Source organism: Ornithorhynchus anatinus, chromosome 3 (assembly GCF_004115215.2).
Source record: "Ornithorhynchus anatinus isolate Pmale09 chromosome 3, mOrnAna1.pri.v4, whole genome shotgun sequence".
NCBI classification, from domain to species: domain Eukaryota; kingdom Metazoa; phylum Chordata; class Mammalia; order Monotremata; family Ornithorhynchidae; genus Ornithorhynchus; species Ornithorhynchus anatinus.
In genome coordinates, this window is record NC_041730.1 from 74916870 (window position 1) to 75180450 (window position 263581).

At 43.7% G+C, this 263581-nt stretch overlaps 3 protein-coding genes, 1 long non-coding RNA gene and 1 other non-coding gene across 5 annotated transcripts; 1 reads left to right on the forward strand and 4 right to left on the reverse strand.

Annotated features, from left to right (window-relative positions):
- Positions 1 to 891: 891 nt before the first annotated feature.
- On the reverse strand, positions 892 to 50024 carry GOLPH3 (golgi phosphoprotein 3). Its single transcript, XM_029060085.2, has 4 exons — positions 49404 to 50024; positions 28121 to 28252; positions 13737 to 13851; positions 892 to 2879 (listed from the first exon to the last, which is right to left on the reverse strand). Exons 1-4 carry the CDS (start codon positions 49659 to 49661, stop codon positions 2455 to 2457), a joined length of 930 nt encoding a protein of 309 aa, XP_028915918.1. The 5' UTR covers positions 49662 to 50024; the 3' UTR covers positions 892 to 2454.
- Positions 50025 to 65342: 15318 nt separating this feature from the next.
- LOC120638253 lies at positions 65343 to 69688 on the reverse strand. The gene is made up of 2 exons (XR_005659819.1): positions 69534 to 69688; positions 65343 to 65793 (listed from the first exon to the last, which is right to left on the reverse strand). It is a non-coding gene; the product is annotated as an uncharacterized LOC120638253 (long non-coding RNA).
- A 3513-nt stretch (positions 69689 to 73201) lies between these two features.
- On the reverse strand, positions 73202 to 147502 carry MTMR12 (myotubularin related protein 12). The gene is given in 17 exon segments (XM_029060357.1): positions 73202 to 75806; positions 75809 to 76253; positions 81675 to 81836; positions 83373 to 83540; positions 88020 to 88192; positions 92051 to 92121; positions 92889 to 92967; positions 94225 to 94346; positions 94570 to 94676; positions 96372 to 96447; positions 98300 to 98429; positions 103541 to 103634; positions 106118 to 106248; positions 107113 to 107185; positions 108804 to 108943; positions 112104 to 112164; positions 147428 to 147502. Coding segments are annotated over 16 exon segments (2160 nt in total). The 5' UTR covers positions 112162 to 112164; positions 147428 to 147502; the 3' UTR covers positions 73202 to 75675.
- A 22958-nt stretch (positions 147503 to 170460) lies between these two features.
- ZFR (zinc finger RNA binding protein) lies at positions 170461 to 232485 on the reverse strand. Its single transcript, XM_029059602.2, has 20 exons — positions 232344 to 232485; positions 232078 to 232177; positions 212454 to 212736; positions 211491 to 211635; positions 208390 to 208608; positions 205278 to 205525; positions 203772 to 203966; positions 201324 to 201612; positions 199971 to 200167; positions 198103 to 198222; positions 197020 to 197165; positions 194583 to 194745; positions 192400 to 192605; positions 189624 to 189774; positions 187636 to 187777; positions 182662 to 182759; positions 181683 to 181778; positions 174323 to 174434; positions 174111 to 174208; positions 170461 to 171926 (listed from the first exon to the last, which is right to left on the reverse strand). The coding sequence occupies exons 1-20, from the start codon at positions 232378 to 232380 to the stop codon at positions 171747 to 171749; spliced, it is 3225 nt and encodes a 1074-aa protein (XP_028915435.1). The 5' UTR covers positions 232381 to 232485; the 3' UTR covers positions 170461 to 171746.
- On the forward strand, positions 210714 to 210850 carry LOC114810448. The gene has a single exon (XR_003758147.1). It is a non-coding gene; the product is annotated as a small nucleolar RNA SNORA7 (small nucleolar RNA).
- Positions 232486 to 263581: the final 31096 nt, after the last annotated feature.

A 263581-nucleotide genomic window follows, 5' to 3' on the forward strand; every position in this document is an offset into this window, starting at 1 on the left:
ACTGTATTCTCCCAGGTGCTTAGTACTGTGCCTAGCACAGAGTAAGCGCTCAGTAAATACCACCGATTTAGTGATTCTGTTTTCAGTCCAAGGCCCACACCAGAAACAAATCCATTATTTCACCCAAGATAACGGATTTCTCCCTTAGGGTCTTTTAGGATGGAAATCTTGGAAACTGAGTAGCCTTATAGCCTGAAGTCATTAACCAGAGAGAACTTATCATATTGGACTTAATGGAGAACTTAATCTATTTAAAAATAATGTCCTGAAGTGGAAGGATATTATTCTCTCCATACTTACAGAAAAAGCAATAATCATCATCTTGAATTTATCCTAATTCCAATCTGTAAGACAATAAGTGTGAAGCTATGAGTAGCCACTAATCTAGAATAATTCCATCATTTGAATTCAATCTGTGAATCCCTTTTTGAAGAGGCAAAACTGCCCCACGGCATATCTGAAGAGGCATAACTGCCCCCACAGCATGATACTTAAAAGCAATACTAGCATTTACAGTCACATTCCATAATAACCGTTTTTCTCCAGTCGACTTATTTTTTTTTTGGTTCCTTCTGTAACTTTCTCAGACCTCAGAAATTAGTGACATTTCTTTGATGTAACCAGAAAATAAATTCTGTAAATGAAGAACAATTAACCTTCGAGAATCAGCTTTTACTTACCACACAGAATTCTCTCAAGCAAATTTCAAAAATAAACAAGTCTTTCCCAGGTGATGCTCCACTGGATTCTGGAAAGCCGTTCAATGGAACACTCATTCTACGGCAAATTCACCACAGAGTCAATCTTATACGATTCTACGGTAAAGCCAAGTTTCATTTTACTAGAAACAGAACCACGTTACAAACCCAAAAATACAAATGACATGCTTGCTCTGGTTCAGGCACTTTCAAGATCATAGTTTATTTACTGTAGATAAAAAGCTAGTATACAGATTAAGGATCCCTTAAATTTCATCTCTACAGTTATACACCACCTAGTATTTTTGCTCTGAATGTTAACCAAAAAAATTTCTAAACACCTGGAAGCCCCACTATTAATATGCACTATGATGATAAAAAAATTTTGATGTTCAATTTGTTCAATGTGTAATATTTACATTGTGAAACCAATGGTGATATGACAAGCAGTGGTAAATAAGTGATAATAGACTTAAAAAAGCCAAAGTTTATATTTTTACCATGTGCTAATTAGCATATTGTATAAAAAAATTTAAAACATAGCAGAGCTTTGTGTTACAGAAATCTTATCATCTGAGCTGTAGTCATTACTTGCTAAAAATTTACATGCAACACCTGCTAGGATAGACATTTGATTTTTTTCTTTCCTGAAAGTGTTAAGTAGAATAAATGACATTTAGGAGAGACAAAACGGTTAACTTATGGACAAACGAAATTTAAAAAACTGTACTCAAGATCTGTACTGGTCACAAGCCTCTTCCATTCAGAAACAGATATAAACAGGTGATAGAATGAAGTCTCTTTCCTACAGCAGGCATCCACCGAGGAGATGCATAGGCAGAAAGCACTGTAAGCGGTACAGTTCAGTAGGCATTGAGCTCAAGTACACACACACACAGACATACACCCCCTACACACACACATACACACACACACCCCTTTGTAAGAGGTTTCTCTTCCCCCAGTGGCAAAAAGCAAGAAGGGAACATCAGGTGTACCGCAAACTGAATAATGCTAAATACTAAGGTGGAGGAAGATGTTAATATACAATTCAAACTATATACACAACACACCAGAATGTATCCCATCCCAAATCTGCTTTGTGTGAAACAGGTGGACCTTTTGACAAGAGCCTAATGATTTAGTCGTTAAAATCAGGACAAATGTAAGCAGACAATAGATTCACAAGGGAAGAACACTCCAAGGGACCTTTCATACTATTTATTCAGCGGTTTCGATTTGAAAATCATTTTGCTACATACACATCTCAACTGAAATCTATGTATAAAATATCCTAAGAGATGCGGATATTTAACTTTGGTGAGTTAAAGGCCTTTTTGTGACTTTTGTCTGAATTGTACTTACTGCAGAGTGCTAGAGGCACATGCACATGGGGAGGAACTCAAAATGAGGTAATCCAGAAAGAGGTGCATGCGGCATTAGAGGTACTTGGAGAGTCAAAACATTCCAGGAACCAAGAAAGGAAACATAGGTACAATAATCGACACAAGGAGCTGGAATTCAATATGAAATGAAATGCCAATATGGCAGTAAGTTGAAGAAAAACAGGAAGGTCTCTTGTACCAGCAGAATCCTGCATACAGACGCAAAGAAAGGGCAAAACCACCCAATCATTTCCACGAAATGAGCCAATTTATGAAATGAGAAGGTACAAAGGACAGAAAACATGAATTTGGGAGAAGAAAACAATTGGTTGACAGAAAGAAACGAGAAGAACACTTCAGTTCGAGAACAGTTACTTGGTGAAGGCAGCCACCACCGCCCACAAGACCTCGTTGGTGTTGGCCTTCATACATTCAACTTCAGGGTCTAAATCCAGAAGCTGTCGCACTCTTTTTGTGGCTAAATCGTACTGCTCATCCAAAAGGGGGGCAAAAGCGTTCTCAAGGACATCCGAAGCATGAGCTAGGTAAATAAGAGCCAGCAAACGCTTGTCCATGCGGTGAGGGTCATTCACCCATTTGTCAAGGACCGCTTCTTGTACTTTCTTGATGAGCCGCTGCTTAATGTTGTTGTTGGTGAGTGGGTGTGTCGTCATGTCAAAGAGAAGGAAGTTCTGTTTCTCTGTTGTCAGTACACCTTTTTCCACCAGGTTTTTAGCTAATCGTTCACGTACGTTTCTTAACTGGTAATGCAATTTTAACGGATTCCACGTCTCCCCTGAATGAAAGATTTCAAAAACAGGTTAGTGAATGATCACAATTGCTACTCTTTACCAGAACGACAAATTTTACATCGTTACCTTTAGCTTGGGGATAGCCAAAACATGACCACCTACCCAAAATTTCACTAGATTTCTGCCCTTTTTCCCTAACAATCAGCTGCTGCTGAAGACTGTGGGGGACTGCGGTGGGGTGTGTGTGCATGCACAAGTATACATATTTGGCGGGGGGAGGAGGGGCGCGCTGACAGCCTCCATGACCACCTTCAAATCTGTTAGGAGTCAATCAATCACAAGAAGATCTATAACCACTCCCATCTCTTACTCCTTCACAACTTCCTTCATCAAGCCAGCCAGAAGTAAGCTCCAGAAAGGCTTACTTAGTACAGTCAATCAATCAATGATAATTTGATAATAATGAGGGTGTTTGTTAAGTTCTTACTATGTGCAAGGCACTGTACTAAGCACTGGGGTTGATACAAGCCAATCGAGTTGGATGCAGTCCCTGTCCTACATGGGACTCTCAGTCTGAATCCCTATTTCACAGATGAAGTAACTGAGGCACAGAAGTGATGTGACTTGCCCAAGGTCACACAGCATAGACATGACGGAGCCACAATAAGAACTCATGACCTTTGACTCCCAGGCCTGTGCTCTATCCACTATGCCATGCTACTTCTCATGCTTCTATTTATTCGACACTTACTGTGTACAGAGCACATAACTGCGAAAATAGCCTGGCAGAGTAATTATTTACCCCTTTCTACTTTAGCTGATCTATGTTAGGAGTAGGGATGAAAAAAACTACACGAGAATGATAGGGGAATCACAAACCATCTTTAAAAACTACTATTCAATGCAAGATGAAATTCTGAACACTCAGAACACTGCATTATGGGTCTTACCTTTAGAAAACATTAACAGATTAGATGAACATCACATATCTCATTCTCCTTTTTTGTTTTCCCACATTGTCTTCTCCTTTTCTGTTTTCCTATCCCCTCTCCTTAACTTTCTCCCAGTCTTTGCCATTCTTTAGAGATGTAAGAACACGAGAGGCAGAAAAATAGGGGGAAAATTTTTTTCTGAGTTTTCTCCCTCTCAAGGAGGTTTTGCCTTTTTCTTTCTACTACCTCCACTGCAAAAATTGGACATTTGGGGAAAACACACATGCACACATACACACACACACATCTATTCAACCAATCGATGGTATTCATTGGGCACTAATAATGATGGCATTTGTTAAGCGCTTAGTATGTGCAAAGCACTGTTTTTAGCGCTGAGGGGGATACAAGGTGATCAGCTGGCCCCCGTGGAGCTCACAGCCTTCATCCCCATTTGACAGATGAGGGAACTGAGGCACAGAGTAGTGAAGTGACTTGCCCAATGTCACACAGCTGTCAAGAGGTGGAGCTAGGATTAAAACCCATGCCCGTTTACTCCCAAACCCAGGTTCTTTCCACTGAGCCACACTGCTTCTCTGGGCAGAGCACTGTACTAAGTGATTGGGAGAGTACAATAAAACAGAATTATCAGACACATTCCCTGCCACAAGCTCATTCATGTCATACTTGCTTTTAGTACTGTGAATAAATGCTTTCCGTGACAAGTTTTCAAATACTGTTTCAGTTCCCTTATTCGGGAACTGACAGACTGAATTTCTTAGACCAGATAATACAAACTTCCTCTTGGTTTTACTGTTGATAATTTCTATTTTCAACTCTCATTTTAAATTTTTCTTCCTCATCAAATGGAAATGACTGAGGAGCTATGGTAAATTACTTTTAGGGACAGGCAATAACTTGCATCAAGCCATCTGTAATAACAACCATCAGAAGTGCTAATACGCCCTAATCCCTGCTGATGAACACAGAGGACGCCCTTTGAGTGTTCTCAGAAGGGTTGGGAGTTTGGACGCTCTGCTCCTTGGTAACTATGTCCCTGTAGGTCCTAAAAGGAGGCAGTGCCATTTTCCTAAATTTTCAGAAATCTTCAGCTAGAATCCCTCACCTCTCTGTCCCAACACACAGCCTATTCAGGATGCTGAGACACTTGGGCTGGAGGTCGATGGAGAAGGAAGAAAAGCAAGGAGGAGGGAGGGTGCGAGTCTTCAAAATGGGCCTGTGGCAGATGGTGAGTTGTGGCTGTGAAGAAAATTTCTATTCACCTGACACGTAGGCCCCACAGATTTTTCCAATCCTGGTTTATAGCTCCTATTGGTAAATCAGTCCTCAAATAAGAGAGATAACCAGTTTTAATCATGACAGAGGAAGGATGCAAATTCTAACATCTGATTTGGTTATCAAGTTTGCTATCTCTTATTATGGTAAGGTAAGATGCAAAAGAGGTGTTTCTATCCATTAAAAATTGTATTTTTATACAAAAAAATGACAACGAATCCTTTATCTTTGACATGTTCTGCTCCTCAAACGATCGTAACTGACGGAGCTAAAACACACGCTCTTCTCTGACAAAACTACACTTGGGCCAGACAGGTCAGCTTCAGTACATCTTTGACCTAAAGAACCCCACTCATTGTCTTAATTGATGGCATTTATGCACACTTCCTTTTGTGAGATAAATACTTAAAATAAAAGCAGCCAATTAATTCTTCACTTCAGTGCTGGTTAAAAAAGATCGGAAACCTAAAACTCTGAACATCGACCTGGCCAGCATAAAAGAAAACTGAGCAAAGGAAGGAAAAAAAGAGACCTAAGTCATTAATGAATTGAACAATGAAAAATTTATTATAACTGTATTAAAATCTACAGCAGAAGAGGCCAAATGATGTTTTCCATTTCCCTGTCAGCCTTCTCCCTTGCCGCGAAACATTCTTTCTAAAGGGGTTGAAATAATCTCAGTGGCTAATCTTTGTTACACGATTACATCTTTTTTATATAAAAATGTCAAATAATTAAAGCAAAAAAAAAAAGATATGGTTGAAATTTTCACTAGCAAAATAGAACTTTAGTCATGTTCCCACAATGAGTATTAATTTTATCCATTTGTGCACAAATACAATTTGAAATTTATACCACTAGGTCCTGAAAACGTATACATGCCGTGGGAACTGTAATTTTACATTCTGTGGTTTTCAAACAATGGAAATTTCAATAGCATTACATTAATTTGCATTCAATTTCCCTGCTTGACTTTAAAAAGGAAGAAGAGAAACGTTATTTGGGGCCAGATTATATATAATATACTGGCTGCTCTTGGAAGAAGATGCAATTACTGAAACGCAAATGCAATATCAATATCTGATGTACAGTCACAACATTAGCATTTGGCTATATTTCAATGATAAACCAAGAGATTTACTCATTTCAATCTGACACTCTGGACTATTTTAAAGCTAATTTTTAAATCACTGGACTCAAAAGGTTACTGGCATTAAACTAATACAATCAACTCTGGAGGAAGTGGGACAATGGGAGTGGGCCTTGGATTACCCCAAATCACAGAAAACATGCAAATTTATATCTGAGAAAAGATTTGCTCAGATTAACTGAAAAAAAAAGAAATAGGGCTGAAGGAAACACTGCATTTTATGAAGAGTGAACACAACTGATAAGTAAACTGACATGGTTGGTTTTAAGATACGCTGCCCAAGGGGTCTGACAGTTTATATAGGGGGACCACTCTACGAGACTCACAAACAAAAGCCTGAAATTGGGTTTCATCTTGTTCTGTATTTCCCATATCCTCTAAAATAGAGGTGCTCTCAAAAAGCGAGCAATGAAAGAGTAAGGAAATAGAAAGTATCTTGATAATTCCATTGAGCAATCCACTTCTAAATAATCAAGTTGTGAATAGAGCAGAACCTGGAGCAGAGGAGCTCAACTGGCATTTCTCCTAGTTGCAAGTTTTGGCAGCCAAAATGGGGGAAGTGGTCCCAACATCTGTTAGCGGGAGGTGGTCGCCACACACAGATTGTTGCCACTGTCTCATTCAAATCACATTCCTGTCACTTTGGCCAGGTTCCAATGTGATGCTCATACAGGGGAGACATCTGCAATTGCCAGGCAGGACTGAGGAACAGAACCCTAAAATCTGAATTGACATAGCATGGGGCTAGTGCTCATGCTGGGGTGTTGCTATATGCTGAAGATTGGGGCCTGGAAGCAACATGGGGAGTCCTCTCATTCCCATCCCTAGGCCTTGAAAAGCAGTATGGTCTCATAGCTAGAGCACGGGCCTGGGAGTTAGAAAAATCTGGCTTTTAATCCCGGTTCCGCCACTTGTCTGCTGTGTGTAACCCCGGGCAAGTCACTTCACTTCTCTGTGCCTCAGTTTCTTCATCTGTAAAATGGGAACTGAGACCAGGAGCCCTTTGTGGACAGGGACTGTGTCCAACCTGATCATCTTATATCTACCCCAGTGCTTAGTACACTGCCTGGCACACGGTAAGTGCTAAAACACCACAATTTATTATTAATAATAAAGAGCCAGCATTTAGCCTTCGTGGAACTAGAATGATGTTCTCTACACTGGCTGTGGCCCAAACTCACAGGCTTCTGAGGAGAACGACCTAGCCTACAAAAGAGCAACATTCTAGGCCCTGCATCTTTAAAGGCTCCCGACAGGCTAGAATGAACAGCAGCAACCCAACGACCTCACGGTTCTTTTCCTTCTTCCTCTGAGCCATAAAGGTGTATGACCAAACGAGTTCCTGCTTCTCAAATCAATCATTCATATTCATTGAGCACTTACTGTGAACATGGCAATGTACGACACTTGGAAGAGTAAAATATAACAGAGTTGGTAGACCCGATCCCTGCTCAAATCACTCCAAACTGCTCTCACAATCTAGTTCGAGGGACTTCTAATCCAGTTCTGCACCAAGCCAAGTAAACACTTAATCTGGCTCTGCCAGGGGACCTCATGACCTCCTTGGCTCTCTCTACTCCTCAGCAACAGAAGCATTCAGCAAGGGGAATCTCAGCTAATTATAGTGAGCATTAGAGAGAGAAGGTGGGCAGGAGGGAGGAGCCTGAAATGACAACTTCTTGTGAAGCAATCGTTTATTATTGAGAAGGATAGTAAACACATTAGCCTCAACATCTTCATGTTCCCACTCCAGAAGCATAAACGATGTGGTAACATCCATTGGAATGAATATTAAAAACAAAAATGTATGGAGACCTGAAATTGGGAAGCCAGACCAACAGAAAAGACTTTAAAGGACACAGTAAAACAAACCCTTGGACATTGTGGCATCTCATCTGAAACTGGGGAGTCAATTACTTGTAATAGGATTCAATACTGTGTACAGAGCACTGAACTGACCCTAGGAAATCCCTACCCAGGTGGGGTAGATCAGTTCAGTACAATGAAATAAGGAAAGGAGAATCTCTGGGGAGAAGCTTCTTAAGCATCAAAAGTCAAGGAGGCAGGTGATGTGAAGATCAATAATAATGGCACATGGGACAAGCTTTGCGGGTGCACAATGTGATAGGATCGGAGGGGTCCTGCGATGGCCTTGTCAGTCTTCCATATTTATCGAGTGCTTACCATGTGCAGAGCACTGTACTAAGCGCTTTCCAGTCACACAGGCACCCACAGGTGAATTTCACCACTGGTCTCACCTTCCTCACTCACAGCACTACGATTTCACAATTAATTCATGTATTAATACTTCTGGTATTTGCTAAGCACTTACTATGTACCAACCACTGTACTAAGCACTACGTTAGATGCAAGATCATCAGGTCAGACACAGTTCCTGTCCCATGTGGGGGGAAGGAGGGAGAGCAGGGATTCAGTGTAAGGGACCTAAATGGCAGCAGTGCAGCCCTCCCTCAGCCAAATGGACAGCTGAGCAGAATCGCTGGGAACCCCATGCTACCCAGGTTCTAGGTCCTAACTTGCCCTTTGTCTGCAGGGCTAGGAGAGACTCAAACTGTGGCAGAATGAGGCCTCTATGAATTTTAGAGGGTTGAGAGGCTTTGGCCGTAAAGGGACCTGGGATGGTCTTGGGGGGTGAAGGGGCGCACCATTAGGAAATTCCCACTGGCTCTAAACTTCTGTCTTTCAAGTTGTTTTCATGTTTCCACTGTTTTCCCCACCCTAGATGTCTGCTGTCAAACCCCACTCTGTCTTGTTCTCTGACTGGGGTCTAATTTGCTCATTCCTTTTTGCCCAGCACTTAGTAGAGTCCTTGATAAACACTAATCTGCTTCTTTTAATGGAACTTGTTAAGCACTTACTGTCAAACACTGTTCAAAGCACTGGGGCAGGAGCAAGTTAATGAGTTTGGACACAATCCCTGTCTCACATGGGGCTTACAATCTAAGTATGTGGGAGATCAGGTATTCCCATTTTACAGTTAAGGAAACTGAGGCCAGAGAAGTTAAATGACTTGCCCAAGGTCACACAGCAACCAGTTGGCAGAGTGACAATTTGAACCCAGGTCCTTGTGACTCCCAGGCCTGTGCTCTCTCCAATAGGCCACATTGCTTCTCTTCTTCTACTACTACTAATCTTCCATACATTCCTGACTCCATGAGAATGAATCAAACTTACAAAACTCATTTTTTTCCAGTGATATATAGTCAGAGGAGTCATGGGGGTTGGATCATTTCATATGAAGTGGGGCTGCAGGGGAAGCAGGATCTTGCTTCCCCTGCAGGATCTGACACCATTAGAATGAAAATCCATTAGAATGATGCGAACTGGGGACCCCCTTCACAAGCACTGACTTCATGGGGGCAAAGGGGATAATCTGAGCGATGACAGTCTCCATGGGTTTGACGACAGCCCCCATTAGTTTCTCCCCCATAGAGTTTTGGGTAGGAGAGATTAGCTGTCGTAGCTATGGAATGCAAGTGTGGGAGGATTTGGGAGGAAGAGCCAAAGGAAGCTCTCTCGCCAAGTCCTTAGAGTCAGAACGGGAGCAGAGGTGGAGCTAAGATGGCAGCACCACCTTGGGTCCCACGCCAGCTATCATCACAGATGTGGCCATGGATCTGGCTGCAGGGCACCACGGTGACGCTACTCTTATGCAGCTCTGTGGGGAGACCACGTCAAGGTAGTTCCAAAGCATCTACCCCGATCCATCCCCAGTGGATCCGTCAGGCTGCCCGGAACAATCACGCAGACTGGGCAGTCTCTCCTTCTTGGACTTCAAGTTGGGAGGAGCTTTGCAGTTTATTAATCGGGGTTGCTCGCTGACACCACGGCTGCTGCCACTGGAGAAATAACCTGGCTCCACTGCCATGTCCCTGGCACTAGGGTGGCTTTTCTTCAGGTAATCGTGCTGCCAGAGACGAGTAAGCAGGGGTGGGGCAGGAGGATGGCTCTTCCTCATAATGCTTCAGGAAAGGGACTGATGGAGCTGCTTGGGCAAGGCCTCTGGGACCAGAATGGTCTTGAAAAAGTGGCAGTAGAAGAGAAGCAGCAGCGATGACTACCTTTTCCTTTCTTTCCCTCCTCCTTTCTCTCCCCCTTTGCCTTCTTAAGATCCCCTCCAAGTCTCCTTCTCTTCCTTCCCCATTCCCCTCACACTCAAAACTGGTCCCCAGGACCTTCAGACATTTTACCTTTGATAGCTTGAGAAAACAAGGAAAATATTTCCCTATGGCCCTTTTTTTATATGCTAGAACAAGGCCATTTACAAAATAAATGGTTGAAATGGTCTGGTCCACGGGAGCTGACATGCCCAGCTTCGGGTCAAATTAAGGGAAAGGGGGATGGGTGGATTGTGAAAACAGAGGTGGGAGGGGCCACGTAGGCACCCATCCTAGGATTGTGCAGAAAACCACAAGTTTGTGAGTTGTGACATGGCCAGCGGTTTGCTGACACCTTGTGATCAAACTTCTCAACTGCAGGAACTTAAACTTCTGTACATTTTAAGGTTCTCAAACATCAGCTTCATATCTGAAGTCTTAAGCACCTTAAGCACCAGATACTAGCGATAGCACGACCGACCCAATCACATAATGGGATGAGACCCACCGGTTTAAAGAGAAAGAACAGGCTCCGACTATGATTCTGATCATAATTTTTTGGTACTCGCTCCTTGTGATGTTTTTAAATTATTTCATTGATCTTCACCTAGCATAAGAAGTTTCAAGTGAAGACAAAAGGTCTCCTTCATGCTAAGACCTCTAAGGGTATTTTGGACACATGAAGCGTTTTTCTGAAGAGAAATCTGACACTATCAAAACCAAACATTCAGTAGCAAATTTAACAAGCCTGAGTGCATAAAAGCATTCAATAATACTGGTGACTGGTTTTATTTGGTAACTTTCTTCTACTGAGCTCAATGCAATCCCACTCTATCAACTTTCCCTAACCCCAGGGAGGGTAAGTATTGCTGTAGATTTGGTCTTATCCCATCCCAGGCTCTTCAGAGCCAAGCAACAACCCTTCAAAGCAAGCTTACTCTAATAGCCCTTCTCATTCTGTTTGCAGCAAAAATTCATAAACTCATGACACAGCTCTGAAAACCTTATGAAGAAAGTGTAAGAAAGCAGAATTACCAGTGCACTCCGGCTTTCCCCAACATCTCACTATATTCCCATAAAGGCCCGGTGTGTCCTTAAGGACAAGTCCAGTGCAAGAACACTGTGTACCATGCTGGGCTTGGAAGAATGGGGACATAGGGGTATTGCTTCAAGGATTTAAGATCACCATCACTATTAAGTGCAATGACTGAGCTCCTATGGACTGTGAATCTCTACTCACTCTTCTCTGCCATGTTTGACCAAACCATGTTGGTCAAAGCCAACAGGGGAGAAAGATGGATAAAGAGCTGATTCGATTTCAGAGTGAATCCCTCCATTACGCTGAATGATTTCAACTTGACCGTACTCCCGGATGTTGAACAAATCATATACAAAGTGTGTCTACCAACTCTGTAGTAGTGCTATCTCCCAAGTTCTTTGTACAGTCTTCTACACACAGTAAACGCTCAATAAACACATCTGATTGAGATGACATGTGGCCAGTTCCTTTCCCAACAGAGAAAAGATTCCTAAACATAAATAAGTTACTTGCCCAAATTCCACTCAAGTTTCAAAACGTCATATCTATTCATTCCATCACACTGTTTTCAGGTGAGAAAATTTTCCTCAAGAATGTGACGACTACTCCGCATTCAAAGGCAACATGTGTGGTGGCAATTTAAACCTTTCTCTGTCTCGGTCCCAGCCAAGGACTGGTTGGTATTAGTATTTACAATATTCCTAGCTGGTTATGGCACATATTTTAGCAACTAACCAAACAGATAGGAGTCGAATGGCCAAGAATGGAAAGACCATTCATACTTGCTAAATCACTAAAACACAGCTCCAATACCCTCTCCTATGACAGAAACGGGTATTGGTTTAATTTACCAATATCTGCAGTGTTTAATAGAACATCCAAGGAAACCTAGTTCTAAAACTTAAATAAGGTCTCCAGAAACAAATTATGGATTTGGCCGCATTGCAGTTGAGGATGACTGAAAAAAATTATTCACTTTGAAAACCTCCAAATAGTTTAGGGAAGAAAAAAAAACCCCACATAAAACCAAAAGTATGCAAAGCGACTTCAAGTCTGTTAGAATGCTTTTCAAAGACTAGAAACAGATATTTGGAAAACATTACACAATGAAGTAAAAACACATTTCCTCAGCTCACTGTCATTTCACCTGATACTAAGATATTCATTTTCAGATCTCAAATATAACAAGGATGCAGTCTGGCCATTTCTTCAGCTGAAAGTCTTTATGAATCCTTCTTACATTAAATGAAGCCCTTGTAAATGTGGTGAATAAATAAGTCTGGGATACTGCAGAAGGCCATGGAAAGCACAGAGTAGGAACGGGAATACAAATAATCCTTTATGTCTCTAAGTTACGACCAGCTGTTGTCTCAACACAATCAGTTCTTGGGAAATCCCCTACTCAGTCTACTCTGCCACTTTTGACCTTCCCATGCTGGTCAAAGCTAAAAGGGGAGGGAGATGGAGCTGATTAGCAGATTCCATAATAGATACCTCCATTATAGTGAATAACTTCAACTTGACCATACTTCTGGTTGTTGAACAAGTCAGACCAAAAGAAAAAATAAATACTTCTCAAGTTAGTTAATGTTTTGAAAATATTCCTTTTTTTATAAACAGACATCCCATTTATGAATAGCTTTGTTTTAAAAGGTAAAAAAGATGCATGAAGAAGCTGATTTATAATAGAAAACATTTTACTGGGAATAGACTGGGATTATTTTCTTAAAGCTCTCATCCCTCTAGGTCTTAGAATTTTTTCCATTATCTTTGAAAGGTTCCACCACATTGTCATTAAGTTAGTTTGCCTTTTGCTAGCGATACTGAAAATAGTGGCACCAGCCACAGACAACAGGCATTGCGCATGTGTGTGCTTGCGTGTGTGTGTGTGTGTGTGTGTGTGTATCTCTATCTGAAGTGACTACTGGGTCACTCATCCATTTTTCTGGGCACACACGAACTCCCAGTAGCCCCAATCAAGGGTCGTTTCCAACTCACAGGACACCGATACTTTTTATCTGCTTGAAAAGTTCAATGACCTCCCAGTCTGCTAGGCAACACCACTTCTTCCTAATTCTTATTTTATTATGCCTCAAATATGTATTAGCAACCAAAACTAATGTTCATGTGCAAAAGCAAATTCTCATGAAATCCTAACAAAAAGGTTAATGGAAAGTTCAGTGGGATTTATTAAATTTCTCTTTACGCCTATGACCTACAGGCTCTATGTCCTTGAGTATTTGTTAATTTGCAGAGTTCACTTTATCCTCTTTCATTAAGTCAAAGTTAATTTTCAAAAACTAATTAAAGTGTTGTTTTCTTAAAAACTGACTGCACAAATTTCAGTTTCTATATTCCCAGCTTACCACTAAGCAGTTCAATCCAGTTCTGGACTGTTTCTGGAGGCTGAGTCTCCTTAACATGCTTTAAGGCTTCATCCAAGAGAACATCACCAGTTGGAGCATCTGATTTACAGATCACCTGAAATAAAAATAACAAAGCATCAAGTGAACCAGCAGGATTTTCATTAAATTAGACCACTAAATTGGTATCAGGGAGGGAGGCGAAAACGGTAGTCGGCAAGAAGTAGGACCCTCTACTCTGCTGCCCAGGGGAGCCAGGAACAGCAGCCAGAAATAGAAAGAAAAGAACAATGAACAACTCATTTAAAGCAGCACAACTGCAGGAGAAAAGGAGACAAGAGCTTTGGATTCCCTGAACAACTCTAACTTCTAACCTTCCTCTCTCACCAATCACACTCTTCCATGCTACACCAGTAAAAGTGGATATGGGGGAAAGGGTGAAAGTTCTTTTATACAAGAGAAATGGTAGTACTGAGCACCCACTTGGACCAAGGCACTGCTATACTAAGCACCTGGAAAGTCCAAAATAAAGAAATGACCGGGTTCTTGCCAACAATAAGCTTTCAAAGGGAAGGACCTGCAGAGGCAAGCAGCAGCCTCCTATCCTAGGAAACTACAGGTGAAGCCAGAAAACCGAGACATCACTGTGGAGGCCAAGGTGGAGGGGCAACTCATCTCCGGGAAAGCTGAGCTGCAGAAGATCCCTAATAATGCAGAGTCAGAAGGACCTGTGTTCGAATCCCAGCTCTGCCACTTGTCTGCTGTGTGCCCTTGGGCAAGTCACTTTACTTTCCTGGGCCTCAGTTACCTTATTTGTAAAATGGGGTCAATACTGTGAGCCCCATTGGGGACAGGGACTGTGTCCAACCTCGTAAGTTTGTATCTATCCAAATGCTTAGTACAGTGACTGGCATATAGTAAGCACTTAACAAATACCATAAAAAAGCTATGAAGCCGCTACATTGGAAGAGATAGATTATCATCTTACAGGTATCAACAGCCATACATTCCCTCCTTTAAAAGAAAAAGACTAGACATAATCACTGGACTTAAGCACCACCCCAAAAAGGAATTCAAATACAGTACCCTGAAATACTAGTCCTCTTTTTTTTTTAAATTTCAAGGTGCTGGGTGTATACTCGGGGAATCGGTTCTTAGGATAAATTAAATAACTAGTTTCTACATCTAATAATTTTTGAATAAAGATGAGTGCATATTCAATGGCTACTTCTAAATATTTTAGATAATATGAACAAAAATGATCGAGATTATTGATTAAATAATCTTCTCCAAAGAGCCACGACAATCTTCTGAAGTATTTAAAATTAAAAGAAGTCACAGAAAGAGAGACTTCAAGAAGATTTGCCTTTTTAAGGCAGAAGTAAATATCCTAAATATTTTCTACAACCTTTACATTTTATGCAGGGGCAAGGCCACCATAAAAATTCCCTTTTTCTCTCTCTCCGGGCAGATTGTACATTAAAGACCCAGAAGTCCTTACTAAAAACCTGTTCAATTACCATCAGGCATAGGATGAAAAGCCACCATAACTTTTCATATAATCTGGTCATCCAATAATTTATAAAACGAGAAGTGGTATGCTTGGACAATTACGATGTCCCCTTTCAAATTGTCATGTACAGCACATTTTGGCTATATACTTTTAGATGGCAGTTTATACCCACTTCCCTTTTCATGAAGTTCCTGAAAGAAGAAAACATCCTTTTTCACTGGAATAATATTAGAATTCTATCAATCAATCAATGCAGACTGCAGTGCAGAGCGTTCTATAGGGTAGATCAGTGTACTAAGTGCATGGGAGAGTACAAAACAGACTTAGCAGATATGTTCCTCTGCTCACAATGAGCTTACAGCCTAGAGGGGGTGACAGGCATTAATATAAATAACTTATACCATTTAAAGATAGGCTTATAAGTGCAAATAAGTGGTCTTCGGAAGGCCAAATGACCTTCTATTAGCATATTTTGAACATCATCCGGAGGACTAATTCTCTGGATAAAACACTAAAGTTAGGAAAAGTCCAGAAATATGTCAAAGAGGTAGGCCCGCAGCTAGATGGACAGAAACCACAACAACGATAACTGAAGAACCATTAGCAAGGTTGGGGATTAGGTTAGGGATTATGACAGAAGATAAAACATTCTTGAGAAAATATCATCCAATAGAGTCACTATGAATCGGAACAACTCAACAGCACTTGACAGTACATAAGTGCTGGGGGGTTGAGGTGAATATCAAATGCCCTAAGGTCACAGATCCAAGTGCATAGACGATGTAGAAGGGAGAGGGAGCTGGGGAAAAGAGGGTTTAACTAGGGAAGGCCTCTTGGAGATGTGACCTGAATAATGCTTTGAAGGTGGGGAGAGTGGTGGTCTGGCGTACATGGAAGCGGAAGGAGTTCCACACTAGGGGGAGGTTGCGGGAAAGGGACTGGCAGAGAGATAGACGAGATAAGGGCATAGTAGGTAAGCTGGCTCTAAAGGAGTTAAGGGTGCAACATGGGCTACAGTAAGAGACCGGTGAGGTGAGGTAGGACGGGGCAAGCTGACAGTGCTTTAAAGCCCATGGTATTCTTCACATTGTATCAGTATGAAGGCTACTGTGACAAATAGAAAGTGATTAGTTCTATTTACTCTTGAACTGAAATATCTCTGCCCAATCCACATCACTATTTATACTTTGTTAGTTTAGTTCCAAAATTCCAAATTTGGGAAAGGTGTGTGTTTAAGGCCAGAGTGGTTCCTTAAGAAGAATGACTTCATAAAAAGTTAGCAGAATCAGACTTTACGGAAGACCAACTTCTAAGAGATTATAACTACTCACTAATAGGTTTACATAATAAGGTGGTTAAGATTCTAGAAATATTTACATAAGACAATGCCATCTGAAACAGTATTTTCTGTTTCTGCACACAAGTACCAAAAAGAATGATCAGCAAGGACAGCCTCCTCTGAAGATGAAATGTCAGCATATTTTTTAAAATGTGATAAAGCAAAAGGGGAAAAAAAAATCACTTGAAAAGAAAATATAGTACCAGACTAATATATCAGTCTGCTAGATCATTATGATGACAGAATTTCTTTTTCCCCATGAAATGTCCTGGTATGCAGTAAAACTGGTTTTTCCCTTAATGTATTATATTAAATGTTTTAAACTATTGAATTGTAAGCAGGAAATAAGGAACACATGTGGCAGGCACCATCACAGAACTAAAAAAAATAAATAAATACAAACCCCAAAACTATTCAATGCTTACTACTTGGGTATCTAAAACTAATGGTTGGATTTGTGAGAGATAAAGAGAGGCAGTAATTCAATACCAATAAAATATAGTAAAACATTGAGTCATTTAGTGCCCTCACAAAATTTATTTTAAAAAACACTCAGATATTTTCTTGTCCAGCTCAGAAAATGAGTCACATTACTGCCCACTTCATTCGGACAGTATGACAGTATTCAGCCTGAAGAACATCATTACACAGTTTGGCTCAGAGGGTTTAGTTAAATCAGTAGAATCTCATTAACCCCCACTGAAAAACTGAATTTGCTATCATTCATCCTATGGCATAATATCTTACTCTTTAAAACTGTGAGGGTGGATTAATTCTACCAGGTCAGAGTGCAAACTCCCCAGAGGTCTTGTCCTTGAAGCAGGAGTGAGCCAATTATATACCAGCTCCAAGAGCAATAAAAGGGAAGAGGTGCCAAGGCCTGTTTTCCAGACTGCTTATCTGTGCCCAATGGGGAAAAACCAGCTTCACGTACTTAAGAAAGACAATCAACCTTTAGAGCTTAAGTTGACACTCATCTGCTTGTTACATAGAATTCAGCTCTGGGGGTGAACTTGACAGCTGAAGGCCTGTGCTACTTTGGCAGGATACAAGTTTCTGACCTCTGGCAGATTTCTGAATAGGACTTAAAGGCCCCAACCTAAAGCTGCAAGATTGAGGGGGAGCGAACACAAAAGTTTGTTTTTTGATGGGCTGGGTTTTGGTTTTTTTTTTGGTGGGGGCGGAGGACGCAATGCGAGAAACCCAAAGACACCCCCCGCACCCCCGAGATTGTAAGCTCGCTGTGGGCAGGGAATGTGTCTGTCATACTGTTGTATTATACTCTCCCAACTACTTCGTACAGTGCTCTGCACACAGTCAGTGCTCAATAAATACGACTAACTGAACGACTGACGAAATCCAAATGGTTATATCAATAATTTAAGACAGATGCAGTTCTGCCATAAATACACTTTTTTTTTACTTTGTGTTTTCGCTAGATCGCTGTTGAGGAATATGCAAACCCATCTGGACACAGAGCACCACGGCATCAAACTCGGGCGATACTACAACTACAGTTTTTCCAAGAATGTAGAGAAACTGGGTGATTCTGCATAACCTTAACTCTCGGGTCTAATCACGGCTCTGCCATTTGCTTGCTGTGTGACCTTGGGCAAGTCACTTAACTACTCTGTGCCATTTCCTCAACTGTAAAATGGGGATTCAAAACTTTTTTATGGTATTTGTGTAGCACTTACTAGGTGTCAACCACTGTTCTAAGCGCTGGGGTAAATATAAGGAAATCATATTGGATATAGTCCTTGTCCCACATAAGACTCACAGTTTATGTCAGAGGGAAGAGGACTTAATCTCCATTTTACAGACTAGGTAATGAGGCACAGCAGTTAAGTAACTTGCCTATGGTCACAGAGCTGATAAATGGCAGACCTGGGATTAGAACCTATGTCTTCTGACTTCCAGGCCTATGCTCTTTCCACTTGGCCATGCTGCTTCTCAACCTGTTCTCCCTCCTACGTACACTGTGAGCCCTTTGTGGGGCCTGATTAACTTGTATTTACCCCAGTGCTTACAACAATGCTTGACACACAGTAAGCACTTAAACACTATTAAAAAAACCTCATCTCATTCAGTCCACACATCCAACCTGTTATGAAATCCTGTACTTCACAACATCTCTAGAATCCGCCCTTTCCTGTCTATCTAAACTGCCAGTATGCAGATCAAACACTTATGCTACCCCACCTTAACTATTACACCAGAAGGCTGACCTCCCCATATCCTTATCTCTCCCCTCTCCAATCCATACATCATTCTGCTTCCCAGTTCATTTTTCTGAAAAGCCATTCAGCCCATATTTCTCCACTCCTCCAAAACCTCCAATGGTTATCCATCTACCTCTTCATCACACAGAAACTCTTTACTATGAGCTTTAAGGTTCTCAGTTTTCTCCTTCCTACCTAACCATGGCTAACTCCTACTATATCCCAACCTGAACATACTACTCCTAGTGCCAACCTACTCTCTGTAACTCCATCTTGACTATCCCACTGCCAACCCCTTACCCACATCCTCCCTCTAGCCTGGAACTCACTCCCCTTTCACAAGCAAGAGCCCACCACTCTTTCCACCTTCAAACCCTTCCTAAAACCACAGCTCGTCAAAGAGGTCTTTCCAGATTAAGCTTTAAATTTCTCCAATTCACCTTACCCTCTGTGCTGACTATGAAGTTGACTGTGCAACTGTGGAATTTGGTAAACTCTTACTATGAGCCAAGCACTGTACTTAGCACTGTGTTAGATACAAGATTATCAGGTCCCACATGGAGCTCACAGTCTAAGCAGAGAGAGAACAAGCTGTTGAAACCCCACTTTGCAGATGAGGGAACTGAGGCGCCAAAAAGTTACATGACTTTTGACCTTCGACCCGTTCATTCCCTTCCTCAAAATAAAAATAGGTACTCTTTGCCCTCCTACCATCTCATACTAAAAAGTCAGTTGCTCCGATGACTGGGGGAAAAGTCTTTACTTAAAGAATTCAGTGTTAGTGCTTAAATAACTATTTGAATATGAATATGCATGTATATTAATTTTCAAATGAGAGATTTGAGAAAACTACAAGATTACAATTAAAAAAAACAAAACTGGGGTACTTGAACTAATTAATACCTGGCAGAACAGTAGTTACATATCCTGACTTTTCCAACCAAATGAAATCTGCTCACATACACTTAGCTGCCTCATAAGCATGTTTTCACTACAAATTTTGTCTGAAATACTGTTAGGGAATTAGAAAACATTTATCCGAAAACACAAGTTTGTCTGGTTACAATATACAGCTCCAATGGGAAAGACAACTTGTGCATGGGTGCAGGGTCAGTATGCGAAATTCCTTTAATGTGGGATTTTGTAAGTAGAAAGCCTCAAGGTATAAGGAGAACTGTGTGTACACATTTCAGTGGATCTCAAAATTTCCCGAAAGAGCTTTTATTCAATTCTAAGCAAATGTGATTTCCTTATTTTGATGGTTCTTTGCAAAAACTGAATTTTCCACCTCACTGCTGGATTACCGAGGGAATACTGCAAACTTAGGGATGGAAAAAATGAAGATATGCTTTAAGATTGAACTAACAGAATGCATATTTTTTGTCTTTACTACAGCATTTCATTTCAGCTTGCAATCACATAGGCCAAAGTCTATTATTTAAAGAAAAATCTTCACAATGATATAACATTCTTACTAATTTTAAATCTGCCAGCTTCAGTCTTATTAGTGAATTATAAAGTGAAAAATTAGAGCTGCAGTTTTAAAATACATAAGTGATAAAATGAAATCCTTACAAGTTGAAGAACACCTTAATGAGCCGTGAGCTCTGTATTTTAAAATAGAAATAAAAGGCTTCAGTAGAGAAGCAATAATCCTTTTACTTTTTTATGGTACTCATTGAGTGCTTACTATGGGCCAGGTACTGTACTAAACAATGGCGTAGATACAAGCTACTCATGTTGGAAACAGTTCATGTTCCACATGGGGATCACAGTCTTAATCCCCATTTTACAGAAAAGGTAACTGAGGCAGAGAGAAAGAAGGTAAATGATTAACTTGCCCTAGGTCACATAGGAGACAAGTGGCAGAGCTGGGATTGGTACCAAGCCCGTGCTCTATCCACTAGATCATACCACTTCCCTGCTACACTAAATTCTACAGTAAAGTAAATTTTGAGGCCTAAGAAGATCACTTCAGATGCAGACTATGCCAGGTCAGCTATGAACTACTTTTACTACTACTGAGCCTTTGCTCAGAAAACAGTAATAGAATGTTTCCTAAAGAAGTATAAAAAACTGAACTATAAATTAAAATGTGCAGATTTTTGTACCATTACATTTTACATGGCACGTTATGATTTCTGGGATTTTTATTAGAAAGTGGGAAATGAGAGAATAAAAAATGGGATGATGAAAATCTCATGATAACTAGAATAAGCTTAGAGTTACATTACTAAATAATCAAATTCCTCCCCCTAACTCTCCATACCCCAGGCAATTACTGACTTTATTACTTCAATTCAGTCAGAAAAGGATATTTGAAGCACTTGAAGAATTATTTTGAAAAGAATCTAGAATACATTAAGACTTGTAAGTCAAGTTGGCTAGTTTTGGCCTAGATTGAATATATATTTGAGTACGTAACAGGAAGTTCAAGGTTACAGAAAATGATGCCTAACCAAAAAAGTAAACCTTGAGGGCATTCTTGAACTACTCACAGAAGCAAGTTCAAATAGTCTGCAGAATTAATAATAAACTTGGTAGAATGCTAGCTTACCTGTCCCTGTTCAAAAGTTTATGCTGTAGCAGACATACTATATTGTCAAAATGACTGCATTAAATAGCAAAAAGGTTGAAATAAGAGTTTTACCCATTAACAGAGGATCCACATTTGTTAATCAGGTCTAACAATCAGAGATTATTTTATAAATTAAATCCAGAACCATATCGATCTTGAAAATGAAATATCAGCACACTCCTTCATCCTTATAATAAGGGATAGAGCAGAAGAAAAAAGTAAAGGGAATCACCGTCATCTATTACCATAGAGTTAAAACCAGAAAATCCTAGGTGGGGAGTGACTGTAGCAAGGGAAGGGGCAAGAATGTGTGAGAAGTGCAGAGACAAACTGGAAAAACACAGAAATCCAGATGGGGACATGTCTTTTTAGGACTGGAGCAAAGGCCCCTTCATTCAGTTTAATGCTTTTTTTTTAAAACTCTTGGAATCATATTAAAGTACAATAATTCTTATCTATGTAGCTGAGCCTAGTGGGCTACATGGATAATTTTACAGATATCTTCTGAAATATCTTTCATAAAGGCGGTAATACCCATTTGAAAATATACATGCAAAATTTCATTTTGTTCCGACAATAAAAATTTTAGAAAGTATGTTTAAAGCCTTTTAGGGGAAAATAAATCTATAATTGGCATTAGGCAGATCATCTTTCCTAGGCCCATGTTCAAAGTTGCATGATTCTTTGAAGCAAATGCTCTTAAAATGTCTGACTGAGGTAAAGCAGTAAAATCTTTGACATCTGGCAGAATCTTATCAACGAAAAAGCCCTAGTAAACAAAGGTTACTATTACACTCCTAAACTCTAAAAGTGTTAGCATACGAGAATGAAAGTCCAGTCAGGGATCACCTACCTGGAAGGGATAAAAATCTCTTGACTCCAGTCAGCAAGGACAGAAACAATCTGGAGAACAATTATCCAATGTCTTAACCTAGTGGATGCTCACAGTAGGAGGACTGGCATTTATGATATTACCCTTGAAGGGAAGGTCCTCTCCCAGTAGGCAGGGAGTTCATAATGTTTATGGTTGGAAGGAGGCTAGTAATGCCCCTGGGGGGTTGGTCTTTCCTACCAGGGCTGTCTTGGACTGTGCAGAGTAGGCTGTTTTCAAACAATCTTTCCTCTGATATCTCCTCCCTCCACTGATGTCTTTGCTCCAGACTAACAGGACTCTGAAGGGACTTTATTCCTAATAATGCAGCAAAATATCAAAACTTTAACTGTATACACCCTTATATAACCCCACATACCTAAATATGTGCAAGTTCACGTGGTTAAAAAAAAGTCTAGAAATTTGGAGAACCAAATTAAAAATCAGCTAAGCCAAAGTTATATATAAGGTGGTGGTGTCCTCCACTTATCCATTACACTCATTTCTGCTAGAATCCAAGTCGGACAAAATACGACGACAGAATTAAGGAACGGGTCTTCCGGCAACACACTCGGTCTGGATACAGCAAGACAGAGTATTAGACAGAGGGTAAGCACGGTGACTTCAGCTTCGGCTTCCTTTAGGGCACGAACACATTTCATACAACAGCGTTTCTTCAAAAGTAAGATGAAGGTATAGACCCTCCCAGATGACTCCACCCACTGATCAGGTATGTAACCTCAGCCCTCTTTAAACTTTCCCATTTCTTCTCACCACAAACATTTTCCTTGTTTACAAGGTCCCATATGCTCGATCCAGAAAGGCACATACTTCTCCTCTCCAACACCTTTCTTTCCTTGTCACCCAATTCCTTTCCTTTTTCTCCTCAATGGGCCTGCCACAGGTGTCAGAGGCAAGGCAGGGAAAAAAGTCTGGGAAGGGATAGCCTCCAACTCCCTCTCTCATCCTGGTCCCCGTAACTATGGCAGTCCGCTGGGGTTGGGAAGGCTGCCATCAGGGAAAGCCCCAGCCAGACCATGTAAAGAAAAAACAAAGACACGCAGTGGAAGAAAAGGGGGACTAGGAGGAGGACTCCCCAGGCTTCCCTCCCCACTTTATTAATAGTTTATTAATACAACCACATTCAGCTCCTTTCCTGGCTATGGCCTCTTCCCTTTTCTTCTCCAAGACCTTCACAGCAGTGGACCTGAGCACAGCGGAGGAAGTTGGCAGTGGTTTCCTCCCAGGTTTCCTGCCCCAGTCTCCTTGACTGTGACAATCCCAGAGGAGTGGTGACTGTAGCGAGGGAAGGGGACAGCTCGGCTGTTTGCAAGTGGCTTAATAAAGAAGACAAAAAGGCTACATTGGAGCAATGGGTGAAAAGAGAATAAGTTTAAATAGGAAACTTCACCCAGTCCCACCCATTAGCCCAGTTTTTGTTTAAGAAGGGCAGGAAAGGTTTGAATTTGTCTCGGCTTTTCAGATCATTTAGGCTTCTCTCTCATGCTGAAAGCAAGGTCAATGGTTCTTTCTGCCTTCTCTTTCTCCAGTTAGTGCCCACCATATCCCTGATATGCTCTCTTGATTTGTCCCACCTCTCAGCCCCACAGCACTTATGGATAATTTATTTAATGTCAGTCTCCCCCTCTAAACAGTAAGCTAGTTGTGGGCAGGGAATGTTTACTGTTATATTCATTCATTCATTCATTCAATGAATTGAGTGCTTACTGTGTGCAGAGCACCGTACTAAGTGCTTGGAAAGAACAATTGCACTCTCCCAAGCTTAGGACAGTTCTCTGCACACAGTAAGCATTCAATAAATACGAATGAATGCCTTAGCTGGGGAAAGGGAGAGGTGGTTGTTGTCTTATGCTGCCGAGTTGCATCCGAGCCATAGTTACGTCATAGACACACCTCTCCCAGAACACCCCACTCTCCATCTGCAATCGTTCTGGTAGCGTATCCACAGTTTTCTTGATAGAAATCCGAAAGTGGTTCACCACTGCCTCCTTCCGCACAGTAAACGAGTCTCTGCCCTCGACTCTCTCCCATGCAGCTGCTGCCCAGCACAGGTGAGTTTTGACTTGTAGCAGATTGCCTTCCACTCACTAGCTAGGAATGGAATGATTATGCCTCTGCTTTACTCTCCCTCCCGTAGTTGTGACTGGTAGAGTACTGGAAACTCCCCAGGTATGACCCTGAAATGGGAAAGCGAAAGGAGGAGGGGAAAGAAAGGAGAACCTGGGCAAGTCAAGTTTCATAACATCTCTAATATGGGTGTATTTGATAGCCTACAATCTGAGTTATATTACTTCTCCATTCATTAAATAATATTTATTGAGTGCTTACTATGTGCAGAGCACTGTACTAAGCACTTGGAAGGTACGATTCAGCAACAGATAGTGACAATCCCTGCCCAATAATGGGCTCACAGTCTAAACTTCTTCCCAACCTTCTGTAGAAATAATGAACAGTATTTTTACCACGGTAATATCGTTAAACTTTCTCAATTAAAATTGAATTTCCGTCAAAAACTACAAAATAAGTATCTTTAAAATACTTACTCTGAACCACGACTTTTGCTATTTCACCCTTCATTATGTGCCAATTTGCTACATATAATTTCTTGGGAAGATCATGAACTCTTATTATACCACGGGGAAATAATGTGAAAATGATTGGACTGTTCATAGTTGAAATTCCTAGAACTGAATCAGTAGAACTTTGCCCAGAGAAAAAGGTGGTTTTACTGTGAAAATAAAAAGAAATTCATTGTTTGAATGACTCAAAAGAAAGTTCATGTGACCTAATTCACTGAATAATTTAAGAAAAAGCATCTTGAAAGATTTATGCGTGGGGAGGAATCATGTGGCAAGTAAATAAAATCTGAATTATAGTTACCATTACTGGCCAATTTTCATTTTAGCACACGATTATGAAAATTTTAAGGAAAACATAACAATACTGTAGAGCCATGACACTCTTCTCATTAGCACATTTTCCTAAGAATTATATTCATTTTGTAAAGTTACAACAACTTTGCAGTAAGAGAAAAATTGTATTGCACACTTTCCAATTGGTAATTATCTATCATCATCAAGGGAAAACTAGCATGGTTAATTACAAGGACGGCATCATCCATAAGCCAATGATTTAAATGGATTGTTTTGTGAAGCCAGCCTTCGATTAAGAAGTAAGGCTGGGGAGGGAGGAGATGGGCACAGCTTGGGGAGAGAACCTGGAGTAGTTTGGGTTGAGAGAAAATAACTCCTAGGTAGGTGGAGGAGAAGAAAACACGACGTTTTGGCAAAGACTAATCACAGCTTTCCACTCTAACACTTGTACACCACCTAGGCATGGGTACTCACTTCTTGGCACCTGAGCCCCGCGTAGCACTTACAAATATATCTTTAAACTGTTACTTCCCACTAATTTATTTTAGTTCTTTATCACCCTAGTCAGCAAATTCTTGGATGGCAGGGACCGTGTTTACTAACTCTACTGCATCTCTCAACCGCTAGGAAAAGTGCTCTGCACAAGAGTATGTGCTCAAAAAGTACCACTGACTGAGTTAACAACATCATGCTCATCAGATCTGTACATTCTACTCTGCCATAAAACACTTTTTGCCTACGCACAATTGGGGAATTAAGAAATGTTTTTCTGTTACTGTGTGACTGCTTAAGATAGGCCTGCCACATTCTCAAAGAAACCACTTGTGATGGCATTGGAATGGGTGAGTGTTACAGCGCTTGGTGTCCTCAGATTGAGGTTTCGCAAGAACAGAGCCCTTGCAATAGAGGAGAACTGGGTTTGTTCTGAATGATATAAATAACATTTGTTTAATTTCTGCCCCAAAAGATTTTGTGGCTTTCATTAGGGTAACGTTTATAAAAAAATCACAGCCTATTAGAAAAAACACTAATCCCAAAACACTGTCATACGTATTAGGCATCTTTCTTACTTTCAAGAGCACTCCTGAACTTTTCACAGAAACAAAAGATATCATCTATCAACTTTTAAGGACAGTTTGCATACTTGAATGCTAACCAATCTGAAAACTGATTTATTAGTCTAAAAGGCTTAAGATCCAAATACCTAACAGGAGTTGCATTTCTTAGCAAGCCTTGTAACCTAGAAGCAATGTTTTCTTAAAAGCTAAGAATCAGGACAATAGAAGCAGCGTGGCATAGTGGAACGAGCCAGAGCTTGGGAGTCAGAGGTCATGGGTTCTAATCCTGACTCTGCCACTTGTCTGCTGTGTGACTTTGGGCAAGTCACCTAACTTCTCTGTGCCTCAGTTCCCTCATCTGTAAAATGGAGATGAAGACTGTGAGCCCCACATGGGACAACTTGATGACCTTGTATCTACCCCAGCGCTTAGAACAGTGCTCGGCACATAGTAAGCACTTAAAAAATGCCATTATTACATAAAAAAACCATAAAGCTGTGGTCAAGATGAAACTGTGATTCTTTCAAATAATGGTTTGTAAAGATCTTCATTTTCATTAATCCTCAAAAATCTCCACTGGTTGAGCCCTTCATTGGGCAGGGACTGTCTCCATCTGTTGCCGAATTGTACATCCCCAGCACTTAGTACAATGCTCTGCACATAATAAGCACTCAATAAATAAGACTGAATGAATGAATGAGCCTCCATATCAAGCAAAAACTGACTACTGGCTTCAAAGCTCTTCATCATCTTGCCTCCTCCTACTTCACATTCCTTCTCTCCTTCTCCATCCCAGCCCGCACACTCCGCTCTTCTGGTGCCGCTTACCTACTTACTGTGCCTCGTTCTCACCTGTCCTGCCGTTAACCCCTGACCCACGTCCTACCTCAGGCCTGGAATGCTCTCCCTCCTCACATCCGCCAAACTAACACACTTCCCCTCTTCAAAGCCCTATGAAAGCTCACCTCCTCCAGGAGGCCTTCCCAGACTGTCTCCCCTTTTTCCTCCTCCCCTCCCCATAGCCCCTACTCCCTCCCTCTGTTTTAACCCTCTCTCTACCCCACAGCGCTTGTGAATATATGTACACATTTATTATTCTATTTTACTAATGATTTGTACATAGCTAAAATTCTATTTATTTATATTGATGCTATTGATGTCCGTTTACTTGTTTTGATGTCTGTCTCCCCGCTTCTAGACTGAGCACCCATTACTGGGTAGGGACTGTCTCCTTGTTGCTGAATTGTACTTTCCAAGCGCTTAGGACAGTGTTCTGCACACATTAAGTGCTCAATAAATACAGCAATGAATAAACTAAGAGTGTGGCGTCTCCATGAACTCCTTCCCCATTCATATAGAACTAACCACCATTCTCCCCACCTTCAAAGCCTTACTAGAATCACATCTCCTCCAAGAGGCCTTCACCAACTAAATCCTCTTTTTCCCTACTTGCTCTCCCTTCTGCACTATGTACTTGATCTGTACCCTTTAGGCACTTGTTATTCACCCAACCCTCAGCCCCGTAAATCCTTATGTTCACATCCTAATTTAGTTTCATGTGTTTCCCCTTCTAGACTGTAAGCTCCTTGTGGACAGGGAATTAACATACCACATCTGTTGTACTCTCCCAAGAGCTCAGTACAGTGCTCCTCACAAAGTGTTCAATACATACCACTGATTGATTGATTTTAAAACTCTCCAAAATCTGGGTGTTAAAAAACTATTATTATTATGTATCAGGCCTGGGAAAGACCTAGGAAACCTAAGAGCAAAGTCAAACAAAATATACCATGAGTACTTACCATTTAGTTTTAAGAGTCAAATGAGGGGGAGAAGTCACCTTCCTTTATTTCAGAAGGTTTTGTCAAGTTTTATCCTCTACATTAAAAAATGATTTTTTGCTACCTCTCACCTTTCTTGTTAAAAGACTTTTGCGTCTCATTCCACAAGCCTCCAGCTGCAGACGCCTTCTCAAAGCCAACTCAATTAGCATACAGCCACGTAATCCAGAGGATATGCAGTCATTCCAAAATGATGTGTAACCCTGTCAAAATATGAAAAGCAACAACGAAAGATATTCAATTCACCCCAAACTTAATCGATATTCTTCTCCTGCATGTGCCACTTTCAATATAAATATGCTACACTTTTCAAATCCTCCTCATTCGTGCAAATTTTTGTTTTGAATTGACAAAAAATTATCAGAATATATGCTAATCCTAATATTTTCCTCTGGATTTTCATTCCCTTCTGCTCTTCCAATTCCTCTTTCTTACAGAAGTAAAAAAGTAACTGCTCAAAAACTTGAGTGCCTCCATGTGAGAATACTATATTAAAAATGTTATTTTAATACCCAAAGTGATGCTTTACTGAATCTGCTTCAGTAATGTGATTAATGTAAAAACTCTACTGCAAAAGCTATCATTCTCTCCAAGTATCCATTTTGTACATCTGAAAAAGACACATGAACTGCTTTTACCTTTCCTATTAAATAATCACTTCACAATTTTTTACGGATGAGTAATTGAACTGCAGCAGACATGGGTTCAGAAACAGCAGACAATTTGAAATGAAAACCACCTTCTAAAAGGAAACTGTTACTTGAGTTGCCTTACCACAGCTGGAAAAGTTGTAAAGAGAGGGTTAGAGTAGCTTTTCTCCAAAAAGATTGTTTACCAAATCCCTACAACTCCAGGAGGAAAAAGCACCCACTATCACTTGAAGGCAAAAACTCAAAACAAACAAAAAGCAAACTTTTTTGCCACTTGCTGTGGGAACAAAGAATTCATTACCAGAAGAAGTTGGGCAAGCTGAGATACTGTGAGATTTAAAAAACTTTTGGATGAATTCATGTATGGGACGTCTAAATGCAAGAGGGAAAGAAGCATGGCTTAGTGGAAAGAGCACAGGTCTCGGAGTCAGATTCTGGGTTCTAAGCCCAGCTCCACCACCTGCCTGTTGAGAGATCTTGGGCAAGTTACTTAACTTCTCTGTGCCTCTGTTTCCTCATTCATTCATTCATTCATTCAATAGTATTTATTGAGCGCTTACTATGTGCAGAGCACTGTACTAAGCGCTTGGGATGAACAAGTCGGCAACAGATAGAGACAGTCCCTGCCGTTTGACGGGCTTACAGTCTAATCGGGGGAGACGGACAGACAAGAACAATGGCACTAAACAGCGTCAAGGGGAAGAACATCTCGTAAAAACAATGGCAACTAAATAGAATCAAGGCGATGTACAATTCATTAACAAAATAAATAGGGTAACGAAAATATATACAGTTGAGCGGACGAGTACAGTGCTGTGGGGATGGGAAGGGAGAGGTGGAGGAGCAGAGGGAAAAGGGGAAAATGAGGCTTTAGCTGCGGAGAGGTAAAGGGGGGATGGCAGAGGGAGTAGAGGGGGAAGAGGAGCTCAGTCTGGGAAGGCCTCTTGGAGGAGGTGATTTTTAAGTAAGGTTTTGAAGAGGGAAAGAGAATCAGTTTGGCGGAGGTGAGGAGGGAGGGCGTTCCAGGACCGCGGGAGGACGTGACCCAGGGGTCGACGGCGGGATAGGCGAGACCAAGGGACGGCGAGGAGGTGGGCGGCAGAGGAGCGGAGCGTGCGGGGTGGGCAGTAGAAAGAGAGAAGGGAGGAGAGGTAGGAAGGGGCAAGGTGATGGAGAGCCTTGAAGCCTAGAGTGAGGAGTTTTTGTTTGGAGCGGAGGTCGATAGGCAACCACTGGAGTTGTTTAAGAAGGGGAGTGACATGCCCAGATCGTTTCTGCAGGAAGATGAGCCGGGCAGCGGAAATATTTCCTATTTCCTCATCTGAAATAGGGATCAAATAGCTGTTCTCTTTCCTAGAGACTGTGAAGCCCATGTGGGACTGAATCTAAATATATATATATATATATATACACACACACATTATATATATATATGTATATAAATATGTGTTATCTTGGGACTATGCCAGTGCTTAGTACAGCATAACAAAATACCATGATTATTATTAAATGGATTACTAGAGTTAGGGATAGTAGATGGTATACCCTTAAACACTACGATGATGAATGTCAATGGGGGGTACTTATCACACAATTCCTCCAGGCATCCTTTTGCCACTGTTGAAGACAGACTATTGAGTTAGAGAGAACATTGGTGTTAAAGTGATGTCTCTAAGAATTAAGGATGGTAGAAGTTGCAGTCAGTAAGTTTCAAGATTCTAGAAAAATATAAGATACGACTGTACTGGGGAATAGCTATGTAGACAGTTATCATGGCAGAGGAAAGAAACTACTGTATTTCTGAATAACATTGTCTTTGTAATTGTCATGGAAATCTCAGTGTTCTAAAGAGTTATCTTTCAAGCAACACTGAAATTACAAGGTAAAACAATATCCTAATTTTTGTGGGAAGTGTGAGGTATAAAACGGCTGTTTAACCTTCCTAAATAATAAAAAATTATCCTACATGTGAACCCCTCCTTCACCAAGTAAACATATTCAAAAGTAAACTTTTGTAAGAGTAAACCTTGATTTTCCTGTCAGAGAAAAACTGCAATACTGCTTGAACCCATCTAGGCTCCAAGGTTGGTGGAGACAAGGAGGGTGGTCCCTGAAGATCAAGGCAGCCCTGTTCCTCTCCACCCACTAAGAAGGGAGAATCTATCAGTCAGTGGTATTTGAGCTTCTACGGTATGCTGAGCCTTGCACTGAATGCTAGGGAGAGTACATTATAACAGAGTTGGTAGACATGCCCTCTGTCCACAAGGAGAAGAACTGTCTTTACAAGGGTGAAAGGCAGGTGGAAGCTGCAATCATTTGATCACATTTATTGAGCACTTTCTGTGTGCAAAGCACTGTACTAATCATGATGCTCTGAACCTCCCATGCCCCTATGACTCCATGATTTGCCCAGCGGCTGAAATGGTCCCCCTCAACCTACCCACCATCACCAAAAAGACTGCCCACCCCTCTGAAAAAAAGGCATGAAGGAAAGGCAGCAGCTACTTTCCCAACAGTTACGTGGTAGGTGAAATTTAAGGGTTTGCTTCATATATCAAGACTACTCAAAACTATTAAATGGTATAGTAATCCTAGTCTAATTATCAGGGCAAATACCACATTCCTCAAAGAAGCACTCCCGATGAGCTTTTCAGTACTGTATATCATTTATCAGTTTAGATTTATTATCAGGAGAATCGGTAATGGCTGAAAACATTACAAAAATTGTATACTCAATTATTTTGGTTCTATTCTATTTTATGAGAATCCCTAGGGAAAATGGGTGGTACACGTGCCAGCGCTGGAACAGCAGCTTCTGGACACAATTCAGAGTTGTCATCAGCAAGGATTGAAGTTCTATGGCATTTCTGGTACTTCCCACAGTACTCTTGCCTAACGGAGGTAGAAAGGGGGGTTGACAGGCTCCCGAAAGAAAAAAACAACAAAGAGCTATGTGCAGTTTTAAAGAACGGGTAATAATAATATAATGTATTTGTTAAGCACTTAGTATCTGCCAAGTACTCTGCATCTATGCCCAGGTTCAATTGCCAAATATATCAGCATCTGGGAAATTTGTTGAAGGTTTCTGATGTCTGTGCTGGAAGAACCATTTCATTTATAAGTAATCCAGATTAATTCCAATAGCCAAAATAGATGGGGCCGAGCTAATTTCAAATGACTTTTTTTTTCCTGGAGGAGGGTGGAATTGCAAAGAAATTCACCTCTGTAATGACTCATTACAGAGCAGTCATTAGCCACCTGTATTTTGAAAACCCAACTGTCCAGCCGGAGAGCCTTTCCATCACCCAAACTTTTGCCTTAAAGCACTGATAAATGGCAACCCCAAGAACAGTGGCCACAGAGGAAATGGCAATAAAAAATAAATTAAAAAAAATAGGGAAATTCCACATTGCTCTTCAGAAGAATTATTTGAATAAAACTTTCAGTCAGGATTTTTCCTGTCATTCTAAGAATTTTTCATTCCTGCTATACAAATTCTCATTTTTTTTCCCACTCTGGAAAACTTATGCAACAATATCCTGAAGCCCTAGATGAAAGGAACATTTTACATTTTAATTTCCTTCCTCTTATTTATCTTTCCCTATCCTATCCTTAAAAAGCCTACAATATTATGGGATTTGAATGTGTTTTAAATCAGATGAAACTCCTTTCAGTTTAAATTACTTTGCATGTTAGGTTATTTACTTTCAGCAACTATGTCTTACTGTCTCATCTCCCCTATTTAAATTCCACCCTATACTTAGTTTCAAAAAGATTCAAATGATGCCACATAAATTCTATTATTTTTCAGAAAGTTTATTTTTCCAATTCTCAAAATCTGTGTTGCTAGTTTTTCCCCTAACAATCAATGAATGAACTGTTTCATAAAAACTATGTTGATTATCCAAACTAACTGGGACCAAGTTCTCATCAGACAACTGAACAAGATCACTTCTGTCTCCTGGTATCATTTGACCTATATGAGCTAATTTCACCTCAGAAAACTCTATGATTTGAATAGAAGACTTTCAGAGAAATTATCTAGGTTGGAGCAATAACACACACAGAATGATATCATTTGACCAATTTGGGTCTATTTACTATATAAGCTAATTTCACCTCAGAAAACTCTGGGGTTTAAATAGAAGACTTTCAGAGAAATCAACTAGATTGGAGCAACAAAAACACAGAAAAATGCCTGGTCATTTTTTTATTTATTGTGTTATGTGACTCAGTAAAGTTCACTTGATAAGATACAAAAGAACCTACTAGATAATTGCTTCTTAATGCCTTTCCTTGACAGACATCAAATTACGAATTTAGGATGATGAACGTACCAGATCAATAAATACAACTGGATGAATCTTACCTAAGAATCCCTGTAGGCCCAAAGGAGGCTGGACTAATTCAATCAGTAAATGGTAGTCATTGAGCACTTACTGTGTGCAGAGCATCATATTAGGCACTTGGGAGAGTACAATACAATAGAGGTGTCAGACAATCCCCATTAGGGGAAGCAGCATGGCTCAGTGGCAAGAGCCCGGGCTTGGGAGTCAGAGGTCATGGGTTCGAATTCCGGCTCTGCCACTTGTCAGCTGTGTGACTGTGGGCAAGTCACCTAACTTCTCTGTGCCTCAGTTACCTCATCTGTAAAATGGGGATGAAGACTGTGAGCCTCATGTGGGCCAATCTGATTACCCTGTATCTACCCCAGTGCTTAGAACAGTGGTCTGCACATAGTAAGCGCTTAACAAATACCAACATTATTATCCATAAAAAGTTTACATCTAGAGAGAAGCTCAAAATCAAGTGGGCCTAGATGTCCTCTTGAGGCCTCTTCCATGGTGATACTATATACTTTTGTTTTCCAACATGCATTTGGATTTACTAAATTTCCATAAAACACACATCCAAATTGAGAACTGACACATCCACCCTCTGCTTTTCCCTTCAGGGTGCTTTTTTATATGCTTATTTTCTTATTTTGAGACAGTTTTCTAGCTTAAGTCTATGGCACCCCTTTACTTGTTATATGGATTTTCTGGGGTACGGGATAGGCAGGCAACCTGACCAATGAAATTAACATGTCATTTCACAGTTCTAAAAATTCAGGCCAATGAGGGCCATGATCAGTAAAAACTCATAAGAAAAACCATTGCATTCTACAAAGTGATCCAGACAATTCTATCCCATACAAATTTATTTAACAGTTTCAAGTCTCTCTGATTCCTAAAACTATTTTGTCTATAAATCAATACTCAGATTTATTTTGCATTTTGCAAACTTATTCAGAGAGTCCTTGCACTCGCTCATGCATTTAGGCCAATAATAACTCCCTAACTTCATCCTAGTCTGGAGAAAGATATAGTAGAGAAAGGTGGCAATCATTTTCTTAAAATTTCCCATCGTTTGGAGGAACTAAATGTAGCAAGAGCAAGCACCTTATTCAGGGGCAGGGGCCAATGGTTACGTATCAGTTAAACTCGTTTACCCAGAGAAAGGGCAGTTTTAGGCAGTTTGAGGAAGGGTAATAGCTACGTAGAAAAAAAGTCAAATCCATTCTATAAACTCCCCAGATAATTATAAACTTTACCTAATCCTGTTTTTGACATCTGCCTGAATTAAGCTGAGTTTGGAGAAACCGCTACAGCTAGAGGGGGTTAAGGAATTTAAAATACCATGATCAAGCTTTGAAGAGAGAGAAGCCATCCAAATACATAACATGGCAGAGAGCCACAGAGCTAAATAGCTCCTTTAACCAGAATGGTAAGCGGTGGAGGTAAGCAAAAGAAAGCCGAGGGATAGGCTGGAGCTGAGATCCACACCCCTGCCCGTCCTGGACCCATGGATGCAGGGTTACTGTCCCCTCCACTGTGGCCCAAAGGGCTTGAGCAGCAGCATGCTGAACCCACTCCTGCGACAGCAAAATAATAAAGCATATGGTTCTCTCACTTTTCATGGCAAGCCTCCCAGCAAGTGTGGCTCACAAGCAGCAGTTTGGCTACCCTGGATTTAAAAATCTAGGCCAGGAAGAGGTCCACCAATCTCTGCCTGCCCACTACCAGGTCTACACAGCCACTGTCGGTTTGGAGGAGTCATTCCAGAACCATGTGCTGTGTACCTCAGATGCCCATTTCTTTGCCTGCACCGGGAGCAAGGGCATAATCAGAAGGCTAGAAGAGAAGCACGAGCTCTCTGGAACTGGACCTGTGGGGCCACAGTCCAGTCTTGTAAGTGAAGCAGTAGCTGTACCATGTCTTAGGGTTCCTCCTGGGAGAACAGCACACTCCATAACAAATTCCTGTCTCATCACTGCAGCACAGCATGGGAGTCATTTTTGTTGGCAATGCAGGAATAAGCGCGCACACACACACACACACACACACAAAAGCACCTAGCAATTTCCTGAAAAGAACAGTTTGGGGGTCTTAAAGGACTTCAGGTATTGCTATTTGATATTATTGATTTTGATGAAATTAGAACTACCCTAAGCCTTAAATGATAGACAGCAGATATTTTGTTGCTACTTTTATTACTTAGACCTGTTCCCCAAAATTCTCTAATATTCTCTGCAAAAGAGCTATAAAAGGTATGAGAATACTTTCAATGTTATGATGAATGCCATTTTTTTTAACTGAATAAGGATCATTTTATCTCCAAAGAATGGAGTTTGACAGCACCTTTATATGAGGAAAAAATAGTATCTTGATCTAATCCAACTTAATAAAGCTACTTTTAATCTATGTATGTCAGGACTCCCTTAGATACTCAGTTTACACCACCAATATATTACCATAGATTTTTAATTAATAAAGATGACAAAATGCAACTCATGGACCAGTTCCAATCAGTACTCACTTGATGAGTCCAATGTTTCTAAGTATAAAGGTCTCTAATAATGCTTTCTTAACCAGAAAAAACTAGAATAATGAATATCACTACAAATGCATTATAATTACTAAACGAAAATCTACATGCCAAATACTTAGTCCTATTATACTATTCAAATTCAAGGGTGGAAATTTAAAAAATGACATAACTCTTATAATGGTATTGTGGCAGTTTACTCACAGATGAATTTTTTTAAGTAATCCAACAAACAAATACACAGTTGTAGAGTACAATTTGTAGTTTCCTTACATAATGTCCTCAGACTTTGTTAGAGTCACATCCTATCCTAATAACATCACCATGTGTAACTAGTAAACTACTGTGACAACCTATTAAACTTAAAACTTTGGTGTATTGCTTGTAAGCTCCTTGTGGGCAGTGAATGTGTCTTTTATACTGTACTCTCCCAAGTGCTCAGTATAGAGCTCTGCAAACTGTAAGCGCTCAAATACAATTGATTGTAACACTTATTCATAATGATAATAACAACTAAAGACTTACTGTAAATTCAATCACTATAGTGACTGTTGAGTAGATGCAAGATACAAGATAATACAAGATAACAATACAAGATAATGAGTCTTTATAAAGAGTGTGCCCAAACAGTGCTCAATCAATATAGTTGATTAAATAATAATAATATAAATTGTGTTTTTTGTTAAATGCTATGTGCCCAGCACTGTGGCACATACAAGATCTACAGGTCCCATGATATGGAGCTCAAAGTCTCAGCGTGGCCTAGTAATAATAATAATGTTGGTATTTGTTAAGCGCTTACTATGTGCAGAGCACTGTTCTAAGCGCTGGGGTAGACACAGGGGAATCAGGTTGTCCCACGTGGGGCTCACAGTCTTAATCCCCATTTTACAGATGAGGGAACTGAGGCACAGAGAAGTTAAGTGACTTGCCCACAGTCACACAGCTGACAAGTGGCAGAGCTGGGATTCGAACTCATGAGCCCTGACTCCAAAGCCCGTGCTCTTTCCACTGCGCCACGCTGCTTCTAGTAAGAGCAAGGGCCTGAGCATCAAGACCTAAGCTCTAGTTTCAGTTTTGCCACTTGTCTGCTGTGTGACCTTGGGGAAGTCACTTAACTTCTCTTTGTCTCAGCTTCCTCATCTGTAAAATGGGGATTAAACCCTATTCCCTCTATTTAGACCGTGGGACAAGGATTGTGTACAACCTGAATATCCTGCACCTACCCTGGTGCTTAGTTCTGTGCTTGGCACATAGTAAACACTTAAAGTCCATTATTATTATTATTATTATTATTAAGTAGGATGGAGAACAGGGAGAAAATTAAAAATGAACAACTCTTAACATTCCTTCAGAGTAGTTGGGGATTCTTCTCCACTTAAAACATTAAATCCATAGGTTTTATACACTTAATTTACATTCCTTTAGTAGTCTAATGGATAAAACATCAAAAAGAATATTTCTATCATAATTAGATACAGTAAAATAAAAACACAGACCTAAAAGCTTATTATAAAACTCGATTTAATATTCAAATTAGCTGCAATCAGAGAGGCGTGGCTCTCAAATTTGGAGCAAGACCTTCTGGAGAGCACTCAAAATCACCTCCACCCACAGAGAAAACAAAATGGGTAGAATTTCCACACCTTTGAATTGGGGGGTGGGGGGGGAGCGCTAACAAAGGAAAAGCAAAGATTAGACAAGAGATAGGTGTTTGCAATGTCAATATGGTGCTGGTATGAACGTAAGGGGACTCTGACTTCAGTGAAAATTGTTAACGATATGACAGTGACAAAGGGAGTGAGAGGGGAGAAGAGGGCACAGCAGCTACCCCCGCTGGTAAAGATAATGTGGAAAAAGAATCAAAGATTGTATTAGAGAGAGACTGTTGTCATCAACACAAATTGTTCCGGGCTCGGAGAGCTTTTAAGGCTCTTTCCTGTTCACCTGATGGCTACTGAGATGTGTATTTATTATCTAAAACGTGTGTCAATATTTGGCCTTTCAAATTGCCATTTGCAAACTGTCAAGTATAAAAACAAGTTAAGCCTGCTTTTTTTTTTTTAAGGATTCGCCTTTGTTGCTTTAGCCTGAGAGCTCTATTGCTGTTGCAAATTAAAACAAAATCAACCACTTCAAAAATCTTGGGGTTACTCTGAATTAGAGGTAATAGCTGGGATTTGTCACCAACAGATTTTGTTCAATACTATGAAGTGGTTTCAGACAATTATGTGAAAACAATTTATGTATTTGGACACTCAAATTGTAAATATTTTTATGCCATCTCCTATTAGAGTATAAACTTCTCCTGGGCAGGGAACACATAACTTTTTTAATGGTATATGTTAAAAGCTTTCTATGTGTCACGCACTGTACTAAGCACTAAGATAAATACAAGATAATCAGATTGGACACAGTCCCTGTCCCACATAAGGCTCACAGTCTTAATTGCCATTTTATAGAGGAGATAACTGAGGCACAGAGAAGTTAAGTGACTTGCCCAAAGTCACACAGCAGACAAGTGGCAGAGCTGGGATTAGAACCCAGGTCCTGAGATTCCCCCAATCCATGCTCTTTTCCCTAGGCAAAACAGCTTCTTCCTTATTCTATACTTTCTAAATGCCTAGTTGAGTGAACACTCCATGTTAAACTTAATTCAAGAACTCGCTGTGGCCAGGGAATGTGTCTGTTTCTTGTTGCACTTTACTCACCCTAGAACTTAATCCAGTGCTTTGCACACAGTAAGTGCTCAGTAAATACAACTGAATGAATGCATTGTATCTGTTTTAATAAGTCTAGTTATTAAGTTTGAAAATGTTTGTCAATCAATAGCATTTGAGTGTCTCCTTACTGCAGAGTACTCTATTAGGCACTTGGGAAGGTATAACAGAAGGGAACACAATCCCTGCCAATCTGCCAGGAGAGAGAGCCAAAATAATTTAGAAAGAGAAAAATACTCAAATAGTATAGTATACAGAATGATATATACAAGGAGAAACCACGTGACCTGGGAGTCAGAAGGAGCTGGATTCTAATTCCAGCTCAGCTTCTTGCCTGCTATGTGACTCTGGGCAAGTAACTTCACTTTTCAGTTTCCTCATCTTTAAAATGGGGACTAAGATTGTGAGCCCCACGTGGGACAGGGACTGTGTCCAACCTGATGACCTATCTATCCCAGGGCTTTTCTGAACATGTTGGCAGAATTGATTTTCTCCTCCATATAAAAAAAAACAACCCAATAGTTTTTATTGAACCTTATTCAAATCATTTGGGAGTATTAGTAGATATGGTCCCTGCCCTTGAGGAGCTCAAGTTCTAGCAGGTTGCTAGAAAAATGCTGAAATAGTTTATAGGGAAGAAGAAAGAGAAAAAGGGAGTAAGTAGTTGAGAAAGTGATTAAGTATCGGGGATCGTGTTTCAGGGCAAATCTTCAGAGGACCTCTAAGGACACGTCTCTGTTCAGACAAGCTAAAACGAAATTAAAAACCAAAAACTGTGTGCCAACCTCATCACCCTCAAAAGCATCAGTCCACAGCATGTAGTGAGCATTCTACTGAACACTTGGGAGGGTAAAACAGACTTAGAAGGCACAATCCCTGCTCTCAAGAAAGTTACAATCTAATGGATCATGACCTAGTGAAAGGAACAGGACCTGCAAGACAGAAGGCCAGGGTTCTAATCCCAGCTCCACCACTTGTCTGCTGTGTGACCTTTGGCAAATCATGACTTCTTTGTATCTAGGTTTCCTCAGCAGTAAAATGGGGGTTCAATCCTACTCCCACCTACTAAGCCTGTGAGCCCAACACTGTGTCCAACCTGTAGTTCTCTCTGTCTCCCTATCTAAACTCTCAAAGTATACTGATTTGTCACCACTCACTCTCCCTTTACAATCTGCTCTAAGACCTCTACTCTTTCAATCCTTTTAATACACTGCCTTCTTTCTTTGGCCCACGGGTCCACCTATTTCATCCCCTCCTTACCAGTATTCTCAACTCCCTAACCATCTTGACCTCCACTAGATTTAGTCCTTCAACCCCTAATCAATCATACTGATTCAATATATCGTATTTACTGAGCACTTACTGTGTACAGAGAACTAAGTACTTGGGAGAGTACAAAATAAGAGCTGGTAGACACGTTCCCTATCCAAAATGAGTAGTTAAGACGTGATTGGATAAGTGCTTGGAATAACTTGGTATTGAGTGCTTATTGTGCGCAGGGCACTGTATTAAGCAGTTGGGAGAGGGCGATGTAACAGAGTCGGTGGACATGTTTCCTGTCGACAATTAACTTTCTCATTTACTACTCCCTCTTCTGTTTGTGGAACTCAGATCTCTTCACAGAAATCTAAACCTTCCATGGAACTAATTTTCTAAATTATTCAATAACTGCCCAGACAAAACTACAAAGATACTGCCCTACCCTCACCAACGCTCTGGCCAACAGCCCCTACCACTTGCTTCAGGCCTCCTGTTGCCTCTTTGCTGCCCCACCTCCTCCTTCCTCTAGTCCCCATTCCACTGAAAAGTTTCAGTCCATCAACCACTGAACCCCTTTGCCCCTTCATCTAAACGTAATTTTCCCCCAACTATGCTTTTTCCTCCTTACCTGCAGCCTCAAATTACATCTCCTCCGGAGCTGTCTGGTTCGGTAGTAGGGGCTGGGAAAAATGAGTAAAGAACTCTCCAAAAAAGGAAAAAAAAAACCCAAAAAACCATACACAGTGCTCCTCTTTGTCCGGCAGTGCAGCCTCTCCCAGGGCCATGTCATTGACTCCACTTCTGACCAACCCATCTGCCATACTGACATCATTTCGTCTGGGCAGCGACTTGTTCTTAATATCTCTCAACACCCCAGGCACAAGGAGTACATTTTACCGCTTGTCAATGGCAAAGTGGGACCTTGTATTTTTGCTTTACAATTCATCTAAGACAGTGCTCCCCATCAAGCAAAACCTCAGTAAGACCGCTGATACCTGACATCAAATGTCAAAGCAGGATCACAATCAATTAAGTGCTGACAGGTACAGGGATAAGAAAAAAAACCCCTAAGTGTTAAAAATTCATTTCTCGCTAGCTTGATACCTACTAATCAAAAGCTCGCTTTTTGACACATTTCAGATGTATGTACTCATCATATCGCATCCTTTGTTCTTATGTTCTTTGTACATATGCAGAGAATGAGGACAATACTCTACACTTTATCAAATCCTGTACACATATTACTCACTCAGCACATCCCTAGGGTTAACGCTGGTATTCCATTTTTTATATGGATAGACAAAAGCAGGCTTTAAAAGGCTTCCCTGAGGCTAAATACAAATTCAGTCGCTGAATCAAGATTTGAAGTTATAAAGTCTTAATTCTCGGGCTTGTGGTTACTTTATTAAGCCAAACTGATCTGCATAAAGGGCCTGCCTTCAGGTTTATGTATTTGGACTTAAACTTTATTCTAAGTGCTATGTCTAGTAAATCTAAAGTTAGAAACTTAAAGAAAAACTACTATAGTCCACTAGATTTCTAAGGATTATGCTCTAGAGCCCATTTTCAGATTCTTTTGATACTTCCTTGTAAAAAGGCATGGCAAACAACTTCTCGAAAGCTTAACCTGTCACTCACTGTAAAGAACCCATGAAATCTTTATCCTATTACACTGTAACTAAGCTAAAAAGCTAAGCTAAAAACTAAGAACTAAAAACTAGGCTAAGCTATAACTAAACTAAAAATTTGCAACTTGGGATAAACCTATGACACAAATGTTACTTGGCCATGCTATTTATCTCCATGAGAGATCTAGGCTGCATAGTGTTACTGTCAATTTGATATCCTAATAATAATAACAGTTGTATTTGTTAAATGCTTACTATGTGCCAGGTACTGTACTAAGACACAGGGTGGATTCCAGCAAATTAGGTTGGTCATAGTCCCTGTCTGACATGGGGCTCACAGTCTCAGTCCCCAGTTTACAGATGAGAGAACTGAGGCACAGAGAAGTAAAGTGACTTGCCCAAGGTCACATAGCAGAGAAGTGGCGGAGTCAGGATTATAACCCATGACCTTCTGACTCCCAAGCCTGTGCTCTATCCACTACTCCATCCGTGTTGCTTCTCTGGAAGACTTCTCAACTAGCCACTGCATTTGAGATGACTTATTGTAGATGGTGGTATGTAATGACAATTTTGATAAACACATATAAAAACACTTGAAATTTTTAACATTAGTTCTGACAAGCAGTCCTGCCTGCAGGGCAAAAAAATACCACAATCAGCAATAAACAAATTCCAAAGATGAATGGCCAGTTTAAAACCTACACTGAGCACTTAAATTTCTATGTTTTAGTTTTAATAAATCAATACTACACTTTAGATGTCATTACAAATTAAGGAGCACATCTGCTTGAAGCCACAGGTAAGCTCCTGGTGGAGGGGGAAAAAAGACCACCTACTGAAACAAGCTTTTTTTTTTTCAACTTTGTGCAACAGAGGATGGAGAAAATAATAATAATAATAATGTTGGTATTTGTTAAGCGCTTACTATATGCTGAGCACTGTTCTAAGCGCTGGGGTACAAACAAGGTAATCAGGTTGTCCCACACGAGGCTCACAGTCTTAATCCCCATTTTACAGATGAGGTAACAGAGGCACCGAGAAGTTAGGTGACTTGCCCAAAGTCACACAGCTGACAGGTGGCAGAGCCAGGATTAGTACTCATGACCTCTGACTCCTAAGCCCGGGTTCTTTCCACTGAGCCACGCTGCTTGGGCTGAGGCAGATCCCATTTTGATGAGCTATCTTTCAGACTGGCTATGAGTCCCCAATGGAGGATATCTCAATGTAAAGACACCCAAATTCGTAACCACTAGCAATCCCAAATATACAAGATAAAAATCACTGAAATGCTAGGAATGTATGAAAAACCAACTATTCTTAGATGGAATTGTTATCTTAAATTAGTACTAATTTCCACTGAGGTAAATTCTGATTTCTACAAGTTTGTGAATAAAAGACCTGAACTACAATAAAATTAAGGACCTCTCAAATAAGCATATTCTACTGAGGCCCACAAAAAAATTGGACTAATACTAACTAGTACAATACTTTTCTGTTGTTTCCCTAACAATCAGGAACTTGTTGACATAACAAAAGTCAACATCTAAGTGTGTTAAATGTCATTTAAGTACTTGGCAAGCTTTTAGTTTTGTCAAACTGAAAGAGTTACACTGTGTTTCCTAAAATGCACTGTAAACCTCTATCCTTTCATTCAATAGTATTTATTGAGCGCTTACTATGTGCAGAGCACTGTACTAAGTGCTTGGAATGAACAAGTCGGCAACAGAAAGAGACAGTCCCTGCCGTTTGACGGGCTTACAGTCTAATCGGAGGAATCCATGATTCTCCCTCAGACTAGTGGAGTACACTGCTATCTAATTGAGTACAACTTAAAGCTCTCAATACCAATTTCTATTTGGAGACTTTCCTAACTTCCAACCTCATCAAATGACAGAACAACATCTCCAGTAAGACTCAGACCATGGACCTGTATATACATAAAAGGCTGCCATGGCCAAATTCACTTATGGGCTATGTGGGGGGGGTGATACCTGAAAAGACCAGTCAGATCTCACAGCAACCCTATCACACTGTGCACACACAAAGATGTTGAACTGTCTTGTTCACTGTCTGCAGCACCTGATCCTTTTCACTTTTTCATCCTCACCTCAATCTTTTACAAAGTTTCTGCCAGATAAGAGAGGAAACTTTCTTGACTACAGTGTCTCGTGCTGGTCTACCTGCAGTTAACTGGATTTCTGTTTTCAGCTAGGATACAACAGAGTCAGAGGTTTACTGTATGCTTTAAATATTTCCCACTGTCCTCTTCGCAAGTCTCAAATCACACTAGCATTGCACTGCAAGTTTTGTAAATGTTATGAAATGTGGTGAGAATGTTCATGGACTCAAAATCTAAGAGGATATTAAGTCCTTGGGCATGATCAAAACACTTCACGACAATCACAAAACTTCCACAGGTCATAAAGAAAATAGTGGGGAAAAAAAGAACTGTTCACACAGAGCAGAAAAAACCCTTGTGACAACATTGCATCATTTGAAGCAACATAACTGCAACAATATTAACTGAAACTCGAACAGAAAAAGGTTGCTCTAAGAGATGAGGAAGAGTACCATGACTACCTGTAGTCATCACAGCAGTATACAGTCTGATTCCATTATATCCCATAGCAATAAAGTGATGGGGCATGTTTTTAAAATATTTAACATATGTATGTGTATACTGCCCTGGTGGCTGCTGCTTCTTTCTACTAGAAGGGATTCTTCATCATCTGTAAAGTTGAATGGAGCCTTTCAAAAGTTTAAATCTTAAATGGTGGCTCAGCCAACAAGCCAGTTTTTGACAATTATCTGAATTACATCAATCGTGGTTGACTCGTCTTAAGTCACTGCCTTAATTTAAACAAGTTTTGGATTTACAACTTTTCTCCCGGATGCTGCAGATGGATGACAAGAAAGTCTTTAAATAAAGAGTCAATTCTACAATATGGAATTACGTTCTTGAAGAAGCTTACATTAAGGAAAACTCACCTAGACCAATTCTGCATACATGTGCATGACCATTTCTTCCAACATTCTACAGCACCCTATCCAGGCAGTTGTGGATTTTTGGAAGAACGTTCCCTTAATTCACCCATACGTCTTCCTTCCAAAATGCACGATGAAAACACAAGTGCTAGGAGAACTAACCGTATCATATACTAAAATCTAAAGACCTATCAAATAATAAACATGCAATGCAGCTTTAATTAACCTCGGAGCTCTTTCGCACCACTTGCAGGACATTAAACTTTCTGCATGGCAAAAATCACCTGGTTGAAACAAGTAGGATGAATCTTAGACCCTAGGGGAGAAAACTATGTATCTGCAAAATCTCCATGCTAATATTGCGAGTCTGAGTCTATTCAAAACGATTTGTCTAGATTTGTCTACACCTAACTTAAAAATAGCTAAGGCATTTTCTTTTCTGCCTATTTGGTTCACCTGCCCTCATCTTGGAACTCTAACAGGTGCATTCTTGAAATCTACTTTTTTACTATTAATTTAATTTTAAAACTAGAAAGGATAATTTGAAAAAGTTTATAAACCGCTTTCCAGATTTTTATCATCCTTAATAAATTTCATACCCTGTTGAATGTATTTGAAAATCTCTTAAGTAGAGAGAGAACAGCTCTCCCCATTTATAGACAGGGAAACAGCAACACAAAGATTTAATAACTTGTCCAACAACACTCATTCAGTGGTGGACTAAATTAAGTCTCTGGAATTGCCAAAGTTATGTTCTACAGTGTTAGGAAGTTGTATTTTGCTTCTTAAGTTCACGAATTCCAAAATAGTGCATAAAGATCATTGGGCAAAGACCAGAGTTTACCAACATATCACACAGCAGGGCGTCAAGCAATCCTGACAATGAGAAGTTGGAAAAATGGGGATGTAAGTCTAATTTCTCAAATTCTCTATCTCTGATCATATTTTACATTTTATCAATGAAAAATAGGATCTACTTATTGCCCCTTCCGAGTTTACAACGGGCCTCAAAAGTCGAATTAAAACAACCCTTTCTGCCAGACTTAACGCCATCTCAAAATATACAGTAAGTCTTATGTATTTCCTCCTCTTCCTAGCAGAAAGCAGTTTAACAACATGGGCTCTGTTCTTTACAAAGTCTACATTAAGGATATTTTTAAAATTTCCAAATACAAGAAAAAAATATTAGTAAGGGTTTCACGATTCTGGTCGATTTCAGCCTCTAAGGTGTTTTTAATCAAAATCTAACTACACTAGCCCATAGACTTTGAGAAAAAGTAATTCTTTCATAATAAGCTACTTGTGGGCAGGGAATGCTCCTACCAACTTTAAGTCGCACTCTCCCAAGCATTTAGTACAGTGCTCTGCCCAAAGGAAGTGCTAATAAAACCCACTGATAAATATGACAGATGGCTTAAAATGTAAGCTGTAATAAAGGCCCTAGGGAAAGAGATGACATTTCAAAAAAAACACCAAGAGGATCAGAGAAGCAGCATGGCCTAGTGGAGAAAGCATGGGCCTGCGTTCTAATCCTGGCTCTGCCAAATGATTTATGACCTTTGGACAAGTCACTTCACTTCCTCTGTGCCCCAGTTCCCTCATCAGTAAAATGGGGATTAAGACCAGAAGCCCCATGTGTGTCCAACTTGATTAGACTGTATTCAGCCCATCACTTAGTACGGTACCTGGCACAAACCTGCACAAAGGGCTTAACAAATACCATAAAAAAAAAAAGGTGAGTTGGATGTGACCCTTTGGTTACTGTCCACCTCCTTAAGATAACTCTATCAGACACCTGCTGAATAATGTACCATTGAGCCTTTCTAGAAAGGAGTATAACTTAAAATGAGATTCTTGGGGAAGAATCCTTTGGAGACGTGAATTTGGGGATAGGGAGGTGGAGGTTAGTACAGTGCCCACCACAGTAAGCGCTCAAAATGTAAGTTCGTCCTCTAGTCTGTGAGCTCTCTGTGGGCAGGAATGTATCTGTTTTTGGTTATACTGTACTCTCCCAAGTGCTTAGTACAGTGCTTGGCACACAGTAAGCACTCAATAAATACAACTGATTGAGCGACGGTTCAAGTTGCCTTTGCAATTTACAGGGCTGCCCCAAATGTAAGCTAGGGGAAAAAAGAAGGGGGAAGCTCGGCAAAAAGTGGGTTTACAGAAAGGGGAAAGAGGAGGCACTGGAAATGCCCCGGGCGATCTTGGAAAATGGAAAGAAGCTGCGATCCTTTACCAGGTTGCTGAGGAGGAAGGAAAATCTCCGTGTCACATGAACTGGGGTCATGGGTGGACAGAGGCAGGACGGGGCAGTGTACTTTCCCAAGCGCTTAGTATCCATTCATTCAATCCTACTTATTGAGCACTTACTGTGCGCAGACCAAAGCCCTGAGCGCTTGGAAAGTACAACTGAGCAATAAATTGAGAGACAGTCCCTGCCCACAAGGGGCTTAGTGTGGACACCCAGTACAGTGCTCTGCTTATAGTTAGCACTCAATAAATGCGATTGAATGACTGACTGGGGGAGGGGGAATTCATTCAATAATATTTACTGAGCGCTTACTGTGTGCAGACCACCACACTGAGCGCTTGGAAAATACTACTGAGCAATAAATTCAGAGACAATCCCTGCCCACAAGGGGCTTAGACTGGATACCTAGTACAGTGTTCTGCTTACAGTAAGTGCTCAATAAATGCGATTGAATGATTGATCGACTGGTGGGGGAATTCACTCAATAGTATTTATTGAGCATTTACTACGTGCAGAGCACTGTACTAAGCGCTTGCGATGGGGAGGATCCATTTACTGGAGAGGGGCACGGAGGGAGCGGCGAACACGGAAGGAATATGGAGAAAGGGTGGGGAAGAGCAAGGGTGGCCCCCAATCACACACAAACATAAACGCTACGCTAGACTGTGAGCCCGCTGTGGGGCAGGGACCTACCAACCGTGTTATATCGCACTCTCCCAGGCATTTAGTACAGTGCTTTGCTAATAAAATCCATCGATAAATGAATATGACAGATGGCTTAAAATGAAAGCTGTACTAAAGGCCCTAGGAAAAGAGAGAACATTTCCCCAAAAAACCACCACTAAGAGGACTGGACAAGCAGCATGGCCTAGTGGAGAGAGCCTGGGTCTGGGTTCTAATCCCGCCTCTGCCAAAGGCTTCCTCATTCATTCATTCAATCATACTATGTGCAGAGCACTGGACTAAGCGCTTGGAAAGGACAATTCGGCAACAGAGACAATCCCTGTCCCATTTGGACTGTGAGCCCATCACTGGGAAGGGACAGTCTCTGTTGCCAAATTGTCCATTCCAAGCGCTTAGTCCAGTGCTCTGCACATAGTAATTGGTCAATAAATAACCGAATGAATTTATCTCGATGATGTTGTCTTGTTTTTGACTTGTTCTCTTTTGCTCTGCTGTCCGTTTCCCCCTCGTTTAGACTGTGAGCCCGTCATTGGACAGGGACGGTCTCTCTCTGTTGCCGAATTATCCATTGCAAGCGCTCAGTCCAGTGCTCTGCACATAGTAAGCGCTCAACAAATACGATTGAATGAATGAATGACGGGCTCACAGTCTAAACAGGGGAGACAGCAAAGGCAAAGAGAACAAAACAACATCATGGAGATAAATAGAATCAGGATGTACACCTCATTTAACAAAATAAACAGGGTAACACAATATATAGAAAAGAGCACAGTGCTGGGGTGGGTGGGTGAGAAGAGGGAAGGGTTGGGGGGCTCAGTTTGGGAAGGCTTCTGTGGTTCCAAGCGCTTAGGCCAGTGCTGGGCCCAGAGGAAGGGTTCAATAAATACGATTAAATGAATGACGGGTTCGCAGTCTAAATGGGAGAGACTGACAGCAAAGGAAATGAGAACAAAACAACATCATGGAGATAAAGAGAATCAGGGGGATGTACACCTCATTAACAAAATAAACGGGGTAACAAATAATATATAGAAAAGTGCAGAGTCAGGGGGGTGTACACGCTTAGAAATGAGCCCAGTACTGGGAGTGGGAGGGGGAGCAGAGAGAAGCGAGGGGGTGATCAGTCTGGGAAGGTTTCTGTGGTTCCAAGCGCTTAGGCCAGTGCTGGGCCCGGAGGAAGGGCTCAATAAATACAGTTGAATGAATGAATGACGGGTTCACAGTCTAAACGGGGAAGGCAGGCAGCAAAGGAAAAGAGAATAAAACAACATCATGGAGATAAACAGAATCAGGGGGATGTACACCACATTAATAAAATAAACGGGGCAATAAGTAATATATAGAAATGAGCCCAGTGCTGGGGGTGGGAGGGGGAGCATTGGGAAGGAGGGGGGGAGCTCTGTCTGGGAAGCCTCCTGTAGCTCCAAGCGCTTAGGCCAGTGCTGGGCCCAGAGGAAGGGCTCAGTCAATACGGTTGAATGAATGAATGGCGGGTTCACAGTCTAAACGGGGGAGACTGACAGCAAAGGAAATGAGAACAAAACAAAATCATGGAGATAAAGAGAATCAGGAGGATGTACACGCTTAGAAATGAGCCCAGTACTGGGGGGGGGGAGCAGAAGGAAGGGGGTGGGGGGCTCAGTCTGGGAAGGCTTCTGTGGTTCCAAGCGCTTAGGCCAGTGCTGGGCACAGAGAAAGGGCCCAATAAAGACGGTTGGATGAATGAATGACCGGTTCACAGCCTAAACGGGGGAGACAGCAAAGGAAAAGAGAATAAAACAACATAGAGGCGGTAAACAGAATCAGGGGGATGTACACCTCATTAACAAAATAAACAGGGTAACAAATAATATATAGAAAAGAGCAGAGTCAGGGGGATGTACACGCTTAGAAATGAGTCCAGTGCTGGGGGTGGGTGGGGGAGCAGAGGGAAAGGGGTGGAGGGGTCCAGTCTGGGAAGCCTTCTGGGGTTCCAAGCGCTTAGGCCAGTGTTGGTCACAGAGGTAGGGCTCAATAAAGACGGTTGGATGAATGAATGGCGGGTTCACAGTCTAAACGGGCGAGACAGCAAAGGAAACGAGAACAAAACAACATTATGGAGATAAACAGAATCGGGGGATGTACACGCTTAGAATGAGCCAGTGCTGGGGGTGGGCGAGGGCGCGGAGGGAAAGGTGGGGGGGGTTGCTCAGTCTGGGAAGGCTTCTGTGGTTCCAAGCGCTTAGGCCAGTGCTGGGCCCAGAGGAAGGGCTCGATAAATCCGAGCGAAGGGAGGGAGGGAGGGTCCCCCCGTCATCCCCCCGCACCTCTCGGTCCTTGAGGCCCAGCAGCAGCACCTCCTCCATGAGGGTGAGCCTCGTCTCCTTGGAGTCGCCCTGGTCGTCGTCGTCCTGCTCGTCGCGGCGGGTGGGCTCCTCGTCCTCCCCGCCGCCGCCGCCGCCTCCTCCTCCCGCTCCTCCCGCTCCTCCCGCCCCCGAGGCCGCCCGCTCCTTGTCGGCGGCGGTGCGGGAGGCCTCGGTGCGCCGCTGCACCAGGCCCGAGCTGCGCTGGGTCAGGGAGGTCATGGCTCCCCGAGCCCCGGGACCCGGGCGGACGGACGGACGGACGGACGGCCGAGCGAGGAGAGGGACACCGAGGAGGAGAGGGAGAAGGGAGAAGGGACGGGCGGCTCCGGGGGGAAGCCTCAAAGGCGGAGACCGAGCCGCCGCCCGGGCGCCAAAGGCCCAAGGGGATGCATGAAGGGGAGGGGGAAGAGGACGAAGGGTGGGGACCAAGGGGGAAGAAGGGAGAGGTCGAAGGGAGGGTCAGGGGGAGAGGAAGGGGAGCAAGGGCGGGGAGCCCCCCGGCAGGACCGGCCGAGGAGGAGGCTGCTGCTGCTCCCCCAATATGGCGGCGCGGCCTGATGTCAGCGGAGGATGTGGCAGCGGCCGCCGGGGCGGGACCGGAAAGAGCAGGCCAGGGAATGGGGGGAGCCAGTCGGCTGGCTGACCGACCGACCGACCGACCGACCGACCGGCCGGGAGGCCTCTTCCTCCTCCCTCGGCCGCCCTCCTGCTTCCCTTCCCCGGCCCCTCAGCCGCCCTCCTCTTCCCTTCCCCGCCCTCCCCCTTCGCGCCTCCCCCGCACTGTGGGCGCCTCTCCGTGGCGCAAACCCGCAAACCTCCCTTTCATCCAGATCGTATTTAGTGAGCGCCCACGAGGTGCACAGCCCTGCGCTGAGCGCCTGGATTGGACCAGTTTGGGCAACAGAGAGAGACCGGCCCTGCCCAGCGACCGGCTCCCAGTCTAAACGGGGGAGACGACGGCAGAGCAAAAGGGAACAGAAAACAAGACAACACTATCAAGATAAATGGAATCAGCCTCTCTTTCATTCAGTAGTATTTATTGAGCAATTACGAGGTGCAGAGCACTGCGCTGAGCGCCTGGAATGGACAGTTGGGCAACAGAGAGAGACCGGCCCTGCCCAGCGACCGGCTCCCAGTCTAACGGGGAGACGAACGGCAGAGCAAAAGGGAACAAAAAAAAGACAAACACTATCAAGATAAATAGAATCAGCCTCTCTTTCATTCAGTAGTATTTATTGAGCAATTACGAGGTGCAGAGCACTGCGCTGAGCGCCTGGAATGGACAGTTGGGCAACAGAGAGAGACCGGCCCTGCCCAGCGACCGGTCCCAGTCTAAATGGGGGAGACGAACGGCAGAGCAAAAGGAAACAAAAAAAAGACAACACTATCAAGATAAATAGAATCAGCCTCTCTTTCATTCAGTAGTATTTATTGAGCAATTACGAGGTGCAGAGCACTGCGCTGAGCGCCTGGAATGGACAGTTGGGGCAACAGAGAGAGACCGGCCCTGCCCAGCGACCGGCTCCCAGTCTAAACGGGGGAGACGGACGGCAGAGCAAAAGGGAACAGAAAACAAGACAACATTATCAAGATAAATGGAATCAGCCTCTCTTTCATTCAGTAGTATTTATTGAGCAATTACGAGGTGCAGAGCACTGCGCTGAGCGCCTGGAATGGACAGTTGGGCAACAGAGAGAGACCGGCCCTGCCTAGCGACCGGCTCCCAGTCTAAACGGGGGAGACGAACGGCAGAGCAAAAGGAAACAAAAAAAAGACAACACTATCAAGATAAATAGAATCAGCCTCTCTTTCATTCAGTAGTATTTATTGAGCAATTACGAGGTGCAGAGCACTGCGCTGAGCGCCTGGAATGGACAGTTGGGCAACAGAGAGAGACCGGCCCTGCCCAGCGACCGGCTCCCAGTCTAAACGGGGGAGACGAACGGCAGAGCAAAAGGGAACAAAAAAAAGACAACACTATCAAGATAAATAGAATCAGCCTCTCTTTCATTCAGTAGTATTTATTGAGCAATTACGAGGTGCAGAGCACTGCGCTGAGCGCCTGGAATGGACAGTTGGGCAACAGAGAGAGACCGGCCCTGCCCCAGCGACCGGCTCCCAGTCTAAACGGGGGGAGACGGACGGCAGAGCAAAGGGAACAGAAAACAAGACAACATTAATCAAGATAAATAGAATCAGGCTCGCTTTCATTCAATCGTTTCTATTGAGCAGTTACGATGTGCAGAGCACTGTACTGAGCACTTGGAAATGGACAATTTGGCAACAGAGAGACCATCCCTGCCCAATGACGGGCTCCCAGTCTAAACGGGGGAGACAGCAGAGCAAAACAGAACAAGACAAAAACAAGACATCATCGTCGAGATAGACAGAATCAGCCTTTCATTCAGTCGTATTTATTGAGCACTTATGATGCGCAGAGCACTGCACTGAGCGCCTGGATTGGACAATTGGGTAACAGAGAGAGACCGGCCCTGCCCAGCGACCGGCTCCCAGTCTAAACGGGGGAGACGGACGGCAGAGCAAAAGGGAACAGAAAACAAGACAACATTATCAAGATAAATAGAATCAGGCCTCGCTTTCATTCAATCGTTTCTATTGCAGCAGTTACGATGTGCAAGAGCACTGTACTGAGCCACTTGGAAATGGACAATTTGGCAACAGAGAGGACCATCCCTGCCCAATGACGGGCTCCCAGTCTAAACGGGGGAGACAGCAGAGCAAAACAGAACAAGACAAAAACAAGACAATCATCGTCGAGATAGACAGAATCAGCCTTTCATTCAGTCGTATTTATGAGCACTTATGATGCGCAGAGCACTGCACTGAGCGCCTGGATTGGACAATTGGGTAACAGAGAGAGACCGCCCTGCAGCCCAGACGGGATCCCACGTCTAAACTTCTTCAACCACGCTTGACCCCTTTCTCACCCTTCCTTCTCCTTCTCTCTGCCCACTCTGATCCTTGGAGACTTCAACACCCATACGGATGTACCCGACGACTCCCTCTGCCGCCACGCCTGCTATCCCCTCCTGCGACTCTGCCGACCTCCTCCTCCACCATACCGCGCCCACTCACCGACTCGGTCACACCCTCGATCTTGTCATCTCCTACCGCTGCACTATCTCCTCACTCACCAACTCTGAAATCCCTCTCTCGGACCATAACCTTAATAATAATAATGTTGGTATTTGTTAAGCGCTTACTATGTGCCGAGCACTGTTCTAAGCGCTGGGGTAGACACAGGGGAATCAGGTTGTCCCACGTGGGGCTAACAGTCTTAATCCCCATTTTACAGATGAGGTAACTGAGGCACAGAGAAGTTAAGTGACTTGCCCAAAGTCACACAGCTGACAAGTGGCCGAGCTGGGATTCGAACCCATGAACTCTGACTCCAAAGCCCGTGCTCTTTCCACTGAGCCACGCTGCTTCTCTATCTCACCTGCCTCATCTCTCACACTCCCTCCCCCTGCAAATCTTCGCTACTGCCCCACAGAGACCTCCGCTCTCTCGATCCCATCCGTCTTTCCAATAGCATCTCTCCTCACCTTGCTGCCCTGTCCTCTCTTCCCACTCTCGACGATCAGGTCTCCGCTCTCAACTCCACCCTCTCTACTCATCTCGACTCTCTCGCCCCCCTTTCCCTCCGCCGCTCTCGCGCCACTAACCCACAGCCCTGGATCACCTCCTCCGTCCGCCTCCTACGCTCCTATGCTCGAGCTGCTGAGCGCTGCTGGCGAAAGTCCAAGCACCAAGCCGACCTCACACACTTCAAATTTATCCTTTCCTGCCTTAACTCTGCCCTCTCCTCCGCCAGGCAAAGCTTCTTCTCCTCCCTCATCGACACCCATGCCCGTCACCCCCGCCGATTGTTCCGGACCTTTAACTCTCTCCTTAGGCCCCCTGTTCCTCCCCCCCCCCATCTCTCACCCCTAATGATCTGGCCACCTATTTCCTCACGAAAATCAACACGATCAGGTCTGAGCTCCCCAAAGTCACCCCTCCGCCTCTCTCCCTCCCCCCCAACAACCCCCTCCCCTACTTTCCCATCCTTCCCTGCAGTATCCTCAGAGGAGATCTCCTCCCTCCTCGCAAGTGCCACTCCCCGTCCACCTGCGCCTCGGACCCCATTCCCTCTCACCTTCTTAAAACCATCGCCCCCTGCCCTCCTCCCTTCCCTTAACTTCTATTTTTAACCACTCAATCTCCAAGGGCTCCTTCCCCTCTGCCTTCAAACACGCCCCAACAGTCTCCCCCATCCTAAAAAACCTGCTCTTGACCCCACTTCCCCCTCCAGTTATCGTCCTATCTCCCTACTACCCGTTCTTTCCAAAATCTTAGACGAGTCGTCTACAATCAGATGCCTAGATTCCTTAACTCCCATTCTCTCCTAGAACCCCCTCCAATCTGGCTTCCGTCCCCTCCACTCTACCGAGACTGCTCTCTCTAAGGTCACGGCCGTGACCTCCTTCTTAGCCAACTCCAAATGGCTCCTACCCATTCTGATCCTCCTTGACCTCTCTGCTGCCTTTGACACTGTCGACCATCCCCTCCTCCTCCATACCTTATCTCACCTTGGCTTCACGGACTCTGTCTCTCCTGGTTCTCCTCTTACCTCTCTGGGCCAATCATTCTCAGTCTCCTACGCTGGAGCCTCCTCCCCCTCACCACCTTTAACTGTTGGAGTTCCTCAAGGGTCAGTTCTTGGCCTCTTCTGTTCTCCATTTACACTCACTCCCTCGGTGAACTCATCCGCTCTCACCGGCTTTGACTACCATCTCTACGCAGATGACACGCAGATCTACATCTCCGCCCCTGTCCTCTCCCCTCCCTTCAGGCTCGCATCTCCTCCTGCCTCCGGGACGTCTCCACCTGGATGTCGGCCCGCCACCTAAAACCTCAACATGAGCAAGACTGAGCTCCTCATCTTCCCTCCCAAGCCCGGTCCGCTCCAGACTTCTCCATCACCGTGGATGGCACGGACCATCCTTCCCGTCCGCAGGCCCGCAATCTCGGTTGTCATCCTTGACTCGTCCCTCTCGTTCACCCCACACATCCTATCCGTTACCGAGACCTGCCGGTTTCACCTCTACAATATCGCCAAGATCCGCCCTTTCCTCTCCACCCAACGGCTACCTTACTATTACGGGCTCTCGTTATATCCCGGCTAGACTACTGTGTCAGCCTTCTCTCTGACCTCCCTTCCTCCTCTCTCGCCCCGCTCCGGTCTATCTTCACTCCGCTGCCCGGCTCATCTTCCTGCAGAAACGATCTGGGCATGTCACTCCCCTTCTTAAACAACTCCAGTGGTTGCCTATCGACCTCCGCTCCAACAAAAACTCCTCACTCTAGGCTTCAAGGCTCTCCATCACCTTGCCCCTTCCTACCTCTCCTCCCTTCTCTCTTTCTACCGCCACCCCGCACGCTCCGCTCCTCTGCCGCCCACCTCCTCGCCGTCCCTCCGGTCTCGGCCTATCCCGCCGTCGACCTTCTGGGTCACGTCCTCCGCAGCCGCGGTCCCTGGAACGCCCTCCCTCCTCACCTCTGCCAAACTGATTCTCTTTCCCTCTTCCAAAACCTTACTTAAAAATCACCTCCTCCAAGAGGCCTTCCCAGACTGAGCTCCTCTTCCCCCTCTACTCCCTCTGCCATCCCCCCTTTACCTCTCCGCAGCTAAAGCCTCATTTTCCCCTTTCCCTCTGCTCCTCCACCTCTCCCTTCCCATCCCCACAGCACTGTTCCCGTCCCGCTCAACTGTATATATTTTCGTTACCCTATTTATTTTGTTAATGAATTGTACATCGCCTTGATTCTATTTAGTTGCCATTGTTTTTATGAGATGTTCTTCCCCTTGACGCTGTTTTAGTGCCATTGTTCTTGTCTGTCCGTCTCCCCGATTAGACTGTAAGGCCCGTCAAACGGCAGGGACTGTCTCTATCTGTTGCGACTTGTTCATCCCAAGCGCTTAGTACACGTGCCTCTGCACATAGTAAGCGCTCAATAAATACTATTGAATGAATGAATGAATGAATAAACGGGGAGACAGCAGAGCAAAGAGAACAAAACAAAAACAAGGCAACATTATCACATAACTAGAATCAGCCTCTTTTTCGTTCAATAGTATTTATTGAACGCTTACGATGTGCAGAGCACTGTACTAAGCGCTTAGAAATGGACAATTCGGCAACAGAGAGAGACCATCCCTGCCCAGTGACGCTCACTCTCTTCCCCCTCGGGCGTCTAGGCCGCGGCGCCCCAGTTTGCTTAGAATAATAAGAATGGTATTTGTTAAGCGCTTAATTACATTCATTCATTCAATAGTATTTATTGAGGGCTTGCTGTGTGCAGAGCACTGCACTGAGTGCCTGGAATGGACAACTGAGCAACAGAGAGAGACCATCCCTGCCCAGTGACGGGCTCACAGTCTAAACGGGGGAGACAGTAAAACAGAACAAGACAAAAACAAGACAACATCATCGAGATAAATAGAATTAAGGGGATGGGCGCCCTCTCCATGGCGCGCCCTCCCTAAGCCTCTCATTCATTCAAATCGTATTTACTGAGCGCTTACTATGTGCAGAGCACTGGACTAAGCGCTTGGAATGGACAATTCGGCAACAGATAGAGACAGTCCCTGCCCAAAGACGGGCTCACTTGCTTTCCCCTTGGGCATCTAGGCCGCCCCAGTTCGCTTAGGATAATAAGAATGGTATTTGTTAAGCGCTTAATTACATTCATTCATTCAATAGTATTTATTGAGTGCTTACAATGTGCAGAGCACTGCACTAAGGGCCTGGATTGGACAGTTGGGCAACAGAGAGAGAGAGACCATCCCTGCCCAGTGATGGGCTCCCAGTCTAAAACGGGGAGACAACAGAGCCAAAGAGAACAAAACAATAACAAGGCAACATTATCAAGATAGAGTCAGCCTCTCTTTCATTCAGTAGCATTTATTGAGCACTGATGATGGGTAGAGCACTGCACTGAGTGCCTGGAATGGACAATTGGGCAACAGAGAAAGACCATCCCTGCCCAATGACGGGCTCCCAGTCTAAACAGGGGAGACAAGACAGCAGAGCAAAACCGAACAAGTCAAAAACAAGACAACATCCTCAAGATTAATAGAATCAAGGGGATGGGTGCCCTCTCCATGGCACCCCTCTCTCAACCTCTCTTTCATTTTATCATATTTATTGAGTGCTTACGATGTGCAGAGCACTGCACTAAGCGCTTGGAATGGACAATTCTGCAACAGATAGAGACCATCCCTGCCCAATGACGGGCTCACTCTCTTCTCCCTCGGGCGTCTAGGCCCAGCCACACCAGTTTCTTAGGATAATAAGAGTGGTATTTGTTAAGCGCTTAATTACATTCATTCATTCAATAGTATTTATTGAGGGCTTACTATGTGCAGAGCATTGCACTGAGCGTCTGGAATGGACAATTGGGCCACAGATAGAGACCATTCCTGCCCAGCGATGGGCTCCCAGTCTCAACGCAGGAGAGAGATGGCAGAGCAAAAGTGAACAAGACAACATTATCAAGATAAATAGAATCAGTCTCTCATTCAGTCATATTTATTGAGCGCTTACTCTGTGCAGAGCACTGTACGATGCACTTGGAAACTACAGTTCAGCAATAAAGGGAGGCACTCCCCTCCCACACTGGGTTTATGGTCTAATTCTGAGCACTGGGGTGAATACAAGCAAAGGGGGTTGGACATGGTCCCTGTCCCACATGGGGGACACAGGCTCAATCCCATTTTCCAGATGAGGTGACTGAGGCACAGAGAAGTCAAATGCCCAAGGACACACAACAGTCAAGTGGAAGAGCTGGGATTAGAAACCATGACCTCCTTGTTCTATCCATTATGCCATGCCCCTTCTCTAACTTGTAACTATCCCAGTGCTTAATACAGTGACTGGTACATAGTAAGCACTTAACAAATGCAACAATAATAATAACAAAATATAAAACAGTAGGGGTCTGTTGTGAGGTCAAAAATCACAGGGAAAAAATGTCTTTGAGGCCCACAGGATTGACCAGAGAGGCAAGCAGGGGCTGCTGGCAGGTTCTGTGAGCTTTTCTTAATGGCAGTTGGTAATATTATGTTATTTGCTAAGCGCTTACTTAGAAAATATATCCATAGAGTCACTAAGAATCGGAAACGATTCGACGGCACTTGATAGTAATAATAAGCTCTTACTGTGTGCCAGGCACCGTATTAAGCGCTGGGGTGGATACAAGCAAATTGGATTGGATGCAATCCTTGTCCCACATGGGGCTCACAGTCTTAATCGCCATTTTACAGATGAGGGAACTGAGGCACCGAGAGATTAAGTGACTTACCCAAGGCCACCCAGCAAAGAAGTGTCAAAGCCGGGATTAGAACCTATGACCTTCTGACTGCCAGCCCTGTGCTCTATCCACTATGCCATGCTGCTTCCCTTGTTAAATGCTTACTATGTGGCAGGCACTCTACTAAGCACTGGGGTAGATACAAACTCCTCAGGGTCCCAGTCCCATGTGGGGCTCACAGTCTTTATCCCCATTTTTACAGATGAGGTAACAGGCAAAGACAAGTGAAGTGGCTTGCCCAGGGTCACACAGCAGAGAAGTGACAGAGCTGGAATTAGAGCCCAGGTCCTTCTGATTCCTAGGCCCATGGTCCATCTAAGCCATGCTGCTTTTTGCCCCAAACAGCATCTTCAGGGTTTTCAAGCTGGAGGAGCACCTCAGAGAGATTCACTGTCCTGATGGCCTTGAAATGATAGCTGAAGGCAGCGGGTCAGTATGATTCACTGCCAACCAGATGGCAAACTTACCATCAGTATTTGTCCTTCATCAGCAGTGGTATTTATTGAGCACTTACTGTGTGCAGAGCACTGGTCTAAGCACTTGGAAGAGTACAGTGCACAGTCGGTAGACAGGTTCCCTACCTTAGTTGCCTTCCCAGTAAACGCCAGATACTCTGTACCTTCCAGAAAGTGACAGTATAAGGAATGATTACTAGGAAGCATTTGAAGAGTCACATAGGGGATTATTTTATTCTACAAAGAATCTAAATAGAGATAAATGAGGAAGGTCAAAGAGAAACTGAGCTGAAGTCAACCTTCGCCCCTTGCAACATAAGCTTATTATTTGTGTGATAAAGTTTCAAAGGTAGGCTTCTTGTGTAGAGAGTGTGTTTATTTGAAAGCCTTTATTTCTACCATATTTGATTTTCCAGGGCTCTGTTCATCTGTATTCCTTTCAATTCCATTAAGACCCACTTAGTAACAAACTACCACAGGCAGGGTACCCCAGCTTCCTGAGAGGCATTTCCCAACCTATCACCCCAATCAGTTAATCAGTGGTATTTATTGAGTGCCCACTGGGTGCAGAGCACTTTATTAAGCGCTTGGGAGAACACACTACAATAGAATCGGTAGACACGTTCCTTGCTCACCAGGACCTTACAGTCTAGAGGTGGGAGACAGACATTAAAATAAATATGTACGTAAATGCTGTGGGGCAGAGGGAGAGGTGAATACCAAGTCCTTGGTAGGCACAGATCCAGGTGCATAGGCTTCCCCCCGGATCATATCTCAACAGCTACGTTTAATTCCTCACTTATACATTGGTTTATTCATTTTCCCATACTTTTTTTGTTACAGGACGATCTTCGTTTCCCACACTGTGAATTCAGTTTGCATCTGCCTGACTGGCCTATTAGATCATAAGCTCAAGCAATCCATCAGTGGTATATGTAGAGTGTTTAGTATGTATTGAGCACTTACTATTAAGGGCAGAGCTCTGTACTAAATGCTCGGGAGAGTACAATACAACAGAGTTGGTAGATGGGAGCTTAACGTTCTGAGGGGAAGACAGACATTAAAATACATTATGGATATGGATATGGCGTGTCTTTTACTTTTATTGAACTCTCTCCTGTATCAGGAACAGTCTTCTGCACACAAGCACTCAGCAAGTCACTTCACCTTGAATTCTACATTTTCCTCTCTACAAACAATAGAAGTATATGTTTGTAAAATACAAGTATATGTTTGTAATGAGTGTCTGCTTGACTCTCCCAGGATAGATTGCGAGGACCTGGAGTCATGCATCTAGTCCAATGCTCTCCACTCTGTAAATGCTACTGCTGATGTGTTTTTAACCTTCAGTATCTAAAGCATTTATTACCCGTTCTCAGGACTTCTGCATATAGGTGCACTCAGGTATTTATTCTGATTCCACTATTAGCAAATATTTTTGTGTCCCTTTCCCCATTAGAGTGAAGGCTTTTTATGGGGAGGAAACATGTCTTGCATTGCACCTGGTGGTCCCTCTATAAATACACTAATAATAATGGTGGTATTTATTAAGTGCTTACTATGTGTCAAGCACTGTTCAAAGCGCTGGAGTAGGTTGGACACAGTCTTTGTCCCACAGGGAGCTCACAGTCTTAATCCCGATTTTACAAATAAGTGAAGCATAAAGAAGTGAAGTGACTTGCCTAAAGTCACACAGCAGACATGTGTTGGAGACAGGATTAGAACCCAGGTCCTTCTGACTGCCAGGACCATGCCCTATCCACTTCATTACTACTATTCATGTTACCCTGTTTTTTTCACCAGTCGCCAGTTGTAAACCTATGGCATTTGAAGAAGAAGTTTGTGTATGACTTTTGAAAACTCAGCTATTCACTTGTTAATAGTACGGTGCCTTGTCTTTAAAAGAACTAGGAAATATTTCAGGTTAATATATCAAGGGATCTGAAGACTGCTGAAATGGTAATGAGGAATAAGGATGGAGTCCCCTCTCAGGAGCAATGGAAGAGCTTTGGAAGACCCTGAGATTTTAGGACCAAGGACCTTCACAGAGAAATAGATTTTGGTGAAAGTGGCTTGTTCAGGGCCACTCCCCTTCTCTCACCCATGGCGGTCACATTCCCATTACAACATGGTGTGCAGTGCGTGAGGAGGCTGGTAGTGGTGCAGCACTTAGCAAAACGTGTGTGCGATCTTCACCCTCATTAATAGTTCTGGTATTTGTTAAGCACTGACTACATGCTAAGCACTGTTCTAAGTGCTGGGGTAGATTACAAGATAATCAGGTTGTCCCACGTGGGGGCTCACAGTTTCAATACGCATTTTACAGATGAGGTAACTGAGGCAAAGAGAAGTGAAGTGATGTGCCCGAGGTCACATGACAAACAAGGGGAGGAGCCAGGATTAGAACCCATGGCCTCTGACTCCCAAGCCTGTGCTCTTTCCACCAAGCCACGCTGCTCCCTCCTCATTCACCTGCTTCTGCCAGAATCAGGACTAAAACCCAGGTCTATTGAGTCCTACCAGGAGGGGAAAAAGGGTATTGAATCCCTATTTTATAGATGAGGAACCTGAGGTACAGAAAAGTTAAGTGACTTGTTCAAGGTCACACAGGAGGCAAGTGACAGAGACAGGATTAGACTTTGGGTCATCTGACTGCCAGGCCCATGCTCTTTCCACTAGGCATATATCTAATCAAAATATAGGTATGCAGGGAATCAGATTGTTTACATCAGCTCGATTCACTTACACTTCCCATTTCCAAGTTGTCTGATTTCCTCTTTCACTCGTCCTTGTTTCTTGTTGCAATCTGTGGCCAGTTCCCTCTTGTGTCGGGGGACTCCCTGCCCGGTGGTGATCCAGTGGGCAGTTGTCACAGACTGGGTAGCAGGAAAGTTTCATTTGCCAGCTAATGAGCATTGTGACTTGGAAAGACATTGGTTTACCATGTGGACCATCCCCTCAAATGGACAAACAGCAGCAAGCAGAGCTGGGAGGTAAGAGGCCAGGCCCAAGTTCAGCCAGTGTGTGTATGTACACACACACACATACTCTCTCTCTCTCTCTCTCTCTCTCTCTGTCTCACACACACACACACACACACACACACGCACTCTCTCTCTCACTCACACATACACATATTATCCCCAGACTTCTCTTTGTCATACTCACGTGTCATACTCACCACATCATACTCAGGTCATACTCACCAGATTAATCCAATCACTATCCCGCCCCTGATTATTGTTTCGGCCTCCTTGCTGAACTTCCAGCCCCCAGTCTCTCCCCACTCCATCTCTACTTCACTCTGCTGCCCAGGTCATTTTTCTACAAAAACATTCAGGATGCATTTCCCCACTCCACAAGTAACTCCAGTGGTTACCCATCCACCTCTGCATCGGACAAAAACTCCTCATCTTTGGCTTCAAAGCACTCAATCACTTTACTCCCTCCTACCTCACCTACCTCCTACAACCCAGCCTGCACCCTTCACTCCTCTATTGCCAACCTTCTCACCATTCCTTATCTCATCTATAATAATGTTGGTATTTATTAAGCGCTTACTATGTGCAGAGCACTGTTCTATCTATCTTGTTGCTGACCCCAGGCCCATAGCCTGCCTCTGGCCAGGAACACTCTCCCTCCTCAAATCCAACAGACAATAACTCTCCCCACCTTTAAAACCTTATTGAAGACACATCTCCAAGAGCCTTTCCCTGGCTAAGCCCTCCTTTCCTCTTCTCCCACTCCCTTCTGCATCGCCCTGACTCTGCTCCCTTTGTTCATCTCCCCTCCCAGCCCCACAGCACTTATCTCTGCATCTGTCATTTATTTGTATTAATGTCGGTCTCCCCCTCTAGACTGTGAGCTCCTTGTGTGCAGGGAATGTCTGCTTATTCTTATGCTGTACTCTCCCAAGTGCTTAGTCCAGCGGTCTGCACACAGTAAGTGATCGGTAAATATGTTGAATGAATGAACTGAATGAATACTCAGCCCAGGGAAGCTCCCTGCTAGCTGAATAGCCTTTGAGCACCACACCAGCACCCTCCATTCAGCTCTTATTGTCTTCCTGTTGTCTTTGAGCACTTAGTACAATGCTCTGCACAGAGCAACTGCTCAATACGTATCACTGATTGATCGATTCACCCCAGGCAGACGTCTCTGCCTTCTGGCTGGATCGCCAAACAATGGCTGGGTCATCAGGTCCCTGATGGAGCTCCACACTCTCTGGATCCTGCTTCTCCTGACTTCAGGCAGGCACTCTTCCCCATCATAGGCTCAGGCACTCTCAGGTTCCCAGGTGTGGGCTGTGGCAGGGCTGGGTGCATTGTGTCGATGTGAAACCTCTTGACATTGATGGACTGCTCCCCCGTCACCCACAGTGTGAGTAATCAGATACACCTTATGTTGCCACACCTGTTGACTTTGCCCCACTGCCACCTTCCACTGCCTTTTCCCTTTCACTCTATACTCAGAGTGAGAGTTGGCTCTGCTAGCAGCCCAGAACCAACTGCTTTTCCTCTCCTGTCCACCACCAACTGCCCAAAGCCAACAATCCTTTTCAACCAAATGTCCTCCATTTCCACAGAACTTAGTTCATGAGTTCCAAACCTGGATCTGCCACTTGTCTGCTCTGTGGCCTTGGGTGAGTCACTGCACTTTTCTGTGCCTCAGTTGCCTCATCTGTAAAATGGAGATTCAGTCTGTGACCCCATGTGGAAGAGGGACTGTGTCCCACTTGATTATCTTGTATAAAAATAGTGGTATTTGTTCAGCTGTATGCCAAGCACTGGGGTAGGTAAAGGGTAATCAGGTACCACAGGGGACTTAGAGTCTAAGAAGGAAGGAGAACAAATATTGAATCCCCATTTTGCAGATGAGGTAACTGAGGCACAGAGAAGTGAAGTGATTTACATAGCAGGAAGTGGCAGAGCAGGAATTAGAACCCAGGTCCTCAAACTCCCAGGCCCCTGCTCTTTCCACTAGGCCATGTTGCTATCTACCACAGTGCTTAGAACAGGGCTTGACACATAGTAGGTGCTTAATAAATGCCATTAAAAAAGGGTTAATAGACTGAAGATTTCATCTCTGGAAAAAGAAGTCTAATTGAAGTCTTAATCTATGTAGATACTAAAGACTGTCTAGCTTCTAATATAAAAGTACCCCAGCCCACACTACAGCTTGGATAATCCATTCGCTGCTAACACATTCGTCTAAGCACTTACCCTACCCAGCTTTGATTGTTCTACCAATCTCCTTGCTGACCTCCCTGCATTCTGTTCCTCCCCATTCCAGTCCGTACTTCACTCTGTTACCCGGATCATGTTTCTGCAAAAACGTTCAGTCCATGTTTCCCCACTCCTCAAGAACCTCCAGTGGCTGCCCATTCTCTTCCACATCAAACAGAAACTCCTTGCCATAGGCTTTAAAGCAATCAGTCACTTGCCCCTCCTACCTTATCTTTCTGATTTCCTACTACAGCCCGGTCCACACACTTCATTCCTCTATTGCCAACTTACTCACTATACCTCTTCTCATCTATTTCACCGCTGACCTATTGTCCACGTCCTGCCTCTGGCCTGGGACATCCTCCCTCTTCATATCTGACAGATAATTACTCTCTCCACCTTCAGAGCCTTATTGAAGACATCTCCTCCAAGAGGCCTTCCCTGATTAAGGCCTCATTTCCTCTTTTTCCACTCCCTTCTGTGTTGCCCTGATTCACTCCCTTTATTCACACCTTTCTCAGTCCGACAACATTTATGTAAAAATGCATAATTTGTTTATTCATATTACTGTCTGTCTGCCCCTCTAGATTGTGAGCTCATTGTGGGCGGGGAATGCATCTACCCATGCTGTTGTATTGTACTCTCCCACGTATTTAGTACAGTGCACATCATAAGCAGCCAATAAATATGATTGATTGATTGATTCACCGTTATCTCCCTGTATTCCCTCAGCAGGTTCAATTAATCCAAGCATTTTCCACCTCCCGTGAAAGCTGCCTTTGAAGGTTTAAACAGTTAGTCAATCAACTGTATTTATTGAGGGCTTACTTACTGAGTGCAGAGCACTGTACTAAGCCCAGTACAATATAGTAGATACGGTAGATGTGGTCGCTGCCCCAAAGGAGCTTAGAGTCTAAAGGGGGAGACGGAATTAAAATAAATTACAGATATGTACATAATTGCTGTAGGCTGAAAGGTAGAAATTAAGTACAAAGGTGGTGCATAAGGGTGACGGAGTAAGGAAAATGAGAGCTTAGCTGTGGAAAGCTTCTTGGAGGAAAAGTGATTCTGTAAAGACTTCGGAGTCGGAGAGAGTGAGGGTCTGTCAGATATGAAAGGGGAGGGAGTCCCAGGCCAGAGGCAGGACATGGACAAGGGGAGAGCTAGATAAATGAGATTGAGTTAGACAGCAGATTGACGTTAGAGCGGTGAAGTGAGTGGGCTGGGTTGTAGTAAGGAAATCAGTGAGGTAGGTTAGGTGATGACAAAGTGACAGAGTGCTTTAAAGCCAATGATGAGGAGTTTCAGTTTGATGTGGACATAGACGGGCAACTACTGGAGGTCCTTTGAGGAGTGGGGAAAATTGGACTGAACGTTTTTGTAGAAAAATAAGCTGGGCAGCAGAGTGAAGTATGGACTGAAGTGGGGAGAGATAAGAGGCTGGGAGGTCAGCAAGGAGGGGAGGCAAGGAGGCCAGCAAGGAGGCTGATGCAATAATTTTGGTGGGATAGGATAAGGGCTTGGATCATTGAGTAGTAATCGGATGGAGAAGAAAGGGAGAATTTTAGTGATGTTGTGAAGTTAGAATCGACAGGGTTTGGTGACAGATTGAATATGTGGATTGTAGGAGAGAGATCCAAGGTTATGGACTTGTGAGACAGGGAGGATGATGGTACATTCTCCTTTTGGAGGCTGAATTAATTTCGATACTGTTGAGGGAGGAACAATCAAGCTGGATGAGACTTGTGTTTCACTTGATATTTGTAAAATCCTCGAGACCTCTTCAAGGTGAAGAGCACTGTTGGTTGGAAACATTTTCCATGGAAAATACTCAGAGTAGAAAATTGTTTTTAGATGCATTTAATCTGCCCTTTAAGAGATAAATACTATAGATGGATTCAAACCACATGGCTGCTTTTCCAGGAAACCCCGATTGTTGAAGTGGGTCTTCTTTTCTTGCACTCTCCCAAGCACTTAATAGAGTGCTACACACTCAGTAGACACTCAGTAAATTGTACTGAATGACTGACTGAATGGATGAATCAATGATGCCCCACAAGGGTTTGAGACTTTATCCAAATCCTGACGGCAGTGATTATCATCTGGAAGCCTGAAAGTGCTGCAGAGTTACAGTTTGAGAGCTTGCCCTTCACTTTCCTTCAGAAAAAGATTGGCTCAGTAAAGCTGCTATCATCCGATCCAAAAAGAGTCTGAAACTCAGTAGTCTGTAGAACTCTGAAGGATGCTTTCCTCTGCTTGCTGAAGGACTTCTGAATTACAGAGGCATTTTATAATCTAAGGAGCAAACAAACAAGTAAATAAGTATGAATGGCGGGCATGCATTATGTCAGAAAACACACAAGCATTAGAATTGAATTCTATCTGTGCTCCATGCCGAAGCATGGGGTCTTTGTATACAGGTGGCGTAAAGACTGTACCTCTCTCTAAAATTCAAACATTACTGAAGACGACCAAAGGTACAGCAGAGAAACATCATTCTAATCCAGCATACTCTCAGTAGCCAGAGAGGCCATGCTGTCTAACGGAAGTGGGAGTCCTCAGATACAGTCCAGGGTCTACTAGATTTCTGCTGGGTGGCCTTAGGCAAATCACTTTGCCTCTCTGATCTTCCAATTATCCATTGGCAAAATGGGGATATCTGCTCCCTTGGGATGTACTAGTGCTGAGTAACACAAGTGAAAATACTCTTAGCACCTTAAAAGAAAGGTGGTATAAAAATCCGAGACAACATTAATGCCCATTTTTTATGTATACAGAAAAAAGCCAATCTCACATATGTAAAGAGGAAAAAAGAAAGTAAACAGTGCTTTCCATCTGGTACTAGCAAAGATGTGTTTCACAGTCAACTGATCAGAACTATGCACAAAGACCAGTGGATATTTATTTTTGACATATCCAGCAGGAGTTTGTAAGTAAAGCAAATCATTTTGGGTGATTTAGTGCATTAAAATATAAGATATTTGAACTATTACTCTATAAAACGATAGTGATGGGATGAAGCTGAATGGCAGAACAATACATTGACAACTCAGGAGGGAAGCCCGGTTAAGAAGCAGCAGTTCTTCCCTGTGGCGGTGTCTGATGGCCTCCCTCTCCTTCTAATGCTTATTGTAGAACCTGTGGCGCAGCTGGGTGCTGATGTTCTAAAATTATCCTAAGGATGGACAGAGAGAAGCTGTCTGGAGATTAAATGTTATTCTTACCTCAGGAAGACTGGGGTGCTGATAATTCCTTCATCACTACCCTAGGCCCACCCACTGCTCTGAAAGCACCTCTTCATGTCCACCCCCCCCCCCAGACTGTGTCTCCCCCTCTATATTGTAAGTGCACTGTGGGTGGAGAATGTGTCTGTTATATTGTTGTGTCTTACTCTCCCAAGCGCTTAGTAGAGTGCCCTGCACACATTAAGTGTTCAATAAATACAAATGATTCACGCTCAAAATTTAAGTCAGCATCCACGGATTATTTTACATGTAATAAACAAATACAAATAGGAAGGGCACAGGAGATGTTGCTGGATAAGAGAAAAGAGAAGAAGAGGAAACGAGAGAACACTGAGATGGACACACCCACATCGTTTCCACGAGGACACCCCTACCAGGACTCTCCATTCTCTCTAGTTTCATCCATGACTAGGACATAATGAAAGCTAGTCTCCCCCCTTGCTTCACTTCCTGTTTTCCCTACTTCTCTTCAATTTTAATAGTATTTATTGAGCACTAAGCATTGGAGAGTACAATATAATATGCAGCACATTCCCTGCCCACAGTGAGCTCACACATTTCAAAATACTTCCCATCAAACTACGAATAATTGTTCGGTATTTGTTAATGCTGCGTCAAGCACTGATGCAGATTCAAAACAATCAGGAACCCCATGGCTCATAGTCTAAGAAGGAGGAGGAACAGGTATTGAATGTCCATTGACAGATGAAGAACTGAGACACAGAAAACTAAGTGACCTGCCCAAGATCACACAGCAGTGAGGTGCCAGACCAGGAATGAACCCAGGTCCTGTGACTCTCAGGCCCGTACTCCTTCTGCTAGGCCACGCGGCCTCTTGGGGAACTGAGTTAAGCTGGTGGAAAGTAGGTGCAGGGTTGTCTTTGCCACAGTCTTAATTTGTGTAACCGCCTCAGGTGCCACACTTGAGGGGTTACTGCAATTCCCAGCAAGTGAATTTTTGCAGAACAGCTGCTGGTGGGATATGGAAGGGTGCGTGGGAATGGCCATATTGCCTGGGCCTCTGACACCCCATGGTTTCTGAGCTCTCCCTGGGAGGATGGGGCCCCCAAGGGTCTGGGGCCCAGGGTGTTGGAGTCCAGCCAGGAGGGCAAGGGGGTGCCAATAGAGTGTTAGTCAAAGTTGGAGGAGGAAAATAAGGGAGAAGATTTAACCTTTCAACTCTTTAAACTTTCTCCCTCCTTGTGGGCAGGGAATGTGTGTCTACTCTGTTGTACTGAACTCTCCCAATACATAGGGCAGTGCTCTGCATATAATAAACGCTCAGTAAGTACCACTGATTGATTGATTACAATAAATTACAGGTAGAGGAAGCAGTAGACAATAAGGATATGCATCTAAGGACTGTGGGGGTGGAGTGGGGTATCAAAGTTCTTAGAGGTTAGAGATCCAAGTGCAAAGGTGATTCAGAAGGGAAAATTGAAGCAGTCAGGTACAAACTGTCCAGGGATGGATGATCTGGAGGTAGGGAGGGAAGAAAGGAGACTTAACGATGGAGCTTCCACACTGTCCCCTGCTCCAAAAGGGGTCCCACCCAAGTGAGTTGCTCAGACGTGGCCTCGCCTCTCCCCTGTCCCTCATAGAGACAGCCCTGAGTAATAGCTGAAATCCTGGGGGAGGAATGATTGAACTTTTGCTTGCCTTCCAAGTTGACCCCTCTAGACCTTGAGCTCGTTGTGGGCAGGCAATGTGTCTGTTATACTCTCTCAAACATTTAGTACAGTGCCCTGCACACAGTAGGCACTCGATAAATATGATTGATTGATTAATTGAATGCATTAATCAGCTTAAGTCTAAACTCACCTGTGAACATGTCAGCGATCCAATTATCTAGACCCTGGAAACTTGTTGAATGGAAGTATTGAAAGAGAAGGGTCATTTTCTGGGTCCTGGTAAGCAGGAGAAGGAATTCCAGAAATTACCTGTATGCCTGGCCATTCCTAACTGCAGGAGGGGAAACCTGGGTATCAGCAAAAAGCAAATGACCTTTGGCTTGATGTTATCTTGTGTTTGACCAGCATGCAGGAAATGGCAAAAGAGAGAATGTAAAATTATATTTGTGTATTAGTTAGTCCAAGCAGGCACTACTGAGCACTGGGGTAGATACAGGGTAACCAGACTGGACACAGACCCTGTCCCACATGGGGCTCACAATCTAAGGGCAAGGGAAAACACAGTAGCATCCCCATTTTACAGCTGAAGAAACTTAAGTGACTCTCCCATGGTCACATGGCAGGGAAAGTAGAGAAGCAGCATAGCCAAATTGATAGACCATAGGCCTGGTCTCAGAAGGATATGGGTTTTAATCCCAACTCAGCCATTTGTCTGCACTGTGACCTTGTGCAAGTCACTTAACTTCTCTGTGTCTCAGTTACCTCATCTGTAAAATGGGGGTTAAGACTGTGAGCCTTATGTGAGACAGGGACTACGTCCAACCTGATTAGCTTGTATTTTCCCCAGTACTTAGTTCAGTGCGTGGCACAAACAAGTGCTTAACAAATACCATAAAAAATTAGTTGACAGACCTGGGATTAGAACACAGTTCTCAATCCATCCATTATTAATTTCTCCTGACTCAATCCATCCTTTTTCACCAGGTCACACTGCTTCATGCCATGACTGAAGGTCTTTGGGTATTTCAAAACCTTGTCTATAGCCACATTCTTCCCACTTCTTCCCACAGTATCCTTTATTTCTTTGCCATGTAGCCTCTTCCCTCTTTTTGTTCTTTCTACCCCAAACCCATCCCTTTAGCCCTGGGTTCCCTCTTACCTGCCTCTCCTCTTGCTATGACTTCCTTTCAGAAGTCACTGCCCTCCATGGGTCAGGGGTGGCTCTGCTCCTCTTCCAATGTTCTCCATTGTTCTTCGGGCAAACCTCTGCTCAACCCCAGGACCGGACCACAGGGACCAGGCAGCCTGCAGTAATGTGGACACCTGCTCAAGTGGAGAAATAGGCAGTCTGTAAAGGTTAAGATCAAAGGCAGAAACCTTGGTTCTGGGATAGCGGAATGGGTTGCGTACTTCCTTCATGCTCACTGTTGGACTAAGATGGGCTGGAAACTGGACAGAGGCAGGGCCAGAAGGAAGCCAGGCCAGAGGTAGAAGACGAGCAAAGGGATAGAGATGGAAGAGGTCAGGAGGAAAGTGGAAGAGGGCAAAGAAGAGGAAAGTGAGGCGTATGGCATCCAAGGAGAGAAATGGGTGTGAGCAGAGCAGCAGGGCTTCCTCTGCCGTGGTCTCTTCTGCTAGTTTCACTCAATGCACACTTGATCCAGGAAGGGCCAATTCTCCAGTTTTCAGCCCTGTGGTGGTCCTGGAGCAGGGCCATCAAGATGGCTTCAGACCCACGGGCCAACAGCTTGCATAATCTGGGCCCTCAGGATGATGCCATGGTCTAGGGCTTGTAGAAAGCAGTACGGTTAGTGGATAGGCACGGGCCTGAGAGTCAGAAGACCTGGTTCTATCCGGCTCTGCTACTTGTCTGCTGTGTGACATTGGGCAAGTCATTTTACTACTCTGTGCCTCAGTGACCTCATCTGGAAAATGGGGATTAAGACTATGAGTCCTATGTGGAACAGTGACTTTGTCCAACCCAATTACCTGTACCTATCCAAAGCTTAGTACAGTGCCTGGGCACATACAGCGTTGAGAAATATCATCAATATTATTATTATTATTATATTACGGACAAGGGTTGCCCTTCTTCATTCCTCCTCGGCCCTTCCTTCTTTGGGACCCCCTTCCATCATCTTAGACATGCATACAATTTAGCCAATTTAATCTCTTTCCTTTAGGTTCTTAAGTTTAAATTCTGGGTCCATCCAACCTAAATCTTGTCACCTAATACTGAACTTCCATTCTTAGTCCTCCCCTCTCTACTGCTCTATTATCTTTTGCCTTTTTTGTAAGCAGATGCCAGTTAAGGTTATCACAAGGGAGATCGCTGGACAGCTTCAAGTGGGGGAAGTACTAGTAGATAAAAAAAGACTGATGAGAAAACCTCTCGAAAAGGCTTCCTGGTATTTTGCCATCTGTTTCCTCTCTTCTTCATTGATAAAGTTCTCATCCAGCTTTCCTAGTTCCTTAAACCTCAAGATCACATTGCTTTCTAATCTCCATTTGCAAGTAAAACCCACAATTCTCTAAAATCAGAGCACAGAAGAGGAGTCGGCAGAGAACAAGTAATCCATTAAATCTAATCTTCCTGAATTGACTCTTCACCTCTGAGTCTATCAAGAAGTCACATGAAAGGTTACGTTGGAATTTAATGTGTTTAGGCGTTGCTCTTTATTTCAGCAGCTTGGTTCCTTTACCTGCAGCTACCTGCTAAGGGCCTCACCGGCTCCTCTGTCAATAATAATAAAGTCTTCGATGGGTAGAGCGCTATTTTCCCAAAGGCTTTCACATTCATGATTGTATTTTTTCCCCAACCACATCCCCGTGAGATAGAAAGAAGCGAGCATTCATTATCCCAAGGGGTGTGAAGTTTCCATTTTGAGCATGGAGAAGACCCATCGAGAGGGTGGGTGTAGAGGTTGGGCACGACGCCCTCTGCCCACTCCTCAAAACGCTATGAGGAAGAGTCAGTTGCTGGCCTGCCACTCCCCATCTGAGCCATCCAGGCAGGGGAGCACTGGGGTGGGACAGGAGCCAGCATCCAAGAGCTGGCACTGGCCCCCAGTGGCTTCAGGCTCGAAAGCCATGGTGCTTGGGCTCTCCCCCTCATTCATTCACTTATTGTATGCAGAGCACTGTACTAAGCGCTTGGGAGTGTCCACTAATAAAATAAACAGACACATTCCCTGCCCACAACAAGTTTACACTCTAAAGGAGACTAGCAATTAACATAAATAGCATTATAGATCTGTACTAAGATGATCGTGGGGGTAGTGGGGGAGGGGGAATAAATAAAGGGAGCAAGTCAGGGCAACAACAGAAGGGAGTGGGAAGAAGAGGAAAGCGAGGCAACTTTAAGTATGGGAGGGATATTGGAGACTGTCTGCTTCAATAAGGCTATGAACGGCCGGAAGAGTGATTGTCTGTCAGATATAAGAGGATAGAGGAGCATTCCAGGCCAGAGACAGGAATCAAAGGGCAAAGCCGTTGAGTTGGCGAGATGAAGAGATAGCGGTACAATAGAGGAAGGTTAGCATTAGAGGAGTAAAGTAGTGGGGCAGGCTGGATTGTAGCCAGGTGGGTAGGAAGGAGGACAAGGTGACTGAGTGCTTTAAAGCCACCGGTGAGGAGTTTGGGTTTGATGAGGAAGTGGACAGGCAACCACTGGAGTTTCTTAAGGAGTGGGGAAACATAGTCTGAACGTTTTTGTAGAAGAACGATCCGGGCAGCAGAGTGAAGTATGGACTACAGAGGGGAGACAAAGGAGGCATGGGAGGTCAGCCAAGGTGGCTGATAGAATAATCAAGGCTGATACAGTAATCATCTCATCCCTGGTGGGTCCCCCAGGCTGCCTGGGTGCAGTGGGCAGGATGAGGTAGATGTACATGTCTCAAAACTGGCTACAGGAGGGGCCTCAAGGTCCATGTATAACTAGTCCCGGTGCCTGGTGAGGACCCCGAAATCATCAACAGTGGTGGCGTCCCCTTCTTCCCTCTCTTGCGGGATGGGGCAGGTGGCATCACCATCATGGCCCCTGCCACCTGTCCTATTCTGATCCCAAGTAGGACCAGGCGGTGACTGTGGGCAAGTCAGTTAAGTTCTCTGTTGCTCAGTTACCTCATCTATACCATGGGGATGAAGACTGTGAGTCTCAAGTGGGACAACCTGATTACCCTGTATCTCCCCCAGTGCTTAGAACAGTGCTCTACGCATAGTAAGCGCTTAACAAATACCAACATCATTATTATTATTATTAGTCTGACTTCAGCTGCCCATCTTTCCTAAAAGCTAAGGGGGGAGAAGCCATTATCTTCACCGCTCCAGTGCCAATCCCCCGGGCAATCATCCCCATGGCCCCCATGGAGGGACTTATGATTATGTTCATTCTACAGTTGAGGAAAAGGTGTCTATGTGTGTCCTCTCTCTTTTTGGAGCCCCACGTGGGACAAGGACTGGTCCAACCCAATGCTTGTGTCCACCCCAGTGCTTAGTACAGTGCCTGGCGCATAGTAAGCACTTGATACTATTATTATTATTATTGTTATTGTGAGGCCTGTTCAGTTGGTTGAGAGAAAAACTGGTCCTCATTCATTTCAGGGTTCCCTGAAGTCATCCTATTGGGTTCTGCAGCAAAGCAGGATGTCTTGAAATGGGGTGGCTCCATGTGGAATCCACCAAGAAAGGAATGAGCTTTTGTGAAACAGACAGTGCTTATTGAGATCTTCCTGCACTGTTTCTCAGCTTTTTTTAAAAAATTTAAAATCTAGTTTTTAACAGACCAGTGTAAAACTGTTACATGTTCTTAACATCACACCACACATGTTCACCTTTAACTGTGCTTTAATTCCTGCACTCAAGTATAGTGCAATGTGATACAAGTAAACTCCAGTTGTACATACAGTAAGAAAAAGCAGAATTTTATACAGATTACTCCCCAACAGCTTATTCCTTTAAAAAAATATGAACACAGGCAAGTTTAGAATTCAATTAAAGCTAGTTGGTATTCAGTGTAAAACCTTAGAGGTATGAACAGAAATCCAGGGTACTATATACTTTAAACCAAGGCATATTTTCAATCTTGCCAGTGCAGCATAACAAAGTTTAATGGCCTCACTAACTGCTAAAGGTAAGCGTTCTCCCACGTTCCAATTCTGTATAGAAATTTCTTTTAATATATAAACCCATTTTAAAATTTTGTACACAAATACAAGTTATAGAAATCTGATTGCAAATATAAATAACATAATTGTCATGGTTTAACGTGTAACAATAGTTTACTCCTTTTTCTTCTGGACTGCAATAAAAAAGTAGAAAACATCCCTCTGCACATAAAACTATTTCCAATACAATGGCAACAACTTTCTGACTTTAAATGGAATGATTTCTGGAGCATAAAGCAGCAATCCAAGCATTTATGAAATTCAGGTTTATTGAAGTCCAAATGCGATATAGGCTATTGTATATTCACCCTATAACATGGTAACAAAGCTTAGTTAGCTCCATAGTGTATTCGAGGAAAAGAATGTGTGAAGATTAGTGCTAGCTTAAGAAGGCTCTTAATGGGTCTGTGAAGATAGCTGAAGAAGTGGTAGATTTAAAAATAGCTACTGCAAGCATAACGCTGTCTCCACCATTAAGATGCATAAGGCAAAACAAGACTTGACCTTTAATTTGGCACCCGGCTGGCGTGAATCTCATCAACCTCTCAACACTAGGTCTCTCCAACAGACTTAGAAGTAAAACTGAGCTGGGAGACTAGCAAACAGCTTACTAAATGTTTAGAAGATGATTCAGTGCAAATTTAGAAAGTCCTCTCAGCAACGGTTTAAACATTCCTGATGGCTGTCCTTAAGCAATTCGACTATAAGTTTTTATTAACATCGAGCATTTCGGCAGGGTCCGCACTGGCTAACACACACAGAGAAAAATAAAATATTCAATCTGAAACCTCCTCCTAAAGTCAAAGCTCCATCTCTTCTTGTGAGAGTTTTTGCAGGAGGAAATACTGGTCCTTACAAAGTGTACTCTTCTACATTTTAAAAATATAGACTTTACATAGCAGGGCTGTGGGGGGAACGGGGAAGTTGTCAGTCATAATACATTAATTCTATGGCTTTTTTAAAAATCACTGAGGTACTGTATGACATTCAAACATTTGATTCTAATGTTCTGAGGTTTTTCCAGAGTGAAAAACCATATTTGCCGATGGCCACATCCTACTGTCCGTAAAAAAGACAACACTAGTAGACAATTCCAGGGTCGCCACTGAGGGTGACGCGTCTTAATGCTCTAGTAGTGGAGGAGGTCTACAATATCAGTGCCACTCTACTGGAAATGTTCAGCTATTGCTTCAAACCTAGGGCATAGAGAGGAAAATTAAACTTCAACTAATGGAGGTTTTCAGGGCAAACTCCAGTTTCCCAGTCCAACGAGTTGAATTAGCAGCAAGCCACTGGGGACTGAGAGTACCAAGGCAGCAAAGTGTGTGTGTGAGAGAATAGTCCTAAATGGGAATGGAGTCAAGCGCGGCAAGAGTGGAGGGCTTTGCCTGGGGCCCCCAGCCCCTCCAATGTGAATCTCAGAGTGACTGTGGTCAGCCATCAGCTCCCCGGGGGGAACGTAAAGAAGGAATGAGGAATCAGAACACTGCAGCTGGTGGTGTGTGTCTGCACGGATGGAAGACAGGGAGGGCGTGGATACATCACGTGTTGAGGACTCGGCATACATTTCCATAAGCATTTTGATCTTCCTCTCTACCCCTAATCTAGCTTTTTTAACCCACTGCTCCCACCTCCCTCCCTCGCGATGTGTCTTGTTCCTAACTGAGGGCGACTACACAAAACTGATAATTTTTAATGACTCGGTAATTCATTTGGCCCAGAAGGGTTTTTTTTTTTTTTTGGAAGGGGACGGCATCAAGAGTAAGAATATCTTGCTCACTGCTTAGTTTGTAGTCCAATCATCAGTGATCTTCCCCTGGAGGTTTTAATAACACTGCCATATGCAACAGAAAAGGTGTGATCCTATTTCTACTCAAGTTGTAAGCTCTCGCAAATGACTCAGGTTCCATTGCATAGACTTTCCCCAACTAGGTTAAAATGAGAGCCGGGTCAGCCTGGTGTCCCCGGTTTTAAAATGGAAGGGGTACTAGCTAGGGATCCCTGGAACTAAACTCACCCCCAACAGATGGAAACTAGAGAAGATCCATTTAGTTCAGAATTCCAACTTGTTGATGCTCCCTGCATCTTCACCCAGACTCTCCTTCTGTACAGTTTCCGGAAGTTGAAAGCTTTCAATTACACATCACCTAGATCAACAAACTCATCTTCTCTCTTGGCTAAATCTTCCTCGTCTCCCTCATCTCCCAAAACTTTCCGAGAACCGGTGGGCAATACAGGCTTCAGGGAATGTCTCTGGAGTAAAGCAAGGGGAACAAAGAAGACAAGCGGGTTGACTTCTTCAGCAGTGAAACGACGTCAGTTTGAGAGGCTTTTTGACTGTTGTGCTTCTCATCTATTTTCTTCTGCAGGCTCTGAACTTCTTCCATCATTTCCAAGACTTTAGCTACTGTGGCAACCATACCACCTCCCAAAATCTGGGCCTCCGGAATCCAGCGCAAGTATCGCTGGGCCCAAACTTTAATTTCTGGTCCTTCTAGATGAGGCAGCAGGAGTCCATGGTAGTCGATGGGCTTGCTGTGCCAGCTGTCATAGAACTCTCGGAAGTTATTTGGAACTTCGTCGGAGGAATTAATTAATTTGCTAATTCTCTTGCCCAAGATGTTTTTAATAAAGTGATCTGTTTCTTCCCTGAAAAATCCTTTTTTGGGAGAGGATTTGGTTTGGGTGAGTGGAAAAGAAAGCTGTCGCTGATGCTGAAAAACAAATATACATATCTTTGGTTAACAGAGGGAGCACAGTTGAATTTGTATTACCTAATATCTCCCATGAAATGTGTTTGCTTAGAAGTTGAAGCGTAGTGTATGTTTCTTTTAAATCCCCATTCCTCCGCATCTCTATTGTTCTTTTCAATTCTCAGGAACTTCGGATGGCCCTCGGTGCCATCGTCATCCTCCTCCTGCATTACCTCCATTTTCTCTACCCTCTCCATACCCCCAGCCCCACATAGGGCAGAATGAGATGTTTTCGCTTGTGGTCAGCTCCAAATCACAGCCCAAGAATCCTGGAGGAAAACCCTTCACATGGATAAAATATGGCCAAATGCTTCTTCCTCTGATGAAAACAGTAGTTATCACCTTATTTGTGCCCAAAACTGCCTGATAAGAGGAGTTGTACCTAACCAATAATTGGTTTCACTGCTTGGCGGTCCCTAACTGGAGACACATTTAGACTATCTCTCTGAATAGTGAGATAAGCAGTCTCTGAGGGTGACATGCAGAAGGGGTAGCAGAGTATCCTCTGACCCTCCTGTCATGGCTACTCCTTGGAGCTTTCAAGATGGGGGCTCATAGCAGATACCCCGCCTTCTTCCCCCCCAGCCCCGGCCATCTAGATAGCCACCACACATGCAGAGTCCCCACTGCCCACCCCATCTTTACCATATGAGGGAAAGCCTTGTTTAATTTTTTACGAAGATCCTCTGCTTCCCCATCCTTCCCCTAACAATCCTGAAGGGCTACCGCCAAAAATAAAGGATCCTACTAAAAAGGTTTTGACTTTTTTCTTAAGCGCAGGCAAGCCTGGGCTGGTGGGAAGTGGTGGGTTACAGAGAGGCAGTGCTGCTTGCTATGTGGCCTGGAGGCCACAAAAAATAGGCTGATACGTGGGGACCCAGAACAGTTTTCTCTGTCGGTACTGGCTGAAAAGCACCCTCCGCCTTCCACGAGCACCCACGCCTCTGTGAACCTGCCTGCCTCCCTCTGTCCAGGGCTGGGCTCAGCTCTCCCCATTTTTGGGAAGGCGGGTGGGTAGCCCAGGTATCCATGAGGAACTCACGGTGTGCGGGGGGATCTCGGGACTGCACAGATTGGCACAGAGTCAACAGAGCACAGAGCCAAGGAGAGGAGGTGCAGATCTTTCTGTTCTCCCAATCTCCTGTCTCTCCCCACTTCAGTCTGTACTTCACTCCGCTGCCTGGATTATCTTTCTATAGAAACGCTCTGGGCATATCACACCCCTCCTGTACATATCACACCCCTCCTGAAAAACCTCCAGTGGTTGCCTATCAACCTTCATATGAAGCAAAAACTCCTCACTGTTGGCTTCAAAGCTCTCCATTCCCTTGTCCTCTCCTACCTCACCTCCCTTCTCTCCTTCTGCAGCCCAGCCCGCACATTCCGCTCCTCTGCCGCCACTAACCTCCTCACTGGGTCTCGTTCTCAGCTGTCTCGCCATCGACCCTGGCCCACATCCTACCTCTGGCCTGGAATGCCCTCCCTCCTCACATCTGCCAAACTAGCATACTTCGTCCCTTCAAATCTCTACTGAATGCTCACCTCCTACAAGTGGACTTCCCAGACTTTTTCCTCTGCTCCTCCTCCCCATCGCCCCGACTCCCTCCCTCTGCTCTACCCCCCCCTGGCCCCACAGTACTTGTGCATATATGTACATATGATGTGTATATATCTATAATTCCATTTATATTGTGCCTGTCGACTTGTTTTGTTGTCTGTCTCCCCCCTTCTAGACTGTGAGCCTGTTGTTGGGTAGGTATTGTCTATATGTTACCGAATTGTTCTTTCCAAGTAACTTTAGTATGGTGCTGTGCACACAGTAAGTGCTCAATAAATATGACAATGAATGAATCAGCAGCAGGCAGGGGCTGAGATAGGAGGGATGGTTGGGTGACTGGAAGCAAGGGGATCTTGCAAGGGCTAGGCTGGAGGACCTTATGGCCAGTGCAGGAGTCAGAGCAGCAGCAGCATCCAGGACCACTGCGTTTCCATGCCAAGTGGAAGCATCTCCAGAGCTCAGAGCAAGCAGACATCTTGGGCCAGAGGCTCTATCCACACTGCTCCGCTGCCGCTCCCGGCTCAGCCGCAAGGAGCAGGGGAGTCTGCCGGGAGCGACTTCTCCCAGGGCCGCAGTAATTCCCCAGATTGGGGTGGCACGGCTTCTCCACACTGGCACGAAACCCTGCAGCTTCACCAAGAGCCCTAGAGCAGTTGGGCGGTGGTAAATGAATGCCGGTCCCTTCTAAATGACGAGACTTGTTCATTTAGATGCTGGAACTACAGACGGGCTTTAATGAAGTCGTGAATCTTGGCCTCACCGTCTCCACGGAGATTTTGCTCTCTGGCACTGCTGCCAGTTTGGAGCCCTACCAAACAGCAACTGTCCTCCCAAAAACAGAGTTGAATTCAGATTCATCCAGCAACGTACACGGATGGACTGCCAGATGCCTTGTGGATAAGGCAGATGTCACACAAGTGAAAGTAATGTGCTCTGTGGATCAGGCTTCTTCCTGTATTGGACCAAATCCTCCAATCGCTCGGTAGGGATTGGGCAGGCACCACCCCAACTTCAGGCCGGGAGGACTGAGAGTTCTTTACCAACAGGTAAAGAACTGTGAACCACTCAGCACTTGCAACAGCCCTTCAACTCCCTGCAGTCTCAGTCTGCTTTCTTGTGTTTCAGACAGTGTTCAACTGGCTCCTCAGAACTGAGCAGGCAACAGACCAATGGCGGGAATTCTTTGAACTGGAGAATCTCTAATTTATTTATTTATATTAATGTGTTCTCCCCCGCTATACTGTAAGCTCACTGTGGGCAGGGAATGTGTCTTTTTGTCATATTGTACTCTACCAAGTGCTTAGTACAGTGGCTTGCACACAGTAAGCGCTCGATAAATACGACTGAATGAACGAATGACCGCAATGTGTTGCTGTTAGCTATGACTCGGTGATATTTTACAAACAAATGGTCACGGCATCCATTGTTCAACCAACCCTTTGTGGCTTTACAGCATGTATAAATGCACTACAATTTCCATGATAACGCTACATGGATTTTTCACTTTTGTTGGACATCGTGGGAAGCTGGGACACTGGACAAAACCCCTAGCCAGATCTGTCCCACTCTTACCCTACAGGATTGGGTGAATTTAAGTGCTCCAGACTAGAGAAGAGCAGGGACAGGAGTTGTCAATTTTAGGCACCAGAGGGCACTTTTCACTGTGAGGAAACCAGATTCAGACAAAGCATTAACACCACAAGGTGTCTTTTCTAGTCAATCGTATTTACTGAGTACTTACGGTGTGCAGAGCTCTGTACTAAGCACTTAGGAGAATACACTATAAAAATATAACAGACACATTCCCTGCCCACAATGAGTTTACAGTCTAGAGCGGGAGACAGACATTAACATTAAATTACAGATATATACATAAGTGCTGTGGGGCTGGGAGGGGGGATGAATAAAGGGAGCAAGTCAGGGCAACGCAGAAGGGAGTTGAAGAAAAGGAAAAGAGGGCTTAGTCAGAGCCGGCCTCTTGGAGGAGATGGGCCTTTAATAAGGCTTGGAACCTTGGAACGGGGGCGGGGGGAGAGAAAGTAATTGTCTGTCAAATATGAGGAGGGAGGGCGTTCCAAGCCAGAGGCAGGACATGGGTGAGAGGTGTTCTAGTAAAGACCAGGGTTGAGCAAAACCTTGACCCTAAGTGGTTCTGGGCAGCCTCGGATATCAACCCGCCATCTACGTACATTCATTCATTCAATTGAATTTATTTGAGCCCTTACCGTGTGCAAAGCACCGCACTAAGTGCTTGGGGGATTACAATAATACATCGCAAATCCCCAAGCTGCCATGGGGTGGGAACGGAGGGGTGTGTGGAGGACAGCCTGTATGTGGTACGTTCAATGTTTCGGAGCTCTGCCGGAAACACACTCATTCCCACAGCTGAAAAACTTCTCTACCCACTCTAATCTGCGGCACCAGTCCAACATATTTGCCAAACCAGGTAAGTGGTGAGATAAAACTGCCCACCCTTCCAGTCCCAGGGGCTGCTCCAAGAGACTGACCGATCCAGCTCAACCTGATCTCAGCCCAGAGGGTCCAGGAAGCCTGTACAGTTTGGGTTTTTTCACCTTTTTGGGCTTACTATGCGCCAGACAATGTACTAAGTGTTGGGATAGATACAAGTTAATCAGGTTGGACAGTCCATGTCCCACATGGGGCTCACAGTCTTAATCCCTGTTTTATAGATGAAGTAGTTGAAGCACAGAGAAGTTGTGACTTGCCTAGAGTCACACCACCGACAGGTAGTGATATGATTAATTGACTGATAAATATGTTTGACCGGGATTAGAACCCAAGTCCTCTGACTCCCAGGCTCATGCTGTGTGCACTCAGCCATTTCACTTACTATGGTTCCCGGGGTTTTACATTGCGTAAAGAGGGATGCCTGGATCAAACTAGATTTCTGGCCCACCCAAGAGTTTAGGATCAAGTCAGGAGGCTGGGTTTGGGCTGGCTGCCGCGTCTCTCCCTCTCAGATCTCCCCAACCAGCAGACGGCAGCTCCTGCCAGTTGTAGAGCTCCTGTAGTTCCACCACAGGCATCCATTTGTCTTTAAGGATTAGCAGCTCCCAGGAACAGCCGACTGCACGCCGGTTGCAATGCGCTGCTGAGCTCTACCCCCTCAGAAATGAGCCAGGGGTCAGGATGTGGCTCACGGCAGGGCTAAGAAGGATCTGAAACCTCCTCTCAACAGGGTTCCCAGGGGCCTCGGGGCTAGGGCTGAGGGGGACATGGCCAGAAGCTTGGATAGGACTGGCCTTCCCGGGAAGAGAGTGGAGGGAAGTTTTCCTGGTGGCTTCTTGGAGCAAATGTCACACCCAGAAACACCACTGGGAATGGCAGTTTTGAAAACCAGGTTTATTCCTGAAGTCAAGGTAAACAAACCAACCCATGTTTGCTTTTTTTTTTTTTTTTAAGGCACACCCAACTGAGGGGAAAACAACTGCCTGTCTGGGCTACTTAAGCCCTTAGAAAAACATACCTCAGAATAGCAGGAAGAGGGATATAAGCCACACCTCAGGAGTTAAGAGGCATATCAATTTTGGGGTAGGTGTGAGGCCTCTCCCTAGTCTTCCTTAGGCCTGTGGCAGATTCGGGTCTTTTTGGCGGCACATTAAAATGGAGCTGAGTTTCACCAGTGCAAAAATGATCTTCCAGATGCAGAGCTCTAATGAGGCCCTTTAAACCCTGTTGCCGGTCTTGGCTCAGGGAACGGAGAACATTTCCTGCCAACGGTAAGATCTACACGACCTGAGCTACATTCGGCTCTTATGATTTCTGGACAGACAAGGAGAGTACAGAAACTTGGGCGATCTCACCTTGAAGGGTGTTGCTTTCTTCTGGCTTTTTTCCAATTTGGGCTTCTCCACATAAAGAGGGTTGTTGAGCAGAGACAGGGCCTTGGGTTCAAACTGCACAGACCAATCCCAGACAGAGAGGAGACTCAAAGGCCTGCTTTGTGCATCCTGGCTTTCACCAGCCTGCCAAAACAAGCACAGGTTAAGTCTGCCAAAGAGGGACAGAGAAAGGGCCTGAACAAAATTTGACTGGGCAGGAATCAGGTCAAAATTCACTTTCCATCATGATTTTATAAATTTACCATTTATAGAACCCTTTCACATTTGTCAGTTACTCAGTGGAAACAGGAGAGCAAGGAATGCAACTTCCCATCGTTTATATCGTCCCCATAGACAGAGGGTGTCAATGGCTGGTAACCTGGGGGATGCAATCAATCGATAAATCATTGAGTGCAATCGATAAATCATTGAGTGCTTCTGTGTGCAGAGCACTGAACTGAGCGTTTGGGAGAATATAATATACAGAGTTGGTAGGGTGGCCTAGTGGATAGAGCATGGCCACATGCAGCGAAGCAGCAGGTGGCTTAGTGGAAAGGCTTGGGAGTCAGTGGTCATGGGTTCTAATCCCAGCTCCACCGCTTGTCAGCTGTGTGACCTTGGGCAAGTCACTTAACTTCTTTGTGTCTCAGTTACCTCATCTGTAAAATGGGGATGAAGACTGTGAGACAACCTGATTACCTTGTATTTACCCCAGTGCTTAGAACAGTGCTTGGCACATAGTAAGCGTTTAACAAATACCAACATTATTTATTTATTATTAGAGGATAAAGCACGGGCCTGGGAGTCAGAAGGACCTGGGATCTAATTCCAGCTCTTATCTGCTGTGTGACCTTGGGCGAATCATAACTTCTCTGTGCCTCAGTTACCTCATCTATAAAATGGGGATTAAGACTGTGAACTCCATGTGGGACAGAAATCAAATCTAACCTGTTTCATTTCTCTCTACCCAAGAGCTTAGTACAGTGCCTGGAACATAGTAAGCACTTTAATACCTTTTAAAAAAAAACAAACAAACAAAAAGAGCTACAATCTAAGACTTAATTTACAATGGTTCTTGCGTGTGGTTTTGCTTGTGCTAGTCATCTGACCATCACATAGTTGAATTAATGAGAAATGAGGAAGGGCACAGAAAATTTTTGGCATAATTTTAGCACAAAAAAGCTCCTTGTGGGCAGGGAAAGTGTTTACCAACTCTGTTCTATTGTACTCTCCCAAGTGTTTAGTATAGTGCTCCACACACAGTAGGTGCTCAATAAATACTACTGGTTGATTCACTGATGATATCCCTTACACAAGGTGGGCAAGAGACCCATGGGGACCTTACTCTGTGCCACAGAGCTGAGCACAGAACAGGCAGCCCTCTTGCAGGTATTTTCTTATCATATTTAGCCTGCTTGGGAGATTAATAGGATTCATCAAACAGTAAACAAAAGGCCAATTCCTCACTCCCTCAACCTTCCTGTTCTCTACCTCTATAAAACTCCATTTAGCAGAGTTCTGAGTTCCTTCACTGATTTATAACTTCAAGTGTAAGTCCTCAGTGGGTACAAAAGAGAGACCAAGTCTATAGTGCCGAAAGTGTGTTTTACCACGTATTTTAAAGGGGGAAAATTTACTGATGACCCATCTAGTATGCTGGATCTTATTAGCAACACCTACCAGATTACTATCCTTTTGACAAGGCGAATTGAAGAAGAAGGTGCTAAATATCGGTATGTACATACTATCCGACAGAACGGTCAAGTAAGTCTCCGTGAATTCAAACGCTGGAGGATACTGTTGTACCAGCTGCCAGACGCAATCCAAGAATAGCAGGAAAACGGGAACCTAAATGAAAACAAAAGAAATCTGAAGAGAGCAGGCCCATAAAGCAATCACAAATCAGGGGAAATAGTAACGTCAATAGGTGAGGAAGAATTTCTTCTAGTTGTGGTTGCTGGCAAGTCCAACTCCACAGTGCTTTATCCCTATCTATCATGTTTGCAAAACACTTGTTACACATCCGTTTCCAACCTGTAAGCTCCTCCTCTAGACTGTAAATTCCTTGTGGGCAGGAAGCGTGTCTACCAATTCTATTACATTGTTCTCTCCCAAGTGCTTAATACAGTGCTCTGCATAGAGTAAGTGCTCAAGAAATGACTGACTGATCATCATGTTTGCACATGTGTTTGCATGCGTGCATATGCATTCCCACTCAAGGCTGTCTTTAGGACCTGCATGTGTTCTCACATATGTTCCACCAAGGTCTCCCCTCCCCACCTCTGGTCCTCAGGATTCAGCTCACACTGAATTTTCTTTAGGCTATGAGCCTCACATGGGATAGGGACTGCGTCCGACCTGATTATCTTGTATCTACCCCAGCCCTCAGTACAGTGCTTGGCACATAGTAAGCTTTTAACAAGGAGCAACATGGTCTAGTGGAAAGATTATGGGCCTAGGTTCTCATCCCAGCTCTGCCACATGTCTGCTGTGTGACCTTGGGCAGGTCACTTAACTTCTCTTTGCTTCAGTCACCTCATCTGTAAAACAGGAATTAAGATGATGATGACTGCGGTATTTGTTAAGTGCTTACTTTGTGTGAGGCGTGGCATTAAGTGCTGGGCTGGATACAAAGAGATTGGGTTAGACAAAGTCCCTGTCCCACATAGGGTTCACACTCTTAATCCTCATTTTACAAATGAGGTAACTGAGGCCCAGAGAAAGTGAAGTGACTTGCCCAGGTCACATAGACGAGTGACAGAGCCAGAATTAGAACCCAGGTCCTTCTGACTCCCAGTCCTGTGCTCAGTCCACTCAGACATGCTGTTTCTCTAAAGCTGTGAGCCCCATGTGGAACACAGAATGTGTCTAGCCTGATTACCTTGTATCTACCCCAGCTCTTCAAAAAGTGGCTGGCACATAATAAGCACTTAAAAAATACCACTAACCACTCCCCCTCTCCAAAAAAAACAAGTAAACAAGTACTATTATTATCACACTAGTGGAAGTCAAACCCAGCACTGAAATTGGGGAAGAATAGAGAGGAACAGCAAAAGACTATCAAGCATGTGAAAATTATCACCGAACTATTTCAGTAGCTGAACACTTCCGAAAATGGAACTAAGTGGTAATAAGAGATTTAGAAGACTGCATTCATATTCATTCAGTTACTATACTCGACATTTACTGTCTCATTTTATCCTTAACATCCCATTGAGAAAGAAAGCAGCAGCTATTATCCCCACTAACAGAAAAAAAGTTGAGGAACAGAAAGCCCAAATTCTCAGTCAATGGCAGAAACTGGGCAAAAATACCTATCTCCTAGTTTCCAATCATCTGTAAACCCAACAGCAACCATTATCAATTATGCATTTTATTCTTACCTACACCATTTGTGAACATATGTATATTACATCATATTCAATTATTTATTCATCTCATTCCTCCTGATACAATTGTACTGCTTTGCGCTCTATCCTTGTTTCTCCCTCTGGTCCTTCTATTTGTGTATGTGTGTGTGTATATATATATATACGTGTATATACATATATATATATATACATATATATATATGTGTGTTTCGTTTGCCTCCTCCTTTCAGATAATAACATCCTTGAAGGCAAGGAATATATGTCTTGCTTGGTATGGTGCTTTGCTCTCAGGCTCTCACTAAATACCACTGTTTGATCATTCTTTTCACTTGGAGATATGGACTGCAAATTTACGAGTGGGTTAGCCAAATTCATACTCAATTTTGCTATTTTTAATACAAAAAAACCCAATCATCCATCTACCCCACGTGCTGACCGAATTCTTCCTCCAGTACAAGTGAGCTGGATTACTTTGTTCCACATCTTTCTAAGGCCAGCAGACAAAATCAGACTGGCTCCAAGATCCAAAAACCTGGCCTTGGACATAAAGGATTTTAATTACAGTTGAAGATTAATAGCCACAAAGATGGCAGTGTTTCAACCTTAGAGTGCAAATTTTTCTAAAAATGTACAAGCCCATAGAATTCACCATCATTTCCCACACATCGAGGTGAGCGCACGTTGGTTGGCACAGCCGAGCAAATCGTCTGGTAATTGCAGCCTCACCTCCAGGGATGCCCAGGGCCCTGGCTCTGGGGGCACCTGGACTTCTCTGCCTGCCCCACAGCATGCTCTGTGCGTGTCGGGTCGGGTCTAAGAGCTGCTGCTGTGTCTCTCTGGACATTCTTCACCTTTAACCAAGCAAAACATCTGGTAATTCCGAGCCTCTCCTCCCCTCATGTCCTCAGCCCCCGATCACCGTGGCTGAGGAACACTCTGCCTGCCGCTGGCATGCTGGGTGCCAGTGATGTACCGCCTTGAGACCTGGCACTGGCTCCTCTCTGCAGTTTCAAGGAGACCCCACCCATCCTGCTTTCCATCAGCCTAGAGGAAAAGAGAACATCTACAGCATAAGGCCTTTTTCACACCTCAGAAAGCCTGGTGGTGTGGTAGCCATTTGTTTTTTAAATGGCATTTCTTAAGCGCTTGCTATATGATGGGCACTCTACTAACCACTGGGGAAGATATAAGCTAATCAGGCTGGACACAATCCATGACTCACAAGGGGTTCACGGTCTTAATCCCCATTTTACAGATGAGGTAACTGAAGCACAGAGAAGTGAAGGGACGTGCCCAAGATCACACAGCTGACAAGTGGCGGAGCAGGATTAGAACCCAGGTCCTTTTGACTCCCGGGCCCCTTCTCTATCCACTAAGGCCACGCCGTTATGGCTTCATTGTATATCGTGCATTCTGAATCACAAGGAGCCTGAAATTCTACTTCCCCAGCCACAGCTCCCTACCGACTTATTTTCATTTTGTGTACTATCTGTCCCTTTCTCTTAAACTGAGTTAATGCTTACTGTGTCTTTGCTCCTGATGTGTCCGTCTCAAACCCTCTCCCCAACCTTTAATCATAAATTGTGAGCCCCTTGAGGAACAGGATCCATGTCTAATTCCCACTTGCATACTCTCCCAGTGCTTAGTACAGTGATCTGCACCCAGTAAACACTTAAATACTACGGCTACTACCACTTTGAGGCTGACCAATTTTCTTGTCATTCTTACCAGGCCACTGATAGCTTCATTAGAGGACTTCAGATTATAATATGGATTAAAACTGTTAAAATCAAATATCATTGCAATGTCACTGAATAGTGAAATAAGGATAAGCAATATCGGCTCTCCATGCCTCTTAGATTGTGAACCTCCTGTGAGATAGGGACTGTGTCTGATCTGATTAACCTGTTCCCACCCTAGAGTTTAGCACAGTGCCCTGCACAAAGTACTTCTTTATGGTATTTGTTAAGCGCTTTCTAGGTGCTAGGCACTGTACTAATTGCTGGGTAAATACAAGACAATCAGGTTAGACAGTCCATGTCCCACATGAAGCTCACAGTCTAAATCCCCATTTTACAGATGAGGTGAGACACAGAGGAGTTAAGTGACTTGTCCAAGGCCACACAGAAGATAACTGCAGAGCCAGGATTAGAACCCAAGTCCTCTGACTCCCAGGCAAGCACTCTTTCCACTAGACACACCACTTTTCATGATCATTATACCACCACTAGCAGAACATTTCATAGACAATTAAAAAACTTTTTTAATGAAGCTGCTTGTGAGCAAGGAACGTATCTATCAACTCCACTGCACTACACACTCTTAGTTCAAAGCTCTGCACACAATAAGTGCTCAATAAATGCCACTGATTGATCGAATAATGAACAGAATTTGTACAACTACACACTCTTAGTTCAAAGCTCTGCACACAATAAGTGCTCAATAAATGCCACTGATTGATCGAATAATGAACAGAATTTGTACAACTGTCAAGGAACTTGCTTTAAAATCATTGTACACCCTTATTTCCAGAAATGACATAACTTTCCCTTCATTCATATATTTAGAGTGGCTACTTTTACTGGATTCGGGGCTGAGGGGGAAGGGGGTGAATTTGCACCAAATATAAAATCCAAGGGCACTTCCTTCTAAATCATTCTAACCACTGAAAGTACTCACACACTGCCCAGGGATTATAGGGGAACAAATTTCCTGGAATCCAGAAGAACGAAGCTCCAGATTTAGATGAAATAAGTACTCAAGTGGCAAATGGTAAGGCCTCAAATGGAAACTGTTCAGAATGAAGACAATAGAGGCAGTGTATCTCTTCCCATTACACACAATCCAGAACACATTACATCCAAGTGCTGGATCACGTATTTTGTAAGTTCCCTCAAATAATAATAATAATAATGTTGGCATTTGATATTAAGCAGGAAGTTAGCAGGGAACTTACCTCCTCTTTTTCATTCTGGCGGAGGTGGTTACAGCGATCCAAGAAAGAGTGGGCTCCCATTACCCATTCCTTTTGGATAAGGCTCTGAAAACCAAGCTTAGTCCTGCAATATGGGTCCATCATCACTTGCACCAGAGAGGATATTATGCAGCATAAATCAGATGCATTCTCTTCTAGGAAAAAGCATGGCAAAGAGGTAGGACATTAACGGTGAAGCAGAGAGCACTGAAAAGATGCTTTTTTAACATGTATTCTAGGAATTTTGGTTCATCCTGATAGTTGTTAATTAAGAGCTAACAAAGCTCTTTTAACCAGGAACTACTGTTGCCCATGGTCAAATGAAAAGCATTGAAACGTAAAGGGATGCTTTACAGAATTTCCAGAGTTAGTTAGATGCACTTCCTTTTCCTAAATTCCGGCAAAGACAGCACCAAGGAGAGGGAAAAAGAGCTGGTTCCTGAAGGGAGGACATTTGCCGAATTGTACATTCCAAGCACTTAGTACAGTGCTCTGCACATAGTAAGCGCTCAATAATTATGATCGAGTGAATGAATTTGAGCTCCAAATGTAGTACATTTGATTTGGTAACGTTCATGAAAGGTTCAAAGAAGCCAGGGGATGCTCAAAGGTGATTTTGGATTTTAAAAGCTCTGTACTTTCCCAAGCCACCCTATAACAATCATTGCGTAGGACTCTCCCCCTCTTACTTCCATTGCCACTCAACTGAGCAAACTAAATAAGGGAACTGAGGGTTTACTGGGTGGGGGATTTTGATTCTTGCTTTTCGCGTTGCATCACAGCTTCTGGACAGGTTTCACTTTTATAGATGGATGTCTCTTCCAGGGACTGGAAGGACCAGGCAGACTACAACCCTGCTTTCTTAGGGAGAGCTCACATTCCCTTGGGTGAGAGAGTGAGGCAAGATATTGCAATTTTAGCTGGGGCAGAGGCTCCATCAGCTCAATGGCCTTGATGGTGGGGTTACAGTCCATATCAGCTAGGCAAAATCAAAACAGGACTTTATTGCCCTAGAGTAAAGATGCTGTTTCAAATAGGAAATACAGCAGGCAGGCAGAGTACAGAATGCCTTTATAAAGCTAGATCATGTAGCCAAAACTCCAGAGAAAGAGTTTCTAAAAGAGAATCACGGGCTCTACGTACCAGAGAACTACTATGATAAGCAGGCCATAATTTAACTTAGAGAACCCAGGCTTTTTTAGCAAAATGTCTTCAGTTGCTACAAAGCTTGGATAACTTACAGAGAAAAATGCATTTCCTTCTACTTACTGCCTGAATTCCCAAATATTTGCCTCAGACACTGCATATCATAACCTTCTGGGGCAGGAAGTCATGGCCATGTGAAACTGCTAGGATGAAAGTCTCAAACACAACTTTTTCTGGTTATCAAATGACCCCGCGGCAAGATTCTTTTAAGCACCTTACTAGAAATCCTGTAGACTTCTAAGGACCATCGTTTATAGAAGCCCAGTTAAAGTTCAGCCTAGAGCATCTCTTCCTGCCCTCTGAAAAAATTCAGCCAAAGGAAATCAAACCTACAGCCTGCTTGGCTATCTGGCAGAGGTCAGAGGTCAGAGGAGAAGCACCATTCTTTACAGAATGGAAAGCTCTCAAGTTAGGCAAACAGAAAAGCCCATGAGAGTGGCAGTCTGGTACAAACAGAAAATTAGATGAGCTAAGAGTTTGAAGAGCACATGGTAAGGGTTACCATTGTTAGAAAAAGGATTGTTCAGAAGTCACCTACACAACCAGTTGGATCATCTGACAGTTATGAGCTAAAGACTCCTGAAAACTATAAGCTCCTTGTGGGCAGGGATCCTGTCTACCAACTCTGTTGTATTGTACTTTCCCAAGTACTTAGTACGCTCTGCACACAGAAAGTGCTCAATAAATACCTTTTTTTTTTAAAAAAGTGTATCCTGGAATGAAAAGGAAGAATGGAGGGTCTCATTTAGTGCGTGTGTGTATTTTCTCAGGAAAACGTTAAGGATTCCCATTTCCAGATTTGTTCAGAAGTAGATAAGTCATAGAAACTGGATAAAATTGTGGTAACCACCTAGGATATTTTTTTAAAAATCATATGGGCCACATGGCACCCACACAAGAGCTCTGTAAGTATTTGGAGAAGAATTTACAGAATTCCTAGTAAGAGTATATAACATTTCAAATGATAACTGTCCTGAAAGACTAGCATACTTCTAGTTTAATTCCCATTATTAGGTGGCTTCCTGAGGTGATCCTGGAAATTAAGTTATATGATTTTTCCTATAATTATTCTTGAATTTTTTTTTTAAACTTGCCTTTTCATCTCTGTCAGTATGTCTGATCCAATGCTCATCTACCTTTTCCTAGTACTCAGAACAATGATTAGCCCAGGATGAGAATTTAACTAACACAGTGAAGAATAATAGTATGAGGAATCATGCCAAACTAAGTGGCTGGCATTCTTTAAGGGGTGTGGATAGAGGGGAATCATTACATATTTAGATTTTAGTTTTTTAAAATACTCTTCAATATGGCTTCACACCAAAATATTTTTATAAAATGGAGGGTAATCATGGGATCGGAGGGAATATTCAGTCCTGGATATGAAAGTGGCTAAAAAAGTGGGAAATGAAATGATATAAACGGCTGCTTTTCACTCTGAAAAAGCGAAAAAAAAAATGAAGCCTCTGGAGAGCTGGTGCTATAACAAATTCTATTTAATATCTTCACAGGTTGTCTAAAAGAGGGACTTGCATTGAAATCTGTCTGCAGATACACTAAGCCCTTTGGGGTGCTGCACCACTATGAAGATAGGACTAAATTGCAATAAGACCTCACCATGCAAAGGTGGGGTGGGGGCGAGAATGGTAGGTGAGATTCAATAGAAGCAAATGCAAAGGTAATGTACCCAAGAAAAATATCATACTGAGCTAACAGGGACAACTGTTGGACAGTGATCTCGGAATCACTGTTGTCTGTTTGAAATCATTGGCAGCGGCCAAACCTTGGGCATCATTAGAAAGGGAAGAGAAAAACCAAGACATCGTCTACCAAATATCTAAGTCACGAATCTGGCATCTGGGGCCCTTATGGGCAGTTCAGGTCACCACCTTTTAGGAAGGACATAATATAGCTGCTATAAAATGTCCTTACACTATGAATTTTGGTTAGTTTGCTGGTGGGAATTAAAGTCTTTTTGGGTACGGTGGACATGGTGTCGTGTGAATGCTCAAAGTGTAACATACTATAAGTACTACCTGAGTTTTCCTTAACCCAAGGTGCTGTAAGAATACAACTCCTGCATTTATAGGCCAGCTGGTTGTTCACAAAAAGGCAACCCAAATGATCAGTGAGGTGCAGAAACTTTTGTGAGTGGATGTGGTTTGGCTGAATGGGTGTGAGTAAGGGTATTACAGGATTGTGATTAGGTGACTGCCACAAAACTGGTTTCTGAGACGGCATCCACTGAACTTTAAAAGTGGTGAGGGTCAAAACAAGACAAAAAGAAATGCTTCTTCCTATGGCTTCATACGGTAACAAGAAATCATAAAGGCAGAAAATATCAGTAGACTCAAGAAGAGGGTAGATAAATTCATAGGTCATTAAAATAAAAAAGCTACAATATACGCCCTTCAACATTAGGATGGCAGGCTGAGCTACCTATTGTCAGAGACACGAAGATTGGGTAGACGGACCATTGGTTAGACTCATTAATGGCATGGGTGTTCTTTCGTTCTAAGAGACTGTGTTAATTCAACAAAATTATAATCAACCTTCTGCCTCTCCCTTCTCAAAGCAATTCCTTCTTGGGTCTAGAGCTGTCTGCCAAATTTCATTTGAGAAGAATTTATTTTTAACTACAGCATTAAAACTCCACAGAAGAGAGACTTTAGGGCCAAGACTGAGCTCAGCAGAAAGGACTATTACAACCGCATGACCTTCACACAATTGCTTTCTCTTTTCTTAAAGCAGCATCTTAACTTTAGGAAAAGGGAAACTATGCATTTTCCTTTAAAATAGCAACTTACCTAAAAGGAGAATATTTACGTTTTGTCCTTCCAGGTACTCAGCAATCTCTACTGCTTTTTTCAAGCAGCGTCTGAATCAAGAAAACAATTGGATTCAATGCTTAGACAAAGACTGGCCTACTGAATGAGACACTAGCTTCTATTTTAGGAAGCTGAAATTGCTTTTCCCGTTACCGCCGAAGACAAATATTCTGGTAGGAAGGAATCACATACCCACACTTTAAAGGGTCACAAAGAGTTTCCGGAAAGGTATTTCCTAAACACTTCCATCAGACGTTTGCTCTATGAGCTTGCTCAAGATTCCGATAGCTTGAATATATGAGGAGAGTTTTTTGCAATGTGCCCAGCTTTCTAAAGAACATTCAGTAGTAGTTCCCTCTGATTACTATAAATACCCTCTTGAATGAAAATATGTATAAATTTCCTAAGTAATTAAAAGAGTAAAACACAATCTCTGCTCACTAGGTATTTATAATTTAATGAGTAAAACAGAAATATAACATCCATTTACCACATGCCTAATTATCAATTGTCATTCTCTAGATAGTGAGCTCGTTATACTACGCTCTTCCAAGCATTTAGTACAGTGCTTTACAAACGATAGCCCTCAATAAATACGAGTGAATTCTTCCCTACCCCCCACCACCACTACTACCAGGGACTAAGTTGTATACAGTTCCCAGTAGTGTGGACATGTGTGCAAAAAATAAAAAAGCAAAATGCAAATAATCCCTGAAAATATTCATGGATTAAGAGTGCTAAATTGTTATATTTAATACAAGTAAAGTCAATTATCCAAATAAATTAAAGCAAGAATGTGCCTAATGAATTAGCAAACCTTATGATGTCAAGCCAGTTGCTATTTTCCAGTAACGAAAACCATTTTACATCTGTGTCCCAGAACTCTGAACTATTGTCTGTAAAGATAAAGGGAGAAAGTCACTGCTAAGCAACATTACTAATGCTATAATGCAAGAATAGATTGAACCATGCTTCCGGCAATAGGTTTTTCCCTTTAGAAAAGGCCCTTGTTCTTGGATTCTTAAGTGGTGATAAATTCACAGGCTTTAGTTTTGAGTTGGGAGCTCCTTAGCAAATATACAATTTAATAACTCCCCCATCAAAAAAAAAGTTGAGAAAAGGAGTTCATTTACCAATGAAAAATTCATAGCACTTCAGGTTAAATTAGCAAGTTCATCCAGTTCTCTAACACCGACATCACATGAGAAGGCTTGTAATCATTGAATGCATCAGAAATATTTATCCAATCTCCCCCACTTAGAATGCTGTCCTAGACCCTAAACTGAAAACAGGCTCTCTTTCCCCAGCTGACTGAAGCCGAAATCTCAGCTGCCAATCGAGAGGCACCAACCTGTCATTTTACCTGATCTTTCTGTAATGGTGGGGAGTACTTTAACTGATTTGTGAAGCTTTGTTTAAGCCTTGATTGAGGGTGCCACCCCCTCCAGCCATTTCTCACATCCCCATCTCATCCTCCTAACCCAATCTGTTCAGCCTCGTCTCCTCCATGCTCCCCACCAGTATTAGCTGCTGGCATAACACACTCTAAACAGGCAGCTGTCCAACCCAATCCAAAGGTTTCTGGATAGGGACTGGATCCGACCAGATTACCTTCTATCTTCCGCAGCATTTAGTACAGTGCTGTGCATATAATAAATGCTTAGCAGCCTATGAGAAGCAGCATGGCCTAGTAGAAAGAGAACATGCCTGGGGTGTAATCGGCTCTGCCACTCATTTTTTGTGTGACCTTGGGCAAGTTACTTCTCTGGGCCTCAGTTCCCTCATCTGCCAAATGGGAATTCAATACCTGCTCTCCCCGCTACTTAGGCCATAAGTCTCCTGTGGGAAAACCTGATGATCTTGTATCTACCCCAGGGCTTAGCATGGTGCTTGGCACACAGTATGTGCTTAACAAAAACCACAATTATTATTAGTATTATCATTAATAAATGCCACAATTATTATTATTTTCTTTCCCTTTCAGGAATTCACACCCAGGATTCAGCTTCCAAATTGTACACCACACATACATCAGCAGTGGCAATTAGGGACATCTGACTGTCCTCATAAGGATGTTCAAGAAGTGTTTTCTCTTTGTTCATGCTGCATCTTTCTCCACTTCAAAGGAAGGTTTTGCTCTTAATTGAGCTTACCTATGAGAAAAAGCTGTTTAAATTTGGAATATGCAGTCTGGATTTCTTGTAAGGATAGGCTGTTTGATAGGTCTTCAGTTTTCACTGTTTCATAAGGTGGCTTGTGAATTGTCTTGTATATGCTGAATTACAAAAAAAACAAGGGATTGTATCAGTAGGCATGAACAGTAGGCATGTTTTGTAGCTGCCAAAACATAGGTCTTCCCTAGTAACAGAAATGGATGCAATTCAAAAGTTCTATAGTCTCCTTAAGGAATAAAGGGAGTTTCATTCCAAAGGGCATTATTATAAATCATATTAAGAAAGCAAATAAAAAACAAGTCATGAAAGATAACTATTACTGACCCATCTAAGAAGGCTTTTTGTATCTGCAAAGTGCTTTCATCTGGTTCTCTGGGGAAAGCAGACATCTTCAAAAGAGCGCAGCTATTATGGCAAGACCAACACCAAATCTACAAGAAACAGGAGAAAAAATTCCCCAAACAGCAAGTTTGGGAAGGGTCATAAATCCATCACACAGTATTGATAAAATGGGTACTGCTTCCTGGGGTTTCTCTCGGAAAACCCCTTCCCACCTTCATTATGCAGGCTTGAGTATATATTCAATGTCTATCAAGATTGTAGTCACTTCAAATTTCTTTTCTAAGCAGCAACTCATACTAGTAAATTCTTTTGGTGAGGAAAAGCATGTTAACATTTCCTTATAGAAGCTAGGATTCATAAAAATTTAAAAATCAATCAGAACAGAGTGCCAAATTAATGATCTGGGAAAGCTTGGTTCCCGCCCCCCCGCTTCCCAGACTAAACTCCCTTTTCCCAGACTAAGCCCTCCTTTCTCTCTGCTCCTCCTCCCCTCATCGCCCCGACTCCCTCCCTCTGCTCTATTCCCCTCCCCGCTTCACAGCACTTGTGTATATATGTAATATTTATCATTCTATTTATTTTATTAATGATGGGCATATATCTACAATTCTATTTATTTATATTGATGCAATTGATGCCTGTTTACTTGTTTTGATGTCTGTCTCCCCCCTTCTAGACTGTGAGCCCGTTGTTGGGCAGGGACTGTCTCAGTTGCTGAATTGTACTTCCCGCACGCTTCATACAGTACTCTGCCCACAGTAAGCACTCAATAAATATGACTGACTGAATGAATAATATTCAAATCCCTGAACTGAGGCAATAGAGGCAAAAACCACAGAAGGGATGTGTGATTAATTGTGTGTGTATACATTCTAAATACATCTCCGGTTCTCCTATAATTGGGAGTTGCATTCTTACAAAACCTCAAGTTAAGGAAGGTTTGTGTTGCAGTACTCAATGGGTCATCATAACACATCCTTTCTTTCAACACCACAGCACACTGTATCCAACAGATCTGAGTTGTTGAATGAACAATCCCTGAATTTTCTAACAGCTTTCTAGCTAAAACACACGCTATGGTAGGTGGACCTAAGTTTTTGTGGGGTTTTTTTTTGAATGGTATTTTTAAGCATTTACTATGTGCTGGGCACTGTTCTAAGTACTGGGATAGATAAAAGATAATAAGGTTGGACACAGTCCATGTTCCACATGGGACTCACAGTCTTAGTCCCCATTTGACATTTTATGGATGAGGTAACTGAGGCACAGAGAAGTTAAGTGACTTGTCCAAGGGGACACAACAGGCAAGTGGCAGAGCCGGCATTAGAACTCAGGTCCTTCTGACTCACAGGCCCGTGTTTTAACCACTAGGCCACACTGCTTCTCTAAATGCACTGGAGATGAGTTTTCTGTTGGTTTCGGTAAAATGACTCTACAGACTTCTGATTCAAATCTTCTTTTGCTAACTTCAGTTTTTACCACCACACAACTTAGAACATGAAGAGTTTTTTCAGGATGTCTTCTTCAAAGAAGCAAAGTTTTAAGATTGACAAGAATAGTTTTCATAACTAGTCTGTTGGGCCTTACTGCCCCTGGGGAGATCACCTACATTAATTTAGAGTTCCAGTTGGAACAAGGCCAAACTACTAAGCTTGAGAGTGACAATTCAAAGTCCTAAAGGAAAACCTAAGGAAAAGCCAAAATGTGGTGACATTTTCTATCCTGGCATTTCCTGAAACAATCCCTACTTTCTCAAGCTTCTTGAGGTTTCTTTGTTCGCTCACCGGTATGCCTTTTCCTTGGAAGCGTGAGATATCCTCTTCAGGAAGAGAGATCGGAACAACGAAGTATGCTGGAAACCTAGTGGATGAAACAAACAGCCTTAAGTGTTGTCAAGAGTATCACGTGGGGAAGTTCCGAATGTTCATATGAAGATTTATGGTGTCATAATCAGTGGTATTTAATCAGTACCTAATGTGTGCAAAGCACTGTACTAAGTGCTTGGGAGAGCACAATACAATAGCCCACGATTGTAGTCTGGGCCTTTTCTCGCTCTGATGTTGGCAGCAAAGCTTTTTACACTGAGAGAATGGGGATTTCAAATTTAGAAAGCATTTACTACAATGCAAATGAAGGAAGAAAAGGAGATAATACCAAGGCATTTCCCAGACAATGCCTAGGCATTCTTTCTGGGAGACGGTGGCGGGTTTTTGAGCATAAGTAGATGGCAAGCAAGAGAATCGCTAGGCAGAGTGCACTAGGTTTCAACTGAGAAGGTGAAAGTCAGTCAAGCAGAAACTGGGGGCTACTTTGGCCCACGCTTAAGAAGGGGGAAACTTCAAACTGACCACAGCCAGGAGAGCGAGAACCAGGGAGCTCAGACTTCAGCAAGTATAAAGTCAAAACAGAATGGGCTCAGGTGATGGGAGGCTGTAATCACTAGCCTGGGGTCCTTGAGTTGTCACTGTTCTTCCCTCACTATAGGCGCCTTTAATAGTTCTGAAAATAGGGAACGTGAAATATTAATGTATTTATTCAAAATGGGGTCAGTCTAAGAAAATCACCTAACATTTGCTTAATTATTCCTCTTTGGGAGTCGTTCATAACATGGGTTGCCATTTAAAGTTGACATAACCAGAACTCCTGACTATTTATTTCAGATTAGCCTCCACCTGAGTGAGTTATTCATTCAACTCATTCATTCAATCATATTTATTGAGCACTTACTGTGTGCAAAGCACTGTACTAAGCACTTGGGAGAGTACAGTATAACAACAGACACACTCCTGCCCACAATGAGCTCACAGTTTAGAGCGATAGATGTGAAAAGCTGGTTTAGGCTGATAATAAGGACGCAGCCCTGATTAATCACTTTAATCTTGGAACTACAATTGAATGAATGAATGAATGAACGAATGGAAATGTCTGGGGTTTTTCAAAAGGGGATGATCTAAGTGCAACCCAAAACCTCAACACATTTAGAACAGAGTCAACACCACCTGCCAAGACAGGGTAAGTTTTCTATGAGTATCTTAGATCTGGGTTCTAATCCTGCTAGGTGACCTTGGGCAAGCTCTGGGCCTCATTTGCAAAATGAAAATTCAATCCCTGTGCTCCCCTCCCCTACTTAGAATGTAAGCCCCATGTGGGATCTGATTATCTTCAAACTGTCAGACATTGGGGAATGTCTCTCTCTCTCTCTCTACCTCCAAATTCTCATGCCCTCAATATACAAAATACTTGCACTACTGGTTGTAACTAAACATGATGAAAAGAACTTAATAATATGCACTGAGTCTGCAGAGTTCTCTGGGTCTTTTAAAGAGTTAGCCCACGTTAATGTCATTTCAGATTAGTCACTTAGAAGGCAGGGAACAGTTCTATTAACTGACATTGTACAGTAGTGTGGGCACTTATAATACACCATTAAGTAGTAACTATTTTAGGAAAATCTGCTAGCAGGAATCAGAAAGACATACTCCAGGCCATTCTAAGGATTAGTTTATAAAATGTCTTGAGCTTTGTAGAGGAAAAGGATTATATAAATGTTCAAAGAAAAACTATCTGTGGCTGAGGTCGGCAATTACTGCTAGTCTAATATCTAAGGGTGGCACGATTTAAACTTGATTTTATCTGTAGTGTGAGATAGAGTGAACTTTCTTTGCACTTATTTCAAGGCTCTAGACACTTAAAAAACACTGTAAGAGCTTACTTTTCACAGATTTTGTAGTCTTCATTGGCACTCACTGCTTTATACTTCATATTTCCTCTGGTCCGCTCCAACTCCTGACGCCAATCCTTAATTGTGTCAAACATCACAGTTTTGTTTCTCTTTTCTATGACTACTAAACACAGACACAAAAAATTAAAAATACAACACTAATAGCAGATCTCCCTGATTCACTGATAACTTATTTCATGAAGGTCATGGAATCTTAGGAGCTTTTTCCATGTCACTTGAAATGCTTTAGGAAACCAAATTAAATCATTACTATTTATGTAGAAACAGATTCACCACTTCTTCCTAGTCTTGTCCCATTTTCTAATAATAATAATAATTTTTAAAAAGGCTGGAAACTGGTCTTTTAACATGCCAAGAAAGGTGTTCTAGTTCTAAATCTTAGCAGTCATATTTACAGTCTACATGATAATTCATGTGGTTCAAAAAAATCCCACTGACACAGATGTTAAAATATTAAATCTGATACTTTTAGCATTACCAACAGAAGGGTGATTGAGAAAAGTGTGTTCCTTCAATGAAACACTCCTAAAACAATGATAATAATTACGGCATTTTTTAAGCACTTAGTAATGTGTCAAGCTCCCATTTTTCTAGCTGGAAGCTGTAAACAACCCATTTCAGAGCTCCAACTAAGCTGACCAAAACACTTCCTGTCATAACATTTTTCAATAACTGGACAGAGTGATCTCCACTGACCAGCAGGTAACCTAACTGCCTCTTCTGCCATTTTGTAAACTACCCAGGAAGGATCTGAAATCTTGAGGGATCTATGCTTAGAAGCGACATGACTTAGTGAAAAGGGCCTGGGAGTCAGAGGGCCTGGGTTCTAACACTGGATTTGCCCCTTGCCTGATTTGTAACCTTGGGCAACTCACTTAACTTCTCTGGACCTCAGTTTATTCGCCTTTAAAATGGGGACTAAATGCCTATTCTCCTTCCCCAGTACTTAGTGAGCTTCAGGTGGGAGACAGGAACTGTGTCTGATTCACCTATCTACCACAGTGCTTAACACAGTGCTTGATGCATAGTAAGCACTTGATACATTTATTAATATTATTATTATTATTTCTTCTTCGCTCTCCTCCTAGTGATTCCAGGCAGATACCTGCACTTCCAAAATCAACCTGTGTGGCTGCTTGTTAGTGATGAGTTCTACTTTTGGTAGACACCTGAAAGTCAAAAGTGCAGAACACCGTATTAAGCACTGGAGGGTCAATTAATCACGGTCCCTGGTCCACACAAGGGCTCACAGTCTAAAATTAGTCGGGGAGGGAAGAAAAAACAGACACACAAAGAGAGACTGAAATGATAAAAACAGCAAAATGGCAAAATAGAACAAGGACCAAAAACACTGAGAATGCCTCTAAGTTACGGGTAAGGGGAGGTTTTCAGGTTTTTCATGGCTGAAGCAGACCAATTTAGAGTCCGACAGGTTCAACTGTTGCGACATTCTTAATGTTTGTACTATTCCTCATCTTCTCCTTTCTGTTTGGTCAGGGCCTACTTGGTATCCAGGGTAGTGGGGAGGGAGAGGAGAGTGTCACTCAGGCCTCGATGCTCCACCGGAGATGGAGCAGGAAAGAATGAATGGTGCTTCTCTTCTCTGCCCAGGCAGACAGGAAGCATTGAGACTGGACTGATGAGAATAACCACCTGAGAACGACCAGGGGATCCAAACACTGACCTATTCTTTAATGCCTGGCAAAGCGAGAAGTACTCAAAGTAAGCAGAGAAGATAATAATTAAAGCCAAGATTGAAGTTCAAAGAACTCAGAAACTGTTAACTAAATCGTGGAAAGACATTCAAAACTGTGTTTGCCCTTTCTGGCAGGGAGTTACTTGGCAGGTGCTGAGCAACCTTGTGCACTTCCTCAGACTTGCTTGCCACAGGAGGGTTTGGGCGATCCCTGTGCCCTGTGCAAGGTCTAGTGTATGGACAACAGGCTTGGGAGTCAGAAGGTTGGGGGTCCTATTCCCAGTTCCGCCACTTGTCTACTCTGTGACCTTGGGCAAGTCACTTCTCTGTGCTTCAGGTCCCTCATCTGTAAAACGGGGATTAAGACTGTGAGCCCTGTGTAGGACAGGGACTGTGTCCAACCTGATTACCTTGCATCTATCCCAGTGCTTAGAACAGTACACATAAGTTAACAAATACCATAATTGTTATTTTTCTTACTCCACTCTAGACTGTAAGTTCCTTGTAAGGAGGGAACGTGTCTACCAACCCTGTTGTATTGTATTGGGAGACCAAGCACTTAGTATAGTCCTCTGCATGCAGTAAGTGCTCAATAAACACCATTAATTATCTCACTAAAACTTCCAAGTATGTATGGTGCCTTCAGAGCTCTTACACCTCAATGGTCCAAGCACCCCAATATCATCCCAAGAAGCATAAATTAGAGATGCTAGGCTAAATTGTCTCTGGGGTACTAACTATGGAAGTATCATTTTAACTTGTCACCAAAAGAGGACACTGAAATTACCATCTTTACTTGACTCCTCATTATTGAGGTGCTTTTCCCAGAATCTTAATATGGGTTTCGAGTGTTCTGGAACCCAACTGATAAATCTTCAGTGTCTAGATTCTGTAAAAAACACCCAGAGCACAATATATCTCTTTTATATGGGATTCCTACGAGGAGCAGTGTGGCCTAGTGGATAGAGCACAGGCTTGGGAATCAGAAGGACCTGGGTTCTTTTCCTGGCTCTATCATTTGTCTGCTGTGTGGCCTTGGGCAAGTCACGTCACGTCTCTGTGCCTCAGTTACTTCACCTGTAAAATGCAGATTAGGACTGTGAGTCCCATGTGGAACAGGGACTGTGTCCACCCCAATTTGTTTGTATCCATCCCAGCGCTTAGAACAGTGCCTGGCACATAGTAAGCATTTAACAGATATCACAATTATTATCATTATTTATAATTACTAATTATTATTAATCTGTGACTGTCAGAAATATTACGGAGGACTCTTCTGTAGTGTGATTGATATAATTACAGCTGTCCATCAACATTTAACACTATTATTGATGGCAGTTTGCTGCAGGGTGGCCCTCAATAATGGATCCCTTTGAGGTTCAAAGACAGCATCCAAACACCTTCCAAATATTTCTATATTGCTACATCAGACCACCAATATTGTACTTGGAAAAAAAGGACTAGATAGATGAAAATCTATTTATTTCACCTTGGGTTTCAAGATAAAACTAAGACCTCTTCAGCCACATTCATCAATACACTGGCATTCAGTAGGTACATGCTAACTCAGCAAGAGTAGTCCAAGTGAAAAATAAAACTGTTGCTTAACTTGCGAACAATTCAAGTATTTTCCAACACACTCATTGCCTGGTTGTTACTATGGGGTAGGAGGCCCTCTTTCTGCATCAGACTCATATTGACTGTAAGCTCGTTTTGAATAGGGAATGTGTCCGTTTATTGTTGTACTGTACTCTCCTAAGCACTTAGCACAGTTTCTCACACACAGTTAAGCGCTCAAGAAATTACAAATGAATTAATAAGTGAATGAAAGAATCCAGGAAAAGGGAGAGCACCAAAATGGCATGGTTGTTTCTCGGTCTTCTTTCTGGGCATATTTCTTTGGCTCCGAAGGGGTAAAGGAGAAGGAAAATCACATTTCAATCACTAACATAAGACAGCATATAGGCCATTCTCTGTGATGTTGTCTTCCAGGCAGCTGTCGATATACTGGGCAAAGCCAAAAGGTGGCACCAAGGGTGACTCAATGCCAAAGACTCCAAAATGGAGTGCTTACTGTGTGCAGAGTACTATATAAGTGCTTGGGAAACTACACCATAGTTGGAAGACGTGATCCCTGTCCTCAAGGAGCTTAAATCCAGTGGGGACCGTTTGCACAAACTCTGCCTCAACATACGGGACACTGATGAAATACCATAGGATCTCAAAGATGCCACCATCATCTTCAAGAAGAAAGGCAAAATGTCCAGTTACATCAGTTACGCTGCTCTCCATTAACAGCAGATTCTAGCCAGAGGACTCCTAAACAGGCTACTACAGAATTTAATCCATCAAACACACTTGGAATCATAATGTGGCTACCGACCAGAAAGTGGCAGAGCGCACATGAACTTAGATGTGCATTAGACACAGGAAAGTACAAGAGACAGTAACAAGACTTCTACAATGTACCTATAGACCATACCAAGATTTTTGTTACTATCAGCAGAACTGGGTTCTGGAAAGCACCAAACAAATCTGTCTGCCCTGAAAAATTCACCCAGGTTCTAACACTACTGTATGACCGTATGGGTGGATTAGGTGTCAGGACCAAGGATGCACTCCAAACACATACACGCACGAGCAATCTCAAGAAAGATGACTTCTTGAGAAGTCATGTCTACCAACTCTCTATATTGAACTCTTTCAAGTGCTTAGTACAGTGCTCTGCACTCCGGAAGCACTCAATAAATACAACTGATTGATCGTGAGCCCTTAGTTCAAGATCAATCCACTTGGAGATGGAATTTTACCCATGCAGACTCATGCTTTTAAAGGGTGAAGTGCAGCATTGAAACCCTCGAATCACCTCTGCACAGAAATATTTACTCAAGTTGAAACAAACCTTGTGTATTAGCCATATGTGAGTATATGAACAGCTGCCTGAAAGATAAAACCTTTCTCAGCCCCATGTTACAACATGCAACTACAGGGGAAGTGGGAAGGAGAAACATGGATGCAGGGTAAGATGAAAATCCTTCAATTTTAATGTTTCTCCCAGCTCATGAACTACAGAAGAAAAACCACAAGTTTTTATTTTAACCAAAGCCATTCTCCAGATATCTTTGTTCCCTACTTTCCCAGAATTTTCTGATTATCCAAATGTTTGCATTCTAGGAGACTCCTTAAGGTTCTACAGAAACTTTTACAACCAGACTGAAAAGGGAGAAAGAATCCCAATAATGACACTGAGCACTTTGGATTAAAAAGCCACGATCTATTCTTTATGTCTTTTCATAACTCAATAACAATTTGTTAGAAGCTAAAGACTAATACAACACACATTTGGGAACTGAGGGGACGCTTACTTGCTCTTGGATTTATGTTGCTGCTTGGGACCAGAAGCTGAGCTTTCAAATCCAAAAGGAGCCAGACACAAAAGTTGAAAATGACAAAGAGGTAGGAAAGAGTAGCATTTTCTCACTTGCTTCCAAAAATTGAAACCAAAAGATGCTTACCTTTATTGCTTGTTGCAGCAGTTGCATAGGAAAACAGAAACAAGCGTTTAAGCAATTTAGGAGCCTGGGTATGATGAATTATGCCACTGACAATCTAGGAAAAGACCAAATAAATGCAGTTATTCAACTGAACAGTATATAGAGTTGATGTTTGAAAAGGAGAGACTAGAAGAGCTGAGTTCAGAACTCTGAATTGACAGTAAGATTAAATTTTTGCAAGTACAGCATAGAAATCCTACAGAAAGTTAGTTTGCTATATATGCACAAATATCAATAGCATCCAACTTTCCCAACCATTACTCAATTAGCAGATTTCTAGGTATATGGTCAAAGATTTCCGAGACTAGCAATTCATGGGTGCATTTTTAAAGTCTAGGAAGATATACACCTCTTAAGCCTGCAGAATGCAAATAAAAAAGGAATGACCTCTTTCGGTAAGAATTTTTTCAGCACTTGGCTATTGCAAGAGACACACCTAATTATACTCACATCTCAGGATACCATTTAACGATGCTTAAACCTAAGTTTTTAGAACAATTAACCGGAACAGAGAGTTCAGAGTCCCAGACTAAGAATGATTTGCACCCCAGATCTGATGTCTTTAGAGAAAAGAACATTGGAAATGGCATGAGGAGACACAGACGCTTGTCCTGATCTGCCACCAAGTTACCTGGGTAACCTCAGACAAAATACAGTTTCTGGACCTGAATTCTCCCATTTGCAAAAAACGGGGATTGAATATTGTGCTATTTTCCGTAGATGATGAGAGTAGATGAAGCAAAGTGCTAATACATTAAAATGCATTTTCAGCTCTAATATTAGCAAAATAGAGAAATGGATTCAGTTTTCCTTTCAGTGAATCTCATCCTACTCCTAGTGTACATTTCCTTGGCTCTGGTACAACAGTCTACCAACCTATTACAAACTCTTTGCGAGCTGGGAATATATCTCACCTCTGTTGTACTTTACCAAACACACAGGATAGTGCCTTGCTCTCACAGGAGCTCAAAAAAATCATTACCACCACCAAACTAGTATCTCAAGTAAATCTAAGGTATATATTAAGTTAAATACATTCAATCAGCGGTATTTATTGAGGACTCACTGTGTGCAGAACACTACTCTAGGCATTTGTGAAAGTACGACACAACAGAGTTAGTAGATGTGATCCCTATCCCAGGAGATTACAGTCTACAAATGAACAAATTTACAGGCCACGGTAGTATCCGTTCTTGGGGATTTTCCAGGCCAGAAATTATACCCACTGACAGGTTGCCCTTAAGGACTAAGGACTTTGTCGTTGGACTGCTTTCTGCTGTCCTCCCTGCAGAGGTTCAACTTCTGGAAAGCCAGGGACAGTGGTAGAAACGGGAGCAGTCTCTCAGCTCCCCCACCAGGTACTGTTTCTCCACTTTGTTTGAGGTCTTGGCACATCTCACCAGGCATTCTTGTACCCTTGGTGGGAAAACCTGATTGAAGTCCTGGGCAGTTTATCTTCTCTTCCACTGCCCAAAATCTACTGGTTGTTATTAAATAGGGAGAGGCGACGAAACCTAAGTCTGCGTGTTTTGACCCGTTAGCAGTTCCCTCAAAATGATAAGAGCTATTGGTTTAAACTGAGGTTTGGGGTCTACTGTGGATTGTAGTTATCCATCCTAAGTGTCTCCCATTAGTATACAAAACTAAAACTTGGCAACAGAATGTATCATTTCATCCTCTTACTACCCAGACACATCTGCAGAACACAAACATGAAAGCATGTGCATAATGCATGCTTTCATCAAAATAGCCCAGAGGAACTTGACTCACTTGTACTTAGAGAGTCCCATAGAAATATTCAGCATGGGAGCAGTGAAAGGCTGCGGGGCAATGTTCTCAAATTTCCCTAACGACTCAACACAAAGAACATAGTGAAATCGACCCTAAGTCATTCACTCTTTGCCCAAATTTACACCACCTTAATTTTCCCTGAACATATGAAGGCATTTGATCTCAAAAAGCGCTACTCAACCAAAGGTTTAGCTTCAAAACACATGTGACCTCTAGACTGTAAGTCATTTTAGGTAGGGAATATGTCTGCCAACTCTGTTGTACTGTACTCCCCCAAGTGCTTAGTACAGTGGTCCGCACATAGTAAGCGTTCAATAAAAACCACTGATGATGACGTGTACTACCTCTAACATTTCTTGCCTTAAACCTTTGTGTACTGTCACTGGACATCATCTCTTGATGCAGTAGGAGCAAACTGTTGAAGGGCTGATTCTGACCCTTTCCACCCTCAGCAACCTTCCCTATTCTATCGTCATCCTCGCTCTGCCTGGTCACTGCCTATGTACTCTGAGGCTCGAGACAGCACACGACATAGGAAAGACTCACGCTTTATGCTAATTTAGCAAAGTTCTATTGGCTACCTGGGATCTAGAGTGACATCACATCTTCTAGAGCCTTTTATGGTTTTCTTCTGCAATTATCACACAACAGTGAAAGCTAAGCACAGAAGGCTGAGGGGAAAATCTGAAGAGGAAAAAAAAAGGGGGGGGAATAGTAAGATGAGGACAACAACCCATTACTAGTTACCCTTTTAACTTCCTCTTCCTTCGTGTACCTCAAACAAAAGTGAAACACTCGGAGATCTTTACAGTGGATTATGAGTTTCTCTGGGTATTTCTTCAGATGTCCCAACAAAGATTTCTTTTTCTCGTCAAACACTACAAAAATAAGAATCTATGTCAGAGAAGCAGTTAGAGGATTGGGGTTAGGCCTGCAGTGGACTCAGATGAGGGGCTCTTCCTTGTCAGAATCAGTGGCGGCTTGGATGAGCGGGGGGAGGGGTAGGCGGCATAATGTCCTTGGGAACCGTCTTCAAAAGTGAGTTCAGAAAAAGCATCTGCTTTCAGGGTCACCATAGGCAAAAAATTTTGGCCTAGGAGAAGAAACTCCACTGCTGTAACTAAATGGCCTAGTGGGAAAATGCATAAACCTGGGAGTCGGGAGACCTGGGATCTAATCCAGGCTCTGCCCCTGGACTGATGGGTGGCTTCGGGCAAGTCAATTCTCCTCTCTGGGCCTCGATTTATTCATCTGTAAAATGGGGATAAAATAACTGCTGTTCCTCATTTTGAGATTGTGAGTCATTTGTAGAACAGGGGGACTGGGTCAGATTTTACCCCCAAATCCTTTTAGCACAGGGCCTGGCATCCAGTAAGTGAAAAATCCAACAATAATAACAACAATAATAAAAGCGGGAAAAGGAGTCCTCTTGGTGACCCAGGGAATAATCTTCCTTTTGGTTGAGGGCCTTCATGAACCAAGGTCTAGCCTCACTCAGAAGATGGCTGACCTTCCTCAAAAAACAGAAAAAGATGGATGAGGACAGGGTAAACAATCCAAAGGTTCAGCCACAGAAAATGCAAATCGAGACTGCTCAGAAATCACAACATCTGGACAGACTAGTTAATGTCACTTAAGAGTGAATGTTCAATAGCAATTGCAAGCTGGATAACACACCGAAGAGCAGATCTTAAACAATATTCATGTGAAGACTCAAAACCTCATAGAAAATAGACACTTACCTCCATAGATCTGGTCGACACAATGGAGAGTAATATCGTTTTCCCCTAAAACTTTATTTTTAAACTGGAGTTCCTGAAAGCAAAACACCCAAAAACAAACAAAAATCAAGTTACGAATTCCCTGCTTTAACACTGAGAGATTTACAAAGTAGAACTCAGTTGAATCTTTCATCTTCTCTTTCGGATCAAGAATGATGATGAGAAAGAGCCATATCCTTTAATAAGGCATTCTAAACCAGAATACTGCTGCAAATTTTAATAGATTCCAAGTTACTGTACATAGCCAGAAATCCTAACAGAGTCTAAGTTAATGTACACTGCTATATCTCATACTAGGTGCCAAGCTAACAAGACACCTGTGGGTCCACTGCCTCCTTTTCAGAACACAGCGATGTCAGAGGAAACACAAACCATTCTGTAGTACAAAAAGTGAAATGGAGGCTAGTGTTTTTCTGGAACGCCAGCATTTGATGATTCACCCCATAGCTATTGTCTTAGGAACATGCCTACCAAGTCTGTTGTGTTGTACTTTCCCAAGCACTTAGTTCTGCACCCTGTACCCGATAAGTGCTAAATAAACATCACTGATTGATTAAGGGAGAATATATTGATAGTCCAAGCTTCTGGGGCAGGCTTCCTGTGTTAGATCAGATACTTCTGAACAAACTTAATGAGATGGTACACTCTGAGCAGGCCCCAGAGAAAGATCTGGGAGCAGTCAAATTAGTGCTTCCTCCAGGAGCCCTGGCCTTTAAAGGGTCTATTTAAGGCCGTCAGCCCCAGACCAAGATATTTAAGTTAAAACGAAGAAGAGAAACTGTCTGCCTTTACATGCTGTTCTACAGTTTTGCAGCAGTTTCAAAGCAGCTTGGTGACCCTGGATTACATTTCTGATCAGGAAGTGCCCCTCATTCTTAAGCAGCTTCAGAGCATCCCAATTTTCTGACCCTTGGGTGGACTTGGGGAAGTCCCCTTCACCCTCAAACACAAGGTCAGAAAACAGGATCTGGGCATTCCTGTAGTTTAAAAACAACTCCAAACTCCAGGATGATATGGAGAAGTGAAATGTTCAGTATATAGTTAGGAGACCTTCCTGATACACTCAGCATTTATGTTTAGACACCAGGATGCGAAAACTAAATGTGACTACAAATGAAAAAAGGAGTCAAAAAGGAGGACTGACACCTCAGCGTACTGGCCAGTGTTCTGGGGCTAACTTCCATGAGATTAAACTCTTATCCTTATCACAATTCATACTGCTCCAAATTCTACCTATTCTGACAAATGTAAAAGATGCCTCAGTTTACCTGACTGATCCATCTCATTACTCCTCTGATTTCTGAAGCTAGTGACTACATCACAAGGCTGCTGTGAGCAACTGGGGCTGAGTCACGGGAGGTGAATTTCATGCCAGATGGTAGAAGCTGTTCAAAAAAGCTGAGGATTATGGCACCAACATGTACAGCCAACACTACCCAGCTTGAGATCCAGTGCTTAGTAACAGCAAAGAACTTTCTCCTAAAAGGGAAAGCATGGGTGGGGGTGGAGACGGGAGGAGGAAAAGGAGAAGCTATCTGTGCACTTATATAAGAGAGGGTGAGGAAAACAGAGGAAGGACCCAAGCAGGATACTTTCAAGAAAGAGACATCAAGTCCTCTCGCCCACTTAGCCAGACCCAGAAATAGTCGTACGTTATCCTCTGACGCCGACTCATCGCCCAGGAAAGCAATTTTGAAGTCTGTACAAATTAGTCTCCCACAGATTCCACGTTGGCAAGAATCTTCCTGTATGACTTTCAGCACCATATTGGCTTCACAAAGCACCTGTTCTCCTGAATGGAACAAAAACAAGGTCTCACGATCCTCAGGGAAGACTTGGACAATCAGACAACAGAACACGATTTAAAGCATCCAACCACTAAGTTTGAATTACCCGCCCATCACCTCATATATGATGGGTTGCTATGTCCTGAGCAAGTGATCAGTGGTTTGGGGATGAGGTCTGGAGGGACCGAGCAGAGCAACTTAATAAGGAGTAACCAGAGAGAATAATCTGGGAGAGGTTGTGTTTCCAATCAGCAATGGCAAAACACTTGGGACTTTCATCATCACCATTCCCCACTTACACTCCCACCTTTGGATTTTGTAGGCTTAGCTCTGAACCATGGACTCTCAGTTGAATCTGCTTTCATAATAAGTGAGAGAACAAGATTACCCGTCATTTCTCGTTTCCCAGCAGAGGGATGTTTCACAGTAATGGCTGCACACTTTCCATTCCCTAAGTAGTGGTAAGTAGAAAAGTGCTTGCTAATATTTTCCATACTCATATTTTAAAGCCATATGTCCATCATTTCATACATGACTGTTAAATCCTTGCAGAGGAGCCAGCTAATAAAGATAAGGGGCCCTAAAACTTCTTACAGAATAACCACAGGCACTTTTCTGACAGTTTCCAGTACAAGCAACAAAGTGCATTCCTAGAACAGAGAGATAAAACACTGTCCAGGAAGCAGAAGAGTTCATATGCTTTTTGGGTGCTTGCATGTGGTGCAGGAAAAAGGAAGGATGCAAAAGATCTGGAGGGCGGGAGGAAATACAATGCAACTGGGGAAGTGAGAAGACGAGAGGAAGCAGAGGGAACGCCAAGGCGGCCAGGAAGCCACAGATGGGGAAACGCGGAGTCTTGGATGGTTCTTATCTCCGGTGCAAAAGCAAATGAAAGGCAGCAAATGCACAGTTCCCTTTGGTGAATTGAGGTGAGAAAAAGAAGAATAAAATGGTGTTTAAACCAGCAGGTATATTTCTGGTGACTACAGGATTTGGGAAAAAAAAAACAACAATGAGATCATAGCTTAATTTTGGATTCAAAACAACTTCGGATAAAGCTCTTGAACAAAGCCGACGGTGGAAGCCAAGTGAATGAGACTTCCTGCGTTCCACACTGTCAAAACGGAGCAGTTTTTCAAAAGTCACCAGAGGGGCACTTCCTCAGGATCAGACAGGTCCCATCCTGTTGGTTTAAATCTTTGAGATTATCAGAAATATACAATCAGCATTGTGAAAGAGCCAAATCTACATTCCTCTATGGGAAGAATTTCTAAGCACAAACTGTGGGCAAGGGTAAAGGGGAAAAAGGGAGCAGGTAAGGAGAGGAAAAGAAGAAATAGTGATTTGCGAGGAACATCTATGGGGTGTGAGCTACTTTCAGATTTCAAGCTTCTTAGAACTGGGTTTTAGTTAGGTGAAAAAGAAGTGTCTGCAATGTAAGCTCCTTGTTGGCAGGTGACTCATCTACCAACTCTGTTGTGTTGTAGTTTCCCAGGTGCTTAGTACCGTGCCCTGCACACAGTAAACTCTCAATAAATAACTTATTTATTGATGGAAAAAGGGATCAGGCATCCTCAAGTCAGTCAGGGAAGAAGAGAGACTCAAAGGAAGCAAAGGCCAATGAATGGTTCAGAAACGGAAGTACTTCTCTCTCTCCGAGACAGACAGAATCTGAGGGGTGAGGGGAAGAGTTCACCTCCGCGTGTGGATGGGACAAAGACACAACAAATTGTCTAGTTCATGTCTAGTTCGAGGCCCTTGATCCCGAACTTGACGATGGGTTTGGAGAAAGAGGCCCTTTTCCTTAAAACTAAGTTATACACACAGGAGAACGGGTGGCATCGGGACAGGCAAGAAGAACGGTGTTACTGATGAAAAGAGGAGGCCAACCTTGTGCTGCAAATGAGCTGCTATCAGGCTCCCAAATAGTGGTCAAGTGCAATTCATCTTCAAATTCTATCAGTCAATGCTGACTCACTGCTCAGAAAAGCAGTAAGGCTAGACACCTTCAATGAGTTGGGGAATATGCACATTGTCTCTCATCAGTGAAGACTTTTTGTGCAGCCTCCACAAAATAAATGTAGACTCTCAGGAAGAAGGCAACTGTGTGGGGTACTGTGGTTCTAGTTCTGACTTCTAGAATGAACCATGAGGGGAGAGAAGCCCTCTCTAGCCACAGAGCCCTACTGCTTTTTGGGGTGGTTTTTATTTTTGCATTTATCCCTGTCCCTTTTATATTGTTTGAGTGTCTCTGTTGTTTCACCTTTCCTTATTTCTGCCACCAGTTACCTCTCCCACTCTAGACTTAGACTGTGAGCCCCATGAAGGCCGGGGACCATGCCTATTTTCAGCAACATATTCTTTCCCAGCATTTAGAACAGTACCTTGCAGAAAGAAGGCAGTTAATCACTATTAATACTAGCAAACACTATGCATGGCATGGAGAAGCTGGCATCTAGAGAATGGCTGCTGAGGCTAGGTAAAAGCAATAAAGAAGGCAGTTTGGTGAGGGAAATGTGTCTATTTTCTTGTGTACTGCAGGTTATTTTGCTGCTTTTCAAATCTGAAGTACTGTGAGTATTTACAGTTGAAATATAAAGAATACAGAAACTTTCTAAAATGCTTTCTGAAATGCAGAATCTCCCTAAACTTTTATGAAAGTAAAAAAGGAAGTAGAAGTGAAGCTGCGTGGCCTAGCAGATAGAGTTTGGGCTTAGGAGTCAGAAGGACCTGGGTTACCACCCCACTCTGCCACTTGCTTGCTGTGAGATTTTGGATAAGTCACTTAACTTCTCTGTGCCTCAGTTACCTCATCTGCAAAATGGGAATTAATAGTGGGATATTTAAAAAAAAGTGTTCCTTCAGGACATGGTGTTGCACTAATAAGCACAGATAATTCTCCTTTAAGTTATTAATAACCTTTCTGTGGTCACCATCTAATGTTACATATCAAAAAACACCACTCAGATGTGCACGAGAGGTTAAATTTTCTGGAAATGTGCCCATATCTAGGCCTTGATTTGTGATTACTAGACACATTGGAATTTATTTGTCCAAATCTTTGAAAGCCAGAGGCTTTCAGCAGCAAATAAAAGTTATATTTAGCAACAGCAGAGATGTTGGAGTTTACTATTGGCTTTGAGTTGTACAGGAATGCAGGGTTACCTGGTAACAAACGAAGATTTACTTCCTTTTCTGCTGTTTCCTTCTCGTTGGTGTGCATTTCCTAGAAAAAAGGGGAAACGTCAAAGGCTTGAAATGAGCATTACCAGGCCAAACTACTAAGAACTTGTGCATTTTCACCCCTAAAACATCTGAGAAGTAGTTTGCTGGTATTCAGTCAGCTTTGCAAACCAATTTTCATCCTGAGCAGCCGGCCAGCAGAGAAAGGGGCAGTTGCAATTAGTTACATTTGAAAGGTTCTGAACTTGGGCCCCTTTATGATTTGAGTTGACTAAAACCTCACCCTTCCCTCTTCCAATCTACATCCTTGTTCTCTTTCTCTAGGAGGAAAAAAAATGGGAACACAATCAATCAGTCAATGGTATTTATTGAACACTTAGCGTGCACAAAGCAGTCTATTAATTCCTTCCCTCAAGGAGCTGCATACAAATAACAAAATAGCTCTGCTGGTAAGGCTTCCGAAATGCCAACATCAAGACAACAGGAAGGGAGACTAAAGAACCTTGTTGTAACACAGGTTTTGATTCAAGGCCTACTTCCATTGATAGTCAATATTGTGGAATCTAACCAGCAAACTTCACATCAAAACATGTTTTCCTACACAGAAGTAATTTAGAAGTTTCCTCCCATTTACTTCCCTGTTCATATTAAGCTTGCTGTGGGCAAGGAAGTGTCTACCAACTCTGCTATACTGTACTCTCCAAGTGCTGAGCACAGTGGCCTGTGCACAGAAGCACTCAGTAAATACAATCGATTGATTGACATAGATCTTATGTCGGGGACTTTACCTGAATAGGGCACAAATTAGTCCAAGAAGTCCCATTTCCAACCAGACTGGGAGGAGACGGTCAGATCATTACAAGAAATTTAAGGCAGAGCAATTTACTAAAGGCAAGAGGAACAGCATTTCTTCCCAAGTATTTATTGAGGACCCGTGTGGAGAGTACTGTACTAGGCACCTGGGAGAGTACAGTAGAAATCCAAGATACGGTCTCTGCTCTTAAGGAGTTTACAATCTAATGGGTGAGGCAGGCAGACTTACATTTTAAATACACAGTGAAAAGAAGAAAATAAAATTCAACTGGTAATAAAGTATGGAATAATAAGCAGATGAAAGAAACAATAGCATATGTAAATGGATATTATACACACACGTGCTAAGGGTGGCTGTTGTAATGACACGATTAGAGTGGTGGTAATTAGTTGGGGAAGGCCTCCTGGAGGAGGTGAATTTCCAGGAGGGCTGTGGTCTGGAGGATTTAAATGGAGACAGGATTCCAGGAGAAGTAGGATTGTTTAATTGTTTAAACAATTAAGGACTGTTTAATCCCGAGAGACAAGTATGGTTTGGTGGACACAGCAGGGGTCTTGGGAGTCAGGAGGTCATGGGTTCTAATCCCAGCTCTGCCACTTGTCTGCCATTTGGATCTGGGCAGGTCACTTAAGCAGCGTGGCTCAATGGAAAGAGCATGGGCTTGGGAGTCAGCGGTCATGGGTTCGAATTCTGGCTCTGCCGCTTGTCAGCTGTGTGACTGTGGGCAAGTCACTTAACTTCTCTGTGCCTCAGTTACCTCATCTGTAAAATCGGGATTAAGACTGTGAGCCTCACGTCACGTGGGACAACCTGATCACCCTGTATCTACCCCAGCGCTTAGAACAGTGCTCTGCACATAGTAAGCGCTTAACAAATACCAACATTATTATTATTCTCTGTGCCTCATTCACCTCATTGGTAAAATGGGTATTAAGACTGCGAGCCTTAAGCGAGACAGGACTGTGTCCAACCCAATTCGCTTGTATCCACCCCAGACCATAGTACAGTGGCTAGCACATGGTAAGCGCTTAACAAATACAACGATAATAATAATAATAATAATTTGTTAAGCACTTACTATGTGCCAAGCACCATATTAAGCACTGGGGTGGATAAATGATAATCAGGTTGGACCATTCCCTGTCCCACATGGGGCTCCCTGGCTAAGTGGGGGAGAGACTATGAGGAAACTGAGGCCCAGAGAAGCTAAGTAACTTGGCCAAGGTCACACAGCTGTTGAGTGGTGGATCTGATAGATGGGCCTGTGCTCTTTTCACTAGACCACACTACTTCCCTAATTCAGAATTTGAGCAAAGTCAAAGAGGAGAGATATATACAGAAATTTTAACAGAGAAAGGCTAGTTGGGCTGGAGTCAGGGAAAGTTGGTGCCTAATGGGTACTCTATCCCAGTGACTAAACTGTTTCCCCAGGACTTCATCCAGAGACCAGGATCAAGTGCTGAAATTTAGGAAGCAGAATTTAAAATCCTCAACCTCCTTAGTGTTTGTCTGGTCTTTCAGTGCTGCTGGGCAAGGTGAGAAGGAAAAAAAAGTAAAATTCATAAGCTACGCAACTTCTGTCTTATTGAGATTAGCCAGCGAGAAGTCTTTTCTATTTGTGCTTATTAAAGTAACATTTTAATGGTATTTGTTAAGCATTTTACTATGCAACAAGCACTGTACTAAGCACTGATGCAGACACAAGACAATCCGGTTGGTCGCAGTTCAAATCCCCATTTTATATTCATTCATTCAACTGTATTTATTGAGCACTTACTGTGTGCAAAACAGTGAATTACGCGCTTGAGTGCTGTACTAAGTGCTTCACAGATGAGGTAACTGAAGCTTAGAGAAGTGCAGTGACTTCTCTAAAGTCACACAGCAGACAAGTGGTGAAGCCAGAATTAGAACCCATGTCCTTCTGACTCCCAGGCCCCTGCTCTATCCACTAGGCCACACTGCTTCTCATTTTTCTCATTTCATTTCAGCAACTAGAGGCTTGCTGAACAAAAAAAGCAGTAAGCTATTATAAGTAACAACTACGTAACCAATCGGAGAGTACAAGAATTAAATGGGCTCCACGTCCATCTGTTCCAAGAGCCTGGCATCACGCCTACCAATCAACTCACAAAGCCATTCAGCATCCTCCTGCCTCTAACCACTAGGCCCAGTGGGTCTGTTTGTTCGGCTCTCTCAGGTCAGGGGCCCATTCATTTAGAAACAAAGTGTTAAGAAATAAGGCAAAAATTGGTTTATCAGAATTGGGAGCATATTGGCCAGACCAGCTGGAGATCAGGCGCTACCCACTTCCTCATCCCGCACTGAAGCAATCCTGCTGGACTTGAAACCACAATGCACATTTCTCCTACTCAGTCCTTTGGTGTGGACTAGGCCACAGTAGAAGGATTCATGCTCAAGAGAAGCAGTGTGGCCTAGTGAAAAGAGCTCTAGAGAGTCAGAGGACCTGGGTTCTAATCTCCGTTCTGCCACTTGCCTGCTAAATGACCTCAATTGCCTTATCCGTTAAACAGGAATTCAATAACCATTCCCTCTCCCCACTATACTGTAAACTCCATTTTGGGCCGGGACTGTAGTTTCCAACCTAATTATCCTGTATATACCCCGGCACTTAGTACTGTAGTTGGTAAATAGTATTTAACAAATACCTCAATTATTAACTGTAGACCCAAGACTACAGGCCAGGCATGTTGGGGAGGTGTGTGTGTGGGGGGGGTCAAATGTATTATGCCTTGGGTTATTTCTGAAATGTTTTGTAAAATTTAAGTTAGAGTGTTAAATGATACTTGCTAACGACAAGGCTGGGAGAGTAGGAGGAGAGCAAAAGGCTATTTGCAAATTTATAAATTCCAAGTGTCTGCCTGATTGAAAACAACTCACAGGAAATTTAAAACAAAAAGGATTCAGCTGCCCTCCTTCCTTTCCACTTCCTGCATAAAGATGACCCACAGTCCTCACACCTAGGGACAAGGCTAGAGTCTAAGTCAATAATTCACAACTTGGGTCTTGGGCTGGAAAAATGATTAAATGGAAGGGAGATTGAAGGAAGTTCAGTTATTTACTGGGCATTCTTAAAATTAAAGAGACACTGAAGTCTCATGCAGAACGGCTGGAGTGAAGTGAAGAATGAGGGTGTGGCAGAAGGAGGTTTTAACCCAGAAAGCCCCTGGAATACAACCCAGACCATCATGTAACTAAAGATTACAGTTATGGTACAAGATTACAGGCAGAACATTTAAGTAATTCTCCCTTTGCAACTTGCCACAGCTCCTTATACTGTGCCTTTCATACACTGTGAGTCCTCAAATACTGCTGAATGACTTACAAAGAATATGGTGATGAATCTGCACTCATAAAGAGGTAAGAAATGTCAAAGAATTTTAGTTAGGCCTCACTCCAAACTTCATCTCCCAAGGCCTTGTAGATAAATAACAGGAGGCAGAAAAAAAAAGACTCGATAGTCTGGAAGTGATTTGGCTGTGATTTGTAAAATGCCGTCGAGTTGCAGGCAGCCGAGCTAACATAGACTGAAGTGGAGAAAGAAGTTGAAAATGGGTAACGTTGTTTACCACGGGCAATGTGGTTTACGTGGAGTTAGTGGAATACGGGGAGGAGGGTCCTGAAATCAGATTCTGCTCCATGAGGTGCCCCTGCCATATTCTGGGACCATGAACAAGGCACAGCCAAGATCTAAACATAAAAAAACACACACCAGAGTCTCAGACATAGACCTCAGAAGGAAACAGGCAATATGCAGGACCACCCAAATGATAGCATATACCGAATGCCTTTCAGGAGTATGTAATGTAATGTGTTAGGAAGAGAGTAAAACTATCCCCCAAATTTTAAAGTAAATCCATCCACACCTATTTCTAGAATCTAAGAGGAGCAGCAAGGTAACCAAGGGTAAAGGGGTAGATAAAAAACCAACCCAAAGAGAGGGAACAGAGGCTACAAATACAGAGTGAGATCCTTTAATGTGTCCCCTAGGGCTACAAATTAGCAATATGTGTCAGTAATAAATAATGCATGCACAAGGGTACAGAGCCAACTTTCTTATTCCAAAGCCTTTGATTAAAATAGTACAATGTTTTACCAGTCTCTGAGATGGCTGAACAAAAATTCACAATTTAGGATGCTTCCGTCAGAGAGGGAGGGGCAAAAATCCAATTTTTAACTCTCCAGATGGGAGAAGCTCCCAGAGAGAGGATCTTTCTACCATTTCAGGGCAAGGGTGGTAACTGACCACACACTCTAAAACCCTTGGGGGTTGTGAAGCTGAAAAGGCCAACAGGTGAGTTTGTCATTCAAACATCCAATGATCCCTGTCAAAGGTTTATAAAACCAGGAGAGCTTTTCGTCGTCCCTCAAGTTTGGCAACTAGAACGCATCTAAACCGAAAACTCGATATGGGGAGGGAACAAACGTGTTCTGTTATATTGTACTCTCCCCAAGCGCTTAGTACAGTGTTCTGCACACAGTAATCGCTCAGATACCATTGATTGATTGGCACTTAGAAAAAAAAGTAGGCTGTGGAAAACCCCTGTAGGTAATGTGGAGTTGGCACTAAAGTTTATCATAAACTGCAGCTGACTGCTGCAATCTAGCTTGCTGCCTTAATGAATAAGCAGGACAGGCAGAACCAATACTTCAAAGATGCAATTAAACGGTCTCAAGCAATGAGATATAGTAATGAACTGTTGGGAGAAAACAGCTGACATGAGCTTAGTGTGCAGCAATTGGAAGAGGGCTAACTGCTCCTGAGGAGAATCAGAAAATGACTGCTTCAATCAATCAACTGTATTTGAGCACTTACTGTGTGCAGAGAGCTGCACTAAGTGCTTGGGATAGGAAAATGCCCATGTCTCCCCCATCTTAAAAAAACCCTCTCTCAACCCCACTTCCCCTTCCAGTTATCGCCCTATCTCCCTATTAGCCTTCCTTTCCAAGCTCCTAGAATGGGTCGTCTACACTCGCGGCCTAGAATTCCTTAACTCCAATTCTCTCCTGGACCCCTTCCAATCTGGCTTCCGTCCCCTCCACTCTACCGAGACTGTTCTCTCAAAGGTCACGTGTGACCTCCTTCTTGCCAAGTCCAATGGCTTCTACTCTATCCTAATCCTCCTTGACCTCTCAGCTGCCTACCATCCCCTTCTCCTCCACACCTTATCTCACCTTGGCTTCAAGGACTCCGTCCTCTCCCGGTTCTCCTCTTATCTTTCTGGCCGGTCATTCTCGGTCCCCTTCGCAGGCTCCTCCTCCCCCTCCCATCCTCTAACTGTAGGAGTTCCTCAAGGGTCAGTTCTTGGCCCTCTTCTGTTCTCCATCTACACTCACTCCCTTGGTGAACTCATTTGCTCTCACGGCTTCAACTATCATCTCTATGCAGATGACACCCAAATCTACATCTCCTCCCCGTTCTCTGCCCCTCATTTCAGGCTCCTATCTCCTCCTGCCTCCAGGACGTCTCCACCTGGAATTTCCGCCCGCCACCTAAAACTCAACATGTCCAAAACTGAGCTCCTTATCTTCCCTCCCAAGCCCTGTCCTCTTCCTGACTTCCCTATCACTATGGATGGTACGACCATCCTTCCCGTCTCTCAAGCCCACAACCTTGGTTTCATCCTTGACTCTGCTCTCTCATTCACCCCACACATTCAATCCGTCACCAAGACCTGCCGGTCTCACTTTATAATATTGCCAAGATCCACCCTTTCCTCTCCACCTAAACGGCTATCTTACTGGTACAGGCTCTCACAATATCCCGGCTGGATTACTGTATCAGCCTTCTCTCTGATCTCCCTTCCTCCTGTCTCTCTCCGCTCCAGTCTATTCTTCATTCCGCTTCTCGGCTCATCTTCCTGCAGAAACGCTCTGGGCATGTCACTCCCCTTCTTAAAAACTTCCAGTGGTTGCCTATCGACCTCCGCACGAAACAAAAACTTCTCACTCTAGGCTTCAAGGCTCTCCATCACCTTACCCCCTCCTACCTCTCCTCCCTTCTCTCTTTCTACTGCCAACCCCATACACTCCCCTCCTCTGCCACTCACCTCCTCATCGTACCCCGTTCTCACCTATCCCGCTGTCCACCCCTGGCCCACATCCTCCCGCTGTCCTGGAATGCCCTCCCTCCTCACCTCCGCCAAACTAACTCTCTTCCCTTCTTCAAAGCCCTACTGAGAGCTCACCTCCTCCAAGAGGCCTTCCCAGACTGAGCTTCCCCTTTTTCCTCTGCTCCCTCTGCTGCCTCTCTGCCCCCATCTTCACCTCCCCTCAGCTAAACCCTCTTTAACACATTTCCCTCTGCTCCTCCCCCTCTCCCTTCCCCTCCCCTCAGCATCCGCTCATTTGTCTATATTTTTATGACCCTATTTATTTTGTTAATGAGATGTACATCCCCTAGATTCTTTTTATTGCTATTGTTTTTGTCTCCCCCAATGAGAATGTAAGCCCCTCAAAAGGCAGGGATTGTCTCTATCTGCTGCCGAACTGTACATTCCAAGCACTTAGTACAGTGCTCTGCACATAGAAAGCGCTCAATAAATACTATTGAATGAATGAATGACAATACAACAGACTTGGTAGACACATTCCCTACCCACAGTGAGCTTACAAGTCAACGGGGGAGACAGGCATTGATATAAATAAATGAAAATACAGGTATGTGTATAAGTGTTATGGGGCATAGGGAGTGAATAAAGGGTGCAAATCCCAGTGCAAAGGCGACACAGAAGAGAGTAGGAGAGGAAGAAATGAGGGCTTAGTCAGGAAAGACCTCTTGGAGATCTACTTATAATACGGCTTTGAAGATGGGAAGAGTGATCGACTGCCAGATATGAAGACTTCCAGGCCAGAAGCAAGCAAGGGGTCGGTGGTGAGATAGAAGAGTTCAAGATACAGTGATTAGGTTGGCATTAGAGGAGCAGAGTGTGAGGGCTGGACTGTACTATGAAATCAGAGAGGTAAAGTAGGAGGGGGCAAGGTGGTTGAGTGTTTCAAAGCCTATGCTTCATATGGCAGCAAAAGTAAAAATAGGGACTATCTTTCTAGGCTCAAAATGCTAAAATCATATTTCCTCATTTCCTGATTAATCCATTTCCTCACCCTATTCACCATCCCTTCTGAGTTGCCTATGCACTTGAGACAGTACCCCTTAGCCACCTTTTTTCTCCGCATTTGTCAAGCACTGTTCTAAGTGCTGGGGTAAACAGGAGCTAATCAGGTCCCGCATGGAGCCCCACAGTCTAAGTAGGAGGTTGAACAGGTATTTAATCCCCATTCCAAGCTGAAGAAATTGAAGCATAGAAGTTAAGTGACTTGCCCAAGGTCATACAGCAGGCAAGAGGCAGAGCTGGGATTACAACCCAGGCCCTCTGCCTCACAGGCCTATGCTCTTTCCACTCATTCCACACCCAGAACCCCAGCATTTATGTACACATCCTTAGAGTCTGTCATTTCCCCATCTGAAATTTATTTTTATATCTGTCTCCCCCTCTAGATTGTAAGCTCCTTGTGGGCAGGAATCGTGTTTACCAACTCGATTGCACTGTACTCCTTCCATTTACTATATGCCAGGCACTGTACTAAGCGCTGGGAGGGGGATACAAGCAAACTGGGTTTGAATTGTCCCTTCCCACATGGAGCTCATCCCTATTTTACAGATGAGGGAAGAGAGGCACAGGGAAGCGAAGTGATTTGCCCTAGGTCGCAGAGCAGTCAAATGGCAGAGCCAGGATTAGAACCCAGATCCTTCTGATTCCCAGGCCGGTGCTCTATTCAGTACGTCACGCTCCACTTAGTACAGTGTTCGGCACCCAATAAGTAATAACAGTGGTATTTGATAAGCGCTTACTTTGTGCCATGCACTGTACTAAGCACTGGAGTGGATACAAGCAAATTGGGTTGGACACAGACCCTGTCCCGCATAGGGCTCACAGTTTTAATCCCCATTTTACAGATGGGGTAGCTGCGGCACGGTGAGCGAAGTGACTTGTCCAAGGTCACACAGCAGACAAATGATGGAGCCGGGATTAGATCCCATAACCTTCTGACTCCCAGGCCCCTGCTCTATCCACTACTCCAGGCTTCTTTTCTAATGGTCCTGGCTGACTGATTGGATCAGATTGTCAGGGGTGCAGCAGTCTCCTCAACCACCTCCAAACACACTGTTTGGGTCTCACTCTCAGCGGCACCACCTTTGAAGGCTGGAAGACCTATTTACCACTGCAAAGCCCTAGCCCAATTCTTGTTGATGGTGGCAGGCAGGGAGCCAACTAAGGCCAGGTCACATTCACTACCAGCAATCGATTACTGACACGGTTAATGAGACACAAACCAGAACTGTACTAGGAAATGGGTTAGTGAGACACAAACCAGAATAATTGTACTAGGAAATGCAGAGCACAGTGAGTGTGTGATTCACCTGGCTCGTTTGGAATCACTTTGCTACAGTGTTTAAAGTCAGTCAAGGAAAGAGATGAGAGAAACTTTTGTAGAAGGAATCGGTATCTTTGGAATTAATCCACTACAATGCTCAGCACTGTGGTTAATCAGAGGGGAAAGTACAAGATGAATCAGCTAGGAATTTAACAATAGGTCGCTCACCCTTTTTGGTAATCCTTACCTTCCTCTCTTGCCCTGGGCCCTGCTCATTGTCGTATTGTGCTTTCCTGAGCGCACAGTACAATGCTCTGCACACACTAACCGCTCAATAAATATGATTGAATGAACAGAGATCGTACACATTATGAAGTAGCCAGTTCTTATTTTTGACAAAGAATTTAAACCACACCCTGTAATTGTCATCAAGTTGTTAAAACAGATGATCTTCAAGCTGTAAGAACAGATGATCTTCAGGCTATAAGGGGAAAGCAATGGCTAAGCCAGTCAAGAGCCTCGTGCTTCTCCAGTTTGTGGCCAACGGCAGATAAGGAGGACAGAAAGGCTGACAAGTTTCCTGCAGCTGCTAACTTCCTATTGTAAGTGCAGGGATTTATCAAACTTCCCTCAGTGATAGGGCTAGGGAAAAGGAGAGTTGAAGAGAACAAACAAATCCCATCTGGATTAAAAAATTAATGCAAAGAAATGTAAAGCAGAAGAAAATGTATTTGAGGTCCAGAGTGCTGTTGTGAAAAACACAAGAATTCTGCTTCATTTGTTCTGAGGTGAGAGCACATAAAAAGTTTCAGAATAAGGTCAGCTGATACTGGTAGATAGCAAGAAGTACATCATATTTCATTCCAATGGGATACCGAATTGTCAATCACTGGGTTGAATGGTATCCCAAACAACTCTGCAATATTGCCAGACAGATTAATAGTATTATTACTATTTCAGAGGCCCAGCAGGAGAGAAGGTATTTCAGCTCTGCTCAGTCCTAAACTGGTGCCATATTAGGTGTGCGCGTCTGAATTAGGGGTGGGAAAAGTCAGGAGGAAAGGCACATCTCCTCCAAGAAGCCTTCCCTGACTAAACCCTCCTTTCCTCTTCTCCCACTCCCTTCTGCATGCGCTGACTTGCTCCCTTACCCCCCCTCGCAGCCCCACAACACTTATGTACTGATCTCTAATTTATTTATATTAATGTGTCTCCCCTTCTAGACGGAAAGCTCCTTCTGGGCAGAGAATGTGTCTGTTTACTGTTATATTGTACTCTCCTAAGTGCTTAATACAGAGCTCTGCAAACAGTAAGCACTCAATTAATATGACTGACTGACAGAATAACACCTACCATTACACCCCCACAAAATCCACCCCGCCACCCACAATCCAGAACCAGTCCCACAGATCTGATCCACACTAGTGCGAGCCTCCAAGCAGAACATGTCCCACACCCATGAAATTGGGTCAGTTTCAGGGCTTCTACTGAAGTTTAGATTAACTTGAGGGGCAAGAAGAGTTGGGAAAGAAAGAATAGAGTATTTTTGATTAGATGATATTCAATCCTGAGACTTAGATTTTGTAGCTTCCAAAAATCATGCTATCTTTGTAAATAAGTTGGGCTGCCTAAGGGGAAAAAACCAAAGCAAAAACAACAACCAAAAAAAAACCCTATGAGAAAAGGCTCCTTAATCTGCACAGTTTACCTCCCAGATTTCAGAAACAGAAACCACCCCAAGACAGCCTAGTGGGATTTGCTATCTTGGTAAAGATGGGGTCCCTCTGCTCCAGCCTCTGACCTCAATGAGACAAAGGAAGCAAGCAGATATAGCTTACTCAGTTGTTTTGTTTATGAAGAGACTGTGACCTTCTGGGATTCCATCAATTTAAAACACATTCCCAAAGCCATTAAAATGATTGCTCTGGCTAAAAATGGAAGAATTTCAATGGTAAGACGTAGGAAAACTAAAACAGAGGGTATACAGGGGTGAATAAATACAGATTATAGAAAGAGGACAATTTGGAAAATATTTTGAGTGATTCTCTCAAGCGTTTAGTACAGTGTTCTGCACACAATAAGCACTCAGTTCAACTGATTGGCTGATTGGCTGGGCATGTCTGTGGCTATGAATACTACTATAAGCATGCAATTTATTGAAAAATTAAAAACCCAAATATCACCAAAGGCTTTGAAAAGACACTTGAAGTTTACTAGCAGATTCTGGCCCTAAAACATGGAAGTTTTTCTGTAATCCTTCTTACTTTCTAGTTTAGACCAGCAGATTTGAAATGAATTCCTTTTCTTTTCCATTAGAAAGCAGGGAGTGCGGTCAAAGGTGGCATTAATATCAATTTTAAGCAAACATTCCATTTGATAAGAGTGCCTAAACAAGTTTGAAACTATACTTGCTTTAGAAGCAGTTTATATTTCTAGACTTTAATTTTGGACATTGGCATCAGGCATTAAAATCAATCCTATACTGTAAATGGCATGACTGGTCATTTCCTTTGAACCCCCATTTGAACATTCAAAGGCCTAAATATCACCCACAAGAGTCTTTGGCAAATTCTGTGGATCTACTGTACTTTGGGAAGACTTTTTTGAAACAAATGAAACTATTGAGGAAAATACTTACCCAGCTGAGGCTAGTACTTAAGAACGCCTTAACAGAGCAAAGATTTTACAACATAATAGGTCAACCCAACAGTCTCCCTTGGCATTTATATTTATACCAGAATCCCTACAATTTATGTATACCCCTCCATTCTGCCATAGTGCTTGTTTTCAATTCACATTTTGGCCAGAATGTGGTTTAGAGAAGTAAGGGAAACAAACTTTGGACAAAACAAATCTGTTTGGGCTCAACATGTCCTATCGAAAGAACTGCTTGCATGCATGACACTGGAAAGGGTGACTATTACAGTGTGATTTTCTTAATATGAGTTTTCGCAATCTATCAATCGTATTTATTGAGCACTTGTTTTATGCAGGGCACTGTTCTAAGTGTTTGGGAGAGTACAACATACTCTCATGTTGGTAGACATGTTGGTTAGACATGTTACCAGCCCATTTAGAAGCTTACCATCTAGAAAGGAAGACAGACATTAAAATAAATTATGGATAATAATAATAACAATTATGGTTTTTAAGCCCTTACTATGTGCCAAGCAATGTTCTAAGCTCTGAGATAGATACATAGGTAATCAGGTTGTCCCACGAGGGGCTCACACTCAATCCCCATTTTACAGATGAGGTAACTGAGGTACAGAAACTTGCCTAAGGTTATACAGCAGGTAAGTGGCGGAACCGGGATTGGAAACCCACGACTTCTGACTTCCGAGCCTGTGCTCTTTGCCACGAAGCCATGCTACTTTTCCAAGTACTGTGGGGCTGAGGGTGGGGTGAATAAGAGTACAAATCCCCAGTGTTATGGTGATAAAGAAGGGAGAGGGAATAGGAGAAATAGGAAAATAGAACAGAATAGAATAGAAATTAATAGGGGCTTAATCATGGAAGGCCTCTTGGAGGAGATGTGAACACAACCCTCATGTTAGAAACTCAGTACATTTTTAATTTACCTATTTTTATTTCACTTATTTTTTTCATTTAATGAATCTTTCCCACTCCTGTCCACCAGGAGTAAGCTAAGTTGTTTTTCCTGCCCCCACCATCTGTAAATAATTTGAATCTACCTGTCTCTCCCCTTCGACTGTAAAACTCAAGGGTCAGAACAATGCTTTTTGATTTTTATTTACTCTCCCCAACTGCTTAGTACAACCCTGTAGCATTGCACTATATTAACAGTCTAACAGATTTGAAATCAAGCATCTGCCCGAGTTAGGAGAGTTGGACAAAACTGTCCACCTCTTCTGGAAGTAAAAAAAACCAAAACCCTTAGTTACTTCATCTGTAAGAAAAAAAATTATGGAATATTTTCAAGAATACATACACTGGTTGATGACATATTTCTTGGGATAAAATGTGTGCTTCTCACTTTGTGTTAATTTTTTCTTTTTTCCAAGAAGTTTCATTCTGTGCTTTCAGGTGGCCGATTGTCCATTTTACAATAGACAGACTACTTTTCAGCTGGCCTAACCTTTGTCGGGTTTTGATATGCAACCCGACATTTGTATCTTCGAAAATTTTCAGCCCTGTGTCTTTCTCCAGTGTTCCAGGGATAGAGTCTGTATCAGACTTCACGCTGGCCTGTGGTGGGACAGCTAAGGCTCTGGAACAGTGGTATAGTCACCCCTACCCACCCCCAAATCCACCCCCAGCAAAAATATTCTACGAACACACAAAATGTACATAGTTCTGGAAAACAGTGACCACATCATTTTATACTGCCTGTCAAATGCTGATGATTTCATGTGCATTTTCACAGCACCTCTAGAATCCACCCTTTTCTTTCCATCCTAAATGCTAGAACACTGATCCAAGCACTTATCTCACCTTGATTTGGGCATCAGCCTCCTCACTGACCTACTGGCCTCCAGTCTCCTCCCTCTCCAGTCTATATTTCGCTCTGCTCTCAGATCACTCTGCTGGTAAATCATTCGGTCCATATTTCCCCACTCCTCAAGAACCTCCAGTGGTTGCTCTTTCAATTCCACAACAAACTCCTTACCATCGGCTTCAAGGCACTCATTCAGTTTCTCCCTCCTACTTTACCTCGCCGATCTCCTATTTCAACCGAATTCCACATTTTAATGTCAACCTACTCTCTGTAACTCTATTTCATTTATTCCACTATCCACCTCTTGCCCAAGTCCTCCCTCTAGCCTGGAATTCCCTTCCACTTCATATATGACAGTCCATCACTCCCCACCGTCAAACCCTCCTGAAATCACATCTCCTTCAAGAGGCCTTTGCTGACTAAGCCCTCATTTCTTCATCCCACCAGCCCCTCTGCATCACCTAAGCACTTGGCCGTGAATCCTTTAAGCACTGACACTTACCCCAGACCCACAGTACTCATGTACATATCCTTATACTCTATTTCCTCTATCTGTAATTTATTTCAAAGTCTGTCTTCGCCTACAGACCGTAAGCTCTGTGTGGGCAGGAATCACATCTACCAACTACTGCACTTTCCCAAGTACTTAGTACAGTGCTCTACTTAGTAAACACTCAAATACAATTGCTTTATCTCCTAGTCTGGCATAAAGGAAGGCCACCAGTGCCACCCTGGCTTCAGATGATTTCTGCATCATACAATGAACTATCCTAAACTGCAGTGATGATCTGAAACATGCAAAGGTAAAGGCCACTTTCCTAGCCATCACCATCACCAATACAACACCAACTTACTAAATGTGCTGTTGAACAACATTCAAGTTTAGAAAAGTTGAGGACATAGGGCCTTTACTATAAGGCTACCACTTGTCCAGTACTCGTCCTTACCAAGCAGAGATCATAGGGACTCCTTTGATTCCTTTACCAAAGCCCTGTCAATTCTTCCTCTATAAAAATTTCACGATCTGCCCTTTTCTCTCCCCACTACAAACCCTACCTTGATTAAGGCCCCACTACTTCCTTTCCTAATTTCTAGCCTCCCTCCTGTTCAACCAAGCATCAATAGTTATTGAGCACCCTGTGTTCAGAAACAACAATGATAATAACACTATGACACGTTAAACACTTACTATGGGCCAAGCACAGAATCTACAAGATTATCTGGTAGAACAGGGTCCCTCTCCCATGTGGGTACTCACAGTCTAAAACTGTAATAATAATAATTGCCGTATTTGTTAAGCACTTGCTATGACCAGGCACCATACTAAGTTTGTGGGGGGGATACAGGTTGGACACAGTCTTAAAGACTGTAAGCTCGTTGTGAACAGGGAATGTGCCTGTCTTATTGCTAATAAACTGTTATTACTCCCAAGGGCACAATAAGCGCTCAATAAATGTGACTGCATGAATAAATCCCCAATTACCTATGAGTTAACTTGAGGCACAGAGAAGTGAAGTGAACTTGCCCAAGGTCACACAGCAGAGAAGTGGTGGAGCTGGGATTAAGAACCAAGTCCTTCTGACCCCAGCCTGTGTTCTAACCCATTAGGTCAAGATGCTTCATATATACTAAGCACATGGGGGAGTACAAAAGAATTAGCAGACACGATCCTTGCTCTCAAGGAGTTTACAACCTAGCAGGTGTGGCAGATATTAAAATAAATTAAGGAAAGGAGGAAGAACAGGACATGAGTTAGTGCTTAAGTAACAGGGTGTGTAAGATACACAAACTTAACTTTCCCTAGCATTTAAGGACTTAAGTGTAATAAAAGTGCTGAAGTGGCAACTGAGGAGATATAAGCTGGAAAATTAGAATTTAATTGGAGAAGGCCTTCTGGAGGAAAAGTGATTTCAGAAGGGCTTTGAAGATGGGGAGAGCTGTGTTTTGGTGAATATGAAAAGAAAGGAAATTCCAGGCAGGGGACAAGATGTGAGCAAGGGGATGAAGGCAGAAATAAAAGTCAGTGAGTAGATTAGTTAAGAGGAAGAGAATGGAATAGAAAGAGGGAGATGGAGTATCAAAGGCAATCGTCAGGAGTTTTCCTTTGAGCCAAAAGGAATGGGCAACCACTGAAAGGCAGAACATTTCAGAAAAATGATCTGGGCAGCAGAGTGAAGTATGGACTGCAAAGGAGAGAGCCTGAAGGCAGGGAGATCAATAAGGAGGCTGAAGCAATAGTCAAGGTGGGATATGACAAGTCTCTGCACCAGCAAGGTGGCCATTTATATGGAGAGGAAGGGGTGAATCCAGGAAATGCTGTGAAGGAAAAACGACCAGGATTTTGGCAAAAGACTAAACATGGGAGATGAAAAACAGAAAGGCATCGAGTATTATGCCAAGGCTGAACGTTTTGAAAATAGCAGAGGATTGTGGTGGTGTCAACTGTGATAGTGCTGTCAATTGTGATAGAAGAATTATTCATTCATTCATTCCCTCAAACGTATTTATTGAGTGCTTACTGTATGCCACAGCACTGTACTAAGCACTTGGAAAGTACAATTCGGCAACAGAGACAATCCCTACCCAACAACGAGCTCACAGTCTACAAGGGGGGGAGACAGACAACAAAACAAAACGACAGGCATCAGTAGCATCAATATAAACAAATAGCATTATAGATATATAAACATCATTAATAAAATAAATAGAATAATAAATATGTCCATATATACACTAGTGCTGTGGGATGGGGAGGGGGGTAGAGCAGAGGGAGGGAGTCAGGGCGATAGGGAGGGAAGGAGGAGCAGAGGAAAGGGGGGGCTCGGTCTGGGGTATATTAGGTAGATGGGAGGATATGGGAGGAAAAGTAGTTTAGTTTTTGCACATACTGAGCTTGAGGCAGCAGTATAAATCTATAGAGGAACCAATGGCTCAGGCCAACTGTCACCATTACTGCAAAACCATCTCAAGAGTATGCCTTTGGGAGCAAGGCCAGCCAAAGGCACAATTTATTTACAGGACTAAATACAATAGTTGTAGGAGTAAGAAAACGCGTGCTGCTTGCAATCCCACTGTCACTATTATTTTTAGTGCTCTACCCTTTCTAGATTGTGGAGCCCCATTTTGGAAAGAGATAGTGTCTGATTTTTACATTTGTTATTTCCCCCAGGATGTAGCAAAGTGTTTGGCCCATACAAAGTTCTTAATAAATATCATAATTAACTTTTCTCCTCTTAACCAATGGCATCTAAGCAAGGTTCACCAGAATGACAAAAGGCCACAAAATATGGCTATTGTATTTTCAAATGACAATCTAGACCATTCTTTCGTGGTCAGGCAGGCAGTGGTGACTTAATCATTCTCCAGTTGCTGCTACCGATATAAAATTTATTCTGTTGTCAACCATCGGGCCAACTATGAAAGCAGACTACAAAGGCAACCACTGTAGGAGAGATGTAATCTAAGGCCTGGTTACTGCTCTTTAAATATCTAAGCAAAAACTGGTCCTGACTAGTTGTGAAACTTTCTATTCCCACTTTTTGGAGCACGCTGAAGGTTGGCTAATTTTCAGACAATTATGTAAAGTGTCTATAAATGCACCAGTATAATTTATCACAATATTTAGAGGGTACTTGTTACTGCCACAGCTAAGTGTTTTGACTGCGACGCATATCCTGTTTTTCATGTGTGTGGTGAGAGGTGGAAGATTACCTACTCATCTTATCAATCCCCAATTTCAAAAGACTGAAATTTAATTAGGGATAGCGAAGGAACACGAGTCACACGAATAACTCGGGCCAGCATTCCATGGATCAGAGGGAGTGGAGGGGGGAATCCAACCTTAACTTTATAGAGACTCTTAGGAACATAAGCCCTATGATTCCCATCCCATCTAAAGCAACAGTGAGAAATGCAGAGCCAGAAATAATCCCTCAGGGATGAGCAGCATTGGCCAGAACTGGACAGGGAAGAGAATAGTCCATTCATCAATAGTATTTATTGAGCGCTTACTATGTGCAGAGCACTGTACTAAGCGCTTGGAATGTAATGTCCAGCCTGTGAAAGAGATGGAAGCTGTAGAATGAGCCATAGTCAGTATGGCCCGCAACACGGCACAAATCCCATTCGTCTTTCCAAGATCTCTCCTCAGCACTGTTTCTTACCCTTTTAGAGAACAGGTTTTGGAATCACTGAGGCCTCTGAAGAAACTGAGGTTGAAAGACACAAGGCTGGAAGCCTAAAAAGAAGACATTGACACATTCCACACTAGACCAACCAAGGGCAACAGACCTAGCCATCATCAGGATTATCATTCACTTTGACTGAAGCTGCGAACCCTAATCGTATGCCATCTGATTCCCTACCCTCAGGTGTAGCAACTACTAAGGATGCTACTACATCAGGACCTTAAATCAGCAACTGTATTTGATGTTAACAGTGACCCAAATTCCAGATCTCTCTCTCAGAGCTGATCGAGAAGAGCTATCTGATCTGAGAACTCTGAAGAATTCAAGCCCCCAGCAATACTGCTCCAAGAAGATTTCCTGAGATTGGCATTCTCATTACCTTCAGCAGCAGGCTATGGAAGCATAAAAGTTAGGAAGGGTTGGCTTTTTAGGAGGCACACTCAGTGGAATTTCAGCACACCACCCAGCTGGCTTCCAAAGTGAAGCCATTTCAACAGCATGAGAAAACATATAGCCTCTGGGTGGAAAAGGGATGGGCCCTCATATAAATGGGAGCAAAGACTTCAAATGCTAACGTTTCCAAATTTAAAATCTCTTCACTATGACCATCAGCCGAGGTGGGATATAAAAGATAAGCCGTATGGCCCAGTGGAAAGAGCACCAGCCTGGGAGTCAAGAAGGACCTGGGTTCTAATCCAGGCCCATCACCTGGTCTGCTGTGGGACCCAGGCAAATCACTTAATATCTCTGTGCCTCGCCTACCTCATCTGTAAAATGGGCATTAAGACTGAGTCCCATGGACGGTCTCCAACTTGATTAACTTGTATGTATCCCCAGCAATTAGTACAGTGCCTGGGCACTTAGTATAAGCGCTTAACAATTTATTTTAAAAAAGGGGTTTCCTCTCTATACATTTTGGTTGGGACACAATATATGCTTTCAATACATATTTTGGCTAGAACTCTCTGGGAATGTTGTTCTGACAGCAACGGGCCTGTTTTGCAAACAGCACATCGCAATACAGGTGCATAGTGGAAGTAACAGGTGACTTTCCTAGGGTATGAGTTTCCTTAACATAGGGTTTTGCAGGAGGTAATCCTTGCATTATAGGAGAACTGGATGAACTGGGGAAGAAAACTGGGCTAGGCAGCCCAGGGGAACTGTTTACAGCTCAACCTGATATCCTTTAGACAAACTGTTCTCAGATTTGTTCACAAAATGGTCTGGAATCTTAAAACAAGAAACACTTTTGATACCCACAGAACCCAGAACATGCTTGAAAATTATACCTCATTTTGAAAGCCTGCTCTGTCAACAAACTAAGGCACTTCCTCAGGACACGTTGTGAGCAAGGAATGTGTCTACTGATTGTTGCATTGCACTCTCCCAAGCGCTTAGTACAGTGATCTGTAAGTGCTCAATAAATACGACTGAATGAATGACACCCGAAGAGCAAGCATACGAATAAAAAAACCCCCGACAATCACGCTCTAAACAAGGCATACCGGTTTCCTGGTGGTGGAAGGTCACAAGATCAAATCGTGTGTCTGGTCTTTAGGTTCCTCTCTTTAGAGTCCCCGCTAGTCCTCTTTCCATAATGGTACTATTTCCAACTGCATATATATCCACAGTAGCAGCACTCAGAAACTCAGAAAGGATCATCTAATCTATTCCCCTTCCTCCAGCGTATATGCAAGTGAAATCTTCAGACACATAACTGTCTAAACTTTTCTTTTAATCTCCAGAGGACATACCACATTCATTCTGCAAAAGCTGTCCTATTGCTACAGTGAAGAGTTAATATTTAGCCAAGAGTGAGCAAAAGAAAAAAAAGTGTCACTGTATGACACTGTATGACAGTGAATGATTTCATCTGCACTAAATGAGCATGAGAAAGCTCAATTGTTGAGTACGTAAAATTGATGAGCAAGAGTTACCTGCTCTGCTCTTAGAGCAACACAAAAACCAAAAGTCTAGCAGAGTGTACATCTCTTGCATTCCCTGTAATAACAACAACAACAACAACAATAGTGGCATTTGTTAAGCATTTACTATGTGCCAGGCATTGTACTAAGCACTGGGATGGATACAAGCAAAATGGGCTGGACAGTCCCTGTCCCACTTGGGACTCAGTCTTAATAATCCCCATTTTACAGGTGAAGTAACTGTGACACAGAGAAGTGAAATGATTTGCCCAAGGTCACCCAGCAGACAAGACAGGAGAGGTCCTTCTGACTCCCAGGCCTGTACTCTATCCACAAGGCCATGCTACATCTCCCACGCTGCTTTTACAGTCCATGACACCTCACTGAGACAACTGGAGATTTTTTTTTACAGGAAAAGTTCACTGGCCACAACTTTCTGCTGGAGCACACCGAAACTGGGAGCTAGTCAGCTTTTCTGTAACATTCTATATCGCGTGCTTCAGGTAGACCTAAATATTTTAGTATTAAACCAGAAACCCAGACAGCACTCTAGTCCAGTGTAACCATCACCAATTGAGCGCTTACTGTGTGCAGAGCACTGGACTAAGCCTTTGAGAATGCATTCATGCACATGGCATAATCTACTACCTCTATGTAGATGATATCCATATATACATCTCCAGCCCCTATCTCTCTCCCTCTCTGCAGTCTTGCATTTCCTCTTGCCTTAAGCTATCTCTGCTTGGATGTTCTTCCATCACCTAAACTTAACATATCTATAACTGAACTCCTTATCTTCCCACCCAAACCCTGTCCTCCTCCTGACTTTCCCATCACTGTAGTTGGCACCATCATCCTTCCTGTCTCACAAGCCCATAGCCTTGGCATTATCCTTCGACTCCTCTCTCTCATTCAACCCACATATTCAATTCGTCATTAAATCCTGTTGGTTCCACCTTCACAACATTGCTAAAATCAGCCCTTTCCTCTCCATCCAAACTGCTACCACATTAATCCAAGCACATTAATCCAAGATAATACCCCACCTTGATTACTTTACCAGCCCCCTTGCTGACCTCCCAGCCTCCTGTCTCTTCCCACTCCAGTCCAAATTCACTCTGCTGCTTGGACCACAGTGTTTCTCCTCTTCTCCAGTACCTCCATTGGTTGCCCATCCTCCTCCGCATACAGAAACTTCTCGCTATTGGCTTTAAAGCACTCAATCACTTTGTCCCCTCCTATGTCACCTTGTTACTCTCCTACTGCAACCCAGCCCACATTTCACTCCTCCAATGCTAACCTTCTCACTGTACCTCAATCTCATTTATCTCACCGTGCCCATGACCCGCCTCTGGGCTGAAACGCCCTCCCTCCTCATATCTGACAGACAATTATTCTCCCCCTCCCTTCAAAGCCTCATTGAAGGCACAGCTCCTCCAAGAGACCTTCCCCATTAAGCCCTCCTTTGCTCTTCTCCCACTCCCTTTTGCATCGCCCTGATTTGTGCCCTTAATTTATTGGCCCCTCCCAGCTCCAAAATACTTAATGATGTCTGTCACCCCTTCTAGACTTTAAGCTCATTATGGGCAGGGAATGTGTCTGTTTACTGTTACATTGTAATCTCCCAAGTGCTTAGTACAGTGCTTTGTACACGGCGCTCAGTAAGTACAACTGACTAAGCACTTGGGAGAGTACCATATGACAGAGTTGGTAGATTCTTTCCCTGCCCACAGTGACCGTCCCCGTAGGAAATCCAGATCCACGCCAAAGAGTCCAGCATCCCTAATTTCTAGTTGGTCTGCATTGTGCTGAGGGCTTCCTGTGCCCTAATGGGTAGAGGGGGTGGTAGTCTGGGACCTGCAATCATGAAATGGGTCCTCAGGAAGATGTGGGCACTGGTGCACCCATACCAATTCAAGAAATGAAGTCTGGAGTTCTGCGCAAGGTACAATAAAATTAGTCGACTCAGTTTTGGTGCCAATCCTAGGGAGAAGGAAATAAGAGGAGAGCAAAGGAGAGTTCTTTAACTCACTGCTCAGCCCCATCCATTTCATGCCTTAGTAGACAGAACCCCAGGGCAACATGTGTGGACAGCAATAATCTTACCTCTCAAATCAATGATATTTACTGAACGCTTACTAGGTGCAGAACTGCAGAAGTCCCCCCAGAAAGTACAATACAGTAGAGTTGGGAGTTACAATCCCTGTCCCTGACCACAAGGTGATTACAATCTACAAGAGGGAACAGATATTAAAATAAATTGCAGTTAGGAGAGACAGTATAAGGATATGTCCATAGGTGCCGTGGGGTTGGAGTGAGTATTAAAGTGCTTTGGGAAATGCAGCCAAGTGCATAAGCGATTCAGGGGGGAGGGCAAGATGGCGAAATGAGGGCTTAAGGAAAACCTTTTGCAGATGTGATTTTAGGAAGGTTTTGAAGGGGGGGAGAGTGGTGGACTGCTGGATATGAAGCGAGAGGGAGTTTCAACCTAGAGAGAGGATGTGGGCAAGGGGCAGCAGCAGTACAGATGAGATCAGAGACCAAGAGTAGGTTGATGTTAGAAGAGTGAAGTGTGCATATTGGGTTGTAATAGTTCAGTAAGGTAACAAGGAGTTGGGGACAGAGGGAGAGAAATGGTTGATTTTTTTTTATGGTATTTCTTAAGTGTTTACTATGCACCAGGCACTGTACTAAGCGCTGGGGTAGACAGAAACTAATCATATTGGACAGAGTCCCTGTCTCACATAGGACTCCCAGTCGTAATCCCCATTTCACAGATGAAGTAACTGAGGCACAGAGAAGTGAAGCGACTTGCCCAAGGTCACACAGCAGAGAAGGGGCAAAACCAGGATTAGAACCCAGATCCTTCTGACTCCCAGGCCCAGGGTCTATCTACTAGGCCACTCTGTTTCTTGACTGAGTGCCTTAATGCCGAAGGTAAGGAGTTTCTGTTTGATGCAGAGGTGGATGAGCAACTACTGGAGGTATTTGAGGAGTGGGGAGATGTGGACTGAACAGTTTTTCAGAAAAATGATTCCGAGCAGCCGAGTGGAGAGGAGAGAGGCAGGAGGCAGGGAAGTCAGCAAGGAGGCTGATGCAGTAGTCAAGGCAGGTTATAAGTACTCGGATCAGCATGATAGGAGTTTGGATGGAGAGGAAAGAGGATTCGAGATAAGCTGTGAAGCTAGAACTGACAGGATTTCATGACAGGCTGAATGTGAGTTGAATGACTGACATGGGATGAGGAAAATGCCAAGGCTATGGGCTTGTGAGTCAGGGAGGATGGTGACGCTGACTACAATGTCACTGAGAGGACAGGGCTTGGGTGGGAAGATGAGTTCTGATTTGGACATGGTAATTGGAGGTATTGGTAGGACATTCAAGTACAGATGTCTCAGAACTGCTTGTTGAGATTGGATGAGACTCTGCAAGGTAAAGGAGAGGGAGAGCCTAAAAATGAGGAGGGTAAAATCCAAGGACACCAATATTTCATACTATACAGTTCTTGGGACTCAAAATTATAATCTAACCCCACAAATTTAAGAGCAAATTTCTTAACCACTCTATGCCTCAGTTCTTCCATCTGTAAACTAGAGATAATTATACCTGCCTCTTCCGAAAGCAGAAGGATGTTATGAAGACAAATAGGAACATATCAAATTATTTTGAGCACTTTGAAGGGAATCCAAGATGGCAAAGTCAGATCGATTCTGTTGGATCATTTAAACAGCTGAAAAAGTGCTTGGTTAGACATTTTTTCATCTCTCCTCCCCAACCCCCACTGTATTTATCTGTGAGAGGGCAAAGGTATGACAAAGACAACAAGGGGAAGAGGGTGGGTTCTAAGGATGGTAAGACCTCTAGAAAAAAAAAATATGAAAGAATGCGTTTGTATAAACTGTATAGAACTCCAACTGCAGAAAACACAGATTCATACACAGTTTACTGGGAAAATTATTTTGGAATTATGAGCCTGTTTTTCTCAAGGTGAGAAACTACCTACAGAGATTTCAGAAAAGAAACAAGTCCTAGGAGGGATGTGAGAAACACACAGAGCCAAACAATGCCAGTTCAGAAGCAAGGTACAGGGGCAATCTAGAAAAGGTAGTGAGAGAAGGTAATTCCAAAAGAGAAGTGAAAATTGAGAGAGGAAGGAGCGATAGAGTAGTTCAAGAGACTATTTTGGAACCAAAGTTCTCATGGTCACACTAACACGGTTTGGCACAACACATAAGTTTCTGTGAGGTGAAATCCTGGTGTTTCCTGGGGCCAAAGAACTGTTAGCCCCACTTACTGGGTCTTAGACTTACTAAAGCCTTGACACCAAGGGTAAAAATAAGTAGCCAATTCCACAAGGGCTTACAATTACATTCAATCATATTTATTGAGCACTTACTGTGTGCAAAGCGCTGTAGTTATGTTTACAGCTCCTTCTTCCTCAAATGTGGACGGGCAATCAGTATATTATATATGCAATATTTTAGGGTCAGGATGACCCTGATCTCAAGGGAAAAAAAAAAAAAAAAGATTCCAGTCTGCATCTTCCTTTGAGCCTCCTGACTGGCCCTGTATCAGCAGTCAACTTGGAATGCTTGGGGCAATTTGGGAAATAAGCAGTACTCCTTTTACTGAAGGGCCAGCAGCCTGTTTGGACTCCAGGGGTTGCCTAAAGGCTCCCAAAGCTAAAAATACTGCTTTTCAATGCTAGGTGGATGTACTGCAGGCATTATTCCTAAGACTTCCTCTGAGGGAAGGAAGTGATATGAAAGCTCCAACTGAAAGCTTTATAAAAGTTTTAATTAAGTCTTGGTGTAAGAATCACCAATGAAATTGCTTGGAGGTAACAAGTTTTCTTCTAAGTCAGCAAGAAGAAATGCCACAGAAATGTCAAAGGCCAGACTCTAATGAAGGGGTGGGGGGAAGGGAGGGAGAGAGAGAGAGAGAGAAAACAAACTATTAACATTTTCATGAAATTACAAATCTAAATATTAGATCAACATAGTCTTACACGTACAAAGTTACGGAGAAGAATGGAAAATGAACAATTATAGAAGGACAAAAAAACTTTTTTTAGAAAATCAGAACAGGGAAACCTCTTTAGATTGAAAAGAATTTGTCACAAAAACTGCTGAAGCAAAGCATGACAACCATTTCCTCACTTTTTTTGCAACTGCATTTGAGATTTAAAGAATAAGGGCCTTGCATCAGTGATGAGAGAGATATTAATAGATACTAGTTTTCTTAAAGCCTTTCTATAAAAGTGAGGCTTTTGCTTTCCCCTAGAAGGAAAAAAAAACTATACCATAGAATCCTAAAATAATAGTTATATGGAAAATTATCCCCCTTTCCCTTTCATAAGAAACAAATATGCCACCACCATTTAATTAGTAGTAGTAAAGGCCACTACCATTTACTACTAAGTAGTTAATGGCACTTATTGAGCACTTGGAAAAGTGAAACAAAAGCAGAGTTTTACAAATTGCCTTCAGTATATTGTACTTTCTTCCTTTTTTTAATGGTATCTATTAATTCCTTACTGCGTGCCAGGCACTGTGCTAAGCGCTGGGATAGATTCAAGATAGGCAGGTTGGACATAGTCCTTGTCCCACATGGGGACACAGTCTTAATCCCCATTTTATGGATGAAGTAACTGAGGCAGAGATAAATTAAGTAATTTGTCCAAGGTCATATAGCCATCAAGTAGCAGAACAGGTATTAAAACCCAGGTCCTTCTGATTCCTAGGCCCATGCTCTATCCACTAGTCCAGGCTGCTTCTCTTGTAAGATTTTCTTTATTTTTATTTTTTAATGATATTGCTTTTATTACAATTTTCCCTTACCAATTACGGTTTTGCCAACTTCAATTATGAACAACCATGCTTAATATTTTGTATAATGTTTTGGTTCTCACAGTAAAACTGCAGTTGTAACCTTGGAAAACTGCAGTTACTTATCAACCGACCACTTGCCTTTTCAAGTCATCCACTCCCTCCCTCCCTCACCAACTCTGACACTCCCAGGCTTTTGAGACCCAGATGTAGCGAATCTCAACTACTGTCTTTCTAATTTTTCATTTCTATTTCACTACCTTTAATTATGACCGCCAAGCAAAAACTAGTGAGCAATTAATGAAGACAGCAAGGAAAGTGTTGTCTTAAAAAGAAAGAGGAGTTGTTGGTTCATTTAACATGTTGACAACGTAGCTTCCATCTGGATGGTTTTTGATATGTACAAAGCCACCAACGGAATCATATAGAAGAGTGAAGCTGTCTAGTGTGAAATAATGCTATGGACCACCAAATTTCACTTGCCCGAAGCCTCTGGTCTCACCAACCATTTTTGCTGCTCACTAGATTCTAACGCCAGAAGTTACTGAGGAAAAGCTGTAATTCAATCAACAGTATTTACTGTGGTATTTATTAAGCATTTACTATGTGCCAGGCACTGTACTAAGCACTGGGGTGGATACAAGCAAATAGGGTTGGACACAGTCCCTGTCCCAGGTGGGGCTCACAGTCTCAATTCCCATTTTACAGATGAGGGAACTGAGGCCCAGAGAAGTGAAGTGACTTACCCAAGGTCACACAGCAATCAAGTGGCAGAACCAGAATTAATAATAATAGTAATAATAATAATAATCATAATAATGATGGTATTTGTTGAGAGCTTCCTATGTGTCAAGCACTGTTGAACTGTACTAAGTGCTGCAGTAGATACAAGATAATGAGGTCCCCCATGGGGCTCACAGTCTAAGTAGGAGGGAGAACAGGTACTGAATCCCCATTATGCAGATGGAGGAACTGAAGCCCAGAGAAGTTAAGTGATTTGCCCAAGGTCTCACAGCAGTCAAGTGGCAGAGCTGGGATTAAAATCCAGGTCTTCTGACTCCCAGGCCCGTGGTTTTTCCGCTAGGCCATGCTGCTTCCCATTGTGTGTTTACAGTGTTCAGAACACTGTACGAAGTGCTTGAGAAAGTACAATAAAATATCATTTAATCAACGGTACTTATTGACCATATACTGTGTGAACAGCATTCATTCATTCTACTGTATTTATTGAGCGCTTCCTGTGCGCAAAGCACTGTACTAAGCACTTGGAAAAGTACGATACGACAGAGTTGGTAGACGTGTTCCCGACCCACAAGGAATTTACATTCTACGGGGTGAGGCGGACATTAAAAGAAGCATCCTTCCTGTTCTGTGCTGTTATTTCCTTTTTTGTCCCCATCCCAGTTTGATCCCCACAGGCTTGCGTGGAATTCAGAATTGTTCTTTTCAAAAGTCTTCTTGAGAAGACTCTAAGGACTCTCGAGAAGCACTGGACTAACAAGTTCAAAGTTAATAAATTGTCTCGCTTCCACCGTCTGGATTCGGCACTAGTTTTTTCAGAGTTGTGAATTTGGTTTCCAGAAAACTATTGGACAATAGAAGAGTTCTCAGGTTTTAAGATGGAGAGTACTCCTTTAAGCAATTAGCTGACGAGTTCTACAGGACGGTCACTGGGCATCAAAATGTTTATTGTGTACTCGAGTTTGGGGGCAACTTCAAGGAAAGAGCCCCTCGAAAATATGTCAAGGAAAAGAAACAAAGACAAACGAAAGGGAGTTGGAGACCCATCAAGCTCAAAGCCTCAGATAAAGGGTAAAAATAATCTCTATAGAAACAAGACTGTGTTAGGGTAAGCCATCAGTGCTAATTACAAAATTGTCAGCAATCTTCAAGGGCAGAAAAAAGGTCAATCCATTTTATTGCCAGGAGGAAAAAAAAATGAGTGAGGGAAAGTTGAAGGCAGAATGTTTAAACTGAGGGAGAAACTAGTTTCTTGGCCAGCAGGGCGCCAGAAGCCTGTTTCTAGTTAAGCCGCTCTCCCCAAGGGCAGGCATACACATATACTTGCCACAGACCTGCCACTTGCCTTAAGTGCCATCCACTGAATTACGCTGAAACATTGTCATTTACTAAAGGAAAAGGAGCAGTCTTTAGAAAGGAACAGTATCTAAAAACTGATAACAAAGTGGTTCTTGTGCAGTTACACCCCCACACAGTCTGGCTGACAGAAATAAAAAAGCAAGAACAGAATTCGTAACAAAAGAATATAAAGTAGCTTAGCCCCGTACACCCAATTGTTTTCTTCTTATCCCAGAGTATTTATTTCTAATTGTATTTGGCTGCCTGTGGTCAAATCTCTGGAAAAAAAAAAAAACGTATGGTTCCCATCCTTAATATTTTATTGCTTCTTTTACACCAGTCTAAGCATCTCCAAGTCAAACTCAGCACTACCACTTATTTCAGCCCTAACTTTAATAAGATGGGGAAGTCTCTCTCTCAGATAAGCAGAGGTCCTGAGACTTCGAGCTCTCTCCAACCCCAACTGAACTTTGATAGCATTTCACTACTGATGTCACAGCCCCAAAAAGCAGCGGCCGAGAACCTAGATCTCCTAGCTTCCATGCTCATTCTTTTACGCCCATGACATCCTCAATTTGTCCAGGTTTTCAGGGAAGATTTAAGAACTACTCATACATTTACTCTCATCATTTTGCCAACAGGGTCTTAGATCTTTCTCTTGGGACCTCTTTTTTATTCCCCAGCCATGACAGGAGCTCATCTGGCATCTTGACTCACTGTTGTAATACCTTAAACCAGAGCACAGCTGAGCTATGAATGCAATTTTTGAGAAATTTCCATTTCATTCATACCTGGAACAAATGACCAGGCTTGGGTGATTTGAAATCTCCTCAGCTTTGTTTATTTTTTCTTCTCTTTGTCTTCACCCCCCAGAAAATAAGCTCCTTTCAGATGGGCACTGCTTTTACTTCACTTTTACTTTGTACATTCCCGAGCACCTAGTACAGGATTACACACATTCTAGACACTCACTTCTGTTGATGAAGCCTCCTCTTCTGCTCCTGGAACTTTGCCCTCCTCACTCTCCAACAGACCCTTGTACTGTTAAGAGGCATGGATTCATGGGACCCTCCCTTTCCTGGCACTTCCCAAGCCCTCAAATTGCCACACAGGAGCAAATGAGGAGCAGCGTGGCCTAGTGGATAGACCACGGGCCTGGGAGTCAGAAGGACCTGGGCTTTAAACCCAGCTCCGCCCCCTCTCTGCTGTGTGACCCTGAACAAGTCACTTCACTTCTCTATGCCTCAGTTACCTCACCTGTAAAATGGGGATTAAGACTGTGAGCCCCATGTGGGACAGGGGACTCTGTCCAACCTGATAACCCTATATATATCCCCAGGACTTTGTACAGTGTCTGGCACAGAGTAAGCACTTAAGAAATATCAGAAACAACAAACAAAAATGGGACAAGCCCTGAGCAGCTGCTGGTGAAGTGGCCCCTCTGGTCACACCACAAAGTCAAGAAGTGCCTGCGGCCAGAGCAAAGAGCAACAGGGACCTGGAGGGAAACGGTCAGCCTACTCCCCGTTCCCGCATCCCAGGCACCCTCAGCTTATAGTGTCTAAATTGCCTTCCCACTGTTACCCAGGCATTAATCGAAGAAATTCCTGCACCGCAACACCACTCTCCCACCTGCCATCTGTTTTCCTCTTTTCTGTACCACTGTATCTGCACTCCACGACTTTTTCCAAACATGCCCAAAGGTGATAAGTATATAAGGACTCTTTAACTTCCGTATTCACAGACTGGAAAAGGTGGGTGGGATACTGAGCCATTTAGACTGCTAATCATTTGGTAGAAACAACCCCAGTAAATCAATTCATCTTTCCCACATCAACTCAACTCTCCCATTCACAAATTTGAGGGTTTAAAATTTAAAAAAAAAAAAACCCAAGAGGGAGCAGATTTAAAACTTCTCCTCCCTGACAAGTTAAAAGGGAGTGGTGCTGGAAGAACTAAGAGTGGCCGTTCAAAATCGCACATCCAACTCTGAAGAATATCAATGGCACCCTAAGCATATCAAAAGGCAACTTTTAGGTCTGCCCGACATCAATTATCTCACCGTTAAGAGATAAACACAAATGCTTGTATGAGCAGCTCTGTGGTTTACCGGCAAAGATATTTCAGGGCAACATTGCAATTCCCCCACAGAAATTAAGCACATTTAAAGGGATGGTGGCAACAGAGGCTCAAAAGGCAGCTTCGGGAGAAGGCCGTGGGTGTCAGTCTCAAAGCTTATTAGAAACAAAATGATCCTTATAAGCCAAGTGACTTCAGTTCCTGGGCAGGCAGCAAAGGGAAAACAGCATCACCTGGGAGCCACTAAAGCAACATTTAAAGGTAGCTCAGAGAGCATGGCTTAGCTAAAGATAAAGAACGTTTAAAAATTGTCTGTTTTCCCCCGATCAATTCCCCACTTGCCTTTTGGAAGTCAGTAATTGGGTCGGTGAAAGAATTTTGTACACCACCTCACAGGCACAGTAATATTTTAGTTAAATAAGCAAGTGAGCAGAGTTGGAAAATATGAAAAAACAAACCTACCCAGGCCATATATAAGGAGCAAATTTTAATTTAGTTTAGGATTAACAAGAGTACTCCTGCACGAAGGATCCAGGCATTCCTAGCTTCCTGACACCTCACAACTGGCTTTCACTCAAATTTACACTCTTCTTAAGAGGAAATTATCGACCAATAAACCCGAAAGTAGCAATTCACAGAAACAAATGCAAGGCAGAAACCATTAAATGTATTTTACTTCAACGTCTCGTTGCTGGAGTGCTTTGGTTCAAAGTCCAAAATGGCCCAGGTTAAGTGTTGAGAGAGAAAATGTTTTTTTTTTTTTCTTTATATAACCTTAAGAATACATAACTAGAGCTCTTTGGGGAGAAACAACAGCACACTCAGTTTGTGAGTGGCCCGGTGGAAAGAACAAAGGCCTGAGAGAGAAAGGATCTGGGTTCTAATCCAGATTCTGCCACTTGCGGCTGAGTGACCATGGGAAAGTCACAACTTCAGTTTGTCTCAGTTTCCTCATTTGTAAAATGGGAATTAAATATCTGTCCTTCCTCTTACACAGAGTGTGAGCCCCGGGGTGGGACAGGGACTGTGTTAACTCTGTTGATATTGTATCTACCCCAGTGCTCAGGTCAGCGCTCGATACGCACAGTAAGTACTTAACGAATACTACTGCTTTTTATCATAATTACTATTACTGTTGTTATTATTCTGCAGACTCTGTGGGTGGGTCCCCATAATAATAATAATAATAATAATAACGGTATTTGTTAAGTGCTTACTATGCGCCAAGCACTGACCTTGCTAAGCGCCAGAACCAGACATCTGGCCAGAACCTATTCTTTTCTGATTCACCCCCTGCTTCGGGGCGGTTGGTGATACTTCCTGGAAGTGAAAAAACATTTACACAACACGGATCCGTTGCACAGCGGCACGTATTTGACGGAATGAGAGGAAGGTTTTAAAGAGGAGAGATCAGAGAATGGGGGAGGAAAAAGATAAAAAGAAGCGGAAGAGTGGGAATGGAAGGGAAGAACTTAACCAACTACCCCAGTCCCTTTAGTTTACTGTCCAAATTACCCAGACGGAGCATTCTCACGACCTCGTGGGAAAGGTCTTTCCGCAGATTTCATGCTATTTGGGAGGGAGGGGAAAGAGGGAGGGGGAGAATTGGGGGAGGGGTTCAGGGGCACCCAGAACCGTTAGGGATCACACGGCAAGAAATAAAATCGGATATTCATTCAATCGATCGCATTTATTGAGCACATACTGTGCACAGAGCACTGTACTAAGCCCTTGGAGAGTACAATTCGATAGAGTTAAAGACGATAGGGTTGGTAGCTCCCACAAGGGAAGTTCCCCTGAAAACCCGGTCGGGTCAGGTCAGCGTGGCTCAGTGGAAGGAGCCCGAGGTCATGGGTTCGAATTCCAGCTCCGCCACTTGTCAGCTGTGTGACTGTGGGCAAGTCACTTAACTTCCCTGGGCCCAAGTTCCCTCATCTGTAAAATGGGGATTAACTGTGAGCCTCACGTGGGACGACTTGATTACCCTGTATCTATCTCAGCGCTTAGAACAGTGCTCTGCACATAGTAAGCGCTTAACGAATACCAGCATTATTATGATGATGATGACGACGGTCTTTGTTAAGCGCTTACTATGTGCCAAGCACTGTTCACTCACTCAATGGTATTTATTGGGCGCTTACTGTGTGCAGAACACTGTACTAAGTGCTGTTTTAAGCGCTGGGGGAGATACAAGGTTATCAGGTTGTCGTTGCGGGCAGGGATAGTCACTCTTTAGTGCAGCACAGCGCAGTGGATAGAGCCCCGGCCTGGGAGTCTGAAGGTCATGGGTTCTAATTCCAACTCTGCTACACGTCTGCTCGGGTGACCTTGGTCGAGTCACTTTACTTCTCTGGGCCTCAGTTCGCTCACCCATAAAACGGGGATGACAACTGTGTGCCGCATGTGGGACAGGGATTGGATCCGACCCAATTTGCTGTATCCACCCCTGCGCTTAGTACGCCGCCTGGCACCCAGTAAGGGCTCAACAAGAATACTGCCAGCGCTTAGAATAATAATACCAACGATGGCATTTGTTAAGCATTCAGTACAGTGCCTGGCACCTAGTGAGTGCTTAAGAACAGTGCCAGCGCTTAGAATAATAATACTAATGATGACGGCATTTAAGCGCTCAGTACAGTGCCTGGGGCACCTAGTGACTGCTTAACAAGAACAGTGCCAGTGCTTAGAATAATAATAATAGTGATGGTATTTGTTAAGCGCTTAGTACAGTGCCTGGCACTTAGTAAGCGCTTAACAAGAACAGTGCCAGTAATTAGAATAATAATAATGATGGCATTTGTTAAGAGTTTAGTAGAGTGTCTGGTACCTACGAAATGTTTAAAAAGAACAGTGCCAGTGCTTAGAATAGTGATAATAATAATGATAATGATATTTCTTAAGCGTTTAGTTCAGTGCCTGGCACCTAGTAAGCACTTAACAAGAACAGTGCCAGCGCTTAGAGTAATAATAATGATGATGGCATTTGTTAAGCACTTAGTAGAGTGCCCGGCACCTAGTTAGTGCTTAGCAAGAACAGTGCCAGTGCTTGGAATAGTAATAATAATAATAATAATGGCATTTGTTAAGCGCTTAGTACAGTGCCTGGCATGTAGTAAGCGCTTAACAAGAACAGTGCCAGCATTCAGAATAATAATAATGAAGGCAATTAAGCGCTTAGTTCAGTACCTGGCACCTAGTAAGCGCTTAACAAGAACAGTGCCAGCGCTTAGGATAATAATAATGATGGTATTTGTTAAGTGCTGTGCTTGGCACCTAGTAAGCGCTTAACAAATACCATTATTATTACTGTAGTTTCCCAAGCGTTCAGTAGAGTGCTGTGCACAGAGTAGGCACTCACTAAATAGGACTGAATGAATGGTTCTGCCCCACCCCCGGGGCTGCCCAACGGCTCCTAGTGGAAAGAGCCCAGTTTGGGGAGTCAGACGTCATGGGTTCTAATCCCGCCTCTGCCGCCTGTCAGCTGTGTGACCTTGGGCCAGTCACTTCACTTCTCCGTGCCTCAGTGACCCCATCTCTAAAATGGGGGTGAAGACTGTGAGCCCCACCTGGGGCAAACTGATCTCCTTGTATCCCCCCTAGCGCTTAGCACAGTGCTTGGCACATAGTAAGGGCTTAACAAATACCAACTTCACTTCTCCGGGCCTCGGTGACCTCATCTGTAAAATGGGGGCGAAGACCGTGAGCCCCAAGTGGGGCCACCTGATGGCCTTGTACCTCCCCCTCCCAGCCCTTAACACAGTGCTTGGCACAGAGTAAGGGCTTAACAAATACCAACTTCACATCTCCGTGACTCAGTGACCCCCATCTGTAAAACGGAGGTGAAGACCGTGAGCCCCACGTGAGGCCACCTGATCGCCTCAGATCCCCCTCCTCAGCGCTTAGCACAGTGCTTGGCACATAGTAAGCGCTTAACAAATACCAACTTCACTTCTCCGTGCCTCAGTGACCCCATCTGCAAAATGGGGATGAAGACCGTGAGCCCCAGGTGGGGCCACCCGATGGCCTCGGATCCCCCTCCCCAGCACTTAGCACAGTGCTTGGCACAGAGAAGCAGCGTGGCTCAGTGGAAAGAGCCCAGACCTGGGAGTCAGAGGTCACGGGTTCGAATCCCAGCTCTGCCACCTGTCAGCTGGGTGACTGCGGGCAAGTCACTTCACTTCTCTGGGCCCCAGTTCCCTCATCTGTAAAATGGGGATGAACACTGTGAGCCTCATGGGGACAATCTGATGACCCTGTATCTCCCCAGCGCTTAGAACAGTGCACTGCACATAGTAAGCGGTATGACTGTGGGCAAGTCACTTCACTTCTCTGTGCCTCTGTTACCTCATCTGTAAAAGGGGGATATAATGTGGTATTTGTTAAGTGCTTACTATGTGCAGAGCACTGTGCTAAGGGCTGGGGGTGAAGACTGTGAGCCTCACGTGAGACCACCTGATGACCCTGTATCTCTCCCAGCACTTAGCACAGTGCTCAGCACATAGGAAGCACTTAACAAACACCAACTTCCCTTCTCTGTGCCTCAGTTCCCTCATCTGTCAAACGGGGATGAAGACTGCGAGCCTCACGTGGGACCGCCTGATGACCCTGGATCTCCCCCAGCGCTTAGCACAGTGTTCCGCACAGAGGAAGCCCTTAACAAACACCAACTTAATCTGTGCCTCAGTTCCTTCAATCTGTCAAATGGGGCTGAAGACAGCGAGCTTCACAGGGGACCAGCTGATGCCCCTGCATCTCCCCCAGCGCTTAGCCCAGTGCTCCGCGCAGAGGAAGCGCTTAGCAAATACCAACTTCATCTGAGCCTCAGTCCCTTCAATCTGTCAAATGGGGCTGAAGACCACCAGCCTCACGGGGGACCACCTGATGCTCCTGGATCTCCCCCGGCGCTTAGCACAGTGCTCCGCGCAGAGGAAGCGCTTAGCAAATACCAACTTCATCCGTGCCTCAGTCCCTTCACCTGTCAAATGGGGCTGATGAACACGAGCCTCACGGGGGACCACCTGATGCCCCTGGATCTCCCCCGGCGCTTAGCACAGTGCTCCGCGCAGAGGAAGCGCTTAGCAAATACCAACTTCATCTGTGCCTCAGTCCCTTCCATCTGTCAAATGGGGCTGAAGACCACCAGCCTCACGGGGGACCAGCTGATGCCCCCGCATCTCCCCCAGCGCTTAGCACAGTGCTCCGCGCAGAGGAAGCGCTTAGCAAATACCAACTTCATCTGAGCCTCGGTCCCTTCCATCTGTCAAATGGGGCCGAAGACGGCCAGCCTCACGGGGGACCTTCTGATGCCCCCGCATCTCCCCCGGCGCTTAGCGCAGGGCTCCGCGCAGAGGAAGCGCGGAGCAAATCCCAAGGTGATGAGGACGAAGGGTTTCAAAGGCGATTATGAGGGGGAGCCGCCCCCACCCGCTGCTGGGCGTGGGGGTGCAGAGCCCTGCGCTAAGCGCTGGGCGGGCAGGGAGGGAGGCCCCGGCGGCGGCGCCCCCCGGGCCGGGCCTGGCCGGGCCGCTCCGCTCCGCTCACCTCGGGCCGCACGTAGGAGACGAAGGACGGCTTGGGGCCCCGCCCGCCGCCCAGGCCGAGGCCGGTCCCCCCTCCTCCTCCTCCTGCTCCTGCTCCTGCTCCCGCTCCGCCGCCGCCACCGCCCTTGGCCAGCATGGCTCCTCTCCCGCCGCCCCGCCGCCGCCCGCTCCTCCACCCCGGCCCGGGCCCCGCCCCCTCCCCGCCTCCTCCAATCGCCGCCGCCCGCCCCCCGCCGCCTCGCCATAGGCTGCGCCCCCCGTCCATCCACCCGCACCTCCTCTCCCATTGGTCCGCGGGCCCCGCCCGGCTACGCCACGCCCCCGCCGCTCCGGGGGAGGGGGGCGGCCGCGTCGTCCAATCAGCGGGGAGGCCGCGCCCCCGGGACGCCTCTGATTGGACGGCGGCCAACTCCCTGCTCTCTACGGAGGAGACGCTGGGTTGGGGCTTTCTTTTGACCCTAATAATGATAACCCTTCATTCATTCCCTCAATAGCATTTATTGGGCGCTTACTGGGTGCAGAGCACTGCACTAAGCGCTTGGAATGGACAATTCGGCAACACATAGAGACCCTCCCTGCCCCATGCCGGGCTGTACGAAGCACATAATAATAATAATAATAATAATAATTTGGTATTTGTTAAGCGCTTCCTATATGCGAAGCATGGAATAATAATGTTGGTATTTCCTTCCTTCCTTCCTTCCTTCCTTCCTTCCTTCCTTCCTTCCTTCCTTCCATAGTATTTATTGAGCGCTTACTATGTGCAGAGCACTGGACTAAGCGCTTGGAATGGACAATTCGGCAACACATAGAGACCCTCCCTGTCCATAGACGGGCTGTACGAAGCACGTAATAATAATAATTTTGGTATTTGTTAAGCGCCTCCTATATAATAATAATAATAATTCCTATATAATAATAATAATGTCGATATTTGTTAAGCGCTTACTATGCGCCGAGCACTGTTCTAAGCGCTGGGGTAGACACAAGGGAATCAGGTTGTCCCACGTGGGGCGCTCACAGGCCTAATCCCCATTTTACAGATGAGGGAACTGAGGCACGGAGAAGTTAAGTGACTTGCCCAAAGTTACACAGCTGATAAGTGGCCGAGCCGGGATTCGAATCCATGACCTCCGACTCCGAAGCCCGTGCTCTTTCCACTGAGCCACGCCGCTTCTAGATGCGAAGCATGGAATAATAATGTTGGTATTTCATTCATTCATTCATTCATTCATTCATTCATTCATTCATTCATTCATTCATTCATTCATTCCTTCAATCAATAGTATTTATTGAGCGCTAACTATGTGCAGAGCACTGTACTTAGCGCTTGGAATGGACAATTCGGCAACAGATAGAGACCATCCCTGCCCAATGACGGGCTGTAAGAAGCACATAATAATTCATTCATTCAGTAGTATTTATTGAGTGCTTACTATGTGCAGAGCACTGTACTAAGCACTTGGAATGGACAAATCGGTAACAGATAGAGATAGTCCCTGCCCTTTGACGGGCTTACAGTCTAATCGGGGAGACGGTCAGACGGACAAGAACAATAGCAATAAATAATAATTATGTTGGTATTTGTTAAGCGCTTCCTATATGAGAAGCATTGAATAATAATGTTGGTATTTCATTGATTCATTCAATAGTATTTATTGAGCGCTTACTATGTGCAGAGCGCTTGGAATGGACAATTCGGCAACAGATAGAGACTATCCCTGCTCAATGACAAACTGAACAAAGCACATAATAATAATAATAATGTTGGTATTTGTTAAGCGCTTACTATGTGCAGAGCACTGTTCTAAGCACTGGGGTAGATACAGGGTCATCAGGTTGTTCCACGTGGGGCTCACCGTTAATCCCTATTTTACAGATGAGGGAACTGCGGCACAGAGAAGTGAAGTGACTTGCCCAAAGTCACAGCTGACAAGTGGCGGAGCAGGATTAGAACCCACGACCTCTGACTCCCAAGCCCGGGCTCTTTCCACTAAGCCAGTAATAATTATGGCATATGTTAAGGCATTCTATCTGGTGCTGGAGAGGATACAGGGTGATGAGGGTGCCCCACGTGGGACTTACAGTCTTAATGCCCATTTTACAGATGAGGTAACCGAGGCACAGAGAACTTAAGTGACTTGCCCAAAAATCACACATCTGACAAACGGCGGAGCTGGGATTTGAACTCATGACCTCTGACTCCCAAGCCTGGGCTCTTTCCAAGGCTGGGCTCTTTCCACTAAGCTAGTAATAACGATGGCACTTGTTAGAGAAGCAGCGTGGCTCAGTGGAAAGAGCCCGGGCTTGGGAGTCAGAGATCATGGGTTCGAATCCCGGCTATGCCACTTGCCAGCTGTGTGACTGTGGGCAAGTCACTTCACTTCTCTCTGCCTCAGTGACCTCATCTGAAAAATGGGGATTAACTGTGAGCCTCACATGGGACAACCTGATGACCCTGTATCTCGCCCCAGCGCTTAGAACAGTGCTCGGCACATAGTAAGCACTTAACTAATACCAACATTATTATGTAGAAGCAGCGTGGGCCAGTGGAAAGAGCACGGTTATGTAGAAGCAGCGTGGACCAGTGGAAAGAGCATGGGCTTTGGAGTCAGAGATCATGGGTTCAAATCCCGGCTCTGCCACTTGTCAACTGTGTGACTTTGGGCAAGTCACTTAACTTCTCGGTGCCTCAGTTACCTCATCTATAAAATGGGGATTAAGACTGTGAGCCCCACGTGGGACAACCTAGTTCCCCTATGTCTACCCCAGCGCTTAGAACAGTGCTTGGCACATAGTAAGCGCTTAACAAATACCAACATTATTATTATTATTATTAAGTGCTTACTATGTGCAAAGCACTGTTCTAAGCACTGAAGAGGATACAAGGTGATGAGATTGTGTCACGTGGGGCTCACACTCTTAATGCCCATTTTACAGATGACGTAACCTATGCACAGAGAAGTGAAGTGACTTGCCCAAAGTCACATAGCTGACAAGCAGTGGAGGGGCGTTTTGCACCCATGACCTCTGACTCCCCAGCCCAGGCTCTTTCCACAGCCACGCTGAGAAGCACAGTGAGCTTCTTGAGAAGCAGCGTGGCTCAGTGGAAAGAGCATGGGCTGGGAAGTCAGAGGACATGGGTTCTAAACCTGCTTCTGCCTTTCGTCAGCTGTGTGACTTTGGGCAAGTCACTTAACTTTTCTGTGCCTCAGTTCACTCATCTGTAAAATGGGGATGAAGACTGTGAGCCCCACGTGGGACAAGCTGATCACCTTGTATCCCCCCCCACCAGAGCTTACAACAATGCTTTGCACATAGTAAGCGCTTAACAGTTACCATCATTATTATTATTAGTCACTGGTCCTGAGCAGGGGAAGTCGGGCTCGTCTTCTGTTTCTCTACTGCAATTTGGCACATAATTTTCAACCAGGATGTGCCATATTTGGTAAGGATGGAAAGAGAAACAGGGGAGCAAAAACCCTGACATTTATTGTGTGCGGTTCTCACGGTTGGACACCTCTTTTCACTGGTGAAGATAGGAAAATGCACCCTTCTACAAGTTATTACTGGGAAATAATATAAAAAGGAATCCCCAAAAGCAAAGAAAAAAAGAAAAAGAAAAAAAAAACCCCACCAAAAAGCCCAAAGCAGCAATACCAAAAGGCCTATTCATTTGAAAGTTTTATCCTAACCAGAGGTGAGAACCTTCGACAATGGATTCAGAACATCTAAAGAGTTTATTTTAAAAAGGGACAGGATGACCTTTGCTGCTTCCCCTCGGCTGAAAAAGGATGAAAACAAAAGCCGCCCAGGTTCCACTCCCTCCTACTGCTTGGCACATAGTAAGCGCTTCACAAATACCATTATTATTATCCAAAAAAAAAAAAAAGACAGAATCTGAAAAACTTCCTCCACCTTAACCCACGTAAAATTCAGTAAAATGAGGAAATATTATAATGTCATCCTAACGATGGCTTTGGTTTAGCTGAAAGAGCAAATATTTCACAAAGGCGAAATCTAATGCTGTTATGGATTTCATTCTTTCGATCGTATTTATTGAGCACTTGCTGTGTGCACAGCACGGTACTAAGCACTTGGAAAGTACAGGTGAGCAACAGAGACAATCTCTACCCAACCAAAGTCTCGCAGTCTAGAAGGGGGAGACAGACAACAAAATAAAACAAGTAGACAGGCATCCCTACCATCAAAGCAGATAAATAGAACCGTAGATAAATGCACATCATTAATAAAATAAATAGATCAATAAATATGTACAAGTGCTGTAGGGATGAGAAGGGGGAAGAGCAGAGGGAGGGATTAGGGGCAATGGGGAGGGGAGGAGGAGCAGGAGGAAAGGGAGGGCTCAGTCTGGGAAGGCCTCCTGGAGGAGGTGAGCTCTCAGTAGGGCTTAGAAGAGGGGAAGAGAGTTATTTGATCACCTAGATAGAGTTAAGCCAGCTGCTTCAGTGGACAGCTGGACACAGTGGGATTATTCATTCCCCAGATACACACAATTCACTTTGGGAACTAAATATGGTTTCTGGAGGAGGTGGTTTTGAATCTGATTACAGCCTGCTCTCGAGATATGCTCTGCAAGCTTTTGCTGGGGATAGGGGATATGGAGGGTGGCAGGAGTCAAGTTTTCTGGAGAGAGCATTTTTCCTCAGCTGCTTGTAAACATGTCAGATATCCTGACAACAGATAACTCGCCTAGTATAAATAGGCACGGGTGTGAGATCTCTCAGTGACCAGATATTTAAATTCGTATATAAAATACACAAAATTCTCAGATCACTCTACAGTATCTGCTGTGGGCTGTGATAGGACTTAAGGGTTTTTTTTTTAATGGTATTTGTTAAGTGCTTATTATGTGCCAGGAGCTGTTCTAAACACTAGGTAGATACAAGCTAATCAAATTGGGCACAGTGCATGTCCCACATGGGACTCACAGTCTTAATCCCCATTTTACAGAAGGGGTAACTGAGGCACAGAGAAGTCAAGTAAATTGCCCAAGGTCAAACAGCAGACAAGTGGCAGAGCTGGGATTAGAACTCAGGTCCTTCTGATTCCCAGGTCCACGCTCTATCCATTAAGTGGCACTGCTTCTCAGCTTGGTTGGCAAATTTAAAATTCAAAAGTAGAAACAATGCTTTCCCAAGTATAACTGACAGTAAGAGCAAGGAGGTCCAGGGTTGGGAAAGATTCTATGCCCCAAGGGGTGGTTGAAGGTGACAGAAAAGAAACAACAGATAGCAATCCTTTTTTCTTTCCTTTGCACCACTTCCTTGGTCTATTGGTGTTGCTTAATAAAGAGTGTTTTAGTGAAGTGAGAGGAAGGAGCAGCAGGAAGAGGAGAGGAGCATATGTGAGAACATAAAGGATTGCCACCCACATTAAAATTTAGGAGAAGCAGTGTGGGCCAGTGGAAAAGGCGTGGGCTTGGGTGACAGAGGGACCTGGGTGCTAATCATGCCTCTGACACTTATCTGCTGTGTGACCTTGGGCAAGTCAGTTCACTTCTCTGTGCCTCAGTCACCTCATCTGTAAAATGGGTATTAAGACCGTGAACCCCACGTGGCGCATGGACCGTGTCCAACCTGATTAGCTCGTACCTACCCCAGTGCTCCATAGGGTGCCTGGTAGGTAAGAAGCACTTAAATACCATTTTTAAAAAAGCAACTATCCAGGCCATTAGCCTATTCCAAGAGAGATTTAGAGCAGTACCATATGCCAAACTGTGGAACCTAAATTTTGATAGGAGCTGTTGAGGAGAGAGACCTGTTCCCAATAGCTCCCAGATCTGGGAATCGAGAGAAAGTTTCTCTTTTAGCTCTTGGTGGGTTCCAGCAGACATCTCTTGGTGGGGAGGAGATAGCCTCAAGCTCCAAGTTCTAGATATATTCCCCAGTGCCAGTTTTTTGAGAGAAGATAATAATAATGTTGGTATTTATTAAGTGCTTACTATGTGCAGGGCACTGTTCTAAGCGCTGGGATAGATAGAGGGTCATCAGGTCGTCCCACGTGGGGCTCACAGTTTTAATCGCCATTTTACAGCTGAGGCCACTGAGGCACAGAGAAGTGAAGTGACTTGCCCACGGTCACACAGCTGACAAGTGGCAGAGTGGGATTCGAACCCATGACCTCTGACTCCCAAGGCTGAGCTCTTTCCCCTGAGCCACGCTGAAGATGTGAGCATGCAGCCCAAGATCATCCAAAAACCGGCCCTAGGGAAGGTGTCTTCCTTCCACTCCCTTCACCAGAATGGAATTGGGAGTAACCTGGAAGAAAGGAGGGGTAGAAGTGCTCAGTCATGGAAGGGGCCAACGTTGGGGATTCAGAGTCCAGCCCAAAAGACTCACTGGGCTGGGGCAGCAGTCAAACCAGGGGTTGGGACAGGCATATTTAACCCAATAAAGGCAACCCAAAGTCAGCACATGCACCAGCTCGATTCATCATTCATTCATTCATTCAATAGTACTTTTTGAGCGCTTACTATGCGCAGAGCACTGTACTAAGTGCTTGGAATGTACAATTCAGCAACAGAGACAATCCCTGCCCAGTGACGGGGTTCCAAGTACTGCTTCTGGCCAGAAGACGTACTTTTTCTGCAAAGAAAAAAGAGTTCCATGCTGCCAGCTTTCACTTGAATGTGAAATGGGTGAAGACTATGTGTAAAGGGTGGGGACAGGGGATGGGGGTAAAATTCCTCATTAATATTGGAGCTTGAGGCTGGGAGATACTAGGCAGTGATTTGTGCATACCAGGGCTGGAGGTCTCTTTGAAAAGTCCTTATCCTTTCCTCGTGTAAGTATTTGCTCTCCTGCCATCTCCTTTGGTTGTTGATTATGTATTTAATACTTACCTCAACAAAGAAGCCTGGAGAGAAACGATTCTCTTGCCTTAGTGCAGTGGGTTAAGGACTCCAGAAGGCTCCTACCTGGCGGCCCCACTACAGAGTCAGTGAACAGACTCTTGCTTGTTCTCCCTTTAAACCAGGCTTCCTCAGTAAATATCCCTTCTTTCTTTATTCAATCATGCACCTTCCCTGGGGTTGAAACTGAGACCTGGTTTTATCCTGAGCCTGGGCTGTAAATCAATCTGGTTGATTTCTGACCAATATTGACCAACAAGCAGTGTATTCATTGTCTATTATTTTTCTGTTAAAACAAAATGCAGCGATGACATTCCCCTGAAAAAACCAAAACACAAATCATGTCATCATCCCTGGGGAATTTGATCTTTGCACTGAATATAGTCAGACCTGTTTTAAGCTCAGCTTACCCTCTATAAAGAGACACTGAAAGCCTTATTGTTCAGAATGCTGGAAAAGAATACGAGGAGTATAAAATTCCTGCTGGTGTACAGTATGTTTGAAACTATAAATAATGATGGCATTTGTTAAGTGCTTACTATGTGCCAAGCATTGTCTGGTGCCCAAAGGCTAGATTTGTGTCTGGATGGAAAAAAAAAATGTTCCGAGGAGAAATCTGAGAACATCACAAAATTATTAAGCAGTTACCTATATGATAATAATAATAATTGTGGTATTTGTTAATCAATCAATGGTATTTATTGAGTGCTTACTATGTGCAGAGCACTGTTCTCAGCAGTTGGGTGAGTACAGGAGAATTAGCAGACGCACTCCCTGCCTATTTGTTAAGCACTTACTCTGTGCCGAACACTGTACTAAGCACTGGGATAGATAAAAGCAAATTGGGTTGGCCACCGTCCCTGTCCCATGTGGGGCTCACAGTCTTAGTCCCCAATTTACAGATGAGTTAACTGAGGCACAGAGAAGTGAAGTGACTTGTCTAAGGTCACACAGCAGACAAGAGGCAGAGCAGGGATGAGAACTCAGGTCCTTCTGGCTCCCAGGCCAGTGTTCCATCCCCAACACGGTGGTGCTACTTCGGACTCTGCTAATGATCATCCATTTCTACACTTCCTTATTTACTTGAGAACACGGGAGTATCTGCTCATTAACCTGGCTTCCAAGACAGAAGCACAAATCTGCTGCAAAATCAGCAATTAAGTTCGGTCAATCAGTGGTATTTCTTGAGAGCTTACTGTGTGCATAGCACTGAATTAAGTGTTTGGAAGAGTGCAGTGGGACAGAGTTGGTAGATAAGTTTCCCTGCCTATCAGGAGCTTACAGTCTAAGGGACAAAAGCACAGGCATTCTGCAAATGTCATCGGGAATCTTTACGAAACCTAGAAAGGGAGTTTTACCATTCATTTTAGAAGAAAAGCCAAATCAGCAAGAAGCACACCGTTTTCTCCATCACTGCTGTCATTGATCAGTATTTGCTAAAGGCCGTCAATGAAGTAGGCTCCATTGATATTGGAACTGTTTTTCATTTCAAAGATAATGCTGCCAAGGGTGAGATTGTATCCACGAATGTCAAGAGAGGAGAAAGAAGCTCTTGCCTATTTGCACACCGTGCCCCTGAAAATACAATAGTTTTCCTTTTCTGGTCATTAGGAGTAGGCATTACTCAGTCACCAAGGGTGCTTTTGGAGGTCACCGCCATCTCTCCTGTAGCAAGACATCAGACTGGGGTTCCCTATATTTTTTAAGAGTTTTATTTAATTAGGGAAAGATATATTTTCTGAGTTATTTTTCTAATACTGGTGTGGACTTACATTGAGCCATCCACATTCTCTCACCTGGTCCTGTTTCTATCTGTATAGATAGCAGGGTGCAGTTTACACACACACACTCAGAGACCCCTCACTACATGAATTCTACTTCTGCCATTTCTTGCCCCCTACACCAGGCTTCGTTTTGCAGAACGTAAAAGGCAGGATCCCTTACGGAATTTGCATTTTGAGGAGCACCGCTTATCTGTGGCAGACAGAAAAGGAGATTACTATCCCATTTCAAGATGAGAAGTTCATTATCATCCAGCTTTGGGTCAAATGTTCTATGACGTTGTCTTTATGCTTCCTCCTTCCCCACCTCGAGAATACATAGAAACCGCAGTGACATCCTGGGCAGCCCTCAGAGTGACAGCCTGGCCCCTCTCGCTGCATGGAGATGCTATGGGGGCTGATATCCCTTCATCTAAGTGCAAAGGTTATTCCTGGTCTGCAAAAGATCCCTGGAGCAGCTGTTCCTTTTAGCACCTGGACCGGCAGGACAGTCCGTCTGCTTCTGTTTCCTGAGCTTTGAGCCTCCCTGAGCACTTCTGTATACACTGATGTACATTTCCCAGTTATTTATTCATTTCTTTATTCGTTTTTGTCAGTCGGTCATATTTATTGAGAGCTTACTGTGTGCAGAAAACTGTATTAAGCGCTTGGTAGAGTACAATATAACAACAAACAGACACATTCCCTGCCCACGACAAGCTTACGGTTTAGCCATACTCTTGGTGTTACCAGTGGTGTCTGTTTATCCTCAGTATATATCCACCTACCTGTCTGTAAACTTCTCAAAGCTGGGTCTGCATTATTTACTTTTACTGTATGGTCTCAAGCACTTAGTTCAGTGTTTAGCATAGAGTAATTCACCCAGTACAGTGCTGGACATTGTGCTATGCCCACAGTAGGAGACCTATAAGTACTATCGAATGACTGAATGCATAAGAATAAAACACATTTATGTATATTCTCTCATCTGGGACTCACACCTCCCCCAGGAAACAAAGGAGAGAGGTTCGGTGACTTGCCCAAAGTCCCAGGGAGTCAGGGGCAGAGCTGGGTTACAAGTTTCCTGACTCCCACCGACCCTCCTGTGAAATTACTTGAGACCACGATGCAGTCCAGCACATCAGAGAAGCAGCATGGCCTAGTGGCAAGAGCACAGGCTTGAGAATCAGAGGTCATAGGTTTTTAATGCCACCTCGGCCACTTGTCAGCTGTGTGAACTTGGGCAAGTCACTTAGCTTCTCTGTGCCTCAGTTACCTCAACTGTACAATGAGGATTGAAACTGTGAGCCCCACATGGGACACTCTGATCACTCTGATCATCTCAGCATATTCTAAGAACTGTGCGTGGCACATAGTAAATGCTGAACAAATACCATAATTATTATTATGGAGAAGCAGCGTGGCTCAGTGGAAAGAGCACGGGCTTTGGAGTCCGAGGTCATGGGTTCGAATCCCGGCTCTGCCACTTGTCAGCTGTGTGACTGTGGGCAAGTCACTTCACTTCTCTAGGCCTCAGTTACCTCATCTGTAAAATGGGGATTAAGACTGTGAGCCCCATGTGGGACAACCCGATTCCCCTGTGTCTACCCCAGTGCTTAGAACAGTGCTTCTGCACATAGTAAGCGCTTAACAAATATCAACGTCATTATTACATCAGAAGGAGCAGGGGAAGTAATTATAATAATAATGGTATTTGCCAGTCAATTGTATTTTTTGAGTGCTTATTGTGTGAAGGAGGAACAGAAAAAAGGACATACGTAATTTATTTACTCATGGGTTTTAATCAATCAGTCAGTGGTATGCATTTTTATATGGTATTTGTTAAGCACGAACTATGTGCTAGGCACTGCTCTATGCACTGGGGTAGATGTAAGGTAATCAGGTTGGACAGAGTCCCCTGTCCCACATGGGGCTCACAGTCTTAATCCCCATTTTACAGATGAGGTAACTGAGACACAGAGAAATGAAGTGACTTGCCCAAGGTCACACAGAAGACAAGTGGCAGAGCTGGGATTAGAACCCAGGTCCTTCTGATTCCCAGGCCTGTGATCTATCCAATAGGACACTCTGAGTGCTTACTGTGTGGGGAGCACTGTATTAAGTGCTTGGGAGAGCACAATACAATAGTTACTATTGTTGTAGTACTTTAAGCACTTACTATGTGCCAAGCATTGTGCTAAGAGCTGGGGTAGACACAAGATATTTAGATTGGGCACAATCCCTATCCTACACAGGGCTCACAGTCTAATAGGAGGGAGTATATCCCATTTGCAGATGAGAGAGCTGAGACAAAGAGAAGTTAAATAATTCGTCCAGGATCAAAATAATAATAATAGTAAAAGTGGTATTTGTTAAGCGCTTACTAAGTGCAAAGCACTGTTTTAAGCGCTGGGAGCGTGGGGGAATACAAGGTGATCAGGTTGTCCCATGTGGGTATCACGGTCTTAATCCCCATTTTACAGATGAGGTAACTGAGGCACAGAGAAGTTAAGTGACTTGCCCAAAGTCACAGCTGACAAATGGCAGAGCTGGCATTAGAATCTAGGTCACCTGACTCATAGGCCCATGGGCTTAGTGGAAAGAGCCCAGGCTTGGGAGTCAGAGGTCATGGGTTCTAATCCCAGCTCTGCCGCTTGTCAGCTGTGTGACCTTGAGCAAGTCACTTAACTTCTCTGTGCCTCAGTTACCTCATCTGTAAAAATGGAGATTAAAAAATGTGAGCCCCACGTGGGACAATCTGATGACCCTGTGTCTACCCCAGCGCTTAGAACAGTGCTCTGCACGTAGTAAGCGCTTAACAAATACTATACTTATCATTATTATTATTTTTCCACTAGGCAACACTGCCTCCACCGAGTTGGTCTGCAAACTCCCTACACACAAAGAGCTTGCAGTCTTTAGGAAGAGCTTCTCTTCCCAGCACAGCAGCCTTCCTCACAAACAACAGATCCCACATTTAACATACTTAAACCCTAGCGCATCATAAAAAAACGAAGCCACAGTTAGGATTTGAACAGAGAGGAATCTATTCAGCGTAGCTCAGTGGAAAAAGCACGGGCTTGGGAGTCAGAGGTCATGGGTTCTAATCCCAGCTCCACCACTTGTCAGCTGTGTGACTTTGGGCAAGTCACTTAACTTCTCTGAGCCTCAGCTACCTCATCTGTAAAATGGGGATGAAGACTGTGAGCCCCACCTGGGACAACTTGATCGCCTTGTATCCTCCCAGCACTTAAAAGAGTCTTTTGCACATAGTAAGTGCTTAACAAAAGCCAGTATTATTATTATTATTATTATTCAGCATCTCAGATCACATATCCATTTAAATGGGAGTTGGGTGGAGGAGGTGGGAGATAAGTCATAGTCTAGTGGAAAGGACCTGGGCCTGGACATCAGGAGCTCTAAGCCTCAGCTTGCCAGTAGCCTGCTGTGTGACCTCGGTCAAGTGACCTAACTTCTCTGGGCCTGATTCTTCTTTTGCGAAAGATGAAAATAGTTGCTTCTCCTTACCTCAACCTGATGTTATAATGACCAATTGAGAAGGCACTTCAGGGAAATAAAAGTGACCACTAATTTGGAGCATTATTATGAGCCCTCAACTGGCAGAAGGAGGAAGAGAAACTCACTCTGGAGAGCATTTTAGTTATTTCTGGTTTTCAGAACAGCCCACAGCAGTCTCTCAATAAATAGCATTGATTGAAATGAGTGCAATCAGGAGAATTGAGCTTGGCATGGCCTACTGGATAGAACACAGGCCTGGGAGTCAGGAGGAAATGGGTTCTAATTCTGGCTCCGCCACTTCATTTATTCATTCAATAGTATTTATTGAGCACTTACTATGTGCACAGCACTATACTAAGCACTTGGAATGTACAATTCGGCAACAGATAGAGACAATCCCTGCCCAATGATGGGCTCACTTGTTTGCTGTGTGATCTTGGGCAAGTCACTTCCCTTTCCTGGGCCTCAGTTACCTCATCTGTAAAATGGTGACTAGGAATGTGAGCCCCATGTGGGACATGGACTGTATCCAACCTGCTTAGCTTGTACCTACCCAAGTGCTTAGAACAGTGCTTGGCTCACAGTAAGTGCTTAATAACTACTATTATTATTATTATTGCAGTTCTGAAACTCAACCCCAACTAGAGGGAAATCTGGTGCCCACACTGATTTTCAAACTAAGTCATTTAATGCTGGATCTTACTTAGTTAAAAGAATGTGTGTGTAGATATACCAATGACAACCTCACTGGGGTTTCTGCAAATATCCCAGGGACAAATATGGCACCAGCTTCACACCTCTGGGTCCAGAAGACCAATCTGAACTTAGACGTGGGGCTCACAGGCTTAATCCCCATTTTACAGGTGAGGTCACTGAGGCACAGAGGAGTGAAATGACTTCCCCAAAGTCACACAGCAGACAAGCAGACATTCAATGGCTGGTCAGAGGAAATGTCTTCACTCTACTGGTTCCACTCTCTGTAATTCATTATACTATGTCTCCCCCTATGGACTTTAAGCTCCCTGTGGGCCGAGATCATGTCCACCAACTCTACCGTATTTTCCTAAGCGCTGAGTACAGAGCTCTGCACACAGGAAGCACGCAATAAATACCATCGATTGATTGATCGATTGCTGCATAAAGCTGGGCCAAACAAGATCTGGCCTGGTCCAAAAGGTAAACAACAAAGGTGGTTGAATGGTGGCCGAACTCATTTGTAAATTCCTCGAGTGGGACTTTTGCATTTATTCTATGCCCCCAAGTGCCTACGACAGAGCACTACACACAGAGGAAGAGATTTATGACTCATATTGACAGGCTAATATACAAGGGATCAGACTTGGGAACCATATTTTGCCACTACCTAACACACCGGTCACAGGGCAATTCTGAGAACCTTGCTCTCCATCGCACCCTCATTTCGGCGAGAAGCCGACCAACCTAGCACGCAGGTGGGAATGGGATGGAAAAGGAGCACTGATGTCCCTATCCTGGGATAGAAGTCAGGTGACTTATCTGTAAATTATCTGTACATATCCGTAAATTAAATTAAATTAGATTTCTCGTAAATTATTCATTCATATTAATGACTGTATCCGCCTCTAGACTGTAAGCTCATGGTGGACAGGGAACGGATCTACCAACTTCATGACACTGTACTGTCTCAAGCACTTAGTACAGTACTCTGCACACAGAAAGCACTTAATAAATATGAGTGATTGATTGATTGATTAATTGAGAGGATTCCACACTTTTTGCCAGCCAAAAGAGCTTCTCCTGGTCTGTCTGCTCACAATTACCATGTTTAACATGAAAAAATTTTTGTTTTCATAAAAGCAAAATGAAACTTCAAAATTTCACCAAGCCATTCCCCATCAAATTTAATTAGCTATATTTATTAAGTGCTTACACTACGTGTTAAGCACTGAGGTAGATACAGAATAGTAAGATCACAGCCCCTGGCCCACACAGAGCTCACAATCTAAGAAACATTTTTAACCTTTCCTTTTTGTATGTCTCTGTCCTCCACTTAGATTATGAGCTCTTTGTGGCAAGTGACTGTGTCTGAACTGCTTATTTGCATCTTCCCCAGTGCTTAGCATAGTCATTAGCACTTAGAAAGTATTTAACAAAAAACATAACCATTTTACAGATGAAGAAACTGAGGCACACAGAGATTAAAAATACTTGCTTGAGGTCTCACAGCAAACCTTGCTTTTTCCAATCAATCATTTGTATTTGAGGACTAACCATGTGCAGAACACTGATTATATACCGATTTCGTTTATTACTGTTTATTGTTGTCAGTGCTGCCACCCACCTCTCTGGCCTCGCCATGTCCCTCCTCTCCCCCTCCCCCCTCCCGCCCCTTCCTATCCTCCCCTTCCCCTTCCCCTTCCCCTCTCTCGCTCAGCTCTTTCCCGCTCTCTCCTCTGTCTCCTCCCCCCCTCCTCTCTCCCGCCCTAGAACCCCACTTTACCAGCGCTACCCCTCTTCCCCCTCCCCCTACTCTTCCCCCCACCAAACCCCCTCTTCACCCCCTCCCCCCTTCTCTCTTCCCCACCCATGCCCCATCCCAGTCCTCTTGTCCCACCGCCACCCCTCATCCCCCTCTCCCCGTCCAGGGCCCCGCCACCTCCTTCCCATCCAAACCCTCCCCTCCCCCCGCCCTTCCCCCCCTCCTCCCCTTGCACCCACAGCTACTTTCAAGTGTGGCCTCTGGAACCCCCGCTCTATTACAGGCAAGCTACCTTTCATCCATGACCTTTTCCTCTCCCGCTCTCTCCTCCTCCTCGCCCTTTCGGAAACGTGGCTCTCTCCCGAAGACACGGTCTCCGCCGCCGCTCTCTCCAGCGGAGGCCTCTCCTTCTCCCACTCCCCCAGACTCACCGGTAAGGGAGGAGGCGTCGGCTTCCTCCTCTCGCCCCGTTGCCGCTTCCGCACTATCCCTCCTCCCCCCTCCCTCTCCTTCCCCTCCTTCGAAGCCCATATCATTCGCCTCTACTACCCACTCCAGTTACTTGTCGCCGTCATCTACCGCCCTCCCGGTCCCACCTCCGACTTCTTCAACCACCTTGACCCCTTTCTCACCTTCCTTCTCTCCTTCTCTCTGCTCACTCTGATCCTCGGAGACTTCAACATCCATACGGATGTACCCGACGACTCCTCTGCCGCCCGCCTGCTATCCCTCCTCGACTCTGCCGACCTCCTCCTCCACCATACCGCGCCCACTCACCGACTCGGTCACACCCTCGATCTCGTCATCTCCTACCGCTGCACTATCTTCTCCCTCACCAACTCTGAAATCCCTCTCTCTGACCATAACCTTCTCACCTGCCTCATCTCTCACACTCCCTCCCCCTGCAAATCTTCGCTACTGCCCCACAGAGACCTCCGCTCTCTCGATCCTATCCGTCTTTCCAATAGCATCTCTCCTCACCTTGCCGCCCTGTCCTCTCTTCCCACTCTCGACGAGCGGGTCTCCGCTCTCAACTCCACCCTCTCTACTCATCTCGACTCTCTCGCCCCCCTTTCCCTCCGCCGCTCTCGCTCCACTAACCCACAGCCCCGGATCACCTCCTCCGTCCACCTCCTACGCTCCTATGCTCGAGCTGCTGAGCGCTGCTGGTGAAAATCCAAGCACCAAGCCGCCCTCACACACTTCAAATTTATCCTTTCCTGCCTTAACTCTGCCCTCTCCTCCGCCAGGCAAAGCTTCTTCTCCTCCCTCATCGACACCCATGCCCGTCACCCCCGCCGATTGTTCCGGACCTTTAACTCTCTCCTTAGGCCCCCTGTTCCTCCCCCTCCCCCATCTCTCACCCCCAATGATCTGGCCACCTATTTCCTCACGAAAATCAACACGATCAGGTCTGAGCTCCCCAAAGTCACCCCTCCGCCTCTCCCCTCCCCCCCACCGACCCCCTCCCCTACTTTCCCATCCTTCCCTGCAGTATCCTCAGAGGAGATCTCCTCCCTCCTCGCAAGTGCCACCCCCTCCACCTGCGCCTCGGACCCCATTCCCTCTCACCTTCTTAAAACCATCGCCCCTGCCCTCCTCCCTTCCTTAACTTCTATTTTTAACCACTCAATCTCCAAGGGCTCCTTCCCCTCTGCCTTCAAACATGCCCACGTCTCCCCCATCCTAAAAAAACCTGCTCTTGACCCCACTTCCCCCTCCAGTTATCGTCCTATCTCCCTACTACCCTTCCTTTCCAAAATCTTAGAACGAGTCGTCTACAATCGATGCCTAGAATTCCTTAACTCCCATTCTCTCCTAGACCCCCTCCAATCTGGCTTCCGTCCCCTCCACTCTACCGAGACTGCTCTCTCTAAGGTCACCCATGACCTCCTTCTTGCCAAATCCAATGGCTCCTACTCCATTCTGATCCTCCTTGACCTCTCTGCTGCCTTTGACACTGTCGACCATCCCCTCCTCCTCCGTACCTTATCTCACCTTGGCTTCACGGACTCTGTCCTCTCCTGGTTCTCCTCTTACCTCTCTGGCCGATCATTCTCGGTCTCCTACGCTGGAGCCTCCTCCCCCTCCCATCCTTTAACTGTTGGAGTTCCTCAAGGGTCAGTTCTTGGCCCTCTTCTGTTCTCCATTTACACTCACTCCCTCGGTGAACTCATCCGCTCTCACGGCTTTGACTACCATCTCTACGCAGATGACACGCAGATCTACATCTCCGCCCCTGTCCTCTCCCCCTCCCTTCAGGCTCGCATCTCCTCCTGCCTCCGGGACGTCTCCACCTGGATGTCGGCCCGCCACCTAAAACTCAACATGAGCGAGACTGAGCTCCTCATCTTCCCTCCCAAACCCGGTCCGCTCCCAGACTTCTCTATCACCGTGGATGGCACGACCATCCTTCCCGTCCCGCAGGCCCGCAATCTCGGCGTCATCCTTGACTCGTCCCTCTCGTTCACCCCACACATCCTATCCATTACCAAGACCTGCCGCTTTCACCTCTACAATATCGCCAAGATCCGCCCTTTCCTCTCCACCCAAATGGCTACCTTACTATTACGGGCTCTCGTTATATCCCGGCTAGACTACTGTGTCAGCCTTCTCTCTGACCTCCCTTTCTCCTCTCTCGCCCCGCTCCGGTCTATTCTTCACTCCGCTGCCCGGCTCATCTTCCTGCAGAAACGATCTGGGCATGTCACTCCCCTTCTTAAACAACTCCAGTGGTTGCCTATCAACCTCCGCTCCAAACAAAAACTCCTCACTCTAGGCTTCAAGGCTCTCCATCACCTTGCCCCTTCCTACCTCTCCTCCCTTCTCTCTTTCTACCGCCCACCCCGCACGCTCCGCTCCTCTGCCGCCCACCTCCTCGCCGTCCCTCGGTCTCGCCTATCCCGCCGTCGACCCCTGGGTCACGTCCTCCCGCGGTCCCGGAACGCCCTCCCTCCTCACCTCCGCCAAACTGATTCTCTTTCCCTCTTCAAAACCTTACTTAAAAATCACCTCCTCCAAGAGGCCTTCCCAGACTGAGCTCCTCTTCCCCCTCTAATCCCTCTGCCATCCCCCCTTTACCTCTCCGCAGCTAAAGCCTCATTTTCCCCTTTTCCCTCTGCTCCTCCACCTCTCCCTTCCCATCCCCACAGCACTGTACTCGTCCGCTCAACTGTATATATTTTCATTACCCTATTTATTTTGTTAATGAATTGTACATCGCCTCGATTCTATTTAGTTGCCATTGTTTTTACGAGATGTTCTTCCCCTTGACGCTGTTTAGTGCCATTGTTCTTGTCTGTCCGTCTCCCCCGATTAGACTGTAAGCCCGTCAAACGGCAGGGACTGTCTCTATCTGTTGCCGACTTGTTCATCCCAAGCGCTTAGTACAGTGCTCTGCACATAGTAAGCGCTCAATAAATAAATACTATTGAATGAACTGAGGTAAGCGCTTTGGAGAGCACAGTGATGTTAAATAATAATTATAATGGTGGAATTTTAAGTGCTTACTATGTACCAAGCACTAGGCTAAGTACTGGGCTAGATACAAGGTAATTCGGACACAGTCCCTTTTCCACATGAGGATCACAGTCTAAGGAGGACTGATTTTGAATCTCCATTTTACTAATGAAGAACCTGAGGCCCAGAGGAGTTAAGTGATTCACCTCAGGTCACACAGAAGGCAAGGAATGGAGCCAAGATTAGAACCCAGCCCTTCTGACTCCCAGTCTTGTGCTCTTTCCACTAGGGCATGCTGCTTCCCCAAATCATCATCATCATAATAATGGTATTTGTTAAGTGCTTACTGTGTGCCGAGCACTGTACTAAGCACTGGGGTAGATACAAAGTCATCAGGTTGTCCCACATAGGGCTCATAGTCTTAATCCCCATTTTACAGATGAGGTAACTGAAGCACAGAGAAGTTGTGACTTTTCCAAGGTCACACAACAGACAAGTGGCGGAGACAGGATTAGAATCCACACCTCTGATTCCCAAGCCCGTGCTGTTTCCACTAAGCCAAGCTACTTTCCTGCCCTGGCGTGATCCCTGCCCTCGAAGAGCTTACAACATAGTGGAGAAGCTAGACTATGCTGCTTCAAAACTAACTTAGGTCAGCCTGCTCTCTTTCAATTTATCCCAGGCTGGAAAAAAATTAGAACTATATAAATCAGAAAGTGGTTAAAGATTTTATAATAATAATAATAATGTTGGTATTTGTTAAGCGCTTACTATGTGCCGAGCACTGTTCATTCATTCAATAGTATTTATTGAGTGCTTACTATGTGCAGAGCACTGTTCTAAGCGCTTGGAATATACAATTCGGCAACAGATAGAGACAATCCCTGCCCAGTGACGGGCTCACACTCTAATCGGGGGAGACTGTTCTAAGCGCTGGGGTAGATACAGGGTAATCAGATTGTCCCATGTGAGGCTCAGTCTTAATCCCCATTTTACAGATGAGGGAACTGAGGTACCGAGAAGTTAAGTGACTTCCCCAAAGTTACACAGCTGACAGGTGGCAGAGCTGGGATTAGGACCCATGACTTCTGACTCCTAAACCCGTGCTCTTTCCACTGAGCCATGCTGCTTCTCAAATTATAGAAATGGACACCAGCCACAGAAAATGTGATTGCAAGTGTTCACGTCGGTGCTCATGCCATGAGCTAGATGAATAAGTAGCAGATGTAAAATGATATATACTCTATCCCCAACCTAAATTACATGTTTTATATATATATGTAAAATACTATATATTACACCTAAGGGCTGAGGATAGGTGTACAGAAGTGCTAAGAGTGGTTGTTGGATCAACACAGCCTGGCAAACTGGGAAGTAACTGAGGAAGGCTTCCTGGAGGAGATGGGTTGGACCATATTCACAGCCCTGCTTGATGATAATAATAATTATGGTACTTGTTAAGCACTTACTATGTGCCAAGCACTGTTCTAAACCCTGGGGTAATCAGGTTGGTTACCGTCAAGTTAATCAGGTTGGATACAGTCCCTGTCCCACACTGGGCTCACATTCTTAATCCCCATATTTTACAGATGAGGTAACTGAGCCACAGAGAAGTTGTGACTTGCCCAGGGTCACACGGCGGACAAGTGGCAGAGCCGAGATTAAAATGGGCACGTTGATCAAACCAATGGACCTGCGTCTCCTCAGCCCAGAAACAGCAGTATGCACTCCTACTTCTTAGGCTTGGCAGCGCCCAGATGGATGAACAAATAGCCTGCCCTGGGAGTTTTCTTGGCAGGCAACCAAGTGTGCAACTGCCCCTGACCTGGGGCCTTAAGAGACTTCATTTTATTTGGTAAAAATCTTTAAACTTTGTCTTTTTCCATGGAGAAAAGCTGGCTTCTAAGAGACTCCCCAGGCCACTTTTCTCTTTCTTGCTCCACACTTCAGGAAAATAAATACCACTGACTGATTCAGTTTGTGATGATGGGATTACATGATGGAGACTATCTGGGGCGGTGTAGTCTCCAGTATGTCTCCTCTCCCTCGGCAACAAAACTAATGTCTTGGGTCGGTGGCTGGGAAAGGTGTTGGTTGTAGTGTTTTACAGAAGGCTTTCATTCTCTTAGCGAGCTCATCCTATTTACCTCATTGTCTGGACAGTTACTAGTAAAATGATCTGCCTAGAACATCTCCCACATCCCGCATTTATAGACAGCAATTGACAGAGACTGAGGTGTGATGAGGTTTTGTTTTCTTCCTAAAAAGGATTGAAATAAAGCTTTACCCTGGCCAGTATAATTGCTTTTCTTATTCCCTTAGGGCCTTTTCTCCATATTCCCTCCAGTCCTGTTGCCCCAGTAGACACCTTTGTTGTTCCTCCGGTTGACTTTCGCTCTGTTTTCTCTCCAATTGTCTTCTACCCTGCCTCAGCCCATCGAAGACAGGAAGGAGAAGCAGCGTGGCTCAGTGGAAAGAGCACGGGCTTTGGAGTCAGAGGTCATGGGTTCGAATTCCATCTCTGTCACTTGTCAGCTGTGTGACTGTGGGCAAGTCACTTCACTTCTCTGCGCCTCAGTTCCCTCATCTGTAAAATGGGGATGAAGACTGTGAGCCACACGTGGGACAACCTGATTCCCCTGTGTCTACCTCAGCGCTTAGAACAGTGCTCGGCACATAGTAAGCGCTTAACAAATACCAACATTATTATTATTAAGGATCTTTCTGTGCTATTGTCAGTGAACAGACTATAGCTGTGGCTTTGGCTTTTGCAGGTCACTAGGGAACTGCCTGGTCTACAAACAGCCTGGTTTGGACAGAGGAGAGAATTGCTGTAAAAGGAGAAGGAAACCAGCCTCTCTATAGTATTAACCCTACTACTGTGAATAAAGAAGACCAGCAGCCAGATCCACTGGAGGGACTAATACAAATAACACAGTAAGTGTTCAATAAATACCATTGATTGATTGACCACCATGGAGAAAATAGTTAAGGATGGGAAGCTTAAATGTCGGGGTGAAATTGAGTTTACCTCGTGCAGTGAATAGAGCATGGGCCTGGGAGTCAGAAGGTCATGGGTTTTAATCCTGGTTCCGCCACTTGTCTGCTGGGTGACCTTGGGCTAGTCACTTCGCTTCTCTGTGCCTCATTTGCCTCCTCTATAAAATGGGGGTTGAGATTGTGAGCCCCACGTGAGACAGGGGCTGTACCCTATTTGCTTGTATCCACACCAGCACTTAGTGCCTGGCATATAGTGAGCGCTTAACAAATCCCATAATTATTATTAGCTCCATTCTCAGGAGCTGCCCTGATTGTGCTCTCACTGGCTAAGAGTAATCGAAAGGTCTAATATTGAATTAATTTGGGGACCTTTCCTTCTTTTTCAGACCTCCAGTAGGTTGCAGTACGGGAGTCTATTATCTTGTTCCCCACAGACCTTGGTTCAGACCTCAGCTATGATTTGTGGTCTGCATATTGAGGCTCAGCTCCTTTGAGGGTAGGACTGTGGCTACTACCGGACTCTTCCAAGGGCTTGGTACAGAGTTCTGCACACGATAAATACTCAAGTATCACTGATTGATTTGGGCCGACAGGATTCTCTGCACATTCTGATTTGGGCCAACAGGATTTTCTGCACAGTCTATCGGTCCCTTCTACATACTGCACAGACTAAATAGGTGGCTTCACAGCAGGCTCTCCGAACGTTCTCCATGAAACTGTGACGTTATCTTCTTTTTTATGATGGTAAAGTGCTTCCTGTGTGTCAGGCGCTGTATTAAGTCATGGGAGAGAGAGAAGTGAATCAGGTCGGACACAGTCCCTGTCCCACATGGGGCTCAGTCGTGATCCCCATTTTACAGATGAGGTAACCGAGGCACAGAGAAGTTGAGGTAACTTGCTCAAGGGCACACAGGAGACCAGTGACTGAGCAGGGTACTCTGACTGCCGGGGCCACACTCTTTCCACTAGGCCACACTGCTCTTTTGTTCACCTTCCTTCCCTCTCTCTGCTCCCTTCTGTCCATATTAAGTTCGTCTATAACGAAAGGCTTTTCCGTTAGTTCTTTGCATCAGTTTGCTTGGCCTTGGGCTCCACTGTCAAAACAGGTTGGTTGAAATAGATCTGAACAGGCTCATTCTGCTCCTTGATTTTCCTCTGGGGAAAACTTTCTTTTTTGGTGGCACCGTTTCCAGCTCATTCCAGCACAAAGATACCTGGGCAGGGAATAACCTGGTAAGCTCCTTTTGGGCGGGGAACAGGTCTACCAACTCTGCTGTAGTGTACTCTCCCAATCCCTTAGTACGTTGCTCTGCACACAGTAAGCATTCAATAAAGACAAGTGCCTGCTTTGTGCAGCAGTGACAACGATGGAACAAATTCCATAGTTTGAAAGCTTCATTTCGGCCATGTCGAGAAGGCAGTTTGTAGACCAAGCCTTCCGATGGCCCTTTGGTTTGTATCGCTGCAGCCTTTGACTTCTGAGTCACCTAAAATGGAGCAGCCTGGGGTCTCCAGCCTACCTAAGGGACTCTCCAGACTGCCAAGGTGTGTGCACAGTCTTGTTACTCAGACTTCGATTCCCAGCATTCTCTGCCCGCCACCACCAGCCTCCCCAGCATTCCAGTCCAGTTACCTAGAATTTGAAATAACCATGGATCAGATATCCCAGTTGTGTTTGCTCCCACACAATTAATATCTCCTCTCCCTCTTCACATAGACCTGAAGTCACTCCTTAAACGGGCTCCACCCAGTTTCGAGGTTTGAACGGGTAAGTACTTGGCCACTCTATTGCCGCCAGGGCTTCTAGGATGATCTACCTTCTTTGGCATCCACAAGTTCTTTGGATCCTGGTACTAAAAATCGAAATTATTAAGGTCCAACGTAGAACATGAGCCATTACTCCCAGAGACAAATGAAACTTGTAAAATGTCAGTTCTGGCACGGAATAAAGTTAACTCATCAAATGAATTTAAGTTTTTATTTGCGTATTTCACTGTAGTGCTGTGACAACAAAATGACACCTGTGTACCAGAGCATACATCAACTGTACGATGTAACTCATTTACACCACTGCTAGAATATTTAGCTTTTGGAAGGAGACATAAGCATTCAAAATGGCCACATCAAATAAATTTCTGGGTTTTTTCTTTGATAACTTTATTTTTGTTAGTGATACTTTGCTGTTAAACTGCCTGCAACTAATTGAGACCATTGTTACAGTGCTAGAGTAACCTCATGCTCATCTTCATGGGCTAATAAAACAGTTTTAGTGCCACACAGATCATTCTTTTCTGAAAACAATGTTAGCCCACCCGACTGTGACATGACCTTTCCTTTGCTCACAAGAAAAAATATTCAGAAAATTATTTTTGGCCTTGCTATGTCAGAATCAATTGTACAAAGACTTATGCCTTAAACCTAAAATGAAAGTTTTAAAAGTCTGTCTATTAAAAACAAAAATGTCATGCAATTTTTATTATCCATTCTGCAGATGCTTTAAAACTGTTGCAAGACCATACTGTATATATTAGCTTTTATACCGCTAATGCACAACTAACAGCAAACTTGATTAGAGTAACAGAAATCTGTCTTAATTACACCTTTATGTCACACTAAAGGAACGAATGCCACCAGATCTGCAGAAATTCAGTTCTGAGAACTCCAATGACAGGATAACTTTTTGCATTGTAATCCTTCACATACAGAACAACAACAACAAAACAAAACTTAACAAAAAAGCCTGCAGTCTCACTTTACAAAAAGAAGTTCCGTAAAATATTAAGGGAAGGGGGCTCCATATCATCTATAACACAAAGTAACTTACAGCTAGTGTCAAAGAGCAAACAAAACCTCTAAATAAAAATACCAAATACATGTAGCAACTGAAGCACAAATGCTGCATTAAATACAGTTAAAATTTAAGGAGACAATGCACTGGTTAATAAAAGACAGAAATGGGGGAGGTTACAACAATTAACAAATGAAGTAAGACTAAAAGAATGGGAAAAACTTGAACTAATTTTTTTTTTTTTTTAGTGGAGCACTTTTTTTTAGTCTTGTCTATTCATAAAATACCTAACACTGTACAATTTGTTAAAAGTTTTTTTTTAATTTCACAGAAGACACGCTCTGCAAAATTAACCTTCCAACTTTTTCCATAAGCATTTCAAAGTAGACATTACTATGAATGAAAAACAACTAACAACTGGGAATCTCTTGCATTTAACACTGAAACTTCTACAGAAACTTTTTAAAAGTTATCATAATCCTTTTTGTCTTTTTTCCCCTCGGCTTCAAATCCATCAACTCCATCACTGTCCCTTCTTCTTTTCCGGTTGTTATGGATGTTAAAGCGCTGGTTCATTTGGGGTAATGGATCCATGCCTAGAACTTTGTGTATCTGACGGAATGCAAGGAGTCTCAATGCAAACTGTTAACAAGAGAGATTCACAATTAGGAGTGATTTCACTAGAGACAAACCCTAAATTGTAAGTTTTAACAGGAGGGCAACGAACGTTTAATCAATACGAAACCCACAAAAATTCACTTCCCAGTGACGACTCTCTCTAAGGCAGAGCTGCTGCAGCCCGGAGAAGGGGGAGGAAAGTCACGCAGAGCGAGCCCAAAAACGAACCCCGGAAAGCACCGCTGGGATCTGTCCCACAGGAGGAGGGGCTGAGGCTGACTGGCCCCCGGGCCCGAGAATGCCGTCCGCCCCTGCTTCTGCACAGGAAGGGTGAGAAAATCCCTGAAGCCTGAGGCCTCCATTTTCAGAACACCAGGAAGGCCATAGCTGAACCGTGACGGGCTGAGCTGTGAGGGGCCTGAAACTCTGCTCTCCACCTTCAGTGCCGTAATCCGCCTGGACTTCTCATTGTCATCTCTCATATGGGTGTATTTTCACGGCTTGCAGTTTAACATGTGTCTGCTGCCAATCTTGCTGCTTCTCCTTAGAGAAGCAGCATGGTGTAGTGGATAGCGCACAGGCTTGGAAGTCAGAAGGTCAAGGGTTCTAATCCTGGCTCTGCCACTTACCAGCTGTGTGACCGTGGACAAGTCAATTCACTTCTCTGTGTCTCTGTTACCTCATCGGTAAAATGGGGATTAGGAGTGGGAGCCCCACGTGGGACAGGGACTGTGTCCAACTCAATTTTCTTGTATCCACTCCAGCACTTAGTATAGTGTGGCACATAGTAAGCGTTGAGTACTTATATTATTATTATTACCCCACTTCTTAGAGTATGAGCCCCTTTAGGACCAGAGACTACATCTAATTCTTACCATGTATTTTTTCCCCCCACTGCTCAGGACAGCACTTGACACCTGGTCAGAGCTTAATAAATCTATCACTTCTATTCCCGTAAACAACCACAATCAGTGATTTCACAACTGGCAAGTAACAGGAACAACAAGAAACACTGTTTATGTCCCCATGCCAATAGTGCCATCCCACAGATCACATGGTGGGGAACTAGTTTGTGCAGGATCAATGCTGTTTAGTGAGGGATTAGTGCTCGGCATGAATGCTAATGCTGTACTCAACCAACATGCATTTATTCACTTTTAAATGAAGCTCTCTAGGGCTGTTGGAATCTGCTCTTTGAAAAATTCTTTTTTTTTTAAAAAAAGGTATCATTCTTTTTCTTCCTTCACTTTCTCCAAGATTGCCTTCTATCTTTAGAGGCTCAACTAACTCCGTTCCATAAATGTCATATGAAGGAAAACAACCCTCTAATTTATTTTCCTTCAGAACTGAAACTTGACCTTAATGCACTCCAAGCTTTGTGGCAGCAATCTACACCAGGGGGAGGCAAAACAATGTTTGGGGCTCAACAAACAATGACTTAGTCCAGCGGCACATTCAGCAGAAGTAAACCTACTGATAGGTGGGAATATCTGTAAACGTTTATCAGCATGCTTACACAAATTGCCAACTTGCTTAGAAAGAAAGGGTAGGTTCTTAACACAATACGGGTCATAATTTTATCGACTGTGAAGGCCACAGAATAGTTTTTTATGTATGGGGCCCTCAACAGTTACAAAAAACTTACGCGATTCTGTAGCCCAAATAATAATAATAATGTTGGTATTTGTTAAGTGCTTACTATGTGGCAAGCACTGTTCTAAGCACTGGGGGAGATAGAAGGTTATCAAGTTGCTCCACATGGGGCTCCCAGTCTTCATCCCCATTTTACAGGTGAGGGAACTCAGGCCCAGAGAAGTGAAGTGACTTGCCCAAGGTCACACAGCTGACAAGTGGCAGAGCTGGGATTAGAACCCACGCCCTCTTACTCCCAAGCCCGGGCTCTTTCTACTAAGTCATGCTGTTTCTCTATTCTCCAATAAGTCTCAAAATAATTCAAGTAATTCTCAAATAATTACCCACCTCTCATTCACAACATTTCTTGAAATTTTGAAAGTAATCAAAATCTTCATATAGGAGCAATCATCAAAGATTAAACACCAAAATCACTTTGCTAATGTACATGGCCTGTGCGGCTCCACTTCGGAGAGAAAAATACAACAGGATACTGGCCCCCATTCACTGTTCAAGGTTCAGGTTTACCTAGCTTGACTTTGGATTCCAAAGTTACTGAATAATGATTTTGATTACCTGGGCACTAGAAGTAATATCCTCCCTTTGTTGATCGGTCATTGTAGCCAGTGTATCAAAGGGATCCTTTTCACAAGGATCCAGCAGGCCAGGGCCACCTAAAACAACCAACATTCAAGAAGATCAATAATGCGGTATTAACATTCCTATTTTTATGATTGTCTTCTCCAGGACTGCTTTAGAAGGAGAGATGCCAAACAAATGCCACTTGCCTTTTAGGATGATTCCTGAAGAAATGCACTCAAAAACTCTCCTTAGTGCATCCCCAGGACTCTGGGGCCCAGAAGCACTGCTGATTGCTTTCTCTACCAGTAACTCCATAGCCTAAGAGAGGAAGAGTGAAAGCAAGTTTACCAAATGGTAAATTCTTCAAGATGGTATGAGGAGCAAAAGTAAACAGGAATAGTATAAAGTGGTGTGAATGCATAAGAAAACATGCACGGGGGACAGAAAAATGGACAGGGAGCTAGTCATTTCTGCTCTAACACGTTTTCTTTCATTTCATGACTGGAGAGAATACAGTGGAAGCTCTGGGAAGCAATCTTCCCTCGACACAAGTGTGTTCGGGATATACAATGCAATCCATGAATTGGTGCAAGTGGAACTGGCATAGGAAGACCTGTTTGGGGCCGTGGGCGTGACACTGCTGCACTGCCACTCTTTGGCTCAGCCGAACTGTGCCACATAGTAAAATAATACAGTGGCAAGAGGATAAATCATTCCAAGAGCGGTGGCTATACTAGGAGAATTGGTATCAAAAATAGTTAGTCATGGTGATAGCTTCATTAGCAACCCCAAGAGGCACAATATAGGTCCTTCTGGGCTTTACACAACGTGGCCTAGTGGAAACAGAAAAGGTCTGGAGGTCCTCCCGTGTAGGACAGGTATTGGGTCTGATCTGAGTGTACTGTACTTACCCTAGGACTAAGCACAGAGCTTGGCAAATAGTAAGTACTTATCAAATACTACAATTATTATTACCGGACCCATGAGGAAAGGAACGGATTAGGTTCCCTGGATACTTCTTGTAAACCTAGGCTTACTCTATGCATATACAACCACAAACATCTTTGTCTGTAGGCCTCGATACCCTCTGAAGTAGTGCTAACCAGTGTTCGATCTGAGGAGAAATTCTCGCAAAAGCTGACAGATACAATGGTACAGAAAGGAGCATTACATTTTAGGTAGCCCAGAAATTGGAAGAGGGAGAAGACCTCCTTCAGTGTGACTTGTGGAGGACAGCCGGATGGCCATTCAGCTCTAGTCTGGAGGTGCTGTTATCACCACCATCGGCAGTCAGAGAGAGGAGGTGGGAGAGAGAGCATGGCAGCTAGCACCTCCCACCGCCAACAACCTAGTGTGGAACATGGTGGATGGGGGTGGGAGGCCACCGACAAAGGTTGGAGAATAGCCTCTGTCTCCTCTGTCTTTTCTGACTGCCATAAGCAGACCATGTGTGGGCGGGTGGCTGTTTCTACCTGTGATGGTCTGTTTCTTTCCTTTTTTGCCCTTTCTCCCCACTAAACTAGGGCCACTATCCCCATACCCAAGGAAGCCCTGTAAGGCAAACATACCTTAAAAATGGAAGGCAACCATTTGCACTTGTGAAAAAAGAAACAATCGAATAGCTATCATATATATCTTCAGATAGCACTAAATCTGCTATCTGCAAATTATTTAATAGTGCGTTAGGTGGTTAATGATTTTACAAAAAGAGTTAGCAATTTGCCTCTTAAAAAGACTGGTCATATGTGAATGTAACTTTATTTAAATAATAACAATAATAACAATTAGAGTATTTGTTAAGCACTTACTATGTGTCAAGCACTGTTCTGAGAGCAGGGGTAGATACAAGTTAATTAATTTAGACAGAGTCCCTGTCCCACCTAGGATTCATAGTTTAAGTAGGTAGGACAACGGGTAGTGAATTCAGATTTTATACTTGAGGAAACTGAGGTACAGAGTTGTTTTCTTGCCCAAGATCACACAGCAAGCCAAGTGGCAGAGCTGGCATTAGAACCCAGGTCCTCTGACTTCCAGGCCCTTGCTTTTTCATGCTGCTTCACAAATGACTCCCTCTCAAGAATCAACTTGACATACCTGTTTTAAGTCCTTATAACTGTTAAGGAGAACCCACCTTGACTGCGTTGGAATAAGCAGTGAATTGCATTTAAAATAACTTCTAAGCAGCTGCAACACCAAATTCAAAATATATATCAGGCAACCATAAATACGTGGTATTAAGCAAAATTAATTAACGGTGGTATTTGTTAAGTGCTTACTATGTGTAGAGCACTGTTCTAAGCACTGGGGTAGACACAGGGTAATCAGGTTGTCCCACATGAGGCTCACAGTCTTAATCCCCATTTTACAGATGAGGTACCTGAGGCCCTGTGAAGTTAAGTGACTTGCCCACAGTCACATAGCTGACAAGTGGCAGAGTTTGGATTCAAACCCATGACCTCTGACTCCCAAGCCCGGGCTCTTTCCACTGAGCCACGCTACTTCTAAACTCTCTAAGCCCAGAGCCGTGAAGTCAACTAAATCTACAGATTCAAACACCAATGAGGGAGACAATCTACACATTATACTGATACTGCAAAAATGGATAATTTTTTTTTAAAAAGGATCAATTACCTCAGACATATTATGACTGAATTAGTACAAGGCCAAGCTCTAGAGCTATGAATACATAACTTTAGGAAAACTCCATAATATAGTTTGCTGTGTTTAGCCAATGCAACTCACCCAACCGTAACTCCAAAATGTCAAAAATTGTTTAGAAACATTATATTCACTTTGCAGAGGAAGAGGGCCTGTGGTTGAGGAAAAAGAACTTGAACTCTGTGGCTTCTAGGTTAGTGCACTCTAAGACGATACTGCAACTCAGAGCTTTTAAGGGAGGGTGGTCATGAAGAAGACCAGCAAGAGAGACAGCTGAGTATTTTTGGAACTGTTTTGAAAGCAGTACTTCAAAAACACTGTTTTTGACAACTGTTATTAAATTTATGTTGAATTTTTAGGAGAATCTCACACTGAAACCAGAACATCCACACTAGGACATGACTTCCCAAATCAAGAGATTAATATTTCGGGATTGGAACCTTTACTCTTTGAGCGAATTCACAATCTTTAAGGGGCAATTGGAAAAATCTTTCTTTCTGGCTGCCTGAGGTCTTTCTGTGCTTGGGATCATCAGTCAATGGTATTTCCTGAGCACTTACTGGGTGTGAAGCACTGCACTCAGCACTTGGGAGAGTACAATACAGCAGTGTTGGTAGACCCGTTTCCTGCCCACAAGGAGCTCACAGCCTAGAGAGGGGCTAGAGATATTTGAACATTATGGATAGGGGTATAAGTGCTGTGGGACTGAAGATGGGGTGAATAGTAAGTGCTTAAAGGATACAGATCCAAAGTACAGGTGATGAAGAAGGGAGAGGGATTAAGGGAAAAGAGGGTTAACTGGGCAAAGACCCTTGGAGGAGGTGTCATTTTAATTACCTTCCGAAAGATAATAGGGGCAATCTGCTACTTGGCATCACTATTAAGAGGTGGAGAGGAGGCTGGAACTAATGGATAAGGTGAAATTTTATGACCACTTGTCATTTTAAACGACCCACCCTCTCTGGACTAGCAAATCTGTGGTATTCAAAGACCTGGAGTCATCTTGCGACTACCAGTTGTCTGCCCCGATCTTCCAGCCCCAAAAGTTAAGGGGTAAAACTAACCACTGCAATATTATGCAAGTGAAAGTTCATGTTGATCCCACCGCCGTCCTCCTCCTCCGCCGAAATCAGTGCTCCTGGTTTGTAGGTAGGATGGACAGGTTGTTTTAGGGCTCTCTAACTCATTAAATAGCATTTTTTGAATGTGTACTGTGATCAGAACAAAGAGACGAGGACTGTGAGCTCGTTGTGGGCAGGGAATATGTTCGATGTTATATTGTACTCTCCCAACGCTTAGTACAGTGCTTTGCACACAGTAAATGCTCGATAAATATGATTATGAGTATTAATAATAATAACAATGATAATAACATATGCTCAGTTCTGCCAGAATGCATGCTTTCATGACATCTCTTGGTTGGAATGGAATGGCAGAATTAAGAAACATTCTTCCAAAACTCAAGCCTGTCTGGATACGGTGCAACTCACTGTGGGAAGAAAGAGTCATGTGCTTGTATTTGGCATCAGTCATGCTAAACTATAGCATGAGACTTCCTGAATGTGGGTTTCTGCAAGAAGGCTACCCCCATTATGGGACAGATGGGTACAGTTGTCCTTCAGGAGTTTAAAGCCACAGGCATTCAAATCCACTGGGGCAACAAAGTGATCATCCCACAGCTTCTAGAGCTCAATCCAGGTATCCAGGTATCTATCAAGATCTGAGAGTGTTCAGTGGGACTGAAAAGACTTAAATGGTGGCTAAAATCCCAGCCCCTTTTAGGCCCCGCTCTCAAAATGAAAAGTCTGGAGCTTGGCTTACTATGTCATTAATGCACAGGACAGACAATGTTTAGTGCACTGCTGGGGACTGGGATAGAGGGTGAATTAAAAAACAAAAACAAAAACCCACCAGTAAAATAACCCAAAAAACCCCAATGAGATTTAAATTTAAGTAATCTGACTCCACACGAGAACTTTGCCAGAAATGCTAAACAGGGAATCCCATTTTAAATTTCACCTCCTCTATCTTTTCCCTGTACAAACTTAGTAAAAGGGCTATTAAGCTGGGTAGCCTGACGATGAAGATAAGCAAGAGGTATGGCTAATTAGGTTCCAAATTGAGTTGACTGCATTTTGATCAAAGATTTTCTACTGCTAAAACGAAAAGTCAGATTAATGGCTCTGAATTCATAAATGATTTACCAAAAATAATCATGAAATATAGCAGTATTATTTTTTCACAAAATTAGGTTTGCTGTCCACTTGTTTTAACCTGGATTTAAAGTTCTCACTTGTATTTGGCCTCCACAGCCGAAGAACCAGAACATGCCTCATCGAGGTTAAGGGAGTGGAAGCAATCAATCGTATTTTAGTGTTTACTATGTGCACAGCAGTGTACTGAGTGCTTGGGAAAGTACAATACAACAGAATTAGCAGACATGTTGCCTGTCCATAACAAGCTTACCGTTTAGAGGGGGAGGCAGACAATACGACTAAATAATTTATACTATGTAATTTAAAGCTATGTACATAAGCACATAAGTGCCGTGGGGTTGGAGGTGGGGGAACAGCAAGTGTCCAAAGGCCACAGGCTGAAGTGCAGAGAGGATGCAGAAGAAGGAGTGAGCAGGAAAAGAGGGCTTAGTTGAAAATGGCCTCTTGGAGATGAATCGGTGTGGCCTAATGGATAGAGCACAGGCCTGAGAGTCAGAAAGACCTGGGTTCTTATCCCAGCTCTGGCACTTGTCTACTTGGTGACCTTGGGTTAGTCATTTAACTTCTCTGTACCTCAGTCATCTCACTTATAAAACAGGGATGAAGAGTATGAACTCTTTGAAGCTGGAGAGGGGTGGCCTGGCTTATGGAAGTGAAGGGAGTTCCAGGCTAGGGGAAGGACATGGGAAAGCGTTCGGCTGAGAGATAGATGAGATTAGGGGACAGTGAGTAAGCTGGTGCTAGAGGGGCAGAGTGTGCGTGTGTGGGGGCTGGGCTGTTGTAGGTGAGGTGAGGTAGGAGGGGGGTGAGCTGACAGTGGTTTAAAGCCAATAGTAAAGAGCTTCTGTTTGATGCACAGGTGGATGGGCAGCCACTGGAAGTTCTTGAGGAGTGGGGAGACAAACTGAATGATTCTGTTGATAAATGATTCATGCGGCAGAGTGAAGCGTGGATTGGAGTGGAGAGAGACAGGAGGCCAGGAGGTCAATGAGGAGGCAGATGCAGTAGTCAGGGCAGGACAGGATAAGTGCTTGGTTCAGCATACCAAGTTTGGACAGAGAGGAAAGGATGGACTTCAGAGATGCTGTGAAAGCAGTAGAACTGACAGGATTTGGTGACAGACTATGTGGGTGGAATGAGAGAGATGAGCCTAGGACAGACAGGGTTTGGGTTCAGGAGTTCAGTTTTCGACATGTTTAATTTGAGGTGTCGACGGAACATCCAAGTAGATATGTCTTGAAGGCAGGAGGAGATGTGAGATTGCAGGAAAGTAAAATGAATTCTCCAAGGGAGGGGGTATAGATGGAGAATAGAAGGGGACCTGGAGCTGAGCCTTGAGGGACTCATACAGTCAGAGGATGGGAGGCAGAGGAGGAGCCAGCAAGAGACTGCAAAGGAGCTGTCAGAGAGACAGGAGAACCAAGAGGACAGTCTTAGTGAATCCAAGGTTGGATAAAGTTTTAAAGAGGAGGGGGTGGTCTACAGTGCCAAAGGCATCTGAGAGGCCTAGGAGGATTAGGTTTTGGAGTAGAGGCCATCAGATTTGGAGAGAAGATGATCACTGGCTACCTCTCAGAGGGCTTCTTCTGTGGAGTGAAGGAGGCAGAAGCCAGATTGGAGGGGATCTGGGAGAGAATTGGAAGATAAGAAATGGAGAGAGCAGGTGTAAACATCTCCCTCAAGAAGTCTGGACAGAAATGGAAGGAAAAGAGGTAATCCAATGCCATACTAAAGAAGGGAACTCTGGCTATAAAACAGCCTTGGAAATTAAGTTCAAAACTATTCAGTCCCTAAATGTAATAACAGTCCCAAATGTAAGGACTGGACACAAGTTACTCTATACAGAACAATTCTAAGAATTCTATTATGGAATTTTGGGACCTTCTATGGAGGAAAAAAAAAAACATTTGAAAGGGGTGTGTGGACTGCCTTAAGAGGTGGTCAGAAACCATGATGGGTAAGTTTTGTCAAAAAACTGCAGTTATAAATAGCGACTGAGTCCCAGAATAGCTGGCACACTCAGCTCTTCCACAATGTGAATTTTCACTACATTTTGGGGATGGAGGCAGTTAAAGCATTAGAGAGTATTCTTTGAAATAGTTGGGTGCATCTGTGGGGGTAGTCACGGAGCTGTACTACAGTACAAGCTATCCTCAATGGTAGGTTTTATTAAGAACATAACTCTAAAGGAGAACTGTTTATATATTCCTCCACTGGTCTCAATGGTCCTCAGACAACCCCTTAACATTGAATGAAACTTCAATTCTGAAAGAAACTGAGCATTTCTAAAACCTCTCCAAGCTGGATAAGCTAACTGAAAGATATCTGATGGGAGCAAGGAGTAGATAACAAAGCAAGTTCTGACTAAAAAAAAAGTCAGTCTGAACATTTGCCAGTTACACCAGCAGTAATTCATGACAGAGATCAGTTGAGCTCCAGGAACAATGTTAGAAAGAAGAGTTGACCGAAGATGATTTCACAATTTCTTCTAGAGAATGAGAAAAAGGAGAAATTTAATGAAAGAGGTTTTTTTTGGGGGGGGGGTGCACAAGGAAAGAGGGGAGGGCTTCATTTCTCCGTTCCTCAGGTGGCAAATTCTCAGGAAACAAATAACTGATGCCAACTTCACATTCGAAAAGCACTTATATTTTCTGCTTACAAGTTTCGTAAAATGCAGCTATAAGATACTCACCCAGCTTGGGAAATCAGACCAAGTTGGAACTCGCTGACAGAGGTCACGAAGAATACGTATGATTATCACACAGGACTGCAGACCGTTAGCTCTGGCCTTGAGAGCAATACAAAAATCAAGTCAATTAAGCCTAACAGCTACTGAAAACAGGTTTTGATGAAAAAAGCTAAAACATCACTGTTCAATGGAAGCTCAGCTATAATGATGTAAAAAAGAAAATGAAAAATAATCACAAACTTCAGTTTATGAGCTGCCATTTACAGCAATATTTTATGCCAGGGTTAGTACTTTAAGCTGGTACTTTAAGTCAAAGTGCACAGATTATACAAGAATAATATTTCTTGATCCCCTGTGAACTTTAACCTACGTTCAATTAAGACAGGAAATTTTTAAAAATCTGCCTATATTAGAAATAAAAGGAATAAAGTAAAGAGCTAAAAAGTATGTCTAGGGACTGAAAGGTTGAGGGAATCTGTTTGGTTTCCTCACCGTGCCTTTGCAAGAATGCAAAGTCACTAAACCAAACAGCAGCTTCCTCACCTTTCACTCCCTACACTTATTAAACTTAAGGAAACAGGAAAAAAAAAATCTTAAAACTAAAGACAAAGCTTTAAACACAGTCATTAAAGCAAAGTTACTCTGCAGCCTTATGGAATAAAATACGAGTACACGGTATGGGGTCACCCAGAACGAGTCAAGTTTTCAACACCGCTACTCGATGACCACAAAAAACAAAAACAAAACAAAAAAACCCCACCGCCCCCACCCATAAAAGTTGGATATTGTCAAATCAGCAATAACTGCATAAAGCAGAATTTCCATACTGAACTTTCTAGGTTAACAGTTTTCTGGTCACTTAATTTAAAGTACCATTGCCAAGGGGCAACCTTTGAGTGTTTACACACAGTTAAACATTCATATTGCAACTGAACTACTCTCTCATAAGGCTACAAGAAAAAAGTAAAATGATGTTCCGAACCTGGAACCACTTAGCGTGGCGTAGAGCAGCCAGAGCGTCAAGGCATTTTTGCCTGTCCAAGACGTCCGGTGGGTCTTTCACCATACCCGAGGTTACATCTAAAATGGATTGAATTGGCAAAATGCAGTGAGGAATGGGTGTTTGACCAGGTGAGCAAGACACTTCCTTAAAGTAGCTTCAATGTCACACATGCCATTTGAGAGTAAATGAGGATTTGAATACACCCATCTACAGATTCACAATTAGCAGGACCCCATCAGTGGCATTAGAATGTTAACCCAATAGAATGACTGAGAAAAGGAAAAATATCTCCTCCCCTGAGTAGTCACTTTTTAAACCGCACTGGAGACTACAACAGGGTAATTAGAGTACGAATAAGTGGCCTCTGGAAAAACAAATTCCCATCAGAATTAAATACTAAGGAGTTGGAATAAATAGCTTCTGGAAAAACAAATTCCCATCAGAATTAAATACTAAGGAAGGACTTTTGGATACAATACCCCAGCACAAAGAACAGAAGACAGAGGGAACACAAAAATCCACTTTAATGAAGGAGAATTTACAACCAACTTATGGAGTTTGTTCAACACCTTAAATGGTCACAGGCTACTTTAGGCCTGGTTCCAGAAAGTGATCCACAACAAATGTAATTTTGAAGGACTGAGTTGGAAGTGAGATTTTAAGTACCCCAAAATTGTCAAAACATAAGGCCTTAAAATCAGGTTTTCTTCGAGAAAATCTGCCTTTATGGGAATTTTCATGCCCTCTATAATTCCCAACAGGACTCCCAGGAAACATAAAATAGAAAGGTTGGAGAGATATACTGGGAAAAGCAGAAAAAGGGCAACAAGAGCCAGTGTGGTTAAGTAGAGTAAGTAGCGGAAGAGGTGACAGGCAGCATAGTTGGTTGCCAAAAGGGAAGTCGTGTACTATCATATCCTTGGGTTTGTTTGGTCACATTACTCTAACAAAGACAGTAATAAACCATCCTTAAATGCTTTTTGGAAAGGAAAACCAGTTCTTCCAACTGGGCTTACCAAGTGACTTAGACAAGTAATTCCGTACTGCTTGCAAGTTGAAACGACACCCAGTGGGCATTTCTCATATAATCTTATAACCACAGAATGCAAAACATAATATGGAAATGGGAGATTGTAAATGCTTTCTGATAAAATCATAATTGCTAACTCAGCGGGCAATGAGGAATAATGGTACTTGACTCACAGATCCGGTACTCTGCCAAAGGTGTCATTTGTATAAAAAATGCAAAATGAGGCTGTGTCAATATATCTGAATGACAGCTACTCAATACTGAAAGGAACGGGGTGGGGGGGGGGGCGGGGAGGAGGGGAGAAAGATGCTCTGACAAAGCAAAGATACCAGGGAATACTTTTTCTATATAGATTGGTTTTAGATTACTTTCTATTGCTTTGTACGATTTTTGTCTTCTGAGAAATCATTCAAGGTATGGGATATATTTTTAGGCTACAATAGACCTATAGTCCCATTTGGATTATCTTTCTTTTCAAGGGTATTAATGTCCTACACAAGGTAAAACTCTAGATGATTCTGATTTGTTACTGAAGAAGGATTCAAGGTGACCTAGAAAGTATCTGGCACCCTAAGATAAGGTGGTAATCAGTGTACACTAAAATGGGATGTTCAGGAGGTAAATTAAAAAGAAAATTAAGAGGTTCTGGTAAAATTATTAGGAATGTACACAAAAAAAGGGTCACCAAGACCAACTATCAAAGCTGGAAACGCAATTTGAGTTTGACAACAGTTGGAACAGTTTTGGAGAAGAACAGGAGTCTATGGGAAAGCACACTAAAGTATGAGAGAAAATAGAAAACTGAAAAGAATAGGGGAGTAATGAGCCATAAGGCTTTTTCACATGAGGCTTTATTATACATTTGGGAAAACTAGTCTGCAAATAGGTGACACTGTGCAATCTTTCCAAAAGTAGTTTTCACAATTCATTTACACACAAATCCATTTATAATTTTGCAGAATTTCTATTTTTCCAATTCATAAAGGAACATTTGCTTACTATGGCATAAGAGAAATCCTGCTTTGTATTGTGGTTCAGAAATACTTCATGTCAACGGCACTGAGCTCGACATGTCCAAAGATGCAAGGCACCTATTGCAATTTTAAAATAAATGTGCCCTCTCTGCCTACAGTTATGTATCGGGGAAGCTTTTGAAAAATTTCATATGTGGATTTTTGTACCCTTTTTACGTTTAATCTTTTGGATTAACCCCTTAAGGATTGTGTGCTAAAAGTTAGACTCATTGCCTAACACCCTGTTAACCTAACAAAAACAGGCTAGGTTAATTTATAAAAAACAAAAATACAAATTCTTGACTTGCATGAATGTATTCTCAAAAAAGCCTCTAGTAAGGGGTTAATCGTCAGTTAGAAGACATGCTGTGTCCACACTATTTCCTATTAGAAGTTAACGGGTATATGAATTTCAGAATTGATGGTTATGTGAAATATATATAATCCAGTCAACCATTTTAAAACTAGTGTGAACACCGCTTTATTCTAGGAAAGAGACAAAGACAAAAAACAAAACCAAAAAAACATAACAAAAAAGGAAAATAAAAAGAAAAACACACAGTGACAGTAAATGCTAGGACTCTGCAACCAACAGCCCTCCTTATTCAACATGGCAGGTGTGACACTGAGCTTATGAAAACCTTGGTCAAAAATCCTTCCGATGTCTTGGCAGCAACCCCTGACAGGAATCAATCCCCTCTCCTAGAAGGCTTTGGACCGGGGCCGATAAGCTAAGGATGGAAAAAACACACACACACACATACACACACACATACATACACACACACAGCTTGCTGAAGAGAACGTTCCCCAGCAAGGATTAGAGCATATCGACAGTCAATTCAGTGATACTTGATAGATAACTGTCAAACGCACACTGCTGCAGAATAGAATTGCGATGTGGTTAACAGCTATTTATATAATTCAAAATATGTCCTTTGCTTTTTTAATCTTTTTGCCATTAAATGGGCGCCTTTTGCGTTAAATAGAATTCCATGCTCTGTGCAAGTTATAATCTCTTCATTTACATCTAATCTGCCGGCAAAGCCTTCCTTTTTACCACCTGAACTAGCTCCCCAAAGCAAGCTACCGGCTTTACACCACTTTAAGATAGAGAATTCAGAGCTGCAGTAAGAAAAAAAAAACACACACATACCGTTATTCTGCAGCATGTAACAAGCAATCTTCATAATTAAGATGAAGACATGATTTACTGCAGTCATTCGCAGTTAGGTACAGCGGTCATACGCTCTCAAGTTTTTGTGTCCATTTTTCAGCTTAGTGTCTTGGTGGCATCTACTTATCTTTTGTTTGACCATTTCTCTCACAGTAATACTTAGCAGATAAATGAAACTCAGAACAGTATTCTACCTCAAATTTGGGTCAGACAAAAATATAGTTTTGTTTCCTTTGGGAAGGATAAGATAGCAAACATCTGTTGCAAACACCTGCAATGTATAACTTTAGATTTTTGACACTAAAATAGTTTGAAAATGTGGCACAATTTATTTCAAATTTAGCACAAGGGTGTGGACTCACACTGTAATTTGATGCACTGTGTTCCGGAACAAGAGTTGATACTTAAAATACCACTTCACATTATAGTGTCAGATGAAGGTTTCTCAATTCTTCAGAAAAAGTCATATGCTATATATGACTCAATATGATTAAGTTGAGAAGAGTGTGTTTTTTGGCACTACCCACTGCCAAAAAGTGAAGCCGCCAATTGTGTAAAATAGCTTTTCACACCAAAAATGTTTAACTTTTAGGCGAGTAAACCAAAGTGAAATGCACAGACCAGCAATCAGCATACACTAAATCATGCCTATGATAAGAGAGAAGCAAAGTCTTCTAATGAACATATTTTGTAAAGCTTTGTTCTCTGGGTAATGCAGAGGTTCAACCAAGCATGAGCACTGGGCTTGGCATTCAGAAATGAAATATCAAAGTAACTAACAAACTGCTGATAACATTTTATGATCCTACTTTTAATGTAGTGCTATTGTAGTCTGCTTCCCCCCACCCCCATCAACCTGCATCATGAAGGATTAGCACAGCCTTATATGTCTCTTTATAGCTTCACACTCAACAATAAGGTTAGAGATATTCGTTTTCCAAGATGAAATCGGAAAGGAAACAAAGTAAATTTTATCTGACCCATAGAACCAATGTACCGCAGACACTGATCATGCTTGTAGGCTTAAAAGCTTTTGAAGCTTCGAGAGAGTTACAGATCCCTAAAGCAACACTGCTGGCACCAATAGGATTCCATATTCTGTGGATATAAATTGCTTTTAAAAGCTCTGATGCCTACTTTCACTCACTAACCAAACCTCTTATCTTTAGAGTACTTCAAGTATACGGTCTGGGTCAATGCTCTGACGGTCAGGAGGCTGTGTGTACTTATGAAAGCCCTCCAGACTGAAGAGCCACCTCAGAAAACTGGGAAAAATGCCCATCTTATTGCAAGCCAAAGCCTTCGCTCCACATTGACTCAAAGAGCTACTACAGAGACAAAACATGGTCTAATGGTTTCATTTTTAAAATCTGTCATGGAATGAGAGGGAACAAAAAGTATGCCACTTAAACTTGTGGCCCTGTGGGATCAAAAATTTCAAATTCTTTCCATCGAAGGTGGCTGAACATAATTTTGTACCTTTTCCAGAATTCTGAGGTTGGCGATTAATGTAAAAAAAAGGAAAATAAGTCATGCCACGAGTTTGACCACAAAAATACACCAGTAGATAGAGTATTATATTCAGCAAAACTGGTTTCTAAATGACTGATTCCTTCAAACATGTAAGTAATGCCAGCATGTTGCCTTCTAGGGCTTCATGCCATTGTAAACAGAATAGGTATATACAGAGGAAACAACGAAAGGCAAAGTAGAATCTTGAGCAGCTTTCCAACCTCCATCCCTCATGTTTTCCTCCCGGATGATTGGTGACGTCAGGGTGATAGTAACTTGCATCTTGGGCTCCACACAGGAATTCAAAATTATTGAAGCTTCTGATAGAGCACATTTTATGTCATATTTCTCAGGACTTATTACCTAAGAGACAAAAAGTGCAAGGTATTCATTTGGAAACTCTCCCTGAGATCTGCTACACAAGACTCAGGCTTCACCTTCCTGCGTTTTATTTGATGAAAATGATTTGGAACCTGTAGCCTTTCAATTCCCTTTAAAAGCTTCAAGACAGATTTCTTTCCACCTGCATAAGCGTGTCAATCTATTATATTTGGTGCCAGGGGCTGTTTAATACCATACAAATAATGGAACTTGAATAAATACTTGCCTATGGTGATACGCTTAAACTTAAGCTAACCCAAAATGTTTAAGTACTGCCAGTAAACTAGTTTTCTTTTGACATCAAAACAGAAATTGTCAAGAGTCTTAAGCACTACAATCATTTTTCTCCTAAGGGACTTCTTGCGGCACTGGCCCCCAAAAGCCAGAAAAAGCCCTGATAGGATTTACATTTTGCATCTGCCAAATTAAATCAGGGAAAGGGACTTTGTGAGGACAGTCCCAGATTTAGGCCTGACAACAGAAGATGGGTTTTCTCTCATGCTTGCTCACTCGTGCACTTTCTACCTCTCCTCTCCTTGTTGTTGATGGGGGATTGAAGGAGAAACAGGCCCAGAAAATGGAAATAATTGAGATCATCAAAGTCCAATCAGAGAGCTGTGTGGTGTGGGGTGACTGCCCAAAGCCACTAAGTATCAGATAAAAGGTAAAGCTCAGTGCTAAGTTGCTTTCTCCTGGCCTATGCCTGAGAAAAGTGAGAAGGAAGCCAGCAGTTTGAAGTTAGGCTTGTCCAGGAGGAGTGACATCTAAACAGGATACAATAGTTAGGGCTGATGTGTGTGTTCAGGTTTTATTTTCACACAAAGGACCTCTTTCATTCAATCGTATTTACTGAGCGCAAAGCACTGTACTAAGGTCTTGGGAGAGAACAATATAACCTCTACTTTGAGGGCTGAGGGAAAAATAGGCTAGCTAACACGGAAAGCATTTTTGCACTTCCTTGAAGATCGTGTCTACAACGTTTCTGGGGATACATTAATTAATATGATCCAGGACTGTGTGGGACAGCCAGGGGAAATTTTCCCGAGTGAAAATTTTAACAGTTTTAATCTGACCTTTCAGGTTCATTTTGGACACCCTAATTGAAAGTTTACACAACTGACTATAATAGGTTGAAGCAAGTGGTATCTAAGAGTCAACAACACAAAAATTCTGATAAATGATCTTACTCTAAATTTAAATGTAAAATCTTGAAGCATTTACAACTACCAAATTGCCACAGGAATAGCTCAGAAATTCTCCCTGTGGTTGAATTTAAGGCCTCTAAATTCTTTCAGATGCTGGGAGAGCAGCCATCCTTTCCATGCCAACAGAAGTTGTACCTCTACTCTGGAGTAAGGGTCACAAGGAAAAAGTAAGAAACTGACAACCCAAAATAAGCATGCACTGATTTAAAACAGACAAGAGGTAAAATTCAAATTAAGGCCTTGGAATTTTACCCTGAAACACTTAAGACTGTAGTGGGATTTTTCTGTTGTTGTATCTTCTTTATCTGTTCTTCACCAACTGTCTTTCTCTGCCTGTAATTCAAACTTTCCAAAGAAACTGAGCTTAGTAAAACCTGTGCTTGGGGTTTAAATAAATTGACATGGTTGTTCAGTAATGCTGCCATTACCATAATACAAACTAAAGACATAAAAATCATGCCTAATAGCCCAATAAATCCATCTGAGAAAGCACAAATCAATAATTATCAAGACTAGTACAGTTTTAAGTTAAAGCACAGTTGCATCTTCCAATAGTTGCAAACAATAGAAAACTGGGGTTGGGGGTGTGGTGAGGGAGGGAAAAAACCTCAAATCCTACTTACGGCAAGTTGTTTGGGAAGATTTTCAGAAATACGACTCAGTAATGTCTTTGATGGTTTCTCTGAGCACAGTAAAACAAGGTTGACATTTCTATCTCCCCGAAGAAGCAATCCTTTTGCCAAAACTCCTACTCGCAAGACTCCTTTCAAGGCTCTATAGTGAAATGAAGTTATATTGCAACGTGACATTCTCTTTTAACTAAAACAGATCAACTCCAAACAAAGAAAAGAATAAATAAGATATGAACTTTTAACTTTCTTATATTCTTTAGCAAAGTAGGGGAAATGCTTCCTGAGTTTTAAGAACTATATTCCATCTAATAAACATGGCACCTCAATGGATTAAAAGCATTCTAGAAATTTAGGAGGTTTACAGTGCTTTGACCACTTGCACCTAGGACCTCCTTCAAGGCCACTTAATATGAATTCACTTCACAAGAATGTTTAGACAAATCAAGACATCTTTTAGCCATACAACAGTAGTTAGCTAGACCCTAATCCTGGATTGAAACACAATATATTTAGAACCCTACCTCTCCAATTGTGTGAAATTGAGATAATCAGATTGGACACAGTTCCTGCCTCACACAGGGCTTACAATCTAAGAGATACAGAGACAGAGGTATCTTACCCCCATTTTTCAGATGAGGCAGAGAGAGAGGTTAAGTGACATGTTGGTATTTGTTAAACACTATGTGCAGAGCACTGTTCTAAGCGCTGGGGTAGGCACAGGGGAATCAGGTTGTCCCACGTGAAGCTCACAGTCTTAATCCCCATTTTACAGATGAGGTAACTGAGGCACAGAGAAGTTAAATGACTTGCCCACAGTCACACAGCTGACAAGTGGCAGAGCTGGGATTCGAACCCATGACCTCTGACTCCAAACTCCGTGCTCTTTCCACTGAGCCATGCTGCTTCTCCAAGGTAACACATTGGGCCAGGAGGATATTTGAGATTGGGACTTGTAGGTACGGTTTGGGAGTGTCTAAGGCTTTGTCAAATGCCAGGGGGTAGTGGTGGGAAGAGATAAGACAGGAAGCCGAGTGAAAGATCGGATTGGGAGGAGCCCAGTTCTGCCAGTCACTACTACACTCTCTCACCACTACTCCCTGGAGCTTCAGAAGGCTGGTTCTCTTGCCCAAACTGACAGTGAAAGGCATAGAGGCCTACTCCAGAGGGATGATCGACCCCATATGCTTTTGAGATGGGCTCAACCTCACCCTTTCCAGGTGTCTGAAAATCTCGGCAGGAAAAAGGCTTTCTGAAGCTTGTCCCAACCTAGCCTTCTCCTCCCCCGACCCCCACTCCTAAAATATGCCCTTTTTTTGAGCCCACTCAGAACATGAAATGTGGACACCTACGGTGGCAGAATGGATGGTAACTGATAATCATGGCACGTGTAATCATTTCTGGTGATCTGGCTGCATTAATATAGTAGACAGTGCCTTTCAGTGCTATGCCACATAAAAAAACAGTGAACTTATTTTTAAAATTGCAGCTTGAAAAACCCAAGAAAATATTGAAATGGTCCACTAAAAACGGGGCTAGAATGGGGTTTTGTATTTTAATTTTGTGGATACAAATCTCAGGCAGGGAACTTTGGGATGATGTGGTGGGGTTGGTTTTCTTTGACCCTGGGTGATTTCTGGCATTTGAAAATTATATCCAGGTATAATAGAACTGGAGTATGAATATTAGGAAGGTCTGCCCAGTTTTTACCTATTTCTATTCACTCTGTTTCCTGAATTCAGATTTTCAAAATCTGTGGAAGTGAGATTTTACTCAATGGAAGTAATCCACTGAGGTGCCTTGCTTCTTATTTCTCCCCTTTGGTGTAACCTGGCCTCTCTTTTCTTGCTCCCTCTTTCCTTTTCCTTTCCTCCGACTTGGAGACTGAACCAGTATGAGCTGCCTCCAGGAGTGGGAGCCAGAAGACTCACTTCATACTGTGACTTTCGCTTGTCTCACAGCACAAACTGTAGAAGCTTCTACTGCTACTCCTCCCAATCAGATTTTTCACTCAGCTTCCCGCGTTGTCTTTTTCATCACTACCCCCTGGCATTTGACTAAACCTTAGACACTTCCAAACCATAGCTACAAGTCCCAGTCTCTACTATCCTCCTGGCCTGATGTTATCTTGAACTTGTTACTTAACCTCTCTGTGACTCATCTGTAAAATTTTCAAGTTTTCAAAATTGAGGTCAATTAAAAAAAAAAAATCAAAATTGCGCATTCTTTGACTCTACTCCTTCCACTGCTGCTTATTTCTCCCCTTAGGGATAACCTGGCTCCTCTTTTCCTGCCACCTCTTTTGTTTTCCTTTCCTCTGACCTTGGAGACTGAACCAATATGAGCAGCCTCTAGGAGTGGGAGCCAGAAGACTCACTTCCTTCTGTGACTTTTGCATATTTGTCTCACAGCACAAACTGCAGAAGCTCCTGCCACTTCCACTAGCCGGTTAGCTCTCTGTGGGCGGCGGATCACGTCAACCAACTCTGTACTTTTCCTTGCGCTCTGCACGCAGTACTTGTTCAATAAACACCACTGATAAACTGATTCCAAAGGCACCAATAACAGCATTTCACTCCGCCAAAAAAAGGAATAAATAAAATTAAAAATTGAATTCCTTGTTTTCCCAAGGGGAAGAAATATACATATAGATCCAACTCGTAAATAAACGACTGAGTCATTCCAGCTTAATTTTCTGGCAGGATAATTCTGGCAAAGGCGATAAACTCACGTACGACATTAGGTAAGTATCATGAATTGATAAACACACCTGTCTTTACCCCCTTCTTTCTTGTCATCTCCTTCTTTGCTCTTGCTTTTCTCATGATCAGACATGTTGTCAGAAACTAATTTCAGGGCCCGTTCAGTGATAGAAACAATTTTCTGAACTGCCTGTAGCTCTTCCTCAGTTGGATAAATGGCTGCATGCTTTGTCATTACATATCGGTCATCGGATGAGTCAGGGCGACGAAGGGGCTATGATGAAATAAGAATGTTATTACTCTGGCCAAAAGAATACATTTTCCAAATGCAAAAACATTGTTCATTACAAATGACATCTGACTTTACTTCAAGCACATATTAAGCCTCTTTCAATTTCAGGCCTCAAATACAAATTTTGGAGGATTGTGCAGGTACACTTTCAAAGAACTTGAAGGATCATCATACTCTTTCCTCTTTACAGAGCTGGTACCCCAATCTGCTTCCTGCTTCAGCCTTTTCCTTGTTGGCTAAAGGTTTTTCCAACCTTTTAAAGTCCCTCTCCCCACGCTTGTTCAGCTCTTGTTAAGGTCCTATCTCTCCTTCCCATAGCATTTATGCAATATCTATAAATTATGATATCAATAATGGTTGCATTTGTTAAATGTTTACTATGTGTTGAGCACTGTTAAGTGCTGGGGAAGGTACAAATTAATCCAGCCGGACAAAGTCACTGTCCCACACAGGGCTCACAAACTAAGTAGGAGGGACAACAGGTATTGAATTCCTATTTTGCAGATGAGGTTACTGAGGCACAGAGAAGTGGACTGACTTCCCCGAGGTCACAGAGCAGGTATGCAGTGGAGCAAGGATTAGAACTCAGGTCCTCCAAGTTCCAGGACTATCCAATCCAGTGCTCTATCCACTACACCATGCTGCTTTATATTGATGTCCTCTCTAGACTGTAAGCTTGTTATGGTCAGGGAACATGCCTACCAACTCTGTTGTATTGAATACGCCCAAGTACCTAGTACAGTGTTCTGCACACAGTAAACCCTCAATAAAAACCACTGATTCCCTCTCTCGAAGAGTGCTTCAAAAGCTTCTGTATTGTGTCTGATACACGTAACATTTCAAGTTCTGATCTTGTGCTTGTATTTTAAGTCAATTTCTCTAAAATCATTTTACTTTGTCAAGTCAGCAAAGGGAACCATTCTCCACTCAGCTGTCCAAACTGGTGGCTGCCAATTCTATGTTCTCTTCAGTTGCTCTCAGCAATTCTGCAAGACCCACAGCACCCTTTTTATATGGTGCAGTGAAGACCTATTTGGGAGAAAGGGATGAGCTGTACTCTGGGTTCTGAGTGAGCCACTACATCTGAGCCTGTGAACTTCCACTACACCCAAAGCTAGGGACAAGTAACTGATGGTGTTGACAGGCTCCCATTAAAAATGATAGGTGAGCACATCAATTCTGATGCGTTGTCAGAAATGCAGAGGTCGAGGCATGGAGCACATGGCCTACTTCAGAGGACGTGACGTTACCGGTGGTTGTTGTGCAGTGCTTAAAATAAATGCAAACAACATGCAAGAGAAAGGGGAAGACGACTACACCAAAACTTTCACTTTCACTCAAAACACTATTCCCTCTCCAATATAAGCAGACATACACAACACAGTGCATTCCTTTTTGAGGAAGATAGTTCTTAACTGCAGGTGTTTCCTTCTTGGCTCGAGTCTCTACATGGCCTTATGTAGTCCTGAATCTACCTGCTTTGTAGCTGCAATCCACCCCCTTTTTCTTCCTCAGAAGCAGTGAAAGAGGGGGTTAGATGAGGAGGGAGTGAGACACAAGGCAGCTGAGATCCAGGGGCTCCGCACACAGGAAGGGGAGGGGAGCCGGAGTGAAGAACTTTCCTTTCAAGTCAGCAAAGACGGGTGAGGGTTCTATGGAACTTCTGCACCTTAGGGGGAGAGCAGGTTAGGGAGAGATGCATCGGAATGCAGTGGCTCCTTTTCCCTCCAGGGTTGGGAGGGTATTAACAGATCCTCTCTCTTAATAAGTGGGGAAGCTTTTACAAGAAGTCCCTATATGTCAGTGCTATGGTTGGGTTTGAAGCACTTCATTAGATGATCGTCAGAGGGAAAATTAATCTGGTCAGATCCAAGAAGACCCTGCTATTAACAGCTTTGGCTAGTAGCAAACGAGATGCCAGCCTTTCGCATTCCAAGTTTTCAAAGAGCAGAAACTCACTGCTGGCCCCTGAGGCTGAGGTGGCATTCCTGGCCGAACTCCCAGAAGACCTAGTGGACCTGGGGGGCCATGAGGGTACCCTCCATCAGGCATCCGGCGGCGGTCATCCCAATGATGCTGTTCTTCCTCCATCCTCCTCCAGTACATGTCTTCTTCGTAGCGTCTGAAATGTTTCAGTGAGTTCTACATTAAAAACTTCATCAGAAAGAGATAAATATTGCTCAAAGACACTTCGATCATGTCTCAAGGTATTAAAGGACAATGGGAGGGAAATAAACATTCTTCCACGGGAAGCTGCCAAACATACTATCCCTTGACTTTTGTATATACCTTTATTATGGTATTTCTTAAGCACTTACTATATGCCGCTCATTGTATTAAGCACTGGGGTAAAGATAAATTGCGCTGGACACAGTCCCTGTCCGACACAAATGAGACTTGATTAGACTGTAAGCCCGTCAATGGCCAGGGATTATCTCTATCTGTTGCCGAATTGTACATTCCAGCGCTTAGTACAGTGCTCTGCACAGTATGGGCTCAATAAATACTATTGAATGAATGAAATGAGGTAACTGAGGCACAGAGAAGCTAAATGACACAGCAGACAGTGGTGGAGCTGGGATTAAAACTCAGGTCTCTGACTCCTAGGCCCTTGCTCTTTCCACCAGGCCACACTGCTTATTACATTTGCCCTGAATGGTCGTTTGACCTCTTTAAATACATGCTAAAAGAAAAGTTAAGGCTCCAAGAAGGTAAACAGGGCATGAGTTAGATGCTTGGGGTCTATCTTTCTCTTTGCATGACTGCCTTACTTTTCCAAATTTAGTCCCTTGTTAATCAGGTACTCTCTCCCACCAGCCCTCCCTATTCTCAACTTTTAGCCACAAATTTGACAGTAGTGGAAACCAGAAGTGGAATGAGCACGGGCTTGGGAGTCAGAGGACGTGGGTTCTAATCCCAGATCCGCCACTTGTCTGTTGTGTGAATTTGGGCAAGCCATTTAACATCTCTGTGCCTCATTTGTAAAATGGGGATTAAAACTGTGAGCCACCCTGATTACCTGTTATTTACCCCGGTGCTTAGAACAGTGCTTGGCACATGGTAAGCGCTTAACAAATACCATTATTATTATTATCCTCAGTTGCATTAGGCTTCTTCTCAATAATTTAATATCCAGAACGTTTATATATTTAGGTACTCTTTCTTGATTCCTTCATTATTCCCTACACTGTGGTGAAACCCTTTGACTCTGTTACATACCCTCTCAATTTTATCCAAAAACAGAGCTTTTCTTGAATCCCAATATTGCCTATGTGCCTCAACTTCTTATTATTTTAAATCAAACACCACAGAGCTAAAGAGTCTTAAGACATACTCCTGAACTAACACTAGAATGCATGCCTGTTTATTAGGAAAGTAAAGAACAAAAGACCCTTTTATCAAAGCACAGACCTAGGAGTCAGAGACCTGGATTTTAATCCCAGCTCCACGACTGTCTGCTTTGTCACTTAGTTTCTCTGTGCCTCAGTTATCTCTTTTGTGTGGGACAGAGACAGTGTCCAACCCAATTATCTTGTATTTACCCCAGTACTTCAGACAAGTCAACCACAGGAAAGCAAATCCTTGGTCTACAAAAAGGCAAGGGGAAGCAGTATTTCTATTTAAAGGGCTACTCTGCCCCTGCTATCCCAGGTACACAATCCATATCACCCTCTTTCTCCAATCCACTCCACTACTGCTCAATTCAGATACTAAAGTCAAGTGTTTCAGGATGGTTTTGATAAGGGAGGAAAAGACCAACCTAAACCATCCCAGAGCAGCCTATCCTTTACTGAGCTTCAGAAAGGATCTGAAATAGATTTCAGTAATAACCCAATTCCAAATGGAGACATCCACCAAGTCACTGATCCAAATATTTAGAAATGATGAGAAATTAAGTTGAATGCACTCCTTCCCTTCTGTAGGATTAAAAACGACGCTTGAACTATTTAGTCCTATCAATCTTTCATTCAATCATATTTATTGAGTGCTAATTATATATGTGCTAATTCAGTGTGATCCAACGCTTGTATACCTGATTCCTGTACTCTGGAGGCATCGGCCTACAACTCCCTGTTCCTGCAGTACTAGATTAGCTCTAGAAATAGTGCCAGTAGCAGGCATGAATCTTCCTTCCCTTCCAGTTTGGGGACAGTGAGTGGGGCACCTAAACGGGCTTCTGGTAGTGATCTGAGACCAGTCTGGAATGCCAGAGCTGGGAGTCAAACAGCTGGAAATGAAAGGATGTGTTTGGAGACGGAACAGTCTTGGAAGTAAAAGAGTTGGTGAGGTTGAAAGGCTCATTCTAGAGATAAGTCAGGAATGGAGAATCAATCCCTTCTTTCTGTGCAAGCCATGGTGTTGCTCCCAACCCAAAAAAGGCTTCAACTACGTTTACCTCATCTCCATTCTCCAGCGTTCTTCTTCTTCACGTCTCCTCCAGTATTCCTCCTTTTGCATTTGTTTCCTCATTTTTTCTTCTTGAATCTTTCTTGCTCGAATACTGGGCTTTACTTCCACTTGTAAATCTGGATTCACTTTTTTCTGTTTGCACAAATCAGAAACTTAGTTCTATTTCATTATCAGCATTCTCTTTATCTCCTCAGATTCTTGGTAACTTCTACTTTACAGACAAACAGCCAAGATTGGCAGGCACGCTTGGTTGAGGGAGCATTCTCTTCCCAGGCCGCCTCCGGTAGCTGTTGTCGTTTCCACTCGGGAGTTCTGGACTCACAAAGTTTCAGCCTGAGAGTCAAGGTCAACAATGGCAAGGCAGGGTTTTGGATCTAAATGACAGCCTTGTGTTACAGGAACCTTTCAGCCCTCACCCTCAGTCAACTGTGTTATCTGGAAGGCAACTGAGCTAACTGGCATACTTAAAGATGGTGATCCAGATGGTTGGTCTTATGGAACTCAGCCGTGTCAAAAGAAATGAAGTGGTCTGAAGAAAACCTCTGCATACTGGGAGAGCACTTGAGGCAACTGGAACTAACCTGAAATTTACACCATTCCAGTCGCTAGCCACATTTTACGGCATGGAGGAATTCTACTAAGGTTAATGATGTTCTATCTAGATGACATAGATGGCTTGTTTGGAATTTTGGGAAAAGAGGGTTGAAACTGGTTTGTTATTTCCAATGAGAACCTAACTGGCTCACAGAGGTCTATGAAGCATGCTTCTTTTAGCATGTTTTCTGGCTGATCTGGGAAGCTACATGGTTGACATCAGATATCAAGGTGTCCCACAAACAGCCTGTCTGGATTCTAAGGATCTGCCTAGAAACCACCCGCTGGTAGCAGGGAATGGGAAACCTTCAAAGTTTTTCCATAAGTTATTGTGATGAGAACACTTGTGTACTTTGCCTGTAGGTTTCAATGTGAAAGCCTTCTTTTTTACAGCCTTAGGATCATTTTGTCTATTAATAATGTAAGCTCTACGATGGCAGATTGTGAATGCATCATAATTCAAACTTGCACTCACTTTATACTGGAGTCTGTGCCTTCGTCCTTTTAAATGCATCTCCTTGGCATTGGGGTCATTAAAGCTGCACTCACAAAGCTTGCAGTGGAACCGGATTACTTTTCCTTCATCATTTCGAACCTTCAGAGTAAGATACAGAGCACAGAAACAATGAAAAAATATTTGGTGCTAAATTACAATATCCAGGTAAATATCCCAAACAGTTATTCAGATACTATTAAGTCTTTCAATCCCATTGTACCTTTTAAACTCCAATTTATTAAGAGAAAAAATTGGCTTGTGATTTTAGAAGAAACCTTCTTCAAGAAAGACCGAGACTCAGATTTTCTGATTTGCAATCCTCTCCAGACATGCTAATGCATGTCTACACCGCTAATAGACCCACCTACAGCCTATTATAGACATGATCCCTGCCCTCAAGGAGTTTACCATCTAGTGGGGGAAAACATACATTAAAATAAATTACATTTAACGGGTAAGCAATCAACTATAAGGATCTGTACATAATGGCTGTTGAGGGAGGGGTGAGTTCCTAGTTGCTTGAAGGTTACAGAGTCAAGTGTATAGGTGGTGCAGGAAGGAAAACAGGGTGGGGAGATGAGAGATTCGTCCAGGGACACTTCCCAGGAGATATAACTTTAGCACAGCTTACAAGAAGGAGACAGTGGTTGTTTGGCAGATATGCAGGGGGTGAGTGTTCCAGTCAAGAAGAAGGATGTGATCATGGGGTAGTGGATGACAGTAACGAGGCAGTGCTTGGGTGGCATTATGGGGTGATGTGTGTTGGGCTGTGTTTTAGGGGGAGAAGAGCAAGGAGAAGTAGTGGGAGAAAACTGATGCTTTAAAGTCAATAGTAAGGAGTTTCTGCTTGTTGTGGAAATGGATGGGCAAACATTGGAGGTTTTTGAGTGCAGAGATGTGATCAAAAATTTATGGATAAATGATACGGGCAGCAAAGTGAAGAACAGACTGGACAGGGGAGAGGCTGGAGGAGAGGAAGCTGACAGTAACTGAGATGGGACACAGTGCTTGGTTCAGTGGTAGCAGCCTGGATGGAGAGGAATTGGTGGATTCTAGACAAGTGAAAATAGAATCTACAGGATTTGATGACACTAAATGTGCAGGCTGAAGAACATGAGTCGGGGACAGTGCCATGGTTATGAGTTTGAGACAGGAAGGCTGGATCCATTCGTTGGCAGTATATAAAGATAAAGCAAAGTTGGTTGCGGGCACGGGGGAGGGGGCATGCTTAAGGAACAAGATCCCCTCTGTTATGGTAAAATTGGGATGCTTTGCTTCTATTTTCTGAGCCTGGTATACATCTAGGGGTCTCTTGAATCCCTCTCCTAGGTCATCAAATAAGACAGTCGTGGAATCTCTAAGTCAGCCCAATTTCTGAGTAATATAACACATCACTTCCCTTCAATTATTCTTAGTTACACATTTACAGAGCTTTAGTCTACACTGAACCTGTAGATGCTTTCCCCCTAAGGCCACATCTAGGAGTAAGAAAGAGTTCTGAGGACTACAGGTATCTTAATAGGCTGTTTCATAATCTTACTTTCTTCATCTTTCTCCTCTCTCCGACTCATTATTGATTGACTAACTCCCCTAAATGAAAAGTGTGCATTAAAGATAGAAGAAAGACAAAGTCAGGGAAAATGCAGAGGACTGAGGAGAGAGGAAAGGGATGACACTCTCCTATGCTCATTAAGTTGGAGAAATCTGATATAGAAATGTATGAAAGAGCTTCATGCTTAACATTCATTAGCTAATAAATGAAACTACCTATGTGCAAACTGGAAAAGTGACGTTTTGCTTAAACAGTATACTTTTTTACACATTTATCTTCCTTTCAAAAGTAATACCTCCTCTACGTAGTCATGGCCCACTGGCTGTACGTCACTCTGCAAAGCCGCAAGCGTTGAGGGTGTAACCGGTTCCGGTGTTGTGTCTTGTTTTACTTCCTGGGTCTGTACAGTAGTAGTAGATGGCGTAGTCTTAGTATTTTCAGCTCCTTTTAAGTCTTCTGACTTATTTCCTGTTGTCTGTAGTTTATTACCACCTAAAAATAAAAATAAATGAGCGATCAATTGTGAGAGAAATAGTATACTTAAATAAACAACACTGCCTAGGTATTCAAAATGAAAATTAATTTTTTGTTGCTAACATTTTATTCTAACAATCTGATTTTTACTTAGCAGATATTAAACCAGTAATTTAGCTACTAAATTATTTGGCTTTCAGAACAAAAGATTTAACTTCCTTAAAAGGAAAATATAAGAATTCACAGTATATGGTAGTTCTTTTTACAAGGTATATATCAAATTAACATTTTATCAACCAATAAACCAGAAGCATAGTGATCCACTGAGTAGCAAAACTTATTGAACAGTTCTTCAGATGAGATGAAAGAAAAACATGCACATACACAGAGTCATCTTGAAGGCACCCTGTGATACTTGGAAAATAACATTTAACCAAATCAACTCAAAAGAACATCCTACTTCTAGCACACAATCTACAAAAAATACATAAATCTTATTGCAGTAAATAGAAATCTGGCAATCTATATCTTTTGTTTTCTGAAACTACTGTCATCTGAAATTCTAATTTATGCTTTATAAGAATAAGTGACTGGGAGGTTTAATGAAAGTTTTCTTAATTTTTATCAGAATGGAACACACCATGAAACCACCCAGGTTACTGATTAAATGGTACTTGCTAAGCACTTACTATATACCAGGCACTGTACTAAGCACTGGGGTAGATACAAACTTATCAGCTTGGACACAGTCCCTGTCCCACATGGGGCTCACCATCTTAATCCTCATTTTACAAATAAGGTAACTGAAGCACAAATGTGAAAGTCACACAGCAGATGAGTGGCTGAGCTGTCATTAGAACCAGATCATTTTGACTCCCAGGCCTGTGCTCTATCCACTAGACAGCACCACATACCCGGTTATATGGAATTGTGTAAAAACAGCAGAAATATATTTGGATCAGTCCTACACAGCAACACTCATATTTTCTGTGGGGTGTTTATCAAGCTTGAGTTGATTAATCAACCCATCCATCCGTGGTATTTATTGAGCACCTACAGTGTGCAGAGCATGCTAACAAATACTCGGGAGGGAACACAATAGAGTTGGGAGACACGATCCCTGACCACAAGGAGCTTACAGTCTACTCAAAATAGAGAACATTTCTATACTTGCCGACAAAATTTATTTTGGGTGTAGATGTTTTCTTGGCAGCTACATTAGCAGGCACTGCTGATGCTTTATTGTTTGACGCTGTATTGAGTGATGTGTTTGCAGTAGGAGTCAGAACTTTCACTGCAGACGAAGCAACAGAGGAGTTCACAGTATTGTTGCCACTTGAAATACTTGAAGTAGAGGCAGTGGGTTTAGAAGCAGATGCAGATGTTGAGGAGGATGACTGGGTAACAACATTTGGTTCTGTTGAAGGAATTGGTTTACCGAGTTTTGTGTGTAATTTGACCACCTACAAAAGAAACACCAATACTTCATCAATTAAAAAAAAAAATCCAGTTCCCAAAACTTGTAACCAAATACAACCCACTCCCACCTTTCTCATTCATGTGTTACCCCAAAATATAGATGACGGGGGAACAAAGGGGTTAACGCTGAAGCATTATGGGTGGGAGGTTGGCACTCCCACAGTAATCCGCTCCCCAAGATATCAGCAGTCTGCTCATTTTGTTGTATTGTACTATCCCAAATGCTTAGTACAGTGTTCTGCACATAGTAAGCGCTCAATAAATACGACTGAAAGTGGAATATGTGGAAATTGCTACAAATGGCTCCAGAAAATGCAGGGAGCTACTAGGTGGCACCAGTTTGAAACTGTCTAGAAGACTAGGGGAAAGGAAAGGTTGTTCTGTAGCCTCACCCTGAGGACCAAACAGGCTTGTTGCAAGAGCCTCATGTGAATGGTCAAGCCAAAAATGTCATCAACCAATGGCATCTACTGAGGGCTTATTGTGCGCAGAGCACTGTGTTACCTCTCTGGGAGAGCACAATACAACAGAGTTGGTAGACACAATCGCTGCCCTCAAGGAGCTTCAAACAAACTGCCCCTGGAGAGGCTGGGAAATCAACTCCCCCTGCTTAATAATCACCAAATGTAAAAATACATATTCTGACTAATTAGCTAGGTTCCATTGTAATAAGCAATTTTTACATGACGATCACGCCCAGGATGAGCTGTTTATTCGGCTAGCAGATCCTTAATTTGGCTTCCCTAGTTTTTGGACTATTTCCTACTAGAGATTATACATTTATTTAATCTCCTCTAAACATTAATTCTTGGGTCACGTTATTTTAGCTACCTAATGATACTTTTTAAAAATGCATAACATGGCAAAAACAATACCCCGAAAAGAAAATTTAATTAATTTATTCCAAAAGAGGAGATATTAGTGTTTTGGGAATTTGGGAGAGTTGCTCAATGTCACAAATTTGATGAAAACAAATTACCACTATACAATAAATTTCTGACAGGTAAGCTAGTTAACGGGCTGCGAATCAATCAATGGTATTTATTGAGCACTTACTATGTGCAGCAAACTGTTCTAAGCACTTGGGAGAGTACAATACACAAGAATAAGCAGACATGTTCCCTGCCCAGAACGAGCTTACAACCTAGAGAACCAAGCACTGATATTTTAAGTCTGCGACTTAGCATTAAAGGATCCGAAGAACAATGATTCTCACTGAAGTATACCTACAGGACAGTAAAAAGGTTGTGAGGCTTTTCAATTAAGGGGCTTCCCTCCAAGTACTACTCCACCATTTTAAGGAATACCAGGGAATCAATCGGGTTCCTGTCTTCAAGAAGCTTATAATTTTTAATGGGGGAAGTGTAGGATGAGCATGTTACTTTACTCTCCTGAGCACTTTGTATACAGCTCTGCACATAATAAGCCATCAATAAATACCACTGACTGACTCGTGACAAAATCCCAACCAATGTGATGAGCATGAGGTAAAAGTGAATCTATCTCAGCGACTTAAATTTTGGTGCTGCCTTTTTTTTAAAAAGAATATTCATTCAATCGAATTTATAGAGCACTTATTGTATGCAGAGCATTGTACTAAGTACTCGGGAGAGTACAATATAACAATAAACAGACACATTCCTTGCCCAGAACAAGCTTGCAGTCTTTTTTAAAAAGAATATTGTTTTGGGATGAAGGCTTTCCCCAGGCTGGAATTCTTAACTCCTAAAATAGCCTGAGACACTGGAGAAATACCCTGAAGTACGAGAGATTGGGTGGACAGATTCATCAGGAGGAAACTGGACTGGACGGGGCTTCTTAGTTTTCTGCCAAGACCTCTTAGTTGAGCGGGGAGAAAACTATCACATAGATGGTAGTGCGGGGAGGGAGGGGAAATGAGAGGAGATGGGAGTCTGCGCCCTTGTATGCAAGTACACAGACTTCCAACAAGACAGACCTTAAAACTCCTAATTGATAACAAACCTTGAGACACCTGGGGCCTAACCTGTACTGGTAATCTGGTGGGCTTTCGAAAACCAAACATTCTTAAAAACTGAAACCAAATTCGAGCCCCTATTCAAGTCCCCGGCAAAAACTGTCAAGACAAAACCAGGACATAAGGACGTGTGGGAAAAACACCTACTTTCTGATGCTTAGCGCCCCGAATGTGGGCAGCGTAGGCATCTGCTCCTGTACAGGACACATCACAGAGCTCACATCGCAACTGATTCTGAGTGCCACGAGCAGTACTGCTGCTGCTGCTGCTGGTACTCTGAGAGGCTTTCAAAGCAGCCTCTTTCTTCTTGTGTTTCTGCCCTTCCAAATGCTCTTTATATGTCTGTTGAACAGAGAACAATCCTTTTTCAAACACTTCCTTTCTTAATATTAAATTCATAAGTTTATATTTCATAAACATGCAGACTTCTGAACCAGGGGAGTTGGGAGGCACTAAAGCGACTTAACTCTTCTTTCACAGGCTCCGACAAGAGGATTACGTAATGTTAGAGACAATATTGGACGGAGAGGGAAAAGGGTTACGAGAAGTTTCTTCTACAGTACGGCATGCCTAATAGTATTCTATCTCAAATGCATATTGAAAATACACATTATGCAGACCTGAGTGCACCTCCGATCTTCCCGGAAGTGCCATAATCAACTGGCTTTTCTTTCTAGTTGCCATACTAACCATCTAGCATTGCAAGTACATCACCTTAGTCCCGACCACTTTTCTAAAAAGGGAGTGATATTGAAGGGATGAGAAGAATCAAATCTACTATATTCATTCAATTGTATTTACTGAGTGCTATATGCAGAGCACTGTACTAAATGCTTGGTCGAGTATAATACCGACTGAACTAAGTGCTCGGGAGAGTACATTGCTACTGGACAGTCACATATACAATGGGCATATTATACACAACTAAAGACAAAGGACACAAGGTGAAAGGGGAGGGCAGAGTTCAGATCTTGCTTGAATTTTAAGTATTCTTATCTGTATTTGTGAAATTTCTGCATCTACACTCTAAATTTCTAAATATGTCTACAACAATCCTTCTTCCCCTACTGCAATCTGAATTTTTTTTAAAAAAACAACAACTGCTCCATGGGCTTGGAAAGGAGCACAATCAGAAGGAGTCCAACAACTACAAACGTAACTGACAGCAGAGAATTAACAAATCTACAATGCTCCAAAAATATCTCAACTTTATTCATAGGCTCTAAAATGCCACCCTCAACCATTGTACAGAAAGACCTAATGGTCCCTGAAAAAAGAAGTGTGTGGGAGACAGCACTCATCTCCCCAAACTGCACAGAGCTCCCACAAAAGCTACATGCAGCAAAGACGCACAGTCCAGAAACACGAAGTGGAGTGTGTAAAATGTACACTTTCAACAGCTTTTCTTCAAAAGCAAAATGCTTCCTATGCAAAAATCCTGATTCACACACCACGCTTTGAATTCACCGATCATTTCTAAAGTTCTGTAAGCTACGGCTTTCAAAAAAGTCTGAATAACAACTCCTTTTACATGCGCGTGCATACTTTAGTCAGAAGCTAAACTCTTCATCTGCAGAAAGGTCATCTACATTTAACGACAGAGAAAAAAAAAATCAGTAAGACTTGTGCAGACATATCGTGCAATGCAAATACCTGTGGTCCGGCACAGCTGATTTTACAAACGTCACAATAGTGGATCTGGGGAGGTTTGGGAGGCTGTTTTGGTTTCAGTTGCTTATTTTGGAATGGTGCTTTTTTAGTGAAGGTGGTCCCTGTCCAGGCGGCTGTCGCAGCAGCGGCGGCCGCTGCAGCCGCTGCTTGCTTCTGTTGTTGCTGCTGCTGTTGGTAGTAGGAGGAGGCAGCGGAATACACTGCAGCTTCATAGCCAGAATAAGAGGTCCCTTGGAAATAAAAAGAGGTTTCACCTTAAATATATCAAATCCAGTGAAAATGCTTAGCTCCAAATGTCATGAGTTGGATCCTCTCTTTCTTTATCCAAAAGGGCTAGGGTCTTGGGTGGGGTCTCCACCACTTTGCAACCAGGCTGTCCAAACAACTGATGCCCGAGATGAAAAACCATCGCCCCAAGCTGAATGAGGCATTTTTCTACTTTCCACTCTTTCTGGTTTACTAGAGTTGGAGGTTAGGTTGGAAAAATTGAGAGCATATTTATTGAAAATCCAAGACAAAAGAGTGTGTGCTTTTGGTTTTTTTTTTTTTTGAATGGCACTCAGTGGCTGAATCACAATGGAACTCCAATAGAGGACTCGTTTCAATATTTTATACTTAGACCTAGCCTATCTACATAAAAAAGCAGCCCTTGCAAGAACATTCATTAGATTAGCACTTGCCACTACGGGGGAATCAATTACTGCTTCCACATCTAAAAACAGGCAAAGCCGATTGAATTTACTACTACTATACTAAAAAGCATTTCTTCTATAAAAATTTACATTAAAAATTTAACCAAACCAAGCAAGACGAGTCAGAAATATTTAGAGGTTTGACATCACACATATCTTCATGGGTTTCAAAATCCTAGTTTTCCAAACCCCTTCCTCTAAGAGTCATTTTACTAACAGTAAATTCTTTCCTGGCAAATTTGTGAATTACATCAAACACAAATGACTCTGCCTTTTGCCTGTTATGTGATCTTAAGAAAATCATTTAACTACTGGGTGTCTTAGTTTCCTCATCTGTAAAATGGGGAATAAATACCTGATCTCTTTCTTACTTAAACTGTGGGACAGGTACTGCATTTCAACAGATTACTGTGCATCTACCCCAGCACTTAGTACAGAGTGCTCGGTTCATACTATGTGCTTAACGAACAGCAGGAGTATTACTCAATACCATACACCCACCAAAACCCAACATGAGCCTTTGAGAGACCTGTTGTTCATTTTATTAAGTCCTAAAAATCAAAGCATCCATGAGAGGATGATTTGGATTCAGAGAAGCAGTGTGGCTCAGTGGAAAGAGCACGGGCTTCAGAGTTAGAGGTCATGGGTTCTAATCCCGGCTCTGCCACTTGTCAGATGTGTGACTTTGGGCAAGTCACTTCACTTCTCTGTGCCTCAGTTACCTCATCTGTAAAATGGGCTTAAGACTCTGAGCCCTATGTGGGGACAACCTGATCACCTTGTATCTACTCCAGAACTTAGAACAGTGCTTGGCACATAGTAAGCGCTTAACAAATACCATTATTATTATTATTTGGATACACTTTTAGAATGAATCACCCATTCTCTAAAATGTTTACAGAGGCATAGCAAAGAATAGGTCTTCTACAAAGTTAAGAAATCAAAAGATCAAGGATTGAGCATATGGCATTTCTAAGTTGCTTGGAAAATAAGCTTTGAATTAAAACACAAAAACAAAAAATAAAAACAGCCTTACCCCAAAACCACTGCTTCCTTACTGTCTGTGAACTAGTCTAATGGTTTGACTGACTAAACAGGAAATATGTTGTACTTGTGGAATGTAAAATTTGAAATTACTCAAGGCCAAAAAACTCTCTTCCTATCTATTAACTGAGGATCAGTAACCTACGGTTTCCTAAATTCAAACTGCAGCAGCAGACTGCAATATGGCGTGACAACATGACAGAGAAAAATGGCACTCCAGTTAATTAGAGCTGGCAGTATTGGAGTGCCTTAGATAACAAGATAGCTGAGAAATCAATGATCCCCTGAACTGCATTCATGAACAAAGAGGGCAGCCAAAGAGTAAAGTTTATTCATTGAATCGTATTTATTAAGTTCTTACTACTGGGCAAAGGCAAAGGCTGGGGTGCCATAACTGGAATGAAAAGGGTTCGGTTCTCAATCTGAACCACTGAAAACAAGCACAGGTGCTCTTTTTTTGCAAACTGAATCTTTCCAGCAATTAGTCAATCTTATTTATTGGGCTCTTATTTTGTGCAGAACACTAAACTAAGCACTTGGAAGAGTACGACATACAATAACTATTACTACTACTAACAGTATTTGTTAAGCACTTACTATGAATCAAGCACTGTTCTAAGCACTGGGGATGATACAAGATAGCCAGGACAGTCCCTGTCCCACACAGGACTCACAATCCACATAAGAACAGGTACTGAATCCCCATTTTACGGATGAGGTAACTGAGGCACAGAGAAATTGAGTGACTTGCCCAGGATCACAGCAGCCATGTGGTGGAGCTGGAATTAGAACCCAGGACTTCTGACTCCAAGGCCTGTGCTCTTTCCACTACGCCATGCTAAACACTTTACACCCCGAAGAGAAATTACCCCAACATGGATAACAAAAAAAACCTACCAAAGTTCTACTGCTATCTGTGGTTGAGAATATAGGGTCACCAATTATTGTCAAGAAAGAACTTTATAAACCTGGGTTGCCCTCTGTGCTCAAATCATTTGGTACAATTGGGAAAAGTGGAAAAAGAGATGGCCATGACCCAAATGCGATAAATGGGTAACTTTTTTTTTTAAATTTACAATTTCTGTGACACAATTCTTATTTGATTTTAAATGATTTCAAGTTTAGTTAACTCAGCACACAATGCTGTCATGAAAGGAAAATCACACAAACCTTGTTGAGATTAATGGCAAAAAATAAAATAGATTTTTTATTTTTAGCGGTTCCTGAGACAGGATGGTCCCAGATCTTTGTGGCAGAGACGGACAGACCTGCGACGATTTCCAGTGGGGTCACCGGGGTCTAGTAGAAGCTCCCCTTCAATTTACATATACAATAAAAGACGACAAATTAATTCTTACCAGAATAAGTAACTGCTGTAGTACTGTAAGTAGCACTCTGGGTGTAGGATGGCACTACAGTAGCAGCAGCTGCTACGGGCTGTACAGTCGAAGATACAGGATATATGGAGAAAGTCGTCGTAGCTGGACTTGGTGTAGCTGGTTTTATGGCTGTCACTTGTCGAGTTTGCTGGGCTTGAGTGTACTGAGTTGCACCTTGGCTATAGCCTGCTTTTGGAGCTAACAGAGAGGAAAACATAAAATTTGAAATTTGGTAGGGACGAACCCTTAGCATTAATTCACTGATACTACTAAACACAATCGAGCAAAGTTATGGCTATTACTAAACTACGCCTTTTTGGGTATTTCTTCCCCGCTCTTCCCCTACCTTCCTTAATTAAAAATACCACAAAAGTGTACATTTCCTAATCATAATAAAGGGTTTTCAGAACAATGAAAAGTTCACGGGTTTCTCAGCTGTAATGGTAGTTCTCGGAAAGTGTCCATTTCAGAGAAGCATTTCCACTCAAACCTGGCAGGAGTTCCAGTATATTTTAAATAGCAGTCTTGTGATACCTCACCATATACAGTTTTCGTGAGGTATTCCGGTCCTTGTATTACTGATTTGGAGATCTGCCTTCGAGTGCGCTGTGGTGCAGGTCACTTCAAACCTGAACTTAGTAGGGCAAGACTGAGTTTAAATGGCTCTCTCTGGTGCCCTCAGAGCCCCTCCTAATTCTTTTATACTGAAATAGGGGGAGCCACAGGAGACTGAGTCCTACAGGACCAGGTGAGATCCCAGGCCTGAGGAGAAATGGCCAGAGACTTCAATGGCACACTTGCAAAGTAGCTCTCTAAATGCATGGTTAGCTCCCTAGCTCAGCTCCCTAGCTCCTTCGCAGCTAGGACTGGAACTTGGAAACCACCACACATGGGGCAACAACCCTTCAGAAGGGAGTCCTGAGTCACTTCACATTCAGCCCAGTCTCACTTCCCAATCTGGTCTCAGAATCAGCAGTCTGAGGTTCCCAGTCCCCAGAGCCGGCCCACGGATTTTTCACTCGTGAGGGGTTCTGTTCTGGGGACAGAAAAAATACTGCTCCCAGGCCACCGCCACCCACTGACTGGCTCTAATCTGGCTCCACAGGCCATGACGGCATCTACCTGGTCAGACCCACGGTGCCTCGTAACAACTTCTCGGTGTGCCTTCTTGAAGAACAGTAGCATGGAGGGGTTACTCACTCTCTCCCACTGGTTTGGAGTCAGGTAGGAACTGCCACAAGTGGAAGCTGCCACAGACTCATTCCGGCTGTTTCAAATCCCCTTCCCTTCCCCCATACTGTCAATTCTCAAAGTTAAAAAAAAAAAAAAAGACCCGACCAATGATGACCCTGGGCACTTTAAACAAATGACTTATATAATACTGATGTTTGGGTGCTTATTCGGTCATTAGAGCCCACCCTAACTCTTTCATCACTGCTAGGAAGACCCCACTGAGCCTTCTGCTTTCCTTAACAAATGTAGCTTTTTAGGCCTTTAATTACGCTTTGTTGCTCTGTAGTCGCGGGCTTTACAAGTGCAATTTTTCAGAAAGCATACCCACGTCAATTTCCCAGAAAGGTGCAAGTGACTGTAAGCAGTGCTAAATACAATTTCAGCATAAAAATTTAGCAAAAGCAAAACATTCTGGCTTGAGACGGGCAGGGAACATGTCAGTTAATTCTGTTGTATTGTGCTCTCCCATGCGCTTAGTACAATACTTGGGACACAGTAAGTGCTCATTGAACAGGATTGATTGATTCTGGGTGCTTTCAAATCTATGTTCTGTAGAAGGTTTGCAATTAGCAAGAAGTTCCACTTGATTAAACTTGATGCAGTAGTGGAGAGTTCAAAATTGTTACAAAAAAGGCAAGGGATAAAATTTCTTCTGACAGTCACTACCCTTTCACTAGTAAATATATTGTAGTTCTAAAATGCGATCTGAAACACTGAATGATACTCAACTAGTATAAGTTTGCTCAGAATTGGATATTATCTTAGAGGTGGGAGGGGGGGCAGAATCATTTATCTTTTTAGATCAGTGAAGTGACAAGTACAGATGGAACTGGGGCTCTGGGTTGGGTGGGACCTGAAGGGGCGTTGCCACACCCACAGCTGAAGCGGAGGTGGGAGGTAGGGGGCTGGGAGAGGGGGTTGCAATGTTTGTCTTCAAAGAACTCAAGAATGTAGGATGGTTAAAGCCATTTCTCAATGGGGCTATTGTTCTAGTACACTACTGCATTTTCAAAGACAAACTGTGGGAGTGTGCACGAGCTTCACTCTTGAAGACACTTACACTCACAGATCCCTTCTCAGGGTCGCACCTGGAGAGTTTCCAGGACTCTACCAGTCTTGCTAAGGGAGGGAGATTCAAGCAGAGGCCTAATCTTTCCATTCCTAGCTTGGCCAGTGGCTAGGGAGTGGAAGGCAATCTGCTGCAAGTCAAAACTCACCTGTGCTGGGCAAAGCGGCATGGGAGAGATTCGAGGGTGGAGACTCAAGTTGACTGTGCAGAAGGAAGCAATGGTAAACCACTAGTTTTACAAAAAAACCCTCTGTGGATACACTACCAAAATGAGTGCAGATGGAGGTGGGGCGTTGTGGAAAACATGTGTCTATGGTGTCACTATGGGTCAGACACGACTTGACTCGGCATAAGACAAGGCACTCATAGATGTAGTCTCATCAGCCACAGTGTAATCTTTGAACCAAAGGACTAGGCTACACCTCTGGGACTGGAATGGTGAGATGCCCCAAAACTGTCCCATCCACGTAGTGTTTAATGTATGTACATACTGCACTGTTGATTTTTTTTTTATTTTTCTCGTTGACTGAATTATGTTCTGATGATTCTACACGCTTGTGCTCCCCACTCTGACAGCGAGTCCCTTGTGGAACAGGGAGTATGTCTGAATTGAATTTTGTTTCATTACCCCTGCATTTAACACAGTGCCTTCACACACACACAGTGCAGTGTATGGGAATAAATATCTGTAATAATCCTGATAAAGGCAAGGACAATAACAACATGTTAGGGTGGTATATTCTCCACACTAGCAACAGCTATTCAAATAAAAACGCACCTGTCTGGTAGTAGGATTCGGCAACTGAAGGCTGAGGCTGGGCAGCAGCAGCCACGGCAGCCGCGGTTGCTGTTGGTTGTTGGTAATACTGCTTACTGTCATAAGCAACAGCCGGGGCAGTGGACCGCACGTATGAATAAGAATCCTAAGAACATTAATACAACAAAGCATTTGTGTGATCAAGCTGCCAGAAATTTTAAAGGTTATTCCCCCCTTCAAAAGTCAATGAAGGGCAACAAAATGGCATCCATTATCAACAGTTCTCGTCCAAGGTTTGATCCAAATACTTCATGAACCCACTGACATTTTTGCCTTCATAACTTCCTGTAGAAATTATTTCCAAATGTGCACCTACCTCCCACTATTCAAAGAAGGCTTTCCTTTAGTTCAACTTGCAAGCTGTTCCTACCGTTTTTGGGGGGCTAGATATTTTCAACTTGCTTCCCATGATCACATTCTTCTTACCACAAATTTTACTCATCTCTGGAACCTCCTCCACCTTAATCACAACCTTAACCTATTGCAACATCAAAAGCATTAACTGGTTCTCAACCCTGAAACATCACATCATTTTCTTCCATGGCAGTATTTCCCAAGAAGGGGAATTGGGATTTAACTCTGTACATTTTCCCCTGACGAGTAATGGTTCCTGTTTACAATAATTTACTATTCATTCTTCCAAATAAAGACTCCTGAGAGGGTGCTACAAAATTAACCATTTTTTGGCAGTGCTATACTTTGCTTTTTAGGGGGCGTTTCCATCTCCTCAGATAGAGTCCCCTCGCCCCTCTGCCTTAGGGTTCGCAATCTGTGATGAGGCTATAAAAGCTTCCTATTACTTTAATAACCTGACCTATATATATACACACACACATATATACATAAAATATATATATATAAAGAAAGGATTGGAGGGTTATACCCGAGATGGGTACAAAAAGCGATTCGGACGGCAGCTCTTACCTGGTAGTTTTGTGTAGTGGCTGGAGGAGGGGGTGGTGGCGCTTCCTGCTGTCTCTGGGTATACCCGTAGTCGGTCGCCGTGTGTGCCGTCGGGTAGCCTCCGTAGGCGGCGGCCGTGGCAGCTGCTGCGACGGCTACCGGAGCCGGCCTGGCCACTGCAACTGTGGCGGCTGCTGGTGCGTAGGCAGCAGTGACTGTGTGAGCAGCTACCGGGGCCTGGTGGACAGTGTAGCTGGCGACTGTGGTTGGGTGAGAGTAGGCTACACCCGAAGCTGGCTGCTGGCTACAGGGCAGACAAAAACGGGCATCATACAGTGCCATTCAATAAACTTAAGCAGATAAGCGTAGGCATGTGTTTCGCCTGTTAGCTTACTAGAGACAAGTATTAGAATTTGTTGCCGACTAGCTATTGTTGATTCCTTATGCCTTCTTTTCCCCTTTCACCTCAGGCCCTCAAAGTACACTTTACGAATCACTGATATTAAATTAGGCCCTATTCATTATCAAACAGCCATAACTGAGGATATATAGAGTTGTTCAAGAGCACCTAACAAAAAAACAAAAACAAAAAAAACTACACAGATAATACAAGGAAAAAGAACAATAAATCCAATGAAAACAGTGGAGGAAATTTACGTAATTTGAGGGTATTATTCTACTTAGGATGATTCACAGAATACCAAATGAGATACACATCAGGTTTACAAGCGACACCTCATTCGGACATACTTTAAATTTTCTTGGAACAATTTAATGGCCTATGGTTTGTGAAATGGGATTCCAAAAAGTGGGAATCCTAGTTGTAAAGAAAATCATCTGACTGGGTGACAAGAAAGTCTCTCCAAATTTATTCATTCATTCAATCTTACTTACTGAGCACTTACTGTGTGCAGAGCACTGTACTAAGCACTTGGAAAGTACAATTCAACAACAGAGAGAGACAATCCCTACCCAACAATGGGCTCATAGTCTAGAAGACGGGCTCATAGTCTAGAAGTTATTATCATCATGGTGTTCTTTAAGCACCTACTACATTCCAGGCCCTGTACTAAGCAGGGGGTAGATACAAGCAAATTGGATCAGAGAGTCCCTGTCCAATGTGGAGCTCACAATCTCAATCCCCATTTTACAGATGAAGTAACAGGCATGGAAAAGTAAAATGACTTGCCCAAGGACACACAGCAGACAAGTGGCAAAGCCAGGATTAGAACCCATGACATTCTGACTCCCAGGCCCATGATCCATCCACTAAGCCATGTTGCTTCTCCATTTAGTAGTACCAAAGTCAGTACTACTTCAGAGTACTATATTTTGAATTCCTTGGGTAAATATGTGCTTTTCCTAAGGTGGACACTAGCATTCCAGTGGAAAAACATGTTCATCTTGCTGCCTTTAGGAAGCACATCACCAATGACATTCAAAGACATCTCATAAAAATGGTGTACAAGATTAACATAAATCTCAGGCCCATCACCTCCAGTGCATTACCTCCAGTGTAGAGAGCGACTGAGTTTTACGGCTGAACAAATAATGTTATATGAAGATTGGCATTGCTTCTTTTGCACACTGGTAACTTTCAGGACCTCTCTGTATCATCTCTGGGGGCTGCACCCATGCTGAACTCCCCAAACGAGATCCTGGGAAACTTTTTAATCGGTTCATTCATACTAGATGACTGCCCCGCTGCAGCTGAACTCTGTCACTTGGTGCCCGTGACCCCACAAGGTTGCAAGACATATTTGACTATTCTCATTCAGACATTTTGGGAGAATTTCTTTTTCTATTTCACTAGAGGCAGTGAGAGGGAGGGGACGTGAATCCGTGATTTTTGCAAGAGATTGCTGCAAATAATGAATCCTAATGAATTCAAACTCTTTTAAACCAACATGCTACACACCTTAATGAGAAGCTAGCACATTATATACATTAAGCACGAACACAGTAAAATGTAGCATCAAAAAGGGAAGTGCATAGAATGCTACTCAATTCAATAGACTCAAGAACACCTCAGTATTACAAAATGCTATAAGACAAAATACCCTACTGCCCTAGTTTATTTTTCTTTGCTTAGAACAATGATCTTTAAGCTTACAGACTACTGTACTAGGATTATCCTAGTAGAAAACTGCTGTTATTGTTTAGTACTGTATTTTTGCATAGCATATATCAGTTGAACATCAGTTCCATTCCATTAATAAATGTCGCTGTTGATTCTGGCAGCTGAAGGGAATATGTAAAGGAACAATAACCCAAACCAGCACTGTCAGCCCTATTCCTGCTTAAATCCTACTCAACCCCAAAGGAGAGCCCCACTAACAGCATTCAATCAATCAATCATATTTATCAAGGGCTTACTGTGTTCTGAGCACTCTACTAAGCCCTAGGGAAAGTACAACCTAACAGTAGGCACATTCCCTGCCCACAACGAGATCTTCACTGCAAGACGTAACTTCTAAAATTCTAAACTTTTTAGGAAGATTACGAAGCATAAAAGATTCTAAATACAGTATACGTAACACATTGCATTTGCCAAAGGTTTTCGCCAATATTTTATAACTTTTAAGAGTGAATGTATTTTGGAATGATTAAAGGAATACTATGAAATCCAAGGGTAATTGTGGAGTAGCAAAACAATTTAAAAGTCAGTTAAGTACATAATAAAAATATGTGCACTAAGTTTGAGGAAGAAAAAGATTCAGAGAAATAAATGGGCTCAAAAAATTTATAAATATATTTAGAGTACCACAACTCTTCCCCTCCAGAGTTTACCCCCCACACACTTCACCATGATGAGGGAGGGAAGAGGGAAATGGCTGAAGTAGGGAAGTACCTACTGGGCAACTGATTGATATTTACAGAGTGCTTCTCATGTGCAGAGCACTGCACTAAACACTTGGAAGAGTACAGGAAAACAGAGTTGGTAGACAGTCTAGAAGGAGGAGTTTTCAGTCTAAAGGGCCATGTCACCAACAGGTAGGGTTTCTGACCAAAAAAAAACCATGTACGGAGTCTCGAGCAGTGGACAAGTTCAGAGGGAATCCTGAAAATGGCTGGCAGGTGTGGGCAGCGAAAATCACACTGGCTCTCATGGCACCTCTCCTGGCAACAGCCTACTGGTCTATGGTGCTACCAGGCAGCATCGGTACTCTGTTGTAGTGGTTTTGGCTACGAATAGATCCCATATGCAAAGATATCTCTGTGTGCACTTTGTAATGCACCACACCCCTCCTTGTGTGGAGCACCCACTGCCCCAGTGGAAACACGACTGGCAAGGATGAGAGAAGGTGTGCGATGCTGTGAAAAATCACTAGCCCCATAATCAACTCCTTAGTGCAGGATCTGGGGCCTTAGGTCTTCATGAGTCGATAAAGACTCATCTGTTCTATGACGAATGACTATTAAAATGAGCATCACAAGAATAATCAGCTTTTTTTCCTGATCAAACTTCAAAATATACATTTACTTTAGAGTTAAGTAATCAGTAAACTAATCAATCAAAACCAGGAACTGTTCAAATAATACCAGTGATTGCCTGATAAATGATTTCATTTTTGATATGATAGGTGGCACGGAATTAGAATAGCAATAGAGACGCAGCGTGGCCGAGTGGAAAAAGCACAGGGTTGAAAGCCACAGGACCTGGTGTCTAATCTCAGCTCTATCACTCATCTACTGTGTGACTTTGGGCAAGTTATTTAACTTCTCCGTACCTCCGTTTCCTCCTTTGTAAAATGGAGGAAAAACCTGTCCTCCATCTTACTTAAAATGTGAGCCCTGTGTGAGACAGGGACAGTGTCCAAACTGATTATCTTCTATCTACCCCAGTGCTTAGTACAGTGCCTGGCACAGAGTAAGCACTTAAATACCATAGTTGCTATTATGAATGAATTATAATAATGTTGGTATATTTTAGCATCAAATACCATCCACTGTAATAAGAGTTTGGGAAAGTAGATAAAAGGCATTAAACATTCCCTGCCAATGAAACGTACACTCTATTGGGGGAGTAATCAAATAATTGATTGTACACATATGTACAATCGTTGAATACTTAAGTAGGAGACCAGTGAGTTGATATGACTCTACCCTGATTTTCCAGAATAATTTCTGTATAGATTTAATTTTAAAATACAAAATATTCAACAGGGCTTGATACAAATGAATCTATGTGCATCTATAAAATAAAATATTAATTCACCTCAAAGTTTTGCTATTTTATTGATCACTTTTTAAAAGTACAAGTCTATTAGCTTTGAAAACATCATTTCTTTCTCATTTTAGAATTGAGAATTCTCATTGAACTTCTGATTCAATTTAGAATCATCTCAAAACTGGCCCCCCACACTTCATCTTAATTCACAGATGATGTCTCTATAATCCCCTTTTCCACTCCCTATTTGATTATGGTATTTATTAAGTGCTTACTATGTGTCAGGCACTGTAATGAGGGCTGCCAGTCTGATTCCCCATTTTACCAATGAGGTAACTGAGGCACAGGGTAGTGACTTGTCCAAGGTCACATAACAGATAAGTGGCAGAACCAGCACTAGAACTCTAGCCTTCTAACTCCCAGGCCCGTGCTTTATCCCTCCCTTTCCTTTCCTCTTATAGAGGACTGGCATTCATTAGTCCTCGACAATTTTTGGTTGAAGAACTTTCATGACTGTAATCCCTGCTGAATGTGAGATCACTCATTTCTCTACTTGCTTCAAAATGTCAACTCAATCTCTTTCCCACCCTGACTATATTTCTATAACTTCCAAGCTAAAAGTAACTTTTGGTTTCATGTGTGCAATGTGTACAAATGCTTTTAACTGATTTTGGTCAAGGAGATATGAAGCAAGGCTGCTGTGCTTCCACTGAAATGCTTGGGAACTTTGCCTTCTGACCTTCTTAGTGGGGTAAGAAAGGGTGAGGAGCTAGGCCTCTGACTTTATGAAAATATCTTACTCGAAAATATAGACTGTAAAGCAACTGGTAATTTAACAGAGAAACAGATTCATGTGTCTCTAAGACCAAACTATTTTTCTTGTTTTGGGCAATCTAAAGTGCTTTTCTAACCTTAACTGAAGAGTTAAGACACTGCAGGATGCTTGGATAACTAGTCAACATTCTACCATATATATGGGTAGTATTGGTTGGATTAGCTTGGAATGACCTTCAACGTTCTACATTCTCCTTCCTGTTTGTTCTTTTTATTAAGATTTACCCCCCTCAAATACATTAAAATACACATCAATTTAGAAATGTAATAGTTTTAAAATAATTGCACTGCAGGAGCATTTATGTACAATGATGAACCTATGAAATTCTTTGAGAAAGGTAGGAGGATCTATACACCAAGGAAATGATATAATAATCTCATAAAACTAACAACCACAAGAGTGTCATTTCCAAAGCCAGTAAATTTCCACCACCTCATTAAGAAACCTGTTCTTCACCTTTGTGGATCGTTTACAAAACTGCCCACCTAACTCATGTTATTTAATCTTACTTAAAAAAAAATCCCTCATTAATACCTGAAAAAGAGAATAAGGAACTTCATTCATTAGCTAGTCTCTATGAAGTCCTTGGACTGAAGAGGTTTGACTGGAAATACCAACTGAACTGAGACACCATTCTTTTAATGATACCTGAGGAATCAACAGATGACAGCTATCTAGCTTGGGATAACCTGGTAAACAAAGTGAAGAGGGAATGGTTCTAGGTCCAGAGAAAAACCTAATCCATTTGGAGCATTTGGCAGGCAAAATGTGGTTCACCAAGTGATTTAAGCCTGTTCATGAGCTGTAACCAAAGTGGTTCCAAGCCAGCCTCAGACACGAGATTCTGTAACCACAAAAAGTATGGTGAGGGTTATCCACGGCCAGAGGAAAGGCATTCAGCAAATGCCCCAGACGAATGTGATTACACTTCTGTGGTTTAAGCTCCCACCCTACTCTTCACGGGCAAACTAACAGGCTAAGTGGCCAACAAGACAAAGTAATTACCCATACCTGAGTTGGAATAAGTACTTCCGATTATTGCTAAGCACTGTTAAAGACCTTTTAGTGTCTTACACTGTTCTTAGCAGAATTAAAATATTTAAATCAAGAATCACAAAATTGAACATCTCTAATAATTACAATGACTGTGATATTTGTTACGTGCCTTCTCTTTGCCAAGCATTGGGTTAGATGCACGATAATCAGATTGGATGCAGTCCCAGCATCTCATGGAGCTGGTAGTCTACAGGTTTTGGGGAGCATGCATTTTAATCCCATTCTCCAGATATTTGAATCTTCAGTGTGGGAAACTAAAAGTTCTTTAAAAAAAACAAAAAAAAAACCCTACTATCTATCCTGAATGATTTTGGATAGGCAACTCCCAAGCAAATCTTCTCACTGTGCTACATTCCCATCTCTGACCCTTTATTGATAACTTTCCTCTTGCCTGGAAATACAGATTACAAACTCTTCATCTTGAAATTCCATGTCCCCCTGTTGGCCTTCCCTGATTAATTTTTCTTCCCACTGGGTCACTTCCTGCCAACTACCACTTCTGCACCTTCTTGGCACTGACGTATTCATGGCCACCCAAAGACGTTTTCTACATGGAAATTTACATATTTACATATGCACTTACATAACTGCATATCCACATTACTAGTCTCTTCCTTTCCCCCAAAAATTATTTTGTCTCAGATAAAAAGGCTGAGGACGGAGACAACATCCTTTCATCATAGTCTCCTAAGTGCTAATGCTCTGCAGAGTAGGCAGTCAGATACTGTTCACTCAAATGTCCCTGAAGGCTATGGCATTTTGAGGATCGTGGGAGCAGCAAATGGATTAGGCTCTTTCCTCATATTTTTTCCACCATCTAAGCTGCTCTTCTCCCTCCAAGATTACTGCTCCAGGCCCCGTGATTCTACTCCTTTTAAGACTAAGCCCTGGGAGGTACCTGGACTGTGTTCAATCTAATTATCTCTTGTCTACCCCAGCAGTTAGCACAGTTTTTTGGCTCATATTAAGCACTTATTATCATAATTATAACAACAAAAAGCACAGGAAGACAGGGTCTTGGGAGTCATTTGGGGCTTCATAACTAGGAGGGTAAGGGGCAATATCACCAGAGAATGGTGTGCCGGGAAGGCTAGATTGGTATGCTACCGACCGAGAAGTATAATAGGCACTTGGGACAATATAGTAGAGTTGATAGATATGTATCCTACCCAGAAGAACTTTCGGTCTAGATGGGGAGACAAACATTAAAATAAATTACTGAAAGGGAAGCCACAAAGTATGAAGATTTAGACAAAAGTGCTGTGGGGTATAGAAAGATGATTGGGAAATTAGCCCCTTTCACTTCACCAAGGAAGCCCCTTTCACATCACCATGGAATGAGAAGTTGTGAAAGAATTTACTCTGGGGGTTATTATAATGGAAATTGTTATAGGTGCTACAAGCAGAAGTCACATTCAAAACGAGTTCTAATCATATTTTGAGGAGAAAAGGTCACAGTGAGAAATGGCCATTTCTCACTGGCACAACCTAGGAGTCAGACCTGAATTCTAATCCCGGCTCCACTGATTAGGCAAGTCACTTAACTTCTCTGTGCCTCAGTTTCTTCACCTGTAAAAGGGGGGGTCCACTACCTGTTCTCCCTTCCACTTAAACTGTCAGCTCCATGTGGGACAGGGACTGCATTCAACCTGAATGTCTTGTCTCTACCCCAGTGTTTAGTACAGTATTTGGGACAGAATAGGTGCTAAAATACCACAATTCTTCTTCTTATTATTATCTGGGTCTCTCATTGTGGTCTAGTGAAAAGAGCACAGGATATTGGGTCAGGAGACACACGCTCAAATCTCAGCTTCCCCACTTATCTACTGGGTCACCATGAGCAAGTCACTTGATTTCTCTGGGTCTCAATTTCCTCATCTGTAAAACGGAGATGAAGTCCATGTTCTCCTTCCCCACTTGAGGAATGTGAGCTGCATGTGGAGCAAGGTCATGTCCAATCTGTCTGTACTGACTGCATTGCTTAGCCCAGCGCTTGACAGAGACTAAGCCCTTACAAACCACAGTTATTGTTACTGGCTTGAGATGATGACATTTAAAAAGATAGCATTAGAGAAGGGATTCAGTTTTTCTACCATTAGCCCTTCAATTGAACTTTAATTTAATTGAAATTAAAGGAACAGCCAACCTTGTCTTCGTACGGTATTTAGCAAGTCTGCATAGAAAGCCTAAATTTCTTAAATCAATGGCAAAATAAAGAGCATGAATTAATCTATCTGCCTATAGACCCAATAATTTAATTTTTAAAAATACAGAACAAAAAACATAATACTGCGTGTAGGGGAAGCCATGGAACGCTGTGTCACTCTGACTTCTGATTCACTGGCCTTCTCTAAGGATGTCTTCCATACCATATGGCGGGGGGGGGGGGGGCAATCTGAAGCCCTGTATCTGTAGCCTGGTGAGTCACCTCATCATCAAGGCTACCTGGAGAATAAAGCAAAGGGCCATCATGTGCGACTCCTTCCCTACTCTGCCTTCCAGGCTGCCGTCAATGGAATTTATTGAGCACTTACTGTGTGCAGAGTACTGTACTAAGTGCTTGCTCTGTCTAAACTCCCTGAGGGCAGGTAATGGCTCTTCCAACTCAGTTGTATTTTACTCTCCCAAACTACTCGATTGATTGGGAAAGTACAATACAATAGAATTGGTAGACAAGCTCCTGGCAGAGAATATGGGGAGGAGGGATACAAAGGGGAGAGATTTTGAGTGAGAGAGCGAAATAAGAAGCTTGATACAAGGGAGACTTAGGAGGAAAGGGTAACTATAGAAGGGGGAGAGTGAGGAGAGGGAAAGAAAAGAGGAAAAGAAAAGAATTACAGTTAAGAAAGGAAAAAAAGTGACAAGGAGCAGAAAAAGTGGACAAAGTCAAAGGTACAAGGGGAAGAGAAAGCCTGCAAGAGAATTAGGAGAAAAGAACAATGAAAAGAACAAAGGAAGACAGGGAAAAGAAAGTAAATACAAGGGGAACCATGAATGATAGAGGGAAGGTATGGTGTGAGAAATTGGAGGAAGAGTAATACAAGACAGAGAGAAGGACAAATGAGGATGGTCTGGTAAACAGAGATGAAGAAATAGATAGGGTGAAAGAAGACCTCAAGTTCAAAGGGAAGAGGATGGTCGTTACATGAAATACAGGAAGAGAAAATGCAGAGTGACACAGAAGATAAAGGAATAGTCCACCTCTCTCTCTCACGGTAAAAATCAGGCAGGTATTTCAGCTATTGCAAGCATCACATAACCCTTACTGTGGTTAGAATTACTTTCTATCATAGGACTCTTGCTAGGACATATCAAACTTTTAAGATACACTTTTCAAGCAATAATAAAAGCCATTAAAAAGGACAAAACACACATGCTGGTAAAAAGTAGCATTTTTAGGGCAAGTGTTCCTTTTACATATTACAGGCTTGTAATTCAGATGGGGATTTGTGAGACTTTAAAAAACAGAACCTCAAGTATTTCATCACTATTCAATAGGGAAAGCTAAGACAGTCACTCCCAAAATACACATACACACACACACACTTGCTTTCTGATTGTATTATTTCCCTAGATTGGATTTAAATGAATAACTGAATGTTGGCATGAGCCTGGCCCTACAGAGTTAGAAACAACACGTGACTAAGTTGTTCTGTTAAATAAGCTAGGCATCCATGGACCTTTCAATCTGCTTGCCTTTTCTAACAAATTCCCAAGCCTAACATTTGTTTGTAGAATAGTGTCAAAACTAGGATGGCCAAATTTAATCCTGGGACCTACCGAAGTTCTTCATCAAAAGTGCATGAGTTTTACAAGCAGAAAGGCAAAGAGGGAGGGAAGAGTGAAGCGTTCTCTATTTTTAAAACCCTCCTAAAAATTACAGCTCCTCCAAGAGGCCTTGCCTAAGTCATTTCCCCTTCCTGCCCTCCCCTTTAGGTTTATGCACTTGGTTGTGTACCTCTTAAGCACTCAGTAGTTTTGCATATATTTTTATACTCTTATTTCCCCAAACCAGTCGCTATTTATTTTAATGCTCGTCTCCCCCCGTAGCCTGTACACTCCTTGTGGGCAGGTATCAAATCTAGCAATTTCATTGCATAGTACTTTCTCAGGCACTCTGCACAGAGTAAGTGCTCGATAAATACCACTGATAAATGGGAGAAGAGGAAAGGGTAAAAAGTGGAAGTCACCCCCTCCACTTCTCCTGTCCCTTTTCCTTGAACTACAGCAGAGGCTTGCCTCCATACATATCTCTCTAGAACGAGCTGCTTCTGCTCCCCAAGTTCAAGTTTTGCAAAGTGGAGGGTTCTCATTCAAGAGTTCAGATTTTTTTAAATTGCCAAAACATCACTGCTTCATCTTTAAAATGAGGAGTGGTCAGCAACTGGTTCCAGAGAAAGGAGTGTGGAGATAAAGCAGTCCCACAGGGCTTCTTTTCATGGGTGAGAGGTTTGGGCTGGGCACTTCTGCAGGGGGCTGCAAAATGTGTACATTCTTAAGAAACCCCATTGCTGATATCAAAGCCGTTGCTAAGCTTTGGAGCCAGTGTGGCCACGCTGCCTTAGGCTCATGAATCCAACATATTATACTTTCCCAAGCACTTAGTACAGTGCTCTGCACATAAACACTCAAATACCATTGACTGGTTGACAGATAAAGCACGGTCCAGGCAAGAAGAGATATACCTGAGGCAGATATTTAGGACACTCTATATATCTACAATTTGCTGTGTGGTATCTCTAGAATTCTTCTATTTAGTGGCATTTATAAGTACTTAGTACAGGGTTTTGCGTACAGTAAGTGCTCAAGAAACACAACTGCATAAATTTATGGGCACAAGAAATGTAAATCTCCTGACATTTTTATCAAGAGGACAGATTTTACAAAAGATATTGGCATCTGAGGAGAAATAAAATATGTTGTGATTAATGGCAGCCAATGGCACTGGACTTACTGTTAATAGAATTTTTTCGCCCCTGAAAATTGTTTAGGAGCATCGCTTTGAAATGTTCTTATGAACATTTTTCTGTTCAGATGTGCCAAACAAGAATATGAAAACTCCACACCTTTCTGAAACTTGAAGAACCAACTCCAAAACTTGTCTCTATTTGTTGCTGAATTGTATTTTCCAAGCGCTCAGTGCAGTGCTCTGCACATGGTAAGTGCTCAACAAATATGACTGAATGAATGAACTGACTGGGGTTATTTCCAAAACTAATACCGCTGAAATATTTTTCATTGCTCCAATGAACAAAAACTAAAACTAACAGAATAGGCCTAAATGGCTTTTAACTCGATTATACAGAAATTCCATGTTGGTAAGCCACTGCTGCCTTCTTCCCAGAGATGGTTAAATTTCAGAGTTGGGCAATATGAACCGGGTACATCCTCCTTCTGAACATATTTACATACATATTTCTGTACACACATACATCTACACGCATCCTTCTAAATTGCAAGCTCACTATGGGCAGGGAATGTATCTAATTCTGTTGTATTGTACTCTCCCAAGTGCTCAATACAGTGCTCTGCACATAGTAAGTACTCAAATACCATTGATTGTCCACATTGGTAAATACTTTCAAGATCCTTCTGGATTAAAACTTTATAAAAACAAGGATGTCCAATGTATTTTGTACAAGACTGGCAAATGATTGCAAGATTTGAAAATCCTTCTTTTGCCCAACTCAAATTATACTTTCAACTTTTTTTTAACTATACTTATTCAAAAACCATTTAATTTCTCCCTTGGGATACAACGAACTAGGATCTGACATTTTTCACATAGGCAATCACTAATATTAACAGTATTTATACGCATGCAAATGAAGAACATTCTTAAACGTAAGCTGGAATACTAAAAATACATTAATATACTGCTTCAAAAATCAAACCTTCCTTATGAAAAAGTGTAATTAAAATTCTCCCTATAAAATTGAATGTGGGTAAACAACAATTCAGACCACCGCAAAAGTAGGAGGAAGCCCTCATAAACAGCAGCATGGCATAATGGATAGAGCACAAACCTGGGAGTCAGGTCCAGGGTTCTAAACCTGGCTCAGCCACCTGTCTGCTGTGTGGCCATGGGCAAGTTACTTCACTTCTCGGTGCTTCAGTTCCCTCAACAGTAAAATGGGGATTGCGACTGTGAGTCCCACGTGGTACAAGTACTGTGTCCGACTCAGTTTGCTTGTAACCATCCCAGTGCTTAGTACAGTGCCTGGCACACAGTAAGTGCTTAACAAATACCATAATTATTATTATGATGCTTTCTTAAACTGGCCTTTGGATGGGCCCGAGTAGCATCTAAGGGCAGTGAAGAGGTAGATTCTCAGGTTAAAGTCATTCATCACCTATTTCCAGCCCGCCGCCCCATCCATTAATCGATCAATGGCATTTAATGAGTGCTTAATGTGTCCAGAGCACTGTACTAAGCACAGGGGAGGGTACGATATAACAGAGGTAGTAGACTCATTCCCTACCCACAAGGAGCTTACAGTCTAGAAGGGGAGACAGACATTAAAATAAATTATGGATAGGTACATAAGTGCTAAGGGTGAAGTGACTAAAGGGTACAAATCCAAGTGCAAAGGTGAGGCAGCAGGGGAAATGGGTACTGAGTTGGGAAAGCCTCTTGAAGGAAATGTGATTTTAATAAGGCTTTGAGGGTGAGGACAATGACCATCTGTCAGATATGAAGGGGGAGGGACTTCCAGGCTAGGGGTAGGACACGGGCAAGAGGTCAGTGGAGAGACAGAACAGAGGTCCGATGAGTAGGCTGGTGTTAGAGGAGTCAAGTGAACATGTTGGGTTGTAGGAGGAAATCAGCGAGGTACGACGGGAGGGAACAAGGTGATTGTTTTAAAGGCAATGGAAAGGAATTTCTGTTTGATGTAGACGTGGATGGGCGACAACTGGAGGTTCTTGGAGTGGGGAGACAAGGACTGAACTTTTTTTAGAACAATGATTCGGGTAGCAGAGTGAAGTACGGATTGGAGTGAGGAGAGAGGAGGCAGGGAGGTCAACAAGGAGGTATACGTCGTAACTAGGGAGGGGCACGGTAAGTGCTTGGAGCAACGTGGCAGCCGTTTGGATGGAGAGGACTGAGTAGATTTTAGCAGTGTTGTGAAGATAGAACTGTGGGTTTGGTGACAGACTGAATATGTGGGTTGAGTGAGAGATGAAACAAGGATGGTGACAAAGATGACGTACAGGCTTGTGAGACAGAGAGGAAGGCGGTGCCGTCCATAGTGACAGGAAAGTCATCTACCCTTCCAAATTGTCTGCGACTTCCCGTCTCTCTTCTCCACATGCTTCACTCTGTTACCTGGATCATTTTCTTAAAATGTTATTTTGCATGCCTCTTGCCACTCCTCTCTGAAACTCTCACCCTCCTAATTAGCCACTCTTATCTGACTAAACTCCAGGTCATAACCTTCATTCCTCTCAAACTTAATATACTCACCGCTACCTCTCCCTCCACCAACCTGGTGCTCATGCCCTTCCCCTTCAGCAATCCCCATTTTCAAAGCCCATTTGAAATTACATCTCCTCTAGGCCTTCCCCAATGTATTTCTAATCTCCCCAGCTTATCTTTCCCAAAAGCAATTTCTCACCACCTAAGCGCTCAAGCACTTACAACCCCTCTGTAACACAAATCCATATTTTACATGCTCTACTACTTCTCCCTATCTGAAATTGACTTTGGTCAGTCTCTCCTGATAGACTGTAAGCTACTCAAGGGGTGGGCCCAAGTCTTTTTCTACTGTACTCTCCCAAGTGCTTAGTACTTACTGATTGTTTCTACCTCTCCTTCATAGTCCCCTAGCAACTAGTACCGTGCTCCACTTACAGTAGGTTTGGAAGACGTTGATGGGGATGGTGCAGCAGGTCTGAGGCCCACGAAGCTAGCCCTGCCTTTCTTTGGTGGCAGGTACAAGAATGGGCAGCAAAACTAGAAGGCTTACATGTTGCCTCTTTGTCCAGCAAGGGCTAGACTGAAACTGCCACCCAGGACTCAATGGAGTGTTAATTTAGAAGTAGAATGGACTCCTCAGGACCTCCAAGTAGCTGCACTCCATCTCCAACTCTCTTGCTATGATGTTTCACAGAAGAGGCAGAGAGAACAGAGGGTACCGACAGAAGTTTGGATCCCTGGGCCCTCCAACCCCCAAAAACAATCACTTCTGGTTTGGGGGGCCCTCACGATCCCCCGGACAAGTTAAATTCTGGTGAACCATGCCAATGACTCAGGTAAATGGGTCTCCCCAACTTTTTAAAATGCAGGACGCAGTGAAACCTACGTTGATTTAAGGTCCAGCTCCTGCTCTGGTATTACTTTTGTTCAACCATTCCTCAATATTTGCAGCAGACTACAGAAACCCTGGCGAAGTAGGTGAAATCACAAATACCAGCTATACTTAGCAGCAGTGGTAATAATCATTGCATTTGCTGAGCACTTGCACTGTGCTAAGTGCAGGGGAAAATACAAGACAACCGAATCAAGCGTATTCCCTGTCCCACATGTAGCTCGGAGTTTGTGGGAAGGGAGTGAGTATTTCATCTCCCTTTTACAGATGAAGAAACTGAGGTAGACCGAAGTGACTTGCTCAAGGTCACAGTAGGCAAATGGCACAGCCAGGATTAGAACATAGATCCTCTGACTCCCAGGTCCATGTTCTTTTCCCTAGAACACGCTGCTTTAAAAACATTGATAGCTGCCTGGGCAGGTGGGACTGCAATTGTTGGTGGGCAGAGACAGCAGGGGCTAGGGTGAGGGGATGCTAGAGTCAGGACTGGAGTTCCCTTTGAAGCAGTCAGGATGGGTACAACCAACTACCAGAAAAAAGCACAAATAAAAAATTAGTGAACACCATGAGATTTCTGAACAGTAAAAAGCGGTGTGATCTTTTCAGAAGTCTACAGAAAAATTCCAACCATGAAGAATCACAAAACACTGAACAGTTTCAGCAAGTCACACTTGACTGTTGTGAGAATTTTTCTATGACAAACCAAAAAAAATTTTAGTACCTATTTCTCATATCTCACTTTTATTGGAGGTAAAACTTTAAGGTGATATAGTCCACTGAAGTTTATTTTTGGCACCACAATTTCATCCATAGGCATCAATAAATGTTCCTTGGGTTTTAAAGATACTCTTGTGGCAAGACTAGTGAAAAATGCCATAGGACCTTGGATTCTAGCATCAATTCTTTAGAAGTTTAAAAAATATTGATAACTGTCCAAAACCTCATTTTTAAACATCTAACTGTGCTCCCTAGACCCTTGGGAAGAAAAGAGGAGTATGGGAAGATTAAGAGATAAGGAAATAGCTAAGGTAGTTCCACTGGGGAGAAGGGAGGGATGGAAAGTGTCTGCTCTCAAAGCAGCAAGAGATTCAGGTGCCTTTCTTCTCTCCTCTGCTGGCAAAGTGTGTTTTCTTTCCAGTGGCAGGGGTGGTAGCCGGGGAGGGGGAGAAACAGATCTGAATGGGATTTTATTATTATTAATCATATTTATTGAGCACTTACTGTATGCAAAGCACTGTATTACACACTTGGGAGAGTACAACATCAAACACATTCCCTGCCCACAATGAGCTCACAGTCTAGAAGATGAGCTTATAAATGCCTGTCCTTCCTGACCATGATCAGATGCCACAGATAAGGTGACTTCAAGAGCCAAATAAACTTGGCCAGGCCTGATTTACAGAGTTCAAGCTTGCATCCTCACAGGACTAGAGTTTGCAGTTCCATCACACAATTACATTTAAATACCCTAGCCTTATTGAAGTTTGTCGTTAAAGGTAAAAAGTCTCCACATCTTATATCGCTTTTTTTCCATAGATTTTAGACTGTAAGCCCTTTGTTGGGCAGGGACTGCCTCTATCTGTTGCCAAACTGTACATTCCAAGTGTTTAGTACAGTGCTCTGCACACAGTAAGCGTTCAATAAATACGACTGAATGAATGAACCAAGATTTTTTTTTCTCCCCCATGGGGTCATTTTTAATTTCAGAATTAAACCTCTCCAGAGCTCCTTCAACTGATAGCCCAATTCCTCAAGTGGGGATTTGGGAGGCACTTTTTTTTTTTCCTGAGGCATGAGGGGTTTTGCCAGGCGCTACTTAATAATAATGATGGCATTTGTTAAGCGCTTACTAAGTGCCAAGAATTGTTCTAAGCACTGGGGGGGATTCAAGGTAATCAGGCTGTCCCACTTGGGGCTCAGTCTTCATCCTGAGGTAACTGAAGCCCAGAGACTTGCCCAAAGTCACCCAGCTGACAAGTGGAGGAGCCAGGATTAGAACCAATGACCTCTGACTGCCGAGTCTGGGTTTTTTCCATCGAGCCACACTGCTTCTCTGGGGGTGGACACGACTTAGTATCTGTGCGAAGCACTGGGTGGGCCGCAGGCCTCCACAGGTGGTTGCTGCTGGCTGCCTGGCGTGGAGGGAAACTTGGGGAAATCAAGGCCCTGTCAGCGGGGGACCACACCCTCTAGCTCGGGCACCGAGGCGGGTAGAGATGCTAAGGGGAGCGGGGGCAGGCCTCTTCCTGAGAAGCAGCGTGGCTCAGTAGAAAAAGCCCGGGCTGGGGAGTCAGAGGTCGTGGGTTCTAATTCATTCAAACGTATTTATGGAGCACTTACTAAGTGCAGAGCACTGGACTAAGTGCTTGGAACAGACAACTGGGCAACAGAGAGAATCCCTGCCCAATAACAGGCTCATAGTCTAATCCCGCCCCCGCCACTTATCAGCTGTGCGACTTCGGGCCAGTCCCTTCACTTCTCTGGGCCTCAGTTCCCTCCCCTGGAAAATGGGGATGAAGACTGTGAGCTCCACGTGGGATAACCTCATTACCAGAGAAGCAGCGAGGCTCAATGGAAAGAGCATGGGATTGGGAGTCAGAGGTCATGGGTTCTCATCCCGGCTCCACCACTTGTCAGCTGTGTGACTTTGGGCAAGTCATTTCACTTCTCTGTGCCTCAATGACCTCATCTGTAAAATGGGGATGAAGACTGTGAATCCCAGGTGGGACAACCTGATCACCTTGTATCCCCCCGGCACTTAGAACAGTGCTTTGCACCTAGGAAACGCTTAAGAAATACCGTCAATATTACCCAGTGCTTGGAAGAGTGCTCGGCACGGAAAAAGCCCTTCACAACCACCAAAAGTATTATTACACCTCCACCTGTTGGGGGGGGGGGGGGGGGTCCAGAAGGGTCAGTGCTTTGCACAGAATAAGTGCTTAAGAAATACCGTCAATATTACCCAGCGCTTGGAAGAGTGCTCGACACAGAGTAGGCCCTTCACAACCACCAAAATAATTATTACACCCCCCAGTTGGGGGGTCTAGAAGGAGCAGTGCTTTGCACATAGGAAGTGCTTAAGAAATAGCATCATTATTACCCAGCGCTTGGAAGAGCACTCGGAACAGGGTAAGGCCTTCACAACCACCAAAATAATTACATCCCCCAGTTAGGGGGTCCGGAAGGAGCAGTGCTTTGTGCAGAACATGGGCTTAATGCTTTGCACATAGGAAGCGCTTAAGAAATACCATCATTATTACCCAGCGCTTGGAAGAGTGCTTGGCCCAGAATAGGCCCTTCACCATTGCCAAACTATTACGCACCCCCCCCCCCCCCCCCGAGTTGGGGGGTCCGGAAGGAGCAGTGCTTTGCCCAGAGCAAGTGCTTAACGCTTTGCCCAGAGCAAGCACTTAACAAATAGCATCATTATTACCCAGTGCTGGGAAGAATGTTCAGCACAGGGTAAGGCCTTCACCAGCACCAAAATAATTATTACACCCGTCCCCCCAGCTGGGGGGTCGGGAAGGAGCAGTGCTTTGCCCAGAGCAAGCACTTAAATAGCATTATTACTCAGTGCTGGGAAGAATGTTCAGCACAGCGTAAGGCCTTCACCACCACCAAAGTAATTACACCCCCCTCCCCCCCCCCCCCGCGCCTCCAGTTGGGGGGTCCGGAAGGAGCAATGCTTTGCCCAGAGCAAGCGCTTAATGCTTTGCCCAGAGCCAGCGATTAATGCTTTGCCCAGAGCAAGCGCTTAACAAATAGCATCAATATTACCTAGCGCTGGGAAGAGTGTTCAGCACAGGGTAAGGCCTTCACCACCACCAAAATTATTACTACACCCACCCCCCCCAGGTGGGGGGGGTCGGGAAGGAGCAGTGCTTTGCCCAGAGCAAGAGCTTAAAGCTTTGCCCAGAGCTAGCGCTTTAGCAAATAGCATCATTAGTACCCAGCGCTGGAAAGAGTGTTCAGCATAGGGTAAGGCCTTCAGCACCATCAAAATAATTACACCCCCCCGCCCCTCCAGTTGGGGGGTCCGGAAGGAGCAATGCTTTGCCCAGAGCAAGCGCTTAAATAGCATCATTATTAGCCAGCACTGGGCACAGGGTAAGGCCTTCACAAAAATAATAATTACATCCCCCCGCCCTCCATTTGGGGGGTTCGGAAGCAACAGTGCTCTGCACAGAGCCAGCGCTTAATGCTTTGCCCAGAGCAAGCGCTTAAAAAATAGCATCATTATTACCCAGCACCGGGAAGAACGTTCAGCACAGGGTAAGGCCTTCACCACCATCAAAATAATTACACCCCCCCAACCCCCCAGTTGGGGGGTCCGGAAGGAGCAATGCTTTGCCCAGGGCCAGCGCTTAATGCTTTGCCCAGAGCAAGCGCTTAAAAAATAGCATCATTATTACCCGGCACCGGGAAGAACGTTTAGCACAGGGTTAGGCCTTCACCACCATCAAAATAATTACACCCCCCCCAGCCCCCCAGTTGGGGGGTCCGGAAGGAGCAATGCTTTGCCCAGGGCCAGCGCTTAATGCTTTGCCCAGGGCCAGCGCTTAATGCTTTGCCCAGGGCAAGCGCTTAAGAAATAACATCATTATTACTCAGCCCTGGGAGGAGTGTTCAGCACAGGGTAAGGCCTTCACCACCATCAAAATAATTACACCCCACCGCCTCCCCAGTTGGGGGGTCCGGAAGGAGCGGCGCTTAGGGCTTTGCCCAGGGCCAGCGCTTAAGGCTTTGCCCAGGGCCAGCGCTTAAGGCTTTGCCCAGGGCCAGAGCTTAAGGCTTTGCCCAGGGCCAGAGCTTAACGCTTTGCCCAGACCCAGCGCTTAAGAGATAGCATCATTATTACCCAGCGCGGGGAAGAGCGTTCAGCACAGGGTAAGGCCTTCTCCAAAATCACAATTGCCCACCTTCCCCTCGTCCCGATCCCGGCCGGCAGTCGGGGGGTCCGGAAGGGGCGGGGAGAGGGGAGGGAAGGCCGGGCCGGGCTCCCTCCCCTCGCCCTGCGGGGAGGCGCTTCGACTCCCGAGCCTCAGCAAGGCCGCAGGAGGCCATTTTAATTCGCGGGCCTAGGCAGCCCGTCCATCGCCCGTCTCCCCGCTGCCCCCTGCGCCCTCCTCTTCCTCCTCCCCCGCCCGGGGCCCAAGGACCAGCCGGAGGAGGAGGAGGAGGAGAAGGAGGAGGAGGGAGGAGGAGGTGGGAGGGGAGGCCCGTTCCCGGGGAGGAGGACGAGGGGGAGGAGGGGGAGGAGGGGGGAGCCGTTACCTATACTGGGCCGCCGCCGCCGCCGCCGCCGCCCCGCTGTGGGTGAATCCAAAGTAGTTGCCGGTCGCCATTTTGGCATCTTCCCCCAGCCGGCTGGGCACTGCGAGGCGGGTCCCATGGCGGACGGACACACGGACACAGACAGACGGACGGACGGACGGACAGAGAGAAGAGCGGCGTGAGTGTCAGGCCCCGTCCGCGCGCCCCCGGCCCTCCCCGCCTGCCTCCCTCCCTCCCCGTGGGCCGGGCGGGGCGAGGCGACTCACCATAGGTGAAGGAGACTACAGGGCATATGGGAATCATGGGCCCGGGCTGGCGCGGCTCCTGCTGCTCGACTCTCAAGTGGGCCCCGCTGCCTGCCTGCCTGCCTGCCTGCCTGCCTGCCTGCCTGCCTGCCTCCCTGCCTCCCTCCCTCCTCCTCTGGCCGGCTTCTCCTCGGCGGAGAACACACCCGCCGCCCACCGCCGCCGCACTGCGCACGCGCACCCGCCCCGACGCACCCTGGGACATGCAGTTTTTCACCCTCCCTCCCTCCCCTCCCCTCCCTCCCTCCCCTCCCCTCCCCCCCTCCCCTCCCCTCCCCTCCCCTCCTACTTGCTCCCCCTGCCCGCCCATCCCCTCCCCTCTCCTCCCGCTACTTCCTCTCTCCCTCTCCTTGCCCTTCTTATTCCCCTCCCTCTCCTCCCCTCCTAGTTTCTCTCCCTATCTTGCTACTTCTTCTCTCCCTCTCCTGGGCCTTTTTAATTCCCCTCTCCTCCTGGTTTCTCTCCCTCTCCTTGACCTTTTTAATCCCCTCCCTCTCCTCCTACTTTCTCCCCCTGCCCATTCCCTCTTGCTACTTCCTCTCTCCCTCTCCTTGCCCTTTTTATTCCCCTCCCTCTCCTCCCCTTCCTTCCTAGCTTCTCTCCCTATCTTGCTACTTCTCTCCCTCTCCTGGGCCTTTTTATTCCCCTCTCCTCCTAGTTTCTCTCCCTCTCCTTGACCTTTTTAATCCCCTCCCTCTCCTCCTACTTTCTCCCCCTGCCCATTCCCTCTAGCTACTTCCTATCTCCCTCTCCTTGGCCTTTTTATTCCTCTCCCTCTCCTCCTACTTTCTCTCCTTATCTTGCTACTTCTTCTCTCCCTCTCCTTGACCTTTTTAATCCCCTCTTAGTTTCTCCCCCTGTTGCTTCCTTTCCCCCTCTCCTTGGCCTTTTTATTCCCCTCCCTCTCTCCCCTCCTACTTTCTCCCCCTGCCCATTCCCTCTTGCTACTTCCTCCCTTCCTCTTCTTTGACCTTTTTAATCTTCTCCTCCTCTCCTCTCCTCCTCCTTTCTCCCTGTGTCCATTCCCTCTTGCTACTTCCTTTCTTCCTCTCCTTGGCCTTTTTAATCCCCTCCCCTCTTAGTTTCTCTCCCTGCCCATTCCTTCCTGCTACTTCCTCTCTCCCTCTTCTTGGCCTTTTTATTTCCCTCCCTCTCCTCCCCTCCTACTTTCACCCCCTTGCCTATTCCCTCTTGCTACTTCTTCTCTCCTGGGTGTTTTTAATCCCCTGCTGCCTCTCCTCCCCTCCTACTTTCTCTCCCTGCCCATTCCCTCTTGCTACTTCCTCTCTCCCTCTCCTTGGCCTTTTTATTCCCCTCACTCATCTCCATCCTTTTCGACTTTCCCTCCCCAAACACTCCCCCCCCAACCTTCGTGTCCTTCCTTGAGAAGCAGTGGCTCAGTGGAAAGAGCCCGGGCTTGTCAGTCACAGGTTATGGGTTCTAATCCCACACTGCCCCTTGTCAGCTGTGTGACCTTGGGCAACTCACTTCACTTCTCTGTGCCTCAGTTACTTCATCTAGAAAATAGGGATGAAGACTGTGAGCCCCACGTGGGACAACCTGATTACCTTGTTTCTACCTCAGCACTTAGAACAGTGCTTGGCACTTAGTAAGCGCTTAACAAATACCATCATCATTATTATTATTGTTCCTCTACAAATCTCCACCCTGCTCTCTTTGAGACTGAATAAGAAGGGGAAAGTTCCCCCCAACATATTCTGGGATTTATCCCTGCCCCAAATCCATCTGCTCTCCTTTAGCCGAGTGGGAATTTTGTCTGTTGTCTGTTTTCCCACCCCAGTTTTGAGATTCTGCTCAATTTAAACCCAGAAGTTGCTTCTTGGATCTTATGGTTTTTTAAAATTCCTATTGAGAAGTGATAGTAATAATAATGATTGGGGTGATGTATACCGACCACCCACTTGATATAAATACACTACCAAGAGCCTGAGGAAATGTTTAAGAAGCAGGAGATCTGGTCCCTGCCAACAAGGAGCTCACTTGGAGTAGCTGTTGACATCTTGGAGGGCAATAAGGTGCATGCCATTGTCTTTGGGTCTTTTGATGTTTTCAAAAAAAGTTATCAAAGTTCTGGGCCAAGTTTACTGCTGTTATTCTTTGTCATTTTCAAGGTATTTATTCAGCTCTTAATTGGTGCAGAGCAATCAATATTTATTGACCACCTACCTTGTCATCAACCAATCAGTGGTATTCACTGAGCATTTCCTAAGTGTAAAGCTCCGGAATAATAATTGTGGTATTGAGCACTGTACTAAGTGCTGGGGTAGATACTAGATAATCAGGTCTCACAAGGGGCTCACCAAGATCATACAGCAGGTAAGTGGTAAAGCTGGGATTAGAATTCACGTCCTCTGACTCCAGGGCCCCTGTCGGTCCACTAGGCCATGCTTCTTCTGACCACCATCTCCAACTATTCACTCTCCAGTGGCTTTTCCCCCACTGTTTTCAAACATGTTTATGTTTTCCCAACAAGAACCCTCCCTTTGGCCCCATAGCTCATTCCAGTAATCGCCCCCATCTCCCTCCTACCATTCCTTTCTAAACTCCTCGAGTGAGTTGTCTACCCTGGTTGTCTCCACTTCCTCTCCTCCAACTCTGTCTTTGACCCCCTCCAATCTAGCTTCTACCCCCTTCACTCCACAGAAACTGCCCTCTCAAAGATCATCAATTTATTGTGGGTAGGGAATGTGTCTGTCAACTCTGTTGAATTGTACTCTCCCAAGCTCGTAGTACAGTGCTCTATACGCAGTAAACTCAATAAATGCAATTGATTAATTGATTAATCTCCTTCTTGCCAAATCCAACGGCTTCTACTCCATCCCAGTCCTATTCCACCACTCAGCTGCCTTTGACACTGTGGACCACCCTCTAATTTTCGGAGTCCCTCAAGGCTAGTACTCAGTGGTTAAGCCCTCTGGACTTTGAATCCATCGGCCCGAGTTCAGCTCTCAGTAGGACCTGTCTACTCAAAAAGAAAAGCAGTGTGGCCCAGTGGATAAAGCAGGGACTGGAGTTCTATTCCTGGCTCTGCCACTTGTCTGCTGTGTGACCCTGACCAAGTCACGTAACTTCTGTGTGCCTCAGTTACCTCACCTGTAAAATGGGGATTAAGACTGTGAGCCCCACGTGGGACAGGGACTGTGTCCATCCTGATTACCTTGTATCTTCCCCAGTGCTTAGGACAGTCCCTGACACATGGCAAGCGCTTAACAGGTACCATAAAAATAAAAGGCTCAGCTCTGGGTCCCCTTCTATTCTCCATCTACACCCACTTCCTTGGCAAACTCAAGCGCTTCCCATGGTTTCAATTCCCATCTCTATGTGGATGATTCCCAAATCTACATCTCCAGCCCTGATCTCTCTCTTTCTTTGCAGTCTCATATTTCCTCCTGCCTTCAGCTCATCTTTATTTGGTTATCCAGCTGACACCTCAAACTTAGCATGTCCAAAACAGAACTCCTTATCCTCCCTTCCAAACCCTTTCTTCCCCTGACTTTCCCTTCATTGTAGATAGTACCACCATCCTCCCTGTCTCACAAGCCTGTAAGGTTGGCATCATCCTCTATGCATCTCATTCAATCCACATATTCAGTGTTACTAAATCCTGTCGGTTCAACCTTCACAACATCGCTAAAATCCACCCTTTATTATACAGCCAAACTTACACACTTATGGTACCACATTAATCCAAGTACTTATCTTTTCCCACTTTGATTACTGCATCGGTCTCCTTGGTGACCTCCCTGCCTCCTGTCTCTCCCTAGTCCAGTCCAAACTTCACCCTGCCTCCCGCTTCATTTTTCTACAAAAACGTTCAGTCCATGTTTCCCTGCTCTTCCAGAACCTCCAGTGGTTACCCATGTACCTACCCCTGCATCAAACAGAAATTCCTTGTCAAAGGCTTTAAAGCTCTCAATCACGTTCCCGCATTCCTTCAAATCATTCATTCAATCGCATTTATTGAGTGCTTACTCTGTGCAGAGCACTGGACTGGACTGTAAGCGGTTGGGAGACCTACCTTATCTCTCTGATTTCCTCCTATAACCCAGTTCACACACTTGTCTCCTCTAATGCCAATTTGCTCTTTGTATCTCGATCTCATCTATCCCTCAGCCGACCTCTTGCCCACATTCTTCCTCTGGCCTGGAACGCCCTCCCTCTTTATATCCGTGAGACAATTACTCTCCCCGCCTTTGAAGCCTTATTAAAAGCACATCTCCTTCACAAGACCTTCCCTGATTTAAACTCTCATTTCCTCTTCTCCCACGCCTGTCTAGGCTGCCCTCTTGCTTGGATTTGCACACTTCGTTCACCCCTCCCTCAGCCCCAGAGCACTTACATAAATATCGGTAATTTATCTATATTAATGGCTGTATCCCCCTCTCAACTATAGTTCAAGAGTCAGTTCTTGGCCCTCTTCTATTCTGGGTTCCTCAAGGGTCAGTTCTTGGCTTTCTTCTGTTCTGGGTTCCTCAAGGGTCAGTTCTTGGCCCTCTTCTGTTCTCCATCTATACTCACTCCCTTGGTGAACTCATGCGCTCCCTCAGCTTCAATTATCACCTCTATGCAGATGACACCTAAATCTACATCTCCTCCCCTGTTCTCTCCCTGTCCTTCCAGGTTCATATCTTCTCCTGCCTCCAGGACGTCACCACCTGCTAAAACTCAACATGTCCAAAACTGAGCTCCTTATCTTCCCTCCCAAAACCTCTCCTCTCCCTGACTTCCCTGTCACTGTGGACGGTATGACCATCCTTCCCATATCTCAAGCCCGCAAACTTGGTGTCATCCTTGACTCCGCTCTCTCATTCACCCCACACATCCAATCCGTCACCAACGCCTGCCGGTCTCACCTTTACAATATCGCCATGATCCGCCCTTTCCTCTCCATCCAAACTGCTAGCTTGCTGGTACAAACTCTCATAATATCCCGACTGGATTATTGTGTCAGCCTTCTCTCTGATCTCCCTTCCTCCCGTCTCTCCCCACTCCAGTCTATTCTTCATTCCGCTGCCTGGATCATCTTCCTACAGAAACGCTCTCCATCACCTTGCCCCCTCCTACCTCACCTCCCTCCTCTCTTTCTGCTGCCCACCCCGTACACTCCGCTCCTCTGCCGCTCACCTCCTCACCGTCCCCCATTTGTGCCCGTCCTGCCGTCGACCCCTGACCCACATCCTACCGCTGTCCTGGGATGCCCTTCCTCCTCACATCTTCCAAACTAACTCTCTTCCCCTTTTCAAAGCCCTACTGAGTGCTCACCTCATCCAAGAGGCCTTCCCAGACTGAGTCCCCCTTTCTCTCTGCTCCCCCTCCCCTCCCTCCACCTTCTGCTCCTCCCCCTTCACCCTTCCCCTCCCCTCAGCACTGTGCTCATTTGTATATATTGTTATCCTATTTATTTTGTTAATGAGGTGTGCAGCCCCTTGATTCTATTTATCTTGATAATGTTGTCTTGTATTTGTTTTGTTCTGTTTTGCTTTGCTGTCTGTCTTCCCCATTTAGACTGCGAGCCCGTCATTGGGTAGGGATTGTCTCTATCTGTTGCCGAATGGTACATTCCAAGCGCTTAGTACTGTGCTCTGCACATAGTAAGCACTCAATAAATACTACTGAATGAATGAATGACTCGTTATGGACAGGGATCATGTCTACCAGTTATACTAGTTATATTGAACTCCCCTGAACATTTAGTACAGTGTTCTGCACACAGTATGTGCTTGATAAATAGGATTGGTTGCTTTTATACTGAGCCCTTGGGAAAATACAATACAATTAGTAGATTCCTTTCCACAGGGAATTTATGGTGTACAAGGGCAGACCGTTAAAATAGACTACAGATAGGAGAAATGGTAGGATGGTGCTGGGGTGAGTATCCAAGTATTTAGAGGGTACACAGCCAAATTCATGGTCAATGTAGTTTCAAGTCCCCACATTGTAGTTTCAAGTAGTAGTAATTCGTGGTCAATTGTAGTTTCAAGTCCCCACATAAGGGAAAGAAAGGGCTTAGTCTGCGTGCACACTGGTCTGACTTTTGGAGTCTGGGGCTCAGATGGAGAGAATTCTGACGTCCTCCACCTTATTGCACTTATATATGACTACTGCTAGGTAGGTAGGAGACCTAGACATTAATAAACTGGTTATCATCTTTGTCGCTGTTTTCTTGCCCCCTCCACAGATCCCATAAACAACCAACTTCCCTCAAATTTAGAACCTTGACTGAAAGTTGGACTGTAAAATTATCCGAGATCGTGAGAAGCAGCATGGCTAAATGGAAAGAGCACGGGCTTGGGAGTCAGAGTTTGTAGGTTCTAATCCCGGCTCCCCCACTTGTCAGCTGGGTGACCTTGGGCAGGTCACTTTAATTCTCTCTGCCTCAGTTACCTCATCTGTAAAATGGGGATGAAGACTGTGAGCCCCACATGGGACAACCTGATTACCTGTATCTACCCCAGGGCTTAGAACAGTGCTTGGCACATAGTAAGTGCTTAACAAATACCGACATTATTATTATAAAGTACAGTACCACTGTTTGTCCCTGCTTGTGAGTGGGCTTTTTTTAGATTTTTAGACTATTATTCTTATTATTTTGATTGTATCCTCACACATTTAATAGGCTGCTAGTCATCACTGCCCCCAATTATGAAGGCTCTTGCCCAGAAGATTACGTCCCTGGGACATCTGTCTCTCTCTAATGTACGCTCAGTTCCTCTATAATATGGTGCTACTTTCCTGATGAACCCTGATGTAAGGAAAATTTGTGTTACCTAGTATACCTCCCTTGACCAAAGCCTCATATATGGACCCAATCATTTATTCTAACATCACTCACATTCTATCCAGATAGATCAGCACCGAAAGCACTGGGGAAGCAGCACGGCCTGATGGATAGAGCACGGGCCTGGCAGTCAGAGGACCCGAGTTCTAATCCTGCCTCTGCCATTTGTCTTTGTGACCTTGGGCAAGACACTTCACTTCTCTGGGCCTCAGTTATCTCATCTCTAAATTAGGGATTAAGACTGTGAGCCCCGTGTGGGACGTGAACTGTATCCAGCCTGATTGCCTCGTATCTACTCCAGTGCTTAGTATAGTGCCTGGCACATAGGAAGTGCCTAACAAACACCATTAAAAAAAAAATGTGTTCCTTAATCCCCAGAACAGGGCATTGGTCAAGGTGCATATACTAGATGAGTTTGCCTCATAACAGGGTTTATCAGGAAAGCAAACCCCATTGTACAGGGGAACGGAAGATGCATTTGACAGTGTCAGCTGTTTTGTCTAGCCCAAGGCTATAACCTTCTGGGCAAGAACCTTTTGGGTGGAGGTTTATGACTAGCATCCTATCAATCAGAAACTCCTTACCACTAGTTTTAAAGCACTCAATCAACTTGCCTCCTATCCTGATGTCCTATACAGCTCAGCCCGCACACTTCACTCCTCTAGCACCAGTTACTCTCTGTGGCCCGATCTCATCTATCTCACTGCCCACCTCTTTTACAAGTCCTCTTGCTGGCCTGGAACTCCCTATCCCTCCATATATGCCAGACCACCACTCTCCCCACCTTCAAAGCCTTATTAAGGCTTTATTATTATTATTATTATTTATTATTATTATTATTGCTGCCCACAGTGAGCTTACAGTCTAGAGGATACCTCAGTGGCTAGAGAGGGTTATCAGGGTGGAATCATGAGTGATACATCCCTTGGGTGCCCCAGAAACTCTGACAAAGAAGCACTAAGCTTCCCGAAGAAGGCCTCTTTTCCCTGACTCCCTCTCCCTTCTGCGTCACCATCATCATCATCACTGTTATTTATTGAGTGCTTTCTCTGTGCAGAACACTGCAGTAAGCACTTGGGCAAATGCAGTAGAACAGAATGGGTAGACATATTCCCTCCCCACACTGTGGTTCTGGATCCGCAGCCTCTGGGGATCTGTTATTCACCCCACCTCAGCCCCACAGCCCGTATGTATGTATCTGCAATATATTTCTTTATATTATTATCATTATTAACAATAATGATAATAAAAATAATAATGGTTGTATTTGTTAAGAGCTTACTATGTGCCAGGCACTGTACTAAACGCTGGGGTAGATACAAGTAAATTCGGTTGGACACAGTCCCTGTCCCGTGTGAGGCTCACAGTCTTAATCCTCATTTTACAGATGAGGTAACTGATGCACAGAGAAGCGAAACGACTTGCACGTGGTCCCACAGCAGACATGTGGCAGAGTCAGGATTAGAACCCAGGTCTTTCTGACTCCCAGGCCTGTGCTCTATACACTAGGTCACACCGCTTCAATCAACCAATCAATCAATTATCTATATTGAGCTTTTATTATGTGTCAAAATGTACCTTCCAAGCGCTTAGTACAGTGCTCTGCAATTGAATGAATGAAGGAATGCAGAGCCTGTAAGCTTCTTGTGGGCAGGGAACATGTCTACCAGCTTTATAGTATTGTACGCTCCCAAGCACTTAGTACGGTGTTCTATTAGATTACATTTTTTATTACCCTATCGCCTCCCTCCATCCCACCATCCATAGCAATCACCATTCAGTGGTATTTATTGAGTGCTTACTATGCAGAACACTATCCTAAGCGCTTGGGGAAAGTACAGTACACAGAGTTAGAAGACATATTCTCTCCTGTGGAAGCAGCATGGCATAGTGGATAGAGCAAGCACAGGTCTGGGAGTCAGAAGGTCATGGGTTCTAATCCAGGCTCCACCACTTGTCTGCTGGGTGACCTTGGGCAAGTCACTTCACTTCTCTGCACCTCAGTTACCTCATTTGTATAATGGGGATTGAGACGGTGAGCCCCATGTGGGACAGGGACTGTGCCCATCCCTTTTTGCTTGTCTCCACCCCAGTGCTTACTACAGTGTCTGGCACATCGGAACCATTTAACAAATACCACAATTATTATTATTACTGCCCACAGTGAGCTTACAGTCAAGAGGAGCCTTCAGTCTAGAGGATACCTCAGTTGCTCGAGAGAGTTAGCGGGGTGGATTCATGAGCGATACATCCCTTGGGTGCCCTGCGAGCTCTCACAGAGCAGCGCTAAGCAGATACGCCCCTGATCGTATTCTCCCACATGCTTAGTACAGTGTTTTGCACACAGTAAGCGCTCGATAAATATGATTGAATGAATGAATGAATGAATGTGTACCACAGGGCGACGTTCCTTCCGGCTTGATCGAATTGCAAACGGTGGCTTCGTGGGATACGCTTTTCTGTAGCTGTAAATGTTATAAATTAGGATCCAGAACTTCTGGAGAAGTAATATGAAATTCCCTTATGTGTTATATACTTTAATGATAAAATCAGCAAACGTCTATTGAATCTTTATTAAAGTAATTCAAAGCATAACAGCCCAATGTTAAATTAATGAGAAGTTATAATACGATGATGAGTCTGTGCAGGAAGCTTCAGAAGTAGCTGACTGGGGTAGTTCGTGCAGAACGAGTCCATCAGGTTGAACAGCAGACTTCTTCATAAAGCCACTTTTATGCACAGCTCTGGTCATCGAGGGGGCAAAGCAGGGCAGAATGCTAACAGAAACTAGCACCTATCTCTAAGAAGTGCAGGTTAGTGGTCCGTTTCGGATCTGCTGCTGATCTTAGCCCATTTGCAGTACAGAGAAGTTAAGCGACTTGCCCAAGGTCACACAGCGGAAGTGTTGGTGTTTGTTTGTTAAGCGCTTACTATGCGCAGAGCACTGTTCTAAGCGCTGGGGGAGATACAGAGTGATCAGGTTGTCCCATGTGGGGCTCACAGTCTTAATCCCCAGAGAAGTGAAGTGACTTGCCCACAGTCACACAGCTGACAAGTGGCAGAGCTGGGATTCGAACCCATGACCCCTGACTCCAAAACCCGTGCTCTTTCCACTGAGCCACGCTGCTTCTCTAATGGAATTAGAACTTGGGTCCTCTGACTCCCAACCTTGGGATCTCTCCACTGGGTTATAAGCTCCTTTTCCAGTAAGCGCTTAAAATACGCCATGACTACTACTCTGCTTTTTATGCAGACAGTTGAATGGGAGTTTTCTTTGGGCTCTGGCTTGCTTTATGGATCAGAATAGATGGACTGTTTCTCCGATCTCTTTGGATTCTGAGTGTCCCAGCCATTTTCCCAAACCATAGGCCTGAAGTGGTTCTTCATAGGGTTCTTACCCACTCCTGACTGCCAATCAATTACTCTCCAAGCCTTCAAAGCCTTATTAAAGGCATATCTCCTCCAAGAGGCCTTCCCAGAGTAAGTCCCACTTTTCCTCATCTCCCAGTCCTTTCTGCGTCACCCTGACTTGCTCCCTTTGCTCTCCCCCGCCCCAGCCCCACAGCACTTGAGAAGCAGCCAGGCACAGTGGATAGAGCCCGGGCGTGGGAGTCAGAAGGTCATGGGTTCTAACCACGGCTCCAGCACTTATATCTGCCTTGTGACCTTAGGCAAGTCACTTAACTTCTCTATGCCTCAGTTCGCTCATCTGGAAAATGGGGATTGAGATGGTGAGCCCCACGTGGCATAGCGACTGTGTCCAACCCGATTTGCTCGTATTCATCCCAGCGCTTAGTACAATGCCTGGCACGTAGTAAGGGCTTAACATATAGCATTATTATTATTTATCTATCTGGAATTGTATTTATTTATAGTGATGTCTGTTTTCCCCCCTCTAGACCGTGAGCTCATCGCAGGCAGGGAATGTCACTGTTTATTGTGGCATTGTACTTTCCCAAGTGCTTCGTTACAGTGCTCTGCACACAATAAGTGCTTAATAAATACGATTGAATGAATGAGTGAATGAACCAGAACTCCAATTAATAGTAATAACTGTAGTATTTGTTAATCGTTTACAATGTGGCAGGCACTGTACTAAGCCCCGGGAGTGGCTCAGTTCCCTCATCTGTAAAATGGGGATTAAAACTGTGAGCCCCACGTGGGACAACCTGATTCCCCTGTGTCTACCCCAGCGCTTAGAACAGTGCTCTGCACATAGTAAGTGCTTAACAAATACCAACATTATTATTATTATTACATCTGGTTGGGTATAACCCCTGTCCCACACAGAGCTCACTGTCTTAATCCCCATTTTACAGTTGAGGTAACAGAGGCACAGAGAAGTGAAGTGACTTGCTCAAGGTCACATAGCAGGCAAGTAGCAGAGTGGGGATTAGAACCCAGGTCCTTCTGACTCTCAGGCCCATGCTGTATCCACTAGGCCATACTGCTTCTGATTCCCTGGACCAGGGGACATCCAGGCCCACAGAACCGGACAGTCAGGGTGGGTGACACCTGTATTGGAGTGCCCCTTCTCCCCAACCCCAGGATCCCCAGTGCCCTGAGCCCCTCAGCCAGTTAGTGGCATAGGCTGAGCACCACCTCTGACGCATAAACCACTGTCTTGTTTTGCTGTCTCCCCCTTTTATTCATTCAGTCGTATTTAGTGAGTGCATACTATGTGTAGAGCACTGTGCTAAGCGCTTGGAATGTACAATTCGGCAACAGATAGAGAAAATCCCTGCCCCACAGCCTAAAAGGGGGAGACAGTGCTTACTATGTGCCGAGCACTGTTCTAAGCTCTGGGATAGATACAGGGTAATCAAGTTGTCCCACGTGAGGCTCATATTCTTAATCCCCTTTTTACAGATGAGTTAACTGAGGCACCGAGAAGTGAAGTGACTTGCCCAAAGTCACACAGCTGACAGGTGGCCGAGCTGGAATTAGAACCCATGACCCCTGACTCCTAAGCCCGTGCTCTTTCCACTGAGCCACGCTTTTAGATTGTGAGCCCGTTGTTGGGCAGGGATTGCCTCTGTTGCCCAATTGTCCATTCCAAGCGCTTAGTACAGTGCTATGCACACAGTAAGCGCTCAGTAAAGACAATTGAATGAATGGGGGAATGAACCAGAACTGGCAAAGTTTGGGTCTTTAATTTTCTGTGGTAGAAAGCCGCTAATTGAAGCAGGAAACACCAGAGGGCGTCCAGAGTCAAAAACCTGTCATGTCTCCTGTCAAATTTGGTTCCTCCCCTTGTCAAGGTCGAGTTTTCCCCCCCATTTCTTAGGGTTTGCAATGAACTCTTTAGGAAGATGATGGTGATGATGGTATTTGTTAAGCGCTTACTATGTGCCAAGCACCGTTCTAAGCGCTGGGGGGATAAAAGGTGATCAGGTTGCCCCACGTGAGGCTCAGTCTTCATCCCCATTTTATAGATGAGGGAACTGAGGCACAGAGAAGTGAAGTGACTTGCCCAAGGCCACGGAGCCAACAAGTAGCAGAGGTGGGATTAGAACCGATGACCTTCTGACTCTGCTCTATCCACTCCCCCATGCTGCTTAATCATCATGCTTCTCACGCTGAGAAGCAGCGTGGCTCACTGGAAAGAGCACGGGCTTTGGAGTCAGAGGTCATGGGTTCGAACCCCGGCTCTACCACTTGTCAGCTGTGTGACTTTGGGCAAGTCACTTAACTTCTCGGTGCCTCAGTTACCTCATCTGTAAAATGGGGATTAAGACTGTGAGCCCCACGTGGGACAACCTGATTCCCCTGTGTCTACCCCAGCGCGTAGAACAGTGCTCGGCACATAGTAAGCGCTTAACAAATACCAACATTATTATTATTATTATTATTAATCAGGTCAGACACAGTCCCTGTCCCATATAGCTTTCACAATCTACAGTGGGAGGGAGAACAGGTATTTAATCCCCATATTACTCATCTGTAATTGATTGAATAACAATTTTATGGAATTATTTTAAAGTATGGGGCCTGATTTTGGTTCAGAAATGAATCCCTTATTATTATTATTAATGATAATAATAATAATCCATATTTGATTATCCGCCCTTTCCTCTCCACCCAAACGGCTACCTTACTGTTACAGGCTCTCGTTATATCCCGGCTAGACTACTGTGTCAGCCTTCTCTCTGACCTCCCTTCCTCCTCTCTCACCCGCTCCGGTCTATTCTTCACTCCGCTGCCCGGCTCATCTTCCTGCAGAAACGATCTGGGCATGTCACTCCCCTTCTTAAACAACTCCAGTGGTTGCCTATCGACCTCCGCTCCAAACAAAAACTCCTCACTCTAGGCTTCGAGGCTCTCCATCACCTTGCCCCTTCCTACCTCTCCTCCCTTCTCTCTTTCTACCGCCCACCCCGCACGCTCCGCTCCTCTGCCGCCCACCTCCTCGCCGTCCCTCGGTCTCGCCTATCCCGCCGTCAACCCCTGGGTCACGTCCTCCCGCGGTCCTGGAACGCCCTCCCTCCTCACCTCCGCCAAACTGATTCTCTTTCCCTCTTCAAAACCCTACTTAAAACTCACCTCCTCCAAGAGGCGTTCCCAGACTGAGCTCCTCTTCTCCCTCTACTCCCTCTGCCATCCCCCCTTCACCTCTCCACAGCTAAACTCTCTTTTTCCCCTTTTCCCTCTGCTCCTCCACCTCTCCCTTCCCATCCCCACAGCACTGTACTCGTCCGCTCAACTGTATATATTTTCGTTACCCTATTTATTTTGTTAATGAATTGTACATCGCCTTGATTCTATTTAGTTGCCATTGTTTTTACGAGATGTTCTTCCCCTTGACGCTGTTTAGTGCCATTGTTCTCGTCTGTCCGTCTCCCCCGATTAGACTGTAAGCCCGTCAAATGGCAGGGACTGTCTCTATCTGTTGCCGACTTGTTCATCCCAAGCGCTTAGTACAGTGCTCTGCACATAGTAAGCGCTCAATAAATACTATTGAATGAATAAATGAATGAATTTGAGTGCTTACTGTGTACAAAACACTGTACTAAACACTTGGAAGCATACAGTATAACATCAGACACATTCCCTACCCACAGTGAGCTCACAGTCTAGAGGGGAAGACAGACATTAATATAAATTAATAAATAGATAAATAAATAAATTACTTTTCAGATATATACATATGTGCTGTGGGGAAGGGAAGAGGATGAATGAAGGAGCAAGTATGAGCAGCACAGGAGGGAGTGGAAAAAGAGGAGAGGGAAGGCTTCCTGAAGGAGATGTGCCTTTAAAAAGACTTTGAAGTGGGGAAAAGCAATTAGCATTGTTTCTTTGAGAAAGTCTGAGGACTGCCTATATTTTATATTCATTAACTTATGTCACCTGTCTCTCTCGTTAGGTGATAGGTTCCTTGAGGCAAGGGATGACATCTTTGATTTCTTTTTCATGTTTCCCAAGCATTTGGTTCAGTGTTCGGCACCCAGATCTCCAAATGATATTGATTCTAAAACCTAAAACCTAGATGTACCCTATATGTGAAGGAGAGTGAGTGAGTTGTAACGGGGTTAATAGAGGCAGAAATAGATTTATTTGAGGGCAGACCAAAATGGAGGTCTTGGTCTTCACGGAATATTTGCTTTTTCTCTTTGGATAATTTATTTTCCCTTTGCAAACCAGGGCTTTCCCCTTGATGGGCTGGGCATAACAGCCCATATTTGCCCTTCAGCTTTGTCTTGCTGCCACTTTTAATTTCATGGTGGACGAGCTTCTGTAGAAGCTCCTTGAGGGCAGGGTTAAGTGTCTACCAACTAATAATAATAATAATAATGATAATAATATCAGTATTTGTTAAGCACTTACTAGGTGCCAAGCACTGTTTTAAGCACTGGGATAGATACAAGGTAATCAGGTTGTCCCATGTGGGGCTCACAGTCTTAATCCCCAATTTACAGATGAGGTAACTGAGGCACAGAGCGGTTAAGTGACTTACCCAAAGCATAGAGCAGACAAGTGACAGAGGCAGGATTAGAACTCACAACCTCTGACTCCCAAGCCCGGACTCTTTCCACTAAGCCACACTGCTCTGTTGCAATGTATTTTCCCAAGTTTTTAATTCAGTGCTCTGCACACAGTAATCACTCACTGAATACCATTGATGGATTGATTGATTCATTCATTCAATCAATCGCATTTATTAAGCACTTGCTGGGTGCAGAGCACTGTACTAAGCTCTTGGAAAGTACAATTCGACAACGAAAGGTGACAATCTCTACCGCAGCAGTGTCCTAAACTCGGAAACAAGCCTGGACTTGGGCAGTGATATCTAAGACAGCAGCAGCCCAGCCTCCAGAACTGGTGGTCTCTGCTCTGAAAAATGTGAGGGAATCTCTACTGGCCTTTTAATCTGTGCTGGGCTTCAAGATTGTTTTAAATGATGGATGCCGGCTAAACCACAGGGGGGCATTCCTTCTGCGGCCTTGCCGGCAGAATTTCAGGAGCAGCCAGATGCAGGGCACAGGTCCAAATAAGAGTGAATCTTCCTCTCCTTTCCCCACCTCCCCACCCACCCCGTAGGCCTGAACAACCCTTCCCTGCATACCTGGGATCCATTTCCTTGCCCATCTGCCAGTGACTCTTCATTTTGCATCCTTTAAATGAAGCCTCTGCCATTTCTGGGTTAAGGAAAAGCAACACTGAGCTCTAGACCTTTTAGGTTATCTCTCTTAGAATTTTTACACGGAGAAGGAACTGATACAGTGGATAACAACATCCTGTGGGCACCGATTGTGGCCAGGGAATGTGTCTGTTTGTTGTTATAGTCTCCCAAGCGCTTAATACAGTGCTTTGCACACAGTAAGCGCTCATTAGATACGATTGAATGAACGAATAGCCCGTCTGGCCATTGAATTAGACTGTAGAACGTGGGTATGAGTTCCGTTACCATCTTTGGTGCTTCTGAGTGGGCTGCATGGGGTTCACCATTTTCATGTTTTGATTCAAATTGCAACAGTGACCTCAAGCACACAGCTGCTTCTGCAAATGATTGCCAGATCCACAGCAAATGGAATCAGAATTCAGCCAAGTTACTAATAAATACAATGCTACCATCCCAGAGAGTACTTGCCATTTCTCTCGGAAAACGGGCATTAACAGGGCTTCACGAGTCAGAAACCGAGTTGCTAACCAAATATCTTGCTAGCCAATTATAGAAAATGGACTCATCAGGTGAAGAGGTGGTGGGCTTCTTACCTACTTTCAAGAGTTCTTCCTTGGATGGGGAGGTGCTTGTGGGGATGTATGAGGGGAAGAGAGACGCCACTTGTTCCTTCTTCCAGTATCTATATGGCGACCCTGTCGTCCAGGCTAGCCCTGCTGGCCTGTTCTCGAGTAGGTGGGTGCCTTCAGAGTGGAGTGACAGGAAAGGGGTAGGCCCATGAGGAGTGAGGAAGGGGAGGGGAAGAGGTTAAAATGGTGGAGAGGGGAAGGGTGACCCCAAAACTGACTACGTTGCCATCCCAGTCATGACTTACCCCAGGGATTCTGATGCCATAGACACATCTCTTCCAGAACACCCCACCTCCATCTGCAGTCGTTCTGGTAGCGGATCCATAGAGTTTTCTTGGTAAAAATCCGGAAGCGGTTTACCATTGCTGCCTTCCATGCAGTAAACGAGTCTTTGCCCTCGACTATCTGCCATGCCGCTGCTGTCCAGAACATCCACCATTTGCTAGCCGCTGCCCAAGCTAGGAATGGAATGGGTATGCCTCTGCTTGACTCTCCCTCCTGTAGTTGTGACTGGTAGAGTAACTCTCCTGGTGTGACCCTGACAGGGGAATTATTTAATACCATCAATAATAATAATTTTGGTACTATTAAGCATTTACTATGTCCCAAACACTATACTAAGCACTGAGATAGATATAAGATATAATCGGGTCAGACATAGTCCCTGTCCCACATAGGGTTCACAGTCTATTCATTCAATTAAATAGTATTTATTGAGTGCAAATCACTGTACTAAGTGCTTGGCTAAGTATTAATCCATCTGTTGTATTTATTGAGCACCTTGTGCAGAACACGGTACTAAGTGTTTAGGAGCGTATAATACAACAGAATTAATAAGAGGGAGAACAGGCATTGAATTCCTATTTTATAGATGAGGAAACTGAGGCAGAGAGAAGCTAAGTGACATGCCCAGGGTCATACAGCAGGTAAGTGGCAGAGCCAAGATTGGAATCCAAGTCCATGCTCTTTCCACCAAGCCATGTTCTGTCTCAACTACTGCAAAGATTGGTGTTGCCTAGTGGAGAGAGCATGGGCCTGGGAGCCAGGAGACCTGGATTCTAGTCCTGGCTCTTCCATTTGCCTGTTGGGTAATCTTGGGCAAGTTCGTTCATTCATTCATTCATTCATTCATTCATTCATTCATTCACTCACTCACTCATTCATATTTATTGAGTGCTTACTGTGTGCAGAGCACAGTACTAAGCATTTGGAAAGTACTGTTCAGCAATAAATAGAGACAATCCCTGCTCACAACGGGCTCACAGTCTAGAAGGAGGGAGATAGGCATCAAAATGAGTAAGCAGGCATCAATGGCATCAACATAAATAAATAGAATTATACATATACACGTATCATTAATAAAATAAATAGAATTATAAATATGTACATATATATACACAAGTGCTGTGGGGTGGGGAGGGGGGTAGAGCAGAGGGAGCAAGTGGGGGCAATGGGGAGGGGAGGGGCACCAGAGGAAAAGGGGTGTCACGACTTTCCTGTGCCTCAGTTTTTTCATTTGTAAAATGGGAATAAAATGGCTGTTCTCCCTCCCTCAGATTGTGAGCCCCATGTGGGCCAGGGGCTGTATCTGATCTGATTTCTATCTACATCAGCATTTAATACATTCTATTATGACTATTGATTCACGATTCAGAGGTTCCTTTTTGCAACCTCAAGAGCCAGAAGGGGAGAATCAGGGTGTTTGAGCCCTATGGGATATGCTTAGTCAGAGGTAAATCTTTTCAAAATTGAATGCATTTCTAAGATGTGTGGCTGCTTGATAACTTCTTTTGTAAGAAGAATGTGCTTACCTCCCTTAAACTTTCTGGAGCATCAATGGGTACATATATTCTAGGCTTCCTACTTCTGAATGTCTTTTCTGAGTTAAATTAAAAACATAATTGATGCTTTTATCTCGTTTGGATTGCATATGTCAGACTTTGGAAAGGAGTAAAGGTTCACTGATACTTTTCAGAACATTGAGCCTGCTGTCATTTAAAAGGAAGATATTTTAAGGAATGGATTGAACTAGTTTGTTTCTATCTAATATGACACAGTGGAACAGCCCCAGGGAAAAATGGAGATCCAGTTCAGGACAGGTAGAGCAATGAAAAGAATGATAAGCATGAAGGAAATTCTTATGCCTCACTCCTTTCTGCCCCCCTCAACTTGGTCTCTCTCCCTCAGCCCTACTACCAGAGCTCAGTTTATATACCAAATACACAGAAGTCAGTAAAAGCACAATGGGTAACTCCAGCTATTTTAATTATTTTACATGGCTTGTGACCCCTGTTGACACTAGGTATTTTTAATGAAATATTAGTAGAGGTCAGACAATACACGAATGGGGAAATTTGTCTAGCATTAGAGTTACTGAATACCTCTGGTTACTTGAGGCCTGATCAGTTCATTCCAATTTTCTGTGTTGTGGAAGAATAATGTGTGCTGCAACAACTTCCCCCCAAAGCCCCCACCTCCAAAAAAAAGAACAAATCCAAAACCCATATAAGGTAGGTAATAACCCTCTCTGAGGAGTCTCTAACTTTCTTGAGAAAATGGAACCCAAGATAGATAGATCTCCCAGGGAAAGGGGTTACTTACTTATTGTCTTCTTAACTGTGGTATTTGTTAAGCACTTACTATGTGTCAAGCACTGCTCTAAGCCCTGAGAAAGAAACAAGATAATCCGGTCAGAAAGGGCTCACAATCTAAGTAGGAGGGAGAACAGATATCGAACCCCCATTTACAGATGAGGTAACTGAAGCCCCAAGAAGAGAAGTGACTGGCCCAAGGTCACATAGCTTCTGAAACGATTCACATAGCTTCTGAAACGATCCCTGGGGCTTCAGAAACGATCTGGGCATGTCACTCCCCTTCTTAAACAACTCCAGTGGTTGCCTATCAACCTCCGCTCCAAACAAAAACTCCTCACTCTAGGCTTCAAGGCTCTCCCATCACCTTGCCCCTTCCTACCTCTCCTCCCTTCTCTCTTTCTACTGCCCACCCTGCACGCTCTGCTCCTCCGCCGCCCACCTCCTCACCGTCCTTCGGTCTCGCCTATCCCACCGTCGACCCCTGGGTCACGTCCTCCCGCGGTCCTGGAACGCCCTCCCTCCTCACCTCCGCCAAACTGATTCTCTTCCCCTCTTCAAAACCCTACTTAAAACTCACCTCCTCCAAGAGGCCTTCCCAGACTGAGCTCCCCTTCTCCCTCTACTCCCTCTACCACCCTCCCTTCACCTCTCCGCAGCTTAACCCTCTTTTCCCCCCATTTCCTTCTGCTCCTCCTCCTCTCCCTTCCCCTCCCCTCAGCACTGTACTCGTCTGCTCAACTGTATATATTTATTACCCTATTTATTTTGTTAATGAAATGTACATTGCCTTGATTCTATTTAGTTGCCATTGTTTTTACGAGATGTTCTTCCCCTCGACTCTATTTATTGCCATTGTTCTTGTCTGTCTGTCTCCCCCGATTAGACTGTAAGCCCGTCAAACGGCAGGGACTGTCTCTATCTGTGGCCGACTTGTTCATTCCAAGCGCTTAGTACAGTGCTCTGCACATAGTAAGCTCTCAATAAATACTATTGAATGAATGAACATAGCTGGCATGTGGAGGAGCCAGAATTAGAACTCAAGTCCTCTGACTCCCAGGCCAGTGCTCTTTCCACTAGGCAACACTGCTCCTCACCTCCTGACCCTCTTGGTGCTTTTAGGGCAGTAGTGACTATAGTATAATAATGCTTGTATCAATTTATAAAAAATTTATCCATAGTATATTTTCTTTAGTGATTTCAGAAAGAAGCACCGACGACCTCATTCTTTCTCTTCCTAAAAACGTTACCTTGCTCATTTCTTTGAGGTTATCTTGTTCACTGCCTTTGGGAAAACTGCAAAGGTCCTATTGATCATGTATCATTATGTATCAAATGTAATCTAAGATTTTGGACAGTGAAATAAGGTCTGCAAGATTGATGTTGCAGAAAGTAGAGAGGGTTCATCCGATTTCTGAGGGATTAATCCTTGCAAGATACTGTATTTTTTTAAATGATCTATTATTACTTTTATTACTGCTGTATTAACAACAAAAATAATGATGGTATTTGTTAAGCACTTACTATGTGCCAAGCACTGCTCTAAGTGCTGGGGTAGATACAAGGTAATCAGGTTGTCCCATGTAGGGCTCACAATCTTAATCTCCATTTTAAAGATGAGGTAACTGAGGCACAGAGAAGTGACTTGCCCAAAGTCACCCAGCTGACAAGTGGCGGAGCCGGAATTAGAACCCACGACCTCTGACTCCCAAGCCCGTGCTCTTTCCACTAAGCCACGTATTGTTACCATCGTTGTATTAAGCACTTAATATTTGTGTAGCACTCTTCTAAACATGGGGGTAGATACAAGTTAATCAGGTTGGACACAGTCCCTGTCCCACATGGGGCTCACTGTCTAAATAGGAGAGAGAAAAGGTATTGAATTCATGCATCCTTATTGATTTAAACAGCTGCAGAAGGAACTTTATTTTTATAACTGGAGCTTGTTTTCTGTTCTGATGTCTTTAGTTTAACGGAAAAATAGCTAGTCAAAGTGAAAATGGGAGGGTGGCCAAATGAAGTGATCACAACTTCATACTCCAGGTGAACATGCTCTCCTTTCTACCTTAGAATGCAGCTTTTAACATCTGCAGGTTTCAACAAGTGAGGGAGTGTGGAGTGCATTTGAGGCAGTTGAGAATCACATCTGCAGGTGCAAAAGGGCTTGCGTGTCACACGTTCTTCCTGAAAGGCTGCCTCAAACACACAATAGCATCTTGGAACTATGAAATTACCATGCATCATTATTGATTTAAAAGGCTTCAGAAGGAACTGGTTTTTTTAAACTCTGCCTGAGTCTTGAAAAGATAACTTCTGAAGAAGTAGTGTAGCTTAGTGGAAAGAGCACGGACTTGGGAGTCAGAGGTTGTGGGTTCTAGTCCCAGCTCTGCCACTTGTCAGCTGGGTGACTTTGGGCAAGTCACTGAATTTCTCTGTGCCTCAGTTACCTCATCTGTAAATGGGGATTAAGACTTTGAGTCCCACGTGGGACAACCTGTTAACCTTGTATCTACCCAGTACTTAAAACAGTGCTTGGCACATAGTAAGCTCTTAACAAATACCATTGTTATTATTATCACTTCCCCTCCTCCCTTCCACTGTATCTGATGAGTGAATTTTCTCGGATGCTCTGAGACATGCCATTAGCTTGGTGGAAAGGCAGACCATTATGGTCAGACCAGAATATTTGACTAGAATGGACCACCTGGAGTCACCCCATGCACTTGGAAATGGATCTCATGGTCCTGCAAAATAGTCGACTTCAAAACTGTCCATCACCTCTCTCCTTCTTGCATATCTACTTGATTTACCCTCTGCTTCCCAGCTCTTCCTTGTTGCTTCACCTAAGATCATTTTTTAAAAATGGTATTTATTAAGCACTATTTATTAACCATAACTGTGTGCCAGGCACTGTACTAAGCATTACAATAGATACAAGCTAATCTGATTGGACTCAGTCCATGTCCCACATGGGGCTCACAGTCTTAATCCCCATTTTACAGATGAGGTAACTGAGGCATAGAGAACTGAAATGACTTGCCCAAGTTCACCCAGCAGACAAGTGGAGGAGTCAGGATTTGAACCCAGGTCCCTCAGGTTCCCAGGCCTGTGCTCTAGCTACCAGGCCATTTCTCCCTGTGCCCCCCCCCCCCCCCCACTCCAACTCCTTGCTCATTATGTCCTCTCCCCTGTTAGTAACTCCCTCCCCTTCAAATCTGCCAGATTGCAATTCTCCCCAGATTCAAAGTCGGCCTGAAAATCCACCCCTCCCAGGAGGCATTCCCTGATTGAATTTCATCACCATGTTCCTTGTCATTCTAGCATCCACCTTAGTACTTGTGAACATCTCAATCTACACTGAGTACTTATTTATTCGCTTACATATCTTTTTCTTCCCTTCCTGGTTGTATCTTCATCCTTCCTCCTCTTCCTCCCACTAGCTGTAAATAATTTGCATCTGCATGTTTTCCCTTTTAGATTGTAAATTTCCTCTAGACTGCAAGCTTTCCGTGGGCAGGGAATGTGTTTATTGTTATATTGTACTCTTCCAAGTGCTTAGGTTCCTCCTCCTTTCTATTTCTAATTGACCCATCGGGCCTGGGATTTTGCAGCAATGTCAGTTGCCTCCTGGCACTAGCTTCTCTCTGTTAGGGCTCTGGCTCTGCCCTGAATCTGTCTGTTTTGCCTTTAAAGCACTCAATCACCTTGCTCCCACCTACCTCACCTCGCTACTCTCCTACTATAAACCAGCCCTCATAATTCACTCCTCTAATGTCAGCCTACTTGAAGGCATATCTCTATGAGCCCTTCCTTGACTAAGTCCTCTTTTCATTTTCTTCTATTGCTCCCTTTATTCCTCCCCCATCCCAGCCCCACAGCACATACACACATATCAATAATTTCATTTATATTAATATCTATCTCCTCCTCTAGACTGTAAGCTCATTGCGGGCAGGGAAATTGTCTTTATATTTTCTCTCCCAAGTGCTTAGTACAGTGCTTGACAAATACTAAGCGCTCAATAAATACGATTGACTGACTGATTAGAAACAGGAAGTGGGAAATCAGTGACCCAGAAGTAGCAAGTTCTTGGCCAGGATGAGGCTTGTCTCTGTATCTGAAAGTATTCCCCTTTCTCCTCCAAGCGTGTGGCATAGTGGTCTGTACAAAGTAACCATTCAGTAAGTACCACTGATTGATTAATGTGGGTAAAGGTAAGATGCAGATTGATTTGAATCTATTATGGGAGAAAGGAATCTTCTTGGACAGGAACTTATAGACTGGGTCAGTACTAGAATAAGTAAGGATTTGGGAGGTTTTATTATTACTAGCAGAGTCTCTCTTTCTCTCTTTCTCTCAAAACACACACACACACACACACACACACACACACATTAAATATTCTGGCTCTAAATTCCCGAACTTTTAAAAAAAATTCAGCAAGAAGGGAAAGAGGGGGCATGATTGCTCCATTCCCATCTGTCTGCCCCGTGAGACTCCTTAGGGATTCAGGAAAATTGGAAGGGACAATCAAAACTTCATAAAAAGACTCTGGGAAAATTGACATATAACTCTGATGTAAAATAGCTGCACAGCAGTAAGACCTGAATGATTCATTGAAGGAGTAGACCCTAGAGAAAGCCTTGTTCTCAAATTTATGGAGGAAATATCTAGTAGGTAAAATAAACCCAGATGTAACAAACAAAGAGATGCCTATTAAAGAAGATAGCACTAAAACCTCCTATGAAAAAGATTCTTTGGAATTTCCTTCAGGAAGAATTGTGAGCAACAGCTGAAAAACAAGGAAGAAAAATTAAATCCTGAGGTAATGGTGTAGAAGAAAGAAGAATTTTGGAACATTTTAATTTCTCTTAAAAGAAGAATGCGGATTTCAAGGAGAAACTTTCCCTCTGAGTTTACAATTCAATTTGAGTAGAAAGGGGAAAATGACAGAGCCTTATACAAGTAAGGTATCTAGCTGACCATTTTACCATGTCCAAATTGAGGTTCTCTTCCCACTACCTCTAGGATGACACTAGTGTATATATATGCTCAAAAGCAGTGGAGAATAATCAGACCATTGTCTGGGCAAACCTTGCAGGTCATGGTGACCTGGAAAAGTGGTTGGAAATCTCTTTCTTATCTGCTCCCTCATCTTGCCCGAGGCTGGCTTGGGCCTCAGCTTGGGAAGTTTAAGGTCAGGCTGACTTTTATCTGCTACCATGTATGGAAGTTTGGACCACAGCCAAGGGAGTCTTTGGTTAACTCTCCTCCAAAGGGCCCACCGGAATTATGCCAAGGCTTGCTACTGTAGGTACCAACCAGGAATGTCCCCAACCCAAACCATCAGAGCCAGGCATATGTCTGTTTATTGCTTTATTGTACTCTCCCAAGCACTTAGTACAGTGCTCTGCACTAAGTGCTCAATAAATACAATTGAATGAATGAATTAATCAAAGTCAGTTGTCATCTCAAGGTCCCAGAGCTTCTGCACTCCTGTAAGAATGTTTCCCAGCTAGAGCACCCTAATGGAAAGAGCACGATCCTGGGAGGCAGAGGTCATGGTTTCTACTCCCAGGTCTACCATATGTCTGCTCTGTTACCTTGGGTAAATCACTTAATCTCTCAATGCCTCCTCAGTTACCTCAACTGTGAAATAGGGATCTAGATTGTGAGCACCATAACGGACATGAACTGTGTCCAACCTGAATAGCTTGTATCTACCCCAGTGCTTAGAACAGTGCGTGGCACTTAGTAAGCACTTAATGAATACCACTATTATTATTATTATATTATATTGGTACCCGCTTTCATCATGCTGTGACTTTTGCCATTTAGGGTTCTGCTATCCAGCCCGATTTATGCTGGCTTCAGAGCTGTGCTTGGAATGGGGTTTCTGAAATTTAACCCCTCCCTAAATAGTGTCTTCCCAATATCATTCTGGGTGCCCCAACACAAGACACTCAGTATTTCCCTCAGTATTAGAAAAGAAATTAAAAGTATTTTAGCAAAGCTAAAGAAGGGTAGTTCACATATCAAAATCATAAACATTGGACCAGTTTTTAGTAGATAACCGGGGGTGCTGGTATGGCATTTGACATTTTAGAGTTCCATTTGGATACAATGCAGTGGAAGAATTTGGGGACACTGACATAATATGGTTATAATTTAGCTTGCAGGATGCTTATTTCAGGAGAAATCAAAAGATCACTGGGTAACAGTGTTACCTGTGGTTCATTAGCACAGCACAGGTTACCCAATGCAACATTGTTACCACTGTTTACTGAAAACTGAAACTTCATGCTGTTGCAAATCAGTTTCCAGTGCCATCCAAATGAATTAGAGAAATTTAGAGAAACTGTCAGACAATGCAGACTACTTGAAATAAGAATTTACTACTTCCTATTACTTTCTTGATTTTCACCCTTCATATTAGAAGGCTGGAAAGCTTGCCATGGTTATTTATATTAATTTCTGTCTGCCAGGGAATGTGTCTACCCATTTTATTTTGCTATACTCTCCAAGCGTTTAGTACAGTGCTCTGCATGCACTAAGTGTTCGATAAATACGATTGATTAATTGAGTTTTTGGTTCATCTTCCTTTCTAGTCCCTTATTTACCAATTTATCTTCGAAACAATGGTTGATTCAGAGCAGGTTTGGGGTAACATGGGATTTATCCCCATTACAACTACTGTGTGGTAGGAGGAATGCCTGAAAAATGTCTGAAGAGCACTAAATCATATTCATTTGCAAAATGCAAATCTCTCCCTGATTCCAAACCACACTCTAAGCTAGAAATCAGATTTGCCTAAATCGTACCTGTTCATGGGTCCTAGCTCTCTCACAGTGGCTTTCCTCTGCTCTCCCAAATCAGATGTCCTTTGCAGTATGGCACTCAAGCCCTAACAATCAATCCATTAATCAATCATATTTATTGAGGGCTTACTGGGTGCAGAACACTGTATGCGCTAATAATAATAATAATGTTGGTATTTGTTAAGCGCTTACTATGTGCCGAGCACTGTTCTAAGCGCTGGGGTAGACATAGGGGAATCAGGTTGTCCCACGTGGGGCTCACAGTCTTAATCCCCATTTTACAGATGAGGGAACTGAGGCACCGAGAAGTTAAGTGACTTGCCCAAAGTCACACAGCTGGCAAGTGGCAGAGCCTTGGTTCGAACCCATGACCTCTGACTCCAAAGCCCGTGCTCTTTCCAGTGAGCCACGCTGCTATACTGTCAGCTTGTTGTGGGCAGGGAATGTGGCTGTTTATTGTGGTATTGTACTTTTACAAGTGCTTAGGACAGTGCTCTGCACACAATAAATGCTCAATAAATACGATTGAATGAACACTGTACTGAGCACTTGGGAGAGTACAATATAACAGAGTTGGTAGACATGTTCCTGCCCACAGCAATTTTAGGGTCTAGGGGGGAGACACACATTAATATAAATAAATAATTGATCAATCAACCACCTTTATTGATCACTTACTATGTGCAGGGCATTGTATTAAGCACTTGGAAGAGTGCAAGGCAACAGTATAGCAGACACATTCCCTGCCCACAGCAATAAATTATGGACACATACATTAGTGCTGTGGGGCTGAAGGAGGGGTGAATGAAAGGAGCAAATTCAAGCGCAAGAATAACACTGCCTTATGATAAAAAGCCCTTCACTTTTGACCTGACAACAGTGGGAAGAGACGGCTCCTAGGATTCCTGGAACCAACAGGTATCAAGAAAGGGGAAAAAAAGAGTGTTTTCTCCACCCTCCTTCCCATAGCCTCTTGTCCTTATTCCCATATGGGCATTGGTTCAACCCCAGTGAGGTCTTGAGGATCCCCATCCCCCCACCCACAAGCTGTAAATATGCAAATAAATGGCCCTCTCTGCCATTCAAGCACCTAATATCTTTGCAATTAGCTGGTCCTAGAAGCTGTTTGTTGCTAGGCTATCTAAAAGTTGGGTCTGGCTCTTTTTGTTCTAGTTTTCTGGAGACATCAGCCAGAATTTTACCTCTCGGAGGCTTGGCCGGACTGCCATTTGTTTCTATTAGGTCTACTGCCTTATTTCCTTTAGGCGAAGTATGATTTATTTCAGAGCTTGGGAACCTGGGCCATTGCTTATTTTCAAAGTTACTTGGAAAATCATCATTAGGCTCTGCACTGTTAAATTTAGGGAGAACTGTTTCCGAAGATGGAGCGTGTGGTTTAACTTGGGACAGATGGAACTTGGCACTGGGCTTGAGCAGGTTTAGATGAGAGCCTAAGGGATATTCTTTTTTGATCTCCGCTGGTTCCAGGAATCGCAGGAGCCCTCTGTTCCCACTGTTGTCAGGTCAGTAGTGAAGGCATTTTTTTTTTTTCAGATGCTAAAGCCTTTGGGCATCTAAGTCCTCCAAAGCGGATTCCGGAATGCACCATCCTCGGCTCTGTCGTCCTTGAAAAGGGCTTGGAAATTTTGGCCGATGGGCCAGGGCCGATGGGCCCTGGAGAAAGCTGTGGTTGTGAAGCCTGAGGCTGCAAAATTCCTTGACTATCCTGGGCCTTTTAACAAAAACAAACCACCGGATTTGCTTGCCTCTGGGGCCTGGGAAATATAGTAATTTGCAGAGGCTTTTATTTAATTTTATGGCCCCATTAAGATTATAATTGGAAGGCAAAATGAGCCAGGAGGTATATTTCAAAGGGTGTATCTTATGTATCAGAATTTATGATGATAGTGTTGGTCACTGATGGGGATATGAGAGTTTTAGCCTGCATCAACTAGCCCTCTAGACTGTGAGCTTGATGTGGGCAGGGAATGTGTCTGTTTATTGATATATTGTAATAATAGTAATGATGGTGTTTGTTAAGTGCTTACTATGTGCCAAGCACTGTTCTGAGCAGTGGTGTAGATACAAGGTAATCAGGTTGTCCCACGTGGGCTCCCAGTTTTAATCCTCACTTTACAAATGAGGTAACTGAGGCACAGAGAAGTTAGGTGATTTGCCCAAAGTCACACAGCTAAGTGAGCACTTGTAATAATGTTAGTATAATGTTAGTATTTGTTAAGCGCTTACTATGTGCCGAGCACTGTTCTAAGCGCTGGGGTAGACATAGGGGAATCAGGTTGTCCCACGTGGGGCTCACAGTCTTAATCCCCATTTTACAGATGAGGGAACTGAGGCACAGAGAAGTTAAGTGACTCGCCCACAGTCACACAGCCGACAAGTGGCAGAGCTGGGATTCGAACTCATGAGCCCTGACTCCAAAGCCCATGCTCTTTCCACTGAGCCACGCTGCTTCTATGTACAGTGTTCTGCACATAGTTAAGCACTCAATAAATATAATTGAATGATGAATGGACCTCAACCATGGTCACTGTGGAGCTGCATTTTAGCTTAACCTTTCATTTTCCTGCCTTGACTACCTCCTTCATATTGTTTTCTTGAGGTGCAAGCATAAAAATAGTTAATGTGGACTTAGTTACGGTGGATAAAAATTCAAATCCTCAGGACCTGAGGACAGGCACTCTCCCAACTCTCGCCCCTCACAAGGAAGGAAGTGCTGGGTAAATCAATCAGTCAGTCTTATTTATTGTGCACTTACTGTGTGCAGAGCACTGTACTAAGCATTTGGGAGAGTACAATAGGCGTTTACAACCTAGAGATGTTATTGGATGTTAAAGCAGAGCCACTGCTTTTGAGAATCATGGTATCACTCAATCAATGAATGGTATTTATTGAGCCCTTACTGTGTGCAGAGCATTTGGGAAAGTACAGTAAAATTGCGTTGGTAGATGTGATCCCGTAACATAAAGAGCTTACGGTCTGGAGACAGACAATAAAAATTAATTACAGATAGAGGAAATAAATAGTAGAGCATAAGGATATGTACACTTCAGTTCTCTGTGCATCAGTTTCCTGATCTGTAAAATGGGGGTTAAGTTGGTGAGCCCCACGTGGGACAGGTTCTGTGTCCAACTGGATTACCCTGGCACATAGTAAGTGCTAAACAAATGCCACAGTTATTTTCATTATTTTGATTGCCCTTCTCCATGCCTTCTCCTGCTTTAGGTTTTTCTTTTTAAATTGTAGAGACTAGAATTGTACATAGAATACCAGTTGTGGTTGAAGCATGATCTTCTATGGAGGCAAACAGCACCTTGGGTTTTTTCTATCCGTTCCCTGAGGAGGCCTGTTAGTTACTCAGTTGGCCTTTATAACAGCTGCTGCACGTTAGGCCAGTGATTTAAAGGAACTGACTCAATCAGTCAATCAATCAATTTTATTTATTGAGCACTTACTGTATGCAGAACACCAAACTAAGTGCTTGGGAGATTACAGTGTAACCGAGTTGAAAGACACTTACCCTGCCCCTGAGGAGCGTACAGTTTAGATGGGGAGACAGATATTAATATAAATAAATATGTTACAAACATATGGATAAATGTTTTGGGACTGTCAAAACAATTCAAGCGTAAGGGTGATGCAGAAGGGAGCGAGAGTAGAGGAACTGGAGGCTCAGTCGGTGAGGCCTCTTGGAGGAGATGGGATTTTAATAAGGCTTTGAAGGTGGAGAGAGTGATCGTCTGTCAGATATGAAGAGGGAGGGCGTTCCGTGCCAGAGGCAGGAAACGGGCGAGGGGTTGGTGGCAAGATGGACGAGATTGAGTTACAGTGACTAGGTTGGCATTAGAGGAGCAAAGTGAGCACGCTGGATCGCAGTAGGAAATCCGTGAGGTAAAATAGGAGGGGACAGGGGGATTGAGTGCTTTCAACCCTATGCTAAGGAGTTCCTGTTGGATGCGGAGGTGGATGGGCAACCATCGGAGGTTATTGAGGAACAGGTAGGCGTGGACTGAATGATTTTGTAGAAAAATGACGTGAGCAGCAGAGTGACATATGACCTGGAGTGGGTAGAGACGGGAGGCAGGGAGGTCAGCAAGGAGGCTGATGCAGGAACCCAGGCTGGAAAGGATAAATGCTCGAATTAATGAGGTAGCAGTTTGGGTGTATAGGGAAGGGTGGCTTTAGGTAATGTTATGGAGTTAGAACCTGTAGGATTTGTGACCAGATACCTACGTGGGTTGAATGAGAGTGTTGAGTCGAGGATCATGCAGGAAACAATGACTTCGACATCTAATATCTGAATTGGGACTGATCATTCTCAACCCACCATGATATAGTTAGGTAGAGCAGTGTGGCCTAGTGGAAAGAGCATTGGCCTGGGTTCTAATCCCGGATCCACCACTTACCAGCTGTGTGATCTGGGACAAAAGTCACTTAGCTTCTCTGTGCCTCAGTTTCCTCAACCATAAAATGGGGATTCAATACCTGTCCTCCCTCTCACTTAAACTATGAGCCCTATGTGGGAAAGAGACTGTGCACTTCCTAATCAACTTCTTTCTACCCCCGTGCTTAGAACAGTGCTGAACACATAGTAAGTGCTTAACAAATACCTGTCTGCCTGTCTCCCCCTTCTAGACGGTGAGCCCATTGTTGGGTAGGGATTGTCTCTATCTTTTGTCAAATTGTACTTTCCAAGCACTTAGTACAGTGCTCTGCACACATTAAGCGTTCAATAAATACGATCGAATGAGTGTGAATGCATAAATGAAATACTGTAATCATCATATACTTGTTGATTGGATGATTTTGTGGTGGGTGCATTACCATGCATTTGCTCAAATTCAAACTTTAGCCAATTTGGGTTGCAGGATGAGACTTGGGGAAAATTATTATAGTTCTGTCTGAAACAGGACTTCTGGTTCTTGTGACTCTAAGCAAGAGTTTGCCTTTCTCGCCTCTCTTCACACTCTTCCTTCTAAGCACACATCCGTCCAACACTTCTGGGAGAGAAAGATGGTGCCTACCATTTCTAGTGTATCGTGTATCGTACATTTCCAAGTGCTTTGGATGGTGCTCAGAACACAGTAAGCGCTCAGTAAATACTACTGACCGCTTGGCTGGTGGAGTTACCTTTAGTGGCTGGGGCAGGGAGAAGGGATACATTGACCGCCCCCCAACTGGATCAGTTGAATGTTGTGAGGACCTACTTTACCTAATAGCTTCTCCATTCAATCATATTTATTGAGCACTTACTGTGTGCGGAGCACTGTACTAAGCGCTTAGTAGTGGGGTTGAAGATCACCTCTTTTCCTAGAAGAACATGATCCATCTTCCCCATCCCAGTTATTTAACTGGCTGTTTTTTCAGGGTGTAGTTACAATGGGGGAGTAGCGTGGAGGGAGATGATGGTAGGGCGGAGATGGGGGGGGGGAAGACAATGATGATAGTGGGGGGAGAGTCATTCATTCCTTCAATCGTATTTATTGAGCACTTACTCTGTGCTGAGCACTGTACTAAGCGCTTGGAAAGTACAATTCAGGAGTAAAGAGAGACAATCCCTGCCCTCTCTGGGCTTGCAGTCCAGAAGGCGGGAAACAGACATCAAAGCAAGTAAACAGGCATCAATATAAATAGCGTTATAGCAATATACACAGTAGAACAAGTAAATAGGCATCAATCTAAATAAATAGAATTATAGATATGTACTTATATACACAAGTGCTC

Excerpts from the sequence above, each read along its gene's own strand:
- GOLPH3 (XM_029060085.2), bottom strand. The coding sequence starts at position 49,661 with ATGACCTCCCTGACCCAGCGCAGCTCGGGCCTGGTGCAGCGGCGCACC. Across the intron at positions 28,253-49,403 it reads TGGGCCTCAAGGACCGAGAG|GGTTACACATCATTTTGGAA; the intron begins GTGCGGGGGGAT and ends ATATTTTGACAG. Across the intron at positions 13,852-28,120 it reads AAAGTCTTTTAACAAGAAAG|GTGATCTGTAAATCAGATGC; the intron begins GTGAGAGGTAGC and ends TTTTTATTTCAG.
- ZFR (XM_029059602.2), bottom strand. The coding sequence starts at position 232,380 with ATGATTCCCATATGCCCTGTAGTCTCCTTCACCTATG. Across the intron at positions 211,636-212,453 it reads CCACTACACAAAACTACCAG|GATTCTTATTCATACGTGCG; the intron begins GTAAGAGCTGCC and ends TAATGTTCTTAG. Across the intron at positions 198,223-199,970 it reads GCCATGACTACGTAGAGGAG|GTTCGAAATGATGAAGGAAA; the intron begins GTATTACTTTTG and ends CTTACTCTGAAG.